The sequence below is a fragment of the Apodemus sylvaticus genome, chromosome 3 (genome assembly GCF_947179515.1).
Source record: "Apodemus sylvaticus chromosome 3, mApoSyl1.1, whole genome shotgun sequence".
Classification (NCBI taxonomy): domain Eukaryota; kingdom Metazoa; phylum Chordata; class Mammalia; order Rodentia; family Muridae; genus Apodemus; species Apodemus sylvaticus.
This window is the reverse complement of record NC_067474.1, coordinates 68,615,378-68,903,735: the sequence shown is the minus strand read 5'-3', so window position 1 is coordinate 68,903,735 and position 288,358 is coordinate 68,615,378. Positions and strand designations below refer to the sequence as shown.

The 288,358-nt window shown below is 43.4% G+C and overlaps 1 protein-coding gene, 1 long non-coding RNA gene and 1 pseudogene across 3 annotated transcripts; all 3 read right to left on the bottom strand.

Moving 5' to 3' along the window:
* Positions 1–32,621: 32,621 nt before the first annotated feature.
* On the bottom strand, positions 32,622–40,627 carry LOC127680249 (serine/arginine-rich splicing factor 7-like; annotated as a pseudogene).
* Positions 40,628–80,601: 39,974 nt separating this feature from the next.
* Positions 80,602–87,208, bottom strand: LOC127679915 (uncharacterized). The gene is made up of 2 exons (XR_007976923.1): positions 87,058–87,208; positions 80,602–82,640 (listed from the first exon to the last, which is right to left on the bottom strand). It is a non-coding gene; the product is annotated as an uncharacterized LOC127679915 (long non-coding RNA).
* Positions 87,209–117,516: 30,308 nt separating this feature from the next.
* Positions 117,517–249,997, bottom strand: Znf462 (zinc finger protein 462). 2 transcript variants are annotated; one of them, XM_052176512.1, is made up of 13 exons: positions 249,736–249,997; positions 193,566–193,815; positions 187,466–193,089; positions 186,358–186,522; positions 184,196–184,299; positions 181,073–181,191; positions 177,426–177,617; positions 149,305–149,572; positions 148,383–148,519; positions 139,757–139,980; positions 126,943–127,075; positions 120,727–120,850; positions 117,517–119,496 (listed from the first exon to the last, which is right to left on the bottom strand). In XM_052176512.1, exons 2-13 carry the CDS (start codon positions 193,783–193,785, stop codon positions 119,289–119,291), a joined length of 7,518 nt encoding a protein of 2,505 aa, XP_052032472.1. In that variant the 5' UTR covers positions 193,786–193,815; positions 249,736–249,997; the 3' UTR covers positions 117,517–119,288. The 2 variants fall into 2 exon arrangements, with proteins under 2 accessions (XP_052032472.1, XP_052032473.1); XM_052176513.1 differs by lacking the exon at positions 177,426–177,617.
* Positions 249,998–288,358: the final 38,361 nt, after the last annotated feature.

The following is a 288,358-nucleotide window of genomic DNA, read 5'->3' as shown; positions in this document are numbered from 1 at the left end:
CTCAAGCACTCATCTCTGATTTTTCTGTTATCATTCCAACTCTTTTATTTAGAATGAACTGTAACAGGCTTCATGGGCTTACATGTGGCAGATACCATCTGTGCAATGGTGTTATAATTCATTCCTGTGAGATTGTCTTCCTTGGAACGGCTTGTTACTGGGTACTTTCTGGTCCAGGCTGCTCTTGGTTCTCATCATCCTGTAGACAAAGTAGGTGAGCTCCTTTTCATGCATGAATGTGTCTCTGGATATCAGCTGACCATGACTGCTACCTGGGGCTTCTCACAATATGGTTTGGGCCACAGCTTATAGTGACATTGATATTAAGAGAGCAGAGTGAATTTCTGCCTTGGTATTGGGAAGGTGGGAGTGCTTCTTGATTGGTACAACTTGGTGCTGGTCCTCTCCCTAAGCCAGGAAAGCTAGCGCCACCCATCATATGAGATCTCTGTGGGAGCCCAGGCTTGGGGGTTGACTATTCCAACAGTGGTGGCAAAGTCATTGGAGGATTTTCGATGTCAAAACAAAATGATCTTGTTTATTCTTTAAAAAGCTCACCCTGGTTATTCCCTGCTTCTGTGCTACGTCTCACGTTTCTAATTTATAAAACAGGAGACTGAGACAAACTTTTCCACTTGGCTTAAGCCATATGCACTCTCTGTTCCAGGCTACATATTTCAATTCCTTTACCCATCCTTCGCATACTTTGGTTACAAGCTTAGTTATTCCCTTTAGAATCTATATATGTGGTTTCATTCTTTGGATTCACAAGCTTGGCTATTCCTTGAACATTTATCTATGAGGCCATGTCCTTTGGATTTGGGGTACTTCACACCCAGCCCAGTGTTCTGCCTACTGTCTGTTCAGAGTGGAATGTAGCAAAGCTATTGGCCTTTGTGTGGGGGTCAGTCTCACCATGTTTTAACAGCCACGGTTTCAATGTAGTTCTTCGCCGCTACTTCTAGAAGACAATTATATACACTTATTCTTTGCTAGTCAGGAACCATTTTCTCCCATTGCACATTCTGTCTACATCTGCCAGGACTGGACAGAAACGCTGAGAGTCTGACTATCTAATATGAGAGGGGATGCAGGCAGAAGAGAACCTAGTTGAGATCCGCCCTTCCAAGAAAACCAAGGTCTTTTTTTAGAAGCGGTACATAGAGTTCCTTGTGTTTAGATGTGCCTAGGACTTGCATCTTAGCTCCAGAAAGATCATCTGAGCAGGATCCGACTGCTAGTTCTCATTCAGAGGATCAGCTCTGTCTGGAGTTCAGATAAGAGATCAATCACACTAGCTCTTTCAGCTAGGAAGGATAACTCTCCAACTGGGCTAAATGATTCCAAAACGTCTCTGGGCAATGAAACCACAAGTGGCTGCCTTCAGGGGAAAAGGAGAAAGTGTAGAAGACAGAGAAGAATTTAGGTCACCTAGAGTGGGGTCCCCCCAAAAAAATCAAGTTCAGGAATAACTTAACAGAGAGGGATCCAAAGACTATGTGGGTTGCTTGACAAGTGGCATTTACTTTGAAAGTAAAAAATGAAATTGGAGAAAGCAAAATTGCTGCATAATGGCTCCTGGAGATTGGAGAGGAATGATAGCGGAGGGGAAAGGAGCTGCAAGACCTTCGTCGTTAGACGCGGAATTGGAATGCATGAATTTGGGTCTATAACGGGTCATGTGAAGGTCACACAGATAATGGCTTAATCCCAGGCAGCTCCCAAACGGTGTTCATTAGCGGAGGCGCTAGGGCTCTTGACAAGGCGGCCGGAGCGGACTCACGCTGCCTTCTCTCAAAATTGCTCATTTTGGGTAGAACTTCTTAACAGAATAAGAACACTTAATTCAACGGTTAAGCCAAGCGAAGATGGAAAAAGGGTTTTACCCTGAATGTCAAGGGGCCTTGAAAAAGCTGGGCGGGCAGGAGGAGGGGAAGATGAGGTGTGCAGGAAGAGGGGATGCACGTGGTGCTGGCAGACGCTTACCCTTGCAAAATAATGATTCTTGGCCACTGAGCAAAAAGTACATGGACCTCTGCCTGGGGACATCTGGGCTTCCTTCCTGGTCTAATGAACGGCTCTCTGCGCCTATTGCAGTCATTTCATCTCCGTGAGGTTCATTTTATTCACTCTGAGGACAAGTACAATTATAACTATCAAATCCCTTCTCCACGCAGGTAAACGTTTGCATGGAGATTTGCTGGGCATCAGCCTTTTGTCTAATGTTCACAGCAATCCTATAAAGTATCATGGTTAGACTCTGTCTTCCACATTAGGAAACGGAAGCTTGGAAATGTTAAACGTCGTGCCCAAAATGTAGCTGGAAGGGGAGAAAACCATCACCAGACCACAGATAGTATGCTTTCAAACACAGCCTCAAAGCCTTCCACTTTATGAGAAAGAAAACTGTACGTGCCTTTTCTGAGGTATATGGCACACTGCAAAGAGCATGGGTTTTGGACTATGCCAACGTAGCTAATAACTCTGTTAGTTTCTACTGTCTTCCTAACCTTTAATGTGCTTAGTTTATAAAATAAGACTCAAAATGACCCATCAGCCAGTCAGATTCCTGTGAAGTCAATGTCTCCAGAGAGCATCGTGCCAAGTGCTCCATTCATGAGAAAGGAGGTGATGCTATAAACCAGCCATTAGGATGAGCTGAGGGTTTGGTGAGAAGGCAGTAGGGCGGGGTGATAAGAGTTTAAAGCTTGTCTCTGTCATGTATGAGACATGTGACTCTATGGAAATACTGAAGTTCTCCAACCTTCAGTGTCCTCTTCTGTAAAATCCTTGCATCATAGTGTCTTTGGGAGGATTCGGCAAGTTCTGGGAGATGCCTGGCACATTGTTGGTGTACATGAATATCATCTTTCACAGTATGACTATGTTGTAGTTGTATATTAATGAGTCATGGTAGTCTGTGTCTCAGAAATGCATGCAGATTTTCCTTTCTCATTCAGCAGACAGGTGTGGAGTTGTGGAGGCAGGAGTCAAGGCTTGGGCCTTCCCAAAGTGATAGACTCCAGAAACCTGTGGAGCACTTCTTCATAAAGTGAGATACGAGAAAACACAGGATGAGAAACCACGAGGAAATGGTCTTCGGAGCTGGAGTCACATTTGCACCAAAAAAATCCTCTGACGTTGCACATTTCTTCTCTCCATGCTTCTCACTGAAGCCTACCTCGTCACTCTGTGGAACGACTGACTGCTTTGGAGTTTTAACTGCCCTTCATTTCAAAGCATTGCTTCAATCACTAATTCTTCCATTCTCAGGCGTTCATCATTGACCTACCTCTGTTCATCCTGATAGCCGCAGACAGTTCCTGTGTGTGTGTGTGTGTGTGTGTCAGTGAGTTAGAGATGTGCCAAGCTCAACCCTCAGTGCTTGGTAAGAATATGAGATCTGTATAATCTCAAGGATAAGAGGACATGCAAGAAGGGTCACTACAGAAAAGTGTTTACAGTGGAGAACAGAGAGCCATAGCCCATGGCCATTTCCAACAGCACTCAAAAAACTGAACTGGGGTGGAAAGGAAGTGCTCCAAGACTGTAAAAGACTACTAAGGGTTAGAAAATATGTATTCTCCAGGCCGCAGTATGAAAGAATGACTACCTGCTGTCCAGGCTTTCAGTCCTGCTGGGAACCTTATTGTTGGATCTTAGAAGGATTCAGGGTACAAGGAGCTATGAGGAGCCCAGAATCAAGAAGTCATTCTGATATAGATGTACATCCCTGTTCTACCTTACATTAGTTGGATGGTTTTATGGAGTCTTGCTCTCAGAAGACATGGGGATAATAAAGACCCCCCACCTCTCTCTCTCTCTCTCTCTCTCTCTCTCTCTCTCTCTCTCTCTCACACACACACACACACACACACACACACACACATAATACATAAGATACATTCACGATGACTTCTATGACAGATGGCATGATAGCATCCATGACAGATCCATCACAATCACACTGTGATGCTGGTGGGTGTCAGAGAGACCCCTCAGAGAGGGCCATCAGATGGCCAGACTTGGTAAACGGTACTTTGCCTCTGAAACAAAGAAGCAATGGGCCTGAAGGGATCAAGAGCAATTGGGCATTGGTTGAGTTTGGCTAACTGGTAGAAACTAATGAGTGTAACCTGGTGCTGGTTAATCATTAGTTAATGATTTTAGTTGTAGGGGAACATTTACAGTATCTATTGTTCTGAATATTTACTCAAAAGTGCTTTGTTCTATCGACCATTTTTCTGTCAGATATCACATCAGGAATCATCACTGAAGCCTGCTGTCTTGCAAATTGGCATCATATGTGATACTAGAATCAACCAGATTCAACAACAACAAAAATTTAACCGGTCAAAACTCAGATGAATTGATCAGCCACATACAAAGGTTTGGAAGTTGATGTGGCACTTAATATATACAACACCAACTGCTTGGAGAAGTGAATTACCTGTGGCTAATATAGAATACCAAAGTAAATGCTGCCATGTCCATTGTGGAAATGTCTCCACTAACACAAGCAAATTCTTCAGCCAGGCATAGTGGCACATTTTTATAGTCCAAGTATTCAGAAGGCTAAGAAAGAAAGAGAGTGGTATCAGTCTGGACCACATAGTAAGACTCTGTCCTCCAAAATATCAAGGAGCTAGAGAGATAGTTTGGTCAGTAAAATGCACAAGCATGAGGAACTGAGATTGGATCCCCAGTTTGCACATAAAATCTAGGCCCTGTAGCATGCACCTGTAGCCCCAATACTGGGGACGTGGACACAGGCAGATCATAAGAATTCACTGCCAGTGTAGCACTGCTCTCAAAGGAGTGGGCCCCCTCTCCCACCAATACGTAATTAGGAAAATACTCTGCAGGCTTGCTGGCAGCCTGATTTTATTTCTTATTGAGCTCTTGGTTCAGACAAACAGATCCTGTCTCAAAAATAAGGTGAAAAGCATTTTTTAAGACATGTTACATTTATTTGTGCTCACTTCAGACATGTACACAAACATTCACATGTACCCACACAAGAAAACATATGTACATGTGTACGCACCCACCACATAGACACACACATACACACACACACACACACACACACACACACACACACATGTCCACACATACATATAGATTTGGAAACTAAAAGTCCGATCTTGCTAGTGTGTGGCTTCTGTACAGCCCATTAGCTTTATTGACCTTTTATGGTTTTTTGTTTGTTTGTTTGTTTTATGAAACTAATAAAATATATTTTAAAATATACAACTCAGTATTGGCATTTTTAAGTCAATAAGATAATTTATAATAGTTAAATGCCTCTTAAATATACATGATAATCTTCTGAAACGCAAAGTAATATGCACTCAACATGGAACATGTTTGGAACATTGAACATGATAGAAGTAGAAAAAAAATCTCTTATGAAGTCCTCTATGAAAGGAAATTGTGACAAGTTCCTGATTAGACAGGGACCAGTCCATCTCCAAGGAAGAATATGCAGCGTAATTGTGGCTTCATAGACTGAATTGTGTAGTGTTCTTCTGTTTCTATTTTGTGGAATAGTTGAAAGAGTGTTGGTGTTAGTTCTTCTTTGAAGGTCTGATAAAATTCTGCACTGAAGCCATCTGGTCCTGAGCTTTTTTTGGTTGGGAGACTTTTAATGACCGCTTCTATTTCTTTAGGGGTTATGGGGCTGTTTAGATGGTTTATCTGATCCAGGCTTTACTTTGGTATTTGGTATCTGTCTAGAAAATTTCTTCCAGATTTTCCAGTTGTATTGAGTATAGGCTTTTGTAGTAGGGTCTGATGATTTTTTTTTTAATTTCCTCAAAATTTTAAATTATTTAATTATTTTCCTTTTTAATTTCTGTTGTTATGTCTCCCTTCTCATTTCCAGTTTTGTCAATTTGAATACTGTCTCTGTGCCCTCTGGTTAGTCTGGCTAAAGGTTTATCTATCTTGTTTATTTTCTCAAAGAACCAGCTCCTGGTTTTGTTGATTCTTTGTATAGTTCTTTTTGTTTCTACTTGGTTGACTTCAGCCCTGAATTTGATTATTTTCTGCTATCTACCCCTCTTGGGTGTATTTGCTTCATTTTGTTCTAGAGCTTTCAGATGTGCTGTCAAGCTGCTAGTGTATGTTTTCTCCAGTTTCCTTTTTTGGAGGCACTCGGAGCTTTGAGTTTTCCTCTTAGCACTGCTTTCATTGTGTCCCATAAGATTGGATATGTTGTTATCTTCATTTTCATTAAATTCTAAAGTCTTTAACTTCTTTCTCTATTTCTTCCTTGACCAAGTTATCATTGAGTAGGGTGTTGTTCAGCTTCCATGTATATGTGGTTTTCTGTTGTTTTTGTTGTTATTGAAGACCAGCCTTAGTCTGTGGTGATCTGATAGGATGCATGGGATTATTTCAATCTTCTTGTATCTGTTGTGGCCTGTTTTGTGACCGATTATATGGTCAGTTTTGGAGAAGGTACCATGAGGTGCTGAGAAGAAGGTATATTCTTTTGTTTTAGGATGAAATGTTCTATAGATATCTGTTAAATCCATTTGGTCCATAACTTCTGTTAGTTTTAGTGTGCCTCTGTTTAGTTTGTGTTTCCATGATCTGTCCATTGATGAGAGTGGGGTATTGAAGTCTCCCACAATTATTGTGTGAGGTACAATGTGTGCTTTGAGCTTTAGTAAAGTTTCTTTTATGGATGTGGATGCCCTTGCATTTGGAGCATGGATGTTCAGATTTGAGAGTTCTTCTTGGTAGATTTTTCCTTTTATCAGTATGAAGTGTCCATCCTTATCCTTTTTGATAACTTTTGGTTGAGAGTTGATTTTGGCTACTCCAGCTTATTCCTTGGGAACATTTGCTTGGAAAAATTGCTTTCCAGCCCTTTACTCTGAGGTAATGTCTGTCTTTGACACTGAGGTGCATTTCCTGTATGCAGAAAAATTCTGGGTCCTGTTTATGTATCTAGTCTGTTGGTCTATGTCTTTTTATTGGGGAATTAAGGCTATTGATGTTAGGAGATATTAAGGAATAGGGATTTTTGCTTCCTGTTATTTTTGATGTTATTTTTATGTATATATGTCTATCTTCTTTTGGGTTTGTTGAAAGATTACATTCTTGTTCTTTCTAGGATGTAGTTGCCCTCCTTGTGTTGGTGTTTTCCATCTATTATCCTTTGTAGAGCTGGATTTGTGGAGAGATATTGTGTAAATTTGTTTTTTTTTTTTGTTTTTTTTGTTTTTTTGTTTTTTGTTTTTTGTTTTTTTTTTTGGTCATGGAATATCTTGGTTTCTCAATCTATGGTAATTGAGAGTTTTGCTGGGTATAGTAGTCTGGGCTGGCATCTGTGTTCTCTGAGGGTCTGTATGGCATCTGCCCACAATCTTCTAGCCTTCATAGTCTCTGGTGAGAAGTCTGGTGTAATTCTGATAGGTCTGCTTTTATGTGTTACTTGACCTTTTTCCCTTACTGCTTTTAATATTCTTTGTTTGTATATTTGGTGTTTTGACTATTATGTGACAGGAGGAATTTCTGTTCTGGTCCAATCTATTTGGAGTTCTGTAGGCTTCTTGTATGTTCATGGGCATCTCTTTCTATAGGCTAGGGAAGTTTTCTATAATTTTGTTGAAGATATTTACTGGTCCTTTAAGTTGGGAATCTTTACTCTCTTGTATACCTAAAATTCTTAGGTTTGGTCTTCTCATTGTGTCCTGGATTTCCTGGATGGAGCTCCTGGGTTAGAAGCTTTTTGCATTTTGCATTTTCTTTGACTGTTGTGTCAATATTTTCTATGGTATCTTCTGCACCTGAGATTCTTCTATGTCTTGTATTCTGTTGTTGATGCTTGCTTCTATGACTTCTGATCCCTTTCCTAGGTTTTCTAGCTCCAGGCTTGTCTCCTTTTGTGATTTCTTTATTGTTTTTAGTTCCAGTTTTAGATCCTGGATGGTTTTGTTTAATTCCTTCACCTGTTTGGTTGTATTTTCCTGTAATTCTTTAAGGTATTTGTGTTTCCTCTTTAAGGACTTCTAGCTGTTTACCTGTGTTCTCCTGCATTTCTTGAAGGGAGTTATTTATGTCCTTCTTAAAGTCCTCTATCATCATTGTGAGAAGTGATTTTTAGATCCAAATCTTGCTTTTCCGGTGTGTTGGAGTAGCCATGCCTTGCTGTGTTGGGATAACTGAGTTCTGATGATGCCAAGTAGCCTTGGTTTCTATTGCTTATGTTCTTGCCCTGGAACATCTTGTCATCTGGTTATTTCTGGTGTTAGGTGGTCTTGCTGTCTCTGTCTGTGGCTTGTCCCTCCTGCAAGCCTGTGTGTCAGTACTGCTGGAAGACCAGTTCTCTCTGAGAGGAATTTGGGTATGGAGATCTATGGTATAGGGTCAGCTCCAGGGTGCAGATGGAAAACTGGAAGTATCGTGTCCCTGGCTGTCCTTAGTTCCTTTGTCCTGATGGCTCTGCGCAGGTCCTTCTTGGGCCAGGAATTTGTACAGAAGTTCCTCCCTTTATTTCCTTCAATGACTCTAGGTTGTGTCAAGTTGACATAGAACCAGCCAGTGCGGTGGAGATGATTGAAACAGATGACACAGTGTCTTTAGCAATGGAGATACTCTACCCTGGTGGTCGTTTCCATGTGTGAATGAATGCATGCCGTTAAAGCTCAAGGTTTGGAGGCATGTGAGAGTTATGACAGGGACCAAACAGAAAAGAAGCCATGTGACTAAGTGCCACGCCCAAGCCACTGTGTGAGAAGAGCAGAGACTGGAAAGTTAGATCCTCTAGGATACGGATGTGTACAAAATGAGCCCAAGCAAAGGAACAGAGAAAGTCACTGGTGAAGGTGAATGTAGAGGAGAGAACTCAAGACGAAAACTAGTTCAAAAGGCAAAGTTCTAAGAACGGTAAAGCTTCCAACCTTGCCAAATGCTTCAGGTAAATCAGCAAATAGTAACTCTTTAAAGACCGTTGTATCTAACAAACAGGAGTTAGCTTCAGAGATGGAGTAAGAGATCAAAATGGGGGTTGCTAAATTATGCACTTTTCAGAAAGTCAGTGTCCACCTGAAAGCCTGGGAGGACGTGAGAAGACTTGTTAAGGGGTTCACCAGGCATGGAGAAGACTTATATGTGTGGATATTTCCTGTGAGTAGTGACAGAAGAAATGAAATATGGGATTTGAAGAAACAAGTGGTTTTGATCAAGCCTGAGAGGAATGGGAGAAAGATTATTATGGTCAGATTTATGATGTTGGAAGGTTAAGACATTAGAAATAAATGTTGGCAGATCCAAACTGTGGTTATAAATGAGAGCTTCTGGGGTGGGAGAGAAGGCCAACGATACAGGTAGAGAAGGATGGTGAGGGATAAAGCTCAGGCTTGCTTGTAACCCAGGTCTTGAGGAGTAGAAACAGGAATATCAGGAACCCAAGGCCAGTCCTGGCTACACAGTAGTGAGATTGAAACTAGCCTAGCCTACATGGAACTTTACCTCAAACCAAAAACAATACTTTGGAGGATGAGTCGCTAGAACAATCTTTTCTCAACAGATCCTGATGGCCCTGCAGGGAGATAGAGAATAAAACCATAAATAAGGGCCAATGTTGAGCCAAAGGGCAATGAGTGCTCTATCATGGATAGGGGCTATTACCATCTCCAACAAACCCAAAGCCTGGAGGTAGATTGATGTATGGGAATCCTGGAGGAGGAGACAACAGTCTAACCTGGTATTGAGCGGACTGGCGGGAGGCTGTTGGGAGCACATGAGAAGGGGTCTTCTATGAACAGCTGTGGGGGTGGTGAGGACTGCTGAGGCCTGGGCTGTGGATTGTTTTAAGAGTGTGGTGGTGAGCATGGTGGGCAGATGAGCTACCTCCTCTAGAGAAGGCTGGAGAGCAGCAGAATCATTAGGGACACACCACGCGCCTGGGCATGTGTTAATCACTTGAATAATGACAGCATTTGGCCCTGCTCAGAGGGTCCCTGGAACCTTTCTGAGCACCCATCTGTGCTGCCAGACCTTGAAGGCTTTACTGTTTCTCTCTGCTCTGTTGGCTAGGCCATGCTCACACAGGGATAATGAAGGTCTCATTTGCCTCCGACAATATGGTGCCTTTCTGTATAATTTACATGTTTTCTTCAAGGCTCAGACACTAAGTAATGAGAGAACAAATTCTGGTGCAGGGTCTTGCTCCAGAGACAGGGAAACCTCGACTCTGTGTCTCTCTGCCTTGATGGCATCTTCTTGGATGATACTACAGGCAGGAAAGGTGTCTCTCTATCCTGGTCTTGGCAGACACCTTATAAAGGGAGGACTTGGATTCCTCACAGTAACTGGAGGCATCCACATGCAAACTCTGTGCCACTGTCCCCTCCTGACATTCAGCTGCAGTCAGTAGACTTATAAATACTTCTCTAAGAATGGATTCGGGTTCCCATTGGTAAGAACATTAAACTATCACTTACTGAGCACTTAGATGTGACAACCGTTATGCTACAAATTTACAGGAACTATTTTGTTTTTTAATTCTACACAACAACCAATGAATTAGGTTCTCTATCAACTAAATAATTGAGGAAACCAGCTCTCCATGCATTCAGTCCCCAAGGGAATTTGTAGTCCCATCCAGGTCTCTAGGCTCTAGAATCTGCCATCTTGTCACCTGCTTAGCTTTCTTTCCCTCTGACATGTGGGCTTATTGTATATTGTTGTAATAGTATTTTGGACCTTGTGATGTGTTTATAAGAAGATAAAGAGATATAAGATATGTTCTATGGGGGTGTGGTGAAGTATGGGGGAAGGGTGCATCTTAATGGGCCCATGCTGAGGCATCCCTTCCCCCTGAGGGACCAGCCACAGGATGATATAGAATAGAGTTTATTCAGGGCATGGGGAGAGGAGTTAAGAGGGTAGTAGAGGCAGAGAAAGGGAGAGACAGAGACAGAGAGAGAGAGACAGAGACAGAGACACAGAGAGAGGGTGTGTAGAGATGTAGAAGCCAGTCATGACCACATGGAGAGAGAGGGGAAGGAATGGGGAGAGAGAGGGAGCAAGAGGGCAAGAGGTGGAGGAGGGGGTTTACAGTGGGCCAGGCCTACCTGGCTATTGCCAGGTAACTGGGTTGAAGTTTAAACAGAATGCTGCCTTCTAGTCTGTCTGGGCCCGGGCCCTGAGCAGACCTTGAGTTGCAAACATTGCAACCAGTCCCACAATACCCTAGAGGAAGCTCCATTGCCAGGCTCTCTAACTTGCCTAGGATCCCAGGATCCCAGGAACTCGGTCACACCAGGATTTCAGAGTCCCAGAGGCAGCTTGACTTCCAGGAGCTCGGACACACTCAGGATATCAGGATCCCACAATCACAGGATCACAGAGACAGCTTGACTTCCAGGAGGTCGGACACACTCAGGATATCAGGATCCCACAATCACAGGATCACAGAGACAGCTTGACTTCCAGGAGGTCGGACACACTCAGGATATCAGGATCCCACAATCACAGGATCACAGAGACAGCTTGACTTCCAGGAGGTCGGACACACTCAGGATATCAGGATCCCAGAATCCCGGGATCACAGAGACAGCTTGACTCTGTGGAGTTCCAGGATCACAACCAGGATCACAGGAAGGACAGTCTCCAGTCAGATACAGCAAGGGCAGGGAGCACTAGAGATAACCACATGGTGGGAGGTAAGTGTACGAACATAAGCAACAGAAACCAAGGTTACTTGGTATCATCAGAACTCATTTTTTTTCACCATAGCAAGTCCTGGATACACCATCACACTGGAAAAGCAAGATTCAGATCTAAAAATCACTTCTCACGATGATGATAAGAAGGACATAAATAACTCCCTTAAAGAAATACAGGAGAACACAGGTAAACAGCTAGAAGCCCTTAAAGAGGAAACACAAAAATCCCTTAAAGAATTACAGGAAATCAACCAAACAGGTGAAGGAATTGAACAAAAAACATCCAGGATTTAAAACTGGAACTAGGAACAATAAATCACAAAGTGAGACAACCCTGGAGATAGAAAACCTAGGAAAGATATCAGCAGTTGCAAACATTAGTAACAGAATTCAAGAGATAGACGAGAGAATCTCAGGTGCATTAGATTCCACAGAAAACATTGACACAACAGTCAAAGAAAACACAAAAAGCAAAAAGCTCCTAACCTTAAACATCCAGGAAATCCAGGACACAATGAGAAGACCAAACCTAAGAATTTTATGTATACAAGAGAGTAAAGATTCCCAACTTAAAGGACCAGTAAATATCTTCAACAAAATTATAGAAAACTTCCCTAGCCTAAAGAAAGAGATGCCCATTGAGCATACAAGAAGCCTACAGAACTCCAAATAGATTGGACCAGAACAGAAATTCCTCCTGTCACATAATAGTCAAAATATCAAATGCACAAAACAAAGAATATTAAAAGCAGTAAGGGAACAAGGTCAAGAGAACACAAATGCCAGTCCAGGCTACTATACCCAGCAAAGCTTCAGTTACCATAGATGGAGAAAACAAGATATTCCATGACAAAACCAAATTTATACAATATCTTTCCACAAATTATCCTACAAGGGATAATAGATGGAAAATACCAACACAAGGAGGGAAACTACAGCCTAGAAAAAGTCAGAAAGTAATCTTTCAACAAACATACACAAACATAATTCTACCTCTAACAACAAAAATAACAGGAAGTAACAATCACTTTTCCTTAATATCTCTTAATATGAAAATTAATATTACCAACATATTCTAACCAATTGAAATTCAAAAATATGAGGAATTAGAAATTTGTTGGCTGTCACCCAGTTGCCTCTCTAATTTGGTAATTGGAGAAATATGTCCAATTTTGTACAGTCCATATACACTTTCTGCTTGTTTGTATGTGACAATATCTTGCTGTGTAGCATATAATGGTCTTGAAATCATGCTTCTCCTATCTCAGCCTCTCTATTAGTAGGATTGTTTATTTGATGTTTTTACTCTACACTATATTTTTCAGAATAGCTTACATATTTCAGAATTATTTATACAGCCAAAAGTAACTTTGACAATTAATTTGGGAGGTGGCTTATAAGAGGACAACAAAGAGTGAGACTGAATGTTTTGCTTGATATTTATAATTATTGTATCAATTTTGAAGATAACCTTACAAGTTACTCTTTTTCTGAGATGATTGCTTTTCAAAATTATCATAGCCTATGAACCCTCAACCAATGTTTGTACCACCCTCCAAGCAGAACCATTGTTCATTGAAGCAGTTGATGAATGACTTCATGGATAGACCATCTTAATACACATACCATTTCTTAAATGAATGTAAGCTGTTCCGTATGGGCTGAGAATGATGACAGTCACTCAAATCAAATAGCTTTAACCATAGCAGGAAATCTGTATCCAAATAATTGTGTCTATAATTCATTCCTTGGTGTAGCAGAACTATCAACTCTTAACTTAGCTATTATGGAGATAAAGTCCTTTGTGGATATGAAGGGCATTGAAGTACAGCCTTATTATAGTGAACTCCAATGTCTAAAAATTGTTCTTATTTTGGAATTCTACTACAGTACGAGCCAAGATTTTAAGCTCTACTAAAAACAAAACAAATAAACAAAAGAGTTTATCTTTTTATGTTCATTTAATAACTTATCCATCATTTTATGATTGGTATAAAATATGTATTGTGCTGAATATAAAAATAAAATAAACAGAATGCTAATGCCTTATATATTTGTTTACTTAATATCTTTCACTGAATACCAACTCTGTACTGGGGGCTGGAGAGATGGCTCAGTGATTAAGAGCACTGTCTGCTCTTCCAGAGGTCCTGAGTTTGATTCCCAGCAACCACATGGTGATTCACAACCATCTATCTCCAATAGGATCTAATGCTCTCTTCTGGCATGCAGGTATACATGCAGATAGAGCACTCAACAAACAAAGAAAATAAATAAATAAATCTTAAAAAACAAAACAAAAACAAACCTCTGCACTAGACCTTGTAGAAGAGGACACCGGGGAGCTAAGGATCATTAGCATATGAAATATGGAAGAATAGATGTTTCTGAGTCTAAAATGAGATAGGCACTGCTTCCAAATGGCAGTGCTGGCCACCTTACAGAGTTTTGGCATACTTCTGCATGTGATAGGGGATATCCGAGGATTTTAAAATATAGACAGAGCAAACAAATATTTACTACCTACTTCCCATGTTTGAAGTATTCAGAGGGTAATGACACCAGGACCAGGGTGAGGCAGCCTGGAGTGTTTGCAGAATTTAAGACTGTCAGAGGATGATGCTCTAGTGCCTTCTATGACGGGGTTGTCTCTCATGCTTAGACTTTGAGGGTGCTTTGGATAAAAGAACAAATATAGGCTGGATCTCTCCCCACAAAAGATGATCAACTCTGGAGAGAGACAGAGGTGAATATACAAGTAACTATGTTTGGGGTGGGGATAGGGATGGGGTGAGCAGCATTACCTCAGGAGCATTAGCTATCAGGATTGTTCTAGTATGGAAGCTGACAGTGGAGCAAAGCCCATGCCTTTCCACCATCCTCTCACTGGGACTCAGCCCCAGACATTTTGATGGCATCTTGCAGGTATTATGAAGCATGCCTTGGGATTTTACTAACTCTACTTCCTTTCTGTTACTGAACCAGCCTTGAGCCCAGCTGTCCCACAGTGCAGGCAGGTTCTGAGAATGTATGCTGTATTCTTTCATTTTGATCACTGAGACTTATGGGATTCAGAGTCAGATAGGACCAGAGTCAGAGTCTGGACGGGAAGACAGCAGAGCTGCCTCTGTTTTCTAAGCTTTAGAATCCAAGATCCTTTCAAATCTTCCCAGTCTTTTTGGTTTTGAGTCTGTCAGTCTCCAACCGAGTTCATTGCTCTTTATGAATTATAATCACCTTTGCCCTAAATAAAGAGCAGCTGACAGTCCAGGCCACTTCGGCCGACATGTTTTCAACCTCAATAATTCCTGATGGGTTAGCCCCAGGTTATTAATATGGAGTGGGGATTAAGTGGCTAAAGAGCAAAACTGCAGTGAGGTGTTAGGTTCTGGAGGGAAGGGAACACTCCTGGCACAGTCCAGGGAATAGCGGTAGAGTAAACTGTGACACGCCGCCTATGTAGACCCTGCTGTACCTGGGCGACAAAGAAAATCCTATCAATGTTGATTTTGAAAAGAATCAACTGCTAACTCAGAAGGGAAACTGGGAGCACGCTTGCTTACCTGAGACCATCAGTGACAGTGGGCTGGACCTCTTAGGAAAACATGTCTGCTAATTAATTAATTATCTGCTTAGAAATGAGGGTCTTACAATATCTGTTTTGCTAACCTGGAATTCACTATATAGACCAGGCTGGCCTTCAATAATAAACAGTAATTATTCAGCCTCTGCTCCTTGAATGCTGGAATTATGAGCTTCAGTCATCACACCAGGCTGGTGACCAATTTTTGTCAATAACTACATGATAGCAATCCTCAAATTCAGGGGATGTGACACTGGTCTGGAAGGCCAATATCTTGGTTCAAGACTCTATCTTCTACCTACCCTAGACAAACAGCTCAAGTTCTGTAGTTCCTGATTCCTTTTTCCATTTTGGAATGACCAGATGGTCGCTCTTGAGGCCAGCCACATTACAGATGCTCAAGGAAGCGACAACACAATCCCATCAAGTCCTCACCTTATGTAGGATGATGTATGAGGTCGAGGTTCTTTAGGGAGAGCTGCTAGGCTGAGAACCGAGTCCTTATTTAGTAAGATTAGGAGGAAAAGAAAACAATAATAAAGACACCCCGCTTCCCTCCCTCACAAGTTCAAACCATGTGACATCTTCAAGACAGGGCCTCACAAAGCTCAGGCTGGCCTTGAGTTGAACCTAGTGTATAGTTGAGAATAACTTCAGTTTCTGATCCTCCAGCTTCTACCTCCCAAGTATTGGGATTACATTGTAATAACCATGCTCTGTTTTATGGGGTCCTGGGGGTGGAAATCAAGGTCTTATGTGCATGCTAGGCAAACTCTCTGACAGCAGAGCCGCATTCCCAGCCCCAGCATGTGCCTTTTCCATGAGTCCACGGTGTCTAGATTACCCACCTTCCTTCGGCCTATTGGTCTTGTTGGGGAACTCTGAGGGTTTTGTTGTTGTTGTTGTTTTGTTTTGTTGTTTTTTGGTTTGATTTTTTTTTTTTTTTGGTCTTCCCTTTTACGCTTTCAACTGCAGTGTTCAGTCTTCAGTCCTGAAGGGCTTCATTGAAACCAACCAAGCATGTAACACTTCAAAGAAATGAAGGGCATTGAACACTCATAATCTCTTCTCTGGGCATGGCGTCTGTCGTTGCACTCTGCTCTGAGAGTCTGCAGTGAGCAGCAGTAGAAAGATCTGGGGCTTCGGAGTAGGCAGCGCTGTGGGGACCCTGGGCAGAGGCCTGTCTCCCAGCTCGTCTGTTTTCTGAGAGAAAGTGTCAGGACATGACTGGGGATGGGGGACATCCAATGGCATGGTCAGAGAGTATGTGTCTCTCCTTTTTCCCTTACAGGACCACTTAGCTGAGTCTTACCGTCTCCTGATGTCAGTCATGGGAACCTCTTTCTTCTGCTGTGCTTGGTGGTGAGGTGACCTAATTCTGCCTGATGAGACATGAGAGGGAATCTGGTGGTTTTGAGAAATGTTTCCTTCTTCTTAGTAAAAGACATTTAAAAAAAAAAGGTAGTCTGATTGTTCCTCTGGATAATGCACTTTCTGAGATAGCCTCTGTAGTTATTTTGCTACTAGCCTGGGAATTAAAGAAACCAGAGCCCTTCCGGCACTCAAGCAATGTGTCTTACCCGTGGAGTGCTTGTCATTTAGGCTGACACACATACTTTATCATTACTGAAACTAGTTTCCTTTAGAGTTTCCTGGTCCCTGCAGCTGAAGGCATCCTCTTACCCCACTCAGCACGGACATTTGTTCTTTATCATCCATCCTTCCTGTTCTCATGGTTCATCCTGACTTCCCTTCTAGACTTGAAGCCTCAGAGTCGGCCATCCCAATCATAAAACACCCCTGCTAATCCTTAGCAGCTGACATTTGGCCATTTTTACCTCAACAAGGCCCACTATTGTTCCTTCGCCCCAGTTCCCAGGGGTGCAGAACATTATAGGAGAAGTATAAAATGATACCCAGTGGCCATATTATGAGTCCCCATTTCTTTTCTTTACTGGGGTCTTAGCAGCTGTTCCAATCCATCTGGATTACACACTATTTCGCCCTCCCTGCCATTTCACTTGTGCTGTCGCTGCCAGGGTGGATGCCTGTGTATTCTTTCCCTCCCCTGGGGCAATCTTTCCAGGCCAGCCCCACCCACCAGCGCCCATGGTGAGGGGCAAATGCTAACTCTTTGGAGCCTCTGTAGCACCATATCTCTTTTCAAATGCCAGTCCAACCTCCTGATAGAGATGTATGCCTTCTTTTATGTGTTCTGGTAGAGCCTGATTTACATAGACGTGCATTCTTAACTACAAGAACCATGCCAACATACATCAGGAAAGAAACAAAGGCAAAGGAGCCAGAATGCTGAGCTTGAATCAGACTCCAGTTTGAAGACGGCTCTGTTCAATAGTTCAGGGCAATGGGAAAAATTATTCAGCATTACACAACATTTTTTTAAAAATGAAGATAGAATAATAATTTCTACTTCAGGTGGTTGTACGGATTAAACAGATGATTATATAAAGATTACCAGGCACATTGTGAGTCTAAACATTACTTTCTTTTCATTATATCTTTCTGTTTTCAAAATCCATGCCCCCATATATGTATGTGTGTGGGGAACATGATGTATATAAGTGTGGGTGTGTGCACTTGTGTATGTGGGGGGGCTGCATGCACACTTGTTGAGCATTTTGAGTATCTTTGTCTTGCTCCCCGTATTTACTTTTTGACACAAGGTCTCTCGTTGATCTTGATGCTATGGACTGAGCTAAGCTGGGTGGCAAATGAACTTCAGATCTGTAGCTCTCTACCTTCAATACTGCAGGACATGGTTTCTCTCCCAGTTCAAACATTCTCTCCTCGAGGGAGGACGGAAGCTGGCAAAACTTAGACTCAGGAAGCAGAGGAACTCACAACACTCTCATAGAGCCCTTAGGAGCTTATTCAAACAGCAAAAGCTTGCTAAGAGAGAATAGACTCTATGGTACAGCTGCATGCAAGTTGTAGAGGGGACTCGAATGATGAGGTTTCCACGGGCTTTTAATAATGCAGCTGCCCTACCTGTAAGCGATCCTTCCTCCATGCTCCTGTAAGGAACTACAATAGACTCAAGCTGGTCTTGGATGCAGTTGTTTCTTGGCCCATCTCGGCCCTTTCTAGCGGTGGTAAATGGGCATTTCTCTGCATCTTCTTTGAGTAGGTCACACACCAAACCCATGGGTATCAAGGTATCTATTACTATACAACAAAATCCTTCCAGTCAAAGTCAAGTTCTCCTTCCTCTGCCCATCAAATAAATATAGACACAACCTGAGCATTTGGTGCACAATTTCTGTGGCACAGAGCTCTATACTTGGAATTGCATACACACGCAGTCTGACTAAGAAATAGGCCTTTCTCTGAGGTTCTAGGGTACTTCCCGTGTAGCAGGTGCTTCTGCATGGCGGTTGTTGTTCCCATGTGCTCATGCGCTCCTCCCCACAGACAAAAGTCCTTTCTGCTGCATCACTTAAGTGTAAGGGTCCTCACACTTCCTTAGGCACAATGACAAATAAGCAGAGCGGAGCCTCATCCTTAGAGAGTCTGTTGACTAGGTGTGTGGCCTAGCTTTTGTCAGCTTGATGACAACAAGAGTCATCTGGGAGGAGGGAACTTGGGTTGAGGAGTTTCTTTTATCAGACTGGCCCATAGACAAGTCTGTGTGTGTGTGTGTGTGGGGGGTCATTTTCTTGATTAGTTGTCATGTGGGAGGGATTGTCCCATTCTGCATGGTACCACTCCCAGTAGGTGATCCTGGCTTATATAAGAACGTAAGGGGTTGGAGAGATGATGGCTCCGTGGTTAAGAGCACTGACTGCTCTTCTAGATGTCCTGAGTTTAAATCCCAGCAACTGGGCTGTTTGCCCCCTCTTAAAAAATGAGAGAGAGAGAGAGAGAGAGAGAGAGAGAGAGAGAGAGAGAGAGAGAGAGAGAGAGAGAGAAACAAACAAAGAAGGAAAATGGAGCAAGCCATGGAAAGTGAGGTCTTCCCCATGGTCTCTAGTTCCTGCCTTTAGTTTCTGTCACTGCAATTATGAAGCTAATTAGATATGGCCAAGGGCACTGCACCTCTAAGATGCAGCCAGTGTTACCATGTCACTGAGAACGTGTCATTTCTTCTGTCTGTTGCCAGTGTTCCTATCTGGGGTGAATAGAAGAATGTACACATGACCCAATGGCATTCATCAACGCCCAACAGACATTTTGTGACTATGAATTCTCTAACTAGGTGAGGAGAGGGATCCTAACAAAGGGCACACTGACAGGACATGGATGATTGCAAGAGGAAACAAGTTACACAGCACTGAGGAAGAGCTTTGGCACTGGTCTACAAGATGGCTACACATAATTTCTGGATCCCTTTTGGAGATCTGAATGACTAGTGATCATCTAAAAGTGAGATGGGAACCAGGGGATGGAGTTCAGTTGATAGTGCACCTGCCTAGAATGCACCATACCCTGGGCTCGCTCCTCAACACCTTGGAGGTGGTACATTCCTTTGATCTCAGCACTGAGAGGTAGAGGCAAGAGAATAAGTTTAAGGGCATTCTTGGTTATACAGGGAAGTCAGCTAGTGTGGACCCTATAAATAAATAGGGATGGGTAGATACATTTGACGAGGAAGTCAGTGATGAATCACGAAGGTATAGAGCTCTCACTATGGAAACAACAGAATTTTCTTTGTCAAAGTATTTGTTCATTGGCTTCTCATTACTTTGTTGTTGTTTTGCTTTGTTTGTTCATTCTTAGCTTTTCAAGACATCATCTTACCATGCAGCCCTCACCAACATGCAACTCACTAAGTAGACCAGGCTGGCCTCAAATATGTGGCAGTCTTCTTATTCCATAATATTTTATATAATTACTGATGAAAATGGAAATAACCCTGTTGGAGAAAATAGCCCTGAGTGGGGAGTGGGGATTGTGTAGTGACTATCAGCCATATTATTGAAATCTTATGGAGCTGGGCACGTCACACAAACTATCTCTAATTTCTCAAGCCTATGCAAAGAGAGGTATTGATTGTTTCTAGTGGAGAAACCTACGTTTCAGAAAGGATAAGCAGTTTGCCTAGGGTTACATAGCAAAGATGAAGCATTCGTGGGGTGAGATCACACTAGAAGCCCTCTTGGCACCTGCTTGTACATTCATGTTGGAAGTTTATTTGTCAGTGTCAAGAAAAGATCATCCAAGACCCACCAATCCAGCCTTGCCAGACACCTAGCAGAGGAAGGTGTTTCTGAAGCAGGAGGAAACCCAGGAAGATTGCTCAGTTCTAAGGCACGCTGCCTCCCAGCTGGGGATGAGAGTTAATCTTAAAAATCAATTCAGAGCTTGCTCTTGCCACAGACACTCCCCAGGGCAGGCCATGGCTCTTCTCTTGCTGCTAAATGGCACAATAAGTGGAGAATTGAGCAAGACGAGGCATGGCGTGTGGAGGTCAGGGGGCCGTAGTGTGCTGGGCCTGGGGCCACCAACCAAGCACTCGCTGAGGAGCTGGTCTGTGGCACATGCAGCCTCAGGGGCAAACAGGGCATGGACAGACAGGAATAATTGTGGCCCTTCAGCCTGAGAGTGAGCACAATCAGTTCCCTCAGGAAGCCTGACTCTTTCCTGAGCAGTTAGGCATCTGCTCCTTCAGCTTCGTGGTGACATTGTCTTCTGTGGGCTGATGTCTGGCCTGTGGTCCTGTCCTTGAGAGACCTCCTCCCAGAGAAGACAAGGCCTATGTTGAGTGCTGACTCAATGGGGAGCCCAGGTCTCCTCTGTGTGGCTGTGAGTCTTAAGATACCTCAGATTCATGTTCCTCAAGTCTGCAATTATACCATACTGCTCTAAGAATGGACTGTGCTAAACAGTGCTAGAGTCTTCTCCCAGATTCTGGAAAGCAGCCCTAAGTAGTGTTTTCTGAGAAAACCAGTTCTTCTTTAGAAAAAAGTTAGGCAGAAACCAATGATGTCCCCCAATGGGACAAGGTACAATGTTTTCTTCCCACATGATGGCCATCTTAAATCCAGACACTGGCAAGGCCAGAGCTTGGGAAGGCAGGTGGATCAAAAAATGACCTTTGCCACTTCATAGAAGAGGCAAATAATGGATAGAGATGTCAACGTGGATCGAAATATTAGACAAATTGAAATACCGTCTTTGTTTTTCTTATTAGTGTTACTTATTAATACAAAACAGGGTATCTCTGAGCCTTCATACCTTATAGTTTTTGGCTATCATCTGCCTAATTACCTTCATGGGAGTAATTATGGTAATAGGACCTTGTCGAGCTGAGATCCATCAGCTGTCATAAGGATAATGGGTGAGCAGGTACATTGGATGCAACAGCTCAGAGTAGGGAAGTGGAATATTAATATTTTTCAAATCCCTGCCCCTGTACATGTTTTATCAGTTCTAGAAGGAAGACTGGGACTGGATCTCCTTCTGCCTTCTCCCTCCTCAGCTTTATCGTTTGGTCATTGAACATACAGGAGCTGTGTTATGGGGCTTACTGTGGCCATTTTACAGACAAGTATGTTGAGATTTGGGGAGAGGCCATTTCTGCTCTTGCTGCTGGGCCTTTATGGACCCAGGGTAGCACTTCATGATCAGGAGTCCCGTGCACTACTTTGCCTGCTTTGTACATGACCTCAGGCTCTCAGAACTCATGCAGTAGAGACCCCTATGTGCACATCAAGTTACAGTCAAGATACATTTGCACATATCACCGTCTCCCCAGCTCTTCCTCCAAAGCAGGGAGGACAGTATTCTCCCCAGCAGAGCCCAGGGAACAGGGCTGTGTGATGGCTGCTCCCAAGGGCAGTTGGAGGTACTGGAGCGTCTCCTCACTTGGGCTGGGTGGTAGGTGTGGCCATTAGAAACTTGGTTCAATAATTCCTCAAATTAATGGAGCCAGGGGTGCTTTCTCATAGCCCAGTTTGTCTGGGGGATTGGAACTATCACAGAAGGAAGCTACCCAGGTCTCCCATTTAAGAATAATGAATGCTGGTCTCTTGTGGTGGCATATGCCTTTAATCCCCACAAATGGAGGACAGAGACATGTAGATCTCTGAGTTTGAGGTTAGCCTTGTGTACAGAGTGAGTTTCAGGATAGCTAGGACTACACAGAGAAACCCTGGTAGAAAAATAAACAACAGAGATGCTGTCTCAAATGAGGTAGAATACTAAAGACAGACACCCAAGGATGCTCTCTGACTTGCAAAGTCAAACCACTGTATGTGAGTGCACACATGCAAACACATATGGACAGGCATCATACACATACACAAATAATACACAAAGATAACATTTAGAAAATAGACAAACTGTCTCTCTGGCCATTAGTGGGGGGAATTTTTGAGGTGCTGTTGTAGATAGTGTGCCTATGGAATGTGCCTTGTGTTCCTTGAACATTCGGCCGTCTGATGGTGGCACTGTTTGGGAAAGATCGTTGCTCTTTTGGGAGTTGAAGCCCAGGTAGAAGACGTGGGTTTTTGGGGTGAAGACTATGAGGCTTAGAGCCTGACCCTGCTTCTGGTCTGCTGAGCCGTGAGCTATTGGCCACACGTTCTTGCTGCCAGAGCTGTGACCACTCATGTCACCAAAGAGTCACCACCACTGTGACTCTTCTACTGTGACGACCACACCCTTTCAGACCATGAGCCCGAATCACTCTTCTTTCTTTTTCCTTAAGTTGCTTTTGTTCAGTGTTTTCCCCAGGTGTAAGAAAAGCAGCCAGTACACAGGCCAAGGGGAGAAGGTGAGGTGTTAGTTAGGTCACCATGTGCTGTCTGCCGTTACCTGGGCAATCAATTCCAGAGGCTTAGGGAAGAGGACAGAGATGGGATGTATTTTGTGTGTATTTTGTTGGCAGACTGTGAGGGTGTGGGAAAGCAGGAACTCCAAGGTGGCATGTTGCTTTCAAAATGACCTCATAGTCATCTGATGAGGGCTGACCCAGATAACGGATGAATAGCGCTTAGCTCGGTGCCAGAAACTTCATGAAGAGTCAGTGCATTCTTGTTATTTCATTCCTGGGGCTGGCTCTCTTGAAAGGCCCTCATTTGAACCTCAGGTGAAAGTTTTCTGGTCCTCAAGTTTCTCAGGCGTGTCGTACAGCAAGCCAGAAAATCTTTCAACCATTTGATAACTGTTGATTAGACATGTACAGCGAATCATAGCAAGTACCAGAGACAGAGGGAAAGAGACCAGCTAGTGTCTGCTCTCCCTCACAGGCCTTTCAGTGGTTCTAGTGAACAGGAAGGCCTGGGGAGGGGAGGAGGGAACTGACCACAAGCGAACCTTGTAGAAATATGTGTCCAGGAAAGGAAGGCTTCCTACACGATATGATTTTTAAATAGAAGTCACAAGATGAGTGGGAACTTGGAAGATGAAGGACAGGGGTACCTTGTGGTGGGGTGGGTAAGAGTGGGAAGGGGAAAGCCATGGAGATAGGGGATCCCAAGGAGGGAGCAGAATGATGGCATTGGTCGAGACATGAAAGAATGTAAGTTTTCCAGTGCCAACATTCCCAAGGGCAGAACTGCCCAAGCATCTTATCTCATGCTTGGGAAACCATGAAAAGAGAGAGCTCCAGGACCATCAGATGCAGGTGGGCGTTTTCTAAGGAACTGAGGGTTTTGTTTGTACTCTTGAAAAGGTTAGCAACCAAGAGTAAATGTTTTATGGTCCTTGGAGGAGAATCTGATCTCTAGCTATGCTAACTCATTTGCTAAATGGTAATGCATGTAAGGGTGGTAGTGGAGTACTTTGTTTTTCTGTTCTGGGGCTCAGACCCAGTGAGCCACATTCTTAGCCTTTGGGGATTTGGGGGCTTTGTTTAGTTTTAGTTTTTTTCGAAATAATGTCTCATGTAGATGAGGCTGATTTTAAATAACCTCTGTAGCTAAATATGATGAATTTTTAATTCTCCAGTTTCCACTTGCCAAAAACTGGTATTAAAGGCCTAACCATCACACCCAACCAGCCTCCCACACCCTGTTGTTGGTTTTGAAGCTGCATCTTGTTACAAAGCCCAGGCTGGCCTTGATTTGAAATCCTCCTATCTTACCCTTCTGAGCTCTGGGATTTCAGTTTCACATCTCCAGACTGGGTTCCCCTGGCTCCTCAGTCTGCACACCAGTGCTGGGAGTAACTTGAAAGACTGCACAGCTGGGCAGTGGTGGCACACGCCTTTAATCCCAGCACTTGGGAGGCAGAGGCAGGCGGATTTCTGAGTTTGAGGCCAGTCTGGTCTACAGAGTGAGTTCCAGGACAGCCAGGGCTACACAGAGAAATCCTGTCTTAAAAAACAAACAAAAAGAAAGAAAGAAAGAAAGAAAGAAAGAAAGAAAGAAAGAAAGAAAGAAAGAAAGAAAGAAAGAAAGAAAAAGAAAAAGAAAAAGAAAAAGAAAAAGAAAAAGAAAAAGAAAAAGAAAAAGAAAGAAAGACTGTGCAATTTCAGGACTAGCTCTAGTTTTCAAGTCTCTTTCTACTTGCTTCTGGTCGGCAGTCAGTTGGATGCCACATGGTGGTGGTAATGTGTAGTGTTTCTACAGTGTGCTCTGAACTCCCTGCTGGATCACCAAAAAGCAAGGAGACCCCATCACTCTGTCTTCCTACTGGAAAAAGATTCTGAATTGTGCTCAAAGATCTCATGCTGGGTCCTTGCAGAGAGTAGGCACCAGAAGTCTTTAAGAGGCTGCACATGCTCTTTACCACTGAGCTCTGCCCAGCCACATAAACTAGTCGCCATAAAACTATTGCTATATTTGCTGCAGAATTACCTCAGAAGCTAGTGCAGGGCCCATCATCAGTTTGCTCTGGAATTTGTTAGGGAATGGGGTCTGTTCTTCCAGACAGTGAGAAATAAGTAATTCAACACATTTACCATTCTACCGTGGCTGCCAGGACATTCCAAGTCAAATGTGAAATCCATCAGTAGTAACTATATCACATTATACACACACACACACACACACACACACACACACAGTAAATCCCTCCTTTAATTGTGTATTTCTGCCCTCATGTGTTTATCAAATGTATATGGAGAACCTACCACCAAAGATTGTGGCTGTCGTGGTGCTATTGTGCTGGTAGCAAACACCCAGGGACAGAACTACTGAACACTTCACACAAGATCAAGCCAGAGGGAAGGCACTGTTTCTCACATTTCTGTTCTGAAAGGATGGTGGATATTCCTATCCTGAACCGGTTTGTCTCACAGGAACTTCCTCAACAGAATATAACAAATTCCCTCTCCTTTGATGGTCACCACAGACATCACTAGAAGTCCTAACCCAGAAAACGGAAATAGGCCAGTAGGGTGACTACAAATGGCAGCCCACTGCTGGTGGCAGAGGCCTGTGCGCCTGTGTTTTGGTGACAAGCCCCAGTCTTTCTGGATGTTTTTGTCCCACATACATAAGCTCAAATGGGTGGTGCCAGCCTGTGCTAAGTACGACCTTATTAGAGTGGGTTACTCCCTGATCGTGTGAATTTCACCAGATGCCCTTTGGCTGGGCCCCTCTGTTTGTCCTCAGACAACCAGTCCTGCCAACTGTGTTTGGACAGTGTGTAACACTATAGTCAAATGTAGGCCCAGGATTGCACCTGCTGCCTTCATCCACGCCTTCCGCCTCTCGGTGCCTCCCTTCCACTGACTACTTATTCTTACTCTTTCCTAAGATTCTCACTAAATCCTGTTCTAAGCCTTGGGATCCATCCTCCCTGGGGAAGTTGATGAGATGCTTCCTGCTGTCCTTAGGGCGCCCAAGAACTTCCTGGAAACGCTCACCTACTGGGCTCTCCATTGAAAGACTCCCCCTTTCCCTCAGGATTAGTAGTTGTGGTTTTCCTTTGCTTTCCCCCATGCTTCTTGAGCAGCTTAAGCAGGCTCATGCTTACAGACATTTCCATGAAGCACAAAGTGATATTTTACCCTCAGAACAAAATATGTTTGGTATCAACTCAGGGAAGCAGAGACCCACTTCACAGTGGAAAAAAATTTCCAGACATGCCCCAACCCACTCCAAGAGTGCTCCTCATGCCTGGGTCACCACCCTTTCTGTTCCAATTATGCCGTCCATAAATGTCTCCATTTTCAAAATTACGCTCCCATTACGGGCTATTTATATAGGATAGACTAAAAGAGTCCATCATGCTCACCCATAGGCAAGTACTCTCTGGTTTCCGACTTGTTTTCCGGTCTCGAAAGCTGCCACCTGTTTTTTGGATGGGAGTCAATTTGCAAGCCATTCTTAATAGATGATGTTTCCACTGTGCTTTTAGACTCTTAGGCTCTGCCTCAGACAGTGCCGATCCATCTTCAGGAGGGTCACAGTTTCTCATCAGTTCTGACATGCTAGGATACCATGACAGAAAGGACTCTTCCCACTGTCCCCTCCACTCTCTCTTTATCGGATGTGGGTGCTTGTGTGTGTATGTGTGTGTGTGTGTGGTAAGGAGGTCAGAGGACAATCTAAGGTGTCCTTCCTCCTCAAGTGCCATGCATTTCGTTTTTTCTGAGACAAAGTCTCTCACTCGGACCCAGGGCTAGCTAATTAGGCTAGGCTGGCTGACTAACAAACCCCAGTGATCTGTCCCTGTCTCCCCAGCCCTGGGGTTACAAGTGCATATTGACATGCTTGGTCTTTTTGCTAAAGATCAAACTCAGTTCCTTAGGCTTATGGTGATCTTACTGATCGAGCTATTTACACACACCCATACACACACCCTCACACACACACAAAAACACACACTCACATACACACATACACACACACACACACTCTCATGCACATACAGACTTTTATGCACACACTCTCATACATTTCCAGACATGCCCCACCCCACTCCAAGAGAGCTCCTTATGCCTGGGTCACCACCTTTCCGTTCCCATACACGTCCTCTCACACAGCCACTCACATTGACATAGATGCTCTCTCTCACACACACTCACACACACACACACACACACACTCACACACACTTTCATACACACATACTAACACACACTCACATACATATACACACTCATACACACATTTTTTTTTTTCTGAGACAGGGTTTCTCTGTGTAGCCCTGGCTATCCTGGAACTCACTCTGTAGACCAGCCTAGCCTGGAACTCAGAAATCTGCCTGCCTCTGCCTCTCAAGTGCTGGGATTAAAGGCATGTGCCACCACCGCCCGGTCATACACACACTCTTATACACAGTCTTACATACTCACACACAGACATATATACATGGATGCACTTTCACACACACACACACACACACACACACACACACACACACGTCCCATGGTTCATCTGAGCTTTCTCGAATTCAGTTCCTTACAGGCTCTTCACACCTCAGTAAGTAGGATTTCTGCCTCTGCTCTGACTGCCTGCATTCCTGTCTAAGTAGTCTCTGATATCCTGGATCCATGCTGGCTTTCTTCTTGCAAGAAGAAAACTGAAATGTCCCCAGGCAGGGTGGTGCACACTTGCAATCCCAGCATTCTGGGGGATGAGGCAGGAGGATCTTCTCAAGTTCAAGAGCAGCCAGGGCTTCCCGAGGAGACCCTGTCTCAAAACAAACAAATAAAACCCAACACGCTGAGGTGAAACTTGAGTGTCCTTGAACAGCCTTGCTCTGCTGCTTGAGTCCTTTCTCTGAACCTGTGCACCGGGTCGCTCGCCCTCCTCTTTCTTCCCGCCCTTGTAACACTCTGGAATCAAGAGCCTTCTCAGCCCTCTCTCTTGACCATCACTCTGCAGATAATCTCTTACAGGAGACATCTGCATTGTCCCTTGGCATGCTTTCCTTTTATCTCCTTCCACGGCAGCTGAAGTGTGGGGTGAGCCATGGTGAGGACCTGGGACTTGGACTCAGGTTTTCCTGCCCTTGGAATTAGTCATCGAGGCAACGCTCTCGAGAAGCTGCCCATCCAGCAGTTCGAAGAGGCCAAAGGGCAACGGATGCCCAAGATCAGAAGCTCCCAGTCTTCGGTGGGAAAGGGTTGGACTGGATCTTCAGAGTTGCTTGTTTGTTTTAAATAAAGCTTTAGTTTTTATATGGTTGTAGAAATAACATCTAGAGCCAGGTGATAGTGGCACACGCCTGTAATCCTAGCACTCTGGGAGGCAGAGGCAGGCAGATGTCTGAGTTTGAGGCCAGCCTGGTCTACAGAGTGAGTTCCAGGACAGCCAGGGCTATACAGAGAAACCCTGTCTCGGGAAAAAAAAAAAGAAAAGAAAAAGAAAAAAAAATCTAGTTGCAAGAAATTGTGCAGAAAGAGCCTTTCATTTCATTGGTAAAATCGTGAAAACACTAGCACACCAACACCATACTCTTAGGATATTGAATCATCTAGGCAAGACAGGGCATTTCCACAAGGATTCTTCATGCTCTGTGGTGGAGGCATGCAGGCTCTCAGTGTGGACACACACACACACACACACAACGTCCCTTCTTTCCCTCATCCCTAAAAGCCACCCACACACCTGTTCTCTGTTTCAATAATTTTATCATTTCAAGACGTGCATAAATAGAATCAAACAATGGGTAACTTTTCAAGCTGGTTCTTTTTGTGCAAGACAATTCTCTGTAGACTCATCACATTGCAGCCAGTGCCGGTAGACCTGCTCATGTCTCAGTTATATCCCAAGATATGAGTGTTCTACTGCTTCTTAACCATTTGTGCATTCAAGGACATGAAAATTGTTTCTAATCTTTGGTCATTATGACTATACAGTCGTCACTGGGATTTATATTGCTGTCATAAAACACAACGACCAAAAGTGACTTGGGTAGAGAAAGGTTTGTTTCAGCTTCCATGTTTACCTGTCCCACTAACAGTCCATCACGAAGGGAAGTCAGGGAGGCGTCAAGGCAGGAGCTCAAGCAGAGGCCAGGGAGGAGCTGTGCTTACTGCCTTGCTCTCTCCTTGTGATTTGCTCCACCTGCTTTCTCATACAACCCAGGGCCTGCCCACCGGTGGCACCCCCCACAGTGAGCTGGGCCCTCCCACCTCAACCATAAAGAAATTATCCCCACAGGCTTGCCCATAGGCCAATCTGGCAGAGACATTTTTCTCAGCTGAAGTTTCCTCTTCCTTCAAATGACTCTAGTTTTGTGTCATGTTGACAAAAAAAAAAAAAAACCCTAACCTAACCAGGACTTGTACAGAGGGATCTCTGTATCAGTACACGTCTTTATTTCTCTGGGCTAAGTGCCTAGAGTACGGTTTCTGGGTCATATGGTATTTTATGTTTCCTTTTTTTTTTTAAGTGCCGAAGTCCTTGAGAGTGGCTTGCCAGCGACCATTTCCACCAACCGTGCGTACTTCGAGGCTCCTTGCGGCCATTTGGTCTCGTCTGCTTTTCTCCGCGGCTGTCCTGATAGGTGTGTGTGGCTCCAGCGTCAGCTTTAAATTGTATTTCTCTAACAGCTAATGATGCTGAGCGCCCGCCATGTGCATACTTTCCATCTGTGAACCCACTGCGCTGAAATGTCTTTCCATGTTTCTTGCCAATTTTATAATTGGATCTTTTTTTTTTTTGTCTTTACTGTTGAGTTTTGAATATTCTAGGTAGCTCTTTGTCAGGCAACTTTTTTCTTTCTTTCGATGTGTCTTAGTTGTCTGTCCCCAGGATCAAAAAAACAAAGTGGAAGTTCTCTGAAGCCCAGCTCATCCACCAGTCCTTCTGCAGAAGGAATGACCTTTGACCTTCACATCCCCAATGTGCTCCTTAACCCTAGACGCCAAAGCTTTTCTCTCATTTTCCCCCCTGAAGGCTTTATGGTTTTATATTTTACTTTTAAACTTATGATCTATTTTGTTTTAATTGCGGTATTATGTATGAACCTTAAGTTTTATTTTATTTTTGGTTCCTGACTATCCAATGGCTTGAGCAATATTTATTTAAAAAACTAGCTGGACATGGTGGGGCACACTTTTAATCCTAGCAGAGACAGAGGCAGTTGGATCTCTGTTTAAAGCCAGCTTACACAGCAAGTTACAGGCGAGTCAGGGCTATCTAAGTAAGAGGCTGTCTCAGGAAAAGAAACATAAAACAAAACTTGCCTTGCCTTTTTACCAAAATTCAGTTGGGCATACCTAGTTTTGCATGACTCTGTGCACAGGTTTTTTGCTCTGTGTTGGTGGCCCTGGTGTTCATCCTTGCCCTGAACCTCCACAGTCTTGACTGTTACCTCAGTATGATGAGCTTCAATTAGACAGTGATAGATTCCTTCCACGTGACTATCTTAATTTAGAGACTTCTTAGCTCTTCTAGTTCTTTTGAGCTTTTAGTTTTGAGCTCGATAGATAGATAGATAGATAGATAGATAGATAGATAGATAGATAGATAGATATTGGAGAGTTTTCTATCTCTACAAAAGAACCTTACTGAGATTTTGGTAAAGATTATCTTAAGTCAGTATACTGATCTGGTTAATGAACTTCTTAACTATGCTGAGCCCTCCAAGGCGTGACCCATTTATTTGTATCCTTTTTAATATTTATCCCCAATGTGCATTTTCAGACATAAGTCCGTCATATGTTCTGTTGGATTTACCTGAGTAGTTTTGAGCACCTTTAAAGATTCTGCATCTTGAAGTTTAATGTTTATGTGTTCATAATTAATGTCTAGAAATGCACGTGAAGGACTGGTAGGCTCAGTGGGAAAAGGTGATTGTGCTCAAGCCTGTCTCCAGAGAACAATCCCAGGCCCAGTTAGTAGAAGGAGAGAAAACCAACTCTGGCCTCCACATGCAAATAAATTAACATAATAAAAATAAGGAAATAAAACAGTAATCTGAATGCCTCTTCCACTTCTTTAAGATGAGTAAAGTAGAACACATCTTTAATTCCAACACTCAGGAGGTAGAAGCAGGTGGGTCTCTGAGTTCAAAGCTATCCTGGTCTACACAGCTGAATTCCAGGCCATCCAGGGCTAGTGAGATCCTGTCTTAACACATACACACACACACACACACACACACACACACACACACACACCAAATTTTGGAAAGAGAGTTGGAGCAATGGCTCAGTGGTTAAAAGCACTCACTGTTCTTACAAAGGACCCGGGTTCCACTCCCCCAGCATGCACATGCTGTCTCACAACTGTCTGCAACTCCAGTTCTAAGGGACTTAACACCATCTTCTGACTGCCTCAGGCACCAGGCATACATAAGCCCACCCAGGAAAACACTCAAAATATAAATAAATAAATAAATATCTCCAAGATAAATAAATAAGTGCTGGTGATTTTTACATGCACCAGATCTGAGATTAAGGATGGAAGATTTACTGAGTTTTCTACATGAATTATTATGTTATCTATAAATATGGACAGTTTTACTCTTCTAGCTGCTCTAAGTTTTATTTCTATTTCCTTTTTAAAAAATATTTATGCATTTTTATCTTTTGTGCATTGGTGTTTCGTCTGCATGTATGTCTGTGTAAGGGTGCCAGATCGCCTGGAACTGGAGTTACAGACTGTTGTGAGCCACCATGTGGTTGTTGGGAATTGAACCCAGATCCTCTGGAAGACCAGCCAGTGCTCTTAACCGCTGAGCCAACTCTCCAGTGCCCAGTATTTCCATTTCTTAGCTTGTTTCATCCATCCTTATTGGACTATATCAAATAAGAGGGAAACTGATGGCTAGCTTCTTGTCATGGGTGAAATGCTCATCCATCAACAGATAGTACATTGTTAACTGCTTTGTGTAGACTACCAACTCAAACAAATCCCTTTCATACCTACTTTGCTAGGCACTGTTTCTTGTTGTTATTATTTTTTTAAATTTGTTTTAGGGTTCTTTTTCATAGCACATTTTTACTTTTTTATCATGCTGGAGACCAGAAGTCTATCAGTTTTTTAAATTAATCTTTATTATGCATATAAAAAAGTTGACTCCATTCTGACATTTTCAAACATATATACACCACATATTTCCATTATTTCTCCCTTTCTTCAAAATAGCCCCCTTATACTTTCACATCTCACATATTTTCAAAATCTAGATTGTATATATGATTGATAGCTTGCTATACCTGTCTCTGAGTCTGTCTGAAGTCATGTACTGTGATTATCTTCAGTTCCAGTTATCAGTTTCCTGTATATTAGGTAATTGCATTTTTTATGGCTGACTAATATTCCATTGTGTGCATCTATCACATCTTACCCTTTTTTCTAGTTAGAAACATTTCATATAAATGTTCCAGATAAAGCCCACATCTTCAGACCATAAGATGTCAATACATTCAACAAAAGTAATATTTTACTGCTCTGAATTTTACAGAGTAATCATCCAGATCCATTTTGATTAGATGGTTGAAGATCCTTTCTGGGTTGCATTTTCCAGACAAAACGAGTCCCTTATATTAATATAAACAAAGCTACTCTTTCCAAAAGGGTGAACTTGAGGACTTCAGTCCATTCCTCCAGGACTTCACTTCTGCGTGGTCTTCCTGATGCGGAATGACTCCTTTGAAGCAACAGAGATCTGAATTTTGGTTGGTTGCTTCTTGGACATGAAGTAGTCCTGGATCTTGAACCAGACTCTGTGAAAGCTGACCTTAATTTATGAAGAGCCAAAAGAGACCCAGACCTTGATTGTCCAGGAGATGGTGATGTTGACCCCTTGTTCCTGCTGTGTGAGAGTGCCACCTTCCCGGGGACGGGGAATGTCATTTATCTTTCCCTGCTTCTTGAATGGCTACAGCAATGACAGGCAAAAGCATCATTAGGATCCAAGGGGCATCGGGCAGTGCCTATCAATACTAGATCTCTGAGGCATGCTTGTTGATAGTTAACCCTCACTGGAGAACCACAGATCAGCTTGCCCCCCAGTCCTCGAATTGCATCTTCTGCTTCTCTGAGATCTTCAGATTCCACAAAGGCAAATCCTGGAGGATTTCTCACACTCCATACTGTTCTCAAGAAACCTGGTCATCGAAAGGTAATCGAAAGGACAAGGTAATCTTCCGAATTCCTCTTTACCAGCACCGATTCCCACGTGCTCACCCGGCAAAGCTAGGTGAAGACCAGTTGACCAGTGGGGCTTACTCAGCTCCAGCTAGCCATGCCCACAGCTCAATTAGCACGGATACTGGAACACATCCTCACTGTCAACCTCTCCAGCCACACCACTCACATTTTATGTTTAGTCATGAGTCAAGAGTTGGATTTTGTAAAATTCTTTTCCTGTTTCATGACTTTTCTTTCACCTTGTCAAGTGGGCCACTGGGTTGAATGAGCAGATACTGAGCAAGCTTTATATTTCCTGGAATAAATCTACTTGCTCATTGCACATAATTCTTTTCATATATTGATGAATTCTGTTTGCCAATATTTTTGTTGAGGACTTTGTCAGCTGTATTCGGAGGAGCTATTGCCCTCTTATGTCTGATTTTGGTGTCAGGACAGTCAGTACTTTGTGCCCTGATTGGAGGGGTATCCCTTCCTGTTTTCTTGAAGGTCGTGTAAGACTGATACCGTTTTTCTTTATACAGTTGTTCGAATTTTTCAGTAAACTATCTGGACAAGGAAAATTCCTTCCAGGGAAAGCTTAAGACTATGATTTCAATGTCTTTGTTATAAGATCGCAGAAACATTTCATGGTGGCAAGCTGGAGAGGTACATGTACATGCCAGGGTATTTACATGGTCCAATCATGTAAGAGAAGCTATTCATAACAGCCCTGCATTGTCACTTCAGTTATTGTAATGTTTAGTCCCGGTATCAGCAGTTTTTCTTTTTATTATCAGTGTTGTCAGAGATTTGCCAGTTTTATGGGAGCATCTTTGGAACAGTGCTTCTTTGTCACTTTTTTTGTTTATAGTTGTTTGGTTCCTACTTTCTCAGTTTCCTTTTTCTGCTTTTTCAAAAGGATTTATTTTATTATCTTAATTATGTGCGGAGATGTGTTATGTCCGTGAGTTCTAGTGCCCAGGGTCCTCTGGAGCTGGAGTTACAGGTAGTTGCGAGCAGCCTGACATATGTGTGGGGAAAGCAGCGTGGATCCAGGAAGAACAGTATGTGTGTGCTCTGTGGTGGTTGGAATATGCTTGGCCCACAGGAAGTGCGCTATTAGGAGGTATGTGACACTATTGGAGGAGGTATGACATTGTTAGAGGAGTGGGGGTGGGCTTTGAGGCTCCTCTGCTCAGGCTCCACCCAGTGTGGAATGAGGGTCTCTCTGCTGCCTTCAGATCAAGGTGTAGAGCTCTTAACTCCTCTAGTCTGCCTGCCTGCATGCTGCCACGCTTCCCACCATGAAGATAATGGACTGAACCTCTGAATCTATAAGCCAGCCCCAATGAAATATCTGCCCTTATAAGAGTGGTCCTGGTCATGGTGTCTCTTCACAGCAACAAAACCCTAACTGAGGCATGCTCTTAACAGCTAAGCCATCTCCCCAGCTCTGTTTTGGTTTTATTTTGGTCTCTTCTTTTTCTTCTTTTTCCTTGAGGGCGAGCTTAAATGGCTGAGCCAACTTGCCAACCATCCTCCTTTCTAGAATAAGCCGACAGTGATAGACAGTTCTCTCCCAGAGCAGTTGCTGTTGTGTCCTGTATATTTTAGAGTATTGTATTTTTATTTACTTCTACGAACTAATTTTTTTTCTCCTGTGAATAACTTAGAAATATGTTGCTTAGTGTCATGCATTTGGAGATTTTTACAGTTGTCTTTCAGTTATTAATTTGTGTTTGATTCTATTGTGGTTAGGGAACACAGACCATATCATTTCAATCATTTAAATTTGTCTAGGTTATTCTGTAGCCCTGAATGTGGCCTATTTTGAAATATATTGCATTGGCCTTTGGAAATAGTATACACTGGCTTTTTTGGTAGAGTCTGTTGGTTAATAGTTTGTGTGTGTGTGTGTTGTATGTGTGTGTCTGTGACTCATTGAATGACTGAGTGTGTATCTGTGTGTGTCTGTGTGTGAGGGTGTATGTGTCTATGTTTGACTATGACTCAGTGAATGACTGTGTGTGTCTGTGTGTGTCTGTGTGTGTGTTATGTGTGAATGTGTGTGTGTCTGTGTGACTGTGAAGCAGTAGGTGAATGACTGTGTGCATCTGTGTGTATCTGTGTGTGTGTCTGTGTGTGTTGATTGTGAGGTTGTGAGGTTGGTTTGGGATTTCTTATTTGGTTTGGTTGGTTTGGTTGTTGTTCTGTAACCTTACCAGTTTTTCTGTCTAATTGCTCTATTGCTATTGAAATAAGGTCTTTGAAGTTTTAAATATAACTAAGCCTTGATGTGTCTGCTTCTCCTCTCAGTCTTGTCTGTTTTAATTCACATATTTTCAAGTCTGTGCTCACTCCCTTTCCCTCTCCCCTAGTCTTTATTTATTTCTTCTTCTTTTGTTCATGAATTTTGTTCATATTTTATTCATGAATTTAGGACTGTGGTCTTCTTGGCAAATTGATGATTTTACCATTAAATAGTGTCCCATTCTGTCTCTCTTTCCTTTGTCCCAAACTCTACTTTAATGTTAACACACCAGATCCTGCTTTCTTTGGATTAATATTTGGTTCATTTTACTCTCACTTGCCTGATATTATTGAGATGAGTTTCTTTGAGGTAGCATATAATTGGATTGTGTTATTTAATCAAGTCTAACCATTTCTGCATTTTAATTGCTAAACTTAGATCATTTGCAGTCAGTGTAGCTGTTGATATGTTCACAATGTGAGTGGATTTTATTTTCTGGTTTTAGTTCCCTGAAGAGAAGTAATACCCAAGTGAACTCACAGAGGCCAAGACAGCACACACAAGACCTGCACAGGTCAAACAGACACATTCTGCACACTGAGAAGAGGAAGTGGATACAAAATCCACCCAGTAACTAGTAAGCTACTTGCAACTGATACCATCTGTGTCAGGAAAAATCAGTTTTCTCCAATGGAGTAGCTAGATATGTCAACCACACTCAGGGCAGCTCTCATAACCCAAGAGTAGTTAGCCAATGGCCAATACAAAACATATTTATGGTTTTTGAATAGCTTCTATTTTTTTTTGTTTGTCTTATTGGGTTTCTATTTATTTTGATTTTTGGTATACATATACGTATACATATACATATATATATATATATATATATATATATATATATATATATATATATATATATATATATATATACCAACATATATATGTATATATATATATGTATACATACATACATATATATATATATATATACATATATTTTTTTGAGTGAGGGAGAGAGAGAGAGAGAGAGAGAGAGAACAAGATAGACAATGAGAGTAAGAGAGTTGTGCAGAGAATCTGAGAAGAGTTGGGTTGGGAGCTGGGGAAGAATGTTATCAAAATATGTAAAAAGTTTTAAATAAAAAGTAGTTTTTTAAAAGATTTTGTTTTTCTATATTCTTTTTGCTGTCTTTCATAAGGTACTTGAACATTTATTTGCTCTCAATTTGAAAACTGTAATCCTTGGAGTGGAAGACTGTGTCTTTGCTAGTGAGTGGCTTGGAGGTGCACAGCCTTTCTCTGTGGAGTTGCCTGGAACACAGTGCTTATTGTCTACAAGTTCCTGCAGGCCTGTCCTTTCCTGGTTCTTCGGCCAGATGTCTGGCTATGACTGCTTCTTCAGTGTGCGTCTGGGTTGATAGTTCATTCAGCCCCAAGTCTGGGATACATGAAACAAAAGAAAACTCCAGGAACATATCACATGTCATTCCTCAGGATCTCAAAGTTCCTAACTGGGCTGTTTTTGCCTCTTTTAGAATGCTCTTGTATTTGCTTTATATATAAATTCTAGAGGTTTTAGTGGTCACTATTAGGACGAATTTGGGATCATTAGTCTACTCCATCTTTCTAAATGTAGATGTTCCCACTAGGCGTTTATATATATATATATGTATGTGTGTGTATGTGTGTGTGTATGTGTGTGTGTGTATACACATTTTCTATATCTATGACTGTCCCACTAGCATGTAGGGAATAGGGAAATTAACCTGGAGGTTTCCTCTCTCTTTGTTCATCCCTTAATTCTAGGGTTTCCCATAGAGCTTAAAATATTTCCCATCCTTTTCAGCACACAGCTTGAGAAGCACACCTATATATATGTAACCCCAGAGTGAGAGAGGCAGACAGGGAGCAAAGGTGCAGGGGTGGACCTACATTCTTCTCTCTTCACTAGACCCCAGCTCTCCAACGATGAGCGGTTGTTCTCTTATACCTCAGTGCCTGATTCTGTGCCTAACATAGCAGGGGTCATTATGTGTGCTGAATGGACACACGAAGTGGAAAGCATTTTCAAGCTCTAGGAGATACTGTTTATGTCTAAAATAAATTCATTTGCATTGCCTTGGCAAGGATTAATAAAATCTGTACAAAAGTGTGTTGATTACTAATTCTCTGGCAATGACAAAATAATCAGACGACTCTAGGGCGTGTGAGTTGGGGAATGATCCTACCGTAGTTTGGATCTTCAATGGATTCTCAGTGCATGTTATGGTGGTGGATCCCCCCAGGGATGTGCTGTTAAGAGGACTATTAAGAGTAAGAGTTTGGGAGCTAGAGAAGATGTCTCAGCAGTTAAGAGGTCCTGAGTTCAATACATGGTGACTCACAACTATCTGTAATGGGATCTGATGCCCTCTTCTGGTGTGTCTGAAGATAGCTAGAGTGTATTTATATATATTAAATAAATAAAGAGGGGGGAAGTTTGGAAGGGCGGCTTAGATCACTAGGTGTGCCTTTGAAGGAGGTTTTGGGCTCCTACCAACTTTCTCTCTTTTCTTGGTCAGCCATGAGAAAAACTGTTTGGCTCCAGCATACCCCCACCCACAGCCATTCTCATCTGCCATTCTCACCAGAGGCCCTGGAGGAACAGGGCCAGAGAGAGCACATGGACTGGAAACTCCAACCCCGTGAGCCAGAATACATCATCGCTCTTTAAATATTGATTACTCCAGGCATTTCATTACAATGACAGAAAGCTGGCTAGCAGATCCTCTCCAAGATTTTATCTTTGCTTACATAAAGATACAGGAAGATTGTTCTTATTTGCAAGACTCCAAAACATAGAGTTCAGTTATAAATTGTGTACTAGGTGGTTCCTGGTACTAAGTGTTTTCTTAAAATAATATCCCTCAGGCCACAGTCATTAAGATATTGGCCAAGAAAATGAGATCTTCGGTACAGCTCCTGGCTGAAGAGAAAATATCTAAATAAAAAGTTTTGGATTTGGGATTCAGTAGTCAAGCTCTACAGTGAGGCTGCCCTTTCAGAGGTCCTGAGATCAATTGCCTGCACTGATGTGGCAACTCACAACTTCAGTCCCATGGGATTCAATGCTCTCTTCTGATGTGGAGACAAAATACTCACACACACAAAACAAATGCATAATTAAAATTTTAAAAAGAGGAAAATTTGGATTCAAAATCATCTTGAAAAACTTTATCTTTTTACTGATTTGAAAAAAAAAAAAAATCTCCTCCCTACTTAAAGGAAACCTGTCCTGGCAAGATAGCTGAGAATTTTGATTTACCACAGATTTAGTCAGAGCCAGTTAATGACTTAGTTCCTGACAAATAGTACTTGTAAGGCTTTACTATTGTGCTTAAAATGAGAGTGTCAGGGAAATAAGTCCATCAGAAAACAAGTATGGTATTAAGAGATGCCCAGGCATGTGCCTGGACAATGACACAGGTAAGAGGAAAAAGAATTAGATGGTATGGACATGTGGGGCACCACATAATGCTCTTATTTCTTCCTCAAAGTGAGCATGTGTGAAGATACTGGTTCCAAAGCTGGCTGCAAAAATACCTCCCATTCTACCTCCATTTCCCACCTGGCACTGCTTATACTGAGGAGTCTACGGTCCTTTCTTGGGTATGGATGAGCTTACAAACAGCAGAAGTTAGCATGACCATTCTCAAGAGTAGGTTACAGAAGACAATATGGCTTCCCTATGGCTTTCTGCAGGTGTACATCCATAGGGTTTAGCCACCATGCTGTGAGGAAGTTCAAGAGACCGCATAGAGAATTCCTACATAGGTATCCAAGGTAAGGCATGAGCCGACGCTTACCAGATCTACCAGAGCAAGACTTTTACGTGTTCCAGCTCTTGATAGTGGAGGTACCCATGCCTTTTGTCATCTACTCTTTAGGTGTGGACATTACAGGAGCACAAGACAATGTTACAGTTCTCTTTCCAAATCCACAGAATTCATGAACAGAAAGCAGCAGCCACATTTTCATGCTACAAGAGTTGTATGCTTTCTTAGAAGGAATAATACTGAAACGCCCTCTAAGGTCGATATGATTTTCTCTATATAAACATCAATCAGAATGGGGTTTGGCTCTAGGCAATAAGACACATGACCATAACTGATTTGAGCAGCATTAATTTTTTTCACATAGCAAGCAGTCTTCAGGCAGACGGTTCCAGCGTGACATTGCAGCTCAGTGACGTCAGAATCTAAATCCATCTGCTGTTAGGTCTTCATCTCAAGATGGCTGCACTGGTCTCAGAAAACCATTCAGAAGCCTGAAAAGGGACAGAGACCTACCTGTTGTTAGAAGTGCTGGTGGTTGTTTGAGACAGAATATCCCACATCTAGGTTTGCCTTGAACTGAAGAAGCATTAGAAACTGGTCTTGATCCCTGATCCTGTGTGTCCTGAATAGCTTTCTTATAAACCAAACCCAGTGCCACACAGATCCCATTTGCCATCAGATGCCACTTTCTTTGAGCAAAGTTGTCCCCATCTTTGGTATCCACTTGCTTTGACATTTAAAGGGATGACGGTTCCAAGTCCGAGCTGATGACAGGAAGGGCCCCGTGTATGCACAGGGACTTATGCTCTCATGCGCCTCCCTTAGGATCTTTCATGGTAAATCCTGCAAGCGTCTCAGAATTCACAGGTCACAAAGCACCCTGCTTCACTTTAGCTGCAGAGCATAAACATTTTGACATCTTCCCTACTTCTAGTCCAGGAGAATGACTTTAATGGTAAGGAAAAAGGCTATTTGGTAGACAACAACCTTTGTTCTAATGGAAAAAAGAAGAAGACACCTAGGTTAAGTTGTACAATGGTGGCATGACCAGTAAAGGACAAAGATCAGCACTGTCAATGGGAAAAAACTCTCTCTCGTACAGTCAAGCCATTACTATAGTGTAACCGACTGGAGGCTCAGCCATTTCTTTCTAATACTTCTCCCCTGGCTTGAAAACTTAAAGAAAGTAACAAACTGTTGTGGAAGGATTCAAGAGTCTCACCCTTAGGCGCCTCTGGTTCATCACAGGGCACCGACTGGTTATTTTTCTGGAGACAATGGTATCTGTCCCCAGCCTGTGACCCCCACTGTGCTGCCACTGCTCCTTTTTCACCCCTCTCAGACATTACTAGTTGAAAACGGCACTCCTCTCTATGGAGCCTGGTCATAATTCTTTATAGAGCATTTCAGTGAGAGGTCACAAATAGCCTTTAGTAGAAGCAAAAGAAGAAATAAAATCAATTACCCATCTCTACAGGGACTCTGAGAGGATCATGTGAAGTAGCCAATGGCTTACAAGCCATATTTAGGGTTCTCCAGTGACAGACTCTGACTTCCCTGAGACCCATTGGCCCCGACGAAGCTGATTCACCTCTTGTTTGACACATCGCTGGCACAGGTAAAGCTGATGAAAGTGGGAAATGTTGGCACCACTCTGCCACCAGCCTCCAATAAGGACAGAGAATGACCAAGGAAATAAATAATACTTAGCTTCAAAAGCCATGAACTCCGAGAGGCTGATGTTTGCTAGAATTGTATCAGCCCTGCCTGTTATCCCTGGAAATGACAGTAACAGGGGTCCCAGCGTTGGCATTCAAACCACAGAAGGGTCCTCTGCACAGTAATTGTTAATAAAGAAGTTGCTAGAATCAGAACTGCATTTTCTAGCAAATCCCTGTTATCTTCTTGGCAACGCCTACGCTGACAGCCTGGAATCTGCACTCCCTGGCCTGGCATGGAAGGCCCTTGGTGATCTTGTTATAGATTGTAGATGGTTCATGGTTACAGGTTGATAGCTAATCCAGAAGCTTTTTAGGCCTGCTGCCCAAAATTTCAACTCACAATTACAAGCTTAACTAGAAAAATGGAACAAAACAAAACAAAACAAAAAAAAGCATTCCCTAGAAAGTCCAGTGTAGGGAATTACAGACAACTGATGGTCATCATTAACCCTTTCAGACAGCCGTCGACTAGTAGTTTTTTTCTTACATTGCTGGGGTTTGAACCAAGGATGTTGTGCCTGTAAGGTAAGTATTCAACCATAGAGCTACCCTGATTCCCACTCCCAGCAACTATTTTTGAGATCTTTGGTAAGCCCCTGGGATTGCAAAGCATTTACAACTTACCTTGAGCTTCTTCCAGAAATGGAAGTCTAGTGATATGTAATACTTGGCAAGACTAGAAGCTCAGAAAATCAAGGTTTGTCTCCATGGTGAAAACTGTGTGCAAGGTCATGGCGAATGGAACATGCTCGCAGGAAGACTGCTGTCTCTTACAGTTGCATAAAAGAAAACCACAGAGGCCCCTTTTGTGGTTTGAATGCCAACACTGGGACCGCTGCTGCTGTCATTTCCAGGGATAATTCTAGCAAACATCAGACTCCTGTGGGTCTTCCTGATCCTATGGATTCACAGGATTATTTGCTCTTCTTGTGCCTTTGGCTAATTTGAAGCCCTAGGTACTTCTGTTCTTTGGAATGTTTAGCCTTGACTTTGGGTTGGATGAATCTGTCTGCATCTTCTGGCTTTCATTTTTGAGAAATGAAAAGTTCAGGTCCATTTTAGTAGTGATCTTGACACCTAAAGTGCTATCATTCATTGACTGCTGATGGATCAAATAAGAGCAAAGAAAGAAGGGATTGTGACATAAAACGTGGTCACCTAAGGAGGATCCTTATTAGGGACTATGGGAGAAGCAGACATCATCTGAGGAGCTCAAGGGTGTGACTGCCCCTATGGTTTATGTTGGTGGCATACTTAGAATGTAAGCCCTGAAAATATAGGTAAATTAAGATATCCCCAATTATAGGGAACAGAGTCTAGTAGACATGGATATCGCATATTATATATATATGTATGTGTGTGTGTGTGTTGTATATTATGTTATATCTTATATACTGCATGCTATATATTATATATTATATGTTATATATTATGTATTATATATGTTATATTGCTAATTTATTATTAATTAATAAATAATATTTTCAAGAACAAGGATGATCTTTCATTTCCTTTTCTGAGGAGAAGTTATTTATTTCCGTGAAAATCAGACCATTGTCCAAAATTTTAAATGTGATCTGTAAACCCCAGAGTGAGCGGGATCCTGGAATGCAATGGATACTAAGAGAGACTTTGTAAAGTAGGTAAACAGGAGAACCACCTCTGAATTCTAGTGTCGCATGCCTGGTTTCCACCTTGGGAAACAGTGAAGCTGAAAGAGGGCAAACAAGACAGATGTGGTCGTCACCGGTACAGCAGGTCCACAAGCTTGAGATATCTTGGGGTCTGGGGAGCTGAGGAGATGGTTCCATGGGTACGGTGTCAGCCTTGTCAAGGACGAGGGCCTGAGTCTAATGCCCAGATTCCATGTAAAACAGCAACAAAATGTTGGATGATGTGATGTGCACTTGTGATACCAGAGCTAGGGAGGTGGAGCCAGGTAGACCTCTGAGTCTCCGTGGTTAGACAGTGTAGACTACCTACCCAGTGCATCTCAAGACAGTAAGAGATCCAATCTCAAAGAAAAGCAGATGTCTTTTTGGAAAGACACTAGTGGCTATCCTCTCAGCTTACACACATGTGCACATGTATGCATGGGTCCCTCTCTTCTCTCTCTCTCTCTCTCTCTCTCTCTCTCTCTCTCTCTCTCTCTCTCTCTCACACACACACACACACACACACACAGAGTCGTCCAGGTTAGCCCAGAACCCTCACCCATCCTTCTGCCTCTCAAGAGCTGGGGTAATTACTGTATTATCTTCATTGACTTTCCCTCATCTCTGGATTCCAATTCCCTTCTAAGGAAAAGGAAAGCACGGGGCCATCTCGGGAGCAAGGGTAGGAACGTGCCATTGACAGATACAGTGCTGTGCTGGGATTGGCTCTTAGCAAGTCAGGAAGGCTGGCCATCAAGTGTCCAGGGATTTGAGAACTAGTTTGAAACTTTTTGGTTGCTTGAAATCAGCCCTGGTGGGAGTGCTTAATAAACGTGATAAATGCCGAGGATCAGGCTACCACTTCCCTCCACTGCCACCAAACCTGAGAAGTGGTTACTAGACCTTTGACAGTGCAGTGCTATGTTCATGACATTCCTATGCGGATCTGTATTCATTACAGACATTGCTAATAATTCCTAGATACATTCATGACAGACTTACTTCTGGATCCCAGAAGTCTGTTCAGTCCAGCTACATATAATGTAATAATATAATATAATTTTTTCATATAATATAATTTCTTCGCTCCTTCCCCTCTTTGCCTTCTTCCCTCATTACTTCCCTCCTTTATTTTTCCATTCTTATTTTCAGCAAATAATCCTGGGTGCCTACCTATGCCAGGAAGGAGGGACTGAGGAAGAAACGAAATACACACTGGGCCCACTAATTTTTTGTGAAATTGACACAAGCCAGAGTCATCTGAGAGAAGGGAACCACAACTGAGAAAATATCCCTGTAAGAACTGGCTATAAGTAAGCCTGTAATGTAATTTCTTAGTTAGTGATTGTTGGGAAGTATCTAGTTCATCGTGGGTGGTGCCATCCCTGAGCTGGTGGTTCTGGGTTCTATTAAAAAGCAGGCCTAGCAAGTCTTAGGAGCAAGATAGTAAGCAGCACCCCTCCATGGCCTCTGTCCCAGTTCCTGCCTCCAGGTTTCTGCCCTGTTTGAGTTACTGTCCTGACTTTCTTCAGTGATGAACAGTGAAATATAAGTCAAAAAAACCTTTTCTCCCCAAGTTGCTTTTGGTCATGCTATTTCATCATAGCAATAGTAATCCTAAGATGTTCATAATCCCTATTCTCGTGGGTATTGTATTTTTGTATTTGTATTGTATTTTCACTGAAGAGAAGCATACTAGTCCTTGGGGAAAATGTATTCACTTCTCTACACTTCTGTGCTAGGCAGCACTAGCTGCTAAAATGTTCACGGTGGCTTTGGTACCAGTCTATCCGGTGTGTGAACAAAACACAAGGTGCTTGTGGCAGCAACTCTTGCCTCCCTGTTTTCCTATTTGGTCAGCTCCTTACAGTCAGAGTGGTCCAAGCCCCGCCCCCAAGCCACTCACCTCTGCTCACTCACCCAACACCATTCAGATTCACGGAATCTGTCCCAAATTTTTAGGCATTACTCTTCCATGAGATTCTCATGGCCTGAAGGTCATGGTCATGAGAGACTGTTCTAAGTCTTTAATGAGTTCTTATACAGCCCCAAATATCATGTGATCCAGCTCTGAAAGCACCGAGAGTCCTTCCCGTAGCTGGTTTGTATTGCTCCCCTGCCGAATCTCACTGACACAGAGGTAAAAACAAACGAACAAAAAAGTGGATGAATGTTAGTGGAGAAAGGAAGAGGGAGAGGGCAGGAAACGGGAAGGGGGAGAAGAAAGGCGTGGAAGAGGATGGCATGGGATGGAGAGAAGAGCTGGGAGTGGAAGATAGCTAACTTCTGGGCATGTTTAAGGATTATGCCAGTCTAGCACCTCAGAGGAAACATCTAGTAGCAATTGGGTATGTGACCTTAAGACTGAAAGATAAAGTTTGTGTTGGGAATTCAGAATATGAAATAAGAGAGCTGCAGAGATGGCTCAGAAGGATCGTGGGCTTGCTGCCAGACCTAATGACATAACTGTGAAAGGAGTGGACCAGTTCTCGCAAGTTTTCCTCTGACCTCCACACCCACCCATGCACATGCTGCCTCCCACCCCTACCCCACTCCCGCAAATAATTAGGTTAAGTTGGTTTTGTTTTTTTGTTTGTTTGGTTGGTTTTTTTTTGTTTTTTTGTTTTTGTTTTTGGTTTTTTGGGTTTTTTTTTTTTTGTTTTCTTTGTTGTTGTTGTTTTTTTGAGACAGGGTTTCTCTATGTAGCTCCGGCTGTCCTAGAACTCACTCTGTAGACCAGGCTGGCCTCAAACTCAGAAATCTGCCTGCCTCTGCCTCCCAAGTGCTGGGATTAAAGGGTTAAGCTTTTTAAAAAAATAAAATAAGACTTGAAATAAGTGCTGAGGATGTAGCTCAGTAAGTAGAGCCCTTTGTCTAGAACACACAAAGCCTTGGGTTCAGGCCAAGCGCTACCTAAACTAGGTGTAGTGGTGAGTGCTTGCACTGAGCACTTGAAAGCGGAAGCAGTAGGATAATAAATTCAAGGTCATCTTCAGCTACATAACGATGTGTAAGCCATCTTGGACTACATTAGACCCAGCCTCAAAACAAAAACAGAAGAATGTGCTCCCGGAGATGTTTCCTGGTATTAAATACCTATATGTATGATCGACTTGAGACACACAAATAAGGTATATACATGGAGCAGTGAGTGGCATAGATAAGCAATAAGCACTTTGAACAAGTATTTGTAGCACTACACTCATTGACATGTACTTTCAAATGGGGCCAATAATGCTTCCCATGAGTGTTTGTCACAAATATCCCCAAGGGACCCCAGTCAAGTCACTTTGCTTAGGCAATACTTTCATCAGTCAAATGAGGGATTTGAGTCACATTCTGGGACAAACAATGTAAAAGTCTCCTTAATTGCACCAGCAGCTTATGACATCAATCTAGTCTGATGGCTCCATCATTAGGACCAATCAGTGTTTTGACTTCTGTTTACAAAAGAAAAAAGGGAAATGAAGGTGGTTTGTGGCAGTTACAGAGCTGTGTGACTGTGATAAATGTCAGTGAGCCTGAACCTGGAAGTGGTTGAGCTGCTAAATTTTATGTTAAATATATTTTTACTACAGTTACATATAATACGTTTTAATGATAAGTTAGTTGTCTTAATGGGCTGTCAATTCTTTTCCAAGGGCTTTGAGGTTTCTGCTATCTCTCTGCTAGAGAGTGAGGGGGTCCTCAGCCGAGGCACTCATCAAGATTACTACAGATTGGTTGTGAGCTTCATCTCCAAGAAGCTGGGTTGAAACACTATGTTCCAGCACTGGTGAATGTGACCTTACTTAAAAGTAGTGTGTTTGCAGTCATGACCAAGACAAAATGAAGCCAAACTAGACTAGGGCAGCCTTACACTCCAATGTAACCGGTGTCCTTACAGAGGAGATGCGGAAAAAGGAGGCAGGTAGAAATGACACCACGTACAGACGGGATTGGGATGACCCATCTTGTTTTAGTTTCATTTCCAGTTGTTATTATAAAATACCCTGACAGAAGCAATCTTAGGAAAATAGGAGTTTATTTCAGCTCATAGTTCTAAGTTACAGTCTATCACAGTATATAAATCACAGCATCAAGAGTTTGAGAGAGCTGGTCACCTTGCTTCACTTGTCTATTATATAGTTTAGGATCCCCTGCCTAAGGAATGTTGCCACCCAAATTGGGTGGATTTCCCCACCTCAACTAAAGCGATTAAGATAATCCCCAATAGACATGCCTAGAAAAGAGCCTAATCTAGAAAAATCCCTCAATGATCCACTTTCCAGGAAATTCCAGATTGTGTCACCTTGACAATTAAGACTAACACAAGGCAACAAACGCTCAAGATTTCTAGAAACCACCAGAAGCCACAAAGAGATAAGGCATTAGCCAAGAATGGCTATGAAGGTGGCCCAATACCAAATCGTAAGTTCACCTAAAACAATATGAGATTTTGCTTTGTAACTCAAGGTTCTTATGCATGAACTTTATAGATAACAATCATGTCATAATGGTTATAGGTTACACTGTCTGATTTTGAGGGAGGATATTACCCTCTGAACTGAGCTTCTAAAATATGAATGGATAAATTTCTGTTGTTTCAGGTTACCTAGTTTGTGGTAGTTTGTTATATTAGCCCAAGAAATTAACATTGGTGCCAACAAGGAGAGAGATTCCCTTCTATTGCTTCCTAGTATGGAAAAGTATTTGTTTAGCCTTATAGGAGGTGGGCCTTCTGACTACACAGTGTTGTCGTGAAGATGTATGTGTGCACGTGCATGCATTTGTGTATACACAGAGGGATTATTACCACTGTGGCTTACAGTCACTCTATCTTGAGTTACAGGAGGTAGAATTCAAGGTCACCTATTTGTCAATAAACAGTGGCAGTGCCTGTTTCAGTTTAATGCGGACATCCTACAGAGGAGTGGTCCGACTGCTCCTTCACTAGAACGGAGCCCTTTGCAATAGTGGGCTTGAAAGTTGATGAACGAGACTCTGTTCTATGCTTTGGGAAACTTACAGTTTTGGAAAGGTAATGAGATATCAACAACTACATGTTTTAAGCAAGTCTATGTCACCAAAGAGGTAGAAAATACCTGAAGCACATGTGTGATTGTGACTCAGGGAGGCTCTGTGGGAAAGGAGAGCTCTTTTGTGGATCACTGGGAACACAAAAGGACAGAGAGGGCCATTCAGTCATGAGGGAAATGTGATTCAAGTATGAGTGGGGGATGTGTATCAAGGCTCAGCAGAGCCAATGACCTTATTCTATGAGGGCAGGAGGCGGTGGTGGGGGAGTGTATATACCAAGGCTTATGACAGGACCCAATAGGACCAGTAAGAAGGGAGCTACTTGCAAGCTAAGCACAGAGGCCTGAGAAGCAACCAAACCTGCAATCTTGTAACCAGCCTCTAGAACCAAACCAGCCTCTAGAACCAGGAAGAAATAAATTTCTGTTGTGTAAGTCATCTCCTCTCTGACATTTTGTTACGGCAACTCTAGCATATAGAGTTATATGCTAACATATAGAGTTATATGCTATGTAGATATAGCATATCAACATATGATATAACATTGCAATATAATTAACGTGATATGGTTGATAAAGGGGAAACATCTCAGGTGTTGGGTAGACCTTGAAGGTATATATACAGGAAAAATCTCAGAGCTGGGCTTTGGGTAAAGATCACAGTCACTGGGCTTAGTATGAATTGTAAGCAGAAAAACACAGAGGCAGTGAGAGTGATGGGCGTGGCCTGAAGGAAGCCGCTCTCTTTTCTAGGGTAGCAACATCGTTGTTTGACTCTTTAGAGAATTGTTCTTTCCACATGAGATTTGGAATCCACGGGGAAAGCTCACCAAGCAAGTGGAGCCCTTAGAACTGGAACAGGAGCAGGGTATAGCAATGCTCCCTGTAACCCAGCTTTGAAGACAGAAGCAGATGAAGAAGGATCTGGGGTATGAGTTCATCCTCAGCCCCACAGCAAATGTGAGGCCAGCCTGGGCTACTTGGGACCCCACCTCAATGACAACCATAACAGCAACAAAAAAATGGAATTGAAATCAAAAAAGAAACCCTTGCTAGCTGTCTTCTTTGGCTCGTATTAGCTTCACTAGTCATCAGTAAGGGGCAGGGAGTGGCTAGTTACCGTGGATAAACTGTCAGGACAATTCTTTCAAGGCACTTTGTCATCAGCCCCTGATTTCTAGCTAATGTACAGAATTGCCATAAGTTAATTAAGATGAACCAGGGCTCCAAAGGACTTAAAGGTCATATCCTTAGTAATAAGTTTCTATTTTGTATTAGAGCCCATTGACCAAAAAAAAAAAAAAAAAAAAAAAGCATGCACATTTTCCATCAGTCAAAAGGAGAAGAAAAATAGAGTGATTCCCATGGGGAAATATGTAATCTAATAATTACCTGTAACAATGAACACATTTTAAATGTTAATTTTAAAACATCGCTTTATGTGCATATTGGAGAAATTGCAGCAAAAAAAGCATTTTTCTGACTTGATGTTTAAATTAGGTCAAAGATGCTATGAACGGTCATAAGTGACCACACAAGGAAGATTCTCTGTGTGTATTCTTCTGGCCATGGACTGCTCATTGCTGGTCTGTATAAAACCTTCTATGACCCACATGGGACATGACTTTCAGAGGAGTGAACTGACTTGTCTGCAGTCAGTGTTGAATGCTAACACAGCTCATCTATTGGGAGTCTGAAAAGCTAGTGTCGCTCTACTGTTTGGTTCCTTTGCATTTTCTACTTGTGTTCCATAACGGCCCCTCATCCTGAGCTACCCAGGAAGCAATGGGGGTGGGGGGAGTCAGTGTAGATGTGCAGTACTTTTAGAAAGTGCTGCAACACTTACAAAATTCCAAACCCATTGACTGGAATTACTGTGACTCCTGGCTTAGCTCCATGAGAATTCAGCCAGCACATCAGTCTTTTCTTGACCCCTTCGCTGACCACCCCTCCAGCCCCAGAGGATGATCCGATTACAACAGCATTTGTGAACCATGTGGTCTTCACTGAAGACAGTGTAAGGAATGCAGGGCCAAAGGATTGCCTCGTCTTTCATCTCAACTTGAACGCCAAGTTCAGACTTCATTCTCGGCCTCCGTCCTGCCACTCAGCCATGAGGTGTCCCTGTCTATCCTATGCACCAATAGGAAGGTGACTCTCCCTGTTTCTCTCAGTTCAACCTCTCCTAGACGCTAACCTGGAATCCCTACTTCATCCACCTCAATAAGCCAGAAGCCAGGACCAGAACCTTCGAAAATACTTGAACATGCCTTTTGAAATCATTCACAGCATTTCTCTACACATTATAGAAATGTTCGATTGTAAACAATTCCTACTCGCTGATCACTGGGAGGATGATTTACAAGCAAAGCAGATGCTGCCCAAGATACACTGTAGACAAAGGCGTGCGAGTGCGCGAGAGAGAGAGAGAGAGAGAGAGAGAGAGAGAGAGAGAGAGAGAGAGAGAGAGAGAGAGAGTCAGCAGAGTCGTTGGCTGAGTTTCTGTGTGCTCCTCCGCGTCACGGTTGGCTGTTAAATTAAGACCATCTGGCTCATCCAACAGTAGCTAACACAAGGAAATGCTTAAAAGACTGCTTTTCTGATACTAAATATGACTTTTGAAACCCAAATAGCTGTTATTATTAAGGCTCAGATCAAAGGACAGTGTAATTAGTATTTGGACAGAACTGTAAATAGGAAAGCATTCAACAAAGAATATGTTATACCTTCTTTAGATCAGCTTACATATCACATATATGTGCATGATAGTGGAAAAATAGAATGTATTAGGGAGCAGAAATAATGGCACAGTACTGTCTCGGGCTTTGTCTGATATGAATGCAATATGTTTTATGTATATGAGTGGACTTTTTTCCTAACAGTATGATATGTTTTCCCATCTTTCTTATTATTAGTTATTTTAAATATTGTGACTTTAATCATTTTTCCTCAAAATTTTCTCACTGATAGACATTCATAAAAACAACAACAAAAAAAGACTACATGAATCTCTTGGTAAATTAATACCACTATATGGCGATTTAAATCCTCTAATAATTCTTTGGATAATTCCTAAATTACTCAAAGAACCGTATCCTTGGCAATAAATCCGAAGAACAAAATGAACACAGGTTTGTGGGAAGGGACTAGCTGAAGAAAATGGGCATCTGAAAATGATGTAGAAAAGTGGCAAAGGCTTTTAGACAACCATTAGCTGTCCTGGTGGAGAGATAGATTAAAATGTCTGAAGGAAATAGAAATGTTAAATGCTCTAATTTTGCATCAAGTATGTAATTTCTTTCTTTTTTGTTTGTTTTGTTTTATTTTACATTCAACCAGTTGGAACCTGCAAAATAATACAGCACAGATTTCTTTATATTGGTCCTATAATACTTCCCCCGGAACAATTATGTGTATGATTCAGGGGACTGTCACTGCCAGACTGATGTCTTCCCTTGGGATCAGGAGGAACAATTGTCCTTCCCCATGGGGTAGCTCTAAAAGCTGAGGCTAAAAGCGCAGCCCATTGACTGAAGGCAGGAGCTCTGTGGAGTGAGTGTGCCTCCCTTTGTGGCTGGGCCAAGGAAGCTGCAGAGTTGGGCCAAAATACTTCCTTCCACATGGCCAGCACATACACGGGCCTGCTGCAAAGCTCTCTAACCAAAGAGAAGAAGTGGTGTCACGACTTTTTTTTTAACTGTTTGTGTAAAATTCCCTAAGTGATTTATTTTTAATGTGTTAATGGTTCCCAGTGTGCTTCGGTCTGCCAGGTTTTCATGTGTTTAAGTGAACAAAGCAAATCAAGAAACACAGGATATAACTTCAGATCAATAACGTGTGAAAAAAGAAATATTTCATTAATTTAACTGTTCCCTAAATAGCTACTTTGCCTTCACTCCCAAATAACACCTCTCCCTTTCACCTCCCCCTTTTCTCATTTCCATAGGTTTGAAAAGTTGTGGAACATGAATCTACTTCATATGCAGCAAGGGTCAAGTCTGAGCCCCGGGGAGAGGTAGCTGAAATGTCCTCGTGGGCTACTAACTCTGTGATCGGCATCTTCTTGATAAAATGGGGCCAGTTGTACTAATGAGGACTGAGTGATAGAAGATGAAATGCAGTCCTGGGATCCACATAAAGGTTAGGAATCAGCGGCTCAGGAGCCAGCAGGTCAACCACCCACTCACTACCTGTCACAAAATCCTGTACACCTCATACTTATGGGGCACTGGGAGTGGTGAACGGGCTAGACTTGAACTTCCTCTGAAGCCAAGGAGTTCTTTGTGCTCCTGATGTTTCTGCCTCTACTGGGGACATAGACATTTGACACTCCGCCCAGTTTGTGCATGCTAGGCAAGTACTCTACCCATGAGGTCAACCCCTGGTCCTCTGTGCCTTACTTTTCTCATAGACAAGCTAAGAACAAAACCAGCACATAGCTTGGGCTTAGTCTTGGGAGGCTTAGATAACTCCGTAAGTGTAAGGTGCTTGGATATTGCCTGTGCAGAGCCAATCCTTGACCAACACTTACTTGCCAATGTTAAACAGAACTTGTGAGTCTCTACCTTTTTTTGATGGGGCATCACTCCCTCTCCCACACGAGAGTGAATGTGTCCAGTGCAAAAGTCTAGCTTCTTTCCCATACAAAGAGACTGTGTGGTGCCCTTATGGTTTGGTGTATTTGGAGAAAAGGCTAGTTGGAAGGTTCTCCTAAGGTAGTGGCTACATTTCCGTCTCACAAAGTCCACAAGCTCGGGGTCCATTGGGATGGTGCTCACTTCAGGGAAGGCAGTGTTGCAAAGCTAACTTAGACCTCTCTCAAAAAGGGCCAGGCCAGACCGTGAGTCTGCTATCAGGGCCTCTATCCAGGAGAGTTTGCATTTACGATTCTCACTCGAGCTGTGATCCCAGGAGCACCTTGAGGAGAAGTGGTCCTGTGCAGAGTGGAGGTGGGGCACACATAGGAAAGATACTTGGACCCTCATATGCAGGAAGCAAGTGACCCAGGAAGTCATGGCGGTTAAATGAAATAGTCCATTGTTGTGAGATCTGACCTGAGGGAACTGCCTGAGGAGAATAGCCTACCATGGGTGAGTCTGCCAAGCAGAAGCTGAGGGCTGGACTGCAAGAGGGACTGACACACTGGACAGCTGTCACCGCATCTGGGGAACCTGAGGGCTGGTATCCAAGAGCCACTTACATTGGTTTATGAGACTTTGGCATTCCTGATTGTTTATGGTCTTCTCTGTGAACTACTTTCAGAACTTGTCATCTGGGAGAATGGCCCTGGAAAAATGACCTGCTGAAAGCACCCTTATCCTATCATCTGGTGACACCGAGAGGCACAGTGATTAGTTACCACCTGTGTAGTCACTAGGAACTTGTCCAGTCTTCGGTAAGCAGCCCCTGTGATTATGCAAGCAACCCCCACCAACATGCAGAACAGAGACATGGAAGTAGAAGGGGGCAGTTGGGGAAAAAGAAGGGTTCAGAAAGAGTAAATGGTGACAAGAGAGAGTAATGAAATAAAAATGAACAAAATACAGTGTGTGTGTGTGTGTGTGTGTGTGTGAGAGAGAGAGAGAGAGAGAGAGAGAGAGAGAGAGAGAGAGAGAGAGAGAGAGAGATTTAATTAATAAATAAAAGGTTCTAGGTAAAAAATTGAATCCACACTCTCTCCAAAACAACATCATAGTTTAACAACACAGAACACTGTAGAGGAAGGGTTGTTTGGTTCACTGCCTGACCACATGTCTGATGGGACAGATGCTCAACTGACCCAGCCCACCATAAAGACAGGATTGTGTCATATAACCTTAGCCCAGGAAACCATCAAAGCCCAAAGTGTGGCTTCTACTGACTATATCATTGTTTACAAAACTGAAAAATTGCAAGATTTGGGCTGGTGAGATTGCTCAATAACCAAGAGCACTGGCTGTTCTTCCAGAGGAGCTGGGTTCAGTTCTCATCGGGCACATAGTGACTCACAGCCATCTGTAACTCATTTCAAGGGATCCGATGCCCTCTTCTGCCTTCCACAAGCACCAGGCCCTCATGCGGTACACATCCATGCATGCAGGCAAACACTCATACACATAAACAGAAAATAATAAATCTGGGTTTTTTTTTATTGTAAAACTGTAAACTGTAAACCTAGCGAGGCTGAAGTATGTAGGAACTAGGGAGTTAATGTGATCCTGGCAAGGAAGAGTCCTATGGGCTCATAGCACTGCTTTTCCCTGTCTCCATAACGGAGTGTTGGAGATACTAGGTGATTATTAGCTCTGAGGTCCACCTCTTACATTGTACCTCATCATAATGAGAGTTCCTCAAAATATGTCACTGTTTATCCAGAAATTGTCCTTCACAGATGTCCTATAATATATCTATCTACTCTAGAACCCTTTATTTCTGAACACTAAACATGACAGGCATTATGTTCTTGTAAAAGATAAAAGAATGGTTTCTTTCTACAATAGAGTTCTCTTCAGGTCAGCAGAGTCACCAATTATAGATGACAACTTGTTATATTTACAACACTGTATACAGTCCACTCTATTCATATTCATAAGCATAACTTCCCATTCAGAACACCTATCACAAACTTGACATTGGAAGTTAAAATATGAGGGCCTGGTCTAGAAGACCCTTGCAGACATAGCTACCTGATAGAATATTTTATTTGACACAGGAATCCTAACAGGAATAGGGCAGATGATTCCAGGACAACTGTAGATAGTTCTGTTATGGGAGCTTCAGGGCCAAAGATCTTGCTCTAAGATTTCCAACACACTTGGCTTTGGTCATGAGTCTCAAAGCACCAACGAACAAACAAACAAACAAACAAACAAACAAAATGACCAAGAGCTGCAAGCTGCAGCTCAATAATGAAGCACTTGGGTTACACACATGAGATCAAGGTTCAATAACTAGTACCGCAAACCCAAGAAAAGAAAGCAAAGATATTTAAACAGCATGGCCAACTTGAAAAGAGATTCAATGACTCTAAGTTCATTTCCCCAGCACCAACCTGAGCTTTAGGCTGTAAAAGAAGAATTGGGTCTGGGGACAAAAGGCATATATAATGAAGCAATCTGATTAAGGTGTGGTCCTGTTGGTCATTATCTTAGTTCTGGTTCTGCAAGGTGTCTCAGAAGGTGTTAATTGCTAAGAGAGGGCAATACAGTTCCCATAAAACTAGCTGGGCTCCAGGGTTCAGCCTCAACACCATAGATAATATTCCTCATTTACATGTTTGCATGTGTGTGTGTGTGTGTGTGTGTGTATGTAAGTTATCACTGTGGTTTGTGGATGGGTCGAGCTCCTTATCATATAGGTTGTCATATCTTCTTGTTCCCAGAACCCAAGGATATTGGTTGAAGGTTTAGGACTATGGTTGGATGTTCAGCTTTTAAGTGAGGCAGAGCTATTGCAATGAACACTGGACACTTAACTAATTTGCCTCCCCCTCTACCAAGGTATAAACAGACTGGCTCTTCCACCAGCTCCAGAAACCACTTTCTCCTTTAGAAAGTTGATTAAAAATATATGGCCAGCATGCCAGCAGTTAACTATGACAGCCACCTTCTGAGTCATCAGTCAGGTTCAAGGTTGCTTTCCTGCAAAGAGGAAAGTTCAGTGTGCAGAAGGGTGGGTGTGGCTATGCAGAGGTGAGTGTAAAGCAAGTCATTCTTGCGAGTCCCCCACTGAGTCAAAAGAAGCCCCCAAAAGCAGACCGCCATTTAACTCAGGCAGACATTTGGAAAACACAGTCATTGCTGTTATGATTTAGCTACTAATTATGACTTAGCTACTAAGACTCTTCCATTCATTCCAGAAAGCCTTCTGACTCAGTTGCCTATTTTAGTCCCAGACACTTACTGCCTTAGTCTGGGCCTCTCTCTCTAAGAGGAGATATCCTGCTTTCTTCCTCTGGGGTAATTCCATCAGCCTTTGTCCTCTTTGTTTTGCTCTCTGGAGAGTGCTGGAACTCTGGGCAGGGCTTACTTCCTCTTTCAGGCAGGCTTGGCTATCTCCGGAATGGTTTGAGACCTGTTTTGAAAGTATGTGTGGGAGGTGGGCAGATGTGGAAATAAAGGTCACATAAATAACCATTGTCACTAGGAGACCCAGGTAGAACAGGATCTGCAGATCAACATCGAAGGTTCCTCATGGCCTCCGCTCCACTGCTCCCACATGACCTTTCCATTGTCCTTGGAAAAGATAAGGAAGGTTGTCTGCTAGTTGTCCTGTGGAATCCAAGGCCCCCCAACTGCTGTACAAAGACGGAAAAGATCATAGAGTCCGTAGCTCTGGGTCTCTCCAGGAATCCCACACTTGGGAAAGAGCTGGATTTAGGATGGGTTTGCGATGCTACTACATGTGGGGGGTGGAGGCTGGTAACTACATAGATGGTGTTTTACTTGCTCAGATGAATCAAAGGCCCCTTCTGTGGGTTGGCTAGTTGTGCTTTCATAAGATATGAATAAGATCCAGTCACCTCTGCTTCACTCTGGTGACTCACCAGTAGTTACAGAATTAGATCTGGACTGTCCCCTCATTACTGTGTTCTTCATGACCAGGCCACTGCTTCTTCCTTCCCAGTGGGCCGTGTCTGTTCATCTTCTGTGACAAAGGTTGACAAACTACAGGCCGGTACCCAAAGTTGGCCCTCCAAAACCACCGTGAAGAATGGCTTTGATATCTAACGGCAGTTGCATGGTGAACGATTAATCAAGGTGCCAAAGTGGCTATCCTTGATTCCACTCCTTGATTTAAAAACCTAAAATATTTCTATTTAGTCCTTTCCAGAGAAAGGTTCCTGTCCTCTTTATGGTGTCATGACTGCTTAGTGTTTGTATCCTAATTCTATCAAGCACAATGGCTTTGCACAAACTGCTCCTCCTCCTTAAATCTATCTTGTGCTTCTTCCCAATATCTCATATCCCGGGCTGCTGTGGATAGTCAAAGATGATCTTGAATTTTTGGAAATCCTTAGTGCTGGTATTCCAAATATGTGCCATTATGCCCAGTTTAAGTTTGAGTTTCTGGGGTGCTGGAATGGAATCTAGGGCTAGATTGTGTATGCTAGGCAAACACCCTACTAAATGAGCTATAGCCCCCGGCCCAAAGTGCCTCAGTTTGGGGCCTGCTGTCTGGTGCCTGGAATTCTAATAGGATAAGTCACTGTTTCCCTAAGAGTACGTGACTCAGTGACAAAGACACATTTACAACAGTGAGTAGAAAAACACATGAAACTTTTGAGTTAAAGACAAGCTGCCCTGGGGTCAGAAGATTTTTACCTGAGAAAAGAGATTTGTGAAGCCGGGATTGTCAAGAATTTTGTATCAAGAGAAAGTCCCAGCAGGTCTCTCAAGGACTTTTAACAGAGATAGCTCAAGGCTTACTTGTTCTATTTAAGGATGGTATGGTTGCAATGTAAAGAATGAAGCAAGACTTGGGGGTAGGGAGACTAGCTAAGAGGACCTTATTCACCCAGTGAAGAAATCTTAGATGTAAAGAGTACTCAGGTTTGAGATCATTTAGCAAACCCTTGTGGTTGTACAGGTGAGTATTTGGTTTTACAAATGCCAGGCTCTAGGTGTCGAGTAGATAGATGATGGAGTCATTGGCTTATGTAGGGGATGCTTTGAAGGACAGGTGGTGATGCGCAGGAAGACCGAGTTTGGGGCTGCCTGTCATTCAAACCACAGTGACTGTAGAATTGTTGCTGAGCCAACGTTACTCCATATTATGCTCAACGGTAATTGTTTAGACTGTGCCTCGCCCTGACACTGTTTTGTTTGTTAGTTTGTTTTGGTTTTTGGTTTTGTTTTTTTGTTTTTTTTTTCTTTTTTGAGACAGGGATTCTCTGTTCCTGGCTGTCCTGGAACTCACTCTGTAGGCCTCGAACTCAGAAATCCACCTGTCTCTGCCTCCCAAGGGCTGGGATTAAAGGCGTGCGCCACCACCACCCAGCAACTGTTTTGGTTTTTGGAAAGAGGGTTTCTCTGTGTAGTATTCCTGGCTATCCTAGAATTTGCTCTGTAGACAAGGCTGGCCTCGAACTCAGAGATCCAACTGCCTCCTGAGTGCTAGAATCAAAGGGGTGAGCCACCACCATTGCCTGGTAAAGAGTGTTTTTTTTTTGTGTGGTTTTGTTTTTTATTATTTTAATTTATTTTCATTTCAATTGTTATCCCCTTACCCAGTTTCCCCCTCTCTCAGAAACCCGCTATCCCATCCTCCCTCCCCCTGCTTCTATGAGGGTGTTCCTCTGCCCACCCACACACTCCCCCCTCCCAGTCCTCAATTTCCCTACAGGGGGGCATCTATCAAACCTTCCTAGGACCACAGATCTCTCCTTCCATTGATGAAAGGCAGTGGTTTTGGGGGGGAGGGAGCTTGGGGGGGTTGGTTTTTTCAAGACAGGGTTTGATGTATAGCCCTGGCTGCCCTGGAATTCACTCTGTAGACCAGGCTGGCCTCGAACTCAGAAATCTACCTGCCTCTGTCTGCCAAGTGCTGGGATTACAGGCATGTGCCACCACTGTGTGGCCGGAAGGCAGTGTTTTTAACAATAGGCTCCTGACTCCATTTTGAGGATGGAGGATGACTCTGCACCATACTGAACATGTGAACACCACCATGTCTCCAGAGCCACTAAGACACCGATTGATAACTTCTTCCTAATAGGAGAACTAGAGCCACCCTCCAAGTTTTTCTGAGTAAATTGGGATAATAGGCCCATATAAATGTTTAAAAATCTTATCAGCAAAGCTAGGCATGGAAATTTATCAGACACACCAGACTGATGAAAGGGTGCAGAAGGGACTTGTAACATAGATGTGGGGGAATGGTCCAGTGACTTAGCATCTGTTCATGGGAATGTGTGTCAAGGTAGAGAAGTCCTAACTGTCCCAGGGGCTCCACTGTGACTCAGTTTCCACTGTTGACTCTGCCTCCTAGAATTGCTGCCCTTTCATCTACCCATGTACTCATCGGGTCCATCTGTTTGTTCATTTGCACATGGTCCTGGCCTTCTCCTCCCCACCCTCCACAGCACCTCACATAAGGCTCATCTCTAACCCTGTAGCTTATTCTAAGGCAGCAGCTGCATTTCCAGGAGACCTCCAGCCACACTTGTGACCTGATTCCCACAGACTCTGCATTCTCATCAGCTTCTGCCTCTCACACCCTCTGTAACACCTGGTAACTTACCAATATGGATATAGAGAAATAGGTAGACACATAGATAGATATAGATCACACACACACACACACACACACACACACACACGCACACGCACACGCACACATATATATATCCAGAAAGATTTATAGTATGATGTGCAATGTGTGATCTGAGAGTTAATATTACTAATTAGGATTGGAATTAAAAAAAACTTTCATCTACCTTACTGAGAGCTATTAAGGGAAGGGGTTCTACTACACAGATTTCTGCCAGTGAAACCACTGTACCTTGTAAATTGACTGTCCTTCGGTGAAAGTGTGACATGGTGGAAAAATACAAAGCTTCTGCTGCTTCTAACATAGTACAATCATGGCAGTCCCTTTTGCAAGAGGCACTCAGCCTGAGCTGGGATTCTTCTACAGTGGCTCATTGTGGTAGTTTGAATATGCTTGACCCAGGGAGTGGCACTACTAAGAGGTGTGGCCTTGTTGGAGGAGGAGTGGCACTGTGGGTATAGGCTTTAAGACCCTTGTCCTAGATTCCTGGAAGCCAGTCTTCCCTAGTAGCCTTCGGATAAAGATGTAGAACTCTCAGCTCCTCCAGCACCAGGCCTGCCTGGATGCTGCCATGCTCCTACTTTGGTGATAATGGACTGAACCTCTGAACCTGTAAGCCAGCCCCAATTAAATGTTGTCCTTATAAGAATTGTTTTGGTCATGGTGTCGCTTCACATCAATGGAAACACTAAGACAATTAGTCTGATCAGAATATTGACCAAGTAATATTTAGCTGACTACTATTGTCTGTTTTCTCCTTTAGTTAGATGAGGTGAACTCATTGAAAGTTGATGTGGTGTCTACCAAATGGTCATACTACCAGAGTCCAGCAGTGTCCAGATACTCAGAAAAGCATGGCTGAGCTAACCTGAAAGGGGGACAGGCTGAGGTTGGCTGAGCAGGAGCTCTGCTCTCCAAAGGACCTATGTTGTAGTTTTGCTGCTAACTAGCTGAATGAGCTGTTGTCTGTTCACTTTTGTTTTGTTTTGTCATGTTTTTGTTTTTAAGACGGAGTTTCTCTGTATAGCTCTGGCCATCCTGGAACTTGCTCTGTAGACCAGGCTCGATTCAAACTCAATTTGCCTGCTTCTATCTCCTGAGTGCTAGGGTTTAAGTCATGTGCCACCACTGCCTGGCTTGTCCATTCACTTCTTATAAAGACTGTTCCCTTCCTCCATGTTTTTAGGCTCACTCTAGGAAGCAATGGAGACAGCAGACATGAATAAGGGACAAACTGGGGCATTGGAAGTCAGAGGCCTGGATTCCATCCTGGCTATGTGACTACTACCAAAACTTTGAATGAATTATTCCTGTTATCGTGATGTGGATGTCTATTCTTTAAAGGGGGTGGGGATTTGAATTAGATCAGGATTCTTCTTGTCCAGCATTTTTTTATGATTTTTAAGACTAGTCAGTGAATGTGGCATGGTGTGCAAATGATAGATTCAGAAACAAATGTCATGGGGATTCGTGTTACAGCACCTGAGAGGCTTCAGCTGTAAATGATGTGACCCTGGTCAGAGCTACGACGAGTCTCCTGGTCCCTTTCAGACTTGGAGTGCTCCTCTACTCCCACGCTGTCAGGGGTGCTGTTTGTTGACTGTCTGTAGAAATATCCTGAGTGAAGAGAATGGCTCTCCCCCAGGAGTCTCTCACAGGGGACAGCCCTTATCCAGTCACTAGCTGGTGTGACACTGTGAAAGCCAAACGTTTGCATTTCCTTTCTGAAAATGTTTAAAGAATCACCCTACCCCAGAATTTACTGGAATTACACCACACTTCAACTTTCCCTTCACTTCTACCCAACCCTACCCTCTTCATTTCTCCTCCTCCCCCTCCTTGTCCTTCTCCTCCTCATCCTCCTTCCTTCTCCCTTCTCCTCTTCCTCCTTCTCTTCTTCCTCCTCCTCTATTTAAATTGATTGTGTAGGTGTTTTGTCTGTGTGTATGTCTGCTCTCAATGTGCATGTAGTACTCACAGAGACCAGAAGAGGGAGCTGAATCTCCTGGAACAGGAGTTAGAAATGTTTGTACCAATTACAAATTATCTATGTTCTGGGAATCAGTCTTACATCTAGGAGGAGCAGCCAGTGCTGTCAGCCACCAAGCCATCTCTCCAGCCTTTCTCCTCACTTCTCAGGTGTTTCCAAGGCCATTTCAACCCAGTGTTTCCCAGTGGATGTTTCTTACCCAGAGGCTTATCTTGTATGAATTTGGATTAGGCTGGTAGAAACCAGCCAAGCCTCCAGTGCTCCTTAACAATGAAATGCAGGTTGAGATCTTCTTCTTCAGAGTATTAAAAATGATTCTTTATAGCTTCTCTTGGACACAAAGTCTATCTATGTATCACACACACACACACACACCATATGGTAATATATGTATATGTATATATGTATATGTATATGGTAATATACATACGCACCATATGAAACAGAAGGGAGATTCTCTGCAGGGATGCGGAAGCAGTGATAATAGAGAGTAAGGATGAGGAGCGTGAGAACCAGGTAAATTGATAACTGATACATCTGTATACATTCTTATGAATAGTGAAACCTCATGACTGATACATCTGTATACATTCTTATGAATAGTGAAACCTGATAACTGATACATCTGTATACATTCTTATGAATAGTGAAACCTGATAACTGATACATCTGTATACATCCTTATGAATAGTGAAACCTGATAACTGATACATCTGTATACATTCTTATGAATAGTGAAACCTCATGACTGATACATCTGTATACATTCTTATGAATAGTGAAACCTGATAACTGATACATCTGTATACATCCTTATGAATAGTGAAACCTGATAACTGATACATCTGTATACATTCTTATGAATAGTGAAACCTGATAACTGATACATCTGTATACATCCTTATGAATAGTGAAACCTCATAACTGATACATCTGTATACATTTTTATGAATAGTGAAACACACAATTTTGCTCGCTAACTGAAACAGTTAATCCGAGCTGGTATAGACCAAGCCAAGACTGGGATACATCATTGCTCACAAAGACATAACAAAGATGGCATCTCCTGTGCCTCCCACTGTACTTCAGAACAGTAGAAGTGATTTCTTCTACTTTAACATCCTGAGCCTGAGGAGGTAGTAAGTCAGGACTGGGTCAGCCAGTCGCCTTCCAAATGATACCATGAATGCTCCCCCAGGAAAACTGGGGAGACACCTAGTGGGTCAGAGCGCTTACAAGCACAGAGGCTTGAGTTCAAATCCCAGCATCCATGTAAAAGGCCAGCATGGCTGCACTCACACTGCACCCCAGTGCTGCTGGGGCAGAGACAGGAGCATCTCTGGGGTTGCAGCCTAGCTTTAGGTTCTGCAAGAGACTGGCCCAAGGGATAAGGCAGGACACCCGGCATCGTCCTCTGGACTCTGAACACATTCATGCATGCACATACCCCCTGCCCACCGCCCCTCCCCCTAGGGCAAGCCCCCTTCAAATGACACCATGAAAAGCCCCTCCAAATGACCACTATGCATGCTGCAGAAATAGCCAGGCAGTGGTGGCACACACCTGTAATCCCAGCTCTTGAGAGGCAGAGGCAGGCAGATTTCTGAGTTCCAGGCCAGCCTGGTCTACAGAATTGAGTTCCAGGACAGCCAGGGCTATACAGAGAAACCCTGTCTCGGAAAAAAACAAAAACAAAAACAAAAACAAAAACAAAAACAAAAGCAAGCAAACAAACAAAAAAGACACTACACAGCCTCTCTCCAAATGATAATATAAAAAAAAATAAAAATTAAATAAATAAAAAAAAAACATAGAAAATTCCGTCCTACTTAATGAATCGTAACTCTATGTTCACCACTCAGAGCTGGGGATCCCAAGCCTCATTGCCCTCAATCAGCTGCCTGGGCTCCTCTGTTTGAAGACAGTTCAGCCACAGGTTTTCCATCTAACCTGCACTCTGCAAGATGAGGGAGTTGCAGTCGTGTCCTGTCGCCCAAGTTCAGTGCGCCACGAAAAGGCAGAGAAAGATAGCGGAGAGGAGAGAGACAAATGATTAGTTATCATCCTGTGAATAGCTAGATAAATATTGACTAAGAGTGCCTAGGAAGGGAAGCATTCGGATCTGCCTGCAAAAATTAGCTCCCCTCCTTCCCGCCCTCCCCCTACCGTTCAGGGGCTCCGCTGTGAGAATCCGACTTCTTTATTTCTCTCTGTGGGAGCTGCCATCTTAATGACTCAGCACAGCGCTCCACCAGCGGGCGGTCCTGCCTCAGGTGGCAGATCGGGCCTGGGAGAACTGAGGTCTCATTTAAACTAAGTTAGAAATTTCCCAACTTGTTTTAAAATGAAATAGATTTGTAAAAATAACAATAATAATTATTTGACAGTGCTATTATAGCTCCCAGATCGGAATTTAACCTTTAAAGTAGAACCATCCTTTTATTTTTCCCAAAGAAGTGAACTTTCTTCGCTCCTGTGTCGGGCATTTCCCACCTGGGCTAAAAGCTTTCCCAGCCCGGAGGTCAGTAAACAGCCGGAGGAACCCCATTCTTCCCAACTCGGGTCTTGTTGAAATGTTCGTTATGGTTCACAATTAGCAATTTTCATTTTAAAATGTATTTTTTTCATACCTTTAGCCTTTAAAAATGTGTATAGGCATAATATTGTGTATGCGTACATGACGTCAAAGAAGTGTTTATGGAACAAAGGCAGCTCAGGGGACACTTGTATGGAAATAATTGGAAAATAGAAATTTAAAAATGTATCAAACCCAACCTCTCACTGTGGGGGAAATGGTTATTTCTCCAGGCAACATGTCGGGTTTTTTTTTTTTTTCAAATAGACTTAATAGGATTTTACTTCAATTTTTAAATAGTGGTATGTGGCTTACAGGCAAAGTAATGCACCGACCATAATAACCCAGCCCACCAGCCCAGCTCAAAGACCTGGTTATCTGTCTGTCACATGCAAGTTGACTGTGACCCACTTCAAAGATGACAGGCGTCTGCTGAGGCATTGAGGGTTAAGTGAGATGCTACTTAGGCTCAAAGGTCTCTTGATTTGCCCCTTCCCCACATCACGCCCTATGACCCCTCTGGTCCCACTCTGTCTTCCAGCTATAGTATTTGTTGTCCCCTTCCCTCATACAGTGAAACTATGATCTTATCTGGAGTTGTGGCCCTAGTGAAGGAATTAGGTCCTGAGGGTGAAGCCCTTAGGAATGGGATGTGTGCCCTTATAGGAAGAGGGCAGACCGCTGTACTCTGCAACCCAGAAGAGGGTCTTGCAGAACTCGAAAGCACTGGCATTCTGATCTTGGGTTTCTCAGCCTCTGTGACTGTAAGATGTGAATTCCTGTGGCTTGTTCTGTTGTTTGCACTTTAGGGTGCACTGTTCCAGTCCTGGGGACTATGATTTGCTCAACTTAAAACTGATTGGCTCTCATACTTTCTACCTCAGGACCACACAGTGGGACCAGGACCCTCCTACTCCCAAGCCACCTCCTGCTCAGAATCCTCTCCAAGTCCCTCTCTCCATATGCTTTTCAAACTCCAACAATGTCTCTTACCAGCCTTATGACACTTCTCTTCCATCTTAGAGGAATTTTTTTTTTGTGCTTTATTCACAGATGTCCCCTACCACATGTCTGTCAACTTCCTCAAAGACTTGATATATGCAAGGATGAGCTCATCAGCCAGTTCCCTTATTTATTCTTAAGTTTGTTCCTCCAGCTGGTCTCTTCCATTGCTATCTCTACCTAGGACCCCTAAACATGTGACATTCCCTGGTCAGCCTCTCAGCGCTCAGGCCTGGCTCCTACTTGGGCCAACTTGTGAGGTTCCCTCTAGTAGTGTCTCTGGAGGTAAGCTGACATTTAGCCATCCTCACTTTGTCTTTGATGACTGATAGTCTACCATCCTCCCCTCGCCTGTCACCATCTTCCTCTTGCCTTTGATGATTGTCTGCCATCCTCACCTTGCCTTCAATGATTGATTGTCCATCTCCTCACATTTGATGATAGTCTACCATCCTTACCTCACCTGTCCATCATCTTCATCTTCCCTTCGATGATTGAGTGTCCACCACGGGAGTATTCACAGGGAACCTGTATCATTAGAAAACAGCGGGCTGGGAATTTGGAATTTGAGATCTCTTTTGCTCTACCATGGCGAGCAAGCTGCACTAGGTTGGGAATTGGGACATGAGATGGGTTAGAGAGAAAGGTTCAAGGGCTGGAGAGGTGGTCCAGTGGTTAAGAGCACTACCTTCTCTCTTTCAGAGGACTGGGGTTCAATTCCCAGCACACACATGGCAGCTACAACTGCCTGTAACTCCAGTTCAAGAGGATCTGGCAAATATATATATGTATATATATATACACACACACACAAAACTGATGCACATACGGGTGTGTGTGTGGGGGGGAGATTAATACCAGAGGTAAAGCTCCAGACCAGAGTCTTTGCCTCTTATTTGATGAAGGAGAGGCTCAGCATATGACAGACATGAAGGAGTGCATGGGGTGTGGGGCCTGGGGATGGGGGAACGCCTAGTGAAAGGGTCACACAGGCCTAAGCAGCTGGCATTTCCTACTGTCAACTAGGGATATCTGTCTGCTGATTGTAACAGATTGTCCTAGCTGTGATACTAATGTGTGGAATTACTTAAGAAGCAAGTATTTCTCTGCTATCCATCTGCATTCTGCCCAGCACTCCAGCAGTCTGGTACCTCGGAGTAGAAACAGCATGTCCCCAGATCCTGCAGAGTCACTGAGGAGGAGCCACTGTACATCACCACCGGGAGATCAGCATGCTCTACAGATATTGTTGCATTAAATCTCTGACTCACAACCCTGCCCTGTTCAAAGCAAATTCTGAATAATATTACTGTGAGCATCTGGAAGGAACTGTAACTGGACCTTCTTCTGTACAGAAAACACCATCTTCGTGCACACAAGGGAGATAATGGCTGTCTGATACTCTCCTGGGACCGAAGGTGCATGGCCATTGGGCAAAGATTTCCAATGGACCAGGTCCCAGACCTTCCATCTTCCTGGGATGCCGTCACTTCTCACCTTTCTGCTCACATCACCATCCCACCTGTCCACCAGGCGTCTGGTTGTATTTACTGCTCTCTAAGCCCACCAGCATGTCTCAGGCCTTCGACGCTGAGAGTAAACTATTCCTTCTGTCAGAAGGCTTGTCCTCACCTTTGCCCTCCTCCACCTGGAATCTCCTGATGATCTTTAAGAACAAGTACAAATCTCAAGCTTTCTATAAAATCTTTGACATCCACAGGCTGGATTTATTGATCTCTTCTCTTATCCTTCATGCCCTCAAAAAGTAGGACTCTTTATACCAAGACCTAGCTACATGAGATTCAGCTTGTATTATTTAATCCGCACCAAACCTCTATGAAGTTAGTGATCTTGTTATGACTAATTTTACTGCTAATGACAATTTAAAGCCTGAAGAGGCTAACTCTCCCAGTGTTTTATTGGTAATTAAGTGACAAAGCCATATTTTAAACCCAGATCATATACCAAAGCATGTAATAATTTTTTCAAAGTCATTTATTGAACTAGCTGTGGTAGCACACACTTTTAATCCCAGTACTCAGGAAGCAGAGGCAGGCAGATCTCTGTGAGTTCAAGGCCAACCTGGTCTACATAGTGAGTTCTTCCAGGATAGCCAGAGCTATATTGTGAGACCCTGTCTCAAAAGAATCAAAATAAGTAAATAGTCATTTGTTACTATCTTTACTAGGCTTGAGTTTCGTAAAGAGGCTATGGCCTTCAATGTCTCTGTCCTGGTGACAAGCACTGTGTCTGCTATGTGATAGACATTCCCAAACTGTTTACAGAATAAATAATTCAGAAAAAAAATGTTGAAGGCTTCTCGTGTTCTAAGACTTCTCTGTTAGCTTTTAAGTTGGAGAGGCATGAGAGTTGTTAGTGTTCCCTTCTGGTGATGATCTTGGGAAGACGGCTCCCTAGAGGAGAATGATTGCTTTTCCCACTAAGAAACTCCAGAACTCAATAAAATTAGACCATGCTCTTGAACTCATGGCAGTCTAAAGAGCTCATCTTTAGCTGGGCTTCTTCCCAGAGTAATTAGAATATACACATAATCTCTGAATTTTGGCTGTCCATTCAGCAACAATTGACAGAGCATACCTAATACATCAGGCATCATACTCCACTCTGGGGACACAATAGTCAACATACTCATGTTCCCCAAAGTAGGCTTGTAGTATCTGTCCATGGAACACCTGTTCTACTGACACAAATTCTTTTTTCCCCCCTGCTTAGGAAGATACCTTTCACCCTTATGTGTTAGGTGGAGAGGATTTCCACTTCTGGACTTTAAATTTGGGTACATGGACACCCACTGTATTGAATCTTCTGTGTTCATAGTGACTGATGGCAGGTTGGTCATGTGGTTGAAGGTGGACAGATGCATGTCAGTTATAAGAAAATTTTTGGGGGAATAATGGGAGTAAATTGATGCTTTCGTCCAGAGGGAGCTTTCCATCAGAGAATTACAACCAATACAAAGGAAGACAGCGCTGAACTTTGAGAACAAGAATGCATGGATGGCACAATTTTAGGTCTAGAAAGCGCGACAAGTGACAACAGCAGAGGCCTGGATTTCCCATTCAGACAAACCAGTTCATTTCTTCTGCTCTTCAGCTACTTGAAAGTGGATATACGTCATCTGCAACTAAGTCCTGAATAATGATAACTTTCTCTTATGGGAGTAGGGTTTTGTAAATAACATCTGTAAATGTAGTACCAGACAAGCACGGGGGGCTATGTAGAACAAAGAATTCCTCCTCTCAGTGTCTAGGAAGTCAGAAAATGATTAAGTCTAAGATGACTGCTATTGCATGCAATCTCTTCAGGCTCAAGCCAGGTCCTCAGAAGGAAGGCAATAATGCTAGAGAAGATTGTTCGCTTCTTATGACCATCGGTGATGTACTGTGAGACCAAAGTGAGCTAGGTGGAAATCAAAGAGCTTTCCTCAGAAAAGCCCATCTTGTATTCGCCAGCAATCCTGGTTCACTCAGAAGAGCCACATGATTTGGACAAGTCTAGTTCTCTACACCAAGTTATACTTGACATAAGTGAGATTTAAAGAAAGTTAAAAAATAGAAGAAGAAAAACTTGGAACCTGGAAGAAGCGTTCCCATCATCACCTTTTAAATGCACTCTCTTCTATAAAATCAGAAGCTATTCTCAGGGTACAGGAGAAGACAGAAAGCTTTCATCTTACTCTTCATCCTATTACATGGTGAACCTGGGAAACAGAATGAAGATGTTCTGTTGACAAGGGAAGACGACGTCAGACAATAGTGTAGATCCAATGGCCAGCAACTCTGACTTTGGATTTGACTCAACATTTATCAACCAACGCCTCAGCAGGATTCAAGAAAAACATGATGTGTATCTTGGTTAGTGTTATTGCCAATTCAATACAATCTAAAACCACTGGGAAGAAAGAACCTTGAATGAATTGTATGATCAAGTTAGTTTAGCCTGTGGCCCGGAATGGTCTTGATTACTGACTGATGTGGGAGTCGGGGCCTAGCCCACTGTGGGCAGCATCAGCCCTAGGCTCATGGGCCTGAGTTGTATAAGAAGATAACATTCAGAAATCCATAGAGGGAGCCAAAAAGTGTGTTCCTCCACATTCTCCCCAGCTTCCTGCCTTGAGTTCCTGCCCTGATTCCCCTCAGTGACAGACTATGATCTGGAAGTGAAACCTGAAACAAACCCTTTCCTCCCCAGATTGCTTTAATCGAAATGTTTTTTGACCAAAAAACATAGCAACAACAACAAAAAGGCAAACTGGAACAATTTACAACACAGTAGCCAACCAGTGGGACAGTCACAGGCTGGTGAATTCATTGATGGAAATTGAGAGGCCCTAAGAAAGCATATTTCCCATTGTGTCTCTTAATACTGGCCACAGAGTTCAGAAAGCACAGTTCCTACTGATCAGCAGACCCAGGGAAAGCCAAGCTGGCCACTCGAACCTCAGAGTTGAGGTTTATTGGTTGTCTCTGCCCTCTGTACTTTGCTACTGGTGGTGTATGTGCTATACTTGTGATCAAAATGTTCTGCTTTCTTGTCTTCTTTTTCCAAGAGGGAGCTTTAATTGCATTTTTTTTCTATCTCTACCATTGTGTAGCATATTTGTTAGGGAAGAAGTGAGAAAAAGGTTATTCAACCATAAGTTTCCACATGCGAGAACTGGAACTATCCAAGTCAGACATGAAGTTTAATCATAGAAAACCCAATTCTTTTTTTTTTAAATATTTATTTATTTATTATATGTAAGTACACTGTAGCTGTCTCCAGACACACCAGAAAAGGATGTCAGATTTCTTTACGGATGGTTGTGAGCCATCATGTGGTTGCTGGGATTTGAACTCAGGACCTTCAGAAGAGTAGTCAGTGCTCTTAACCACTGAGTCATCTCTCCAGCCCCCAGAAAACCCAATTCTTGAAGTAGAAGAAACTGGCATGACACAGGAATTAAGAGCCATGGCTGACTGTGGAGTCTTATTCCTGATCTACCATCTACTTAGTAGCTGAGTGACTTTGGCCACCTTATACCTCTTCTCGGTGCCTCAGTTTCTTTACATATAAAACATGAAGATTGAAAATGGGGATAAAAATAGCAATTCCTAACTCATCACATTCTTATAGGATTGCATAAATTGATGCAGGTAGAACAATGCTAGTGACTGGCATGTATTGAATGTTTAACAAAGGTCATCCATTTCATTATCCGTTCTCCCCCTCTGGAATATATCTAAGTGTGTTCTTAGTGTTGGATGTTTTCACTATATTTGATGGAAGTCTTATATGGATCTATGCCAGACAATGGAAACAACTCAACTGTGTTCTTCTTCTGGTAACAGAACACTTCTTGTCTTTATGGGTCATCACTTCTCACATATGTGTGTTGAATAGCGATGACCCTACCCATCACCTTTGGGCTTCTCTAACATGGGGCTGTTACGCATACTGCACAGAGTTGGTAGGGTTAAGTGTGACAATGTAATAAGGTACCAGAACAATGCTGAACACATACTAATAAATCCCAGATCTCAGGATTTCCCGTTGCTCCTGCTTCTACTGCGGGAACCTGGAATTCAACAATGGTAAGGGAACCTCAAGAGTCGGGGATCTATCTTCCCACCTCATACGCTGCTAGGCTCCTGCCTGATCTTTTATTTCCCAGGACAGCCTGCCCTGGTAAATGTTCTAAAACAGACTTTAAGTTCTGGTATGAGGAGGGGATCGGGACTGAGAGTTAAGTGGGTCACTTTGAAGCTAATACAGTCTAATTGCCCACATTCTGGTCTGTTCATTATCTCCAGCATGGTCTCCATCTTTCCTCTGTGCCTTTGCTCAGTCTGTGCCTCTGCCCACGAGATCCTCTGCTCAGAGCTTAATTAATTTGAAGCTGCAAAACCAGCTCTTCCTTCCCTCCTCTTTGACCTCCTGCACCTTGCTTTATCACAGCAAAGGTACAAATTTTTATTCCCTCACATCTCTATAATCAGAATTAGCCAACTATTACCCATTTGAGAAAATCCCACCTTTTCAACCTGTCTTTGTAAACAAATAAAGTTTTATTGGAACGCAGCCATGCCTGCATTGAGTATGGCTACGGTTAGGCTCTAAGATCAGAGTTGAGTAATCACAGCAGAGATTTCATGGCCTGTGATGCCTAAAGGTTTACTGTCTGGTCCCACACAGAGGAGGTTTGCCAGCTCCTATTGCAGAGTGCTGGCACTGCTCAAGAACTTGTTCAAAATACAGAAGCTTGCGATCACCTTGGGCCCTGGAACCATGCTGGCAGCTTAACAATCCATGTGCTTCCTGTGCACCTTATTCTAAGAAGGGCTTCTCTGATTTTTGCTTAGGGCAAGCAAGGAGCCCTGCATCAGGGTTTCTGTAAGCGATTCATCTGACAGAAACTGACTGATGGTGGAAAGCCATTCTCTGCACAGTATTTCTCAAAGTGCTGTCCCCAGAGAGACACACCCACATCTCTAAGGCCCACCTTATATCCACCATGTTAGTTCCTTTTGCAAAGCTGTTACCAAATACCTGACCAAAACTCCTTAGGAAAGGGATTATTTCTTTTGGTTCATGGTTTCACAGGATTCAGCCTGCAGTTACTCAGCGTATGTGTTGGAGCAGCACCTCATGGCTGCAGGAAGGAGCCTGTGGCAGAGCACAGTTGTGCATGTCACAAAACCAGGAAGCAGACAGTAAGTCAGAAACTTACTGGTCAAGGAAAATAGACCCTTTAGGCCCTACTTCCTCCAGGGAGGGCCCACTTTCAAGTTACTGCAATGGCTAGGGACCAAGTTTCCAAGCAGGAACTTATGGGATGCATTTCAGATTCAAACCATAAAACCAACTGGCAGAAACTCTGCTGTAAGCTTGGCCATTGGTGCTTTAATGAGCCCTTCAGGTGACTCAGACACAGGCTGAAGTCAGGCATCTTGGATCCAAAGGTCCTATTTACTTTGTTCTAGGATAAGGGCCTCATCAGCAGCGTGTACACCTTTTAACCCTGCATGTAATCCTCATTTCTACCCAGGGTTGGGAACCTTTGTATTAGATCTTCTAAATGCAGTGGGTTTTCATTGTCGTGTCAGGCACTGAGCTAGGTCGACTGTCACCGGCACATTGGTATCTATATTTACATGGATAACGCAAGGTCTCTCCTTCTGAAATGATCACCAGCTAATTGAGCAGTAGTCATATGACTCAATGGATAGCATACACACTAATGTCTGCTGGGACGGTAATAGCCTGGAACCCAAAGGAAGGTGGTAGATTCATTGAGGAGATCCCACTGAGAGCCAGAAGGAAGAAATAGTTGAAGTTTTTTTTTTTATGTGTATGTGTCTGCATTTGTGTGTGCACAAGTGTGAGCACATGTGTGTGTGTGTGTGTGTGTGTGCAATGCATGTGGAGGCCAGAGGTTGATGCTAGATGTTTTCTTCAATCACTTTTTACCTTGTTTTAACTTCTGCACATTTTTAAAAAAGATTTTTTTTGTTCTATGTAAATGAGTGTTTTTCCTGCATGTCTGTCTGTGTACCACATGCATGCCTGGTACCCACAGAAGCCAGGAGAGGGCATTGAATACTCTGGGACAGGAGTTATGGACGGTTGTAAGCTGCATGTAGTAGGTGGGATTCAAACCCAGAACAAAAGAGCTTTTAGCCACTGAGCCACCTCTCCTGCCCTCACGTTGTTTTATTGGCCTAGAGTTCACAGGTTTGGCTAGACTGGTTGGCCACCAAATCTCAGGGGTTCTCTTTGCTGTGCCTCCCTAGCAATGAAGTTCCACTCATGACACCATGTCCAGCCAACATGGGGTTGGTGACTGAACTTGGATCCTTATGCTTAAGCAAGCAATTTCTTTTCCAACCGAGCCATTTCCCTGGTCTTTTTTTTTTTTTAAATAAGATCTTTGGTTGTATCGTGGGCTATCCTGGAAGTCACTCTGTCGACCAGGCTGTACTTGAAGTTGCTGTAATGTTCCTGCTTCCCAAGGGCAGGGATTACAGGTGTGTGCCACTCTGACCCAGTGAGCTAAGTCTTAAAGATAAGGAAAATGTTCTGGAACGTTTGAGACAGAAAAATGAGTACGCACAAAGGCACTGGGTCAGAGGGCACAGCCAAAGGAAACTGCTTCATTTGGAAATTCCAAAATGCATCATGTGAATGAAATATTAGAAACAAAGTAGCAAGTGGAGAGTATAAAACTGGACAGGTAATCCCAAGCCTCAGAAGGGGGGTGGGGGCAGTTGTCATTGGAGTTAAGTGTCCCAAGTCCTTGTGACATGATCGCTCAGAATCTAGCTTTATCCCCAAGCCTAGTGAGGAGTGGCCAGGTGCAAACAACACTCTGGCCAAAGGAAGAGAACCACTTGGCACAATTTCACAGAAGCATGGAGTCTCCACGGTCTGTGACGAGAAAGCAGACTCTATTTACTGGAAAGCAGAGAAACTCCACACCCACAGCTACACAGACCACTGGATGCCCCCCGTCCCACCGTGCTGAGAGACTTCTGCCTCCGTGCACTGCACACAGACAGATGAGGCTGGCAGAGCCGCCCGTCTTGCAGCCGGGAGCCGGCTCACAGCTGCTAACTTTCTTCCCCCCTCACGTTAAGCTGGAACATTCTGCACTTTTCTTCTCCAACTCTTTCAAAGCAAGTCATTTCCCCTCTTCTTTTTTGGAAGGACGCCCATTGTTCCTGTGACATTAAAGATAGGTCTTCAGGCAGCAATTGGTGGAGTTAAGCTGTATTATGGGGACTTGTCACAAGGATACAACATTATACAAAGAAATGATGTGAAACAAAAATTGCTCTCTTCAGCCTTCCCAACCACTCCCGCATGCAGATTGCAAGCCAGTGTTCTGCCCCGGTGTGACTGGGATTAGGGAGGAATGTAAGGAAGGGGTGGGATATGTTGGTCTCTTCTGAGCACCCTTCCAGCTGCTGGGGAAGCTGGGTGGTTCTGGGAATTGGTGACGGACAGTGTGAGAAGGGAGGGTTGTGTGGTGGGACACTGAAGAGGAATGCCCTCCTTGTTTTGTTTTTCCTAGGAATTTCTTAGGAAGAGTGACATCAGACTGGAACCTGAGGGATGATGGGTAATTGAAGAGCTAAAGGCCTTTCCTTTCCCATGGAGATTCACAAATTCACTTCCCAATAACTTTTCCTGACAATAAAAGCTGACATGTTACTACCAAAATGGGGCCCTATCTAAATTCTGGACGGAGGGTCTAGACATTGCTTGCCAAAGACATCATTTGTTTCTTTATTCTTTAATTTAATTTGGCTGTGGCCTCTGGTTCCTACTCTCACTAACCGAGTGAGCTTGGAAAAATTATTTAAATGACCTCGCGCCTCCTTTTCCTCCTCTACAAAATGGAAGCAAGTATGGGAGGCAGGAATGTGTGACCTTTTGACCTTAGGACATGATGTTGTCATATACAAAGTCCGAGTTTGAGATTCACACAAGAGTTATTTAAAAAAAAAAATCTCACAATGGCTCAGTGAGTGAAACCCTGCTCACTGGGAAAGCCCGGTGAGCTAGGTTCAATACCAGAACCTACATCTCGGTCAAAGGAAAGAACCGATTCCACAAAGCTGTTCTTTGATCGATACATAAAAATTGCAGCATGTGCATGCCCCTTCGCATCATGCAAACATACATACACAGTGCTAATAAATAGGTGTTTAAATCGTATAACTATTAACTATTTGTGTGTGTGTGAGAGTGTGGGTGCACATGAGTGCATGTCTGTGTGTATGTGTTGGTTATATCCACATTTGTGCAGTATTGGCAGAGGTCAAAGGAGAAATTTGATTCCCTAAAGCTGGAATTACAGGATCCTCTGGAAAAATCTTAAGCAATGGGTACTGTTGAGCAGTCTCCCGAGCCCCCAATTTCATATTTTAGGTAAATGTACAGATTTGTATTGGGCTGCATTCATAGCTCATAAGTATTACATCATTGCTTGGTACATGCTAAAGTAGAATTTTCTTTTTTTTTCTTTTTTTTTTTTTTAGAATTTTCTTATACTGCTATTACATGTGTGAAATAACACAATGCCTGCAATTAATATGGCACTTGGCATCCTACATTCCCTTTTTGGTGTACGCTGTTGCTCTCGTGCTCAGAAGTCTATCGACATGAATTAAACACTAGCGGTTCTCTCCTGGCCTCTGAGAAGGCAAGGGATGGAACTGGATGCTCCGGGGAATCTGTGGAGTGCAGAGCGGGCTGTGACAGAGCACTGAGAAGAGAGCAGCACAGGCTAACTAACAGATGAACGAGGAAGACGCAGGCTAAGCCAGTGCCCGGAGAAGAGGTAACCGCTCGGGTTACTTGGTAGATGAAGCCTGGACAAGGAGATAGTGTGGAGTGCCCAAGTCATCCAGGGGACTTCTTGCTAGAGGAAAGAGGCCACACCCAGATATCCCAAAGCATGGGGCCCAGCATGAGGGGCTGGTTACAGGGAAGGACTACTCCACGTGGAAAGACAGAGGGTAGGGCTGGAAAGTTTAGACTGGCTCTTCTGAGTGAGAGGCAGTGCAAGGGTTAACTTCCGTAGAGTTAGCTTCCCAAGGATGAGTTAATTTGTTGAGTCTCTTGTTTTGAGACAGGGTGTCACATAGTACAGGCTAGCCTCCAATTCCCTATTTTAACCATGGATGAGCTTGAAGTTCTGATGCTCTCGCTTCCCCTCTTAAGGGCTGCAGTGATTGGCATGTACCACCACTCCCCACCCCCTTGCCAAGTTGTATATAGTGCTAAGGACTGCACCCGGGGCTTTATGGGTGCTGGGCAAGCAGGCTACCAACTCAGCTGCATTTCCAGCCCTGTCTGATGCCTAGTCTCAGGCTGTGATGCAGGCTTCCCCAGAACCCCATGTCATCCAGGATGCCTTTGAAACTGGAGTGGTCCTTCGACCTCAGCTTCTTGGATATGAGGTTTACAAGTGTAAGCTACCATACCTGCTCTCAAATGGAGTCCTTAGACATTTAGGGAGCTGCCTCTGTTGGAAAAGCTTTCTCTCCTATAGGAAGGCTATGATGACCAACGGCAGACAGGTGGTAGGGGCTAGCCACAGGCACCAATGGCACTGGACACTCAATGCACCTTCCAAATCTTTTAATGATGGCCTCCACAGGTCATTGCCCAGTACCTCTGTTCCCCCTCCCCCATTGCCATGAGACCCTGATCTCCTTGCAAAACTTTGTAAATGCAGAGACTTTTGAGAATTGAATGGGTAACAGAATTATTCATCCCTCTGTAGCTTTCTGCACACATTTCCCAGAAGGAGTTGCGAGTTGCTTTTTAGTCTCCTGGGCTTCAGTTTTTCCTTGGGAGACCAGCTTGGGATTCTGCCATTTAGAGTGACAGGAAACACGAAGGAGGCAGGAAGAAGAAAGGATGAAGCCACTCTCTCCTCTCCCCGTCCACCGGGGCAGATTCTTAGCTGAACAGAGTAGAGGCTGGTTCCCAGGGCAGCAAAAGATGGACCTCACTTTTTTGGGCGGCAGTTCTGCCTTGTGTGGGGAAAGCTGGTTCTGCACCTCAGTCCCAAGGTCTCTTCCTTTAGTGATGTTTGGTTCTCTTGACTTCCTGGCTTAGAATGCAGATTCAAACGAAGAACCTCAGGAACAAAAATCTCTCCAGTGCCACATAGATTATTCTGAAATTAGGCCACTGCTGTCAATTTTATTTGGTGATCCCAGTTGGGTCTCAAAATTATACCTGTAATTTGGTGCACTCCATGTATCTCAGACTGTCAGAGAAATCCTATAATTATTTTTCTAGGTGACAAAGTTTTAAGGACTAGCTAAATAAATGGAACTAAATTTAGAGTTCTGACTCTGTGCGATGGAATGGGGCAAGGGGCAGGCCAGTGATCTGTGGCTGGAGGAAGGAGAGTCTTCATTCTATCCAAAAGGTGGCAGCAGAAATTACCTCAATTAACAGAACAAGAAGCCAAGCCTCCGCTGCCAGCTCCCCAGGAGCCCTGGCACACACCTTTTCCCTTTTCTGCCAGAATTCCAGGCCTTGCTCAGTAAGCAGTCCCCAGCTCCATCTGCTGCTCCTGTCTGAGAGTGATCCCCAGGCCCTTGTCACCTCCTGTCTTCTCCTCCAGCTCAACATTCCAGAAGGAGCAGGGTCAGGAGTTCACACAGCAAAGAAATCCCAGCCTACAGCCATTTAACAGGGAGCTCAGAGAAAAGAGGCCAGGACCTGGGTCTAGCCTGTACAAACTTCACAGCCATCAAGAAAGGTTTTCTGCAAACTAAACTACAGTTAGCTCTCAGATGAAAGCTCTTTGATAAAAGACTTTTTTTAAAAAAAAATTATTTATCATTATTGGATCTCACTATGTAGCCCAGGCTACCCTGAACTCACCAAGGAGTCTAGGGTTAGCTCATATTCACAGTCCTCCAGCCTCAGCCTTCTATGTAATAAGACTATGGGTATATGCTACCACACTTGGCTTGTTTTCCTAGTTTTTTGTTCATTTGTGTTAATGTATTAGTTTTTCTCTGGTGGGGGGTGGACCTTTTTCTTTCAGTTCTGTTTGTTTTGCTTTGAGACGGTGTCTCATTACATAGCCCAGTTTGGCCTGATAGTCAATGTAGCTCAGACTGACCTCAAACTCAAGATAATCTGCTTGAGTGCTGGGATCCTCAGCATGCACCACTGTACCCAGACTCAGCCTAGTTTTTTAGCACTGAGTGCTGTGTGCTAGATGTCCCTAAATGACATGCCTTACAGAGGGCTCACCAGGGTTTTGAGTTTACAGCAATGAGCAGAAGACACGGCCTGTATTGTGCTAACCTCCTCATAGATGTAAGATGATAAATGGTCCACAAATGTGTCTGATTAGACGGGGAGACACAGAGGCAGATCGGATACAGTGAAGTACCTGAGTGACAGAGAGGCCGGTCCAGCTTCCAGGAGGGCAGCCAAGGCTAGTAACACAGGAATCAGTGCCTGAAGGGCCAAGACAGCAGCCCTGGTTTGCAGGTAGGATTGGACAGAGACATCAGGACAGGCCAAAAGCCCTTAGGTGGACAGTGATAAGCGGGCTCTCCTAGACACAGCACTCCTGTAGGAGTGTCACAAGAAGGGAGCTATGGTTTAGAAAGTAATGACTGATTTAATTTTACTATGCCCATTTAGGCTAGGAATAAACAAGTTCTATCTGTTTATCTAGTCATGAGCTAGGCTTACCCTTTATGTTTTTAAGTGGGGGAAAAATCAAGAGAAGTCTATATTGTAACATGTGAGAACTAAATGAGATTCAGAATTCAGAAGTGCTAAATAAAGTTTTATTGGAACAATGCCATGTTCATTCATTTATATAATTTCTATGGCTCCTTTTGGGCTACCATGGAGGAGCTGATTGGCCAGGATAGAGAACATATGGCCATGAAGACTAAACTATTTACGTTTCGCCAATTGACAGAAAATACTTTTTAATTCCAGGTTTATATCGAGGATAGCTACTCTTGAGTTTTGAGGTCAGGAGCCCTTGACTTTCGTCTATCCCACCTCATGGCTGTTTAGATGAGTGGGCTGTTCCGCAGAGAGGCTTGGGATATTTAATGAGATAAAGGCTTTGTGACACAGTGTTTGGGATTTGCAGCTTCCATAACGGTTATACATTCCATGATGCTCTAAAGGTAGTGGAACAATGCAGTGGGATGAGGGTGTTTGTGTCCCCTGGGAACCCACATGCCCTGGTGGTATTTGAGCCTTGAAGGCATAGTTAGAGATAGATAAGAGCACTGGGGACTGCTTGTACCAGTGCCCTTAGAAAAAAACACTCAAGTTGGCTCCCCTCCCCTGTCAAGAGACGGCAGAAGGAGCTGACAGCTAGGCAGTCATCTGACAACCAGGAAGCGCATCCTCTGAAGGACCTCACTGGCATATTCACCTCGGACTTTCACCTTCTGTTGTTTAAACCCCTGATCTGTGCCGATTTGTTGCTGCACTCCAAACTGACTGATACAGCAAAGAACAATTGTCTTTTCCTTTAAGGTGAGAGAAGGGGTCACTGAGCTGGCTTTTAGAGGAAAAGCAACACTTCCCAGGTGAGAAGAGAGATAAAGACAGGGGCCAAAGCTTCCCCCACACACTGGAGGTAGGTAGAGGCATGTGGTGATATCAGAATGGAAGGGGTTCTTTTTCAGAGAAGTGATGGAGATTGGAGAGGAGAGACATATTTGGTATAACTGAGGCTGGCAATGCATATTATTGGAAGGCCAGGCACCCCAGTCTCAACGTGACCTCATGTGTGAAATCCAACCCATTTTTTTCTTTGAAGTGTCCCCAAAGTCATCTCAGAACAGAGGGTGAAAAGCCAGTAAATGGGGACATTGGCTTTTGTCCTTTTGTACACAGGCTAGTTAGCCAGTCCCCCAGCCCCTTCTCCATGGCTGGCAACCTGCTGATTAAGGAGACACAGTTGTTAAAAAAAAAAAGATATCAGGCTGTGAAGAGGGTTATGCAAAAGAAGGAATTTTTTCCCCCAAAGAACAGGAGGTACTGAGAAGAAAGTACACTCTGACCTAATAAAGCCTCAGTGGCCTTGGCTACAGACATTTTGAAGGGCTTTAACTATGAAAACAATGTTCTCAGACTTGTCTTTAAAAGGATACCTCAGACTCCGGCAGTTTGGAGGGAGCTGGACGAGAAGAGGCTGTCACAGCGGTTCACGGAGGACCAAGTAGTAGCTTAGACAAGAAGTGGTTGCAAAAGTGAAGAATTGGACTGAAAGAGGAAATGGAATAGGAGGATGAGGTCACAGGAGTCAGAAGTTAGCCGGATATGGAGCTTGAAGGTAATAGAGGTGACAATCGGATTAATCTGTGATACTGCGTGGATAGTGAAGCTGTTTACTGCTGTGGGCACAGGCCGGAGAGAGAGGACCAGTGGGCACAGGGTGCAGGAGGGGGGTGGTGAGCTGGGTGGCTTTGAGGTATTTAGCTATCTAACCTAAAGTTCTCACTGGAGTTAGAAGTCAGAGAGTCATTAGTAAGAGGGTGGTAACACAGAGACAGATGGTTTTACTCATATTCATAGGATTAAAATGTGTCTCATAGTTAAGGTTTCTTTTTGTTTTGTTTTGTTTTTGTTTTGTTTTGAGACAGGGTTTCTCTGTGTAGCCCTGGCTGTCCTGGAACTCACTCTGTAGACCAGGCTGGTCTCAAACTCAGAAATCCACCTGTCTCTGCCTTCCAAGTGCTGGGATTAAAGGCATGCGCCACCACCTGTAGTTAAGGTTTCTATTACTACGATGAAGCACCATGACCAATAAGCAAATTTGGGAAGAAAGGGCTCATTAGACTTATACTTCCATATTGTCATCCATCAGTGGGGTAAGTCAGAACAGGAGCTCAAACAGAGTAAGAACCGTGAGGCAGGAACTGAGGCAGGAGCCATGGAGGGGTGCTATTTTCTGGTTTGCTCAGCCTGTTTTCTTATAGAACACAGAATTATCAACCCCAGGGATGGCCACACCCACAATGGGCTGAGCTCTCCCTTGTCAATCACTAAGGAAGAAAATGCATTACAGCCAGATATTATGGGGACATTTTTTTTCAAGCAAGGTTCCCTCCTTTTGGATAACTCTAGTCTGTGTGTCAAGTTGACATAAGACGAGCCAGCACAGTGTGAATAATATTCTGCCTTTTAGAGAGAGAGAGAGAGAGAGAGAGAGAGAGAGAGAGAGAGAGAGAGAGAGAGACACACACACACACACACACAGAGAGAGAGAGAGAGAGACAGAGAGAGAGAGACAGAGAGACAGAGAGAGACAGAGAGAGAGAGACAGACAGACAGACAGGCAGGCAGGCAGGCAGGCAGGCAGGCAGGCAGAGACAAGGGACCAGAGACAGAGACAGAGAGCTTTAATCTTGGATGACTGGCATATGTCCTCCCAACTGTGCAGTTTTACAGGAAGTTGCCAACACAATGAACCATCTGAAGTCTCTAATGAAGCAATTACAGAATGTGGAAGAAGCAATCAATCAACTGTAAACCCAGCAGTGAGAACTGCACAGAGATAGAGGGTAGATAACGCATTTACTGCAATTAAGTCAATATAACTTGATTGGTTATTGGAAGCTGCCTGCCCCTTTCACCAGAGAAACTGCCTCTCACAGACTACCATGCCCCTCCACCCCATCAGCTCCGGTCTCAAGACTATCACTCTGTACTCGTGAGGGAAATAGTCACATTTGGGGAAGTCACTTATGAAGACCTTCTGACCGAAGTGGGGTTTGCCAGGTCATAGAATTCAGCACTCTCTTCTTTGATTCTTGAGACTGAGCAGTTCTGCTCAGGAGATGTTCAATCTCTGGCAGTGATGACAGTGCTAAGATAGCCATTGCGCTGTGGCATGGTACCATACGGAAATGGGCTCGAGAAACAAGAAGTAGAGTAGCAGAGCTTCTTCAAGTGGCGGAGCAGCGTCAAGCCAGACCTGTCTGACATCACAGTGCATCCTTCCAATTTCTGGGCCACCAACTTTCCACTTTTGTCTAAACTCCTTGAGTTGCCTCTATATTCAGACTATTCTCTTGGTCTTTGGGCTAGCATAAGATCCTTACTGATTCCACCATCTGCTGTCCAGGGCTCACTCTCCGGGGTAAGTTCTCTGAGACCTTGAAGAGAGTGACACTTGGTGAGTGTGATGGTGCTGTCTTCCTTACTGTCCCCTACCCAGTGCTACTCGACTTCCTGTTTCTCCGGCCTATTTCTGTGCTGTACCTGACAGCCATTCTCTCCTTCCCTCACAGCTTTCTCACTTACTTAAAAACTTCTGAGGACCCCAGTTTCCTAACCTCGCTCAGCAGGCTTGTTCTGAAACTAACTGGATCAGATACCCTGAAACATGCATGGTGCTACACAGAGAAGCCAGTAATGGACACATGTTATTTTACTGCTGTTAATGGAGATAGAAACTGCTCTTCTTCATAGATTTGATTCCCTTCAGAGCAGTGTGAGGTTTGAAGTTCTCACAGGCGATAGCATCCCAATGTCTACGTGTATGGACGACACTCCCCAGTTCCGGGAAGATTCAAGACTGGGTTCAGGGTACTCATTTAGCCTTCACTTGTCGGAAAAAGTGTTTTCCCAGTCACTCAAAAATAGGAAATCTCAGGGCTGGTGAGATGGCTCAGCGGGTAAGAGCACTGACTGCTCTCCCGAAGGTCCTGAATTCAAATCCTAGCAACCACATGGTGGCCCACAACCATCCATAACCATCCATAGTGAGATCTGATGCCCTCTTCTGCTGTGTCTGAAGACAGCTACAGTGTACTTAAATATAATAATAATAAATAAAAATCTTTGGACTGGAGCAAACAGGAACTGAGCGAGCAAGATTAACCGGAGTGAGAGGGGCCAACCAGAGAGAGCAGGGTTGACCTGAGCCAGTAGAGGTCCTGAGTTCAATCCCCAGCAACCACATGAAGGCTTACAACCATCTGTTCAGCTACAGTGCACTCATATTCATAAGCAAACAAACAAACAAGTAAATAAATAAATCTTTAAAAAATATAGAAAATCTCATTTTAGGAAAAATAATTAAATGTATTATTTAACCCCCTCTGCAAGACACAGTCACAGGAAGCTAAAAGTATAGGGATCAGTTTTTTGTTTAAGATTACTATGACTTTTATTTGCTGATAAAAATGTCCTTCTCTAGGTTTCTTTCTCAAGCATACTCCATTTTATTAAAAAGCGACAGCCAGCTAGCCCTCAGATTCTGACCTATCTTCATCTTGACTTCTCTGTAAATAACAAAGTTCTTAAGTCTCCTTGTCTGATTCAACCACACGAAGCCAATCACAGAGATTAGTCTCCTTCAGGGATTTCTTGGTAAGGTAATTCACATGACTTTTAGAGAACTGTTTCTCAGAAATGACTGGCTGTAGTCTTCCAGCATTCAGTATGAATTTGGCATTCCCAAGGTGGCCCGTGTGCCCAGTAACTTTGCTTTCTCTAGGAGAAATGGCTTAAAACTTCCAAAACCAAAATTCCATCTTCTATCAGATGAGTGGTGCGGTCCAAAGTAAGGCTCTAGACTGGCACCCTGGGCGTGTCCTTCTGCATCAGCATCTTGACCCATTGCCTGTGGGAAGATCAAAGAGCAAGATAAGAAAAATGCCTTCCGCTCATTTCTACTTCTCCATGCTGGGGCCTTCTCTGGTTTAAACCTGTGAAGGCTTCCTGCCTGCTGTCCTAAGTGGATTAATCCTGTTGTGTCTGCAAAAACACTGGCTCCCTGCGGTCATCCACCACCTCTGGCTCTCACAATCCTCCTGCCCTCTCTTCCATATAGATCTTAGTTCTGGGAGGAGTTGGGAAAGGGCAATGATCATTACCAAAATACGATGTATGAATTAAAAAAATGTATAGCCCCAGAGAGGCATACAAAAGAATGAAGGACCCAGATATAAGGTGCTTTTGAATATCTGCTTTGATAAAGGAAAAGTTGGTACTGTTTTGAAGTATGAGAAGTTGCATATTCTTTATTCATTTCTGACAGGGTTTCCTGTAGCCTAGGCTGGTCTCAAACAAAGCTGGTCTTGAACTCTTGATTCTCCTGTTTCAGTCTCTGAGTTCTGGGATTACAGGCCCGTGCATCACACCTTGATATAGGTGGTTGTTCCTGGGAGCAGAGCTCCTCAAACTTTTTCATGTGTGTGAATGGCACAGCCTATGTGATCAAAAGATATAACTGTGCCAAGGATATACACACCCCTCAAGAACATCTTATTCTTTGTGGGATGGTGACAGATGCCAATTCAGACCCTGCTTCCCTTGAACTACCACGTGTGGCTCCCATATTATGCAGCATCCTTTTGAGTTGTGTGTGCTTGAAACCAAAACCAAATGAGTCCAGACCAAAATCAGTGCAACAATAAGCATAGAAATGTAGTTGTCTCGGTGGCATGCTGACTTAGATTCCTTGGGTTATACACCCAGGAGTAGTATAGTTGGGTCACATGGTAGTCTTATCTATCTATCTATCTATCTATCTATCTATCTATCTATCTATCTAGTGAGTAACTTTCACACTAATTTCCATAGCAATTGTACCAGTTTACACCCCCACCAGTGGTGGCTAAAAGTTCTTTCCCTCACATCCTCACCAGCCTTGCTGCCCTTTGTTTTCTACATGATAACTGTTCTAGCTGCTGCGAGATAGAATCTCCATGGACTTTTTAACCTTTTAATAAGCAGGCAAAAGATGCATATACATAAAATAAAATAATAAATCTTGGGGGAGAAGAAGAAATAAAAACAACTTAGATATCCATGAATAGAAGAAAGAATTTTTTAAAAAGCTGTAACATATATGCATGTGCACACAAACAACATAAATTTTACTCATCCAGAGAAAAGAATAAACTTGCTCTCTAGCCGGGTGGTGATGGCACACGCCTGTAATCCCAGCACTTGGGAGGCAGAGGCAAGCGGATTTCTGAATTCGAGGCCAGCCTGGTTTACAGAGTGAGTTCCAGGACAGGCAGGGCTACACAGAGAAACCCTGTCTCGAAAAACCAACCAACCAACCAACCAACCAACCAAACAAACAAACAAACAAAACCTTGCTCTCTTGCCTCTCTTACTCTCTTAAGTGTTGGACTTAAAAGAAATCTACTAGCCTTCTATTATCTAACTATGCATATGACAAGAGATTATATCTAGACTCTATAAAGAACTCCAAAAATTAAACACCAAGACCCCTCATCCAACTGATAAAGGGCAAATAGATTGAACAGATATCTCTAAAAGGAAGAAACACAAATGACCACTACCTATGTGAAGAAATGTTCTCCGTCATTAGCCACTGGGGAGATGAAGGTTAAAAAGTCCATGGAGATTCTATCTTGCAGCAGCTAGAACAGCTATCATGTAGAAAACAAAGGGCAGCAAGGCTGGTGAGGATGTGAGGGAAAGAAGAACTTTTAGCCACCGCTGGTGGGGGTGTAAACTGGTGCAACTGCTATGGAAATTAGTGTGAAAGTTCCTCACTAGATAGATAGATAGATAGATAGATAGATAGATAGATAGATAGATAGATAGATAGATAGATAAGACTACCATGTGACCCAACTATACCACTCCTGGGTGTATAACCCAAGGAATCTAAGTCAGCATGCCACAGAGACAACTACATTTCTGTGCTTATTGTTGCACTATGCACAATAGCTACAAAATGGAGAGGTAGGGGCTGGAGAGATGGCTCAGCAGTTAAGAGCATTGGCTGCTCTTCCAAAGGCCCTGGGTTCTATTCCCAGAACCCACATGCCAGCTCACAATTGTCTATAACTCCTGTTCCAGCAGATATGACACCCTCACGCAGATATACTTACAGGCAAAACACCAATGCACATAGAATAAAAATAAATTATACATATAAAAAAAGAAATGGAACCAGGGGTTGGAGAGATAGCTCAATGGTTAAGAACTCTGGTTGCTCTTCAAGAGGATCTGGGTTTGATTCCCAGCAGGCCGCTCATAACCATCTGTAGCTTTAATTCTGGGGACCTGACACTGTTTTATTTCCAGCCTTCTCAGGCATTGCAGATTTCATGCAAACATAAACATGCAGGCAAAAGATGCATATACATAAAATAAAAATAATAAATCTTGTGGGGGGGAGAAGAAATAAAAACAACTTAGATATCCATGAATAGAAGAAAGAATTTTTTAAAAAGCTGTAATATATATGCATGTGCACACAAACAACATAAATTTTACTCATCCATAGAAAACAATAAACTTGCTCTCTAGCCAGGCGGTGGTGGCGCACGCCTGTAATCCCAGCACTTGGGAGGCAGAGGCAAGCGGATTTCTGAGTTCAAGGCCAGCCTGGTTTACAGAGTGAGTTCCAGGACAGGCAGGGCTACACAGAGAAACCCTGTCTCGAAAAACCAACCAACCAACCAAACAACCAAACAAACAAAACCTTGCTCTCTTGCCTCTCTTACTCTCTTAGCTTCTCCCTTGCCCTCTTGGGCTCTTCCCTTCCCCCCCTTCTCCTCCCTCCTCTCTCCATGGTCATGGTGGCCTCTACTTCTCTACTCTCTCAATCTCTCTGCCTTTCTCTGCCTCTACTACCCCCTTAACTCCCCTCCCCATGCCCTGTTGAAGAAGAATGGATGGAATTGCAGATCATATGTTAAACAAAATAAGCCAGAGACAAATATCACATCAAGACTTGTGTGTATGTGTGTATGTGTGTGTGTGTGTGTGTGTGTGTAAAATATGAGGGCAGAAGAGAGACAATATGGGGTGTCAGAAGGGGACCAGTGAAGAGTGCATAGGGAGGAGAGTGGGGTAGTCACTATGAACAATGTATAATAATATATATACATAAAATATCATCAGAAAACATTCTTCTGTGTTAAAATTGATTTTAAAAAAGAGAAAAAATTTAAAAGATTTTATATTTGTCAAAGCACTGAACGTTTTAGAGCTCATTTAGCTTATAATTGCATATGGGAACCCCTCCCCCACCCCATTAAGATGAATACAAACATGCAGTGTGCATGCGTGTTACTCTATGAACAGGCACTTCTCGGATCCTGAGTTTGCTCTCCCCCTCCTAGCTCCATTATTCCCTCTGCTGGGGACACAGGACATGTGTGTTCCCCAAACCCTTTATCTTGGGCCTCTGGAGGGAGGAGGAGGAGTCAACTTCTTGGCTTAGGTGGAAACACCAGTCTCCCTTCTCTTAGCACCCTAACACATGCTTTCATGGCAAGACCCTTGATCATTTTTTCAGCTGTGTCCTATCTTTTGCATCTATCACCAAGGACAGAAAGATGGTGTGACCCAACTGGTTAAGGCTTAACCGTGAGACTTTTCCTCAGAGAAACTATAATGGAGCTGGGCATCCATCTCAAGGACAGGCCCAGGCCAGAGGCCCAGACTTAGTCACCAGTACACATCCCTCAGGGGTTTTTATTCCTCCCTCTCTGACCAGACCAGAAACCTCTGAACTTCTATTTTTTTCTTTGCCACATTTTATTGCATTTCATTTTATAGGCCTCACTTCTTGCTACTTTTCCACTCAAGACAGTGAATTTCCAGATTACAGAAATGTCACATGTCCCTTTGTGTCCCTTGTGCCCAGCATCAGGTCCCGACCATGGTGGATACATACACAAAGGAAAGGGAATATATGAAACAGCCGGATGCCAGGATGAAGTACTTCATTTCTTCAAACATCAAATAGTAGAGTGCACTGACTGAAAATCTCCCATGATAGGCTCCAAGGCGTTTAATTCTCATCCTTCCCAGAATTCTCTCTAATGAATGCAACCAAATTCTTGGGAATGAGAGCTCTGCCCCAGCACCAGCCACTTGATTTCAAACCGGAAGCCCTGGGCAGGTTCTCTGGAAGGCAATTAGTCATGTGGAGTGCAGACAAGTTAATACCAAGAGCTCATCTCGATGCCTGCCTACACGGTCCCTAGATTCAGACAGAGGTGTTCCTCCCTTTAATCCTCTGTGGCCGGACAGATGGTACTTACAACCCAATTCAGCATCTGGGAGATGTTTTTCATGTCACCAATTAAGATGCATGTCCTCCACAGTGGCCCTCTCTTGCAGCGGTAGGGTTTGGACAGCTTTGCCAGAAGTTTGCTCATCTCATGGCCCCCGTCTACCGGGGCTGTTACTGCAGATGGAGAAGAAGGTGTGGCAAAAGCAGGAAGTGGAACTGCAACTGAGCTAGAAACTTCCTGGTACACTGATGGTCTTCCCCTGTTTATTAAGATTTTAGGTTTTTACTTTTAGGCACAGCTATATACAACAGACTATCCTCAACTTGTAAAGTAGCTTAGGTTGGCCTTGAACTCATAATTCTACCTCTCTTCCTGAATGCTGCAGCACCATACCCAGCTAATTCTTTTCTTTTTCTAGCTAGTTGTCAATGACTGTGAGCCTGCTATGTGCCAGTAGATGCTAGAGGATAAATAAATGATCAGCTTCTGCTCTTGAGAAACTCACAGGCTGGAAGTAAGCAAGCAGTTCAAATTCACTATGAAAGTGCCCTAAGTGTAGGCCTGATGGGTACAGAGAGTAGATGGCCACTAGTTTTGAGGCCAAATAAAGCTGGGTGTGGTAGCTGTAAATCCAGCACAGGGACAGGAAGATTAGAAGTTCAACTTTAGGGCTGGACAGTGGTGGCACATGCCTTAATCCCAGCACTTGGGATGCAGAGGCAGGTGGATTTCTGAGTTCAAGGCCAGCCTGGTCTACAGAATCATTTCCAGGATAGCCAGGGCTATACAGAGAAACACTATCGAAAAACCAAGGTTTGGAGAGATGGCTCAGCAGTTAAGAGCATTGACTGCTCTTCTGAAGGTCCTGAGTTCAAATCCCAGCAACCACATGGTAGCTCACAACCATCTGTAATGTGATCTGACTCCCTCTTCTGGAGTGTCTGAAGATAGCTACAATGTACTTATATATAATAAATAAATAAATTTTTTTTAAAAAAAGAGCAAAACTGCCTCAGGACAGCATAGGAACACTAGAGATTCCATTCAGGCTGGAGAGATGGCTCAGCAGTTAAGAGCACTGACTGCTCTTCCAGAGGTCCTGAGTTCAATTTCCAGTAACCACATGGTGGCTCACAACCATCTGTAATAGGATCCAATGTCCTCCTCTGGTGTGTCTGAAGACAATGACAGTGTACTCACATATATAAAATAAATCTTTGGGAAAAAAAAGTTCACCAGACAGTGGTGGTGGTGAATGCCTTTAATTCCAGCACTCAGGAGGCAGAGGCAGGTGGATTTCTGAGTTCAAGGCCAGCCTGGTCTACAGAGTGAGTTCCAAGACAGCCAGGGCTATACAGAGAAACCCTGTCTCAAAAAAAAAAAATGTTCAATTTTAGAGAGGTCATGGGGTAAACCTCTAGATTTAGATAAAATGATGTTTTTATAATGGATGATTGCAATTCCATGGATTTGTCTCATTTTATTCTTTCCGACTTTTGTGTAGAAATTGTTCTTCCCTACTTAAAGCTCAAGGAGTTATAAATTTCAGGTAGGCCAAAATATTTGCCCAAGAATGATGAGAAGTCAGGAGGGGGTTGCTGAAGAAAAGGGGGAGAAAGGGTGTGTATACAAAAACAGGACAGGGCTCGGAACTATGGTGTTAGATTTTAGGGCTTATTTTGAACGGATTGTAGATTGTGTGGGGGTTTTAGCTACAAGCCAAAGTCAACAGCAAAATAAAGCAAAATGCCTACATTTAGGGTCACTGCAGCCAGGAACCAACCACTAACCTGACTCCAGCCCTCACCCCAGGGGGGTAAAATACAGCCCTCCATGGGTGCTAGTTAACATTGATCATATGCCTTGTGCTACCCATTGGACTATAGTCCTAAATGCTTTTGGAAACCTACCAGAGGGCTGGAAACGCAGCTCAGTTTATGGAGTGTTTGCCTAAGGTGTACCATGCTCTGTGTTTGATCCACAGCACCCTATAAAACCGGTGTTGTGGCTGCAATCCCAGCACTGAATGGCAGGTCAACACTCACCTAAGTAATAGGTTCAAGACAAGTTTGAGCTACATTAAGACCCTCTCAAAATCAACAAGTAATGTTTTTAAAAGAAAAGAAACTCAAATGGGATTTCCCACAGACTCACTCATTCTTGCCTCTGGTCTAACCATCTGTTGGTGTCTGGAATTTGTGCAGTGATGAACCAAATCTCCATCATATCTTTAACTGCTGGAAAAGCAAGTCTCTTCCTCAGTTGTGCTTATAGTCTTTGCATCCAACTTCACCAATGTGGTGTCTCAGGCATGAGAAGATTTGAGATGCCAGGGAACAACATTTACCTCATCTTCAGCATTGTAACCCGGGAGAATGGAGTCCCCCTAACAACTCTATTCACTCTCCTTGGTCCAGTTTCTCTTTCTTGGGCCTCTCCTAGACCTAGTACAATGGTGAAACCATTACTGTCCACCCCTGCATGGTACAGCCTGACTTCAACTTCATTCTCACCGTGATCTGAGAAAACAATCCACTCAATTATTAACCAAACCCACCCAAGGAGGCATGAGGTTCAACTTTTTTGCCTTAGATAACTGTCAGCCAGGCTCCAGAGATTGAACGCAGTGACCCAGAGACTCTCACTACTGGCCACTGGTTAGGAAAGGAAAGAGAGACCTTACCTACTCATGTGGTGCAAAATGTCTTCCTCCATGATGGGGAGCAGAGAATTGCTCTGCTCAGAAATGGAGTCACAGAGGGCACATCTTCCTTTTGGATCTGTAGTTACATTAGGTCAGTGGTTGTCAAGGAGATATCCTGGAGATAGCAGCAGCAGCAGCAGCAGCAGCAGTAACAGCAGTACCTGAAGGCTTCTTTAAAGTAGAAAAACCTGGACTCCACCCTGAATATACTGAATCAGACATCCTGGGAGGGGAGCACACCCAACTGTTTTAACAAGCTTTCTGTGGGATTTGGAGTCTGGGGGAGCATAGGAATGGGGGGGGGAGAGCTACTCCTGCCATAGGTGCCAAGCCAGCTCTCCATCCTTCATGGATTCAAACACCTCCCATCGTTCTTTCTGGTCACGGAAAGGAGCTAAGGGAACTTGATTTAAAACAGCAAGCTTACCCGAATCCTTTTAACCAACTCTCCTCTTCAACAAACTAGTTTCAAAGTACACCAGCAACCTCTACTTCCCTTCCTATTTCTTATCCCACTCTGGCCATATTGCAACCTTGAAAGCTGTTTCTACAATGAAACAGACTCTGGAAAGGTACATTACCTACCCAGGTCTACATAACTAGGAGTTCCCAGGTCAGGTCCAACAGGGCTATCACATGATTGCACATAACCCAGCAAGAAGTGTCCTATGACTTACTCATAAGTATATCTCATAGATTATTATATTTCACATCATATCCACTTTAGCTAATCATCTCTTTACTAAGAAATGCATCTCTTTGACTCAGTGAAATTCTTAAGAATTGTTCTTTCATGAGTCGTCTTTATATATATATATGATTTCCTACAAAACTTCTGTTATCCTCCATGGCTTTGTTTTGAATATGACCTGAGACAGGTGCACAAGCTTGTCTGCACCCTTCCTAGGTGCAGAAGATAGAAAACTTTGAAAATGGGATCAAGAAACTGCCCTTGTCAGGTTCAGACACAGATGAAGCCATTGACCATCACCAGTTTTTACAAAACCAGTGGCTGCTTTTCAGCGGTTGCTAAGCCTTCTCTTTACCTTTACCTTTACTGTTGTTTCTGATCCCACAGACGTTTGCCTTGTGACTGAACTTCATCCCATTTTTCACTCCCTTCCTAGCCTAGCATGACAGCATGGCTCTTTTACTCAACTCTCACAACCTCGAGACCCACACATACATAGACACTTTGCCTCTCTTCTACTGCTGCACCCAAATGAAAGCACACTGCAGTGCTCTGGACTAGCCTTATCTCAAGCCTATGTCTTCACCAGTGCGGGGGCGGGGCGTGTGTGCTGACTTCCCTATCACATCCTACTGATTCCTTCCCTTGCTCCTCTCTTTGCTCCTAAACTTTGCTCTTCTCCTAGGCCAACCACCACTATTGGGTCTTACTCTATCACAGGTGCCCTGTATCCCAGGTTACATTGAAAACAATGAGCACAGCTTTCCCCAGCTCTGCCTTTGGCCTCCTGAGTGTTCCTTCGCATCGTCTTTGCTCCTCCCACAGAGCAAGAGAGGGCTTTTCTTTCTGCCACAGACTTTCTAGATCCGCTTAAGACATTCCTTAAGTATATGCAAGATATCACCCCCTTCTTAATTCTTGTCCAGTCAAATGCCTTCCTGTTTTATAAACAGCCTCTGCAACTTTCACTTTCCTTAACTTCAAACTAGAAGCCTGATCAAGTATTTCATGGATCACCCTTTCTTGCTGAATAGGAACCTCAGGGATCGAGTACCTGCCCAGCATGCACAGGGCCCTGGGTTCATCCTCCAACAACACAAACATAAACACACAAACATAACATCTCCATTGTCTACTATCCCTCTAAGGCACTGGTTCTCAACCTTCCTAAAGCTGTGACCCTTTAATACGGTTCATCGTATTATAATTCATAAAATTATTTTGTTGCTACTTCATAAGTATAATTTTGCTACTGTTATGAATTACAATGTAAATATCTTCTATACAGAATATTTGATGTGCAGACCCAAAGGTCGAGAACCATTGCTCTAAGAGATTGCCCATGGCCATAGATTCTTTTCTTCTTTTCCCTCATCACGACTTTCTGGTTCTTTCTTCTATTGCTCCTCTGTTATTGCTAATTTTCTATACAGAAAACCATTTATTTGTCTAGAACCTTCTCAACTTATTTCTTTGCCACAGTTAGGAATTTTTCCTGCTCCCCATCTTCCTCTTCCTCCTTCTCTTTTTGTTGTTGGTGGTTGGTTTGTTGGTTTGTTGGTTTGTTTGTTTGTTTGTTTTTCCCAAGACAGGGTTTCTCTGTGTAGGCCTAGCTGTCCTGATTTGGAACTTGCTCTGTAGACCAGGCTGACCTTGAATTCAGAGATCCACCTGTCTTTGTCTCCTGATTGCTGGGATTAATGTTATGTTCCATCCTACATGGAATCTCTTCTTTTAAACTCTTTTTCTTGTATGTTTGTCATTCTAGTCTTTCTCTGTCTAACTCCACTCTTATATCTGCCTTTCAAAGCTGTTGTCCTCTCTGACACCATTTTCTATATGCTGCTCTTCCTCTTACTTTTTCTGACAGAACTTCACCACACCCAGGCTTTGCTATCAGAGAGTTCAACAGTGAGTCCACTCAACAGAGAAACCCCTAGATAATCGTCAATGGCTTAAAATAGCTGGTCCTGTCTCAGATCTATTTCTCAATATCCCAAAACCTGATTTTCTGTCAACACACACAAAAAACAGATTTATCTCTTTTAATGTGAACTTACACGAGCTGAATTTAAAATTATCCTTAAAAATCAATTTATTATTTTGTAGAAATTCAAATGTTAAGTTATATGTTTTGTCTTGGGTAAACCACTCAGAAAATATGTCATTGATTTAAGTTTGTGGTTAGCGTTATAAAAAAAATTGCTAAATGTTTTTCAAGTGATTGAATCACTTATATTTTCCCAATTAATGTATGAGAATTCTAGTTTCATATCTGTCGATGCTATGAGGAAACACCATAACCAAAAGAAAGATGGGGAGGAAAGAATACATTTTGTTTACATTTCAACATCACTGTTCATCACTGAAGGAAGTCAGGACAGGAACCTGGAGGCAGGAGCTGATGCAGTGGCCGTGGAAGAGTGCTACTGACTGGCTTGCTCCCCATGGCTTGCTTAGCCTGCTTTCTTATAGAACCCAGGACACCAGCCCAGGGATGGCCTCATCTACCATGGGCTGGACCTTCCCCCATTGATTACTAATTAAGAAAATGCCTTACAGCCAGCTGTTTTGGAGGCAATTACTCAACTGAGGTTCCCTTCTTTCAGATAACTCTAGCTTGTGTCAAGTTGATGTGAAATTAGGCAGCACAATTGACCCCTTTTCAACTTGACAAACATCACTGTTAAGCCATACCTTTACTTTCTTGTTCATCTCCAAGATCACACATTAACATCAACATCACAATATAAAACATTCTATAAGCACTAAAAAGTTCCACAGTCTTTACAAATTCAATTTTGTTTTGTTTTTTTGTTTTTTTGTTTTTCGAGACAGGGTTTCTCTGTGTAGTCCTGGCTGTCCTGGAACTCACTCTGTACACCAGGCTGGCCTCAAACTCAGAAACCCGCCTGCCTCTGCCTCCCAAGTTCTGCGATTAAAGGGGTGTGCTACCACGCCTGTCTACAAGTTCAAATATTTTAAAATTCAGTCTTAAAAAAAAAAATCCCAAGTCTCAGTTGAGTGTGGCATCACACACCTTTGATCCAAGCACTCGGAAGGAAGAGGCAGCTGGATCTCTCTGAATTCAAGGCCAGCCTGATCTGCAGATTGAGTTCCAGAACAGCCAGGGCTACACCAAGAAACCGTGTCTCAAAAACAAAACAAAACCAACCAACCAAAACAGAACAATCCCCCAAAAATCTAAGGTCTTTTTAAAACTTAAAATCACTTTTAAATTTTAGTCTCTCAATTGTGAGCTCTTGTAAACGCAAAATAAGTTAAATACATATTAATCTCAACAGGGAAGAACCAGTGCACAGCCACAATCAAAGCAAGGCAAAAACAAACTCTAAAGTGTAAATAGCTCAATATCAAATGTCTAGGATTCACTCACCATCTTCTGGGCTCCTCCAAGAGGCATGAGCTACTTCCCCATATCTTCCTTCTGCAATACACACAACTTGTCTTCTAGACTCTATCTGGTTTCACCCCATTGCTACCACTGCTGGTGGTCATCCCATGGTACTGGCATCTCCAAATGCTGAGGTCTTCTGCTGCAACCTGACTGCACTTACACAAATAGCTTCTTATAGGCTCTTTTCATGGTGCCAAGCCTTAGCTTCTCTGCATGACCCCTGCAATCCTGGGCCTTCAACTTATACTGAGGCTGCACTTTCACCAATAGCCTCTTCTGGCCGCTCACAATGTCAAACCTCAGTTGTTCTCTGTGATACCTACCGCTTCATGACTTCAAGACTAGTATGACAGGGTGACCCTTTCATTACCAAGTTCAGCCGACTGCACAATATACAACTTTGGCCTTCTCTGAAACATAGCTTCTGTGTGCTGACTCTTAGGAAACACTTTCCAGAAGCTTTCACCTCAAGGATGCTGGTCTCTTCTTAATCACTGTTAATTCTTGAGCTCCATTTGACCAGGATCTGAGTATCCTAGCAAAACAAAGGTTTCACTTTAGTAGTTGTGGTAGCTTGTTAATCACAGCTGATCTTCTATAGATTCTTCACACAAATGGTAGAGTCGTTGCTTCCCTCTGAAATTGTGCAATACAGGCCTCCATCTTCTGCAGTACTCTCATGATTCTTACCTTCCAAGCTCCTACAGAACAGCCCGCTGAGTTCTCAACACTCAATGGCTTTTCTAGCTCAAAGTTCCAAAGTCCTTCCAAAACATGGTTAGGTCTGTGACAGCGATACTTGTCTTAGTAGGGTTGTTATTGCTGTGATGAAACACATGACCAAAAGCAAGATGGGGAGGAAAGAAAACTAGCCAGGACATTATCTGTTGGGTCTTGACAATTGTATTAATTTTTACTACTCTAGTGAACAAGAAATATTAATGTCATTAGGGGTTTAATTAAAATTCTATGGTGACTATAGTTATTGAATATACTAGTCACATACTTGTTAGTTATATTTGTCTTCTTAATAGCTCCAAGCTGAAAATAACTGGAAAAAAAATCCATTGGAACAATAATCAGCCAGGGGAAGGAATGATGACCAATTTATACCGTGGCAAATAATTCCACAGACCGTAGGAATGAAAGAATAAGGTGAGGGAATAAAGCCAAACGTGAAAGAGCACACATGTACAATCTTCTGGCTTATACCGATCTTTGAGACTTTTACTATGAGTGTGGTTTGCAAAGGGGCACTCCTTTTATCAGAATCCATCTAACTATAGGATCTGTGCATTTTTCTAAAATTTATACCTTTTAAAGTACAACAGTAAAGTTCATTTAGTTTTTCTTTTGCTTTCTTTCTTTTTTTTTTTTTTTAAATGAGTGCCTTCTATGTCTCAAGTCAGCATTACATGACGAGGCAGGACTGGGGGCTCGTGGAAGAGCTGGAAGCTTGTTAGGTGAGCCTGTAATTAGCACAGAGGACACAAGGTGAAGTGCATGTTTAATAGAATCCACTGAGTTGTCTGTGGTGAATTCATCTCTTAATTGGGAGGGCCTGCCTCAAGGGCTTACAGTCTGTAAAATGCAACCTCTTTTTGGTCATCTAAAGCATTATAGTATAGTAGACTCTCCCCCATTTAAAAAAAATCTGCTAGCTTAAAAGGGATCATGTCCACTACATCTCACAAGTCTACAAAACTGGTGGTCTTGGCTGGACAGTTCTCTTACTGGTCTTGCTAGTGACTACCCAGGAGGCTTCATAGAGTTAGTTTGCTATTGAGGTCTGAGGTCCATGGGAATGCTGAAATCACTGGGTCTCTTTTCTTCCTGTCACCTCAGTCTTGCTCTTTCCACGGACCTTTTGACAAAGTAGCAGTGCCTGCAGATCCCTAACATGGAGCGACAGGCCTTCTCAGAATACAGTAGAAGCCATTAAGCCTGGGTTTTATGCCCAGAAGACTTGATATCACTTCTTGTACAGTCTGATACTGAAAGTATAACTCAGTGTCAAGGACCAAGCTCGGCTTGGAGAAGGGTTATGAAAAAGGAGTGTCTGTGAACAGTGAAACAAACAACCCGAAGTCAAATTGTGGGTCCAAGCTGGCTGCCTGTGCTCCGCTGGCGATGGCTTTCCAGCCTGCTTTTCTCTCTGTTGTTTTCTTTCTCTCTGATCTGCTTTCTCAGGAGATCTCCAGATAGCTCGCTCCCTCTGTGTTCTGCTCCAGACAGTTCTCCAAGCAGTTCTCTCTTGCTATTCTAAAAAAATTCTCTGAATAGTTCATGTCCTGTAGATCATAAGCCCAGTCTTTTATTTTACATATCCACCCAGTCATTTACTCCAGGTTTCCCTTTGATTATCCTATGAATCAGCATCCGGAGACCCCAGCCACTTAATTCTTAGGAGACAGCAAGCACACATTTTCTTTTAACATTGCAAAAGAATTCAGAGACCTGTCTGCCTCTGTTAAGCACAGACAATAAACTAGCTGTGTACAACCTTATCCAGAGATTTCCATTCCATCCACACCTGGACCTAAATCGATCCATCCCAGGCTGACCTTGCATTCTGGAATCTCCCTGTCTGCCTTTGTATCTCTCTGATAAGCTGGTTCATAGTGTAGCTGCCTCTGTTCTTTAGTTCTATGAAGCTCCTTACCCAGTTCATATTGCATCCTTATATTTTTGCATAGTTGAGAAATTATATATTTTTAAACTCATGGTTTTAGAGTTCTTCTTCACAACCTTAAGGGCTGTCCTGAAGGGCCCAGCATTTTCCATTTTACTGAGACATTAGCTACACCTTCACCTCTTTCCATCTCTGATCTTCTTAGAGTCATTAATGATAACCGGGAGAACCTTCCTTAAAGGAGAAATGTAAAATATACATATTATTATACAAACAAGACTTAACAGCCATGGCAGCCATCAACACCCGTGGAGGTCCACACCCACCAGCTCTGTCCCAGAGGCAAGAATGTGTCATTCTGTCCCCTCCAAAGCCATGCCAGACCCAGTATCTTAGGACCACTCTAGACTCAAGGGAAATGTCTTAGTTTTATTTATGTTGCTGTGGTTCAATACCTTGACAGAAATCCACTTAGGTGGAAGGGGTTTATTTTAGCTTACAATTCCAGTCACCATTAAGGGACGTCAAAGCAGGAATTCAAACAGGAAGTAGCGTCACTTCCACAGTCAGTAGCAGAAATGAAAACATACATGCTACTTGCTGGCTGATTCTCATCTCTGTCTTTCTACTTTTCTAGCACAAACTCCATGCCTAGGAAAGGTACCACCCGCACTGGGCTGGTTCCTCCACATCACTTAATTTATTAAGATAATCCTCTGACAGACATGTCACAAGCCAACACAACCCAATATGCCATAACTCAAGGCAACAATCTCTCCTTGAAGTTCTCTTCCCAGGTGATTATAGGTTGTGTCTTGTTGACAGTTAAAGCTAACAGGAAGGGGCTAACAAAGTTCAATTCATTAAAAGCCAGCACTGTAACTGAGTAGCAGGTATTTTGTATACATTGATTTATACAACAGGGAAGAAGTTTCCAGTAGACTGCTTCCCATCTGCTTCTCAGATTCTTTTCTTGATATTGCTTAACATTTGTATTTCTATTTCTGCTATCTAGATGAATAATGTATTCATCATTCACTGGATTCATTCACTTTCTGGATATATAGCAAAACCCTAAGACCCCACCCCACCCCACCCCCCAGTGCATGAGATTAAACATAAGCCATCTTGCTCAGTAAGTGGTCAAACTCCTGAATTACATCCTCGTTCCTTTTTTTTTTTTTTTTAACTTTTCTATCTTTATTTTTTATTTTTTGGTCTTTCTAGTGTGGGGAGTGATGGAAGGGGTTAGGGTATCTCCCTAAGTTTTTGGTGCCCACCTCACTCTGTAGCCCAAGGTGGACTTGAACCTCGTAATTCTCCTGCCTCAGCTTTCTGACTGGTGGGACGTGCAGGCTGATTTACTTTTCAGAGTGCTAATCTCTCTCTCTTTCCGATGAATTTGCATATCTCCCCCAGGAGGGTATTCATTTCCTAGTTCTTGATAGAATGTCTTTTAGCTTTCAGGTGCTGGCAATTAAGGTTTAAGAGTTTTCTCTCTGGCTATGCCTTTGCCTTCCGTAGGGGTTTCAAAACCAGAACAGATGTGAATTCCAGTTGTTTTCGCTGGTGCTTTGACAATACAGGTGTTTCCCCCAGAAAGCTAGGGTAAGACTGGGATAATGAGCTAGGCACGTAATTTACAGGTAAGACATAAGCCTAAGACCTGCAAAGCCCTGTGCAGCTCGGGACCAGGTAAATAGGGCGTGGTAGCAAATGCTTCCAATTGAAGTGGCTGCTGGATGGGTCAGAAGTTCGAGACCATCCTCTGTTATAGTAAGCCCAGCCAGGGCTACATAGTGGTGCTTTAAAAAAAAAAAGCCTTTGAGGAAATCCATTCACTCTCAGCGGTCCTCTCATGCGCACCTCCACACTCACACACCACAAGAACTCTCCACTTGTTTCAGGCAGCACTCAGAGTGTCTCGAGCTCATTACCTCATGAAGGAAGGCCACAGACAAAGCATTCATCCTCAACCTTGAGTCTCAAAAGCACCCACCAAAGACCAGGTGAAGGGAGACAGGCATGGTGTAAAATGTTTCTTTCAAAAGAGTTGTTTTAGTGTGTGTGTGAGTGTGTGGAGACTCTAGTGACATTATAGAAAAACCAATGGTCTACTTCTCTGGAGTGGGTAGTTTCCAAGGACGGGGCTGGGGGAGGGCCTAGGGGAAATAGGGAGAGTTGTAGTAAGTATTTCTGTGGAGGGGTCCTGAGCATGGTTTATATTTTCAGAAATTGTAGGCTAGGCTCTCTATGAGTCTACTCTGAGATGACGCTGGTTGCAAAATACTAAGTAGCAGTTAATGTCCCAGACAGGAAGCAGAGGTAAGCAGGGCTGGGCAGGGCTGGGCTAATGACTCAATCTTGGGAGGAGGGACTCTGGAGTAAGCAGGACTCACCATCTTTGTTTTGTCATGGAATGGCTGGAGTTCAGTACCTCACCTCACGCAGTCCCTGAACATAAGCTGCTCTGTGGAGGGCATGACTTTGGTAAATGTGGTTTTCTGCCTCTGGAAATACTGACAGGGGTCTGCCCTCTTCCCCGTAGCTGGGCAATATCTGTCTGCATATAGAAGACATCAGACAGTGTGCCTCCAACTCCACATCCCTGCTCCTCCTGCTCCTCCTGCTCCTCCCTGCTCCTCTCCACTCCTCCCTGCTCCTCCTGCTCCTCCCTGCTCCCCTCCACTCCTCCCTGCTCCTCCCCACTCCTCCCTGCTCCTCCTGCTCCTCCCTGCTCCCCCCCCACTCCTCCCTGCTCCTCCCCACTCCTCCCTGCTCCTCCTGCTCCTCCCTGCTCCTCCCCACTCCTCCCTGCTCCTCCTGCTCCTCCTTGCTCCCCCCCCACTCCTCCCTGCTCCTCCCCACTCCTCCCTGCTCCTCCTGCTCCTCCCTGCTCCTCCCCACTCCTCCCCATTCCTCCCGGCTCCTCCCTGCTCCTCCCCTCCCTATACCAGCAGAGGCAGGTAACACTCCTCCATGCAGAAGATAGTAGAACACTTAACCAGATATGGGAAGCCTGGAGAAGGGGCCTGAGCTGAAAGTCTAAGGGTAGCGAGGCTGAGGCACCCGGGGCAGCAGTAGAAAGGACTAGCTGTAAGGTACATAAAAGGCCCAAAGTAGCAGACCATCGTGAGAAAAAGTCTGGAAGTTTCCTGTGATGCCCAGAGGGACCGAGAGGCTAGAACAAGGGCTATCTGGAGCAACTGATCCTTGGCTTTGATGGTGGAGCCGAGGCTATGTTAGCTTCTAATTGTGGGACTAGTCAACACCACCTGGAACCAAGTTCTTAAGTCCCAGCTAGAGCAGATAACAGTGCCAGAAACTGGTCTCGTCTACTTTTTCTGTCCCAGGATAAATTGTTCAAGTTATGCTAAGCCCACTACCTCTGTAAACGTAAATAAGTCTTTCTGAGGAGAAGAAGGGGGCCAGGAAACACAAAGTAGCCGAGTTTAAACTTAATGACAGAGTAAACTCTAAGGAACTGATATACGTAGAATTTCGTAGATTTGGGCTAGTGAGACGGCTCAGCAGGTAAACGTGTTTGCTGTGGGAGGCTAATATCTGGATCCCACAGTGAAAGGAGAAAACCAACCTCTAAAATATGTCCTTAGATAGTTCATATGTGTACTGTGGTGCATGTGAGCACACACAAGTTAACAAAAAAAAAAAAGAATGCTATCATCCTGTATATTGAGTTTTCAATCATTAAACCACACAGAGGCTCTGAATGATTACTGTTAAGTCATGAGAAAAATACTTTAAAGGTGATATGTTTATTCATTTGTACCATAGTATGAAAATTCATACCAGAATATAAATATGAAATGATCAAGGACGTAATTATGACTTTGGTCAGTAAGAGAAAAGCTGTGAACCAACCAAAAGAACCCAGCTTGCTCCAGCTGAGTGTGCGCTGACGTGCGATGCTGTTTAAACTTCACACTCCAGACATGACTCGTGCAGCAAACAAACTGGATAGAGGAACCTGGGCTAGTCACTTCCCTTTGTCTTTTTTTTACAATTTTATTTTCATGTGCCAGGCCTGAAAGCATTAACAAAATACTACTCTGTCTGCAAATTATAGAGAAAATAAAAATAAAAATAAAAACAAAGATGGGACAGAAATGCTCTTACAAAAATATCCTATGCAGGAAATATTGGCCTCTTGCACTTTGGGAGAGAAGAAAGAGAAGAAGGAGACGGAAGATTGGTTTGGGGAAGGCTGGCTAAGACTTGTGATAGGTTAAGTGTATACAGCGGATGGGGGTGTGGCCTCTCATTTGGGTTTTAAGCAGCAGGGTGGATGATGGGGTGAGGGGGAGGGCAATTACTCTTGTGAGAAAGCTCAACAGAGGGCTGGGGGAGAGTTTTGTATGGAGAGGAGAGAAAGCAAGTGGGGTGTTTATGTGTGTTCGTATGTATGTGTGTGTGTGTGTGTGTACGTATATGCATGCGTGTATGTGTATGTATGTGTATGTATGCATATATAAGTATGTGTGTATGTATATATGTATATGTGTATGTATATATGTGTGTATGTATGTATATGTATGTATGTGTATATATGTATGAATGTATGTATATGCATGTGTGTATGTATATGTATGCATATGTAAGTATGTGTGTATATATATGTATATGTGTGTATGTGTATATATGTATGAATGTACATAGATTATGATAGCTATAAACATCTATGGGCTCTGACTCTGACTCTGACTCTTTGACATCTAGTCTGGAGTGTGGTAATGAAGATAGGAGATATTCATTTGAGACCCATGAGCATAAATTTAGCATTCAAAACCAATCACTGGGTGAGATCCATTGTGAGTTACTGTCTGTAGCTATAAGTAAAGTCCACTGAAGGACAGTTAGCTGTCCTAAGGTTATTGCCGAAGGTTGTTACTGTCTGTTTTCTCTTGAGGTTTTCTCACAGTGCGAGAGTATTACTTTTATAATCAGAATACAAAACAAAGCAAAAATCTTAATAAATCTGCTGCTGGTATTTAGTCACACATCTAGGCAACTTCCCTGCGCCTTTTCTCAGAAAAAAAAAAAAAGACATTTTACCTGGAGTGAGCCTTAAAAATATTAATGCCCCTATTTAATTGAGCATCTCCCAGGCCCTGTTTGCATGTAAATCAGCATCCGCGGCTCTGCTCTGCAGTGCAAATGAGCCACTCACAGCCTACCTGGAGCTGAGGCTGCTGATTGTACCTGTGCCTAATTAGGTGCTGCTGCTTGAGCTCTGGAGTGTGTAATAGTGCTGCTCATCGTCGGGATTGACAGCGATGACTAAGTTATTCTCCTCCCCCTCCCCCCTTTTTAAGTGAAGAAGAAGAGGAAGTGGCTCTGCCTGTCATGCCACGAACCCAGTCGGGTGACATGATTGTCCCTGGTTATTAAAACGTGTGGCAGAAGGCCAGACATCTCAGGGGTGTTTTATCAGAAGCCTTAGTGGGAACGAGCTTCCGTGATTTATCTGGGAGGACTTTCATTCAGTGCTAAAAGAGCTTCATGTCCTGGGCATGTATTCATTCAACTAAAATTCGCTAGGTGTCTCGGTGTTCCTGAGCCTACACTGAGAAGAGACGTGGATAACTATGACTTTCTATGTTCTCTCAAGGAATGCATGTTCTAGCAAGTCGTTTTGGATTCTGTTTGTTAAGGGCTGGGATAAGGAGAGCAGGGATATTTTACAAACACAGAGTAATGAAGAGGTGTGTGGTTGAAGATCAAGGCTCCTAGGAAGAGACAATAATAGCTACTGTCTGTCTATTGAACTATCGTTCTTGGTTTATGAGAAGAAAGCCCAAGTTCAGAGAGGTTAAATGTGAGATATTTTAAGGCAAGGTAGGGCCCAGAGTATAGTCCTAGTAGAGTGATCTCCTAGCAAGCGTGCCTAGCCCCTCATAAATTATAAATGCTCTTAAGCATTTATAATCCTAGCCCTTGGACTGGAGAGATGGCTCAATGTTTAAGAGCACTGACTGCTCTTCCAAAGGTCCTGAGTTCAATTCCTAGCAACCACATGTTGGCTCACAACCATCTGTATAGCTACAGTGCACCCATATACATAAAATAAATACATCTTTAAAAAAAAATCCCAGCTCTTAGGAGGCAGAGACAGGAGGATCAGAGGTTCAAGGCCATCCTCAACTACACAGGGAGTTTGAGGCCAGCCTGAGTTAGAGACCTTTCTCAAAAATAATAATAAAAATAAAGGCTAAAAGAAAACAGCTAGGATTGGGGTAGAGGAAGTGTTCCTTGAAATTAGAACAAAATGTGGAAAAGGAAGGAAAATGAAGAAAGGAGAAGAGTAGTTTGGGGAATACAGGCTACGGATGTCAGCTGTGAGGGATTCAGAGAATGATGGATCAAATTTGCTGTCATCTAGGTAGCCTTGTGTGCTATGGTTGGGACTTGAGACAGACAGGCAGGGATTAGAGTGGCCTTGATATGCAAAGTAAGCTACAGCAGCCGAGTGAGTGTGGACAGGCTTGTGGACAGGTGGACCTATCCGCCGTGAGGGGCTAATGTGAAGGAGGAATCAGGCAAGGCCAAGCTCTCTCCTTGGTAAGTGGATTAATGGTGGTGTTTCCCTGGGGCTTCTAGTCCCAGGGGAGGAATCAGCCGGCTAAGAGCAGATGGTACCTGGGGTTTGTTTATTTCAGTGCCTTGAGACTGAATCTCTGGGGAACAAGGGAAAACAATGGCCAAGCAAACCAACAGAAAGAAAAGAATATCCCAAATTCAGGATCCACCAAGCAGTCAACCGAACAGGGAGCACCTCTTATTCTTTCTGCCCCTCCCCCATCTACAATCTGGATTTTCAGCACTGTTCTGGAAAACTAAACAGGACGGGGATCTTGATGATGCTCTTATGAACGTGGGATGGTAAATAGACATTAATCGTAAAGCACCACCCTGCTATGCAGTTAGTGAAAGGCATTTTGTGTCTCTCTTTATTTTAGGAAAAACTGAAGTGCAGCTATGGATTGGCGGTGGTCAAGAGTGCTTGCTTTTCTTACAGAGAACCAGAGTTTGGTTCACAGCATCCACATCAGTCAGCTCACGAACACCTATGAATCCAGCTCCAGAGGATCCAACGCCCTTTCCTGGCCTCTGTGGCTATCTGCTGCACATGGGTACACATGCACACACACACACACACACACACACACACACACACACACACACACACAGAGAGAGAGAGAGAGAGAGAGAGAGAGAGAGAGAGAGAGATCTATAAAAATAAATAAAACCCCTAAAAGCACGCATTCGTGAGATCTTTCCCACACTGCTAATGTGGCCTCATTTCCCCCTCTGCTCTCTGGAAGGCCTTGTTCTGGTTACACCTCTCACTGGTTTGACAAACTATTCAGCAAATGCTGCTTAAGCATGTAAGTGCTTATTTTGGTTCCAGTTTGAAGGCACAGTCCTCATGGGGTGGAAAGCACAGTGGTAGCCGTGTGAGGCAGCTAGCTGGTCACAGCCTGGCCAAGAAGCAGAGAAATGAATCCTGGCGCTTAGCTGAGCTCTCCTGTCTATTCAGTCTGAGGTCTCAGTCCATGGTGTGATACCACCTACATTTAGGGCAGGTCTTATTGTTGATGTTTTGTCTAAGCTCCACCCCACACCTACCTGGCAATAGCCAGGTATGCCCCGCCCCATGGATCTGGCGCACTATAAGAGGGGCTACTTGCCCCTCCTCTCCCTCTTTGCTCTCCGCTCTCCCACATTCTCTCACCTCTCTGCCCCTGGGGCTCTTCCCCCCTCCACATGGTCAGGGCCGGCCTCCACTCCACTCTCTCTATTCTCTCTCTCTATTCTCTCCCTCTCTCTCTCTCTCTCTCTCTCCCTCTCTCTCTCCCTCTCCCTCTCCCTCTCCCTCTCCCTCTCCCTCTCCCTCTCCCTCCCTCTCTCCCTCTCCCTCTCCCTCCCTCTCTCCCTCTCCCTCTCCCTCTCCCTCCCTCTCTCCCTCTCCCTCTCCCTCTCCCTCTCCCTCTCCCTCTCCCTCTCCCTCTCCCTCTCCCTCTCCCTCTCCCTCTCCCTCTCTCTCTGCCTCTCTCTACCACTAACTCCCATCCCCTACTCTGAATAAACTCTATTCTATACTATGCCTGTGTGTGTGTGGTCCCTCAGGGGCAGAGGTGCCCAGGCAAGGGCCCGCCTGTACACCTTCCCCCACGCCGCCTAGCCGCATTCCCCTAACCCCCTATACTCTCCCTTTTTAGTGCTTTCACTTATTACCTTAGTTTTTCTTTGCAGACATGCCAGAGGTTTGTCTCCTAGCAATTCTAGAGTCTGTCAAGTTGGCAATCACTATTAACCATCACAGGCCTTAATTCACCAAGCTCATGGTCTCAGGACCACGGGGGAGATTTCAGAAGCCCGTTCTTAGAAGCAGGGTAAGTGGTACTTTACTTTTGACCGTCCTATGTTACAGAACAGAAGAGGAGCACCAGGGCATTGCACGCCTTCAAGGCCCATCTCATGTCAATGGTGGAACTGGAGTTCAAAGAGATTCAGACAAATCCCAATAGCCTCTGCTTTCACCTGGCCTCATTACATCCCCCAAAAGCAAGGTAGATAGAAGTTAGGGTCCATTACAAGAAGAAGAAACACAAAATCTGGACCCTTAAAAGGATAGCCCTTAAACATGCATTCTACTGTCCCATCCTTATGTTCTTTTCAATGGCTTTATAAAAATAAAAAGAAAAACTGATTAGGTAAGAAAGCAAGAATGTTTACACACAACAGTCTGACCTTGTGATTAAATCAAAGCTAAAGCCAGTGGAGCTGGAGATGGCCGCACTAATGAGCTCCTACGGTAGGGCGCTCGCCTAGCACGCAAGAAGCACAACATAAAACGGAAAGTGGTGAGAACTTCTGTGAGAACAGGGCAAGAAGAGTAACTCAAAGTTGTCCTCAGCTGCATGGCAAGTGAAAGGTCAACTAGGGCTACCTGGGATTTTGTCTCAGTAAACTGCGACAACCACAACTAACTCCATATCTTCTTTCATAAGACATCCTTAGTAAGCCCCCAGGATCAACTCAGATATCAGATGAGGCACAACTCTTGATAGTTGCTAATTAAAACTCCAAGATTTTGAGATCACACAATTGGGCAATCCATTAGTAGTTTGCCACAAGCTTGGCTAAAGATAATACCTCTGCTGTGCTGGCCTTGATAACAGTTGCCTAGGTTACTTAACAGATTCTTGAAGGCTGCTTCTGTTAAGTTCATGGGCTCTTGACAGGGACCTGTCCCTGAGCAATGGCTGTCTGGAGTGGGATGAAAAGCCTTGCTGTGTCTGTCTTCACATTATATCTGTCCCCTTTGCTGCCTTAACCTTTGGATAGATTCTACTCGATTCTCCATGGAGACATGCTGATTGTATTTTAAATGTTTTGTCCAGGCTAGAGGGTTGGCTCCGTGGGTGAAGATGCTTGCTATCAAACCTGATGGCCTAAGGACTTAGGACCCATTGGGAAGAGAGATGATTCCGACATGTTGTCCTCTGAGAAAGCATGCTTTGTTTTGTTTTGTTTGCGTGCTTGTTTTTATTTTTATTTTTAAAGATTTATTTATTTATTATATATAAGTACATTGTAGCTGTCTTCAGACACAACAGAAGAGGGTGTCAGATCTCATTACGGATGGTTGTGAGCTGTCATGTGGTTGCTAGGATTTGAACTTGGGACCTTTGGAAGAGCAGTCAGTGCTCTTAACTGCTGAGCCATCTCTCCAGCCCCTTGTTTTTATTTTTACTTTTTATTTTTTTGAAACAATGTGTCTTAGTTAGGATTTTACTGCTGTGAGCAGATATCTACCATGACCAAAGCAAGTCTTATAAAGGAAAATATTTAACTGGGGCTGGCTTACAGATTCAGAGGTTCGGTCCACTATCATCAAGGCAGGAGCATGGGAGCGTCCAGGCTGGCATGGTGCAGTCCAGGCTGGCATGGTGCAGGCAGAGCTGTTCTGCATCTTCATCTCAAGGCTACTAGCAGAATAATGACTTCCAGGCAGCTAGCACAAGAGTCTTAGAGCCCACACCTACAGTGATACAACTACTCCAACAAGGCCACACCTACTTCAACAGGGCCACACCCTCTAATAGGGCCACTCCCTGGGCTGAGCATATACAAACCATCACACAGGGTCTCACTATGCAGGTCAGGCTGGTCTTGAACTCATAAAGATCTTCCTACTTCTGACTCCTGAGTGCTTGATCAAAGGCATGTGCCACCATGCCCGGCTTGCTCATTGTTATCTGACCTCCCAGCTATCTGACCTTAGCATCCATCCACACACAAACATATACATACATGAATGCAATACAAATTTTGCCCAAGACTTTGACACGGGATCAACTTGACCTGTTACTTGTAGGAGCTGATAACTTTTCCTTACCGACCTTTGTGTTCTTTCAGCTCAGCAACATTTGGGCCTGCTCGGGGAATCTACACCACATACAAGGAAGAAAAACATCTTCCAAAACCAGATCCATGCCCACAAAAACTCACAATGCCTCAGTCTGCTCTGAAAGTAACAAACACTGACACTCCCTTTGGAAAGTAGCTTCTGATCCCTTTCTTGATCAACTTGAAGGGAAGCCCCCCCCCCATAAGCCTATTCCTATATGTTGTATATATTTGACTTGGTTTCATTTCTGTTATGTTCTTGCTGTACAACTCCATGTGAAATATTAGGAGTTGGACATACCCTGAGAAAAGAACCTAGGTGTGTCTTGATTGTTTCTACAAAGACACTTCTGATTCTTAAGAAGAATGAAATAATACTAAGTCTTGATTTGGTTCATAAGGCAAGAGCTGCAGGTGTCTTAAGCACCACCCTATATAGCCAGGAAATGTTCTGGAAGAGATCTCTTGTTTTGGACAAAAGCTCTAGAAGTGTTTCCGCTTGGAGGAGAGGCTTGGGAAGCCACTCTACAAACCTCCCGACACACACACACACACACACACACACACACACACACACACACACTTAGTAGAAGTACTTCCAGTATCACAAGAATTCCCAGGATCATCAAGGCATGCTCTCAATTTATAACTTTCCTTCACAAAATAATTATTAAGCACCTAAGTAATTATTAAACACCCTAGGCACTACTCATTGCCCAATTCTAAATGTTTAATTATTTTGTTATTTATTTTGTGCTTGTGCATGTGTGTATATGCATGGTTTTGAGTGTCACTGCTCACTGACAAACGACCAACTTGGAAGAGTTGATTCTCTCCTTCTAGGTGAATCTGGAGTAACCAAACTTCAATTGTCAGGCTTGGTGGCAAGTGCTTTACTCAGTGAGCAGTCTCACCGGCCTGCTCTTTCTGAATGAAACCTAGATTTCTTTCTCCCTAGCACCCCTCCCCCCACACCCCCCAAGTCTATTCCAGATAGAAATCCTACTCATTTGAGACAGCCAGATGATGGCCAGCACCTGCTAGGGGCTGTACTCATGAACTGACCTAAATGGACCCAAGCACACTTCAAGGAAGGTACAACAGACACTTCTTGGAAGACAGACATTTTCTCTCTATATAAAGTGAACAACAAGGTAACTAGGGATCCTGCCACGACCTCAAGGGGCATTCGCTTCTGGGTGTAGATGACATTAGTAGTGACCAGGGCAAAAGATCGGCAGAATCCAAGCCAACGATGACATCTTGAATCATTGACCTCTGTATGTGATGTATGCTGATGTCTGTTATTTAAAAAACTACATGTACTTATTTGTCACTTTGGAGGTGATCCTAGTTATGGTTTGACTGCTGTGAAGAGACACCAGAGCCACAGCAACTCTTATAAAGGAAACCATTTAATTGAGGCTGGCTTACAGTGTCAGGGGTTTAGTACATTTTCATCACGGTGACAAGCCTGGTGGCGTGCAGGCAAACATGGTGCTGAAGAAGGAGTTCTGCATCTTGATTCTCAGGCAGCAGAAGGAGACTGTGGGCCACACAGGGTGTAGCTTGAGCATAGGAGATGTCAAAGTCTGCCCTGACAGTGACACACTTCCTTGAACAAGGCCACACCTCCTAATCGTTCCACTTCCTCTGGGCCAAGCATTCAGATACATGTGTTTAAGGAAAGCTGTTCCTTTCCAAACCACCACAGGGGGGCACATAGCATGGTGTGCTTGTGAATGTCAAAAGACAACGTGTGGAAGTCTACTCTATTTTTTTGCTATGTATTTAAGGCATGTCAGTCTTAGAAACCAATCTACAGGCCCCCCCCCTTCTTTTAAATTACCCATTGCCTCATTCTTTAAGCCACAGTTAATTGGGATTTTTTGGTCACTGTGCTTGCACAGCACAGCATCTTACATGCAGTGATGTGTCCCTTTGCCAGGCACAGTGCCTGCCTCTGGACCATCAACAGTGAGACACAGTTTTTGCTTCTTGTGGGCTAGGAGAGGCACACAAGTGAGCAGAACATTTAGTTTACAGAAATCACAGCAAGGATCTCAGAAAGCTCTGAAGGTTCCTTGAGCATCAGGAAGTGAGGCCTCATCCAGTCACAGGCCTGTGGAAGACTTCCTGGAGGAAATGGAACTTAAGCTGAGCCCCGAGCGGCAGTGATTGGCTGAAGAAGAGAGATTCACTTGAGTCTGAGAGAGAGAGGCTCATTTAGATTTCAGAACGATCCCTCTGCTGAATGTGGAGCAGAGAATGTCTTGCTCTCAAGTGCTCATACATATAGGTGCCCTGAAGACCTAGGGCAAGACACCTACAATCAATTCCAGCACTTGAAAGGTTTAGGAAGCAGAGTTGTATGATCAGGGTTGGCTTGATCTATAGTGAATTTCTGGCCAACTTGAGGTTTTGGCAAGAGTCTGTCCCAAAAACAATAGCAATGGGGGGGGAGAGAGAGAGAGATTTTATTCTTCACAGATAGGGTAATAATTGTTCCAAGTTACCAAAGAACTAAGCACAATGGCAATGGGGAGGAAGATCAGTTGAATTAACTGAGCATACTTTGGGAAAGGCATTATGGGAAAGCACTATGGGAATGGTACAGTGCCAAATGCCTCACAGTTCAGCCTGCATGACACACATACTTGTCCCTCCGTATCTGTTGGGGATTGGTTCTAGGACATCCCATGGATGCTCCAGTGCCTCATGTAAACTGGCAGCGTTTGTATCACTCGTGCAAACCTCTCTGTCCCCACTTTAAGTCATCTCTGAGTTACATGCAATCCCCAACACAGTGAAAGTGCACATTCACAAGTGCCCTACTGTGTTGTGTCTGTGCATGCTCAGTCCAGATGCAAGTTTCTGTTGACTGACTGTATGTGACTGCATACTGCAGATGGAGCAACTGGGAGAAGAGCAGGATCAGGTTAGCGGGCCGAGGGCTTAGGGTAAGTGGAAGAGTAAGGACCTGCCTATTATCCCAGTTCACAGTCACGACACAGTCTGAAAGTTCAGCCACCTTAAGGTTCTGGTTGAATGCCTTTTCTCCTAGCCCACTGTGCCCCTCCCCCCCCAACACCCAGATTGTCATCCAAAGGCCCATCCGAGGCTGGAGAGATGGCTTAGTGGTTAAGAGCTTGTTCTGCTTTTACAAAGGACCTGAGTTCATTCCCAGCCCTAACTTCTGGTGCCTCACAGCTACCTCCAGCTGCAGTTGCCCCCTTTTGACCTCTGTGGACCTGCACCCATGTATGCAATCATACACAGTGAAAAAACAGAGCTAGAGAGATGGACAAGAGGTTAAGAGGACTGGCTGTTCTTCCAGAGGTTCTGAGTTCAAATCCCAGCAACCACATGGTGGCTTATAACCATCTATAATGAGATAAGTAATAACATCTATAATAGTCTTCTGGCCTGCAGGCATACATGCACCCAGAGTATTATATACCTAATAAATAAATCTTTAAAGAAAAAAAAAAAGAATCAAAAAACAAAAGAACACAAAACTCTAAAAGGCACCTCAGAGTAGAGACCAATAGGCAAAGGCTACTGCAGTGACTACAGCCCAGAGCTCACCCACCACTCTACGGGGAAGATTTGGTTTTTTCTGTACCTTGATTGCTCCTGTACCAATTAGTTATCTTTCTCATTGCTATGACCATTGTTCTGAGCAGTCCAGGACCCCTGGCCCACAGAATGGTGCTGCTCATATTTTAAGGTGGATCTTCTTCATTTAACCTAATCGGGGAAAATCCCTCACGAACACACCCATGGGTTTGTTCTGGAGTGTGACAAGTTGACAACCCATATTAATTATCACAACCCCTATCCTTCTTGAGTCTCAGACGGCACTTCCATTTCTGAAACACTCAGCCTTCTTTATGCTGGTGCTAGGTTTGGAAAGGACAGACAAGAGGCATGGCCACCAGCAAGCTGCCTGAGGGATGGGAGCCTTGGATGAGCCTGGGCCTGTAACTGCGGTCTGTCGTGCAGCCTCCTGGAGCGGCTCCTTCCAGCTCCGGGGAAAGGTCAGGATTTCAATCTGATGTTTTCACACATATTAAATGGATTTCAGAAGTACTGCTGCTGCCTGGCTCCAGTCTTTAAACAATGTGGTCAGGCCCGACGCTCTGAGAGGCTGCATTCCTCCTGCATGCGATGCGGTTTCCTGAAGTCATGCAGGCAGTCGGCTAAACCAAACTTAGCTGTTTTGCTAATTGAGAGCAAGCTCAAGAGAGAAAAGAGGAACAGAGACCGAGGTTGCTTTCCAAGTTTAATTCAAGAAGCCAAACAATTAAGTTGGAGGGGAAAGGAAGTGTCTCTTCAGACTCCTAGGTGACTATGTCCTTTTTCATTCCTGGGGTGATGATGGTGGTGTGCGGAAGGATGGGGTGTAAACAAAGCCCCCCATCTCCTCCCACTATCAAAAACGCGCTCTCAGTGCTGCTCATGTTCATATCACGCATGCGGACACGGTCCACTCTACTTTCTATGGCCGTGTGTCTCTACCCCCGTCACAGCCAATTCTGGCTTCTGCCAGCCCCTCCCTTCCCAGCAGCCATTGCTCAAGTCATCCCTCTGCCCAGCCTTTGTCCTTCTCTGAGGAGGAGAGGACTGGTGAAGGAGACCTCAGGCAGGAAGGAGCGCTGGAGCTCAGTGTTCAGGTGTTTTCTCAGGGAGAGTCTGGAATTGCAGACAAAGACATTTTTCATCTACGAAGCTGCATATTTTTACTTAGATATTTAAAAAAGCAATATCAAGCTCGGAGAGTAAATGTAACGTTGATGCCAAATCAGATGAGAACTAACACTTGGTATCAACAGGAATATATTTGAATTTAAAAAGACTAGCTGCATCTGACGGCAATGTGTCTCTGCTACTGAAAGTCTGGGTTGGGTGGGGGGAGGGGAGAGCAGAGCCTTTCATTCCCCGCCCATCCATCCTTTTCTCCCTGAGACGTTATTGAGCTCTGATATGGGGCCAGGTTCTGGCTACAGCAGCTGAAAGACGGAAATATGTGCGACAAGGGCAAGTGGTGGGACCGTGGTGGACAGGAGACAACGGGGCTGCTTGTAAGCCTCATCTGAGCTGGGGGATCTTTAGCAAGCTTTGAACCCTCCACTGAGGATGCTAATCTACAAAGCGCGTGCGCAGATGATATCAGCCAGCTCAAAGGTTGGTTAAGATCCGGGTGGCCTGGATAGTGAGCTGCCCATCCTAAAGACGTGCTCACAGGAGCGTTCAGAGGTGTCACGGGGAATCATGAGACGGCAGGATGGGTTCTAAATCCAATAACTTGTGTCTTTAGAAGAAATGGAAGCTTTGGCAACATAATACTTACCTTAGCATACCCACTGCCCTGGGTTCTCACTCCCCTAAACCATAAAAGCAGAGAGAGAGAGAGACAGAGACAGAGATAGAGAGAGACAGAGACAGACAGATACAGACAGAGAGAAGAGAAGGGGGGGTGATGTGAAGAAAGAAGCAAAGATTGGAGTCATGCATCTGTAAATTATAAAACACACCTCAGAAGTTAGGAGAGGCACTGAGTGGAGTCTCCCATGAAGCCTACAGAAGAACAGCTGGACTTGTAACTTCAGGCCTCCAGAACTTCGAGAATAATCATATATATGTGAGGATACATCCATCAAGCTCGTGGTCATTTGTGACTGTCACTAAGAAATTGAAGATAAGAGATAAGAGAATGACGGTCTTCTTGAAGCAAGGCCATCTGCCCCTAGGACATGGCCAGTCTTTACGGGGCATTTTTTAAAATGCTCAAAAAAACAAAACAAAACATAAAAACAAATAAAGAAAAGCTGAAAAAAAAAATATGTTCTAAAATCTAGGCATCCAGCTCTCAGGAGCCAGATCTCTATGAGTTCAAGGCTAGCCTGGTCTACATAGTGAATTCCAGACCAGGTGAGACTACATATTAAGCCTCTGTCTCAAAAAAAACAAAACAAAACAAAACAAAACAAAACAAACAAAAAAAAAAAAAAACAAAAAACCAAAAACCAAAACCCAACCAACCAACCAAACCACAATGACAGCTGAGCATTTTGCCATTCCAGTTAAAATTAGGTTCAGTGCTGAACAGAAAATGATGAGGGCTAGACATCCCAGAGTAATTTGACAAATACATTCCTTCATAAGACTAAATTGATCAGGACAGGTGGTGGTGGCGCACGCCTTTAATTCCAGCACTTGGGAGGCAGAGGCAGGCGGATTTCTGAGTTCGAGGTCAGCCTGGTCTACAGAGTGAGTTCCAGGACAGCCAGGGCTATACAGAGAAACCCTGTTTCAGAAAAAACAAAACAAAACAAAACAAAATAAAAAAAAGGAACCAAAAAAAATGGATCAATACCTTGGTTAAAGTTCCTTACTATGTTTATGGTTCCTATCAGCATCTCTATTTCTTTGTATTAAAAATCACTGCCATGTTATCCAATGCTCTAATGAGTTCATTCCCTGGTCAATAGGCATTAGGATTCCTGGGGTGGGAGGGACACCCAACATTTCTTGTCATTCAGTTTACCAGACTCAGCGTTTTTCCCCTTTGTCTGCCTTCATCATCCCCTCTAGATCCCTCTTTCCCCCTGGTATGTATCCCACACCAACCGCTGGTATCCTTATCAGCTCATCCTCTTAACTAAGTTCTACAACTCTGATCCCTGAGGCCTTCCTTCCTACCTATCTATCTATCTATCTATCTATCTATCTATCTATCTATCTATCTATCTTTCATATCTATCTATCTATCTATCTATCTATCTATCTATCTTTCATATCTATCTATCTATCTATCACCTATCTATCTATCTATCACCTATCTATCTATCTATCTATCTATCTACCTACCTACCTATCAATCACCTATATCTATCTGTCTGTCTGTCTATCTATCTATCTATCTATCTATCTATCTATCTATCTATCTTAGAAACAGGGTTTCTCTGTCTGTCTATCTATCTATCTATCTATCTATCTATCTATCTATCTATCTATCTTAGAAACAGGGTTTCTCTGTGCAGCCCTGGATGTTCTGGAACTCTTCAGTCAGGCTGGCCTTGGATCTCTGGAACTTACAGAGATCCATCTGCCTCTGCCTCTTGAATGCTGAGATTAAAGGTGTATGCCACCACTGCCTGGTTCCTTTTAAATATGTTAGTTTACTTATTTTTGTTGTGGGTGGCACATACTGGGCACCAGAGGACAGCTTGTGAACTGAGCTCTCTTTTTCTATCTTTAAGTGATTCCAGGATCAAATTCAAGTCATGTTAAATTACACATGTTCATTAACAATAAAGCAAGATACTTGGGTTTAAGTAAACTACCCAAGATATCACACCATTCATGGGTCAACTGGGGCTTAAATGCAAGTGATCTGAGTTTAAATTTAGTCCTGACCAATGTTCCTCTGTTTGCGTACCCATGGCCTCTACTGCAGTTCCTGCCCCAACTTCCTCAATGATGGGCTGTGGTGTGGAAGTTGACTTTTTTCTTCCCCAAGTTGTTTTTGGTCAAGGTCACAGACAGAAACTCAGTTGAGGCAATGTCCTTTCAAAACTTAACATAACACTGGGAAATTTATCTTAGTGAAACCAGGGCAGGTGAGGACGCTGTTGACAAATACTAACCGCATCATTGTATAAATTGCAAGAAACATTGCAAAAAACACCTAGGAGCTGTATACAGACTATATGTACTCACTTTGATCATCCAACATGCTATGCAATTTGGAAAAGTATCTATTTGTGATGGCTGCATAGAAACACGGAAAATATTTACACCATGAGGTGAAAAGTATGTCATAAAATTACTTATCTTATTTGAACCATGGAAGGAGATTAGCAATGAAAGGGAAACTTCCCAGGATGTGAACATAAATGTGGGAGATACTGAAGTGATTTTAATACACTTCTAGCTGACTTTACTGCTCTATCTATCTATCTATCTATCTATCTATCTGTCTGTCTGTCTGTCTGTCTGTCTATCTATCTATCTATCTGTCTGTCTGTCTGTCTGTCTATCATCCATCTATCTATCTATCTATCTATCTATCTATCTATCTATCTATCTATCTATCTATCGGCAGGGTCACACTACATTTTTCCTATCAGCCTGGGACTTGTGGGCCTGGAATTCAGAGATCCATCTGCCCTTGCCTTCTGAGTGCTGGGTTTAAACATACACATAACCATACCTGCTAAAAAGAAATTTTTATGGTTTCACCAATGCTCAAAGCCCCATTTTCCACCAACTCAATTTGTATAATTCATGATTTACTTTGATTTTGTTAAGTTTATCCCTAGGGACTTGATAGTGGGCAAAATGCAAAAGGCAGGAGAGGACACATATCTTACCACACGGTTTGCTTATGGGTAGGACTAAGGGCCTACCCAGTGGATAACAGTACCCAAATCCTCTACATGCCTTTCTAAACCAAAGACATTCCCTTAGCAGGACAGACAAATACACATGTACTCTCTCAAGATCCGTATGCAGAAGGCTGGCTGTAACAACACAAAAGCCCAAAGCTCCCTGAGATTAAATGAAGGCTCCTGCAGAACCCAGCACCATCTATGGAAGCCCCCTATCCAAATCCCATATTTTCACCATCCTCATTTGTAAGCTGTCAGAAGACCAGAACCGTATCTGTCAGTCTGCTCATTATCCAGTGGCTAGCACCAACCTCCTGGTAAGACACATTGCATAAAACCTTGGCTGATAGGGCCAGCATCTGGTGTTTTTGAAGAACACACGGTTTCCCTGTCCCTGCTATTCTGTCTTTCCTCATGGTGGAAGCTCACAGCTCACATTCTTTCTGGATTCATTGGTAGTCTAGACCAAACACTTTCCAGCCCCTTATGTGGATAGTTGGGGCTATGACCAGGTCTAGCCCACAGTGTGTGCTATTATCAGGACAAGGCCTTCAAGTGGGAAGACTGCTATTGAGCTTTCTGCAGTGAAATACCCTGGTATTTCTGTGCTGTAATGGGTGCACCATCATCCCATCAGACAAAAAAGCCAGGGTCACAGAGGGAAGACCACTCCACAGAACAGAAGTAGATGGGGCTAAGCCAGAGGAGTCAGAGCGTGCAAAGCAGAAGTGTGGGTTTGATCCCAACTCAGACTCTGTTCAGAACGATTGACAGAAACCACTGGAGAACAGTGGCTTTCCAACAGGGATGCTCACTGACTTGCTCTCTTAGGAAAACAAGAAAGCTAATCTGAAGTCCTATGAAAGCCCAAGGCTCTCTGAGAACTCGATGAAAAGAAGACGATTCTTATGGCTTGATCCTCGATTTGCCTTGCCTACTGATCCACATTTTGGGGTGGGGTAGTTGTGATCCTCCTGTATCAGCCTCACAAATGGTGAGATTCCATGTGTGGGGTACCATAACCAACTGATTCTCATTTTTGGTGGGAACTATTCTTTTTATAAAATTTTCATTGTTGATGAATACCCCAATGCAGGAATGCTGATATTTTAAGCTCCAGCTCAGACCTCACCTTGAGTTTACCTGCTTTCCCCAGCTGTGTAGATTCAGCACGTAGGCTCATGACTGGTCTTGCCACTGTCAGCCTGCCTGTCTCTAATCACACCCATAAATAAGTTAACAGATGCACATAGATACATGTGAAAAAAATTCTTTATTAATTTCTCACATCTCATTACAAAATGTATGTTGCAAACAACTTGAATAACCTACTTGTGTTTTTTATTTTTATTTATTTATTTTTTATTTTTATTTTTTTTGTGTGTTTAAACCCTTGGCTTCAAGGAGTCAGGATCCCCCTATCTTTCATCAAGCTTCAGGAAACACTGATAATTGGAGTCAATAGGTTATCATTTTGCTATTTATTTTCTTCTCTCAAGCTCTGGAAAAAAAAATGTCCTCTGTATAAATTAAACAACAACAACAAAAATGTTGTAAATTCTATGTCATTACAGTCAACAGAAAACAGAATGCGTCCAAAATGTGTGGCCACAAAATATCAGGTGTATGTTCGGAAAGAAAAAAAATGACATTCTAGCCTTGTTAAAAGGATAATGGTCCCATATTTTTATTAACAGGTTAGCAAAACAAAATCCAATGGATTACAATATTTACATGTTATTTGAAAAATAAAGTAGTGATAAAAGCATGTCACAATTATTTTCTTTTTTCCTTTTGTTGTTTTTTTTTGTTTGTTTGTTTTTGGTAACCATCACAGACATCCAATCCAGGTATGAAACTGTTTAGTACATTTGAAATGAGGCCAATCAAAAGCAAGTAAGGACACAGAAGAATCTGTCTAGATATTTCACACTTCCCTCTTTTCTGGTTTCCACATGATGGCCCCCATCCCTAAAAAAAAATTAAATTAAACATCCTACAAATAAAAGTCCTTAATAGCAAAAATAAAATAATAAAATAAAAACAAAACAAAGCAAAATCAAGATCATGCTTTTCAAGTACGTACTTACTTCACAAATGCGACATCTTTCCATGGATTTTCTCTGAAGCTGTGTGGGACACTGACACCTCACAGCTCAGTTTACCCTCTTCCCTTCTGGCCCACCCCCCCCACCCCATCAACCCTTCCAAGTTAAAAAAAAACAAAAAAAACAAAACAAAAAAAACCCAAAAAATCCCAACAAAACCCAAACTAAAAAAACAAAAAACAAAAACAAAAACCAAACAAGGACAACAAAAGAAACAAAACCAAGGACTCGTATTTGCCCACACACATACATCCAAACACTAGCACATGTACATGTGTACACACACACACACACACACACACACACACACACCTCTAAGCTTCAAGAAAGTTCCTTTCTACTTTTTGGAACGAAACTCCTTGTTCACAATCATAATGTGCTATAAATGTAGACTTGCTTTTAGTCTAAGCTGCTCTTGGGGGGAAAAAGCCACTGTGGGGAAACAGAGCAGCTAGATACAAAGAAAGAAGCACTTCTCCGGGCTCCCTGCAGGACCTGCCTTCTCCTGTCCAAGCTCACGAAAGGGAGGGCTCCGAAAAGAAATGAGACAGCCTCACAATACACAAAGCAAACAAAATACAGAGTTCACAGCACACACGAAAGCCGGCCCAATGTAACAGACATTGTTGGTGAGACGCATGATATGTTGGTTTGGAAAAAAAAAAACAAAAAACCCAAAAGGGTGATAGGACCTCTTTGTCTGGCCCCCACACTGCATAGCTGTGCTAGGAGTTTGGTTCTTTAGTTAAATTAAAAAGAATACAAACACAAAAACAAATTTAAAAAGGAAGTTAACCTCTTTGTTATGTTCATGTTTAAAATTATAAAAATTCACACACACACACACACACACCACACACCCACACCCTCTAACTCTCCCTTGACCTCAAATCAAACAAACACACAAAGAACAGCTCATATGAAGAAAGAACAACTGAATTTGTGCTGTGTTTGTAACACTCAAGTCGAGAGAAAAATAAACATGTGGCCAACGAAATCCCACAATCACCATAAAATTAGTTCACATGAACCTACCAAATTCTAAATTATAGCTGAACACTAATAAACAGCTTACCTGGAATACAAGATGACAATTCACACACAGTTATCTAGTAATTAAAGTCTGTTTCTTTTTTTTTTGTTTTGTTTTTTACTAAAATAATTAAAAAAATCACAGTATTTTAAGAAATAAAACCCACGTGGGGATTTTAAGCACAATTTGTGTTCCTTTCTTTAAAACTCTTTTTTTTCTCCATTCACCATCCTGTCCAGCAGTTCTCTCTACATTTAACCACAAGGGCGACAGGTAGTACAGACAAATGCAGAGAATTCCCTTGGTTAAGTCTGAGGTACTAGGAAACAGGTGACTGTTTTATGCAAAGCAGTTTTTTGTTTGTTTTCTGTTTTGTTATTTTTTTTCCCAAAGCGGCTGCAGTTAGGTCTTGAAAAAGCTTAAGGTATTAAAACTAGAAAAACGCACTGAAAGTTGTGCGCCCAAAAGTTGTTCCCCGAGGAGAGAAGTCTTCTGTGTCCAGGAGCCTCGGTTTCCACGCACTGTCCGAGAGGGTCATGGAGACCGCCGTGCCCGTGGAAGGTATTTCCCAAACCGCAGCAGATGAAAACTTCCGAGGTGAAGATCCGGAAGGAAGGATGTAGTGACAGGAGAGGAGCCACATATTCCAACCATTTAAATAACTTTAATTTACATACTCACTCACACAGGTACCAGTGCTTTGAAAATAGATCGCTCAGTCCTAAAAGCAGCTTTGTTCTGTCTTATCTTCTCTGTCTGTCCCCTCCCTTCTCAGCCCACGCTGGCCCGCCCACATTTTCATCACGGTTCAAGTAAGGTTTGATAAGAATTTCACCAAACTCTTATTCGTTTTTGGCCTCTGCATTCTCCAGGAGAGATTTGTCGGCAGCTACTACACAGATGGTTACTGTTTCGCTCTTCAGGGGAAAGTCTATCCCGATCGGCTCATCGTCTTCCTTGGCCTCTATGGAGGGCAGCTGCAGACTTTCCTCCACCATCTCCTTTGGGTGGATTTCATTCCTGCTCACCTGGTTGGTATCATGCAATGCCCTGGAAAAGCAAACCAGCAGAAACATTCATAAACCAGGTGTGGCGGCACATAGCTCTCACTCCAGCACTTATGAGGCGGAGACAGGAGGATCAGGAGTGGTGCGCATGCGCTCCTAGAGGCCCAGCACGAGTTGAAGCATTGTCATCTTTTCTGTGTGTGCTATAAGACAGTGTCTCTCATGGCTAGGCCAAATACACTGGGCTGGCTAGCTAGTCAGCGCAACACCTCTCTCTGCCTCCCCGGAGCTGGGATTACAAACACACCATCATACCCAGCTCGTTAACCTGAACTCTGGGCATTGAACTGAAATCCTTAAGAATTTTATGATTTTCCTGGCTTCTCACATGCCTTTTCTAACCAAACTAAACACTCATCTATCTTTACTACTCTGATCCTAAAAGTGCATTGAACGTTCCTGTCAAGGAATTCTATGTGTATATTACTAATGTTTTGTTTCCAAATTAATATAATTTTTTGATATTATCTCTTTTCCTGAGTCAGAGTTCTTGGAAAAATACCAAGAACTGCCTCACTCTCAGATCTCTCAGTTGAACTCAGAAACTTAGGTATTGGCCAATAATGATTAAGACAAAAGGAACAACTCTGGTATTGACAATTTATTAGTCAAGTCTATTAATCATCCAAACACACAAAAACTGAAAACCTGCAGGAATCAACTATGACTTGAGAAACGTAGTTATGTTCTCAGAGGTCAGGACACTTCATGGACATTATCTCATACCACAAATTAGTTCTCTTGTCTGGTGGACTAAGGAAGCGTTCTTTGTGCAAAGGACAATTCTATTTTCAAAGAGGTTAGGTCAGAACCTGACAGGCATGCTCTCAATTACCTGGGAGGCAGGTGTGGAACAGGACTGTGTTTCTGAGGTTAAGTCTTGGCATGCTAAAAGCCATTCATGGAATGAGAAAACATGGAAGCCAGAACTTCAGACCACGATGTGCATTTCTCTCAGCGAATGAGATTCAATTGCAAAGCAAAGGGACACGCTACCCTTGAGACTAGGGGCTTTCCTTCACCTGACTGTGACTGGGCCGGCCATTTTAAAAATTAACAAAGGAGGAATCTGTTTTCTCAGTCGTCACTGCCTACTCCTCATGCTCAGTAAGGTGGTAACAGGTGGTGTGGGGGCTCTGTGTAGTATTAGGGGATTCTAGCCTCCCTCCCACCCTCTTGCTTGGGACAAAGGTCTTCTCAGTACCCAACTTACATGCCATGTCTCAATACGTGTCTTTCCCACTCAGAACCCTGTGAGAATGCCCGTCCACAGAATTCACATGGAAATCGCTTCTCTGTATTCACACCAGGCCCCCGGTCAGAAAATCTCATCAGCTCTGCAAACAGAGAGAAAGGGTCTGCGTTACCTTTGTGCTTCTGGAATCTAGAGAGGTTCAGTCAACATTCACTGGGAAATACTTCCTGACTTACCTGGGAAGCTAAACTGGAGGACATCATCAGTAGTTATCAGCCAGACTCCGCACTGACTCTGGGTTTCTCCTAAGGATACTTCCTGAATAGATCTGAATAGAAGCTGTCCTGGGTTCAGTGACTAAGGATACACGTCTCCTCATTTATGCAACTTCTTCTATCATCAACAACCCAGGTTCCTTCTGGCCAGAAAAGGCCCCTTGGCCTATTCTAAGACCCCATTACATCGGGTTTTCTAATTAACTCATTCCTTCTGCATGATCTGACTGAGGGCTTGGCAGCTACTCCGTGCCTATCTGGTGGAACAGTGTTATCTGCTCACTAAGAAGAAAACAGACCACAGAAAGCACCCGATATGGTTCTGTAGTACCTGTGGGCCACAAGACTTCTTCATATTCTAAGTTAGGCCAAAGCTTCACAACATGTGTAATGCTTTTGTCGGATGGATAGGAGCCCTGCAAAGACCCTAAACAACTATGAGGTAGGGTCTAAAAGCATGTCTGGGACACTGAGATGTTTCAGTAGATTAATGTCACCTGCTCCCAGGCTCAATGACCTGAGTTTGATCCCTGGAGCCCACATGGTGTGAGATGAAAACCACCAATTCCTGCAAATTGTCCTCGGACCTCCACATGTGCAACTCTCTCACACATACAATAAATAAACACATGTAATAATAATTAATGGTAATAAAAGCGAGCATGTCCCCAGCCACTAACAGATACTGGCCAGCTGCCTGGTATTTATTTCTCAACCAGTGATATTCACAAATATGGGGATAAGCAGACATTTCTCAATGGGTCTGGTGCACACATCAAATACTGGCCTAGCTATTTTCTTTACTCCTGTGATGCTGGCACAAGTTATAGGCCTTATACATGTGGATTGGCTAGCTAATTGTTTTTAAGCCACACCTCCTGGCAAGCTCAAAGATGAGGGTTTACACGGCCTTTGTGCTGTCCTGAGTCCTTGGCCCATGTCTTTCATTAGCCCACAGAGGGCCAAGGCTTCACATGGGTAGTAAGTAGCGGACTACACAGTTCTGAAAAAAGGGTGGAGCTTGGGGAAATTTGATCATTTTCATCTCTGATTACTGTGGGCCCCCACAGATTAGATGTGGCAGGGAGAATCTTCTGGTTGAAATGCCCCTATTTCATAAAATCTTCCAGACATTAGCTAGGGCTCTGTGACACCTTCATCGTCCTACAAAAAGCTACGTGAACAGGGCCAGTTCTCACAAAAGACAAGACATTTTCTCACAAATTAAGAAGATCACCACACAAGCCATTAAAAATAATTGCACAGACTATCTTCCTTGATTCTTTTCACTGGAAATGACACAGAGCCATCTGCTCTGCGCATTAATTCCTTAGCAGGGATTATCTTGGGCAAGAAATCAACAGAATGCCTTCCTGACTCCTCCCAGTTGCATAATGAGAGGGGGCAGGGTGGGCAGTGTTCTGCCTGGGCTCCTTTCAATTTCTCATGCGTGGCTTCTCTCTGAAATTCCCAGGCTGATCTTGCTGTGTCTATTCTGAGTAGGCGTCTCAGCTCCTATGTCTGGGAAGGAACTGGGAAGCAGGAAGGCCAGGAACTCCCCAACTGAAGGTGTCTATATGAAAGTCCAAATTATTCACAAGGAAAATGGTGCTAGTTCTTGCTCCTCTGCCCTCAGGAAACATAAAACCAGTCATCTATTGTCTCCAAGGGCACATGCTTAGCTTCATCCTCAAAGAAGAGGCCAGACTACCTGTCACATCTCAAATCACTCTCCCTCAGCTTGAGAGCTGAGCTAATAGCCCCTCGTGCACTCTGCCAGAAGCCAGGATGTCTGGCAAAAACACCCCAGGCTATTGTTGGCCCTGTCTTCTTGGCAACAATCTACTGAGATGGTGGAAGATTGATTCTAGGTTGTTTCAAAGGAGAAGGAGATGGGACAAAGGGAACGTTCTTGCAAGGATGTGTGACAGGGAAGGGACAGTTTTAGCTTGCAATTCCCAAGGTACTCAACTCAGTCCCCATACCGACTTGTCTATCCGAGGAGGAGTTTGCCTTCGTTTGTTTAGGTCTCTGGATGTAGACACAACACTTTCGGGGAAGCAGAAGCCAGGCAGGTCTCCCTAGCTCCATCTGGTCTGAAGCCTGAAGCCCAGTGGGTAGAAAGGCGAGACTGGACAAGCAGGAAGATGGGCTTCACACCTCACAGGTTTCAGACAAAGCTGTGTTTTCTCATGGCCTACACTTGTTTTATTTGTTTTGGGGAAGAACACTGGGAAATGGAGGACTCTGGAAGGCTGATGGCTTCAGAAACAGCCTAGGCTTAGCCTTAGACGTGAAGAAAGTCAAAATATCCAATAAGGAACCTTATATCTCACAGAGAGACAAGCAGGGCCACAGAGTACCAGGAAGACAAAGGAGTTTTCTGTAGCCTCACTCAGAAGCATCCTTTCCTCCCTCTCCCTGAGGACTTTCAAAACAGTGCAGGGATGTTTAGAATTTGTTGTGAAGAACATATTTGTTAGGTTTTTTTTTTTAAGTGAAGGAAGGAAGGAAAAGAAATAAGGCATACTTCTGAGATCACAAACATTTCCCTTACAAGAAATGGCTTAACATAGCACTTAGTCAACCACAGGTGAGGCTGTTTGGTTTATGTAGTATTGCAGGTTGACCACAGCAAGCAGCTTTTGATAAGTTAGCACATTTTGGCAGTAAGCCTTGGCTATCAGTGTTGGTTTGGAGATTGAAGGCCCCAACTAGATCCCTTGATTGTCACTGTGGGAGGGTTGGGACAATAAATCTACCACAGAAGAAAAGGGCCTGAGGAAGATACCTGCTCAGGCCTGCTAGATAGTCTGCCATGGGGCCTTAGTTTAGCCCAAGGGCTAGTGCATTTCATGACTAGGGTCTCTTTAAAAGACATTTTAGCACTCTAAGGGACTGGCGATGTGTGTACTGTTAAGAGCTCTGCTTTGGAACAAGAAGACTGAAATTCATCCTTCAGTGGTTTATTATTTATCTTCTTACCTTACTTTAGATAGGTTTTAAGTTTGTCAGAACTATTATTTATTAGGTCCATGTTGGATGTCATGTCATTTAATTAATGTTTTTGGCAGTCTTATAATCCAAGGCCTCTCACACCACAGGCAAGAACTTTATCTCCAAATTATATCTCTACCCTTTGCTTTCCATTCCATCAAGGTAACTACAAAAGACCCCAGAGAGCCACAGCAATCTAGAGTGGTGAGCGTGATAAGAAGGCACTGTATTCCATGACTTTAAGATATGTAAAGAGAAACAAGGTCACCAAAACAGCTTGATGCTAACCTAGAATACACCCTCTCAGTCAAGTGAGCATTGAGAAAGTTGCCAATATCACTCAGTGAAAAAAAAGACAATCCTGTAAATGATCACCGAGACAATCAGGCGTCATAGGCAGAAGAAAGAAACTAGATCCTGATCTCCCAGATGGAAAGATAATCAACTCAAAGTCAATAAGAGATCGAAACATAGGTCCTAAAACCATACGAGGTGCTAGAAGAAAACATGGGGGAACTCTCCATGATACCGGTTGACCATGATTTTTTCTTTAAAGTTTTTTACATAACCCCCAAATCACAAGTTACCAAAGAAAAAATAGGCAAATTCAACCCGAATCCAGCTGAAACGTTTTTGTACTGCCAGGGAAACATCAGAAAGAAAAAGCAGACCACAGAAGAGGAGGAGAATCTGTAGACCACACACCTGTCACAGGGTCAACATCTGGGATATACGCAGAATTCAAACAACTCAGTCAATATTCGAGTGAACAATTTCCCCAATTAAGAAATAGACAAAGGCTCTGTATAAGCATTCCTCAGAAGATAAGCAAACAGACATCAGCAATATCATGGCACTCCACATCCTGAGCAAGAAGGAGATGCAAATTCAAACCTTAAGTACTGCTCCATAGCAGTTAGAGCATCGATTACCAAAAGAAGGAAAGATAACAGGTGTTGGCGAAGGTTTGACAAGGACTGCACTGTAGACTAGTAATGGGGCAGCCATTATGGAATACTGTATGTAAGTTCCTCAGCAATCTCACTACTGGGCTGACACACAGAGAAAATGAAATGAAGTGAAGGGAATATCACAGAGAGATGCCCAGGGTTCACCTCAGCATGGTTCACAACAGCAAAGACATAGAATTCATTTCTGTGACCAGCTGTCGATGAAGGGATACAGAAAATAGATGTATATTCTACCCACTGGCATATCATTTATACCATTCCACTTTAAGACATGAAAACCTGTCATCTGTGACAACACGGATGAGGATTGTATGTTAAAGGAAATGAGCCAGGCATACATGCAAATACTAAATGATTCCACTCCTTGTGAAACCTCAGACAAATCCAGATTCAGATTGTGGAATGGACATTTCTGTTGGAATGAACATTTCCAAAGCCCCAGGTTGGGGTTCTGGGGACAGATTGGTCAAAAGACATTACATTTCAGGCAGATAGGAAGAATGAGTTTAGGAGATGAATTGTGTGGCATGGTGACTATAACCAACAATGCTATTGCAGTTTGAAATTGTTCAGTTGATTAAGATCTTATTCCTCAAGATAAGTGAGGAAAAAAACGTTAACTCCATTTAGCCATTCCACAATGTGTACCTATTTTAAAACATCATAAATACGCATACTTTTCTTTTTACTTGTCAACTAAAACTAAAGAAAATACCAAAGTTTAAAGCCAGAAGCTTTTAAGTTAAGAATCTATATATTGACCACCCTAGGAGACAGACACTGCTATTATCATTGTCACTGTCCACTGTCACTATTATTTGAGAGCTGGTGAACTCACAGAGACAGAAAGCAAAGTCCTACAGACTGGGGTCTATAGGTCCTAGATCTGGTAGGGTAGCCTCAGAACTCTTCGTAATACGAGACTAAAGAAGCGATACTCAGCAAGGGCCGCCACTACGATTCTTCTCATCACTACGATGGGGTGGCTACGATGCTTTTTGCTCATATTGACAGTATCTGTGCATGAACTTTTTGGCTCAATCTGCAGTAACTTAAGGAAGATATCTGAACTTATATTCTTTCTTTCTAATTATGAATATGTGTGTGGGTGTGGGCAGGCCAGGAGAAAGAGTCTGAGTTCCTAGAACTGGAGTTCCAGGTGGCTGCGAGCTGCCTGAAATGGGTGCTGGGGACTGAACTCAGATTCTTTCACGAGTAGCTAGCACTCAGTAGCTAGCACTCTTAACTGCTGGGCCCTCCTCTCTCCAGCCCTTCATTCCTCTTCTCAACCTGTATTTTTATATACTCTGGGGATGCCCAGAGTACTCTATGCTTAAAGAGTAACCAAGGACGGGTTTCTAGATCACATAAACATGCTATCTGCAATTAAACATATTTTGGAGTCTTCGTATCTTAGAATAATGGCAGAGTGGCAGGGTTGGGGCAATAGTTTAAAACTGCGCTAAAACCTTCACTGGTGTTTTCTGCAAACACAGGAGAGGGTGAGACACTGTCTCTTCCTCTTGGCAGAGTGAAAACAGAGCCCTAAGAGGTTAAAGGAATGGTCCCGCAAGGGGACATGTATGATGTCCAAGTTCATTACAAGCTCTCACTATGACCCCAGCAACAATCCAAGTTCACTCTCATTCCTCGACAACATTACGGCACCATTCATCTTGCTCCTTGCTGTCTGCATTCTGAAGGCTCCTCAGATACTAGTTTTCCTTGCTAGGAACCATCCTTTTTTTTTCTTTCTTAGCAAACATACATCTATAATTAGAAAGGAAATGTCTGTTTTCCTCGGAGTTTCTATAGCTGGTAATAGTTTGTAAAGACAGGGCCCTTGATAGTGTCTCAGCCGGTCTGTTCTGCTGCTTAACCAAGAAGGATCCTTCCTTCTGTTCTTCCCACAGCAGCCTCCTGCCTCCCTTCTGTCTCACTGTGGACATTCTGGGTGCCATCTGGGACTCAGAGAGCAGGGTAAAACTAACCTCTGTCCTCCGCCTTGCTGCTCATTTCGTCGTCCTTGTCCTCGTCCTCGCTGCTGGAACTCTCCATCTTCTCCTTCATCTGTTCCAGCTGATCCAAGTTAACCCGGCCAACCAGCTCAAAGTTACGGCTGACCTGAAAAAGACCCAAGCAGACGATGGAGGAATGAACCACAGACTGCATAGCCGCTCCTGGAGATCTTTCCAGCATAATTTCCCCCAAGTCTGTGTTTTTGCATCCAAGTGCAGACAAGCTAGGAGCTTGAGAAGTCCGTTTCTTCACTCTGACTCTCAGAGACAGATCTGTCCTTGGCTTCCCATTCCAAACACTGGACCTCCTTCACCAAACTTATGAGACTCAGGTACAAAAATCAGAGAGAGCTCAGAGCATCACAAAACCTATCGCATGGCATCAACACTGAATTTAAAATCAAACCTGTCCATCTTTAACTACTAAGCTTTCAACACTTTTGCATGCAAAGAGACTCCTGTAGGTCCTGACTACCTGTCAACCATGCTCCTTGGCTGAACCAGTGAGGACCATAAGACTTTTAACTCTAGTATAAATGGAAGACCATACTATTGCTACTAGTTTGGCTCCATGTTTGAAATAGCCTATTTACAAGACCAGGATTGCCTGCACAAAACACAGGTAACTAACCTTAAGAGCTATTGAAATGTGTTGACCATGGGGCTGTCAAGATGGTTCAGTGGGAGAACTTACCGCTCAGGTACGAGGACCTGAGTTCAGATCTTCAAAACCCATGTAAGAGCCTGAACGAGGAGCTTCAGGTGCAGAGACAGAGCAGTCTCAAAACATCAAGCAGAGAGCACGCACGCACGGTACACACACACACACACACACACACACACAGTGGGTGGTTTTTACTTATCTAAAATGTAGTAAGAATAATGCGAGAACTTGAGCTTCCCTCAAAGTATCATTCTGTCTAATGAGCTCTGGTTTGGGGTTATCAGATCAATAGTAGCATAAAATGTGCCTTCTCTGTACACAGAGAGTTGTTAGTGGTGACAGGTGAGGCTGCTAGAACAAGCCAGAGTTTATGCTCTGTATGAGGTGTGTGCTCTGATCCCCCTTTTGAAGAGCAGGGCAGGGGGGATATCAAGACAAATGCCACTCGGTCCCTGCCTCCAGAGGCTCACAGTGTAGTTAGCGAATGAAGGCAGACATCATTAATTAGGTAGGCCAGTTCCACAGCTGCCACAGCAGACAGCACCGTGAGAGCACAAGGGAGAAGAGAGGGCTCACAAGACAATTCAGAGCACTCTCTGGGGCCAGGCTGGGACAAAGACTTGCTGAGCACCACCAATTCCATATGCCTGGCAGATGGGATCGTCATCCTTGGCTGTGACAAATGAGGGGGACCTCAACTCAGGGTACTAGGGCCAACTCAGTGCTATGATGAGACTTGACACTGTTCCGGCAAGCTTACTTAGGAGATTGTAAGCTATGTATGTAAGCATACAGCTAGGGGGAGGCAGAAAGCACCTCCATGGTAACACACCGCTCTACCTGTGATAACGGAACCCATGAAGTCAGCTGATTGTACTCTTTCCCTGACAGGCCTGGGGTTCCGCCCCGAACCCCTAGTTTTCATGAAGCTCATGGCAACAGAAGATCTGTCATTAAACCAAGTTCCCTTTGCCCCTTTCCTTCTTCGTGGGTTTCTGAAGAACTATGCTTATCTATTTTTCCTTGATAGAAAACTGTTCACATTTCGGATTCTGCACAATTTTAAAACAGTATGTGGCATTTCCATGGTAGACGTTCATCCCAGGACAACTCAGGATTTATCTGTCCTGAAGATGTCTATAATCTCTGCTAGGCAATTAAGACTTAAAACCATTTTTATTTTTGTGCTATGTAATGAGAAGATTTCTAAAATTAAAAAAAAAAATCTTTATAGTGCTGGGTTATTCTAACATTTAAAACCCCCAAACTAGCCATCTAAATGCTAATCTGAGCGCAAAAGGAGTACTCCTTTTTTCTTCTGCCCCGATTAGCCAAGCATCTCTCCTGACCCATTCCACAACTGGTTCCACAGCATCCATTTCCCCTCTTCCCATATCTATTCCCCAGTGTGAGCAGAGTCATCTTTAAGAAAATATTAAGAGGCTGGGGAGAGGGCTCAGTCAGTAAAAGCTTCCTGCAAAAGCACGAACAGCAAGGTTTGCATCCCCAGGATCCGGGATAAGTCGGGAACGGCTGTGAGCTCTGCAGTCCTGACTCGGAGGAGCTGGAAAAGGAAGATTCCCTGGGGCTTACTGGCCAGCCAATGGAACTGAGTGGGTGAGCTCCAGGGTTGGTGAGAATTCCAGCAGAGAGTGATTGAGAAAAAAACTCAATGGCCACCTCTGGCCTCCATACCTGTGCATACAGAAAGCGCCCCGTTATCATTTTGACTAGACTCCGCCCGACAGTTACAATAGCCAGGTCTGCCTGACTCACTATAAAAGGGGCTACTTGCCCCCTCTGCTCTTTTGCCTTCTTGCTCTGTCCTCTTGTGCCTTACCCACACAGATTTTCTGTCCTTTCCTAGTTCTATCTTTTCTCCATCTCAGAGTAGGCACTGCGTGGACAGCCTGATACCATCTAGCTTCATTTTAACAAGAATCTCCAATGTTTTTGGCCCTGTGTGACACACACAGTGTTCTGTGAGCGAATGTCTTCTTTAATCACCTTATCATATTTCATGATATGATCTCCTATTCCTCTATGTATTTATCTGGGGTCATTCCTGGCTCTCGCTTTCTTTTACGTTAAGGTTTCATTTCATAACTGAAATTTCCAGATGTAAAGTTAAAGGGTCTAAGCCAAAGGGTACAGACTTGATTAAGGTTCCACTGTACCTCTCAGTTAGCTTTGGAAAGGGCCAAAGGTCTTCCCTGGACCAGGTGACTGATGGCTAAGTGACTAACACCTTGATGGTTCAGAAGATAAATGGAAGGCCATTCACCTCTTCCACCTCCCAGGACCAGAAGTGATAGCCCATCATCCTGTTTCCATAAAAGGTGACAACCAAGGGAGAAAGTGCAGGCCTAGGAACATTACATCTAGAACCCTTGGCGAGTTTCACAGATAAAAGAGGCCACATGTCTCCGAAGCCCACCTTGTTCAGATTATAACACTATATGCAGACCCACACGTTCTGTGGGTCACACATGAGTGACCCTAACACGAAATCCCCATCGAAAGTCACTGACCTAGTGCCTGGTGGACGCAGCTGTGAAGGGGGCATGAGAAATGAATCCATGAGCTGATCGGCAAACACTGACCCCTGAGCTCTGACGTGATGACACTATGAATCCCCCTTTCCAGCTAAACACAACTTTCACAGCCTTTCCTATTTGTTCATTTTAAACCACTCAGGAGATTGGGTACAGGAGATGAAAGAGATCTAAATCTGTTCTTTGAATATGCCCCCACCTCTGCCACACCAGCTTGCTTTAAGAACTATGCAATTGATTAAGATTACCAAGCTGAACCTGCATTTCCATGCTATGCCCAGATGGGTACAGAACAGATTGGTATAGACATGCTTGCTGGAGACAGAATGGAACTTACCACCCTCATCTTCAGGTGATACCACAGACATAAAGGAGAAAAGACTGACAAAGCAAGTCCACCCTATATTTCCAGGTTTTCAGGGAACAGAGTTCAGCCTCCTATTGGCTGTACATACTTATCTTCACATGAGACACCCAACCAAGATGCTTGTATTCCCTACAGTTTATTACCACTGAGACAAAACAGCCAGAGTAAACTTTCCTTTCTAGAAAAAGTAACAGCAGAGCACATGGAGCCATGACCTGCGGTGTGGTCGTTAACGGACACTGTGGAGCTGAGAATGACTTACAGGCTGAGAAATTTGTTTTCATAAGGACCATATAAGTAACTATTGTAAGCTTTCTAGACCACAAAAACTTCACTGCTCGAAAGCCACCAGGAACAAATGTATGCATACAAATACTTGTGTGTGGACAGCAAACTTTGGAATCTGTAGGCTTTTGAGTTTTTCAACTATTTAAAAACTTCAAACACTTTCTTGGATGGCAGGCCATGTAAACTCAAGTGCACTGGAGTTAACCCACTGGCCACCCTTTGCTAATCCATGCTACAAGCAGATCCTTAGCTATCTTTGAAAATCAGATGGAAGGGAGGGAATCAGTGTAAAAAACAAAAAATATTATCTGTAGAATTGCCAACAGGAGCATGGTCAGGGAGGCAGATAAAAAATTATGTTGAAGGGGCTGGTAAAGGAGCAGTTAAAAGCTCTGCTTGCTCTTCCAGAGGACCAAGGTTCGGTGCCCAGCACCCACATGGCAGTTCACAAGCATCTGCAACTCTACTTTCAGCACTCTCTTCTGACTTCTGTGGGCACCAGGCACACATGTGGTGCATAGACACATGCAGCCAAAGCACCCATATACATAAAAAATAGTAAGATAATAACTTTAAAAGTATCTTGCATTCTCAGCTAGCAGCACCCCTGCCAAGAGTTAGAGTAAAACCTTAAAGAGAGGACATTAATATTCACCCATGTTTTCCTGCACAGCAGGATTCCTTTCCTTTTTCTGGTTTAATACTATTCGACATGCAGTTGTTCACACATGTTGTTTACAGGCAGTGTTATTTATATTTCTTGGTGACATGATAGATAATTCACATGAGACAGGTATCTCAGCAGTCAGGAGCCAGAGGCACGTGGATCTCTGTGAGTTCCAGGCCAGCCTGGTGTACAGAACGATTTCCAGGATGACCAGAGCTGTTACATAGAAAAAAGCCTGTCTCAAAAAGTCTAAAAAGGAGAAATCAAAAAACCAAAAGCCAAAACCCACACAAGATCACAACACATAAACAATTCATAACATTTATATCCCCTAAGTTTGGTTGCTAATGTGAGAATAAAATTGGACAGTCTCTAATTAAAAGATTAAAAGAAATACTTAGTAAATATGTTTCATACTATAAATGTATCCAGTGGTCTTTACACGCATCTCATTTTCCTTAGACTGCTGTGTATAGTATGCCACAGTTATCTTCTACATCAGAAGATGAGAACATCAGGAAATAAGGGCTAAAGTCATGATGTGACTCTCATCTTCAGGAGGGTAGCTCAGGCCTTTTTTGCTATAACAAACCATCTGTAAGAATGCATAGGCACTCTCAGGGTGCAGAAAGAAATGCTCACTAGGGTGGATAACCCAAGTAAAAACAAACAAACAAAAACCAGTAGGTTTTTTTCCACTATTGTGTTGGAAACTCGATGGGTAGGTGGCATCCCTTGACAAGTTTTCTTCAAAATAAAAGACTTTTAAAGAACAGTGTAAAGGGATAATCCTGAAGTAGCCACGGGGTAAGGAGCACAGAAGACAAGGTCCAGATCCAATTTCTTGAAAGTGAATTCAGCTTCTGACCAACTTAACTTGGCCAAAGTCCAGAAGACGTCTACTCATTTGGAGACCCTGGTATAATTCTAGACACAAGCTCTGAGGAAAGCTAGGAGAAGCAGAGCTTCAAGAGTCTCTGATCTGGCCAGTTGAGCTGGTGCCAATCTTCTGGATCCAAAGCACAAGCGCTGGCAAGGCCACCAAGGTTTGATACATTCAACCAAAGGCATCCTCGAATTTCATCTTTGAAAAGTGATTTCATTTCACTCAACGACTCATTTCATTGAGTTTCTGCAGTGGGGGAGGCAGTGTTGGATTGTGGAAGGAAATACAGGAATGTCTGAAGAAAAGCAGGTTAGAAGTGAGAGCATCAGGTTTGACCAAGGAAGACAGTGAATACTTTCAAAGGTTATGGGCAAATAATGTCTTGGTCTACTGTTGACTGAATAAATATTGCCCAGGGCTCGTGGAAGCACACACCTCTGGAAAACAGTCACATTTCTTACTAGTCTGACTCTGGTTTATCTGTCTTCTCAACCCCATGAAAGAGACAGATGTCCTGCTGACATATCAACAAACAAAGCCAACGGGAGGGAGATCAGGGCTGAAATAAAACAAGCCTCTGGAGAGGCCTGGAGCCGGTGCGTCCTCAGAAGCCCTGGGACTGCTCACTGGTACTTAGTTCAGAAACTGAACACAATAAAACAAAAATGTAGCTAAAGGTTTGTCTGGTGGTTTGGAGAGAGGGAAGATCAAATATCATTTTCTGAAATTTTCACTATGGTGTATTTTATGGATTTAGAAAACTGATTTAGCTTATTCCTTGCTTCTGAACTGAAGGTTCTTTTGTTTCCTGGAAATTGCCGTGTGCACATGCACACACACACCCACACACACATACACACACACACACACACACACATACTCGAAGATATACATTTCTTAAGAGTTCAGTTGCCTGAGACTCCAATTGTATAAAAAATTAAAAACATTTCAAAGTAAATTCAATTAGTAAATGTATACTGCCTGAATAGACTATCCTAAATGTAATACAATGAACATGAGAAGTTTATGAGAAAACCAAGTTAGAGATAATATATTTTTTATGTTCCTTTAAGTAGCAAAGAGACTTCAGAACCATGAAACAGCATTAACAAGGTATTGAAATATACTTCAAATTTTCTTCAAAATAAAAATGGTTTTTGTTTTGTTTTTAAATGTAAGAAATAAAAGCTCTTTTTTTTTTAATCAAGACTTTTAAGATTCCTGGAAGTGTTGAGCCTGCATCTTTCACGCCAACTGTGGAGAAGTGGCATCACTAGCTAACATTTTATTGTGCATGTGCAGGGGGAGGGGAGGGGAGGAGGAAAGGACAGAGAGTAAAGTGCAGCCTTCTAGAGGATCGAGTGAGATCAGAAAAAGGCAGCGAGTCAAAGGATGGGAAAAATGAAACAGCCTACACTATTTACTTTAGATCCCGGGAGATTACACGCGATTCCTTGCTCGCTGGCACAGAGGAAGGTCTAGAAAGACAGGATTCTGTTTGTCACCTCTACAATGAGGGTTCTGCTCGCCACCCTTTCTCTGCACTCTGGCTTCCGAGGATAAACATGGCAGCCTACATCAAGTGCACTTGACATTTCGGTTCTTAAATGCAATGATGTATTTGACTTCAAGGACCCTTTCTGCTATTACTAGCTTTCTGTCCACAGCACGTGATATCAGCATCTTTAGAGATGTGACTCGGATTTATAGCCTTGGCAGTGAGAACTCAGATGTCCAGGGTTCGTATGCCCAGGTCTGTTTAATGAACTCCTTTGATGGAAAAACACATCCTACAGAGCCTTATAGATTCCTTAGATTTTCTCCTCCATACAACATCACCTAAAATGATTTGTACCAGGATATAAAAGACAAAACACTCAACATGATCTTATTGAGAAGAACATGGCAGCAATCCCCACTTCGAATTTTTTTGTTGACAACTTATGCATTAGTTTGGCTCTATTGGTTCAACAGTTAATTTGGCAGAAAATACCTCTGAAACTTAGCATCTACTAAGGACTTGCTGTGTGCCAGAGTTTGGGGAATGAAGTATAATTAATTTATTGGCTATCTAACTTATCCATTTTAAGTTAACAATTCAACTTTATATTTTTAAAAAGTAAAGTGACTGATTTAGACCCTCACCCAAGTCAGTTTAGAATATCTTCACCTTTGAGATGATCCCTCAAATTCTTTATAATTGAACCTATAATTATTCCCAAGACTCAGCCCTAGGCAACTTCTGAGCTACTTCTTGTTGCTACAGTTCCACATTTCTAAAAGCTCAGAAAAAACAGAAGTCTGATTTCTGTAATATGATCTGAAATCCATCCATGTTACTAAATGTCAGTAATTTATTCCTTACTCATAAGCAGTTTTCCATTGGATATATAGTCTGCATTTCAGTTCTATTTTAAGCTAGTGTGGTGGTTTCAATAGAAATGGTCCCCATAGGTTCATAGATTTGAATGCTTGGTCATCAGGGAGTGGCACTACTTGACAGGGATTAAGAGGTGTGGCCTTGTTGGAATAGGTGTGTCTTTGTTGGAGGAAATGTCACTGGGGATGGGCTTTGAGGTTTCAAGGGCCCAAGCCAGACAGAGTCTCTCTTCCTGTTGCCTAATGCTTCAGATGCAGAACCATTATCAAGTTCTCTAGCACCATGTCTGTCTGTGGGCTGCCATACTTCCCGCAATGACAATAATGGATTAAACCTCTTAATGTAAGCAAACTCCAACTAAATGCTTTCTTTATAAGAGTTGCTGCAGTCACAGTGTCTCCTCACAGCAATAAAACATTGACTAAGAGAGCCAGAGCAGAATTGCTGGGTCTCATGGTAATAAAGTACTTAACGTTTAAACAGCCTGCCTAACTTCTCCAGAGTGGCTGTAGCCATTTTTTTGCTTCCACCAGAACTCCAGGATAACTTCAACTTTCTCCATATCCTCAACAACACCTTGGCATTGACAGCTTGGTAGATAATGAAAGCTTAATGTTTCTTTAGTCTCCACTTTGCTAGTGGTCAATTGTGTCAGCATCTTTGAATGGACATATTTACCATTTGCCTGTGCTTTTTGGAAAAGTGTCTATTCAACTTTTTTTTTTTTTTTTTAACTCATTCTGAGTCAAGTTAAAAGAGTTCTTTGCATGTGTTGGTTCCATGGCCTGATACATAAATACTTGGCAAATATCTGTCTCAGGCTGTTTGTTGGCCTTTTGGTTCCTTAATGGGGATCTTCTAAAGGTGTCTTAGTTTGGGTTTTACTTCTGTGAACAGACACCATAACCAAGGCAACTTTTATAAAAACATTGAATTAATTGGGGCTTCTTCCATGGAGATGGTGTTCCCTGTAGTCTTGCTCTGTCTGTGCAGATATTACACTGATAAGCTGTCTTGAGCGGATAGATAACTGTAGCTTCACTGGAGACCATGTGATCCCTCTACAAAACCACTGTCTTTGTTTTAGGTTGTTACTGCTGTGAACAGGCACCATAACCAAGGCAAGTGTTATAAAGGACAACGTTAATTGGGGCTGGCTTACAGGTTCAGAGGCTCAGCCCATTATCATCAAGGCAGGGACATGGCAGCACCCTGGTAGGCATGATGCAGCAGGAGCTGAGGGTTCTACAATTCATCTTAAGGCTGCTAACAGAATACTGGCTTCCAAGCACTAGGATGAGGGTCTTAGAGCCCACACTCACAGTGGCACACCTACTCCAACAAGGCCACACCCAGTCCAACAAGGCCACACTTTCTAATAGTGCCAAGCATATTACATGCCATCCCAGAAGGACATTAGTTTTTGGTGACATTCAATATATCTTTTGTCTCAATGCTCATGGCTTTTGTTTCTCATATAAACATTATTCAGACACCCAACATTTCATTTCTTATTTCTAGCAAAATTCATGTTTCACTAAAATGCTTATAAGTTATCCCAAATACTTATGACCATTTTTAACTGCTTTTTATGTAGAGTTGATTAAAGACCAAGGGCCAAAATGTGTATGTGCAAATCTAATTGTTTCAGTGGTCCCTTTGGAAGAACACCATCTCTCTACTGTGTTGACATGGTTGATGGAAATCAACTGAACACACTCACAAGACAGTCTACTCTTGGACTTGTTCTTCTGTTCCTTTAAAGTGAGCAATACCATACTCTGTTAATTACTGTAGCTTTACTTTAAGCCTTGAAAGCAAGAAGGGTTGAGTCTCTCAACTTTGCTTCTCTTTATTGTTTAGACAAATCCATGTCATTGCATTGCCACATAAGTTTTAGATTTAGTTTATCAACATCTATATAAAAAATATTTCCCAAAGCTTAGATGAAGATTATAAAGAGATCTATAGATCCGATTAGAAAAAATGATCAATACTGAATTAGTTGCCTATTTCATGAATGTGGCAACTAATATAGGTCTTTTCTTTCTCTCAGTAGGACTATGTAGAGCTCAGTGACTAGCTCTTATAGGTTTTAGGTAAATTTCATACCAATCTATGTTATTCCTTCTTATGTCAATACACATGTACTAGCTAGTTTTGTGTGTCAACTTGACACAGGCTGGAGTTATCACAGAGAAAGGAGCTACAGTTGGGGAGTGCCTCCATGAGATCCAAATGTGGGGCATTTTCTCAATTAGTGATCAAGTGGGGAGGGCCCCTTGTGGGTGGTACCACCTTTGGGCTGGTGCTCTTGGGTTCTATAAGAGAGCAGGCTGAGCAAGCCAGGGGGAAGCAAGCCAGTAAGAAACATCCCTTCATGGCTTCTGCATCAGCTCCTGCTTCCTGACCTGCTTGAGTTCCAGTCCTGACTTCCTTTAGTGATGAACTGCAACATGGAAGTGTAAGTTCAATAAACCCTTTCCTCCCCAACTTGCTTCTTGGTCATGATGTTTGTGCAGGAATAGAAACCCTGAATAAGATAACACGTAATTAATCTTTTATAATCTTTGTTTTCAGCATTTAGCAATTGTACCTTTTCATACCCTGTAACCTCAATCATATCATGAGTGTTCTAGTAGCTTTTTCATACCGTCATCAGGATGTTGTAGCTATTGAGATCTGGGAGTAAAACAAGTTCTATTTCCTTCTAATTCTCTTAGGCCTTTAATTCCTGTTTTTTGCCTTAGAGTCATCAATGTTTTCCTTTGAATCAGCAGTCATCCTCGAACACACCGACAGCCCACAACCTCTCCATGAAGTCTGACATTTGTATACCATTTGCTGATTACCAACCACACTTTGCTGGTGCACAGTGCCAGTGCTCATCTGCTCAAAACCAGTTTCAACTACACTGATTGCATTATGTGATCATCATTTAGAAGGAAAAAAACGAGAATAGAAAATGAGAGAAGAAAGTGCTGCTATCTAAATAAGCATGAATCCCCATAAACTCACTAACAATCCAGACCAGACAGAATCCACAGGGGCATGCTCAGAGTGGTGGATCCTCAGCTGCAGGTACTCACTGGACTTAACACACTCATCAACCATGAGAAAAGGCAAAATTGAAAAATATACCATGACATGGTAATACCTTCACAAAACTTATCTAAAATACAAGATATCATTATTGGTTTCATATTTCAAGCCTTTGACAGCATGGCTGCCTTTATGATAAATACAATTCTTGTTATATTGGAGCACAATTCTGTTCACACACAGTCTATGGAGCATAGACTGAGTGCCAACACGCAAGAAGTCCAAGGGCTCCATCTACTTTTAAAAGGCTTTCTGCACACGGAATAACAATGCCTACTGATAAGCCAGAAAATAGACCTTCATATAAGAGCAGCTTTGTAATGCACACACAATAAGCAATAGAGCAAAAGCAATTACTCAGGTTTCTTTGTTCTAAAAGCTCTAAATTCGGTCTCCCCTTTCTGGAGAACACAATTCCCATCCCAAATTCCTGAGCCCCAGCCTTCAACTGACAGCTCAGGAAGCCTGATGTTTGGTTTGGTTTCTAACAATCCCTGGATTTTCTAGTAGTTGAGCATCTACTGCAACAGCTAGGAAAGAATTTCTCTTCCTGATTTGCTTTGTTCCCAAATACGAGTCCAAAGGCTTGGAGGCCATACTAGAAGGGTGACTGCGCACAGATACGATGCACACGAATGAATGAATACAAGGAGCCAGCTAGGTCTGGGATACATTGCCCCCTGAGTTAGGATGAAAATGCTCAGGAAGACACAGGACGAAAGGATATCAAGATTTCTGAGTACAGTAATCTAGATTTTTCTTTTCTTTTACTTCAGGGGCTGTCACGGGCAAGCAGAAGTTGCCAGCAAGCCGTTAAATTGTGAATGCAGAGTAAAGAAAGCTCTGGTAGCCCTTACCAAGAGATGATTTGGACTGAAATATTTATAATGTGGGTTTAGAAGGCTAAGAAAGAGCAGCCATGTTTCTGCTGAAAAGAATTCAGAGAGAGAAAAATGGAAACGGGACCAAAAGTGCTTTTCATTATGTCCTGAGCAAATGCTTAATAGATGTTTTGGATTTGGTTAATTAGAAAGGATTGCAGTAGGCTATTTTCAGAAACAAATACTAATCATAACTCCTCCTGTGCTTGGGGCAATATACAAAACCTACAACTACGGTAAGCAAAATAATCGCTACACTGAGTAAGATAGCCATCATGTATGACTCTAATTCTCAGCAAATCTACAGAAGAAAAATTTCCCCTACAAAATTTCCTTCCTATTCCACTAAAAAAATATTAATTTCTTAAATTGATCACATATATATAGTAAAGCCTTTCAAAGTTGTAATTCGTAAAACCTTAGAAACACCTGACATGACTGAGAGTCAAGGCATTGGCAACTAAGTGGCCACTGCCTGTCATCTTTAATTGGATAAAGTTTTATTTGAACACCACTGTGTCTGTGACTGCTTTCTTGCTATATACTAATGGTGGGTTTGAGCAACTGACACTGAAATCACTTATGGCCCACAAAACCCAAAGATCTACTGACTGCCCTTTATAGAAAGTCTGCCAACACTATAATCATTAAACACACTTAAAATAAGACAAAATTATAGACAGGATAAAGAAAAGCAGGATGTTATTTTATATAAACAAAATTATATAAAACAAGTGAAACAAGTATAAAAAAGAGTCCCCAGAGTTTTGGACAGTGGAGGCATGAGTAAGTTATTTGCCATACCTATTTTTCCCAAGTTATAAAGTGATCTTACATTTTTTTTTTTTATTCTAAAACAATGAAGTTTTACTGTAATTACCAGTTTATCTCCCTGGCTTACACACGGTCGATGTGACTACTGTAACCTGTCTCCCCTGACAGGCCCCTCCCCACAGGAGCGCTGAGGTGGGCGGGGCAGAAAGTCCTGGGCAAGTACCTTATGCTCATCCCGAAGGTGAGTGTCCAGTTCCTCCGTGTGCTTGGTCTCATAGTAGCAGAGCTGGCATTTGTAAGGTTTCAGTTCATTGTGCTTTTCTATGTGTTGCTGGAGACTCTCGTCACTGGAGCAGGTGAAGGTACACTTATCACAGCGGAAAACTACTCCCTGTAAGTATTTTGACAGTTTGGAACGGCACACTTCAATGGGGACAACTCGCTCTTCTGTGGAAACAAATCGAATGGAGAGATGGGCGTTTTTACTGATGGAAAGCAGATGTTCTTTCTTTGGAACATAAGAGGAAATGGACCCATTCAATTCTGACTCTTCCTGTGGGTCTCGGTCTGTGACCAACACACACATACACACTATCCCTCCTTGACTTCCCCAAATGACACACAACCCTCCAGCACAACTGGGTTCTTGGAAGACCAAAAGCTTTGTGTATTCAATACCAGACATGATATATGATTAGACTGGGGCAGGAGGAAAGGAGTTATGTAATTTCTGAATAAAGGTTGGTTGAGCATGGAAGTGGCTGCCATCTTTACCAACATTAATAACCACTGACAAGATCATTTTAATATCCTTCTTCAACAAGTGCCATGACAGCTGGATGCCAGGGGCTTCTCAGGGAAGGAAATGGATATTAACCGTGTACCTATAGACTATCACTGTGTTTCACTTTCTATGATACCAAGGCTAGAGTTACTCCCGTTTTCAGAATAAGTAAAACACTCCTTCCATACTAGGGAATCAAAGCCAGGGTCCCATATATGTTCAGCAAGCACTCTGCCACTGAGCTATATCTCCAGTGAGGAACGATCTTTTAAAATGTTCTGAAGTTCAGAAGACACTGCAACTGTCAGAGCTGAGGTGTGAACCCAGGCTGGCGGCCTTATTGCTACTTCCATTCCTGTTCTCCGCTTGAGGTCCTCCAGGATATTCTCCAGTCCTGATAGCAGGGGATTCACAAACAGAACAGCTACTATAGAACTCAACTAACCAGTATACTTAGCTTACAAGCAAAAGGCATTGTGGGTAACATTGAGGGAGAGGCGGGGGTCCATTGGAACCACTGAAGATTTGTCTTTCTAGAGAACTCTGTAATCTGATTGCCACAAGAGGAAGGAAATTTCTTTCTGGAAAGAGAACTTGGGTGCTTTCCCCACTCACACACCAAATGTTGTAGGGCTGGAAATGCACGCGAGCGCGTGTGTATTTTGCACTCTCTCGCCCTTGTGTTTAACTGCTCAAATTGAATTTCACACCAGTCTGCCCAGAGCATTGGCGCACGTGCCAGATATCCATAGCTGGGATAAAATTAAAATCTGTGCTATATATGCAAGAATCAAATATAGTGTGTGTTTTCATGCTGAGTCTGGATTTCGGAAGACTCGGAAAGTTTACAAATGGACTCACACAACATATACTTATATTATTTAGAGACAGCAATGTATTATTAAGTCAGGAAAGCATGATTTTGTTCCCAGAGACACCGAGTAGCGACGTTAGTCTTTTTGCATGCTGATGTGACTGCCTCCTCCAGCCTCCCCTTTATTATTGGCTACACTTGGACCCTAGAGAACTCCCCCCACCTAACATAATGTCTTCATCTCAACCACAACATTCTAACTGCAGGGCACTTGCTGCCTCGGAGCCCTGAATGCAGCACGCCTCATCGGCCAGCAAGATGCTGGGCAGAGAAAAGCGGTAAGGGTGGTGTCTGTAACATACTCCCCAGAGATGTAATGCATATGTTATTTTCCCTATACAAAGAGTCAGTTGCTTATTTAGAAATATAAATATTTTTAAACCAAAGTACAGCAGACAGCTAAGAAACACATGATTATAAAGTAATCTGCACATTTCCTTAGAATAGCAAATGTTTAGCAGTCTTCTAAGCCATTCAGTTCTGTGGTTTGGTGTAAACGGAGGGGGAAATGCCTTGGCATAAATTAGTTAGCCTGAAGGAGTCCATTCTAGAATGTTCTACTAGGCTACTCCTGGATTTCTCAAAACAGTAGCATGACTGACATCTGGAGGCTAGACAGTTCTTTGTTGCAGGCACTGTCCTGTGAACTGTAGCATGCTTAACAACTTCTTTGGTCTTCACTCACCAGATTCTTCTAGCACTCATTCCTATGACACCCCAGAATGCCTGCAGGGTAGTGCACTCTTAGGAGGCTGGAAGAACCGGTTGAGAACAATCAAGTTCACCAATGCTAGGCATGAACTACAGTGGCTCAGAATAGGTAAACCTAAGAGCCTACACTGCTGCATAGGACGGAGGGGTAGCAGTAGTACGATGGACCAACCTGTGCACTGAGTACAAACTTCACGGAAAGGGTGACCATGAGCACTTTCGGCACTTCCACGAGGCTATGACCCTCCACTCTCCTCCTCACTTGTTCCTGATTTATTCTGTCATCTTTACTGCTTCTCTTTTATTCTCTGGCTCTAGTCTGGCCCATCTGCCCTAGATCTGTCAACCTCAGAGAAGATGAAGAACAGCTGGGCACACTTTTCTAAGCAACAATGGCTCAAATGCCACGAGGACAGCTATTCAGCCGCTCAACAGTCTGTTGCCCGAAGTCAATACCTGGTTATCCCCCCCCTTCTATACATTCACCACTTCAATTCTTCTACCACACGGGTTAGCTTTCTTTGCAATTTCTAATTTCATGATGTATCATTAAGAATTTTACCCAAAGTCTAAGGCCTCAAAGTCATGCCCTGAAGTTCAAATGCTAATAGCAATAATAGCTAATACATGACTTTACAATTGATTAAAAGCTTGCTATGAGGCGAGGTCTATTAGCTATTATAGTGCTGTATATTGAGACATCAGTGATTATTGTTATTATTTGAAGATGTCTGTACAATCTTCCACACACAATAAATAAATGTAATTTTAAAAATTAAAAATGAAAATGCAAGATTTCTCATTTCCATATCTAATATATGAGCTAAGGTGGACCAAATCACTTGCTTATTTAAAAATATATTATTATTACCTGCCAAGCTAGACTAGAATGCTCTAGGCATGGAATGAATCCTGCCTTGACTTATAGAAGTTCATATTTCTATGAGTACACTAGTATCATGGGTCTTTCTTGATTTCACACCTCTCAAAATTACCTTGGGTAAGAAATGCTTGTGATTTAGCACCCAGTGAAGGTTGGAATAAAAAATAAAAAATATAAAAGAAGGCATTACCAGTTCACAACAAAGATGGTTTATCAATTTTATCTCCTCCTACTTAATTGGTACTCACTGCTACAGAGAGACATGAAACTAGAGAGACAGAACTCTAGAGTCATCACTGAAGCACCTGTGCTTTAAGGTATACTGAAAGCAGTGCCAGGTGTGTTGTTGTGTTGGCAATGAACCAATTAGAAAAAGCTGCAGAAATGCCAACTACTAAGGGTCATTTCTTAGCAAGAAGCCATATGACTATGGAGCCCAAAGCCACCACGTAAGAAATCCTCTGGGAAGGAAACTGCAACACACTAGTGTTCCCTTCCAGGAATACCCCAAGTCTTAAATGAGGCAGCAAAAGAACTGTTTGGTTCCTTGACCCCCAACAATCTTTGCTTGCAAGACATCAACCCAGAGGACTGAGCCCAAAGACCCATTCTCTACTTGTTGTTGGACAACAGAGTGATAAAGGCTAAAGACTGGAGAAAACCATTAAGAAAACATTAGTCCAACGTGGGGGCAGCTGGGAAATGGAGGCAGGAGAGTTTGAGTCTAGCCTGGGCAAGGAAGTATGTTTCAGGTCAGGCTGGGCTACATAAGACCCTATCTCTGTGGAAGAGGAGAAGGAGAAGGGTAAGAAGTTGGAGGAATAGGAGGAGCGTTAGAAGGAAAAGAAAAAGACACTATTAACTTTAAAGCCACCCTAAAATAAAACTACACATAGATACAGCAACACAAGCAACCATCTCCTGCTAAGAGCTATGAAATTTTGACATGAGCAGGTTTCTAGGGAGAGCTGAGAACAGTCAGTACCTCTCTCCCAGGTAAGGATACTGATGGGAGGGAACATATAATTTCACTAAATCAAAATAATAGTCAGTCTCATTGATTTCCTCTCCTGAAATCAAAGTGCCCCTAACCAGACAAACTAGGAGAGATGACTTCCATTCAGGATGCCATCCTTCAAGGATAAGCCTCAGTCAGGATTTGTCGACTAAAGCAGGAAATAGACCCTTGAAGTTAACATGCCAACCGGAGAGCCACCACATCGGTTACACAGCTACATAATCACAATGCAAATATTTATCAAAAAGGTTTCAGCCCTGCGATTCAATCTGTGCCCAAATTTTCAGGCGTGTTATTATATAGGGACAAGGCACAGTTGGGCAGCTGGGTGTGAGCACCGCAATTCCAATGGTTGTATACTCACAGACACACAATTGTGAAGCTTTCACTAATGTGCAACTTCCCTCAGAGAACAAACATTTCTGTCTCTTCATGTCCCTATCTTAAAACACCAGCAGGCATGCTGTATAGCCATTGCTCAAATGAAAACTTACCCAACCCAAAGTCCTACCAAATGAGTTCATGAAACGAATTTCCAAGTTAGAGTTACCATATCTTATCTGATGTTGACTGATCTAAACCCATAAGAAAGAGATAGATCTAATAATGATCCTTTGCTTGAACCTTGGTTAAATTCTTATTTAGCAGGTGTCTTACCTGTAATCTGATTTAAAAAAAATTTTTTTCCCCTCAGATTTCTATGTATTTACTAAGGAAAGGTAAAATTTGTGAATCGGTGTCTAAAGCCTCAAGAACACACATTCTTTTCAGGTACCTGGAATGGTCTGATGCCATGCTGCAAACAGGTCTTGCCCCCAATGGCCTCAGTGGTTTACTAATAGATTACCCCGACTCTGTAGTGGATGATAGTGTCCCCCAATTTATGTCCACTTGGAACCTGAGAATGTGACTATTGGGTTAGAATTTTGGGATGCCATTAAGACAAACAAGGTCATATTAGATTACGGCTGGCCTAAAATTCAATGCCCGATGCTTTGTCAGAGAAATCACAAAAAGGAATACAAATTACTTGCAATGAGGCTTCAAGAAGGAGGCAGAGGCTGGAGGGCTGCCACTATAAGCTAAGGATATCAAAGCATGCCAAGGGTCTAGGCTATGATAAGGAATCAAAGGGTAAGTAAGTGATCTACGACTGAGTTCTATTCCCCCTTTTCCCATCAAGGATGGTTTTGCTTGAAGTTTTAGATGATACACAGGCATCATCTAAAGAGGCTGATAATTTTAGCCTTTATAACTAGTAGAGAATATATCATTTAAAGCCAATGAGTTGGTAGACGTGTGTTTCAGTAAACTTAGAAAGGGACTATGGGAAAAAAAGGGGCGGGGGGGCTGGAGGGATGGCTCAGTGGTTAAGAGTACTGACTGCTCCTCTGAAGGTCCTGAGTTTAAATCCCAGCAACCACATGGTGGCTCACAACCATACATAATGAGATCTGAGGCCCTCTTCTGGAATGTCTGAAGACAGCTACAGTACATATAATAAATAAATAAATCTTTAAAATTAAAAAAATAAAAGAGAGAGAGAGAGTAAAACCAATCTAAGTCTTCCTTGTCTTCTGAAATGCTGCCATAGTATAGTTTGAAAGCCACCTTCATCCATGACCTCTTTCCAGGAACATAAATAGGACTCCTAGACACCCATCGCTCACTCACTGTCTTGCATATACTCTGCATGTGTGCATCTTGAGAAGGTCAAGTATGGGCTTCCTATACCTCATCTTACATAACGCTGTCATAACAGTGTAGCAAGTAACAAGCAAATGACGGGCGTTTGTAGAACTCATGAATCAGTAGTATGCTCCCTTTGCTGTGGGAGCTCACATCTTTGACTAGTTCTCATCAGACTTCCATGGGATGGATTCTTCCTGCCCTCCTTCCTTCCTTAAAGACACCACTCTGTCCCAACAAAAAGAGATGGTAACTGTCCTTGCCCGTAGCAGCTCCATCTCAGAGCCAGTTCAGAGTTGTTTTTCTTGTCTTTTATCCCAAGGTTTTTAATTAACTGAGGCCTCAGAAACATCTCATGCTGTAGACTCTGGAGACCAAAGATGTTTATTCATCCGGAGCAGGCAGTGCACAGGTGCAGAAGCCTCATCTCATTACTCTGGGATCAGCCCCAGTGTTGATCTGCAAGGCAGACATTTGACCACACCGATAAGACCAGGCTCTCTCTGCTCTTGCCTTGAAGTGGAGATGGACATCAGAGCCAGCAGTCAGCAGATACTTAGGGCCCTCTGCCACCTGGGGACTGGGGTCCTCATCTTCCACCTCCAGCCCTACAAAAAGTTCTCTCCTTAGTCCCAACTTTCACAGACTCTGGAACACTGAGCAGGGTGGAGGCAGTGTCCCAAGGGTAAGACGGTGATGCCAGGGATTCAAGCAAGTGCCGTGGGTCACACACACCTGGGTTCAGATCCCAGCCTGTTACCCAAGGGCCCTTGGACCGTAGGGAAGTTACTCAGTTTTTCTGAACCTGTTTTTGTTGTTTGTCATCAGGGATAACAGTCAAATCTACCATGCTGGATTTAGTACATTCACTATTCAGCATAGCACCCATGACAGTAAACACTTACTAATGGTAGCTACAGGACTTAGTGTCACTCCTGACCTTTAACTGTAGATATTTGGATCATATTTCTACCTTGGTGAGGACAATATCCACAGAACAAGTGAATAGAAGACTACAGCTCTCCATAACCCCAATGGAATAGCCTGAGCACCTCTTCATCTATATAACCGGAAACCCAAAACTTTACCAGCCCCAATGTGATTGGATAAGGGATATTCATTGGATGTCCTACGTCAATATCCCCAAATCTGAATTCTTTGGAACTCTGAAACACGCCTGGTCTCCATGGTTTCATATTATGGGATGTTCAATGCACACTGTATTATGGTGGGTCAATAGCCACTGTAGCATCCCTGCCTGTTCACTGTAGAGATTCCTTCTAGACTTCAGTGTCCGAATTGTGGGAAATTATTTAATAAATACCCCAAAGCCAGCTGATTCTGTTTTCTTCTCTCTGAAGGAAGGCAAAGATTCTAAGGCCTAATCTGCGGGTACGGCTAATGGAGGATGGGCATCTGGTATACTCAAGGCGTCTCTACACTGTTGCTGAGATCATTCCTATGGGTGGCTGGTCTTTCTACTGGCCTCACTTTCTTTCACCTTTGCCTTTAATTCTTCATTTGTTTTTAACACAACAGCTCTGCAGGAATGACTTTGAGCTACCGTAAATCCTTTGTGAACGAAGCAGAGCTCCAATAAATTAAATACGCTGAATTAAAAAAGTTGAACATAAAGAAAGGATTCAGACAAGCATCCCCACCCCCCATAGTCTTTCTCAGCTCTGAGCTTCCTCTTCACAAAACAGGAGGCCATGCGATGGTGCTGTTGCTGTGTGCTTGCTGTTGGTGAGGCAACTGGCTGGAGGGGGCTCTTTGTCAAGTGCTCCTGGCCTCTGTGCAGAATCACTCTACCTCTCTCCCTTAGGTCTCGGCTCAGACAAGGAAAGTCATTGAGCTTGTCAGCCATCAAAGCTCTGATCCCACCGGGCATCAATATGGGAAATGACTGCAGCCAGAGACGACCCGCCATTGATGTTTTCTGGGCACCGGCTCCACTGATGGCCTCCACCCAAGCTGGGACGGGGCACACAGCTTTGGCAACACATGGGCTGGAGGATCAGAAGCCAGGTGAGAGAGGCAAAACACCAGGCAGGAAGCTGAGGGCCAGGAATCCCTGCCTACACACCGCGGTGCTGCTTTTGCCGGCTCACAGGTGGTTGGCCCAGCCAGCTACCATCTCATTAGATTGCAATGGAAGGAGAAAACAGCACTGTGGATGTTGGGTCTTCTATGAGATGTGGGCAGATGCAGGCACATCACAGGCATGCTGGCTAAAGGCAGCAGTTCTGGGGAAATGTAAGTTACTTTATAAATGCCTCCACACTGGCATCTAAGAAACACTTCAGCAGGAAAGGAGAGGACACGTGCTGTTTTGCCCATATGTGGCAAATCCTTGAAAGCTTTCCAAGGATAGAAGCAAAAGAAAGATGATGGGGGAAAAAAGGAAGAAAGGAAGGATTGGAAGAAAAGGATGGGAAGAGATGCAAAGAACTGCAGACTGCACTGCAAACAAGACTGGCAGTGGGCATGCAGGGAACCTTTCTCCACTCCGTGCTTTGGAAAGCACCATTTCTGTCTTTGTTTCTCCAGACATCCTGCCCCAGGCTCGCCCTGCACATCTCAGTGATAGAAAGGGATGCAGACTGGGAAATTCCTGACTCCCAAAACCCTGAAGGAAGAGTTTCTGAGACTCCACGCCCTCTCGGCCTCCCTCCAGGGAGGAATTCTACTGACAGGAAGGTATCTTTTCCACTGGACGTCAGTGGCTGTCACTGTGGCTTTTGTCTACAGGAACAGAGGTCAGGGAAGAGAGCAATCCAGCTGTGGCACACAGGGAACCTCCTCAAAATGCTGTGGTACTCTCTCCCAGCGGCAGAGAGTGCGCTCCTCCCACCAGGACCCAAGAACACTGAGCCAGTCTGAGGATTACCTCGGTGCAGCACTATGTGGTCGATCATGTTGCGTTTGTATTTGGTGTGATAGAGGCAGAGAGGACAGCGGAGATCTTTGGGGCCTTCCTCTGGGACCGCCGAATGGCCAGCTTCCACGTGCATAGTAAAAGCAGATCTAAGAGAGAAGACACAGACCATGACAAACGGTCACCTGCATGTCGTCTCCTGCTGCACATCTCTCACAGGTGTCCACACGTGGCTCTCCTGCTTGGGAAGCATAAACTAAAGCTGTTAGTCATGTTCGCTGTCCACACGCTCCTTGGACATCAAGGAACAGAGAGGGGAGGTTGAGAGGCAACTACTCACAACCGTAGCCACACAGCTAGGATTAGGTAAAAAGAAAGAAATACTCTATATACTTCATTCTTGAAAATTAGAAATTGCCTATTAAGCCAGGTATGGTCTAGAAAATCAGCTACTCCGAAGGCTGAGGTTGGAGGATCACGTGATTAAACTCTAGATCTTTTTTTTTTTTAAAGCAAATGGAGATTTATTAAAGAAAAGTGAGAAAAGAACTGGTTAGAGAAATGTTGTCAAAAGGAACATGGTTTTTATTTCAGAGAACATCCCCTTCGTGTGTGTGTGTGTGTGTGTGTGTGTGTATGATCTGAAATAAAAACATGATGACCCATCAGGGCAGTCCTTCAATACAATCTCACACTGTTTAGAAGACCATATGCTCTGACTTCTAAGATAATTTGTTCTTGTGTAACACTTCACCCCCTTCCACAGCTCCCAAATAGTCTTTCTGAAACTAACTTCCTTCTGTGAAGACTGAACCCAACCTTCCTGTCACACTCTGGCAGAGAATTTCTGGAGCTGAAGGCAGGGAAGACTGTGGAGAAGGCTGGAGCAGGGGCAGCCACTTTGTTTTACCCAAGCGTTCTTCACACCACTTACTTAAAGCCCGTGTAAAAGGAGCAGTCTTTGCATTTGAAAAGTTTCTTCCCACCATGCTTGTCCCGGTAATGGCGCCTGATGCTCTGGATGTAGCCAGAGGAGAATTCACAGAATTCGCAGTGAAGAACAGCTTCTGCCTTCTGTTCCAAGCCAGCACCAGTCCCAGGAGGAGGCACCGGGCTAACACGGCTGTTGTTTCTTGCCAGGGCAGCTGACTGGTAGTGATTCAGCTGCTGCTGAACATCGGGGGGTTCCGAGTAAGAGGAGTCTGTGGAGAGACAGGACAGTGAGCTGGACCACGGAAGACACAGAGTGTGTGTGTGTGTGTGTGTGTGTGTGTGTGTGTGTGTGTAGGGGGCGTGGGAGTGGAGGGGCGGGGCTTGACTGGAAGCCCTTTACTGCATGCTCTCCCCTGCCATTTCTATTAAGACATAATCAGCAAAATAGAACAAGAACAACATACTGGGGCTAAGGAGCTGACTCAGTTGGCAAAGTGTTGCCATCCCAGCACCTGCCCACCACAGCAGGAAGGACGTGAGACAGGAGGATACCTGGAGCTACTGTCCAGCCAGTCTAGCCAAAACCTGTCTCAAAAATCAAGGTGGATGGCAAATGAGGAAGATTAAGAGAAGCTGACCAGTGTCCCGCATGCACACATACACATATGTACACAGCTCACATCATGTGTGCACCTATCACTGTGATCAAATTCATCAACACACCCCCTCCATCAGTCACGTGGCTAGTGTCCTCCAGTGTGTGGTGGGCACACTTAAGAGCACCATCTAGCACTAACTGTGGTACCTGCTGTGTAGACCCTCCCCTCCCCTCACACTTGCTGCCCTGATGGCTGAAGGTTTGTCTCCTTTGGCCTGCATCATCTTGTCAGTTCTGAGCAGTTTTTTAAGGAGGAATTATGTCACTCACATTCATTACACTACTTAACCGAGAGCTGAGGAGCACATGGATGGAGAGAGCAGGCTACCACAGAGCACCCATCCTCACAGAATGCAATAAATGAGCCAGCACAGTCCATACAGATGTCTACATGGGAAGGGGCTGGGGGTGCAACAGCCCCTCCCCTCTGCAGCCCAGAAACCTTCACAGCATTATTATTATTATTATTATTAATTTTTAAAAATCAGTCTTTAACATGAGTGCTCAGGCACATGGTACACCCACAAATACAAAAATGTCTTATGGCTTTGGAGTGAAGAGATTTAAATTTTAAAATATAAAAATCCGATAGTGTTCTCCTGGAAGAGCCATTTAAAGCTTAGCATTAAGATGGAGATTTATTCACAAATCCCATTAAAATGAAATTCCAAACAAGTTTCTCTGAAAGGTATTTTTAAGTATGCAGTTTCAGAGGGGACATGCTGAAATGTATGGCAGGAACTATAACCCCAGGGACTGTCATGGCAAGTCCTGCTGAGATGGGATGGGGAGGGGGCAGGGGTGGGGGGAAGGGAGCACCCCTGCCTAGCATGCTCCATTGGGATTGGGTGGTCCAAATTCAGCAACACAGTCCCGTCTAACCTGCCACTGCCTGTGGGCAACCCTGAAGAATTTCAGAGTAACTTTCCTTGGGATGCAAACACAGAGATCTCTTTTTCCTCCGTAAGCAAGTGGTGGGGGGAAGAGGTTGTACAAGATCTGGAAAAAGATCACACCTCATTTTCCAGAGCATGGCTCTCTAGGGCGGGGCATGGACTTTGTGTTGTAAAACTAATATTTGGTCAAACCTACACCAACTGTCATCCCATCGGAAAAGCGGTGAGGGAGCTTCCCTGACTGCAGAGACACAACCACACCCACCTCACCCCCATCAAAATACTAAGATGCCTTCAGCTCCTTGTTGCCCTGTCGGTCTCCCAGTGCTTATTCTTTACAGTAGAGAAAGACCCTTTTTGTAAACAAACCTGCCAGGCACAAGACTAAAACAAAAGGATCAATCTCTGCAAGCCTCCAAGGGTTCGTCACCAGGTGTACAAGGGAGACAAAGGAAGAAAGGAAAGGCACACTGTAGGCGCACTGTCTACATTTCTTTATCTCCAACCTCTCCTTTGTTCCTCTCTACCTTCTGCTGATGAACCCACCCAGGAGTGCAATCCTGCTTTTGTCTACTTCTCCTTTTCCCCTTCACTACCAGGGTTGGTTAACATCTCTCAAATTGCTTAAGAAAGTCTCTGTTTAGGCTCCAAGAGCCAGTTACACCAAACACTCCCCCTCTCCTGGGAACAGAGTTCCAGGTTGAGCTGAGCACAACCAGCCAGTGTCCCCAGAACTGCTGTCCTCTTGATAGAGATGCCCTCCTCTGCACTCTCAGCTCGGTGGCATAGCTTTTCTGAAAGCAACGGGACAAGGACAAATCTTGCTGAAGGAGATCTGGTCTTCAACCACAAATCCACCCAGAGGACAAATCAAATGCCCTAAAGGAAGGTCCACATCTTACTAAGTGGTCGCTCCCTCGAGAAATGGCCCTCATTTAGGGCGACTCACAGGTTAGTATTGGTGTGGAGCCCATCTCAGACGCCAGGTACCTACCTGATAGCTTAAATCCCTTCCCAGCAAAGCCATAAAGCAATAAATGATTCCTAGATAGGCATTAAGCAGGGTAACCTCTTTCCTCGCCTGCCACTCACCCACCAGACTTATGCCCTGCAGCTTAGATAGACCCCCCCATCCCCACCCCCGCAGAAGCATGGCTCCTTTTCGCTAACCCCCTTTGTTGTTGTTTCTAGACTCTACTGTGTGTTATCCCAGCCATCATAAACACAAAAACAAAAGAAAAACAAAACAAAACCCCACCCAAATTCTAAAATGTAAATTCGTGTGTTATATGAAGCTCAAAGGAAAAAATGCAAGCCATCTCAGCAGAATGTTTCAAGAAACTAGACTCAAGGATGCAAAAGAAAACAGCTGCTGCCACTCATGCTCTCGGCACCTTCTTTCCACTCCTGGTTAAAATTAGGACAAGTAAACGCACACACAAAAGCAAATCCCAGCAGCTATGACACATCTGTAACAGTTCCCAGGGCAGCACCCCATTTTGTGGGACCTTTCAGAGCTTGGCGCTCGCGCTCTCTCTCTCTCTCTCTCTCTCTCTCTCTCTCTCTCTCTCTCTCTCTCTCTCTCTCTCTCTCTCTCTCATTTTTTGAGACAGGGTTTCTCTGTGTATGTAGCCCTGCCTGTTCTGGAACTCTCTCTGGCCTCAAACTCAGAAATCCACCTGCCTCTGCCTCTGCCTCCCAAGTGCTGGGATTACAGGCCTGCGCCACCACTGCCCAGCTTCAGAGCTTGGCTTTCTCCCAGGTGCCAGCACCCACCCCCTTGTTAGTAAACAATGTAACTCTTGAGCACCTTCCTCTACTCCACAGATCTTGGAAAGGAAGGCTTCCTAAGTGACAGAAGATTCCAGTTAGCCCTGAAACCAAGAAGAGTTGCTTGTAGGTAGACACAGGGATAGGCTATGAGTTCAAAGCTAGCCTAGTTTACATAGCAAATTCTGGAGTAGCCAGACTAGTGAGATTCTGCCTTAAAAAAATGAGGTGCATGATAGACCATTCTCACACAACACTCTAAAATTCCTCATGCTGAGGAGGGAAGAGAGCTAGAAAGGCACATATAGAAATGAAGGGCTAGGGAAGCAGGTGAGGCTCTAGGACAGCTGGAGATCAAAGTAGGAAAAGACCACCTTCTTTCTAAAGGTTCCTTCCCAGCCCTCTGTGGTTTACTAGATTCTTAGCAGACTACTTGGAGTTTTCATGCTAATTCTAGATCCTCTAAAATACTAGCCAAAGCCAGGTGTCAACCTTCTGGATTTTCATTTTTCTTTACCCTCCAAACATTAGCCATTGCAGAAACAACCACAAGAAACTTGACTTCACAAGGGCAAAGGAAGAAAGGTAAACTTCACAAGAACAATGTCCTTGGAAGAAGGAGCCTTTTGATGGATCCACGGTGCTGAGTGAACATTTGTTAGCCTTGTCTTGGGGCCAGGATCTGTTGCTGGCTCTGGGGACTCAAGACCAAGGAAGTCATAAAGGGTATCTTCTAGCAACTCAGATCTGTTAGGGAAGGGAGCTGGCAGTTGACTGTTAAGAAAACACAGACCTTCCTTCACAGCTCCAAAACTCATTCCACTGACTGAAGCAATAAACCAGGCAAAGAGAACCAATCAATGGAGAGTCACAGAGAGCCGGGAGATGGGCAGAGAAAGGAGCAGGAACCTGGGGCGGGGAGAGGACGGCCTCCTGCAGGCTGCTGAGTGACACACAACAGTGCTGATGAAGGGCAAGTCTCAATGTTCTCCAGCTCCACAAAGAAGCTGTGAGGGACAGCCTAGGGTCGCCTGCAAGCACATTCAGTTTTATCTGTAAGCTGGGTTTGTATGCAGACTTGGAAGACAGGTTCAACGGTTAGAGGGAATCAAATAGCAGGAAAAAGAAAGACAAAAGAATTTTAGGTAAGTCCATTTCTGGGGTGGACAGAAGGCAAAGGATTATTCATCAGCAAATATTTACAGAGAATCCAAGTAAACAGGAGATCTGTTCCGGGACGGTAAGAGTTGATCCTTGTCTTCAAGCAACTCATTGTCTAAGAAAAGACATATAAGTGATTGATTATGATACAATGCAAACAATTGGACATTTTACAGAGACAACGGCAAAAAGGGGGAGAAGAAGAGGGACAGTCACTTAGTGATTGATTGTGAGAGCGAGGGAGATGGAGCGGGGCTGTTGAGAGTGCCCCAAGTATCCATTAATAAATATGACTGATATTAATTACTGCGTTAATTAATGAGATCAAGATAAGACCAGCAGATGCTGAGTGTTTCGTGCTCTAGTTTACATCATATGTTTGGAGGTAAGTAAAGAGAACTTTAGACAACTACAATCTTACAATGGAAAAAAACCAACATGACGGGTTTGGGAGAAAACTTGGTGGTAAAGAGTATGAATTGCTACAGCAGAGGAAGCAAGTCTGTTTCCCAGTACACGCGGCAGCTCACTAACTCCTGGGTGCCTAGCTCCTAGAAAGCTGATACCCTCTTCTGGCCTCCTTGTGTACAAGCACTCAATTGTACATAACCACACATATAACCACACACAGACACAGACACACACACTTAAAAACATGGGGCTGGAAAGATTCCAAGAGCCCTTGGTTGGTCTTGCAGAGGATCTGGGTTGATGTCCCGGGACTCACACTGGGTAGCTCCCAGCCTCCTATAAAGAAAGCTCCAGGGCATCTGCCTCCTTCTCTGATCTCTGTGGGTACCCGAAACATATGTGTATGTGTGTGTGTGTGTGTGTGTGTGTGTGTACACATACATATAAAGAAACAGATATACACCAATAGAATTAAATATTAAAAATAAGTCTTTTTTAAATGAGGGGGAGAACAAGGAGAGTGGCTCTGTACAGAGAAACACAAGCAGCAGAAAGGATGAGGTAAGGTGGATCTTGTGAAAACAAACCGGTAAAACCTCGGAAGTTCAATAACAGTACACAACTTTCCAACAACCGTGTGTGCGGATCTACCCCTGCAATCCCCAGAGGCAGATACATGAGGGTTGCTACAAGTTCAGGACCAACCTTGTCGACATGCCGAGTTCCAGATTAGTCCGGATCACACAGCAAGATCACATTGCAAAAAACCAAAAGGAGGGTTTAATCATAATATGTGGGTGATAATTTTCTTCAGAAAAGCAGATGATTCATTAAATGGTGGGTTAAACATAGGTATAGATATCCAAAACAGGGTGGAGGGTAAAAGGGTAAAATTGAGATAAATAGAAACATGGTTTTACTTCTCTAGCTACGAAATGATGGAAATTTAGAAAGGCTCACTAACCATGGAAAGAGAGCAGCTAAAGATAAACTGTAGTTGGCAGCAGGGGCCTTCTGGCCTGGTATACAGCTTCTATGATCTTTGAAACTTTGACAAAAGACAAAAGCAGTCTGAGTTTTATGCATATGTCAACAATATCCTAGGAATCTGGAGTGAACAGAGAATTCTGTTGCCTTGGGAAAGAATTGCAACGTCCCTTTGGGATGATGACATCAGTCTTTCATCTATAGCTGGATTCAGGGGATGCCTCCAAACCATTCCATACGCTAGAAGCCAGCTCTCTCAAATTCTTCCTCCTGCATTCCGAATGTCAGTGGGGCTCCTGCTTTCCTTCACTTTGGAGGTGTAACCATGTGCTAATCGAACGTCTTGGGGCCCACCAGCACTGCTCTTCCTCGCCATCCCATGCCTTCTTACCCACAGAGCTCTTGGGTCTTTCCTATTCCACAAATACTACCTGTTCTGATTTCCTCCAAGATCTAGTCATGTATGTCACTGATGCTGGTCCTTGGTCAGGCCAAGTTACTTGGTGTTCTGCAATTCCCACCTAACCTTCAAAACTCTATTGAAAGTCACCTCCTTTGTGAAGTCCAAATGAGACAATGGACCACCTCCAATGCAGATAACTTTTTGGTCAACTCTTCCCCATCAGCACGTACACATCTACAGTTCTCTCCATGGCCTGCCATGGCCTCATTGCACCCCGCAGTACATTAAGCCCTTGGGAAGACCAAAGCTGCAGACTGCAAAAATCTACAACTGCTCCACCTTATGGAGGCATTTTCTCATTTTAGGTTTCTGTCTCTCAGATAACCCAAGCTTGTATCAAGTTGACATAAAAGCTAGGCAGCACAGTCATGCAAAACCCAGAGGCTAAGAAATATCCTGCACAGCAACATGTAATGTAGTTATAGGATGTTTAACATCTAAAATTGGGTAGGGGGGTATTTGTTTTGTGTCATGTTATTTTGTGTAACCCTGGCTGTCCTGGAACTCACTCTATAGACCAAGGTTGCCTTGAACTCATAGAGACCTACCTGCCTCTGCCTCCAGAATGCTGGGATTAAGGGCATGCACTACATCTATTGTTGTCTTTACAATAATGTGTCAGTGTGTTTGGACAGGTCATCTGTTAGGTCTCCTTTTTTTTTTTTGATTTGGTTTTTTGGAGACAGGGTTTCTCTGTGTAGCCCTGGCTGTCCTGGAACTCACTCTGTAGACCAGGCTGGCCTCAAACTCAGAAATCCGCCTGCCTCTGCCTCCAAGAGTGCTGGGATTACAGGCATGTGCCACCACCGCCCGGCTGTTAGGTCTACTTAACCATGGTATTTAAGAAAATATTTGCTAGGCTGATTTTGTGAACAACTGTGGCTATTAACATAGGTGTTTTTATTTATTTACAATGTGATATATACCACAGGGGCAAGGGTTCTTGTTTATCCTTGGCTCCCGAGCAAGAAGGTCAAGTAGACAGACACAAATGTCTGGAAAAGTACAAGAAAATAGTTGCTAGACTGAATTTATAAAGAAAAGTAACATGTATACATGCAGACACAGACACACAGACACAGACAGACATATAGAGGCGTATACACACACACACACACACACACACACACACACACACACACACACGCACTACTTAGTGTAGTGGTATGAATAGGAATGGCACCCACAGGTTTTCATTTGAATGCTTGGCCATTAAGAAGTGGTGCTACAGTAGAAGGATTAGAAGAGGAAATGTATCACTGTGGTGGGCTTTGGGGTTTCAAATGCTCAAGCCAGGCCCAGGGTCTGTCTGTCTGTCTGTCTGTCTGTCTGTCTGTCTGTCTGTCTGTCTGTCTCTCTCTCTCTCTCTCTCTCTCTCTCTCTCTCTCTCTCTCTCTCTCTCTCTCTGTGTGTTTCCTGATGTTTGTAAATCTGGATGCAAAACCCTCAGGCCCTTCTTTGGCACCGTGTCTGCCTGTGGGCCATCCTGCTTTCCTCCATGCTGATGGTGTCTTATGCTCACGGTGTCTATTCACAATAGAACACTGGCTAAGATACTGAGTATGTAGCTTAGAGCTGTCAAGAGAATTCATGGACTTCAATAAATCTAATTATTTAAAAGGATTTCTGTGCCCCTGTCTAAGTTTCTTTGTACTTCAACCATATTCTCTTTCTCAAGATACTTGCTGTGCAAGAAAAATGGCATGCAGACTTACAATAAAAACTATAGGTGCTCAGTATAACTTTCTACTCACTTCCTCTGAAGATGCTGCTTCTATGGGACATTGCAAAAGAAAACTGTGTAGGAAATGAAGCTTTCAAACACATGCCATCTCAATTCTGGATCATGTCTGTGCTAGAGCATAAATCTCTAGGGATGGTTACATTATTTTATTTCCTCCTTTTGATTTTGTCTTGAGAATCCCCAGGCCAAGGACTCTGGCACCTCCCTGTCTTCTATCATCAGTGGAGTTCTCTGGCCTGGGTGCATAAGATTATGATACAATGGCCAGAGGAACAATGGATGCTGGGTGACTATATATAGGAATTCTAGGCTTGGTTGTCATGGAAACAAACGGAAAAACAAACACCTCATCCTGAAAATAAGTCTGAGGCCAGACTTGAAGGAAACAGACTCTGAAAACTTCCTGTCATTCTGATGAGTAAAAACAAAACCTTGAAATATGATCAGGGAGTAGATGAGGGAAAATCACAAACAATATGAAATGTTCTAGTCTTCAAAACCACAAAAGCTGGCATGACATGGACATTTTCTCTCTCTGCGACGTATTTGCCATCACACTTTAGTTTTTTGAAAGAGTCTTTCAAAGGCTTAACTCTGCATGAGCTTTAGGCTGTCTATCTTTCAGTATGTGGGGGGATATGGGCCAGGCAGAGTTAAGTCAAGAAGACATCTTACTTTCCCTTTCATTTGATCTTAATTAAAAAGTCCACTCATCTTTCTGTATCTTTGAACCCAATGGCATGGGCAATCACCAAGTCAAGGAGGGCAGAGAAATCGTGATTGATTCATTTTCCTTTTTATCTATGCACAAGCTAAACCCTCTGGAAAGTTCTTGGCAGTCTACTCATGAACCCACTGCTGCTGCTCATGGTCCAGCTCTCTTGGTTGTTCAAGCATTCCTAGCAGACCTATTCCCATGCTTCACCCACACGGAGTCGTTTCTATTAGAATATACAAGTGTAACCATAACAGCCACACCATACAAGAAAACATTCCCCACCCCAGATCCTCATGGTTCCCATACTGCATTTAAAACCAGCCACAAGAGCTTCTTAGGCGTTTCATCCTGGAAATTCCAAGAATTAATTATTTCATGTATATGAGCACACTGTAGCTGTCCTCAGACCCACCAGAAGAAGGCGTCAGATCCTGTTACAGATGGTTGTGAGCCACCATGTGGTTGCTAGGAATTGAATTCAGGACCTCTGGAAGGGCAGTCACTGCTTTTAACCGCTGAGCCATCTCTCCAGCCCCATCTTGGAAATTCTTAAATCAATCATACTGAAGTCAATTCAAATTTGCTGTCACTAAGAAGATTCCTTTTTATTCTTCTGGATTTGTCCTTACTCCTATCCCCTCCGGGTCTCTTCTACCAGTACTCACGATGCCATAGAGAGATGAACTATTTAGCCCAGCACACTTTCAAAGCACACTATGCATCTGTGCATCAATCAATCTGCTACTCCCATCTTGCAAGTTGACCTCCCTTGGCACTTTGCTCAGGGCCTATCCTAAAACAAGAACCTAATAAATGTGCTGTAGACATCCGGAGTTCGAGCTGCAAACACGGGACTGCAAAACTGAGATTTAAAAAGCAAAATCCAATTGGCCAACTGCCACTCTCCTTGTGGATGCCAGTTTAATAGAGCCTTCCCACTGAAACACTGACCTACTTTCAGCACCGAAATGAGCTTAGATCTTAATTACAAGGACAATGGTTTCTAGACACTGGAATTTGAATGGGAAGGAATTCAGAAGCCACAGCCATTCTAAGATGCCAAAGGCACTCATTTTTGGCCCTACCTCAAAATCAGCTGTAAGATACCACTGTGGAATAGAGGGTGCCGGAACATCTGGAAGCCACTTGAGTGATGCCATGTGCAGTCTTCCTTTTTATGCAGCCAGTGGCAGACCCAGATGTGTTTGAGATCCTCAGCTGTAATGAGTCATGCCCATTGAATACACCATGGCTCTAACACAGTCAACAGCAAGATGCACAGGCAGTAGAGCACTTTGCAGCCCATGACAAAGTATCCCTGGATTACCTTTAGACATTTCCCCCTGCAAAACATTGTCCACCATCAGGAATGTACTTTCTTATTAGACAGGTAGTAAACAGGTTGTTCATGTTACGTGAGGGCTTACGGCAGCTGGGAAAAGCTGTGATGGGTCTCATGTTAGACACAGAAACAGCAACCTAACCTGTGGCTTCTGTGTGGCCCAGTTTTTAAAAAGTGTCTTTTTTCCCCCTCCTGCCACAGTCATTAAGATACACTCTTCACTAGATGGTATTCACAACTCAAAGACTCTATTCTTTACAACCCTCCTTCAAACAGGCTGGGAATTTGCAGGGAAGCACATGAATGCTAGGGGAAGGGGCCTTTTCCTAAGCTTTTTTCCCCCTTTCTTTAAGGAAACTCTGGGTGGCATCTGCTATTGTTAATTGAGAGGTTCTTACAATACCAAATGCATAATTCACCTGTGACTCTTTTGAATTGTGTGATGAGGAAGTAGTGTTTCCTGCTGTTCGTTTAGATCCTATAGATGCCTTTACCACCCCGAACTAGCCAACAAAAAGCACAGCGTACAAAAGGCTCCTTTCTGGAAGTGACTTGGCCTTCTCCGGAGTAACCTCAGAAGGTATTTAGAGCTCACAGGCCATGGGTGAAACCATGGTTCTTCCTCAAGACCTGCCTTGAGGGGAGATACCTACTGACTTCAAGGAGCTGGTCACAGTGTAATGTAAGGCTGGCTACAAGCCGAGCTGTGGGAGCCAGACAGGAAACCATTGTGGAGATTGTTTAAAAGATTAATCAGGAAGAAAGCACATCTGGTCTAAGCACATATATTTAGAGGCATGTAGTGCTCTAAGGAACGTATGGAAATCAGGTGAGAAGGGTGATGTCTGATCAAGAACAGGGACGAGCAGCCACACTTCAAAGCACAAAGCTATTCTAAAATCGTCCCCAAGCTGGAGTCTCTGAACCAACAAACCCAGTGGGTTTCTTACCCTTTATTCCTTTATTTCCACTTATTCTCATGCAGTGGAAGAAAATCCTCGTTCTGGGTTAAGTCATTTTTAATCACCACTAAAGCAGTAGGTTCTTCCCGTAGGAGAGTTCCACCACCCACTTCACCTTCACCTAGAGGAGCACACTGCTCAGTGAAGCTGCCTAGGGTGTGTAATGCAAGCCTCTCCAAAGCTGGAGGACTCAGTGAGTGAGACAGAGGTTCACCTGGTACTGGCTCTGTCTGGTATGTCTGATAGTCTCTCCTGAACGACGACACTATGACCATCTAGAACTATCATTTCCTTCCATTTCATAGATGAGAAAACCGAGGGGAGAATATGAGCTAGACAATACTCCCTCTTTAAAGCATGCTTCTAAGTCTCTCATAGCCCAGGAGACTTCTTGATCTTCCATTTGTCAAAGGGAAATGATAATGGCCATGTTAGAGTGACGACATCTTGTGCCTATTACATAGGAATGCCTCTAAAACTTTCCACATCAATTAAAGCCCATATCATACAAACTTTTCACTGAATAAGAGTATTCAAGAAAAGCTGAGCTTGGTGGCAGACACCTTTAATCCCAGAACTCAGGAGGCCCAGGCGGGGCATCCCTGCTAGTTCAAGGCCAGCCTGCTCTATAGTGTTCAGGATAGCCAAGGATGTTAAAGTGAGAAACCTTGGAACCAGGCCATCTTAACTGGACTACATTAGAGCGACAATCTCTCACACTGCCATAATGATAGGGCAGGGCAGTCCTTCCATCTCTACACACAAGGGAGATGTTCACAGCAACCTTTTGGTTGGTTGCTTCTAAACAAATCTAAATTCATGGCTACTGTTAGCTTGACTAATACGTTGGAAGTAGAGATGGTTAAAGTAGGGAGGGGTCAACTGTGGGAGGGGTCTGGGTCTAGAGCAAAGGTAGAACTCAATGCAAATAATACAGAGCCAATGGTTACCCTTGTATGTACTCAGCTTGTAAAATCAGGCTTGTCAGAGCAAATCTAGTTCCCAAATTGCAGTGGTTTTCCTGGCAAATATTCTGGGATTCATTTCCTCTTGCTTTCTTTCAAACTTATTTGCATTTTGAACACCAGTTGTTGATGAACAGTTTATAGGTGTGGCTTGCCATCCTGTGGATTCTTTCCCAGCCATTTTGCTAGGAAAGGCTGTTCTTTCAACAGCATTTCTGGTCCTCCATGATGTCTGTGAGGGGCGGTATCACAAATGTCTAGGTTTGATTTTGGGCTTTGGGTTTTACTAGGTGACTGAGGAGGGCATCCTTGATCCCCTGGGAACCCCTGGCTTAGACTGGATCACTTCCCAGGACCACCTGTCCTGAGATGTCTGTTTAGTCTTCTTTTAAGATGTTTAAGTCCACAAAACAAATGAAAAGGCAAGCAAATTAAGAAGGCCATCCAGAAAGAGCAATATGGTCACAGTCTAGAATGTGGGGCTCAAATTGACAAGGCATCAGGAGCTGTCTGTAGCTTGGTGTGTAAGCGTGAATGTATAATAGAGAGTGACCAGGGCAAAGTGCAGTCCATGTAAGAATTTTCTATACTGACCCGGAGATTATTTGAAAACAAAGTATACAGTCACTGAAAGGCTTGAAACAGGGCAGGCAAGAATAGAAGACTTACGTTTTAACCATTTCTAGGTCTAGAAATTATAGCAGAGCTATGCCCAAACAGATGAGGGCAGCTTGCCTTCAATGGACACCCCATCCCTACGGATGACACAGCTGCACCCGCAACCCCAGACTCCACGCTCTGTTAACCAGAATCCACTACTGTTTCTCATCTGGACTTTACTAGCGTGTTGGAGCTGCTCATTTGAAACTCGGTCCCTGCTGCCATGCATATCTGGAATCTATTACAGGCCTACCGAGGAAAGGAAAGAAGGCAGCTCAGGCATCTGCCTTTCCTGCTTCCTAGTTACCCTTCATGTGCAAACAGTAAGCACAGGTAACTGCGTGGTATATTGTCACACTACACAGAGCATGTGCTCAGCATCCAAATGGGTGGCCAAGAGCTCGGAACATTTGCAACACTTCCATAACACTGAGTCCTAGTGATACCCAAAAGAACCCAGAGCTGCATTTTACTCCTTAGTTTTAACATCCATGAGTCAACTTAATGACACTTAATACCCATGTCCTGATCTTGACTTCACTTAGAAGTCAAAATACTATTTTGTCAATATTCATATTCTTCTAAATTTATTTAGAAATGGTTTCTTTATTCATAACAAATATGAAATTATTGCATATTAGTACTTTTAAAAACATTTATAACCTTACTTATGTGCATGTAGTCATGTATAAGTGTGTACAGTACAAAGTACCCAAGGAGACCAGAAGAGGATGTTGGACACCCCTGGAGCTGGAGTTATTGGCTGCTGTGAACTGTCAGAAGTAGGTTCTGGGAAATGAACTCAGGCTCTCTGCAAGAGCTCTATTCATTCTTAACCAGTGAGCCATCTCTACATTAGCAATCGATAAAGACAAAGATAATCAGACTTCCTATTCGAAGAACTCTCAGGTTGTCAGGGGAAATCACTAATCACACGAGCAGCACAAAGAAAACAAGCACCCTGAGCCTCTGTTACCTACACACACACACACACACACACACACAATCTCTCTCTCTCTCTCTCTCTCTCTCTCTCTCTCTCTCTCTCTCTCTCTCTCTCTCTCTCTCTCAAGATCTTGATTCAATGCTTTATACTTTTGGATTGTGGAACATAAATGGCTTTTACTTTACATTTATAGGAGGATATCTATTCCAGGAAGAGGTGGCTTTATGCCAGATATTTAGAATAGCAAGACGATAAAACCTTTGTTACTAATGAGTTTCCTTCAGGTAATATTACAGAGATAGCAGAACGAGCCAGAAGGAAGGGCAAAGAACCATGGGATTGGGATTGGAGAGGAAGAGACTGGATCCTTATCTCGGGTCATCAGAGGTGCAGGGGGCACTGCAGCTTTGAAGGACAAGCAGGGTCTGGAGACGCACGAAAGGCGAAAAGCATAGAAAAGTGCAAAGGGTAGAAGGCCGGTGCTCACTCCTGTTTGCTAGAAGGAGGGGGATGCGCAGCCAACAGAAGAAAGCAGGCTGGAGCTGGAGTGGGTGAGGAGGGTCCTGAGTCCTATAGGTTTTGATTAGGCCATGGAGAGCTTTCATAGATTTATAAATAGAGAATGACAGAAGTCAGTCTTGCTGAGAAGAGACTGAATGGAGGTGGATGGTGATGGCTGAGGTAATAAGAGAGGACGAGGTAGGCGACCGACTGACTGATGGAAAATAGGTCAGAAGATGACGGCCACAAGATGAAGAGGGATTCTTGATGAGTCCCAAAAGTTCTGGAGCAGTTTGGGATGTGACTGCTATGTTATACTCTAAACTTCTGAGGTGAAAGCTGAGGGAATCCCGCAGGCGGAGCGAGTGGGGAGCGAACAGCCGAGCCTGGGACCCACTCTGAGGGGAAGCAGAAATTGTGACACGGTCCCTTATCCAAGAGGAGAGCTTGAGGCAGGCAAAAGAACAGAACTGAGGGAGGAGGGTTTGCTTAGAAGAAAGATCCACGGTTTTTTAAATGCCATAGACCAAAAAGGACTCGGAGAGAGCAGAAACCAGACTTGTTCGTTGGATCCAGTGTGCACCCACTGAAAGAGAGGAATGAACCAGGCAGGTAAGCTCCAAGAAGACAGGGCGTGTCCCCTGGTGAATGTTGCTGGAGTCAGTCAGTTAAGGAGAGCTGTTCCCTTAAATGCTGCAAGAACACGGGATGCTCTAAGTTTTAGGCAAGGAAGCATACGTGGCACATGTTCCTTTCAAGATACTGCAGTTACGAGAACAGAGTTGCAGAAAGTAATATTTAAAAATGGCTTTAGGATCTCAAACACATAGACAGCACCTTCCTAGGGCTTATGGTGGTAACTTTCCTAGACTCTTTAGGGAAAACTGGCATGTCTACAGACACTTTAGGAAGTGTCACAGCAGGGCGTGGTGGTACATGCATTTAATCCTACCTAGCACATGGGAGGCAGAGGCAGGTGGGCCTCTGAGAGTACATAGTCTACGTGGTGAGTCTAAGCCAGGTACAGGTATACATAGTCAGACCCTGTTTTGCTTGTTTTTGCTTTTTGTTTTTTAAAGAAAGCAGAATGATCTGGACCACCAGCTCTGGTACCACCAGTCTGCCAGCACTGGGTTCAAACAAGCACTATAGGTGTTAACAACTCATGCACACTAGTTTCAGTAACTTATTTCTTTCATCATGAAACAGCAGGGACCTGGTCAAAATAGTTCCTGTTTCATGGGACTGTTGGGTAGAGAGACAATTCCCCCTGTTTGTATGGGTAAATAATAATAGGTATGAATTACAACATGTATCAATAACTGACCAGAATACTAGAAATAGACCAGTCAGATATTGGGACTTAGTATCCCATTGGTCCATTTGGGACACTAAATGCTAAAGAGTTTCTAATAGAGGTTTCCATTAAGCCCCAAAGCTCAAGTTTATATCAATTGGGTTCCAGTATCAGGAGCATTTCCAAACTCTGAATTATTCTAAATTCCCAAGAAAACAAAAAAGAAATTTTATTTCGGATTCGAGGATAAGACGTGGGTTTAGGACGAATCCCTCCACCTACCCCCCCCCCCTTTTTCATTTTATTTTTTTTAAAAAATCACTATTCTTTGGCCATTAAATTATCATGAATTGTTTAGAATACTTACTTCAACTATACTACCTTAATAATATCTAGTGTTTCTACAATAATGTTGGATATTAAAGCATGTTCATTCTATCTTATTTGATCCCTGCAATAACCTCAGAAAGTGGGCATCATTATTTCACATATTTTAGGAAAGCAAGGCTCAGAGATTTAAGGATAACAGTGTGTGATATGGATCTTGGCAGGACATCTACCGAAGAATGCACATTTAATACAGCATGAATGGCATTTCCTGGACCCGAATCTGCAGTAGCCCTCCAACGCTCCCCAAACTCAGTTATCTGAGTCAATGTGGCCTACATGGAGAACTCATTTCAAAAAGGATCATTTGTCTAATTTTCAGTGGCTCTAGTAGAAAGAAAATGATCTTTGTTGGCATTGGCTCAATCAAAAACGAATCCAGTGACACACAGCAAGGGGTATACTCCACGCCAGTACCGCTACATCACTCCAAAATTCCACCAAAAAGCAACTGACTGTTACGAGACAGGGGCCGAGGCTCCGTGGAACGTTTGGATGCTTCCCCTGTGTCAGAATGCCTGATTGGCACCACAGCAACTGAGAATGAATGTCTGGGGTGGAAAGTGGAAGGGCTGGTGGAATAATTAGATGTCTTGAGGTAAATGATCCTGATAACCTTCACTTCCTTTCTACATCCAGGAAGCTCAGGGGCGCCATGCAAGCTCCCCACCCTGCCCCCAGTCTGCAAGTGGGCGCTGAGGAATTGCTGGTCTGAACAGTTCTTTTATGTCACGTCCTGAGGCAGAGGTGAGGCTGTGGCGAGGAGGCTGTGGTGAGGAGGCTGAGGTGAGGCTGGGGTGAGGAGACTGAGGTGAGGCTGAGGTGAGGCTGGGGTGAAGCTGAGAGCGTAAGTAACTCCCAAAGCTTCTTTTCCTGTTACTTTGCCTTCTCTGAATTTTAAAACTGACAAATAAGCAAATAACTAATCAATCTGACCTTGCACAGAATCACTACTTTTCTGGCCAACAATTTCCTGTTCTCTTTCCTAGCAGGTAATATATATGTTTTCCACACATGCCTGGGTGGATGGGGACTCATATTCATGACAAGCAAAGGTTACCAAAGTAGAGATATGCAATAACGAAGCCTTTCAAAAACAATTATAAAAATACTTATTTTAAGATAGTAATCTTTTATTTGAATACTGAAGTGGATCATTTAAAGAATCAGTGTTTTGTAGCTGGGGATGGTGGCTCATACCTGCAATCCTAGCACCTGGGAGGCTAAAACCAGATTATCATGAAATTATCACCAGCATGCAGGGGCTATGTATGTATAAACACATATAATAAATTTAAACATCTCAAGGATGATTTTGGCCATGGAAAGAAAAACCTATGTCAAAAATTAAAACATAGTCGTTAGGAATAATAATGGCAAAAAGACTTATTCTTTTCAGGATTCCATTATGGAGGTTATAAACCAAGACGCAAAACAATACTGCAGTTGGATTAGGAAAAAATGATCTTATTTTGTTGCCATAACAACATATAGAACTCACCGATTTTAATGTATGTATGGGGAATTTCATTTACAGTTCAACTGTCTGCCTGCGGTTTAGCTATAGCCGCCATGATTCTTCTGAGAAGTGCTGGCGGCGTTCGCCTAGCTTGCACACAAGGTAGATGTGGCTGCTTTCATCTTTCCTTCTCCATTTTTCTAATTAAAAATTTACCCATGGGCAAAATTTTAAAACACTGCAAAAATCAGAATAATAATAAAATCACAACTTAAAAGTACGATAATTTGAGATTGCCATAGCTACTAATGAGACAGCTGCGCATTGCTGTTTTCCTTGGGACAGGAAAGATAGGCTGCAGCTATCTGCCACATCAACATCCCCGCTCCGATCTCCTTTCCAGAAATTACCATGGAATATTTATGAATACACTGACATTATACAGAGATAAATCTGAAGGATCTCACATTTATTTTTAAAAGCAAATTGGATTTGTGATTAACAAAGATAACCTGGAAAACAGATTGGAAAAGATTGAGGTTAGCGCCCGAAAGATGGGCTAACATCAGAGGATAGTGTGAGGAATGGAAGGGGTTACTCAGGGTTGAGGGTCTGCTTGAAACAAGCTAAAGTCATCAGAGAGGAAGGAGCCTCAGGTGCGACAATAATTCTATAAGATCAGGTTGTAGGCAAACCTGTAGGAGATGGTGGTCCTGGGTTCTACATGAAAGAAGGCTGAACAGAACATGAGCAGGCCAGTACACAGCACCCCTCCATGGCTTCTGCATTAGCTCCCGCTTCCGGGGTCATGTCTTGCTTGAGTTCCTGCCCTGGATACTGAACTCTGATTTGGAATGAACTCTGATTTGGAAGGCTAAAGCAAATAAACCCTTTCCTCCTTCCAAGTTTCTTCAGTCATGGTGTTTCATCCCAGTAACAGTAACCCTGACTAACACAGCAAGTTTGAAGCTGGAGGAAGACAAGGGGGCCAGAGAAGCCAGGATCTGGAAAAGGCTCCCTGAGTGGCTAACCTCAGGATCTGTGTAGGGCTTGGGGGTGGGTGGTAAAGGAGGGCTCCAGGCAGTAGTTACAGAGAATCTGAGTTTATGATGCTGGATGTAGAGGGTTGTGGTCATTCCAGCTATAGACGGGCAATTGGATACAGGTGAGAGAAAGGAACTCTCACTTGCTGGGGAGCCTGGTTTTCAGAGGAATTACTACATGAGAGAATTACTTACTGGAATTCTAGAATTTGATGGATACAGGTGGATGAGCAAAGAAAAGAAGGCTGTGAGCCTGGCACCAAGTTCACAGAGAAAGATAAAAGAACACTCTGGAATGTAAGAAGAAGATAAAATGGGAATACCAAATAAGGAAGCACAAACATTCCTGAGCAAAAAAATACGAGGGATTAAGTCACTGAGTTGCAGAAAGTGGAAGGAGAGAGGCGCGCGCGCGCGCGCGCGCGCGCGCACACACACACACACACACACACACGCCAAATAAACATAATGATGCTGCCAGTGGGGGAAGAAGCTGTAGAAGTCTGTTGGCCCGGAGGTAGGAGTACTGGAGAAATATGCAGCAGCAGAAGCCTCGCATCCTGGGATGCACACAGCCGGATCCCCCCAGCTCATGCAAATGCTACCCTGTTCATGGCAGCTTCTGAACATGCCCGTGAGCTTGTGGGGCTCCCCAGGCCTTGTCAGAAGGGCGCTGTTGCCTCATTGCTTCCTTTGTCTGTGATTCCTTTTGCAGCTCTAATTCAGGTCAATTTAAGAAATATTTATTGAATGGCCTGCCAAGTGTGAGGCCTCTGGAAAAAAATAGGAAGCAGTCCTTGACCTCGGCAGCACAGTTTTTCGTCAGACCGATATGGGAGCTGATAATTATACAGATATTTGGCAAGTCAAGAAATGGAAGTGAGTACAGGGGTCAAAAGCTATCAAACATACTTTGTACTTATCCCCTGGCTAAATCTCACTTTCAGCCATTACTCTAAACAGTCTAGACAGTCTGTAATCTTGATTTTGTCATTTAACTTATAGACCAATTGCTAGGCTTTAAAATGCATTAAGGTTCAAGAAAATGGCCAAGATACAGGCCCTATTGAAGTATTTTGGGGAGAAGATGAGTCACCCTGAAAATAAAATTAACTTTTGATAGTAAAGTTCTAAGGTCTTATATGATTCTGAAAACCCTGCCATGTATGTAAGTATGTATGTATGTATGTATGTATGTATGTATGTATACCACATGTAAAAACAAAGATCTAAAGACTTTGACCACTCCGCATTTCTCACTGGGAAAGAATACTTTTGGCTTATTTCCAATGTGTGTGTGCATGGGCCATCAGGTGATGGAACCCATCATGTAAGGACAAAAATCACAAAAAGGGAAATATATTTGCTATGGTTCTATTTCTTAAAAAAAAAAAAAGATTAAAATATAAAATAACTTCTGAGGGTTAGCTAGTTAGTTTGTTCTGCCTATGCTGTTAGGAGAGCTTATATACTAGGTAGGGAGGAGGTGGTGTACAGATGACCCCAACATGTTATGAGTAGGTAAAAATGCTGCAAAAAGAGGGTGGAAATTTTATGTAGATTGTGATGCATCATTATTTATAAGATTAACTTTTTACATGTGCCATGTATGAGCACATGTATGTTGTGCCCACAGGGGCTATAAAAAGGTATCGGGTCCCTTGGAGCTGTGGTTGTGATATGCCTGATATGGGTATTGGGATCTGAACTCTGGTTCTCTGGAGGAACAGTGAGTGATCTTAACGACTGAGCTGTCTGTTTCTCCCCTTCCTGACTATTTTGAATGCAGCCTTATTCCTGAAGCGCCAGAGGCAGACTCTAACACACCTACTGCTTGGAAGTATTGAGCTTCTTCTACCGGGGCCAGGCTCCCTTGCTGCAGCTCTCCCCTGGTCAGTCTGGTTCCCAACAAGTCCATGGCCTCTCTGTCCTGTGCTTCACTTCTACTATCTTACCCCCACCACACACCCTTGATTCCTCCAGCTAGAGTAATCATGCAGTTCTAGCATAAGCTCCATCTTCCACTACATCCTCTGAGCCAGACCCTTCTCCTTCCCATAGCTACTAGTCATTAAAAGCTACGTCTCCAACTTCTCACTTTGTATTTCTGGTCCTTTAACATACTACTACCTGTACGCCTAGTCACTTAGGCTTTAAATATCAATCAAGAACAATATCTTATTTCTGATTTCCTTCAGAAGATCCTGGAACCCCAAAGCATGCAAGAAGAGGTATGCTATAGCTCGTCCATATCACCGCTTAGACGTGCAGTTTCGCTGTTAGACCTTAATGGTACAAAAAGATAAGGATATAGGTTTGGATTTAATGTGTAAAACCCAACTTCACCACATGTAAGTTTTGTGATTTTTTTCAACTCATCGTCTCAGCCCTCAGTTTCCTTCTCATAAAAATCAAAGGAATCACTTCTGCCTCTCATTCGTGACACGTATTAAGGCAGAGGATCAATTTAAGGCAATCAGCAAGAGTTAAGTCAATAAAAGTGATTATTTTTTTTTAATCACTTAGGAAGCAAACACAGAGACATACAGGGCCCTTCTATAAGCCACAATGGATGGCTTCCTCTGTAGTCCAGAGGGAGAAAATCAGCAGCAGCGCTAAATGCTAACAACTAGATGAAGGGTTTGGAAGGTCTGAGGTCTCGGTGTGGCTTTCGCTGCAGTTGCGGTGGAAAACTTGCCGTGTGTGAAAATAAAAGATGATGTAAGGGGCTTGGCTTGTGAGATTCATCTAAGAATATTCCGAGGAGGCTGGAGAACCTAGCGGTGGAACTGACTCCCAGGAGCGGAGTGCAGTATATGAAACTTAAGCTGGGCCCCACCCCCTCGTCCCCCAGCCAAACAGCTCCCTGGGTGGAGCCTGGAAAAGGATTAGGCCCTGAAGGCCAGAACTGATTCCTTCCTGTGCCTCTGCAGCAAGGGACAGACCCCAGTTGAAAATAAATCCATCCTTCACCTGAATCCTCACCTCTCTTAACCCCTGGACAGTTCCTCATCTTCTCATTTTTTGCTGATCCACCAGTATCACCACTGGGATTTTTCCATAGGGTAGGATACAGGATTCTGAGTGACTTAAGAAAATGCACACACTATGAAGACATGCTTTCCAAGTCACACCATCAAAACTTAGAGAGCTTTTTTTTTTTTTTAAAGAAAAATAGTAGTGGTTTTCAAAACTATCTTTAGTATTTAGTCATCTCTGCACTTAAGAATGAAAACTCTTTTCACAAGCGAGTCTTTCTCAGGAGACACATACTTCCCCCCAGCAATGCTACCCACCCACCCAACGCCTTTCTCTCTGAATCATGGTTCATTCCTACTGTTCTCCCAGAGTCTGTATCCTTCCTGTGGCATGGGTAAAATCTTTCATAAACAGCATGGTTTGAAATAGCAGAGAGGACTTCCAGGTCATATAGGTCTTAGGACAGCTTGAAGGCCTTTTGATCGATTAAATCAAAGTAAAAGGGAAATTTTTTTCCATTCAAAAGAGAATCAAGATTATTTTAGATGATTAGAGTATTAACTGAATGTATTTTTTTTAACCTAGCATGAAAAAGTAGGTTTCTTTTCTTTTAGACATTTCCCCCGGGGCTCTGAAGTCAGAAGAAAATCTCCAACTAGCTCAGCAGGGCTACAGAAGACAGATATGAAATTATGTAGCAAACTCCAGTGTTGCTAGGAACTAGTTTTGAGTGTGTTTGGTAATATGTGATTTATATTTCTGATGACCAAGTGTTTCTATTGACTTGGGGAGAAGAAATGGGCTAGTTGACTAAGTTCCTGGACATGGAAAGTCTACACTTGAAATGTCAACTAATCTTTCACACACAAAAATGTGGCTGCCTCATAAACTTTAAAATTCACTGTGTAAATGTACAAAACTGTCAAACAATTTTTAAAAATGGAAAGTCCCAAATCCCAAGCAGGTGGGAAGGGTCTATCACACAATCAAGTTTAAGATGACCATCAATTTTGAGGGTTCCTGTATCCCTAATGCCAGTGCTAGTAGCTTATCCTCTAGAGACCAGAGCGCACGCTAGAATCTTTGATGCTACTTTGTTTACTGGGAGCCAAAGATTTCAAAGACTTTACAGTAGAACTGTCATTCTTTAAAATAAGCATAAAAAAAACTCCAGACTGCATTTTATGAAGAAATTCTGATGTTACAGAGGGAAGGTTAGTGGTATCTGGTCAGGTAGTTCTAAGACCAGCAGAACCTATTAAAAATTATAGCCAAGACATTAAAATTATCTTTTATCCCACATGCTATAAATGATGTAAAGCTTACTTTTATTCACCCATAAGTCTCCATTTTACTTCTTCTTCTTCTTCTTCTTCTTTTTTTTTTGGAGAAACCACCTTTTATTACCCTTTCATCCCAAGAGAAATCTATTGCAATTGGAACCTATGTGGAAGGTCTGAAGCCCTACCAACTAATTGGATCCTCTCAAAGGTTGAATTTTATGTCTGACCTATTTAGAGCTCTGAAAAGCTCCTCCTCCGAAAGCTGGCATCCCAGATCTCAATTTTTAGGTGTCAAGTATCGAGGCAGCCAAGGTCAAATGAGTTGATAGTTTGGAGATGGCTTCAACTCTCTTCTCCTTCACGATTACTCACGTGTAACTCACACAATGGTGTTTGGAAGGCTTTCTCCATGTCTTGTACTTGACACATTAAACTATTCCATATATTAAACATGTTGGCCAAGGTGAGCTACATACAAAGAGGGTATCCCATAGCCATTATGTCATTTCCTATACACAGCCTACCGACACAAGGCTTTGGGGAGAATAAGTTTTACTTATCATCAACAGGTTTTTATTAGTCTGTTTTATTCTATGCAGAATCTTGGAGCCCGGATTTCATTTTTCCCAAAACATTGCATCTTGAGAAACACAAAAGAGAAACTGCCCACTGTAGGGGCAACTAGGTACTGACTCTAAGAGGCAACGCAGCTACCTGGCAACCTTCTAGCAATGCCTATCTCTCTTCAACTCTACCATGCTGCTACCTTCCTAAGACACTCTGCTTCACGCTTGAGTTCCCCGCCTCCACGAAGAGGAACAGCAGTATTTCAAATGCTACATCCAGGAAGATCTGTTCACTACAGCAAGACAGTTGCATCAGATGCTCTGTGAGAACATCTCCCTGTGAGAACACTCCCTAAGGCTTCATCTTCCAAGTGTTGTCTTTTGAAACTCTCTTAAATCGGTAGAAATGTAACACTGGGTCACATAGCTCCGTGGAGGTAGGTAAACACAGGGACTCAGTACCGTTGACTGAACTGAAAATTAGGAAGCAGCCTAGAAAACAATCACAAGAACATTCCAAAGTGTCTACACAACTGTCCCATTTAGAATGGTATATCTACAACAGCAAATACAGACCTCAGAAAAGGGACAAAAGAGTAATCCAAAGAGTTAAAAACCAGCCTTCAAAGTAAGGGGAGGAAATCACAAACTTATAGAGAAGCAACCATGGAGGACATCCTTTTCCCATATGAAAAATCATGAGGATGAAGTTAGCAACTACAGAAATGGGAGGAAACAGCAGGATTGGTTTTCGAAACATTCTGCAATAGAGAAAGAATGACTGAAGTCAATTTTGAATGAGCAGAGAGGACTGAGAGCTTTCAGATGTGAGCTGTCGATGGCTCCTCAAGAAGACGTGCCTGCCCCACCCCTCCAAAATAGTGTTTGTCAAAAACTCTATAATTTAGAGTTTTAAAAAGGCAACTAAAGAAGTTATAATAACAACAAGCAAGTTACAGAGCATCTGGGAACAGTACCAGATGCCTGTAACCCCAATACTCTGGAAGCCCAGGCCACCGGGGATCTGTATGTTTGACAGTGGCCTGGGCTATGCCGTGAGTTCAAGACCAGAAGGGCTTAAAAAACAAAGCAAACAATCATATTGCTCCGTACCTTTTCCTGTTACCTCAGAATTACCAAACCCTAAAATATTTACATAGCTTTTTATATTTTTTTTCTAACAGTTCACAAAAATCAAAGTATTGGGCATGAGAGTTTTTTGTGTTTTTCTTTGGAATGATGATCACTAGGTGAGTGAGTGGAGAGCTCAACACTTTTTTTTTAAGTTCATTTTACACTTTAGTCTCAGTCACTACCTTTTGTCTTAACAATCTCGTGGTAATGAATTCCTGAAGTCTTCGGTTTCATATGGCAGTACTAGAGAGGCAGAGGAAATCATTTATTTGCTTGCTTGCTTGCTTGGTTTCGGCCAGGGAGGCCAAACTCAAGGAGGAAAAAGGCAGGACATGCACTGCTCACACCGCCTTGAGCTGCTTCTCACACCTAAGCAAACCTCACAGCTAAACGGCTAAACGGCGTTGCCCTGCTTTCTTCGTTATTTTATAGCTGTGTTCCTCCCGGCTGAAGGTAGAGAGTTTGGAAAGAGCCTGAAAAAAGCCAGTGCTATCTTTTACATGGCAGGAGAAGGAACACAATAAACATACCTCCCTTGGTTGACAACCTTGTCTCCCCCTAATGCACTGTTTGGAATAGCAACTGAGTGTCATTTCCCATTATTTTATAACACAAAACCAATACCTCACAGCCCTTGCTTTTCTTCCCAACAACTGATCATGCAAAGTATTTAGAGGATCCATGAAACTTGTCAAGGCTGACAGCTTGGAGCCCAAGAGCCCTGCTGGGGCTCAGAACAGGTGTGTGGCCAGGCGGCTGGGGTTGAGATCTGCCCCCACCTCTTGTTTCTGCTTTCTCAGCGACCCTTCCCCCTCCCTCCGTGCATCCCTCTGGTTAGAATTGAGAGGAGCCTAGACAGAACCTCCCCTCTGGACTGCTTCCCTCTGTCAGAAAGAACTGGCTTGTTCTCAAGACAGCAAGCGTTGGCCTGCTGCAAAACAGCAATGAGCACGTCGGCCCTCATCGCTCGCTGGGGACTTAGATAGCCAAGGACATACTGGCCATTTCCCTGAGTTTATGGGTCTCCACCTCCTAGGCCTGCAACACATTTTTGGTTCGTGCGTTCATGGAGACCTGGCGTCTGCAGTGTGGGAAACCCTAACTGAGGGCCAATAGCCCCACAGCTTCTCCCTATTAAAATGTGCAATTGGATTTCACATGTGTGTTTCAAACACCATTCTAAGCATGATTTACAGGCTACTGTCTAGCCCCACAACTGTTTTTCCATCCTCCAGACTGAGCTGTTTCTAGGAATCTACCACCAGCTCCCTGGCAAACAGTCCTCCTAGCATGGGCCTCCTAAGTCATTTCTGGCCGAACTAAACAATGCGAGATCTAAAGTAAAGCTTTAAGAAATACTTATCGAATGCACAAACTATTAATTATTCTTTCCACATAATTATTCCTCCGTGAGAACAGTCTATTCGATGCCCCCTTTCTGTTCATCCCACCTCCTAATCATCTTTTTGTCATCAAATTAAACTAATCGTGGCCTGGTCCTTGGATATGGGTTATTTATATATGTTAAAAGCTGTATAGGTCCAAAGAGTTTTGTGTGGGTCTCAGGAAATGGTTACCACCTAGAGCTTTTATAGCAAATGTGTTCTTTCTCAATATAGCGAATAACAATCAGCAGTGCATTTAGGAATTTATCTTCCTGTGGCTGTGCGCTACAGTCTCATAATATCAGACCACGTGCTTTTGAGACACCCTCCCCTCTCCAGTTTAGCTTCTAAGACTCTGAACCCTGACTGCCTCCCCTGCTCCCCACCACCAGAAGAAAAGGTCAGGCTTCAGGCTTGGGCCTGTAGCAAGCTCATATGCGCAATGTCTTCTAAGCATTTCATTTTCTGGTAATGGGGGGCTAGATAGGCACTGTGTTTAGTTAGGGCTTTTCTGTGCCTAGACCAGCTTAGGACCAATACAGGTTCAGAGAGCTGAAAGAGCCCAACTTTTCTCATCCTAGGAAGGGAAGAATGAGCCACAAAGTGACCGGTCTTTAAGATCCCCTTATCCAGGGACTGAGATCTAACTCAAGGAAGATGAAGGAAGAAGATCTAACATCAATCGAATTGTCCCAGGAAAAAGCTTTACTGGGAATAGTATTTAAGTGGATCAGTTTTACCCAAATGGTTGCAGGAGTATAGCTTCAATTTCAGATTAAAAAAAAAAAACAATTAAATTCACATTAATAAAAAAAACCTTACAAATTAGGTCAAATTAGATTTTGCCCTCTGGTTATAATAGACTACCATCCCACCCACCCAGAGAGCAGACTCTGAGGGTGTAAGGGGGTTATTTCCTTGACTCTCCCACATGGACTCTGTATTTGGAGACTCTTACTGAAGACAAACCGCACTGACTTCCTCCTGCAGTTTGAACTACCACAGCTGTGGAGGCTGTGTGCTCAGTCTCCTAGGAATCGTAAGAAACCTCCTTGTTAGAAGTTCTTAACTCTGAGGGCTGACCGACACTCAGGGCTTCTTATTTTATTTTAATTTTGGCCTTTCTGTTCCCTCCTGTTCACAGACTTTGGGAATAAAGATTACTAATTACTGTTTTGATAAAGTGAGACTTAGACACTGATGACAAGTTAGGCTATCAGATTCTCAAGACACCTTGGAGAACTCTTGACTTAAGCCCTTATGTGAATGAGTCCAAATCCACATCTGCCATAAATGGTCCCAACGATCATAGCTGCAGCCCGAAGATGAAAATCACAGAAATAAAAGGGCCACTCACTGACACTTCCTGTGTGTCAGACATTACAGCAGGCATTTTATATGTATACTTTGTCTCATTAATCTCTCAAGACAACCAGCTGAGGCCTACATATATCCTCATCATACAGGAATAGGACCCAAGACTGCCTAGGGAAACATGATCGTCAGAGGGAGACGGATGAAAGCCAGGCCTTTGTTCCACTTTCTGTCTACTGAGCTCTTCCCATGGATGGAATGTAGATCCTGGGAGGGCTGTAGAGCACTGCAGTTATGGTCTCAGACTTGCACAAGGTGTCAGGCATCAGTCGCAAAGGGAGGAGCTACAAGCTCTCCTAGGCTACTGTCCATTTCTCCACTAAGGATCCGATCTTACATTCCAAGCAAGCTGCTTCACCAACCAAGGCTGTTCCCATATGTAGTCTGATGAAAATGAGATGCTATTCCTTCGCTCCTGATGCTATGCCCACTGACTAGCTCCAGGTTGGCACTCCTGTCTTCTCAACATGCTCTGGTGGCAATGCCAGTGAGCACATGTCTCTATATCTTCCTGCCTGTCTTTCAAAGCTATGAAACAGAGCAGAGCAGGTTTAAACCCATTTCCTAACTAATGCTTTAAGAAAACACTGTCACCGCATTATGTCATGTGACCTCCTCCAATATGAGTGTCCTGATTACTTGTTCTTCCCTCCATCTATTCCAAGCGTTGGCTAATTGACACTCCACACACCTCCCAGAACATTTCCTTACAAGATATTCATAAAAACAACAGATACCTTCTTGTATTCCATTCCTGTCCCAGTAGACTTCACCATAAAAGAACCCAACACTGGCACATTCTGCCCAACATGATGCTGTAATGGTATCCATGGACATTATAACCAAGGCATCATGCAGATGCAGAATATGTGTTCCTTCCTACTTCACGATCTAGAGCTTTCATATCCTTTCCTTCATTTAAACCATCATATTTTCAGATAAGAATTTCCTCTTCGAAAAAAAAAAAAAGAATCAATCCTAGCTCACCACAATCCTACACAGTTGATTGCATCTCAGGAACCAAGTCTTACCATTGGAGTCTTCCACTTCTTCAGCTGGGGTAGCCTTCTGAGAGGAGTGGTGGGCATGTGAGGAGAGGAGACTGACAATCCGTGGCCGGGGAAGGGTCAGGGCTTTTCCATGGACCTTGAGGGAGTGTTCCTTCAACTGGCTGATTGTCATGGTGGAAAATGAGCACCAAGAACATTTGTAGGCATGCTCACCTAGAAGGAGATGTGGTGAGGTAGACAGGAAAGGTGGGAGTCAGGAGAAAGAGGGCTAGAAAGCAAAACCGCACAGTGAATTGGCTCTCTATAGAGAGGTGTTCTAACGATTCTCGGTCTGGACGTCCTCCAGGGCTAACTCCCTGACCATCCTCACAACCACAGTCCTGGGAAACAGCACTCACAAGCTCCAAGGTAAGGCCACCTGGTTGGTGGCTGTCAATCTCGTGTTCTACCTACAGCAGCGTGGCTTTTGGGATGGTCCCCACCGACCTAATTCACCTAATTCAGAGAGGGTGCCTCCAACTTCTTCCCCCTTCTCTGTATTAAAATTAGGGCAGGTTTCTTTCAATCCACAGAAAATATTAGGTTTAATTCTTTTTCTCAGTGGCTTTTTCAAACATGCTGTCTCTCCATGGCAGCCCTGTTGTATTAATTCTCAATATTTAATACTGCTGAACTACGTGCCCCCTCATCTGACACATTCTTATCCATTTTCTCTCCACATATATTTGGGGCAGAGGGCAAGTTCATAATGAAACCCGATTTCCTATATAATCAACATGATAGAAATGCAACATTTCTTTAGGAGGAAGAATTAGGTATGCATAAGTGGGAAGGAAGTGTGCATACTGTAGTCAGCATTCAATAATACATTTAAACAGAAATACAGTACAGAAAGTCATGACCAAATCAAGACAAGAATGTGGCTTACCTATGCTATAGCTTTCAAGTTCATTACATTTTAAGAATGAACTCATCAGTGAGTTGGTCTGTTACCGGACAAATATACACTAGTCTGATCAATCTGGAAATCAATCTCATTTTCAATAACAACAGGTCAATTTGGCTCCCAATCTAATAACCCTACCACTGATAGTCTTTATTTAGAAAACTGCATACAAGGCGGGCATTGGGGGTTCAGCACCGAGCTAGAGCAGTAAGTCTGTGAGTTAGAGGACAGCCTGGCTGCAATAGCAAGATACTGTCACAAAAATCCCAGTGAGCAAGGAAGGAAGACAAGGAGAAAGGGAGAGCGGGAAGGGAGGAGGGGGAGAGGGACACACCCTTAATACAGGAGATTTTATTTGGAGATTAATATTATTTATGGACTGGCAAGGTGGCTCAGTAGGTAAAGGCATATGCAGGCAAGGCTCATGACCCAAGTTCAACCCTGCAACCCATGTGATAGAAAGAACTAACTCCTGCAAGGTATCTTCTCATACACACACACACATACACACACACACACACAAACACACACACACACACACATGCACACACAAATGGAATGGAAAATGGGCACACACAGAGAATATAAATAAACAAATTGATGAAAAATTATACTATCTACGTGTGGAAAGCTATGAAACAATGTAGATTTTGAAAGAAAAGAAAACAATCAGGCAAATGTAGGTATATCCTCTTGATGAACCACAATTAAAATAAATTCTTGAAGAATTTGTAGTAAGACAGAAAATTAAGAATGAGTTAAAACAAAACATTCTTTATAGACATTATAATTCCAACTGTGGAAAATAATTATAGAGAAAACAGTTGACAGGAAGTTTCAAATATTAACAGTGGTCCTTTATGTAATAACATTATGGATGACTGAACATTTTGTTCAGTCACTAATAAATATGTACTTAGGATCCAACTCAGGTCCTCTTGAAGAGCAATAAGTGTTATTAACTGTGAAGCTACCTCTCTAGCCCCTAATATTAATGTGAGTTTGGATGCATGAACCTTGCTAGGTAGCTATGAGTCTGACTCACAGCCTAAGAGTCAAATTCAGCACTGCTTCGCTCTAACTCAACAGAGTGCCAGGCAAGAGAGCACATGCCTCTTAATATAATATCTTAATATAATCCCAGAACTCTACGGGATGAGGCAGGAGGGCTACTGCAACTCTGAGACCAACTTGGGCTAGACAGTGAGTTCAAGGCCAGCCTGAGCTACATAGCAAGCCCTATCTGAGGATACTAATAAAAAGAAATAAAACTCAACTGAAGCTGGGCGCTGGTGGTGCCTGCCTGTAATCCCAGCACTCTGGGAGGCAGAGGAGGTGAATTTTTGAGTTCATCAAGGCCAGCCTGGTCTACAGAGTGAGCTGCAGGATAGCCAGGGCCATATAGAGAAACCCTGTTTTTAAAAAACCAAAATCCAAAAAAAGTCCCCTCACCCCCCAAAAAAGAAAGAACTCAACTGAGAATAGGCAAGGTGAGAGACTTGTGGCAAAATGTACTGCTTTCTCTACGGCGAGGATCTCCCTCAGCAGCTCACAGTCACATTGCAGATTCCCCGGGGTAGTGATCGCAGAATTATATTGCTTTTCTTTTCTTTCTGGACACTGCTAGCCAACGACTGAGCAGAGGATGCTAGCTAGTCAGTCAGCTCTAGGAACGTACACTCAGCTTACTGCTTTGAAGATGATGTAGCATCTGGTTGGTTCAGAGACCTTCGCTGGGCCAAAACCATTCACCCAGCCTCCCACTGGTAAGAATGCTTTTTGGCCAAGGCCACAGGCAGTGAGAAAAGCACACCAGGACGCGGTCCCAGCTGAATCATTTGTGATATACATGAGTACTAAAAAGTAAGGCGAATCCTGAAGCTACTTACTCCTTGGGCTTTAGGAGAAGTTTCCCAGGAATATTCAAATACTACCAGAAACAAACCTACATAACTAATCTCTAACTCATAACTAAGCTCCAACTCCAATCCTCAGTGGAGCTAAGGGCAGTTGTGTGGCATAAGCAGTTTCACTGCACTAAGACAGAATAGCTCAACAGGTTCAATGCTCATGAAACAGAGGGAAGATATGGGTGATGACTGGTAGGCAAAAGAGGAAGTCAAGCTTTTGTAAGACTGCCCAGAGTGTTGTAAAGTACAAAAGGCACGCAGGGAATCACATAGTACCTACCGCTGGGAATGGCATAGAAATGAGAAAGTTGACGGCCGTCACAGCTTAGTGCACAGCCTGGGGTGGATACCATGTAGTGAACAAAACAGCACAGCTCCCGGACACTCGTGACGCAAGTGGAAAAGACATGGCTTGTCTCTGAGCATCTCCTGAGCCACCCCAAACTTCCTGAGTTTTGTGTTAGCGTATGTTCTGTCTCATGTACAAATTAGCTTGAGTTTTTTTTTTTTTTTTTTTAACAATTCAAAAAGAGTTTTTTGTCATCCCATGATCCAGCTGAGGTAATTTAGAAATTTCTTTTAAAAACAAAACAGTCTAATTCTAATCCGTTAGTGTTATCAGTCAAACAAAGCACTAGTGGTTATTTTGGATTATGAATAATTTGTTCTCCTTAAATATGTACATGCAACCATCCCAAGTACAAATTGTATTTCGTTCCTGTGGGGGAGGGGAAGCTTTCATTTCCACTCAAGGCCGCCGTGATGTAGGCAACTTGAGAGAGTACTGAAGGGCACTCCGAGGAGCCACTCACCAGCATGGGCTTTGAGGATGTGTGTCTTCAACCGGCTGTTGTAGGAGGACTTGAAAGAGCAGAGTTTGCAGCGGAATGGTTTGTGGTGTCCGTGGTGGGTCTGCATATGGCGATCCAAGCTTGAGGTGGAAGAAAAGGAAAACAGATTAAAAACCACAGGTGTCGTCCCACTTCTTCCAAATATCCGAATCCTAAGCTGGTCCAAGTCTTCCCTCCTGTTTTCAAATGCCACATGCACCAATGTCATTACCAATAAAAAAATAGGGAGGCCAGAGTTGTGAGAGCCATTTTTAATAGGAAGAGAATCTGGAGGAAGAGAGTAATGATCTTTTTAGAAGCCTAGTGTGGTTTATATAACTATAATCCTAATACATGGAAGGTACAGGCAGGAGCATCAGGCATTCAAGACCAGCCTTGGTTACATGGCAAATTCTAGGACAGCTGTATGAAACTATTTTAAAGAAGAAGGAGGAGGAGGAAGAGGAGGGAAAAGGGGGGAGAAGGAGGAGGAAGAGAGGAGTAGGAGGAGGGAGAGGAGGAAGGGGAACAGGAAGAGGGGAAGGAGGAAGAGAAGAAGGAAAAGAAAGAAAGGAAGAAAGGAAGGAAGGAAGAAAGGAAGGAAGGAAGCAAAGAAGAAAGAAAGAAAGAAAGGTTTTTTTTTTTGGATTGAGAGATGGTAACAGTTATAGCAGATCATGCTTTTCTCTTCATAGTGCATGGGTCATGATAATCCAAAAACAAAGTTTTTCTGCCCAGCTCTCTAGTGAGAGTGCCCATCTAACTCACATAGAGAAATGGGGTAAGGGTGGGGAGAGATGGGGGATGGTAGAGAAATGTAGCGAGTGTGACCTGCTCACACAGGCTGCAGTGTTCTCAGGATTTCTATCAATATGGAGCACAATGCAACTGTGTTTCAAGAAATCATGTGTGCAAAGGGTGGGCTGGAAGCCGCTTCTGATAAATAAAACTTTAGTTGCCATACATTACTTTTCCAGAAGCAATTTATGAGGATATTACTTAATTAGAATAAACCCCTAGTACTTCTTAATAATTATTAGTCTGAAAAGTAATAAATCTGGCAAACAAGGTTTGCCACGTTCTCATTCATACAGGAATCCAGAGACTGACATTCTGTTGAGTGACTCGAATATACTCATCCTGTGTATACAGACCCAACACCTTCCTACAAAGCCAATGTTCCTCATTTCTGTAAGTGGCCCTGCCATTCTCACCACCAAGCAGATTCAGAACTGGATGCCACTTCTGCTCTGTTATTTGCCCTTTACTGATGCATTCCTAAATCCAATCCCTAACTTCTTAAATGAGCTCCTAGGATTTCTTCTAAATTGATCTCCCTGGCTGACCTATACAGTCAGTCAGGCTGCCTGAGATAGAATCCCAGATATTTGCTTATAAGCTACGTGGCCCCAGGAAAACTATTTAGTCTTTTCAGCCCTCACTTTTCCCATCTATAATATGGAGATAATAATGGGCCAGGCATAGCTCATAGGGATGTTTTGTAAATATAGAGAGGTAATAGCTCAAGGTACTTAAGATAGCGCCCGCTGTATCAGCAGGTGCAATAATTGTTGGTAATTATGAAGGTTACTCATTCCAGACTCTTCCTTTTGCCAGTGCAGTAATTATAATACACTAATTCCTGGCATTTATAGACATCCTAATAGGATGCCTACTTAGGTAGCCAGGAGATAAACTCTACTATTCCTTCTCATGTAAGTTAAGGCTTACAGAAACTAAACCACCAGCTAGGCCTCAACCTAGGTTGACGTCTTCTCCACCCTGGGCCCTCCCTTCTCCCTATCCTGACTTCTTCTCAAACCAGATAGGTTCAACCTTTCTGCTTTTAAGACTTGACTCAGTTTCCCATATCTGTAAAACCCTCTCAATTATCCCCCAAGTAAAGGGTGCATTTTCCTTTGTTTAATTTCTCAGCATCTTGCCAAAATCTTTTTTTTTTAAATGTACCTCATTTTGTCCAGTCATTTCTTTTAGTAAGGCAATTATACCCCAATCATCTTCACATTTTCCCAAAGCATAATGCCAGGCATAAATTATTCTTTTATTTAAAATAACTTACTGAAGACCTATGTGCATCATGCAGTGTGGTTTAATACTTAAGGAACCGAGAATGCCAGTTTTAATGCCACTATCCGGATGCATGCAGGCAAAGTCTAAATGTTAGGCTCTGTATCAGAGTAAAAAGTGTGTCATCTCTCCTACTCTCTAAAGAGAAACACAGCTCCTCCTGCTTTTAGTCATTCTGTCTGAACTCTGAAGCAAACAGACCTCACTCGTTTTCAATTACCACAGAGATAAACAGTAAGCTAACTACCGTCAATAATCTACCAGACTTTCAGGAAAAATATTTATGTAACAAAAAGTTTCCTTTCCTTAGACCCTGCCCCTTCCTATCACCCACCTTCCCACTTTCAAAGCTGTAATGGGCCTGGGATATTCCTACTTCTTAGACTCCCCAAACTTTTAGCAATTCGTGTGTGTGTGTGTGTGTGTGCGCGCGCGCGCGCGCGTGTATTTCCATGAACTTGCAACATGCAGAAGGCACCACTTGCAGAAGTCAGTTCTCCTGACTTCTCCATGTGAGTCCCGGGAACTGAACTGAGGTTGCTAAGAGGTACCTTTCCTCACCCCTGCTCCTTGCTGATCCCAAGCAAATCCCTACCTTCTACAATCCTTGTTACCTTCCAATGAGTCTCCAGTCACAGCATTAACTGGACTAACTTGCCATCTTTAACCCCTTGGTTTTCCAAAGAGAACTTGACTTCTTCAAATGATATTTAACTTTTGGCTATTTGGTGGCTCTATCAGGAAAAACATCTGCCCCCAAGAACTGTCTCTTCTCTTGAGTAAATTGTAATGATTCCTCTCTGTATTGTTTTTTTTTAAATGCCCTAAGTGGCTAAATCTAATGCTGACTCCTCACTGCGAATCTTAGGTCCAGTCTATAGGTCAAGGTCATAGCAGCGAGGAACCAGGAACTGAGCTTTCACAGTCATCTGGGTACCTGCTTCCTGCTACAGCTTAGCTCTCTTCTTCAAGGTACGCCCTCCCAATAACAATGAGGGACTACCCAGTGGCACTTACTTGTGTCTGAATGCAGAAACAAAGGAGCAATACTGGCAGCTGTACTTGTCCTCTCGGGTAAACATGGCCAAGGCCAGGTGGCTCCTCTCATGAGAACGCAGCCCCTGCATGGACATCAGGACCCGGTCACATTGACTGCAATGGTATCCCCCCGGCCGGGTTTCATCCTCCAACATTGCATCAAACAAGCAGTGTCCACCATCCACCCGGCCCACCAGCGTGCCACTGGCGTCTCTGGCTGCTTCCAGTCCATCGAGGAACAAGTGGGAAGGGTCTTCAGCCTCCTGCTAAGAGAACCACACACATACACATGCCCCACCAACAAAATAAATATCCATTGTTACTACTCCAGCTTTCTTCTTTTCCCTTCATTCTCCCAAGCTCAGCAGCATTTCCGTCAATGTTTTCTCCCCTGCATCTCTGGCTCCCCGTACAGAGAAGGCAAGCTTAAGAGTCGTTTCTTCCACAGTGGTGTTGATTTTCAGGCAACATTAATTTGGAAATAAGAGAGCCTGAGACATGTGACATGGGCTTTCCCAACCCGAAGAAATTTCACTCGCTCCCAGACTCAGAAAGAAAATTTAAACTGTGATCTCATCGATTCCAAAATAAAGTTGGATTAGGATTATGACTCTGAGAAAAGAAGGGAGGGGAGCTGGAGGGAGAGGGAAGGGAAGTGGGGAGGGGAGGGATGAGACAGGAAGGGAACAAAAAAAGCATAGTATAGCTGTGGTGGTTTGCATGGTCTCCAGAGGTCCATATATTTGCATGCTTGGTCTCTGTTTGGGACCAAGAACTGTTTGGGAAGGATTAGGACATGTGTCCCTGTTAGAGAAAGTGTGTCTCTAGGGATGGACTTTGAATCTTCAAAAGCCCATGTCAGGCCCAGTGTCTCTCTCTTTCTCTGCCTGTGCCTATGAATCAGGATGTAGAGCTCTCAGCTACTTCTCCTGTACTATGCCAGTGTTCCGTCACATTCCCCATACCCACCCTGATAATAACGGACTAACCCTCAACACTGCAACCAACCCCCCCCCCGCCCCCCTCCCCACTGAATGTTTTCTTCATCATGGTATTGCCTTGGTCAGAGTGTCTCTTCACAACAATAGAACAGTAACTAAGATACTGGCTATCTAAGAACCTTGGGCCATTTGACAAGGAAGCTCAACAGTTACCGCCTCTATCTAGTAGACGGAGATGCCACCTTCAAATGAATGCTACTATGCGGTTAATTCCAAAAATTAAGGAGCAGTTTGACTTTTAAGCCGTCAGTTTTAGAAGTAGCTTCTTGGAATACTGATTTTTCTTGTGTGAGTCTAGGAAGCAAGCCTGGGACTCACTACAGTCAAGTGTAGACGCTTTCGCCTCTGTCCCTGGGTTAACAGCGTTCTCAAAGACAAGGGTGCAGTGTTCAAGAAAAGATAAGCTTTACCTTCAGAGTAAACAGAATACAAAGGTCACGAAAGAGCAAATAATAAAAATATATTCCAATATCCAGATGGAAAGGGCAGAAACCTGAATTAATCTCTGTGTTCAGAAGTGGTAAGTACATTCTAGAAGGTAGGAATGGAGACTTGGCTATTGAAACAGTAGCCTCTATTTGTAGTATGGAATTCAAAACAGGCAATCTAGCAAAGGGAGGAAGAAGATGACGGCAGCATGGCGTGGAAGGGAGCTGCAGCAGACAAACCAGGTCTTAAAGGCTCTTAGTGGTAGATCTGATCAATGCCCCTTGCACACCTCTAAGAACCTAGAAAGACTCCTGGACTGGCTCATGCTCAGACAAATCACAGTAAGAGCGGAACAGAACCCACTTAATTTCTCCCATGAGCTCTGACAGCTCAGAATGATGATCTAGAGACAATCAGCATGAAATAATGTGAGCCCAAGCCTCCTAGATGAGAATGTGGGGCCATCTTTCTCCACCAGACTGTCCCTCAGAATCAGAAACTAGATCAAACCTTTCCCTGAACGGAATGATGTGAAAGGTCCAACCTGCAAAGAAATCAAAACAAGCCAAAGCAAGCCCAGCATAACTCAAGAATGCCCACATCCCAAGCCACACGCTGCCAGGCTGCTTCAAGCAATGGGTTAATAAATAACTCAGAAACACACACACACACACACACACACACCAGGTACCCAGACCTTCCCCTTCTCACCTTCACAGCAGCTGACACAGCCGGGACACTGCCATACTGGACGTGTTTCCGGAGGTGGTTACAGATGGCCCGAAGCGTTGGATGCACTTCCACGCAGAATTTACACTTGTAGCCCACCACTTTCCGCTCCTTGATCTTTGGCACCTCTTCTAAGTGACCAAAAGGCTGGTAAAATACAGTAGGTAGCCATCAGTACAGCACCTCCTCCCTCAAAGGCAGGCATTTTACTCTTACAGAATTCTGGATACTGTATTTTAAAGGGCATCCGCAGGTTAACGTGTTACGTTATACATAAGACCCGCATCAGTCATGGCACATGGCCTACACGTCGCTGTCTCTGGAACCCACTTAGGTTCTGGCTGGTGACGAGAGATTGCTGTGTAGAAGCCCAGTCACAGTTACTAAGTTATCTGGCTTTCAGACCAGTTTTGATTGCACAGGTGACAAGTTGTAACAGCTATTCCTTTAATGAATTTCTTGATTTAGATAGATAGATAGATAGATAGATAGATAGATAGATAGATAGATAGATAGATAGAGAGTCTACACCTTGAGATGTTAGGTTCCCGAACCAAACCCTGGAGACCATGTATGTCATGGCTGAGAAGGGCTAAGGGTACCAAGAGATAGCCCACAACTGCCTTAGGAAAAGCAACCCCTTTCTTTCTTTCTTTCTTTCTTTCTTTCTTTCTTTCTTTCTTTCTTTCTTTCTTTCTTTCTTTCTTTCTTTCTTTCTTTCTTTCTTTCCTTCTTTCTTTCTTTCTTTCTTTCTTTCTTTCTTTCTTTTTAAAAAACAAAAACAAAAAAAAAAAACTAGGCTTCAGAAAACACTACTTGACAGGAAGACATACATAGAAACCACCCCAAACCTCCCCTGGGGAGCCATCGGACGAGTCAGAGGGAGAAGGGGAGGAGGAGGACAGGACTGTGGAGTGGGGTGAGCACAGAACAGGGAATAATCAAGCTCGAAATGTTTAATTGACTTATTGAGCTCTCTGGCAAGCTAAGTCACTAGGAAGCCTGCAGCAGTTTGGCTGGCAACGAAGTGCATGTGGGCACCAGTGATGAGAGGCCTCCTGGGGGAAGGGAAATCAAAACATATCCTTACCCTCTCTTGTTTGAAATCTGCAAAAGCACCATCTGCATATTTCTGCTTGCTCAAAAGCTGTTTCCTCCTCTCCTGGCGTTTGGCACGCTTCTGGAATTCCTCATTGTGAATGTTCAAGTGTGAGGTCAGCTCGGCTATGCTTTGCAATTTGCTATCACAGTGCTTACACTGGAAGGTGGGGCTCTGGAAGCGGGGGCCGCTGCCTAGGATGACGAAGTCCCTCTTTAAGTCCCTGCTGTGGTGGTCTGTGTAATGCATGCACAGCAACTCTGCCGTGCTGAAGGACAGCTTGAAGCACTTGACGCAGCGGAACGGGAGCCACTCCATGTCTTGAGCTTCACCTTCCACCTCGGCCCTCTCAAAGCCGCCCCTCTCCTCTTCCTCCATCAGTGGGGGTTTCTCGTGTTCGTCTGCATAGACAGCTGTGAAGTAGCCCCCCAGCTTGCTGGCATGCTGCTTCTTTGGGAACACCCCCGGGTGTCGCTTCATATAATGGGACACAATGCCTTTCTTACTGAACGACTGGAAAGAACATAAGGAACACTTTTTCTTCTCGACAGCCCGCCGCAGCTCCTCGCTCAGCTGAGGAGAGTCATCTTTGGGTGGGGACGGGATGATCACTTTGTTCGGCTTGTCACTGACGGTCCTGGAGGCTGCAAGGCAGTGGGTGTAATACGCATCAATGTCGTGGCGCTTCTGGTAGTGGGCTGCCAGGCCCTTGCGGATGGGGTTGGTGTAGGCACACAGGGCACACTTGAAGAGATTGTTTTTGCCCTCGGGCTGGGCACGGACGTTATTGTGCTTGATCCGGTAGTGCCGGGCAATGCCCTTCCGAGTGGAGCAGAAGTACTTGCAAAGCTGGCACCGGAACACAGTGTGGGAGACCAGATGCGAGGTAGAGAAGTGAGCAGTGGACATAGAATCCTCTCCTACCTCCTCCTCCGTCATGGAGACCTGGGAGGGGCTCACTTCAGTGGTTATCTCAGGTTCAAGGGACACTGGCAGCTTCGGGGGAGATGGGGAAAAGACGTCAAACTCAGGCTGGTTGTGGTACTTCTCATAGTGGATTTTGAGTTTCTCCAGAGTGCCGTGGGTATAAGGACACAGCTTGCAGCGGTAGGCACCATACCCTTGTTTGAAAATCCTACTTGTCTCCTCTACGTCATTCTGGGATATGTCAGCTGACTGTTCCACATCATGCACAAAGTCCTCGGCGGTCACCTTGATGGCCGGGTGTCGCTTCTGGTAATGGGTCAGGACGCCATGGATGCGCGTGTTGATGTACGGACAATGCCTGCATTTGTAGACGGCACCTGGGTTGATGTCTATATCCTGGGCGAAGTCAGCAGCCTTCACTTTCATACCAGGATGCTTCTTCCCATAGTGGGTGAGGAGGCCGTGCAAGTTGTTGTACTCGGACTGGCACACGGTACACTGGTACGGGGTGGAAGAGATCGCAGGATTAGCTGAAGCCAAATGAATGCTTTTCTCTGGGGAAAGTCTGGCATCCTCTGGGCACTCGGTTTCCTGCTCGGGAAGGGGATTGGGCATACTGTTTTCACAACTCATGGGGCCTAGCAACTCTTCGGGTGCAAGGAGGGCCTTGTCCACGCCATCTTTCTCCTTGATGATATCCAGCAACACAGATTCGTCACCATTCATGGCCCAGGGGTGGAATGCTTGGTAATGATTGGTGATGTCCCAGATGGAGACGGCTTCAAAAACACAGTCCCTGCACCTGTATGTTTTGGCTTCCGCTGACATGGAAAGAGTGGGAGAGGATGGGTCTGGCCCAGCCCAGAGTTTGGTGGCCATGTAAGTGTAATCTACATAATGCTCAGGGTGCCTCCTCTGATAATGCAGGAGCAAACCGCTGGGCTCCATGTGGGAATAGATACACCACTCGCAGTGGTAGCCAGCTTCTATCAAGCCATCTAGAAACGCCCACCGCATGATGGACGTGACTGTGGCCTTCAGGGCAGGGTGGTCTTTCTTGATATGCTTCCTCAGTGCATAGAAATAGGGGGAGGTATAAGAGCACTGCCTACATTTGAGCGCTCGGAGTTTCGTTTTGTCCCGTTCCATACCGGAAGCAGGGAGAAGCACACAACTGGCAGGCTTCTGGTTCCGTTCACAGAGGCTTCTGATGGTGGCCGTGTGCTGCCTGATCACATCGGCATTGGCCTTGAAGTCCCGGTGCTTCTTCTGATAATGAATGAGGACGCCTTTGACCGTCCGGTTCCCATAATCACAGTGCTGGCAAAAGAACATCTCGGTCTCCACAGGAGGGCAATCTCTCTCAGAACTGCTCCGGTTGAGCTGCATGGGGGCAGGAGGGCGAGGGGAATCTTGGAGCCCTTCAGCCCCTCTCAACATGGCAGCTGTGGGAGGAGCCTGTCTGATATATTTGGCAGTGACCTTTATTTCTGGGTGTCTTTTCTGGTAGTGGACAAGCACCCCCACAACTGACCGATTGCTGTAGGAGCAGTGTTTGCAATAGTAAAGCTCAATACTGAGGTCTGGAGGTGGGGGCTGTGGGGGGGGCGGGGAACCTACGCCGGACATTTTGGGAGACATTGGAGCACCCACCTCAAATGATAATTGGGAAAGGGCAGAGCCTCTGTCCACAGACACCATGCGCATGGTTTTCTGGATCCTAAAGTACGAGGCCTTTTCTTCAGGGTGTTTCTTCTGATAGTGAACCAAGACAGAGTGCATGTTGGGGCTCGCAAACGAGCAAACGTCACAGTCATAAACGACAACAGTGTTCACCGAAGGGTCCTTCTGGTTTTCACATTCTGGAGCAAAGGTCTTGGGAGACGTGTTTTTGTTGAACGTAGCTGGCATACCACCACCACCACGAGCCACAGGCGTGGATGTCGTCATGCTCTTGGGAGCTGAATTCAAAATCTCCCGTAGGGTCTGGGACTCAGCGTTCAGCCCTTCCTGCTGCTCTACAACGTAGCTTGAAAAGATCATAGCATTGTTGATTTTCACCGTGGGATGCATTCTTTGGTAATGTGGCATCAGGCTTCTGACATTCGGGCTCGTGTAGGAACAAAACCGACATCGGTAGATCAGGTCTGAATGGTCAAAGTTGAGTACATTCATGGCCTCTGGGTGGTGTTCGCCATAATGCTGTTGGAGGTCTTCAAAGTTGGTGTAGTCAATATAGCATTCCAGGCACCTGTACACTGCACTGTGATCATTGGGGTCCAAGATATACCTAAAGCTGAACTTAATGTATGGGTGCATTCGCTGGTAGTGGGTGCTAACACTCCGGGCAGATTTATTATTAAAGTCACAGTGTTTACAATAGTAAAGCCTTCCAGAGTCACCAAAATCAGTATTTTCATTACTGTGTTCCGTCCCATAGATAGGGGGCTGCGTGTTCAGCAGAGCCGCGTTGGACACTTGGTGATCTTTCATGCTTGTTGAAGAACCATAGTAATCCTCCTCATCCTCGGAAAGTGTGAGTTCGATCTCGGCCCCGTTGGTGGCAGTGTAATCGTGGGTGATACTTCTGTAGTTGGGCTCCTTCTGGGACTCACTGGCATCTCTGGCCCAGATCTGTTGGGCTGCAAAGGCAGCGGGAACCTCCATGAGGGGATCCGTCGGCTCCTCTTCCCGGTCCAGCTCAACTTCGATCTCTACTTCGTGGTCATCCTCTTCCTCCTCATCGTCCTCGACATTGATGATTGCATCTTCCTGCAGTTTGGTCTGGTTGATTTTGCTCTGCAAATTGCTGGCTATCTCGTCGATGCGTGTTCTCTTCTTCACAGGTGACAAGTCAAGAGGGAAGTCATTAGCAAGCTTCCGGGAGGCCTTGGCTACAAAGTTATTCTTGGAGGACAATCCAAGAATTGAGGTCTGACTTTTCTTCACAGTGTTGCTAGAAGAGGGGTGGCTATCTGTCTCGTTTTCCAGTGGTAGGCTCGAGGGCTGCCCCTCGAATTTTGGCAAGTTGTCGCAGAATGAGTGTTTGTGCTGCTGATGGACTCTTAGCCCTTTCAGAGTCATGGTGGAGTAACTACACATGGTGCACTTGTACGGGTGCAGAGGTGGGACCTGTGCGGGTGGCTGTGGCTGCTGTGTCGGTGGTGGCTGTGGCTGAGGTGGCACCTGGTGTGGTGACTGCAGCTGTGGCGGTGGAGGCTGCTGCAGTGGCTGTGATGATGGTGGTGGTGGTGGTGGTGGTGGTGGTAGTGGTGGAGGTGGCTGCGGTGGCTGCGGCTGCTGCAAGGGGTCCAACATGACTCCCGACTTTCTACCATTGATGCTGGAGCTCTCATAAGATACCATTCCTTCATTCAACGAGGAAGACAGGCTCTCACTTTGAGAATTCACAGTATCCCAGTCCGACGTACCCGTGTGACACTGTTTATGAGCCCCAAGTTTTAATGAGCTCTTACAAGTAAACGGACACTCGTCACATTTGTAGACAGCTGTCTTTCCAGATAAGTGGATATTTTCTATGTGACGGGAAATGCTGCGACGGTGCATGGTGAGGAAAGGACAAAAGGGACACTGGAACCTATTCATGAACCTTCGAAACGGAATCCCCTTGGTCTCTAACAGCTTGTTGCCATCAGAGCCCATCAGCTGCTCTGCAGACAGTCCTGATGCCTGGTGATCTAGAACACTCAAGCCGTTCTCACTGTCTACCTCGTTTAAGTCCTCATCAGAGCTAGAGTCATTTAGCATGCTGTTAGTGTCCAGGTCAGCGGATGAATTGGTCATGTCAGACATTCCGTAACGGGACCTATCCGTCAAGTTCACAAGGCCAGAATTATGAGGTGACTTCGGCTTCATCTGAGGGTAAGACATAGAAGAAAACTTGGAAGTTGAAGAATTAGGTCTCATGATAGAGTTGCCCATGGAGCCCCTGAAATTGGAGACATTAGTGTTGGGCACCTCCCGGCTTGCAGCATTCATGGACAGGTAGGCGGAGTTGGATGTGGGGCTGGGTTCATTATTATTCTGCACTTCAGATACATTAGTCCCGTCTTGCTGCCTAATGCTAGAAAGGATCTTGACCATACTGCGGTGTTTCTTCATCATGTGATCGCACCAGCGTTCTCGGCGGGGGGTCTGGTAGCTGCACCACTCGCAACAAAAGTTGCCTCGAGACTTGGTCAGAGGTTTGACCATGGATTCTAAGATGCTGCGCTCCACGACCTCTGCTGGTAGTTCCTTGCAGGGGTCCTGCAAGGACACAGGTGGGACCACAGGGTCTGGCAGTGGAGCAGGAGCAGGTGGTGGCGCCGTGGACTCCTTCAGACTGTTTTTGTGGTACATCTTCTGATGCTTAATTATCCTTGCCCTCCGAGGTGATTTATATGTGCAGAACTGGCAAGAAAAGACCTTTCCAAATCCTTCGTGCATCATGATATTATAATTTAAGGACCCTGGAACAGGAGGTCCCGTGGGACTCTCGTCAGCTTGAGCTCCATGGACTTTCCTAGTATGGTCTATGAGGAGATTTTTTGACCTGAAGTAGCGTACACAGAACTTGCACTGAAAAAATTTGTTGGTTGGTTTGGGATTAGGGGTAATATGCTGACCGTAATATCCTGGACTGTGGCCATAGCAACTTCCACTCCCCAATGCAGATGCACTTTGACCTATAGAGAACATTTAAGAAGATTAAAATGAGAAAAGTAAAGCAAAAGAGAATATGAAATCCAAACACACAAAACAGCACCATTTCAGTTATTCTTGAATAAGCATCACATTTAACTGGCACAATGAGTCAAGATGCACTGAAGGCTACCCACGGAGTGCTAATAGTGAAGATATCATAGATAGCTTTGGATATAGAATAAAGACAAGTTTCACCAACTGTAAGATTCATTCTAGAACTTTCTAAGACACTTTTGTTTTCAACGTTAGAAGAAGAACACAGAGGCCCACTAAAAGGACAATAACCTAAGATAACTAAGAGAAAAATGATGCCTAAGTAGTAAAAATGCCTTGCAGGGAATAAGAAAGTTCAGAAGCCATACATAAGACCTACGGTTACTATTTAGTAATAATAATATTAATAATGATAATGATGATGACAAGCTTTCTCAGACATGTGAGTTTGGTGTAGAATTACCTGATAAATCCTCTGCAATCACAAACTCATCCTTTATAGAGGAGAACTCCACCTCTGTCTGATTGCTAGCATTCACGGACCCAGATAGCGGCTCCTCATCATTGTCCTCAGCAACATCAGTCGGCTGTAAGAACGCCGTGTGGACATCCTGGATGTGAGCCTTGAGATCTTCGTAAGATGGGGCTCGGAAGTCACAGCCATCGCACTGAAGCACCTCCATGACTGGGCGCTACCCTCTCACATCAGGAACCTGAGGCAGAGGTCAGAACAGAGCATCATGAGGAACACACTCGCCACAAACCCAGAGGCTACAGATCTGCTCGTGGCGTGAACTCCAACATCACGACCCTTCCTTCTCCTGCTCCTCTTTGCCAACTCAAACACCGGCCAAAGAGAGGCAATCAGACATAATAGAGACAAAGTCCTTGACTTCCTAACTTCAAAGGAAAAATAACTCAGATAAATGTTTTCTGCTTTGAAAAATCTTCAAATGCCATCTGTCAAGGAAACATTAATACTTCAAAAGTTGGTACAGTTTTTGAGTTTCTCCAGTACATTCAGAATTCTAGATAACTTAATATTGATTCTGACTTCTCCTTAGACCTTTTCTTTTTGAACTAGAGTCTTCTTGGAAGGAAAGAGGACATCCATCCTCATTGAGGGGCAAGAAAATTTCTATTTCTTTTATCCATTTTCACATTATTACATTAGTGTTATAACACCAAATGGTAGAATAGAATTGATTCTTGGAAATGGCTGTGGCTTTTGGTATTGCTTTTATTATTTTAATATCTTTATTGATACTAGGGTTCACATTTTTCCTTTCCCCAAATAGTGTAGTTACCCCTCCCCCTCCCCAATGAAGTGAGTGGTTATTTGCTTTTTTACTACCTACCAATTAAAACTTAACAGCTTCTCCAGTCTAATTAGGTCATAAAATATTTCTCATGAGATTTCCAAGCAACCAACTTTAGATGACAACTCAGTTTCTGGTTTAAGATTGTACATTGGCACATCCATTTACATTTACAAGACCACAGAATCTGGTAGTTCTGAAGAGGGGCTACTGAGTGAGAGTGTTCCCTTTCCACCCCCTTTCATTTTTATAAACATGAAATTTAGACGGATATAAAACAATAGCAGCAAAAATAAAGCTGTGAACCTGGCATGGAATAGCGCAGAGTTGAGTCCATCTCCCTTACTCTGTAATTCACCGTGCGACTAAAATCTATGGCAAGCTTCATGCTAACTAAAGGCAGAGTATCACCACAAAGTGCCAAGCATATTGGGAAGGTGTAGTCCTTCCTAGCATAGTATATATTCTGCAAGGAGATGCCCAGTTATTATCTGAATGAATACGCTACTTCACAGAGTACATCACAAACCCTACTAAGTCACTATAATCTAGAACCAAATGTCTTAAGAATTCAGGTTGCAGCCAGATCTTTCCATGATGTAGTTTTCTATGCCTCTCTTATAAAAGATATGTGATTTCTGCTGGAGGAACAAAGTCCAGTAATGATGTGTCAGTGGGGTGCAAGAAACCATGGCATGAGGATTTTCTATGACAGAATGCTCCTACCCATAGTCTGCTAAAATAAGTTCTGGCCAAGTCCAGCTCTGGACAGAGCTTTGCAGAGTGAGACACAGATATTTTACCTCCTCTTCTTTTCACCCAGCAATTTATCCTATTTCAATAAACATTGAACTGGACACCAGAGTCCTTTCAGCTAACTAAGTCTCAGTATTCCAGATACACAGGCTTTTAGCACCAGCCCAAATCATGTGGAAGAGGTTGCTATCAGCTCTGGATCAAATTACAGCAGTCACCGAGCCCCACCCCATTTCTCCTTTCGCACAGTCCATTAGACCTGAAAACAAATTTTTCCATGGTGCAGACGACGACTCCTGCATTTAGAATACTTCACAGAAAAAAAGCAGATCATCCCATGCACACTCCCATCCCCCAAGCTTAGCCCTTTCATCTCAGCCAAGCAAGCCACAGCTCTGCTGAACGTGTTTATCACACTTCCAGGAGATAGCAGCTCCTGCGTCACTGAAGCTCTAAGACTCACTAAGCTGCCCTAGTCCTCTGAGCTTGTAGGAGCAGCCATTTTAGCTCAGAGCCTCTCCTCCGTGCACAACATGGCTTCGCTTGGATTCTGCTAGGCTGACAATCACAAGTGAACGCTACGAGGACAGGCTGGGCTCCTCCTAAGCTCTTCTCTTCCCAACAAAGAATTAACTGTTTTCATTTCTTCTCAAAAAGCAGCACCTTTCTCCTCCTCAAATGTCATTCACCAAAGATCTCCAAAGGTTCTTTTATTCCATGATTGATAGGCTGGTTCGTTAGTCCCAGTAGAGTACTGGTTAGATCAGGACGTCCCTGGACCAGATCCTGTTCTGCAGCAGGATTTGGGGATGTGCTGGAGAGGGGACCTCCAGAATGCCTTGGTTTCTTGGGAGTCTTCCTTCCACACACAGAAGACATACCATCTGAGGCTGCTAGCCAGATTCCAAAGTCTAATGACCTTTGTTAATCACCAGCCAGTCTGTCTGCATCAGCAGACCCTGCCAAGAGACACACCCTTCCACACAAAGGCTGTAGCTATTCCTTTTAAAAGAGGTTCTGTGAAAGCTCCATTGTGTAGCTCAGAGGAAAACAAAATCCCTTCCCTTCAAAACCTCAAGCCTTTAGAAATAATGCAACAAAAGGCTTTCTGCTGTGTCTCTTTTGGAGACTTTGAGCCTGGATTGCACAAAACATCCACAAAAAAAATGGCCCCGCTTGCACAAGGGGAGCAGGGCACCTTCAGCACGGAGTCGGTCCACTTGGAGATGAAGCTCATCTCTCCATACACTTCTCAAATATCTTGGTGTCTTCTGAAACTTTTATCTATGAAGGATGCTAACCTCATCGGATGCAAACACTAACAGTCTCCTTATTCTGCTACAAAGGAGATTAAAGGGTTATGAGATCAGAAGGAGGGGGAAAAAGCCACTGATTTGGAAAAAGGAGAGATGATGAAAGTGATTTTCTAATGGGTTCTAGCTTTAATGTTGTTGCAGTCTTGACCTCAAAAATAGCTCAGAGCCTTAGAAGAGGTTAATCTCCAGGCAGCTGATACAACCAGTGGCAGGTAGAGCTGAGTGGCCTTCAATTTGATGTCTGCACCAATACTGAAATGGGAATGTAGCCTACTTTGAAAGCCATTTTGTCTTTGTGTACATGGCTCTCCTGAAGATGCTGACGGAAGAAAACAGAAATTGCTGGCATGGCCCAAACAATCCAAGAAACTTGATATATTTATGAGACCATAGAAATACACACAGGCAGAAAGCAAGGGCAGGAAAATGGGCAGTAGAAAGGATCACCACTAAACAAAGTGGACCTCAGGGTCAATCAGGAAGTGTTTCTGGAGCAGGGTGTAATCCTCCAAGAAGCCAAAAAATACAGGGGATAAAAAACAAAAACAAAAAAAAAACAGATGAGGCGTTCAAGCCTACATGTTTGACTGCTTCATTGACACGTAAGAATGACACACACGACACAGCCGTGAGACGTTAACCTAGTGTGTCTGCCATAAGATTATGACTTAAAGAGAAAAGCCTCCTTCTAATATTTACCTCATTCAATAACACCAGTGATTATGAGATTAACAACCTTTTTCTCACTTACAGAATCAGCACAATCAAGAAGAGAAATCCAAGTTTCTGAACTGAAAAAGAAATGTTATTTTTAAAGGTCAGGAGATCAATATATAAACCAAACAGACATCCTTACTTCCCACTACCTGTCCTCCCAGGGACATATCTGCAGGCTCCTCAAGGCCAGATATGCTTCCTTCAGATAACCTCACTTCTAATGCCATGGCTGAAGATAGTTGTGAACTGACTAGACTTCACTGTAAAATAACCTTCACCTTAAGTGACCAGTTCTCTGACCAGGATAGTCTTAAAACCATCCTAACTCTTCCTCAAACTCTGCTTAATGAAGGGTTTCTTCACTTCATATTTAAAGTCTATGAGGTCAAAGTACAGTGTTTGGAGGAACAGCTCCCAAGCCCATGGTCTATGTTTAGCAGTGTCTTAAAGACATACTGAGAGAGGGTCCACAGTCCAGTTAGAAACCTGAAACCACACTAGAATCAGGAAAGGGGCAGCGTGGACACATCTGCATGCCCTCAATCTCATCACCAATTTGCACTAATCTTGTTGCCCACACCCTGGTGCTCGCTGGGAACTTGCATCTTGGGTTTCCTCCTGGGGAGGAACAAGCATGAAAACATATCTTCACTGTGTATCCTTGCAAGCTAACAAGTCATTGGAGAGGGGAGGTGTCCTTATTGCTTCACAGCCTTCTCACAAGCCTGCTGCTTTCAACCCTTGTGCAGGTCAGCTCGGCAAACACTACTGTTCTAGCCTGACGGCCTAGAGCATAAGATGGTCCTGGAGGTCCTTAAGGAGGGCCAACTGTCTCTCGGAAGTGACCAAGCAAAAACACCCAGGCCCTGCCCATCTCGTCTGTTCTCTGACCACAGGACTGCAGATCAGAAATGAAGCTGTGAAGACCCACAGCCATGTGATTAAGTAGCAACTAATTATAACCTTTAAAGCCTTTGAGAACTAGATCCAGATATACCAGAAGGTGCTTTTCCTCTGTCCACTCCAGAAACCTACTTTCATTTATAAGAACTGAACTCCCCAGATCTCCTCAGTCACAATTCTCAGGAAGGGCTTGAGTTAACACATGCTATTTGTTCTTGCTTTTCTTACTTTCCAATGAGTGAGACTACGAATTATCCAAGAAGACAGGTAATAGAATGAATGCATAAATGTTACAATAGTCTGACGAGAAATACACAGAAACCAGAAACCTAACCACTATCCTGAAAAATTGCATTTAAAGGTCAGAGGCTATTTAAACAATGAGGTCAACAGGTTAGAGGATGTGTTAGGCTGTTATTTCTAGTAACAAAACCAGAACCTCAGAATACAACATAGAAGTTAAATATTAACTGATAAACTTGTAAATTCAGGGTTGTTATCCTTGGCAAAGAAGAGTATTTTGTGTCGTTATTAATCATTTGCTCTTGTTGTGGCCAAAGTGAAAGTTCTACTCATTTAAAAACCATTTAAAGACTCTTTCTTGACAGTGCTTAACTGGGAATATGAGGAGGTATCCCAGAACCAGCAGTGAGAGGATGCAACTACAAATATAAATATTGATTAATTATGTAAGCATGATACACACACACACACACACACACACACTTATGTGTGTGAGCATGAATATGTGAACTAGCTAATTCTGTTGATTTAACTTGATTATCTTATAGAGTCCAAGTTTGGCAAGACCCAGGACAGTCTTGTTCTGACCCTTCTCATGTTAGTTAAGAAAACAACAGCAACAACAGATTCCAACACCAGGCTACCTTTATTGATCCCACAGCACCTGGTAGTAGTATAGATCGTGGCTCAGCATGTGGTGTCTTCAAATGTCCTATCAAATGTTTATACAGTTTGCTACATGATCCAAGCAGTTCTGTGTGCTTGTGGCAACTCACCACATTAACGAAAGGTTTAACTTATCAGGGAGGATAAATAATTAAGGAATTCAGAAGAAAGACACAGCTGTTCTTCAAAAACAATTTTTCAGAAGAGAAAAGGATTACTTTGCAGTCACATAGGTAACCACGAGATAGGACACTGAATTGAAATAGTAGCAGGAATAGCCATGAGACCAAAGCCTGCCAATGCCTGCAGCCTGTATGGTACACGACCAGGCTTATCCATCTGCAGGACCTTTTATATGAGCACAAGGTCTAAAGCAAGCAATCTGTAGACTATTAACCCTGCCATCCTTCAGACAAGGATGTGAGTCTCCAAGTTATCTCTGATTTTAGGACTGCGTTGCTGAGTAATGTTTTCCATGTTATAGAGCATGCCAGAGTAATATTTCACAAATACCCGTGGAGGTCATCATTCAAATGAGATGAGCATCAAGAGATGTAATTTCAGTGGCTAAAAAAATGTCAGCTATGTATGCGAGAAGTGATTCTGACTGAGTAACCTGTTATGAACTCAGGAAGTGAGTGTCTCCTACAAAAAGGTAAAACAGACCTTGTAGAGAATTCTGGCATTCCTTTGCAATGATATAAGGCTAATTGAGGCCAACTAGCCAATAGGCAGTCTGCCAACACTCCTGTCCTTAGAAAAGGAAGCCTGTGATTTGAACAAGAAGATAAAAAAGGGAGAAAGGACAAGAAAAGAAAGGGAGGAAGCTGGGTGGTATCTCAGTAGCTTTAGGCTTCATTGTCTACAGAGGCAAACCTGTAGTTTACCAGATAACTCTTAATTCTGAGACGTGTCCAGACCATTTTCTTGAGAAGTGCCTTAGAAACAAAATGAAGATGCCACCCCTACACTAAAATTCTCTCAAAAAAATAAATAAATAAATAAAAAAATCAGAGCCTAGCTCATCATGTTCTTAAAAATAATGGGAAAATGTTCTTGGTGTCAAATAAATAAATAAGAAGTGATAATGGCAGAGGATTCCCTGAAATGCCATGGGCCCACAGGGAAGTTTTTTGAAAACTTTGAACCCATTCTTACCCTGCATTTCAAACAAGGGAGAACTGATTTCTCTCTTCCAGAGCCAAATCTTACCCAAATGGCAGAGACAGGAAATCACTGTGTTCCTTTATAGACTCTTCAAAATGCTGGCTGGGTTTCTACAGGCGCTTTCCACACTACAAGGACTCTCATTATAAAAATTGTAAAATTAAAGGGAAGTTGCAGATATGCTGCTGGGTCTTCATTACAGAGTTGATTGAGGCGCAGAGTAAGCAGAACCTACGGTGGAAGTCACCATCCACCTCAGGAAAGACTAAAAGTGAACACTGCCTCTTCCCTCCCAGCCCAAACCACTCCCAGCTACTAAGACCCAGCCACACACAATGACATTAACTCTCCATTCAGAGTCTGGAGAATGAATCAGAAACCACTTAAAGTTTATCTCTTATTCAAAAACAATGATGATTGGCTGCTGATTTGTGGAGTATTTAACAAAGTTTTGTCTGAGGAACTTCTTTTATCTGGGGAAGGCCAACGCTCCCAATCTAATCTCTTGGGAGATTTGTCCACTCCCTGTTTGCTCAAAAAGTTGGACAAGTTCATGTGTGACAGGAATGAAAGAAAGGAGCATGAACAATAAAGACCACATTTTCTCTTATATGTGGGCACATATCAATATCTTAATATGCACAGTAACTCCAGTTCCAGAGCTTCTGAGACCTTCACACAGACATACATGCAGGCAGTACACCATTAAGTATAAAATAAATTATGTAAATAAGATCAGACTGGTTACTGTCTTTACCTGAGAATTGATCTGAATCTACTGCTAGGCCATCACATAATCATTCTTTCAGTCGTGTGTCTTTCACCAGAGAACACTAGGCATGACAATTCATGGCACTACCACAATCCATGGTAGGAGAGAAAAAGTGTAAGCAACGCAGCACGCCTTCTGGAAAGGCAAACAATTGGCTCTGCAAGGCTCCAAAACAAGACATTTTATAATGTCTTACTTACGAAGACATTATAAAATGTGGGTGTCTATTGGGTTTATATCTTTTCTTGGCTTCTACTATATGGGAGCCCTTCAGTAGATGGTGTTTCTTCCTTACCAAATTAGCACCCTCCCCGCTAAAACCTTACTATGCATTTACATAAGGAAGTGATGGGCACTTAAAAATTAGGGTTTGGGAATTTTTCTCTTGTTTGTTTGTTTGTTTTGAGAAAGGGTCTCAGGCTAGCCTTAAACTTACTACATAGCTGAGAATGTTCCTGACCTTTGACCCTGCTGCCTCTACCTCCCCAGTGCTATGATCACACTTATGCACCACCATGCTTGGTTTATGGAACCCAGGACTTTGTGCCTGGTAAACAAGCATTCTACCAATGAAGCTATTCCCTCACCCACTGGGAGACTGATTTTGACAGCTAAGGAATAAACGTTTACTCTCTCATAATTCTCAATATATTTTCACCAAGTAAATCTGCTCTAAGAAACTGCTGTCCTCCAAGAACTACTTTTTGCCTGTCAACACAATTGCATGGACTTTATGTCCCTAAACCACCAAGGTGCTCAGATACTTAGCCATGCCTCACACCCAAAACTCTTTAGAGGATAAAACTTACTTTTGTACAAAGAACTTAGGTAATTCTGAGCTACTCACTATTGAGGCATTAAAGAGGAAGGAAGGAAGGAAGGAAGGAAGGAAGGAAGGAAGGAAGGAAGGAAGGAAGGAAGGAAGAAGGAGTAGGAAGAAAGAAAGGGAGGGAGGGAGGAGCCTGCAGAAATGCCTGTTCAACCAATTAAAGAAGTTGTCCTCAGGTCACTAAAACCAAAAAGTGACAGCAGTGTGCTGTCACTGCCTACCATCTTTACCTTGAGCAAGTCTTTTGAAGGCCCTTACTTTGGTCATTTTGCCAAATGAAGAGATTAGATCATAATGTCCAACCTTTTCGTACAAAAGCCCTGTTTTACACAATTTCTCTCTCATATTTGAAAAGGCACTTTGCCGACTGAGTTCCCCTTGTCGTCTTCCCATGGCTGCTTTCCCATCACTCAGGCCTGCACTCAAAAGCCTGTCTTCCAAGGCTCTTTTCCTGACATCCTCATCCAAGGCTAGCCACTACCTTCGCCAGGGAGACTCTCTTCCCACCACTGCACATGCTCAGTTTCTTTACACTGCTAAACTCTCCTGAGCTGATAGACGACTGTAGCTACACTGCAGACCATGTGATCACCGTCCCTCCACAAAACCACTTTGTTAGGGTTTTACTGCTGTGAAGACCAAGGCAAGTCTTACAAAGGACAACATTTAATTGGGGCTGGCTTACAGGTTCAGAGATTCAGTCTATTATCATTAAGGTGGGAGCATGGCAGCATCTAGGCAGGTATGGTGCAGGAGTTGCTAAGAGTTCTACATCTTCATTTGAAGGCTGCTAGAGGAAGACTCACTTCCAGACAGCTAGGGTGGGGGTTTTATGATAGTACACACCCACAGTGGGAGTGGCACCTACTCCAACAAGGCCACACCCTCTAATAGTGCCACTCCCTGGGACGAGCATATACAAACCATCACAATCCACTCCTTGGTCTCCATAGGCTTGCTGAAAACCCATGAGTCTAAGGGGGCTACACCTAGCCATAGCATAATAAAAAGTACATGTAATCCAACTTCAAAAACCCCCATAGTCTACAGCAGTCTCAACAATGTTAAAAGCCCAAAGTTCAAAGTCTCTTTTGAGATCCATCCAATCACTTAACGGTAATCCCTAAATCAAGACAGGAAACCAGCTGGTCAAACTCCAAACTCTGCATCTCCATGTCTGGTGTCAAAGCAGTTTTTAGATCTCCAACTCCCAACAAAAGCATGGTCAGGCCTATCACAGAAATACCCCAGTTCCTAGTACCAACTTCTGTCTTAGGGTTTTACTGCTGTGGACACCATGACCAAGGCATCTCTCATAAGGACAACATTTAATTGGGGCTGGCTTACATGTTCATAGGTTCAGTCCATTATCATCAAAGCGGGAACATGGCAGTATCCACACAGGCATGGTGCAGGAGGAACTGAGAGTTCTACCTCTTCATCTGAAGGCTGCTAGGAGAAGACTCACTTCCTGACAGCTAGGGTGAGGGTCTTATAACCCACACCCACAGTGACACACCTGCTCCAAAGCCACACCTTCTAATAGTGCCACTCCCTGGGCCAAGCATATACAAACCATCACAACCACTTAATACTCATCTGAAAAACATTCTCTGGACCTCAGAGAAGCATCTCCCCCACCCCCTTATATATGGAAATGTTTTTAGTGGAGGGAAATATTGCTCATTTCTTTAGGAGCAGGTTCTCCTCCTTAGCTAAAGCAATGTATGATTCAAGCCTCCCTCAAGAATCTACTCTAGCCGCGCGGTGGTGGCGGACGCCTGTGATCCCAGCACTCTGGGAGGCAGAGGCAGGCGGATTTCTGAGTTCGAGGCCAGCCTGGTCTACAGAGTGAGTTCCAGGATAGCCAGGGCTATACAGAGAAACCCTGTCTTGAAAAAAACCAAAAAAAAAAAAGAATCTACTCTAAAAGCTGATTATTATCTGTAGGCTCTCATCACAGTCACTACATCAGAAATCTTAAGACTAGATAGTACAAGCTACTCCAACATCTTTATCTTTCAGATAATAAACTAAAGTCCTAAGAAAAGTAACCTAAGACTTCTCTAAAAGAGAATGTGTGTGTAGGGGGGCTTGTGAGACCCATAATTTGAGAGAGGAAGTCTCAATGGTATGGAGATATGTGTTATTCAGGACATTCATGATATTCAGTTTATTAACAGCTCTTCCTACTTCAAGTCTGTGTTCACGCTTTTCCAGACATTCTCAGTAGTAGGTAAGACAAGTTTCTTCTCTGGGAGGCAGACTGCATTGTGCCTCCAGTGTCTGCTCTGCTTGGAATTCAAACTCAGGGCAAGAACACAAAAGCTGCAAAAGTTGTGGCGTAGTATTCAAGGAACTTCTCAGGCACGCAAGCCATATGCTCATACTTTTGTTAAGTGTATTCGGGAGACTGGAGGTTCTGGCAAAGGTCCAAATAGAGGAACACGAGCTGCAACCCTGAGATACCTTTCTCCAGACTCCCCAAGTTCACAGAATCAGAGCAAGGTTCTGGAGGAGCTTTGCTGCCACCAAATCCACCCAGTGAGGAACATCTTTTTGCTTCTTATGGAAAATGTACTCTGTCAACAAAGTCCCTGAAGAGCTTGGCTTAAAGAGCCTTAGGGTCAGACTCAAGGAGGAAGAAAGCAGAACAGTTAGAAACACCTAGAAGGGAAGCCAGCTTCCCAGTGGCCCTACCCATTGAGTCACTTGGTCGGACAAAGTCAGAACATTGTTGCTAGCGCTTGCCAAATAAAGCTTAGATAGGTCTCCTCCGAGGTGAAATGAGACAATTTAAACCAGATTAGATTGTATTAAAGGCAGGTTTATTGGGAAAACGCTCTCAGATGAGGGAGTTCACTGGCCCCAAGGACCAAGGCCAGGGAAGTCACCACCATGGGGATGGGGGGGGGGGTAAGGGAGGGAGAGAGAAAGAGAGAAGAGGGAGTGAATGAAGAGAGAGACCAAAATGTCTGGATTATATAGGGAAGAGCCTCAGGGGGAGGGGAAGCCCAGCCCCTGGGCTGGAAAATTCAGGGTTGGGGGCAGGGTATGCCTGGTAGGACTGAGGGATGCTGGGAGAGCCTGGAGGCCAGGTCTGCATTGGTATGTAAAATATGCACTCAGGCCCTAGTCCTAGGGATGAAACCAAACACACCTATTTTCTCCTCAAAGTCACAGCAATACGGAATTTTTTTTCCTTCTGTTTGCTTTTGTTTTTACAAAGCACAGCGTCTCTGTGTAGCTCTGGCCATCCTGGAACTCACTCTGTAGACTAGGCTGTCCAGACTCAGATGTGCCTGCCTCTGCCTCCGGAGTACTGGGATTAAAGGCTTGTGCCACCACAGGTTGCTGGAACTATTTTTCTATACTGACTAATATATTAACTCATCTTTCTTTAGTGTGAGTTTTGTTGTTGTTGTTGTTAAGACAGGGTCTAGACATGGGGAGCCCTGACCGTTCTGGTGCTCTACATAGCCCACACTGGTTTCCAACTATACTGACCACTTGCCATACACCCCCCCCCCCCAGTTTATCTTTACCCTTTATCCTTAGATCTATCTTAATTACTAGGGAATCATTTGCAGATTTTTTAAAAAGTTAAATACCTTCAGAAACCTAGGAATGATCTTAAACTATAAAAATATTCTTTATAAAAGGCTTTAACAGAAGTGTCCAGTATTAGTGATGAGAAGATACTGACAAGCCCATGACTCCTCCAGTCTTTCCTCTACACAGATTATTTCTACTGAGGTTCCAAGTAATTCCCATCCCTTAAGACAATGATTCTCAATCACAGGAGTAGCTGCATGAACTCAACTCATTGGAATGCACATTCTCAGGTAATACCTACCTGGCGCATGTAAAGATGGACTTGCCAGAGTAATGCCCAGTTTTAAGACCAAGCTCCACCTTTTCTCTGCAGTATAATGCCCTCAGACTGCTCGCTAGGCCTTAAAGCAACTCCATTTTCCACGGCACAGCAATTCTGCTTCAGCTGCATTTATGATATCCCAAGTCCCTGGGGCATAACATAGCCAAAGCATCAAAGAACTGAGATTTTTTGGGGTAACCTGCAGGAACACCTTGGGCCAGGGAAAATCTCCACCCCCAGGCAACTTCTGTTCCCCACCACAGCCCCACACACAACAAATTTAGCAAGACAATATAGCAATTGCCAGGTCTAAGGAAATGGGAAAGAGGTTTTTAACATTCTCTCCAGGGAAGAGTGATTAGGCCAGACCCTCCCCTGAGATTTTCTCTGCCACTTCCGCCAACCTCAAGTGACTTAGGGGATTCTACGAAAAAGAAAGGAGGTTGGCCAGGAGCGGGATTCCAGTGATCCAGAAGACTTTGATTTACTCTACTTCTTGTAAATGCCCCTCAATAAACACACTGGTTCACCCAGCTGGCCTTGCCACTTAATGTCTTTCCTATCTGGAGTAAACAGACACGTTTTTACATTTTCCCAAGAAGATTCACAAGACAAATGCAATTGATGAAATTAATATTAATTATGTAGTTTTAAAGATCAGGAAAGAGAACGAATGCCAAAATTTAACTTCTTTACAGATTAGGGTTGATGAAGCATCTTTAAAGGAAAATGCTTATCCTTAAAAGAATGGATTGCTATGACGGATGCAGTTCGTTGTTCCTTGCACACTTCAGAATGGTTCATGACATGGTATCCTTGGCATTTCTAAAGTAGGGCATGGCAACCCATAATGGGTGGGGGAATCAGAGTATTTCTTAGAATTGAAGAAAGCCTCAGGACTTTAGAATCTTCCATAAGAAAAGCTTTTATTTTGAATATGACATCTCCACCAGACCAGTGCATTGTTTTTTTGTTTTTTGTTTTATGAACACTGGAATGCAAAGCTAAACTGTCAACGAGAAACTGCAGAAACCACAAAGGTGTTTGGAAATTCATCCAAAGACTTTAGGGGTGGAGAGGGCGGGGCTTGCTGCTGCAAACAAAGGCTTGACGGAGATAGAAAAAAAAATGAACAAGGCTTAAACTTTAAAATAAAGAGTTTAGAGACAAATTTCATCAGCCATGTCCTGCCCCAAACACAGCCAGGGTCCCTTAGACTGAAGGACTCCAGAAGAAAACAAACCATCCAACTTCAACCTCACACTTAAATGAGGAGTTTAGCTTTAGGAGATTTTATTACCCACAAAATCTAGGGGTGGAGGTGGGGGTCTAGAAAAGTTCTAATCGTCATATCTCAATCAGCAAGTTAGGGAGAAATATCCTGAAAGGATAACAAGAAAAAATGGCCTGGAGAAGACCAATGAAAAAATCTCTTTGGAAAACCAGGACACAGAAGAAAATGATATAGAGCAATTAACAGAGAGTCGATGGAAGATGAGATCAAAGATGGGTGATAAGACATCACATGAGATGAAAGGGAGCTGGCAGCTGAAGAAAGAAACCGATGACACAAATAATACCACTGTAGAACCAATAAATATATTAAAGTTATAAGAGGAACAATCCACAAACCAAAAACAAAGTTGATGATATGGAAAACAGTCTTCACTACAGGGGAAGGCAGAGAGGGAGGAGCAGATGAAAGCAGGTAGGAAAGATGACAGATAAGGAGGGGTGAACACAAAGATCCAACATACAGATGAAAGTATGCTAGAAGCCGACAGCAAAGCAAAACAAAACAAAACACACTCAGATCTGGGATAGAAAATAGTTAAGATGACAGAGAGGAGAAGGAATGGAGAACCGTCAGAATCGAGACATGCTATGACCAGGATTTCAAAAGCTAAGCTAATAACATTGGGACATATAGGGAAAATGCTAAGTATTTAGCCTTTGTATTTTTTTTCACAGAGGGATTTAGCAATGGCCAACATCAAGGCAGTGTCTATGTAGGCTTAAGAAAGAGATTAAGACTCAATCATCAGTCCCAACTATAGTTCTAACCATGTACAAAATAATAAAGATGAAAACAGAAAACGAAAGCATATTCATTAATAACTCCTTTCCAAAGAGCTACTCAGAGAATTGAAGAGATGGCTCAGCTTACTCTTGCAAAGTCCAGAGCTGGGTTCCCTGTACCCAAACTGAATGGCACAGAACCACAGGCAGCCTGCAGACCTGATACCTCTGCCCTCCTTGGATTCCTACACTCATGTGCCCATACCCACACACAGACACATAATTAGAAATAAAATAGAAAAACAAACAAACAAACAAACAAAACGCTCAGTAATATATGGTACACCCAACCAAAAAATTCGAAGCCCAAGATATCAAGAGGGAATTCTCAAGTTAGTAGAGGCCGCAAGTGCTGAGTCCACTGTCAACTACAACTGAATGATTTATAATACTTGTAAACCAAATATGACCTCTTAAGTGAATGGTTATAATAATGACTTCATAATAATACCCAAAGCACACACAAGGTAGAAAAAGAATGCTCAAATATTTTAACTAAATAGCAAAGAGTGAAGAGGGTAACTATATTTAGATAGATATTCTCAATTTGTACACAGCATGAAATATGTAAGTAGCTGATAGTAAAGTTAATACAACTCCAAAAGGGGGCAGGAACATTGGTACCATGGGAAGAATGCTTGCCTAGCATGCGGGAAGCCCTAGGTTTGATTCTCTACAGGGTCTAAGATTGCGGGGTGCTACATTCCTATGATCTCAGTGCCCAAGAAGTGAAAACAGGAAAACCAGAAGGTTAGCTTCATTCTCCACTCTATAGCAAGTTTGAGGTCAGCCTGGGATAATGAGGTCCTAGAGTTTAAAAAAACAGAGAGTAAAATAAAGAAGGAATTACATGGAACTTCAAGTTGAAGTACAGGTACCTTAATCAAGGTTAATTTCTAACTAGTAATAAAATAAAAACAATTACATAACTTTCAGTTGCTGGAAGGAGAAAATCGAAGACAATGTGGATGATCTGCAAATGCGGAAGACAAAGGGAGACCCAGGGGAGTCAAGAGAATGTCTGTGGAGGACTGACCAAGTACAAATGCACCACCTCCTCTCTGGATAAGTGGCCTGGATACCCCACCTTCCGGAAATGTCCCTGGGTAGATGAAAAGCGAAGTCTTCAACTGTGTTTTGCTTACAGAAGACACACATATAGCCAAATGACACAGAGTTTGAGTATGATGACATGTACCAAGAAGATACCAAGCAAAATAAAATAAATACAGTTCCCCATATTAGTATTAGTCATGGCTAACTAAATTCAAGAAATAAATAATTTCTGGATGGTAAAGACAAACACTCAATAACATAAGAGAACAATCCTCAGTGAAGATTTATAATGACTATCTGTGTCTACTTAACAGCACCAAGAGACACCAAAACAACAGTAACAGACACAAGACAGAGGCCGGCGAACTGAATAGACTAAATGGAGACGGACAGCTAAGGATATAATTAATATCATTAACAAAATTGAGTTAAGAGATACATTTTACATTTTAGGTCCAGAAATAGAAAACATACTTTCGTGTTTTTTGAGTATCTGTGGAATATTTACAGAGGTTTTCAAGTGCCCACCGAGGGTTCCCAGGGTCCTTAATACCCAAATTGAGAGATAATAAATTACAAATAGAAAAGAGTCTATTGTTTCTATTTTCAGTACAATAAAGCTGAAGGCAGATTTCCTAGCACTTGGGGAATTCTTTTTTTTAATATTCTACTGAATAATTTCTCAGATAATCACAAAATCTGAACAGCAGACTATAACTTTTAAAAAGGTACATATCTAAATGTAGAGTTTGGTTAAAAAAAAGAGTTATAACATAGAGGACATTTTATAGTTATATCAATATTATAAATTGAAATATAACAGGGCTGGAGGTATGGCTCAGTTAATAGAATCCAGGCCTATGATGCATGAAGCCCTGGGTTCAATTCCCAATACTACATAAATGCATTTGGTGTCATCCACCTGTATTCCCAGAACCTAGTAGTAGAGACAGAAGGATGGGGAGATGAAGATCTTTCTTGGCTACAAAGACTCCATCTCAAAACATAATATGAATAAATAACTTTAAAAAAATAGAAATAAAATTTCTTAAAGCAAAACTACTTAAACGATCCAAAGATTTAGTATGTCTAAAAGGTGGGGGTGGGGGACCAGAAGTCAAAATACAACCAGGTGTGGTAGTGTACATCTTTAATCCCTGCACCTAAGCAGCAGAGGCAAGCGGACTTCGATAAGCTAGAGGCCAGGCAGGACTACATAGTGAAATCCTGTCACTAAAACAAAACAAAACAAAATAAAAAATAAATAAATAAAAAAAACCCACAAATACTGACAAGACTTAGTAAGTGCATTATTTAAACTCATATAAAACTATACAAAATGAAATTAAAATAAAGAAGAGCCTAATTAAAAATGAAACGGAGCAGAGCAAAACACAAATACACAAGATTAAGGTTAAATACAAATGGAAAGAGAAGCACATTCATTTAAGTTACGATGTTTAAGTTATGACAATTTACCTAATATAATTATTAATTGTCCAGAAACTCAGAGATTACCCAAATTAATTGACAAAGAGACACTCTACTCTGCCCCATCTCTCTCTCTCTCTCTCTCTCTCTCTCTCTCTCTCTCTCTCTCTCTCACACACACACACACACACACACACACACACACACACACACACAGTCTTAAGATTAGGAAACAATTGAAAAACGTATCTAACAAGGTTTAAAAAACAATGAAATTAGTAAACCAGATGCTTTTCAAACTGTCTGGCCTATTGCCAGGATACTTACCAAAGTGACTTGGTAGGGGGGGGGTGGGAATGACACCCTCAAAACTCAGTTTTAACTGACAATGGCGGCTTATGTGTGGTGGCTTGTAATCTTAGTACTCGGGGTAGGTGGATCTTGGAGGTTTGAGGCTGGTCTCATCTTCATAGTGAATTTCAGGCCAGCCAGAGATATAGTTGAGACCTTGTCTCACAAATACAATGCCTTCTCTAAATATTGAGGAAAATATTGTTATTTTAAAATAATACCTGGCAACCCATTACAGAACTGCTACTCCATGTTGAAGTGGGGTGTTGTAATAAATAGGCTAGTATTTTAATATAGGGAGTCCATCAAGGCTATTTGAAATGAAAAGACAATTTGATCAATACGGAAAAGGCTGAGGACACCTGATAAACTTTAAAGTAAACTCAGTACCATACTTAATAATTAAAGTAGAAAAACCCCCAGTTTAAGAATAAAATTTGAAAAAAAATTCAGGTCAAAACCCAGACAAGTGATCAGATTGTCCTGGCCTATGCCACAACTAAAGGCAGAAGCAGTGGGATCAAGAGTTCAAGGTCAGCCTCTAGCTAGGCAGTGATTTTTGAGGTTATCAAGAGCTCCAGGAGACCCATTCTCCAGCAAACAAGAGTAGATAAAAGAAACCACTGTGCGCCTGCATCGCTGGAAGTGCAGGCCAGTACATTTGTTTAAGAAAATGTGCAAAAGTTAAGTAAGTGGGGAAAAGATTGCTACCTACATTTAATCCCACGAAATGTTACTTCCATTCTATGAAATGAGTTCAAGATTTACTGCTTAAAATAAAGTAAAATAAAGTTACAACACAGAGTAATTTGGTAGGAAGATTGACCACCAAGGAATTTCAACTCATTTTCTCCTCCACCTTCTTTCCTTTTGCTACTCTACCTCCCAGTCTTTAATGGCTTCCTTATCTCAGATAATCTGTACTCAGGAATTTTCTAGCCTAAGGTCATGGAGAAGATTTTCAATGGATACCTGTTTAGCCTCAAGTCTCAGTCAACAGGTTGCTACAGTTCATTTAAAAGCCTTTGTTTTCTGTTCTAGTTCCATCTTCAAGAGACTTGAGAGACTTCAAGGGAGTAGAAGGAAAACTGGCCAGAGTTCTAAGTCTTTTGTTTTTCTTTAGCAGCAGGGTAAAAGAGACTTTTCCTTCAAAGGTGCTTTGCATATCCTTCCATTGGTATCCCACCCAGCAATCCAGAAGTTTGAAGAGCTGATTCTGTCTTCTACTCTACACTGTCTGATTTTGAAAAAGGCATCCATTTTCCATGGGTCTTTGTTGGGCCCTCCAGACACTCCTCCTTTCCCGGTTCCTGCCACAGAGGAAAGTACACTCCCATTTCCCATCAGAGATGATCACCAGACCTGGGCTCTTGTTCCATTACTGCTTCGTCTGGGGTCTCCTGACAGTAGATAGCCCCAGAATCCTTGGCTTGGTTCTTACCTCCTTAAACCATCAACTATTACAAACTTGAAATTCTCCAAATCTCTATATCCTCACTTATGCAAAGTGACCCCTGTATTACAGGGCTGTTGTATGTCATGACCTGGATAATAAACATATAGCCTTTAGCATCATTCTCTGGCACAGGTAAAAACTTTGTTATAATTGGCATGATTGCTATTAACTCTTTTTATAAAAAGACTGCTTTCGTGCTCCTTGAGTTCCAAACCTCTACATTTGCCAGGGTCAGGAACAACCTTCTTCCAAAGAATGATAGTCTGACTTCAAACCCTTGTAAAATCATTGTTTATGCGGTACCTCCACGAAAGCCCACGTTTCCCTTTAAATAACTCCCTTCCTCGGACACCTGTAACTCTCCATATTTAGCACCTTCAGTTTACAGGTTTTCTTCAGACCCAATTTAGAGCAGAACCTCTCAACCGCAGCACCGCCTTGACACCAGAAACCAGATCACTTCCTTTGAGGTTTCCTTGGGCACTGAGGACCTTGAGCAACATTCCAGAAGCTATGTACCCATCAGAAGCCAGGAGTGTCTACATCTGAACCATGAATCATAACCATCATTACTTCTCCTGGTCTTCCCCCAAATACAACAAAACGACCCCTACTAGGGCAAAATTAGTTTCAGTTGAGTATCATTTTTTTTTGATACACAGAACTTTTCCTGGTACCCCAAAGCTAGGTGAACCCTGAATCTCCCAAGCATTTCCCACACAGCACCATTTGCCTGTCTCCCCACACAAGCGAATTCCTAGAACCTACATGTTGTTCCTCTGTTATGCGGAAATAAATAAATGTCAGTTGGATTTAAGGAAGAACTTCATGCACACTAAACATAAACATGGGTTCCAAGGGAACTTCTTCCACAAAGATGCATTGGGGAAGGCTCCTAGCACCTTAAAAGTGACAGGCTGTGTTTTTGTGTGTGAGGAAGGTGCAGAATGAGGGCATGGTAGAGACCCAAGGATAAGGTCCCATCTGACCATGAATCAGAGGCCTGGTGGCTCGGGGCTATTCCAGGGCAGATCTGCAAGCCTTTCGGAGGCCTTGTTCCCTGTTCTCAAGGACAAGTCATCTCCCTCCCTCATCTCAATGCCACCCTTGTCTTAAGACTTGAGACACATTTGGCAGTGTGGAACTTAATGATATGTTTCTACCTTTGTCCTCCTTTCTTTCTATCCTTGGGCATGTCACTCTCCTCCTGCCTCTAGCAATGACATTTCAGACAAAGGGTGTCCTCACAAAATGTAACTTTCACTAATAAAACAGGACTGCATTCCAGGAGACTAGTGTATTGGGAGGATGAGAATCATTGGGGCTGAAAGGAACTACTAACAGTTAATTTCTATGGAATCAAGACAACTAAGTCCTTAAAAGATTCACATATTAAATTAAGAATGAGGTCGCTGATGGCCAAGGCTCAAGGTATGCAAAGCTCTGGTCACCACAGCTCTGAGCCCTAAGCATCTAGCTCCTCCATTCCACAATCTTCTCCCTCAAGAATTTGTAATCTGGAAAATACAAAACATAGTCTTCTACTATTTCAATTACAATATATGCTAATGGATAAGAACTTGGAAGACAGGCTGGAGAGATGGCTCAGCAGTTAAGAGCACTGACTGTCTGCTTTTCCAAAGCTCCTGAGTTCAAATCCCAGCAATCACACGGTAGCTCACAACCATTCATTACTAGATCTGACACTCTCTTCTAGGGTGTCTGAAGACAGCTACAGTGTACTTAGCTAAAAAAGCTGTCTTCTTTATTTATAAAATAAATAAAAATCTTTAAAAAACGAAACCAAAAAACCTTGGAAGACACAGGTCCCAACTCTGAACAGTGAGTTCTTCTTCTGAATGGAGTTGAAAAGCACCTTCCCTTTGTCTGGATTCCAGCTTCTATAATGTTTGTAATTTTTTTTATTAGTGTGTGGGTTTTACAAGCTGGAAAATGTTTTTAAAGTTTAAGTGTTTTCACTAAGAACTAAGAAAACAAGCTAACTCATCTCTCTTATTTAAAAAAAAAAAATACTTCCTCCACGTACACAAATGACTGGCCAGCAAGGCATCCCACACTTTAGAGAATGTGGGGGTATGTGATCACTTTGATGCTTAAATACTTTATGAGTTCACACAATAATAAGGTCATGTGACCAAAATGGCACAGCCAAGACTGACCGCAGAACACTAACTGTCTATTAGCAGACGGACCAACCTCAGTGTTCTGCTAGCCGACTACATCAACCCACACCAGATGTATCTCCTAAGAGAGATCAGGGGGTGGAAAAGAAATACTCATTTAACTTCTGTTTACCGATCACTGGACTCCAGTGATCGACCTTGTATTTCACAATCTTATTGTGTATGGGAGACCACAGACTCTGTTCTTGTGGGACCATATTCTTTACCATCTCCCTCAAAACACATGGAAACACCTTAAATGTCTCTCCAGGAAATCTGAGAGGTAGTATTACCCTCAAAACATAGGTGAGACAGCAGACTCGCTCACCTCATCCCACAAGTGAGGTCCTGAGATCAAGATGGAAAATTTGAGGCTCAGTGAGGTAAAGTCTGACTCTGAAGTGTCTTGTCATGGCCAAGGCCTACTCCATCTCACATTTAAATGGTAAAGAGGCAATCTTTGGCGCAGAGTTCTCTGCTTTAATTAAAAAAAAAACAAAAAACAAAAAACAAAAACAAAAACCACACATACACACACATAAAAAAATCATTTTGAATTGAGCCCAGACAAATGATCTATTGATTGGTTCCTATGTGCCCACACCATTCCCTTATGGAATATTTGTGTGCCTACCAGAATGATTCTAGGCATAGAATTTTTCTCTAAAAGAAGTATGAAGAGGGACACAAAGACTGGTTTAAAGTGTCCCTTTTCTGAAAAGTTAAAAATATAATGAAGCTATGGTTAACATCCAAATATTAGCAAATGAATTCCGAGCACTCTAAAATGAAATATAGAATGTTATAGGTACAACTTAATAATACAAAAGCAGAGAGAAGAGTGCCAATCTGTGTACTTGGGAAAAGAAGCAATATGACTTAGGGTAGGAAGGGTGGGTTTAATACTGAGTCACCCTTGATGCTGGGTGTAAGTACACACCTATAGTACCAGCAAATGAGAGTCAGAGGTAGGAGAATCAAGACCAACCTGTGAGTCAAAGCCAGATGCTATCCAAAAATAACAACAAAAACCTAAAACCAAATACTACCACCAGCCAGAGGTTCTGAACAGACAGAAAGAAGATCCTGGCAGTCTGTGGTAATGGATCCCTTTAATCGCAGCACTTGGGAGGCAGAGGCAGGTGGATCTCTCAGTTCAAGAGCACCCTGGTCTACAGAGTGAGTTCCAGGATAGCCAAAGTTATCAAAGAAAGTCTGTCTAGAAAAACCAAAAACTAAACCAAACCAACCAAACCAAAAGACCAAAGACCTCTAAAGACCTTAGCTAGGTCTTTAGCAAAGAAGACTAATAGATCTCATCCTAGCCCCCACCTACCATCTTGACTTTAGGCAAGATACAAAAAAAAGTTATTTCCTCATCTGTAGAGTAGGACTGAAGAAGATATCGCCTATATAGTCTCAAATGTCAGAGTCTCCTCTGCCACCGTTACTTTGGAGAGTAACAGAGAGCACTTAGTAGTCTTCATCAGAGGAACATAGTGCAGTGTAACTGTGTCCTGGAAGTGAAAGGACAAGTTAGGAGGCCTTCTGGAGGAAGGGAGGGTGGTGAGACAAGGCTGCAAAGGCAGATGCTGAGACCAGAGTCTATCGACGAGATAAAGAAAGTCTGGGCTGGGAAGGTGCATTGGGGTAAAGAGGGTCGGCACGCCTGCAGGATGGTTAGAAGGAAGGATAGACAGAAGAACACTGGATGAACTCCACCTGACAACCAGGTCACCACTTTCTGACCAGTCCAGAGTAACTAATGAGATGTGGCCGAGCTCGACTTTTTAAAAACTCATGTCAAGCATAGAATGTTCTTCGTGATAGAAGGAAAATTATGCTTTCAATTGAATTTTAAAAGATAGTTTAAAATAGTTCAGTTAGTCAAAAGTGTACTAGCCTATGAAAACTACACTCTCATGTATTTCCCATTTAACTAGAGAACAAAAGAAGCCAGCTTGTCTCACAAAAGCACAGTATAAGGTACAACACACATACACATACACACACACACACACACACACACACACCACACACACTTTAAAATTTTCTAGAAGCTAGAAGCAGGTGCAATTATCCAAAAATATGTCATCAATCGATATAAAAGCATATAAAAATATTTTCTTTTCCTAGTAGGTTTCAAAATTCAGTATATTTCAGACTTAGAACAACACATCCACTAAGACCCGGCACCTTTCAAGTGCCTGACAGACACATGTGGCTCAGGGCCACCATAATGCCTATGATAGACTGAAAGCCTTGAAGGATCCCTTTAAATAAGGTACTTTTTCTAGAGTTTTCATAGGTATTCACCTGCGGTAGTTACCTCAGGCAGCTAAACATCTGGAAAGAATTAAAACATTAACCTAATCACATCTGGTGATAGAATAACAGCCCTGGAAAGCTTTTCCATTCTCCTTAAGAATGAGCAAAGAATTGGGGATCCTGACTACTTTTTAAAAAATGGTATTTTATTTTATGGACATTGAACTATTACTTCTATGCATTCTCTGTAATAATGAGACAAAGGTCTTTTTCCATATGTAATGTACAGGGCATTCCATTGCCTAGTTGTTATTTTCAGAACATGCCGAACCCTAATGCTGATCGGACTAAAACAATCTTTGGCCAACAGGAGTTGCTTACACCTGACTTGATTAGCAGCGCTCATCATGGCCGTCAGGACCAGAGGCTCAGAGCCCACCTGCCAGAGTTTGAATCCAGTCATTCCCACATAACACCTGCTTGAGTTTTTACTATTATTAATTGAGGGCAGAGATGGGGCTGGGGTCGAGACCAGCTCTCACTGCATAACCCTGCTCTTCCTCTGTCTTCCAAGCACTGAGATTACAGGCTTGGGCCTGCATGCCCCTCCCCCCCCCGCCCCCCCAGCTGCCTTGGTGAAACAGGTCAGTGCTCCGTGCTTCCATTTCCTCACCTGTAAACACTGGTGAATGTAGTAGTCTTTCAGGAGCTCAACAGAAGGATTGAATGAACTAATATATGAAAATTCTTTGGACACATAATCTTCATCTTTAATTTCGGGGATGCTAGGGTCACGTGACTCAAACTCAAGCAGGTTTCCGGGCAGCTTTGCACAAAGTCTACAAGTAGCCTGGCTTCACATCCCCCATCGTGACCTATAAAATGACACTCTGCAACCTCTCTGCTCCTCTTTCTCTCAGGCTATACCAGAGGAACATCTCTCTCTCATGCTAAGTAAGAATAACCACATGGCTGGCTGGGGTCATTACAAAATACAGGGAGGATTACATTAGGCAACCAGGACACAGGTAATCTGGCCAGTAGAAAATAGTCTCTAAGCTAGGCATGGAAGGTGTCCCATGTCTGTTATCCCAGCATTCAGGTGGCAGAGGCAAGGCAACTGCTGCAGGATTGAGTGCATCTCCCTGCTCTACGTAGTAAAGCCATGCATCCAAGGAAGGAAGGAAGGAAGGAAGGAAGGAAGGAAGGAAGGAAGGAAGGAAGGAAGGAAGGAAGGAAGGAAGGAAGGGAGGGAGGAAGGGAGGGTCAGAGGGAGGGAGGGGGGAGGAAGGGAACACATTTCTGGTCTCTCCCAAATATCAGTAGCATTTTCTCTTTCGTTTCTCCATCTAGGCCCATTTGTTGCTTTAAACACATCAGTTTGAAAGTAACCTAATGGACATCACTTCTGAGAGGAATAAAAGGTAGAGGGAAACAGGTGTGACACCACCAGCTGTTCCAGTGGGTCATTATGACTTTGCCAAATCCTTCCCAGGTTCTTAATCACCACTCCAATTCCATATCAGCCACAGTAAGTCAGCCCCCAGCTCCAAGGACTAGTCTGAAGAGCATGGAGATTTCCTTCCAGAGTGAGACATCCTCACAAGGTTAGAGGATGCCCCCTGAATATCCTCAACTTCCTTTAAAAGTCTAGGAAGCATCTGTCGTTGGTGTGTGAGTCACCCATGTATTCTGGAAAGGGCTGGTCAGAAGACAGGGTTTGGGGCTCTGTGCTGGCATTCAACCAGCTGTATGACTTTGGGGAAGTTCCTTGACCTTTGTGGGTCACAGAAGGTACTTGTTTCATGGGGTTGCTGTGGAGTGTGTATTTATGCAGTGTCTTGAAAGGCCCTGTTCTTCTTTACAATGAGACTTGCGAATCAATGTGAGGTGTAGATGTATCTAAACCTCACTTCCTTCCTCTGATGCTTTTAGTGTATTTTTAGGATTTGGGAGATAGAAAGGATTTCTTGCTTTCTATCACCTGTGTCTTCCCCTCTCTTCTCCCCCAGCTCCCCAGGCCTCTGAGGGCAGGAAGAGGATGAGGCCAAAGCAACAAGCCTGCAGCCAAGATGACTCATGGCTGTGGAATCCATTAACGGTGGAATGCTCTCTGCCTTTCTCCTCCAAGTCAAGTCTCTGGGTTAGCAAGGTACAGATGACCGATAAGGAAAACAAGAACTTTTCTTTGCAGGTCCGAATTAATTTGTACCTGCATACATATATGCACATGTGTGTGCCTTCAGATCTACACAACACATTCTTCTATCAAGTTGTATAAAAACTAAAGCTGATTTGTTAGGGGGAAAAGTATGTTTGATAAAGTACAGTATAATTTTCTAGTTGCCTTTTTCTCCACTGGAGTTTGGTAAATTAAACGTTACAAATTTTCAAATAGGAGTAAAATGTTAAGAAGAAGGGGCAAATGAGATCGTGGATCCTGAAAGTCTGTAAGATTGTCTAGATTTTGGACTGTAATGCTAATGGAAGAACACAGGGCCATGCAGGTTGAATGAGGAGGTTAATGATGCCGGACTGTTATGTTAAAAAAAAAAAATGGTCAAAAGCCTAAAGCTAATAAGGTTGCATTACATGCTCATATAGAAAACTACTTAATCTTCTGTCTGAGTTGCTCTTTAGTTAAATGGGGCTGGGATTACAGAACAAGAGTAAAGGACCTCAAAGGGAACATTCCAAATACCTTGTGCCTGGATTTTCTCACACTGTAGTACATATTAAAATTCTATTAAACCAGCTGCTAATAATTTTCAAATGGCTCATTAGTTCTACCCATGACCTTGGGCCACTACCAATTTCAAACCTTGTTCTTCAAGTCTTAATCAACAACCTTGGATGGACTCCTCTTCTCGAAATAGCAAATGCATTGTGGGCTGCATACATGTTCTTCAGCATTCAGGGACTTGAGTGATATGAAACTTAACCTAAAAATTCCCAATCTTCTGGAAAAAAAAAACTGAGAGTTCCTTCTCCAGAGAAAGGAAAAAAACTAAATTTTTCTTTCTTGTTAAAAAACTAAAGCCAAAAAACTTTTTCTTTTCTTTTTTTTAAAAGTTCTTTTTGTCTATTTAGTAACAAAATGCCTAGATGGGTCTCTCAGGATTCTAGAAAATTCTCTTGTATGGGCTTGATCAACAATGAGAATTCATCCAAAGGGAAAAAGAAAAAAAAAATTCCAGGAAAGTATACCCTAAGCTCTTTTAGATGACTCTGAGAAAAACGTCACCTTTCCTATAATCAGGGCGTGGAGAGAGGAAGAACTCCTAAGTGATTTCATTTGCAGATGTGATTTATTAAATGGGCTGAAGATGACTTGAGAGAGATCAACACTGTGAGGGGGAGTGTGCCAGGACCAAAAAGAATGTCCTTTTCTTGGGCTTGGAAGAGAAAATATTTTTCTCTTTCATGATTGTCTTAACTTCAGAAGCAGAAGCAAGAAATGTCAATGCACTCCGAGCCTCTCTGGCTCTCCATGCCCATTCTTTCCACAGAGAAGGGGAATGGCGGCCCACGGTGTGATCCCGCCAACAGGGGGAAGAAGAAGAAGAAAAAAAAAACACTGTTTCTTAACTTTCAGAGGACACAGATAACTCAGAGAAAACAAAAACAGAGGTGGTCAGAGATTATTCTGGAATTAAACATTAGATCTTTTTCTTTTTTTTTTTTTTGATATCAAGAAAATCCGGGAATTCAAGAAATGTTCAGAATTTCCAGTGGCAAAAGGCAAAGAGGTCTTGTGGTTTATGTAGAAGGAAAATGTTGTTTCTGCTTTGACTCCTTTTTTTTTTGTAGGTTTTTTTTTTTTTCTCTTCAGTTTCTTTGTTCCGGGAAGAGAACTCTTCAACACGGCGAAAATTTCAACTAACCATCCCTTCCCTAGAACCTCATCATCTCGCTTCTTCAGCCAAATATACTTTCTTTATACCTCTGCCTTATTAACCCTCACCAAATTAGCTAAAATGCCTTGGTTCCTGTACTAGCCACATTCTTTGTTAAAAGAGGAAAAAGAAATTCTTCTTTCAACTTAAGGATGTATGTATATTTTTAAGATGACACTTAGTCTTCAAGAAGAAAGGGGAGAAAGTTGATTGGCTCATCTTTGTTTGCAGCCCTGGCACGTTTCCAAGCAGGAGAAATCAAGATAATTGAGCCACGTAGTCCCTTGCTCTCTCCCTACCATGCAATATTGTTTAGCATGACAGCAAGATGCAAGTGACATGAGCTTAGGGCAGAGGACAAAGGCAGAGAACGACCCGGAGAATTCCGTACCAGAGCATATGCCCTCTGACCTAGTCACAACTGGCTACCCTCAGGCATTCTCCAGAGCTCTGAAGATAAGCCCGGGTGCATCACTGGGAGTGGGGATCCCTCCCCCACCCCTGCTCATCTTACATGGAGTCTAGCTCAACTACAGAATGTAAATATATATTAAAAACAAACAAACAAACTGGAGCCAGGCATGGTAATTGATGCCTGTAATCTCAGCTTTAAAAGACAGACAGGGGGATCCTCGTGAGTTTGAAGCCAACTTGGGCTACAGAGATTTCCAAGCCAGTAAGTGCTCCAGAGAAAAACAAAAACCATGGCCGATAGACAGAACGACAGAGATGCGAAGCAAGCTACCTTATGAGTCATTTCATGAGGTAATCTGGTACACACCCCAAAAGGATTCTGGAAGATATTTTAGAAAACTGCAAGCCAAGAAGCTAGGTCACCAGTATTCTTGGAAGGGGTCTTGCAGATACTGAGTTTATGATTAGAATTTTTTTAATTTTCTGTCCACATATGCAGCAAAATTGAAGAGGGCACACAGCCTTGTCAAAGCCAAGAAATCCATTTTTACATTCCTCACTGCCAAAAGAGTAATTCTATCACCGTGTTTTGTAAACTTTGGGGCAGAACCTCATCTAAGAATGTTCAAGCGAGTCTTTGAAAAAGTCTAGTCTGAAAATCCAGTGAGCAAATCAGAAAGGTAACCGAGAAACCTGAGATCAACATGGGAAGGCCTTGCAACGCAGAATACAAATTCTCAAAGAAACGGTCACACCTATTATTAGTCCGGAGATGCCATAGTGAGCCCTTACCTTAACCACTGAGCCAGGCAAGTCGGAAAGGGTAGCCAGGATGCTGTCCAAGCAGCTTTGAGGGAGTTAATCACCAGCAATTAAAGATGAGATCGAAGCCAAAGACAATATACCACAATGTACCACTTCCACGTGGGCAGCAGGTTATACCTGTGGGTGAGTGTAGGCACAGATACTAGAATGTGAGGAATGCGGACTAGGTTTTTCATTTCTGTAGAGCCAATATTTACCACGAACCTGGAAAAGTAGAAAATAGAGCATCTGCCCAGCATGCATCAGGGGCTAGTTTCCAATCCTGCCATAGACTTTAAAAAAAAAAAAAGGGAGTGAATGAATGAATGAGAGGGAAATCCAAAGAAGCCTGATGTCTAGCTTTCAATAAAAGGGAACTAGGGTTCCTCTCTTAAAGTAACTAAGCAGACTCCAGAAAGGCAAGGACGTAGAAATACCAGAAATCAAATCAAAGATGGTGGGGTGGGGGAATCACAGCCTGACAATGCTCTCCAGCCTAGGTCCTTTTTAACCAGCCATCCCTGTTACACTTACCACATCCCATCGCCTGCACAGCTTTTCTATCCTAAAGACTGCAGCATTCACAGCCAGCCACAGCCTGAGCTTGTTAACAATCTCAAACAGCCCTCCAGACTGCCAGAGCGCATGGTAGCTAAAAGACACTGGAGTTTTCCAAGGTACATGGGGGTGGTGGGGGGCGGTGGTGGGGGGGGACGGCGGCAACAATTCTGAAGGCCTCTCATTTAGAAGAGGTGGGGAGGGCAGGTGTGTACTTGGGGTGGATGTACCTACTTCCACCTCGGTGCCCCATTAGGCCAATACTTTGCAAAACCAGGTGTGTACAATTTGCTTATTAAAGTTCTCACCCTGGGGCAACTGACAAGACTCATCAGTCCTGGAAGACAAGTGCTGTGACCCCAAGGCAAGTTAAAGCATATCCAGAATATTTTAAACTAGAAAGGGAATCTTTTTGTTAAAGTGAACAGGAATCATTCCACCAAAAAAACAGGGCAGGGAGGAAAAGGAATTAAGAATGGCTTATTTCCAGTTCTGTATAAAAATTATACCACTCTCTTCCAGAACAGAGACTCAAGGAATGATGGAGAGAAAATAAAAATACGTATCTATGATTTTGCAATTGGTATTTCACCAGAAGGCACAGTCCTCCAAGGTTTTCGAACCAACATGTTGCTATTTTGGTTTTCTGAGATGAGGTCTCATTCTATAGTCCAGGCTGACCTGGAACTCACTATGGAGGCTCAGGATAACCGTGAACTCATTATGATCTTCCCACATCAGCCTCCAGAGTTCTGCGACTGCAGGTGTGAGCCATCACCACACTTAGCTTGAGCCAAAATGCTTAAACACCAACATCGCTCAGAAATCTGGGTTAACTCTTTTCTTTGGCTGCAGGGAAAATGAGAAACATGGAGAAGTCAGTGGAAAGAGACCCCCGGGGCGTGCAAGGGCAGCGGTTCTCAACCTTCCCTAAGCTGTGACCCTTTAATACAGTTCCTCATGCTGTGGTGACCCCCAACCATAAAATCATTTTTGTTGCTATACAGTTTGTTGCTTCATAACTGTAATTTTGCTACTATTATGAATTGCAATGTAAATATCTGTTTTCTAGTGGTCCTAGGGGATGAGACATCCCTGTGAACGGGTCATCCGAGGGGTGGAGACCCACAGGTTGAGAGCTACTGGCCTTGGGCAACTCCCTGATACTAAAGACACCAAATAAATGAACACATGATTAAACAAACAAACAAACAAGCAAACGTCCAAATGGACACACCTCAGTTAGAAACAACTGAGGCTTTCCTGCTATTATCAGCAGTATTTACCTTTAATTCAACATTAATCGATTGCTCTACCTGTGAATTGCCGCTCCTTCCCTGCTAAACACTAACCCTATTCAGGCCAAAGTATTATCTGTTAGGACTTAAGAGGATAAGCTTGACATTTCGGATGGTAGGTATCCTGGAGGATAAAGTCTACATTCACAGAACAATTATTACATAGTTTACGTTGTTCTAGATTACCGAACCCCACAGCGCCCCAGATTGCCAGGCACACTGCTCCTCTACATCTGTTCTCCCAGCACTTCATCTCTTGAAGTTTGGAAAGGGTTCCAAAATTATATTTAACGTCTTATGGGGGTCTGGTTTCAAGAAAAATCTCTGACCAAAGATTTTTTCCCCCATCTAAATTGATGGACTACATTATGCTAAGGATAACCCCAACGGGCCTTCTTAATCTCAGCTCTATCATTCTAACTACATAAAATTTATAGATTCTAGTATGCTGTAAAGCAATCATCTTCCCTGTGAACTTCTTGATCAACACTTGACTTGTCTCATTAAAATAAATTAGTAGAGAGAAAGGAAGGTCTGCACAATGTTCGCTTGACTTTGCTCAACATCCTGAGAGGTTTTAGGCCATTTAACAACTTAGGCACCTTCAGCAAATCTCTCAAATGTTTTTGGATTCAAAATCTCTGGCTATGATAGATTAAATAACCTTCAAGGCTCCTTTTAGTTTCTATACCCTGGTAAGTGGCAGGGGTCCTGAGGAAATTCTTTGGTGTGGCACCAAGGTCCTAGTTTTGGTATGTTAACTCTAAGCTAGTGGTTCTCAACCTTCCTAACACTGTAACCCTGGTGACGTTCCAGCCATAATGTTTTTCAATTCTGACATCTTTGAGCCTTTTCTCCTTTCCACCCACAGGAAAGAATTCAGTAGCTGGTTGATCAGAGCACTCCAGAGAAAGCAGGCAAACTAGACAGCATGTAGGAATGGTTTCCAAGAAGATGGAAGGCAACAGGGAGCTGGGGAAATCCTCAGCAGCAACATACAAAGAGCTCATCCTGTTAGCTGATAAAGCCCACAGTGAAGGCCATTATAGGTTCAAACCGCTACTCACCATCCATTACCCTGGATAAGTCACAGGGACAAGCTATTCCCAATCAGTCCCTGCTTCCCGACTAAACATTCACTTTCTCATTTTAAACCATTTGGAAGTGGATTGTGTCCAAGAACATCAAGTGAGAAAGTGTTTAGCTAGGGAGTCAATCTGATTGTAAAAGGGACAGCAACTGTGGGGACGTGCCACCTCCTGTCATACCTTCTCCCACCCACTCAGCCTTCTCTGCTTGAGCTCCACTGTCTTCCAACAGGCCCAGACAAAGCACAGAATCCTCAAAATGAAGCTCCAGGCAGTCTCCACCAATCAATCAAAACTGGCATGAGCAATAGAAGCTATCAGCCAACACAGTGGAGGTGGAATAGGCAGGGATCACCAAGGCAGGAAGCTCGGGTTTCCCTAGCTGACTTTCCAACACTGTGGACTTTGGACCAATCACTTTAAGCCTTTGCAGAGCTGTAAGCAAACTGAGGGGCTGGGTAGGACAACTCCACAGGTCCACATTCACTACAGATGAGAATAATTCCTTCCCTTTCAACCTTCTCTGTCTCCCTTCTGCTTTTCTTAGCTGATACTGCTGTGTATTTGGGGATCAAGGTTTAGAATGTATTCATGGTCTATGTCTGGATCCTCAAGGCGGCATCCTGGCATTTTATTTTTAAAACCGGGATCCAGTATCCTCTCCAACATGCAGTGGCTTGACTCCTGAGAGCTGGATACCCTTGAGTCATTATCAGCTTTCGAAATAGGCAGCAAATTGACACAGCTGAACAGAAACACTTCAAGCTTTACATTTTGGGAATTTACAAAAACATAGTGAAGGCAGGGAAAGATAAAGTCTAAAAAGTGACCTAATGAAGAAGCAACTCCCACCACCTTCTTACCACCCAACCCTCAGTTCTTTTATTAAGTAACTAAGGCTGAAGCAAGAGTCCCTACGCAGCCTGTCAACCTAAGACTAACAAACCCATTTCTTTGCTATGTGTTATATGTTGGTTATTATTTTATAAAACAAATAATTCAAGTTTGTTATCTTATTCAAAATAGGCATTCCACACTTCTTAGGCTACTTTGTGCATACTTTACCTTTTTCTGGGGGAACACAAAGCCTCCGTCTATCTAGATGAGGAAACTTCCAAAGACCAAATAGTTATGAGAGCGTGACTCTCTCTGGTACCTTCTCCTTCTCACCAAGCAGTTTACATGAGGACAGGGTTTTGGAGTTTAGGTGGGAACTAGAAACTCCCAGGCATCAACTGGGCTCCAAAACACCAAGCAATCAACATTAGTCCCGTGTGCAGGGTGGCCATTTCAAGTTGTCCTGGTCTCAGGTCCTCATAGTCTCATAGGCTCTGCACCATATGCCCAAGGAGTGACCTCATGCACATTTCGGCTGGGGAATCTGGAATGGGACAGGATCATTTGCCACAGTGATCTGAGTCACAGCTCAGCAACATGTCAGGGTTAACAAGATCACATGTTCAGCTGCCACTTAAAGCCTTGGAGGCACTTCAACCTCTTAAGTTGGGTAAGCATTAGGAGCCCAGCAGGTAGTGTCCAACTCCTCAAAATAACTTTAAACTATACTCCCTTCTTGGAACTTCTTAGCATGCCAAGGACATGACCATGAGTTCCTGGGCTATGATTACTACCTTTCTGTTACTAAAAATGACTGCTAATCCGATAAATTTCCTCATATATCTTCTATAAAGTCCTTCTCAGTTGCTTCTCCTGAAACAACATTCTTCCCATCCCTATGAAACTCTTAGCATTAAAAACAAAGAGTAGAGAAGAGCCCTTCTCTGATAACACATATTCTATGGCTAATTCACTGGATTGTGAGCATGGTGTTTTATGGTAGAAGGTTTGTAATAGTTTTAGGGGTAGATACATGTAAACAATAGTAATCTCCCTTATTCTCTCAGGAAGCCACTGCCCAGTCCTGTGCCTGAGTGATCTCCCTTTTTGTTGAGATGAATGCACAGTACATTCTAGGGAGACAGGCTGTCTCCACCCATTGCTTTGAAGCAGAATCTTCATCTTCCAAAGTTACCTCTTACCCTTTGGGGCAAGGTTTACTGAACTGGTTCAGTCAAGTCACTCTACACTAACCAGCACAACTACATATCAGGCATATTATTGGCAAGATCAGGCATACAACATGCTGATCTTGCAGCCAGGGTCACTCAGAAATAGGTCAGCTAACAGTGGCTTAATGTAAGAGGCAACAGCTTCAAACTAGTCCGTTCTGAGGTTACATGGACCAAGTCCCTGGTCAACAAGCGCTTTGCTTTATTAACAGGAAAAAAAATATTTTTACTTAGGTAAGTCAGAAGCAATTTCTTTGTATTTAGATATTAATGTAATGACTTTCCTTTGTTTCTGCCAAATGAATTAAAATGAAAACCATGTACCTACTTCATTGATGAAGGTGGATTTTGCTGACAGGGCCTTCAGGGTGGGAGGGATGGGACAGGGCAAAGGAGGAAGATGGAAAAGGTTGAACATGACAATGGCACCTGCCACTAAGACACTAAAGGTAACATTTCCCAAATGTAAATCATTCATACTCAGTACCCTTAAGGTGCCCTAAAGGTACTACATTCCTGAGGAAGAAAAGATATAAGCCTATTATTCCACAGCTCCAATGACTGTCACCTATAGTCCTTTGCCTGCTCACTGCATGCAAGCCACTCAAACACAAAGACTGCATCTCTCTTCCTCCCTGCACAATGACAACTATGCTCAAGGCCAGTGGGACTCTGGGTCCAACACATCCTCTGTTCCCAGTCTATACCCAAGGAACCTAAAAGCCCAGTTTCAATAAATCTTTTTTAGTTCTAAGTTCTCAGAAAAATTCTGCAGATCAACTAGGATTAAAAATCATAATTTTATAGTGATTTTTTTAAAAGGAGGTGTTAACTAACCCTTTCCCTAACAAGGGTGCACACACGCGTGCGCGCGCGCACACACACACACACACAGAGAGAGAGAGAGAGAGAGAGAGAGAGAGAGAGGGAGGGGGGGGTGATTGCACGCACACATGGTTCCTCAAACATTTTCTTCAAGAGCAATGGAGAAGGCAGAATGGCTCTTCACGCCCCCTCAGATGCCCACAATTAGCAGCCTAGGCCCATAGATTCTTCGCATTCTGAAGTTCTTAAAACAAACAACTGTATGTCTGGTATGAAAGTTTGCTCACCAGCCCCCATGACTGCTGCTCCTCTACTCATCTCAAAGACACTAGGGCTGCTGACTCCAGGTATAGTGATGAATGAGTCCAAGGAGCCTCAGACTGAGCTCTGGACTCCAGACAAAGTTCGGACAAAAAGATTTATGAATCCCTTGTAGAGAATATAAAAATAATAACACAAAAACAAACCACCGGCCATTAGCCACATCTAATCTGATCCTTCCTTGCAGGGATAGTTCTACTCAGAACACTCAACACTGAACTTGCCCTTGCTTGCACAATGAATGGACTAATGATGAGTGCAAGGCACTCTGGGAAAATGCACCTCCTTGCAGTGAACTAGGATGACAAGTGGGGATTAAAATCAGAAGTAGCAAACAAGACCATAAGGAGGAAAATCTTTTCATTTCCATCCGTGCACCATTCGGCCTTCCCCAGCACAGCATCAATGTGATCCCCTACTTCAGAAAGGCTTTGACTGCTATCACCATCGCCTTACTTTAACACATACTTTATATTAGAATGCGTTCCAGGAAGCATATGGCAAGAGAACTAGGTCAACCATTAACCAAATAACAGGAAACTGCTCTGCAGCGCACACCCTTCAAAAGCTTGCTTAATGAGCTGGCTCTTCAGAATCTGTCCTTCAGTCAGGTTGGAACTAACAGGATCCATGGGTTTCTTTAAAGTGCCAAGGTCACCTGAGTCCTAGAAGGCTTCTGCACAAACTAGACTTTCAACCATCTAAACCATTGCATTGAAATGTTCAAGAACTAAAGTCAAAGGTTCAAAGAAGAATGTTTTCTGAATCCGCTTGACTGCCCGCAAAGAACGCCGACTATTAATTCTCCCCGCTTCTGAACAACATTCTGTCAGATTGATAGGAAATACTATATACTCATCTCTTCTTTGCAGCACATTTCTCTCTGTGTTCCTTCAGGCATCTGTACCACCATTCACATCCACATTCTACAATCCACTTGGACTTAACAGGTCAAGCAAAGTCTTAATTTCATAAAAAACAGAAATGAGTTTCCTCTAGAACCAATGATGGGTTGAAATGATTTCATATCCTTGAGTCTTAATTCTTCTACTCCAGTATGTGTGAATCACTATTAGAACTATTTAACTTAATAATGACCTGAAGGAATGAACACGCTTATAAGCCATTATCCTCAAATTAGTATCCTTCTACAGCTACCAATGACCAATCTTCTTAGCCTCTTTATCCTAGACAGCTAGCCACACATTCTGACTTCTGAGATGTTATGTAACATGGATCTGTAGAGCTGGGTAGTTTCCTTTGATGGAGAACTTACATGTCAAGATAAATCTTCACTAACATTTAAAGCCATCTGTCTAGTGGGATTTGTGTTAGCAATCATGGCTAAGATGAAACAAAGAGATACTACTGTTTCATAAACCCAGACCTCCTTTTAAAATGCTAGGTTTGGGCCGGGCGTGGTGGCGCACGCCTGTAATCCCAGCACTTGGGAGGCAGAGGCAGGCAGATTTCTGAGTTTGAGGCCAGCCTGGTCTACAAAGTGAGTTCCAGGACAGTCAGGGCTACACAGAGAAACCCTGTCTCGAAAACAAACAAACAAACAAACAAAAAAATAAAATAAAATGCTAGGTTTGTTTTACTGACTCAACATACACATTTTGAATACAAAATCTATTCTAGGTACCATGGAAGACATCAGTGAAACAGAGGTGAGTGTGGGAGATTCCCAGCCTGCCCTCCAGTATCTTCTAGTATAGTCCTTCTGGTGATCGATATGAAATACTACCAACTGTTGGCCATCAAGCTTTAGTTTGCCAAATGTTAACTAACTAATGTTTTCCTTAAAAAGAGTCATTGAGGCATCAGGGAACATGATTATAAGTAATAGTGTATTGAGCTAGAGGCCAAAGAAAGGGGGATTCTAAGAGGGATTCTAAGAGACAACAAGAGTATTAAGTCTTTCCAATCCTGGCTAACTATATCTCCCATTTCTGTTCTAGTCTTGGACATTTTCAACTTTTATTTAAAGATGTTAGTTGCATAGGTAGCAATAGTCAACAAATAAAACAAAAAAAAATCATAATTCAGTCTAAGGAATTAACAATCTATAACAGAGTGTACAAGATAATGCAAACAGAGGTTGAGTTCTTATTCTTTCTCTTTACAGATGTCTCAGGAGTGCACTGGTTATTACTACTCTAGAAGAAAAGGCACTGCTTGGCCCTGAAGCCAAGAGTTAAAGGTTTATCATTCTCACCAGGGTGGGCTTCCAGAAGGCCCCAGTGGGGGACTTCATGGGCAACTCAAGGGCAGTCTAGTTCCAAACCAGACAAGCACAGTTTAACAATGCTCTCTCTCTCTCTCTCTCTCTCTCTCTCTCTCTCTCTCTCTCTCTCTCTCTCTCTCTGCCTATCATTTTATAAGGATTTAAGGTTGAGAGGAAAGGGAATTGCTATTTTTTATATGCTAGGCTCTGCAGTAGAGATTGATATTCATGATCTCATGACTTTCTTCCATAAGAACCTTACAAAATAGGTTTTCTTTTTCCAGATAAGGAAACTAGGGAATTGTTCACTCAAGGTCAGTCCACTACTGGCTGCCTCAGAAGCAGAAGGTCTTCTATATACATACCACAGTCCTCACTGCCAAGGCCTTCTTTGAAGGGCTCCAGAATGCTGATAGCAAAGAATTCTCTTCTATGTGGCCTTCCTCATGAGTAGCAATCAAAGGCTCATGAAGGTGCACTGCCCCCGGATACAACCTCGGAGACCCTTGGAAGTGTTTCTCAGAGTCCCCAAACACATGCTGGTTACCGAAGGGACAGGATCTGAGCTATTCATGAGATCTGAAACAAGATGAACCCAGTGGATCCTCCTGCCAAGTGCCTGTCCTTATTCATCAGCTGGAGCATGCCAAGACCTCCCTAGAATGACGCAGTTAAGGTCACCATGGGTACCCCTCAAGATGGCTACAAAGTAACAGTTCAGTACCAAGACAGGCTGATCCTTGGAAGGCTGCCAACATTTTCTCACAGGAATCAAAAATTCTTTAATTCCTTGCCTCGATCAACCTCAGAGTCAAGCTCAAGAGGTACAGAAAGCAGCTGAGGGTCTAAAGGTTAAAGGACCAGGAATCCGTGGAGCCAATCTGTCCTGGAGGCCTCCTTTTCACTTTGGCTTCTGGGATTTCCACTGTTAACTCTCTAAGGAAACAGAACGCTTTCCTTCCCAGGTACCCTGAGGGTCTGACGGCAGACATTTAAACAGGGAAATAAATACTGATGCACTTCACAGTTATAGAAAGACCTAACTTATGCCATTAATAAAAACTGACCCTGACAACCACACTCTATGCTAGCACTCCATGGATGGATATCAGAATGGCAGGGCTACTGAACTGTAGAGCTACTGGACAAACAAACTCCAAGGCGGTACTTGGATTGGGCGATGTGGCTAATTTTAGAAGACCGACTTTGAAAGGGACGGAGCTGGGACTTTTCACTGGCTTAAGGTAGCCTTCACACCCGCAGCTAACCAGTCCCGCATCAACGTTTCTCAACCCAGGAAAAACGAGAGACCAGGTAGCTTCTCCTTTCGGAGCCTAGGTTGATAGCTTTTGCAATACTTTCTACAGAAAAGTATCTGAGATATGTATTTATTCAAAAGAGGTGGGAAAATCATTTTGAGCAGGCAGCAGAAATTGAGAAGGCTCCCAGTGATTGCAGACAAGCCTGCCAGCCCCATTCCTATAGAAGGCCTAGCACACTCCATAACTCCAATGCAGACAAAATACAGTGGCAGATATTATTGCTGCTGGGGATTATAAAGCATGGGGAATCTGCTCTTCCAAGAGTCAGTAAGTTACTCTTTCCCCATCTCAGACAACTAACTGTACAATCCACCAGCTGTCCAGCAGTGTGTACTCAAGAATGCCAAGGTTTCAGCCTGATAGCCTGGTGAACTTGCTTATCAGCCTTCAAGTTTAACAGGGGGAAAACAATCTACCCCTCACATTGTGGACACCTCCCTTCCAGAGGAACTAGACAGTCCTGATGGCTTCTCCTGCTACATAGCAATTATGTAATTGCTTAGCTTCTGCAGAGCACAGGAGCCACTCCGGAGCCTTCTTACGGACTACAGCCGCAGCACAATGTTCAGAGATGATTGCAGCCTTTGAATGGACAGCCAGTCTCAAAGCAGAGCATAAAGGGACCTACCATGGGATTCCATCTCAAGCACAAAGAAGTTCCTGCCCTAATGAAGAGCCCTCTCTCCTCTGCCCAATCTGTGCAGCAAACTACTCCTTCTGCCCACCCCTACGTGAGTGAGTCTGGACCGTGGCTTACTGTTTATGCTGACAGGTTCGAAAAGAGGCAGAGATGCGAGCCGAAGCTTTGCCATGGACCATACACAGGGCAATCATTTAACACGTAATGGGAAAGCTCCCGAAGAGGACGAGAAGCAAAAGGGGTGGAAAGCATCTCTCTGGGCTTCCTGCACTGGCATAAAATGACTGCTTCCTCTCCTTCTGCCAGCTCCAATCCTTCATGTTGACATTACACATCCTGTACTGTAGATCCACCCCCATGCTGCCGCTTGCCCGGCTGAATTATCTCCTGCGTCACAGCGGTGGTAACAGAACTGCTAGCTCTGCAGACCTGAGAGCACCGTTTCCATGCTTAATGCAGTCGGCAACTGGACACATGACCAGTACAGTCAGGGCGACTGGTTTGTGGTCCTCTCAGCAGCCAGTGCAATACTTGACCTAACCTTCTGCTAACCAGATGGTCTGTTTGCCTCCTGGGACCAAACCATTAAACTTTTACTTTATTAAATTCCATCCAAATGTGGGGACAGTTTACAGCAGTGTGTCTGGTTCATCTCCAACAGGGTTGCTAAGATGAAAATGACCTAAAAATAACTGGAAACTCTACTTCACACCAACAGCGAACAAGATCATTTGGAGTAAATATTTAAATGATCTGCCAGATTAGGAACCACAGCAGTGCTGACTACATGGTTAGTAAACTGTATTGTGTACACACACACACACACACACACACACCCTACAAAGGTAAAGACAAGAATGAATCTATAGGAAAAACCCACTATCCACACCCTGTACCACGCCCCAGGCTCTTTTAATGTCTCCATCATAATCTCTCAAGCAAAGAACCTAAGCACAGTTCTGACAGCCAGATCCTACATTCCCAGAGGTTGACCAGCTAGGCACACTGCAGGAAGGCCTGGTACTCAAAAGATATTTCATGAATGAGTATATGCGCAGGTGCAAATTTCTTTAAAAGTAACGACTTCCATGTAACACATCTCATGGCAATGAAGCCATTAAATTCTTTCCAACTCTATCATCAACTCACAATGAGGCATGTAAACCAGGCCACGGCTGAATGGCAAGGCGTCTGTCGGCTGTGCCAGAGTCATTGGGTGGCCACTAATTCATCAGTGCAAATGAACTGCAGAAGTGGCCACTTACTCAGCACCTGGCAGGGTGCTGGGTGCTTTACAGTCATTGCCTCTCGGCCTCTCACCTGGGAGAATGGAATTCCCTAAAGATAAGACACAAGACAAAGAGACTGGAGCCTTCAGAATCCTGACCCAAGGCTACAAAGCTAGAAACTGAGAGAGAGATAAGGGCCAGCTGTTTTTCTCCTGAGTCACAGGTAAGCAGGAATCCCGTAACAGGAAGCTAACTGAATACTTGAGAAGCTAATGGCCCTAACCTAAAGTCCAAGGAGAGTAGAAAGCCTTTCTACTCTCAGTCTTTACATGCGGTATTTTGAGTTTCAGTACCTACCTTTCCCACCAATATTTCTTAAGGAATTGAAGGCTATTATATATAAGATAGTATATATATGTAAAAATATATTTTAAATGATAACTACGACTATACCCAGGGCTCTATGTCCATTCTTTTGGTTTTCCGTCCACCCTCCACGCCTAGCCATTTTTCATCTGGCTCTGCAGCTTTAGGTACACGTTGCAAAGCCCAACAAACTGCATTCGATCCGCAGACCCACAAAGTGGAAGAGAAATGGAGCTACACACGTGCAGGCATGACCCTCACAGACATGAAACAAACAAATCTAAACAAAGTTTTTACGAAAAGGATAATTCCCTCTGCTAGGTTTCAAACCTGGGACAAATGCCTCAGGTGCCTACATAACATATTAAAGTGGGCACTGGCCGTCAGGTTCTCCCAGCATCCCACAGTCTCTACCAGTTCCAGGGCATGGCTGGAGCACCCTGCCTGCCCTACCTACACTCTCAAGCACAGGGGGCTTGGCTGCTCTTCCCTATATAACCCCACCATTTTGGTTTCTCACTCTCTTTGGGCCTCTTAGCTGCAGCCCCTGGCTCCCCCTCCCTTCCTATCCCACTTTGCGGCATGACTCAGTATGGTCATGACCATTCTGGCTGTGCCTTCTCACATATCACAATAAGCCTTTTCCTCTACCATGCCAGGAGCAGTCATGGCCTGCCTGCCTTCCTTCCTTCCTTCCTTGTCTTCTTTCTTTCTTTCCTTCCTTCCTTCCCTCCTTCCTTCCTTCCTTTCTTTTTTTATTCTTCTGGTGCTGAAACCCAGGACCAGACAAGTACCTGTAACTGAAACTTTTTAAAAACGTATTTTTAACGATGGTTTTTTAAAGGTTTTAATCTCCCTTGTAGCCCCCCCCCATGCCCCCACCAGAAGTAATAGGAAAGAAAGGATACAGGGTGTGAGGCAGGAGCAGACCTCTTTAGAAAGGTTCTTTGGAGCAACTCCTGTCTGTGTAGCCTGGAAATCCACAGTTCTGTTCACAGGTTAGCACCGCAGCTCAATCTACTCTCAAACCCTTCACATCCACAACAGCAGTCCAGTCCCGTAAAGTCGGGTTAGCAACAGCGGGGACACAGCCTAACAGAGGCGGCCAGCTTCAGCCTGGGGGGAGAAGTTCTCAGCTGTGCCTCCCCTCAGGGAAGAGAAGATCAGAGACCCACAAGCGCTGCCCAGCTAGCTGTACCAGGAGGCCAAGCTCTGTCTCAGTCACTCTGTTTTAGCCCCTCCAAACCTCACGTGTCCTCCCCGTGCCCTGCCTCAGCACCTGTCTTTCCTCAGCACGGGCATCTGCCTCAGCTGCCATCACTCTGTCAATCAGCCTGGGTCCATGAAAGCCGCAGGAAGCCACAAACACCACCAGAAGTTTCTCTGTGCGTTTCTCTCTATGGAGTCTGGACAAATGCAGCTCAACTGCAGTGTAAGGCAGACCAATACATTCATGTGGTGAGCAAAGAATCCTTCATCACATGTCTTTTCACACACTTGCTTTAGCAGAAAACCTGTGTCCGCTTCAGCTAAATGTTCCTTTACATGTTTGCCCCAGCAAAACACTATCGACCAACTTTCCAAAGAACCCTAAAGTTTTCACTTCATGTACCTTTCCTTTATATTCTTTTGTCATTCACTCCCTAAGATATGCTCTGACCTTTACACACACACACACCACAACATGCTAAATGAGTGAATGAATGTAAAGGAAAAATTAGTATCTCATTGACAAGAATCTTGGAGAGCTCAAACACTAAGAACATAACCACTTTCTCAGGTTGCTCTGGACACAGAGTTTAAATGGTAACTATAAAGTTTTTAAATACATTTTTATAACTAAAAAAAAAAATTCCATTGACATTTGTCTTTCTGGAAAATTCCAGAATGTAAAAAAGAAAAAAACTTTATGAGTAATTTGTTCTGTGAGTGTGTTTCTCTCTCTCTCTCTCTCTCTCTCTCTCTGTGTGTGTGTGTGTGTGTGTGTGTGTGTGTGTGACATAGAGAGAGGAAGAGACAGACAGACAGAGACTGGTTCTCACTTAGCCCAGGCTAGCCTTGAACTCTTGTTCCTATCAGGAAATTATGGGCATACACTACCACACCTGTGTTGGGTGACTTGCTTTTAAGTGTGAAAAATCACTGTGCAGTTTTACCAAAGAGCCATTTAGACAGTCTTCATCTCTATCACCAACATTCTCTATCCCACCGCCGCCGCCGCCACCACCACCACCACCACCACGCCACCAATGAATGTTCAGTGAACAAAGCAAAACAGATAAGGGAAGTCCCATAGGGCCCAACCAACACCTACCAATATTTCCTAAGTCTTGAAACATCATCTTCCAGTAAGATACTCTAACATTAGCCTCCTGTAGCTGACATCTCAATGCATCTGATATTACAGTCCATGGTGAGACCAAGTAAACCTAGGCTACTAGAGCAGACATTTGCAGAGAAAACTCAGGGCATTTCTAACCGAGGTCTTAGGACAGTGCTCAAACTGGCTTGGAGTTCCATTCCATGGGCAAAGCAACAGAGGCAGTCAACCAGGCAATGGAAACAGCACAGCCAGTGTCCCCCTTGCAGGAAGTAGCATTTTCATAGACTGCAAGACATTTATTTTGTCAGAATAGTTCAAACAACAGACAGAAGGGTAATGGCATCTAAGAAGCTCAAAGAACTTCACATTTATAAATACGGTACTGTTCTACCTCCCAGAGACTAACTCTCGAGGTGTGATGGGCAGCCTCTTTACCCTGCAAATGCACTCTTGCCAAGAGGAAATGACATCACTGTCAGTCAGTTTACACCTTTCTTCTGAGGCAGGGGTTGGAAGCTAATGTCTCTACTTCCAGCACTCAGGAGGCTGAGGCAGGGAAGGATGCCCTGAGTTCCAGGCAGGCCCAGGCCACCCAGTGAAACCTGGTGCAGAACAACAGTAACGAGAAGCTGTAGCAAACGGACACTTTTCACGAAGACCTGCTGCTGGCTTTCAGAGCACCAGATTACGTTGTAGCTGCACCTCCCTCTGAACAGTTGCCAGCACTAACTGCTCAGTAGGAAAGACACAGCAAGAAACAGGAAAGTTCAGAAATGGATGTGGAGGCGAAAAAACTATACACTGAGTCTAGGGAATGTGGCAGGTCCCAGTAGGTCACCATTTCGGTTTCTCCGTCACTGAGAAGTTAACTATCATCCATTAGTGTCCACCATAATCCAACATTCAGGGACCAAAGAGAAGACATAGCGGTTAAGAACATTTGCTGCTTTATAGAGGATCTGAGTTCAGTTTCCAGGACCCACATGAGGAGGCTCACCACCTCTAACTGCAAGGTCTTCTTCTGGCCTCCATAGGCAGCACTCAGGACCTCACATGTACACATAAAAACAACCCCTACTTACACCGTCCAATACGCTTGACTCACTATATACCACTTGCTTCAGAAAGTTCCCCTGCACAGAGAAGGGAATTTTCACTACAAAAATTTGTGATGCTGATGTTATAGAAATGGTGATCTCTCTCCACCCCCCTTCTCTCTCTATCTCCCCCTCTTACACACACACACACACAGCCTACTTGCCAGCTGTTCTTCCGACCAATGAACTGAGGTCTAGCCACAGTGTAGGAATTCCAAGAGCACTGCTTTCCCACACAAGTGCACATCCAGAGAGAAAGGCTGCCAAACTGACAATCTGGCCCAGTGATTCCGATTCACAGACAGACCCACTGGTGGTAAAGGTTGTTGTTTGTATTCCTAGAAATCATTGTCTCCCTTTAGGAGATTAAGCAGCAAATAAAACTAGCTATGAGGGCATTCGCTCGTAGCCTCAATACTCAGGAGGTAGAGGCAGAAGCAAGAGAAGTCCAAAGTCATCCTTGGCTACACAGAGTTTAAGGCTAGCCAGGGTTACAGAAGACCATGTCTTAAAAACCAAAGCAAAGCACAGCACACAGCAAACAATAACCGGAACAACCGAACTAGGAATTCTTGCTCTTGGTCTCTGTCTGTTTACATAAATATAAAATGCATATGTAGCCCAGGCTGACCTCAAACTTTCTGTGTAGCTTAGGATGACCCTGATCCTTGATCATCCTCCCTCCTCAGTGCAAAGATTACCAACATGGGCCATCACACCCAGCTTAATGCAGTGCAGGCAGGGAATCAAACCCACAACATTGTGTATAATGGGCCAAGCACCAAGTGAATGCCGCCCCCAGTCCTGAAATTACAAATGCATTGAAATTAAGTTTCATAAATTTGGGGGAAAGCAAGGAGTGTCATAAAAAGTTCCCCTCTAGAGTGCCTCAGACCTTACTGTTGACACGATATTATTTACAAACAAATGGTCCTCTCGCTTAAGTCTGCCTTATAAAGCGCACACCATATCTTGTTAGATGAAGTGCATTAAAGCGGCTGACAGGCTAATATGCTACGAAAAAAAACAATCTGGCCAATTTTCAAATTTTTTATGCTTCAAGGATCTCACCTGCTAGTGTATTTATCCTTTTATGTCTTATCTGATGTTTAAAATCTTAAGAATATATTTTTCTATAGAAGCCAACACAAGTCAAATAGAGTGCGTGCGGTTTCGGGCAACATTATACTGTCATAGGCCTTTCTACAGAGGAAAGGAAGTGATCGTGGGAGGATCACAAGAGGGGGGCCATCGGGGATGCCCCCATCCAGTGCCAGGTAAGATCACAAAACACTTACCTGAGCTGGGGTCAGCTATGATAATTGCAATGGATGTCTAGAAATGGGGTTATGAATATAATTATCGTGAAGCAGCAATTGGGCAATCATAAGCTAATTAAGCCCACTGACTAGATTATCTTGTTTTCCCTCTAATAATCACATAACATTTAACACTTGCTAATTTCAGGACCAATGGGTGATGTTCATTCATGACTAACAAGCTGCAGCCACTGGTCAGAAAGAGAACGCACCAGGACCCAGGGCACCAAGTCAAGCACAGAGCAGGGATAGGTCTCACAGCCAGCCAACATCTCTTCTTCAGCACCTCTTCACTACTCGGTCCCACTAAACTACTAACTGGAGGCAAAGCCATGGGGCTGAAAGACGTACTGAACCTCCAAGTGGTTAGAAGGATAGAGCTCTTGTATTCTGAAAAGCACCCTGGTTCGTGTTAGCCTCATGATGTGCTTTTTTGTAAGGTTGATTCTGTCTTTGAAAATGTGGTTTGCTTTTCTTTTTTTTTTCTTTTTTCTGCAAGATAATCACTAATTCCTGTGCCAGGCCTGCATATGGAAGCCTTACCCTTTTGCCTCCTTCACACATGCCGTAAGCCCCCGTCTCTCCTGAAGTACCTGAGCACTCTCACAAATTGAACATCTTATGCCCTACTGCCATGGCATGCAGAGGTACATTGACCCAATTCACCTTGCTTTCTTCAAAGCAGTTCCTGAAGGAGGCCTAGGTGGGCTCCTCTCCAAGGAATTAAAAAGACCAAAGAACTAAGTTGATTCAAGACTGGTCTTTGAGATAGGCTGACGTGAGAACACAGTCTATGTTGCAGCTGAGTCCCGACACCTCTCAAGTATAAATTCTCCAGAAAGAATCAGATACCCTGCTATAATCAGATGCTTTACTCTCTCTTCCAGGGTCTCTCTACATAACCCTGGCTGTCTTGGAACTCACTATGTAGACCAGGCTGGCCCTGAACTCACAGAGATCCACCAGCCTCTGCCTTCTGAGTGCTGCATCTCAAAGTTGTTTATCCAAGCAAACAGTCATTGGGGATGTATGTAGCTCTGTGGTGAAGTTCCTCTCTACCATGTATAACACCCAGAAAAGGAAATAATGGCTTGGGTAAGGCTGACCAGTAATTATTTTAATGATGTGAAAATAGCCTTTCCTCGTGCACTTTAGAAATAGGGTATATGTTTACCCCTCTATCGAAGTAGTGGCTATATATCTGCCTGGGCACTACTGATGAGTAGAGCCACAGCAAAGATATAATAACGTTATCACTAGTTGTTTGGAGGCTGATGTGACCAGTCAGTCATTAGAGCCCAACAGCTCATATCACAGACCATCCATGGTCCTAATTATGTTAGGAGTGTATGGGCCACATCTATCTCCATAAGGACAGCCACTCACTCTGGGAAGAATAAACAGCAGCTTCTGTACTATATGGGAACAGTTCAAGAAGAGAAAAACAAGACCAGAACACTCAGTGTATCTCTATGGTCTAAGTAGAGAACATGGTGACCACGAAGGGGGAGGGAGTAACAGTCTCCATACTTTTAAAAGAATCGGCCCCATTCACAAATGATCATTTGCTAACTCTCAAATGTCTACATGTGTAAATTCTGGCAATATTCTGGTAACCAAAGCCAATACTGAGCATTGATAGTTTCAAAAGGGACCCTAAGAGACAGACGTCTGTCATAAGCAATGATTTTGATAGAGTTTAAAACTGTGTACTTTCACCAAAGTGACTCCTACAAGGTCTCTTTTGTAACTCAGAAGACAAAGAGGGTGCTCTTGGTAAAGCACTTTCTCAAGTTATTGGAATGGGCTGCCTCCCTCCTCTTAACCAATACATTACAATCAATCAATTTTCCATTATGTGCATATTCCCTTCCAGAGCACAAAGACTCCTGGCTACTGGAGAAGACAGAGCATCAGGAACATAAGCTATTAGCATATAGGTCAGGTCCTATCAGCAGAGAGCCAAGGCTTTGAAGGAATGCACCTCTCACCTGAACTCTGGCTCCCCTTCTTCTTAGCTCATGACCCTGGGCAAATTATCTCCCTAACCCTTGCTTTCTTCCACCACATGAACAATCCCTGGTTCATACTAAATGTTAAACAAACGTTACCTGGTATTAATATCAACAGTGAGCCCATCCAGGAGGGAAATAGCATTTTGAAAGTTTACATGGTATTCCCCGGGCTGAATAGGAGTTAGCAGAATTTTTTGATGACGCAATCATATTTACTCGGTGTCGTTTTCACTCAATATTAGGACAGACAACATTCAACTGACAGCAGAAAGGGGAGCAGCTTTTGTAGCTGAACTCTGACATTTAAGTGGAAATCCCTTCCCCCCAAAACACCCCACTTCCCAGTAACTACTGTTAAATACTAATCAACAGTCTTCAGAGACTATTCGAGATTGATACATGGGGGTAAGAAAAGAAAGAGATTTTGGTGGGTAAGTGATTATGTGACATCTTTCTATGAGCTCTAGCTGCTGTCTACCTTAAGATGGCTTTAGTCGGTAGCCCAGAGTTCACATTTTGCCCTAACTGAAGAACTCCTAGATAAGGCCCATGCCCACCTCTGCTGAATGACTGATGTTCAGCCGCTCATTAATTGTTCATAACACAAAGGGATGAGGTAACCAGGGATGCGAATGGCTAAATATCTTGCACCTCAATAGACTGACTGGTTCATCATCCTGTGATGAATCAAATGGTTTCACCCCACCTCCTCCCCCACAAACTGGACACCAGGCAGTGGTCACAGTCCACCCTTTTCCTCTCTTTGCCTCTCTGAAATAAGCAGGTCTTTGTTTTTCATTCCTTCTGCTACCCAGAGCGTGGGCTGAGAAGTGCTATGGATAACCTTAGCGACTATCACATTTTCTGCCCATCAATAATGCAGCTATTCGCTACAGGGCTCTAGTCTCTGCACCACTCATTTTCCAGGAAAATCTGCAGCAAGCCTACTTAACCAGTTCCCTCAAGTTTCCACCTCCCCTTTATCAAAAAGGCTGCAAGTGTAACCCAGAAGTCTCATGAACCCTTCCCGGCCCAACTCAAGGTTTTTTGTTCCCACTAAAGAGCGTGTGTGTCTTAGCCGTTGCTCTTCATATGTCACATGCAATGGGCACCAAATTACCAGGTCTTTCTCTGCCTGCCTTATTGTTTTCTTAAGAGCAATGCCTCACTTCCCAGTGGACAACCCCCTTCTATTTTGACTTGTCAATTACTCCCCTGCCTCACTTCTTTTCCCTTTCCCATCCAAGCAGGCTCTTTCCCAGCAAATTTTCACCATATAATTACAGCGATGCTTTAGCCTACTTTTCTGTTAGCTTAACAACCCTGTCTATTTTCTACTTGTGCTGATGCTACTGTTTGCTTTTCTGACGGGCTAATCCATGTATCCTTTCAAGGCCTAACTTCCCCTACCATGATAGCAGCTGGAGCTCTAATTCACAGGTACCTTCCAAAGCTTTTCATTAGCAACAGAAATGAGATGGTTCAGAAACCCATTTCTTAATCTGCAGGTGAGTACTGGAACCTTTGTGCTGCACACATCTTTCAAGTATCCCACATTGTGCCACTGCACACAATTCTCTTCTGAGTAATAAGGTCCAGTGTGACAGGCACATTTGCAGTGTTAATAGGGAGAATGTGCCCTCTGAGGTAACCGGCTTCCAACCCTTTAGCCTACCTCCATGCCCTGCCTTTGGCAGTTCCCAGCTCAAGAGAGAAGCACTCAACAGACAAGAGAAAAACTGAGGCATAGTGGCTTTACCGTCTTACACCTGCACAGGTGTAAGAGAAGGGAAAATCAGAGGGCCTTAGCTTGTATTCTGGTTCAACTGGCCAGACGGGGGCTTAGGGAGTGAGTTTGGCCTTCCCCAGCTGGGCTCTGTGGCAGATAAGCCTCTCCACAAATCCAGGGCTTAATTACTTCTGACACAGTCTTCCTACCTGGGCCTCCAGCTCCTTTTCTGCTCTAACCAATATGATCCAAGGTAAGTCTCTGCTTACTCACCTGGGGGCTTATGCTGAGATCCATTCTAAGTGATCCTAACACATTTAATAAGGATCCCCTGGGTCCTGGGAACTGTTTCTTCATTTTCCTTTCCTGGATTCTGTTCAAAGTCTCCTCCAATGCCTAGCAGATAACTTTCTAAATTACACAGTCCTCAACTTCAAATATTTCTTTAAGCAAGTAAAAACCCTACGGATCCCTTCCCCCATGAGCAGGTTCTACCCCTTGAGTCAAGTTGGGTTTAAGTGTGGATAGGTACAGCATTTAACATCATATTACTATCAAGAAGCAACAGGCAATGATCTGAACAAGCAAACACATGAAAAAAAGGAAATCAATAACAGAACACCCATGGGCTTGGCATGAAAAGGAACCTTCCCTCCAACCCTCCAAGAATAACTCAAGAAGAAATGTGTCCAGCTAGGAATTAGGAAAGAAAGTTTTGAAGACCTCAAGCAAGATGTTCCTTGGAAGAGAGAGGACAATAGTGTATCTTCTCCTACCATGTCACTCTACCCACCCGACTGCCCCAATAAGCAACTTTGTGTTGGAGCCACCCATCTGAAGACTTCTCAGATCTTATGGTGCAGAGGGCCATGGTCCTTGGCAAAAAAAATCAATTTTATGAGAGCATGTCCAAGCAGAAATTGTAAATCCAAATCACTTCTGATGGATTTCTCATTAATCAGTTGGATGGTTCAAGGTGGACAGGAATTCAGAAGCGCTTCCTAGTAAGCTGCAGAGTCCATCTAGATTCATAAAAGTCCACTTTACTGTATTTGGAAACTTCTCCTGGGTCTCATAAATCCAGGAGACAGTTCAACTCTGATTATCTCCTTTCCAGTGTCCCTGCTTCCCCAACCCTAAACTTTTTTCTTCTTCCTTTAGCCCTGGCATGCAAGCCATGCTGTTTTAACTTCTTTCCTGTTCTCCCAGTTCTTCTGGAACATTTTATTTTCGACAGTCAACTCATTTGGAGGAGTGCCACACTGAGGTTCAACTGTTTACAGCATTAACTGTGTTTCTGCCAGAAGTCCTGTATCCAGTACTACCATCTCCAGGCTGCCTCGGAGATTAAGAATTTATGCATTGTTTGGAAGAAGCTTAGAAAATGTGGAAACTTCCAAACATCACTCTTCTTCCTTACAAAATTGCTTGTGCCTGTCCAAGAGGAGACAGACATGGAAACTCATCTCACCCTTTCCAAAGCACTCTGCCCAAGTCATTTGAATGAAGACTGCCTGTTTACTGAGGAAATGGGAAATTGCCATTGATCTGCAAGAGAGAATTAGGATTCAAAAATATATGTAAAAAACATTTTTTGAATGAACAGTGAATACTAGAAATTCACCCGTTATGACTAGATTTCACTTCTTGACCATTCATCAATATTACAAAATGGCATGTCTGAAAGGTTGCACCCTGTTGCAAAACAGAGCCTCAGAGTCCAGTTGTGGACACTTTTGCAAGTTGCAATAGACCCAGACAAATTTCCAAAGAAGGGCATTCGAAAATCACTTCTAAGCCCTGGATGATAGAACCAGAGAGGGAAACAGAAACCTTAAAAGAAAAATACAGCTAACAACTCAGCAGCTAAAGGTTCACTAACAAAATGGGTCTCTGCATCCGTGAGTATAATGTCTCAGCTGCAAATCCCGACCTGTTAAACCCAACTAGCACCAACAACACATTCCTGTCCTAAAGGGGTAGGACTGCAGAGTTCCTCAGAGGTTGGGGCTGAAGAGGACAGTTATTGCACAACAACCATCAAAGCCTGTGGGGTAGGGGAAAGGGCACCAGGCTCCAGTAATCTATCCAGCCCCGAGCCTCAGCTAGGCCAGGCTTTGTCACACCTGAACTTTCTGACCTTATGGAAGTCACATCATGCCCATGTGCCAGTTTCCTCTTGGGTAAAATGAGGGTGATGAAGAGTATGTGAGGCAAAAAAAAAAAAAAAAAAAAAAAAAAATCTAAGGTATCAAAAAATACCCAACTTCTAGTCCAGTGTTCACTTAAAATGTAAATATCTGTCAATTTTTAGTGACTTTGACGTTAGTTTCTTCTTGAGAAATGTTTTTTTTCCTGTCACTCCAAACTCATTTCAGTCTCCTCTACAGTTCTTTAATATTCCACAAAATGCTTCTTTTCCTTTCTTTCTTATTATTTTAAGCAACCTTCCCCAAACTGAGACTTGTGCTATTAAAAGAGCTTAGAGCTTCCCATTTCCTTGCTAGGGCTAAAATTAAACTGTCCATTCCTAAGGGCCCCACATAACATCTGCCAGATGTCTTGGCATATCACACAAGGAGAGAGGAATTTTCTTTTAGCATTATCTATCCTCTTCTCTGTTTTCTCATAATCAATTAATTAATAGGTCACCAACACTCAGATAATGTTTCTCTTAAAGCCACCAACTTCAGAAGCACAGGACTATCACAAGTGACTGTCACAAATAAGTGCACATATCACCTGACAAATGTCTCAGTTTACTGAATTTTGTCCGTAGACCAGGGAAACAGTCTCTCCCCTCCAGCTCCCCCTCTTCCCTGGAACCACAAAAGTTCTGGGGATTGAATTTAGGACCTCAGTCTACCACAGAGCTACAGCCCGAGTTCTCACCCCAACTTTTGTTTTTGTTTTTGTTTGTTTGTTTTGATTTTTTTGTTTTGAGTTTTTCGAGACAGGGTTTCTCCGCGTAGATAGTTTTAGACACACAGTCATGGTTATGTAAATCTTCTGAAATTTGGATTAGTTGCTTATGTGCTTCTTAATCCATGCCTGTGACACTATGAAACAGCACTTTGCTTCTCCAGCTCCTCTGTTCCCAACTTAGGATACTCAACCCAGACCCATGAATTCTCTTTTGTGTAACACAGTGGACTGTAAATCTGAAAGATACATATACCACAAAGCAGATAAAGGTTGCCTTACCTAAAACTCTCAACGTCAGGAATAACTAGGGGAAGACTAGACCTAATTAAACTCAGTCACACATGAAACATGACTCATGCTCAAAGCAATTTTTCCCTTCCCTTTTTTGAAGAAAAGTGACCACAAGTACTCTAAAGCTCATTAATAAAGTTGAATCCTACCTCCTACTGTCTTCTATCAGACACATTAGGAAAACAGACACGGGTTTTCCCCCCCACACCTAAAAGTTGTCTCCAACACCAGGTGGGGTTGGGGGTAGAATAAGAAGGGTCTTAAGGGAATGAGCTCAACAAATCATACGTAAACTCAAGAAGAGAAATATTAATGAATTATGATGACCCACCAGCTATCTCTTGTATGGCAGGAATAATCCTCGTGGACTTGACAACTCACATCAAAAATGATCTCTGAGCTTTGACAGCAAATGAGAATGCTCAACTTGATATTGTTTTTTATTCCTTTCATGATGCTTAACCCAAAGTGCTTTTCTCACCTCAAGTATGTTGGTCTAAAAAATAAAAATTAAGAAACCATGCCCTTAAAAGGGTTATGGTACCTCCCATATTGATTAAAGACAAAGCACTTGCAAGTGTCTTTTAGATTATCAGAATATATTCTCAAACTCCAAAATGCCTATTAAGTACCTCATTCCTCCTTCCCCCCAATTTCCAGATACATTCAACTTTAACACTATCTAAGAAGACACCAAATCACTTGGTATCCAAGTAAAAAAATGTAGTGAGTCAGGTTCTATAGTGACTGGCATTTTTTTCATTACCCCCCCAACACACTAAAACAAATTAATCACTTGCCCCAGTATTAACAACCATAAAAAGATATCACGGAAAGTTTGTTTCAAGATCAACATATTTATGTTTATATAAACACAAACTAATTAGATGCAAAATTATCTGATAATTACTTGCCCAAATAACTATCTACTGCATTTAAACTTCCAAGCTGAATATGTAGCATTCATATATGCATTACCAAACTTAAATATAACACGACTTAAAAACCAAAGCATTCCAGTCAAAGAAAACATGTTAAAATGAAAATTATAAGGTCTGATTCCAGGCAAGAATTTTTTTTTCTGAGTACTCTTGGAGAAGCCCAGGACTTTAATAAAGGGGCAAAGATCTGAACATCATATTTATAAATGAGCATACACACCAACTGAAACCCATACATCTTCATCTGTACAAACAGGGTTGTACTTCATTGACCATGGACAATTATCAGCTAAAGAGCCATGTATTTCCCTGCCTCCCTCACACCCCTCTGAAGAACAATAACCCTCAATTAATGACATAACAGTTTGGTTTGAAAAATGTGATGTTGTCATATTATAGCATTGTGCGTTCACTGAGTGACATTGCTACCAGCTCCTCAACAGAATATAATTACATCTGGAATCAAAAAACCACTTCAATATACACAAAAAACCACTATAGACAGAAGCAACTTTGCGTTCTAAAATCTGACACCTAATGAGAAAGGAAAGCAGGAAAAAGGCTGGTGTCAGTGGCCCACCACTGTGCTCCTTATTTCTGTTGAAGCTGGTACCTTTCTGCATTTCTCCTTCGTTGGAAGCAAGGTCCAATTAGCCCTAGAATCTGTTAATTGGTTCTGAACCTCATCCAAGTTTTCATCCCTCTGTGAAACCTTCCTCACCTATCTTCAATAGGCCATGTAAAATTCTTCCAACATCTTCCCTCATCCTCAAGATGGCTACCTTAGCTAATGGAAAAGCAACATCTTCATGGTTGGCTTTTGTAAATCTTTAAAGCGTTTCAGAATTCAGTTCTTTCCTTGGGTCAATTACATGCAATCTCTAGAACTAATCTGTGAGGGGCTCCACATCAGTGTGTATGTGCTCAGGTAGGACTGGCTCCTGTTTTCAAACCACCCTCACAAAATGTCTTCCTACATTTTGTGGAAGATTAATAAATTCCTCCAATTAAAAAGGTTAAGACACCTGGACATAATAAGGTTTTCTCAACTGACACCATTTGTTTCCATAGTGACATTGTTAAGAAGACATAGTGATATTTCTGAAGATTTACAGTACTGGAGAACACAGGAGGGGGGGGAAACAGCAGAAGGAAAGAGAAGAGGGAAACAAAGGAAGCAGGAAGGCCTAACCCTCGGATGGAGCAAGCAGCCTGAAGAGACATGGAGAACCTGAAGAAGCTGCCAGGCTGCAGGGTTCCTCTGAGATCTAGAAGGAACATATTCTATTCTTTCTAGCAGAAATCAACCCACACCAAGACAATAAAGTCTTGCAATGCATCAGACTGATGATAACCAAGCCTCGAAAGAGGGGGGGGAAAAAATCTCAGCTGAGGGCCACCAACCATCCTCATCCTGGGGAAACAACATTTCCTGGAGACATTCAGGGGACTTGGCGCAGCTGAAAGTTGTGAGAAGATCTCTGTGGAAATGTTTTAAGGTTTTGCCTTTCCTTTCCTGAAGGAGGTCAGAAACCCTTTCAGGTCCACTCCAAAGGCGAAAAAAAAAAAATCCAAAAGTTTACTTTAAAATGGAAACAAACATCTCAGTAACTTGTGAAGGCACTGCTTGGGTGGGAGAAAAAAAATATCTGAGGAACCCTTAAAAGCCTTAATTTCCTTGCTTACTGAATAGACAGTGAGGAACCACCACAAGGTCTCCCTCTGGAGAGGGAGGGGGAGTAGGCAGGCAAGCCTACTCCTTCAGCCAGCCATCACCAACAGAGCTTCAAAATGGAGACATCCATAATTCTATAAACACTTCTCATCTCAGCTTTGTCTCCTGGAAGCCCGCTCTCCTCCATTTTCTGGTGGAGTTACAGTACGACAAGGATTACCTGACTCAGTTCCCAGCTCTTAACCCAACTAGTCACTTCATTCCCAAACCTGCAAGCAACCTCCAGAAACCACACCAAACCAAGCCCAACAGCCAAGGCCGACGCTCAGACACAGCCCCCGGGAGCCCTGGAGAAAGCCCCAACTGCTTGGTCTTTCCCCATCCCAGGCACATGCTTAAAAATGAAACTTTTTTCTTTTCTTTTCTCTCTTCTTCTTCTTTTTTTTTTAAAGGTTGGGGAGGAATATAAAAGGAACTCCAGGCAACCTCCTCCCCTCCCTCTCTGTAGGTTAGGAGCTACAATGAAAAGAAAACCAGGGTTCCTTCAGGAATGGTGAGCAGGCTGGGGAATGAACGTGAGAAGGAGCTTTGTGTTTTGGAGTCTGGACTGGAACCAAAGCAGACAGCTTGCAAATGGAGGACAGGGAGATAAAGAAAGGGAAAGAGAGGGGCTGCTCCAATGGGGGGCGGCTGAGGCTTCCCCCGTGCCTGGAGGGAGGGCAGACCCCTGGGAACCGCACCAGGAGTGAGAGTCCCCCCACCCCCACTCCAGGCCCCTGCCTTCCTTTCTCCCAGCCTCAGAGGAGCGTGTGTAATGGCTTCTCCTCTCCAGAAACCGTTGTCCTCCTGCAACCGACGCTTCTGAACCTTCAGCCTGGAGACAGCTCCTCAGCTGTCCCTCAACCTGCGCCCCCACCCGGCAAGCAGCCCCCTGCTCGCCGCCTCTCTCTTCCCCAGCGGCGGCAGCGGCGGCAGCCACCCCCTCGACAAATCCAGACCCTGCATCCCAACTTCGGAGGGAGAGAGAGAGAGGGAGAGAGAGAGAGAGAGAGAGAGAGAGAGAGAGAGAGAGAGAGAGAGAGAGAGAGAGAGAGAGAGAGAGAGAGAGAGAGAGAGAGAGAGAGAGGAGAGAAACCAAATACCTGAGGAAGGGGGGGTGCCAATCCGCACGGCTTTGCCATCGGGCAGGGGACAGGCAGACAGAGGAGGGGAAAGGAAGCAGAGGGACAGAGAAAGAAAGAGGTCAACCCGCTCAGGTCGGGGCCGCTCGCTCCGAGCGCTCCCTCTTCTGACCCCTTGCTGGCTCCCTCTGGCTCGGGCTCAGGTCTCTCCTGGCCTCCAGCCTTCCGCCCCCCTTCTCCGTCCCTACTCCGGTCCCCACACTCGGAGCATCCGTCCTAAGCCTCCAGCTCTCTCCTCTCACTCATCTTTCTTTTTTTTTTTTTCCCTCTCTCTCTCCTCTCTTCACAGAACTACACGAAATTAATTAAGCCACAGGGCTCGCCCCCCCCCCCCCAGCAGAAGGCAGAAGGAGCAGCCAGCAGGAAAAGCACAGCCACCTCCACAGCTACCACCACCACCTTCTCCTCTTCCTCCTCCTCTTCCTCCTTAGCTTCTTCTCCTCCTCTTCCTCCTCCCCCAGCTGCTCTCCCTCCTCCCCCTCCTCCTCCTTCTCCTCCTCCTCCTCGATCTCTCTCTTTAGCTTCTCCTCTCTCCTCCTAGGCAGCCCAAGCAGGGGACTTCCTCTCCTCCCCGCACCGCCGGCCCTCCTTGGCGGAATGAATGAGCGCGTTTGTGCCTCCAGCGCCCCGCGCTCTCCTCCCCGGAGCACTCAGACCACCCCGGAGGTGGTGGTTAATTGCAGTAACTTACAGAAGAAGCGTCCCGGCGCCGGGAGGTGCTTCGGGTTCTCCAGCCCCACCGCCTCCTTATCCTCTTTCTCTTTCTCCTCTTCCTGCTCGGGTTATTGTTGTGGAAGTTGTTTGGGAGTCTCATGTGCTTCTGCCGGGTCTCAGCAATGGAGGATCGCCATCTTCCCTGCCTTCCTCGGCTCCTCAGACTCGCTGCAGCTGCAGATGACCTGAGATATCCGTCTCTCTCCCCTCTCCCTCCCTCCCTCTCCTCTCACTCTCTCTCTCTCCTCTCTCTCTCTCTCTCTCTCTCTCTCTCTCTGCTCTTCTCTCTCCTCTCCTCCCTCTCCCTCGCGCGCGCTCTCTCTCTCTCTCCCTCCCTCTGTGTCTCTCTCTGAATAATGAGCAACCAGAGGGAGAGAGAAAGCAAGACAGAAAGAGAGAAGACAATCTTCTCCTGCCACACGAAACGCCGGAGCACCAGGGGGTGCGCGAAGCCTTTCTAATAACAACAACGTGCAGGAGAGAGGAAGGGAAAGAAAGAAAGAAACGAGAAAAGGGCTGGGAGAAAATGAGAAGAATTATCCCGGAGCTGAAGAAGCGCAGAAGCTGGAGGAGATGCTGAAGCTACGACTGCTGCCCGCCCCCCTCCCGCGCTGAACCCCAGAAGGAGGCAAGGTGGTTGCAAAGTTAAGGCTGGGACATTGTCTTTGTCACTCTGAACAACACAGAGCCAGGCCAGTGAGATGTAAGAGGAGGAGGTGGCGGCGGCGGAGGAGGAGGAGGTGGTGGTGGTGGAGGAGGAGGAGGAAGAGGAGGAGAAGGAGGAAAAGGAGGTGGAGAAGGGGAAGAGAGGGAGATGCGATGAATAAAGACCTGCGGAAAAGGCGGTGCGAGGAACGCGACCGCTGGGTCCCAGGCGTGCGCTCTCGCGTCCAGGAGGCGCCCGGCCTCCCCGGCCAGAGGAACAAGCCCCTAGTGGGGACCCTGCCCCGCTGCTCTAAACGCTCGCACCATCAGCTCTGCCCCAGGCGCCCAACCCTGGCTCCAGAGGGTCCCTCAAATGTATCCATCTAGAGGCCAATCTTTGCAAAGAACTGAAGGTTGCAAGTCTAAACCCAGATCAACCACGTGGGGCTTTTTAATTCCTTTCCGGCTTGCAGTGTATCTTCAGTGAAGGGCTCAAGTTGTCCATTACTGGCACGTATTTTTTTTTTTAAGTTTTCGCCCTCTAAAGGCTCATTGTGCATTTTATGTCTCTTCTGATAAGGAAAGGAGGAAAAGGAACCCATCATTCTGATCTAGAAGCCACCACTTTCTTTTCCGAACTTGTGAAATGTTTTGACGGTGCACCAAGGCTGGGGGGGTGGGGGGGTCGTACTTAAATAACTTTCCACCCCCGCATCCCGCGTTGTTTGCACATTGTTTGCACTTTCCGGCTGATCATCCAAAGGCTTGGAAAGTAACAATCATCACTCCTAATGATAAGGTGCGGTGGTGTTGAAGACAAGGATGTTAAACTGCAGCATCACACCTTGAATTTTTATTTAGTATAATTTTCCCCCAAACTGTCTGTTCAGGACGTTTTTTTCCCCAAGAAATGGGTTGCCACCCCCGCCCCCTTTACTACCAGGTCCAAGAGCTCCTATGGCTTTAATCTCATTTAGGATGGTTGATGAGGGCGACTACAGTACCAAAAACAAGCAAGCAAGCAAACAAACAAAAAATAGAGAAGAAAAAAATCAATACAGCAAGTCAGGAGCAATTGAAGTTCAAGGGCATGAACTGGCGGTACCATTTCTATTTCTCAGATCCTCTAGTTGGACATCATCAGCCCCAAGAGAGAAAAAGCACGCAGCGCAGTGCGCGGGGCAGAGACCTTAATTAAAGTTTCTTTTGTCCGCCTCTGAATTAGGGGTTGTTGCTGGATTCCTTTGCATAGAGGAGCACGCATCCGGTGAAGGCGCGGTGTTGAGGATCTTGGGCGAGACTGTCCTCTTTAATACTTGCCCCCATCCCCTCCCCCACAGTCGGGGCAGCTAGACTGGTAAACCCATACAATAAAAGCAGAGGAGACGCGCGCGGAGTTGGTTCTCATCGGATAGCGGCGTTTCTTAAGCACATCTAAAATCCTCATTTCCCAAGGTTTTCCCGATTGTGTATTCCAGGGCAGAATGTCTCACCCTGACGCACGATCTAACCCCCTTCCAGTCAACACTTCCTGCCCTTTTCTCCTCCCACTCACATTGAAAAGCTTGGGAGTCCTAAAAGGGTGTTGATGGCTGGGGGTGATAAATAAATAAATAAATGACACTACGCGTGCGGTAGAGAAGAAAGGAGGGGGAGGAAGAGGAGGGGAGGGGAGGGGGGGAGTCAGGGAGAAGAGAGCGAGGAGGAGAAAGGACTCCTGCGTAAGGGAGCCGGGAGTCAAAAGAAAGCAGAAGAAAGGAAAGATCTGCGAGGCTGCTCCGCAGTGAAATCCAACTGGCTTTGTGCAAAGGGGGAAGATTCCCTTCTTTCCAGGTGCGGGAGGGACCTGAGAAAGTCTACGGGCCTGGTGCTCCTCCCCACCAGGACCCCAAGGGTGTCTGAGTGCTGACCGCGCTCCCCCATCAATTCCTCGTGGCCAAGAGAGGAAGCGCGCCAGGTCTGCGCCGTCCCGACTGATCATTTAGCTCTTTGTCTTTAATAAAAAGCTGACTTTTTTGCTGTCAAAAGCTCTGCAACCGGGCAAAATAATAATGATGATAATAATAATCGTATTTCAGATTGAAAGCTCCTATCAACTGCTGGCTTTCTCGAGGCTGCTATAAATATCTTCCTCGACGTGAAGGTACCTTGTGGGATGGCGTGGTTCGGAAGTGCGGGGACGGGGACCGCCCTTCCCCCCCCCCCCCCAAGGCGCGGAGACGCAGTGGCAAGGAAGGAACGGAGGTCAGAGGAAACCTGGGGTTTCCAGGGTTTTCGCGGTCAGGGGAATGAGCCCTGGGGAGGAGCCTCGCGCCAGCGCCAGCGCGCCCCAACACGCCTCCGACCTCATAAACCCACTTGGCACAGGCTGGGGAAGCCGCTGGCGGAGCGGCTGCGGTGAACTCCAGAAATGAACCTGCGGCACGGCGCGACGCCACGGGCTACCGCCCTGGCCAACACTCACCTCGAGCGACCGACATTGAGAGAGCTCCGGACGCGGCCGCGGGAGACCTTGCTCCGCCCTCTCGTCCCAGGAGAAGAGGACAAAAAAGGGGGGGGGGAGAGATGGACTTGGAGATGGCCCCGCCCTTCAAACGCTCCAATCCTTGGAAACCAAACCTCCTCTCCAAGCTTCCACGTCTAGAAGGGACAAAGACCGCCAGGAGATCCTGGCGCTGATGGGAGGTGAAGGCTCCTCGCGCTTCTAGGGAGGGTGCTTGGGGTGCTTTTGACTTTCCATCCCAAATAGGTCACCAAGGGATGGATGATCAGTAAAGGACAAACTGAATCTTCTTGTTAAAAAAGCAAGCTGACTTTCCAAAGCTGTGAAGCAAACAATTGTAAAACTCCGGCATAGACTAAATTTCTATTCATGATGTCACCGTCCTTTTTGGGTTTACTACTTTTAGAAGTTCCAAGTTCCTTAACTCCCCAACTAAAATAAATGAAGGACATTAAACCCAAAGTGGGGAAGTTTTACTGTTTGGGGGGTGGGGTGAAGGTGGGACAGTGAGGGGAATCCCTGGGGCTGGGGGATTTGGTGAATACCTTGGTACTTCAGTAACTGTAATTACGTTTTGCCATTAACAGACCATTTAGATAATCAGGAGAAAGTTCACACCTCTCACCCTTTCACTTCCTACAAATATTCACAAAGATAATGCAAGCTTGGCTCCTGGGTTTTTTTCTCCATCAGGAGAGTTGTCACTTGACTTCTTTCTTTTACTATAAAGGGAGGAAGTTTAGGTTTAGCATACAAGCAACCATGTGAAGGATGTCTCTGGTGGACACATCTGACTGTCTGAAATTTACTGTTTGATACTATACCTTATGCCGTTATCCCCAGCAGTCAAATGGGATTTCGGACTTTATTAATGGTCTAGAGAATAAGAATATGTCGAAAGTCTGGACTTTTCTTCTCCTATATCATGAGTGACTGGCACACAGACTCTTCATAAAGAGAAATTATGGCTCATCAAAAGAGTGACTTTATGAACATTAATAGAATAATAAATCTTGCAATTTTAGTTCAAGAAGCAGAACTCCTGCAACCAGGGTGACCCGCGCAACTAGACCTTCTTAGTTGCCTGACACTAGGAGGATGCGGATAGTCTATAAATCATTTTGCTTAATAAGGCCTTTTTTTAAAAAAAGAAGACACCCAATTTCTTAAAGAAAAGTGTTTATCAAGGGACAAGAGGCTTCTATTAATCCTACAGGAGAGACTTTAAAAAAAAAAAAAAAAACTGTTGGGCCACAGTCTGTATTAAAAAGAATTTCAACAGAAATAATTGTAGCTGTGCTAATTTCATCATTTGAATAATTATATACTATATATTATTATATTACATGATTATATATATTCCTTTTTTTCAGAATTCATATATATGAATATATATATATATATATATATTCCTTATTTCCAGAATTCTAAAGTGTAAAGAGAAAAAAAATCCCAGTTGCTATCTAAATTCTAGCTGGAAAATTGTTCAAGATGATGATTTTAGCAAAACAAAGAGCAGATGAATAAAGACCATGGCTTTTTCAGAAATCATAATTACTCCATCCCCAAACATTACACTACTCTTAACTCACTGGCCTCTGTAAAAATCCTTTTGTGTGCTGAACAAATTATTCCGAACAACTTATTTTTATTTCTTAAGAACTTTACTCTTGTTTTGAAGACATTGAGTCTTCAACAACTTTTCTGAAAACCATTGTTTTGTTATATGAATTATGATTTTTTTCCAAGACAGGATTTCTCTATATAGCATTGGTGGTCCTGAAACTTGCTCTGTAGACCAGCCTAGCCTTGAACTCATCACAGAGATACACCTGCCTCTTTCTTTCAACTGCTGGGATTAAAGGCATGTACCACCACTGCCCTGCTAATTACAGGTCTTATAAATATTAAGACAGGAAGTCACTAGCACACCTGTTATAATAGAAAATGATATATTTTCATAGCCCAGATTCAAACACGGACCTGGTGAACTGGTGTCCACATCTAGGAACGTAAAGAAGACAAACATTATCCCTTAGCCTGGACAGTCAGTTCTCAGTGGAAGAGAAATTGTAATAATTTACATTAAATTTACTCTACGTGAATCTTTGTATAGATACCTTTAGATATTTAGATAGACGATATTTCAATAGTTATATTCTCAAATGTGTGAAAGTTTTCCTCACATAGGTAGAAGTTAAATTTACATTTCCATCAAACTAGTTACTATAATATGAAACACCTGTGCTATCATTTAACCACTGAAGATTTGTTTAGTGTCTACAATGCATCATAATGTTAGCTAGAATACAATGATAAATGAGAGCCGAGTCAAAATACACGGTACATGGTGTACTTCCTGGATTGACTGCAGAATTGCATTCCTTGATTATAGGAATTTTAATCTTTTTGTCTTTTTTTTTTTAACTTATACAAAAGCAATATAGGATTTGACTGATGAAGGCTACCTGATTGGTTTAAGATTTTCTGGTTCTGCAATGAAGATATTTGTGGATAACATTTTGTTAAAAATAAATTTCTTGACGTTCATTTTCAAAATTGTATTTTGCCGTAATTGACAATATGAAAATTCTTACTTAGATCTTTCTGAAAAGAAATCAGGGTTACAAGGTGTAGCTCTGTGGAGAACCACTGCCTAGCCTGCACAAGGTACTGGATTCAAGCCTCAGCGTGGGAAACAAAAACAGATAGCAAAGAGAACAGCCGTTAAGTTATTGTTAGGTGAACCAAGATTCTGACAAAAAGACTCACCAAGAAAATGTCCTTTTGTGGAAGTGCGCTATCTCACAGAAAGACCAGCATCAAAGTCTTACCACCAGCATTCAAACTGAAGTCTAGAGATGGAAGACACTTGGTCAGACCCAGAGCTAACTTTTAGGGGCAGGCAGCCCTAGAATCTCCACAACAGTATTTAGCCTGGCTCTCTTACCCCCTCTAGTATTTGTTTTTATTTACCTGTTTTGACACATTTCTATGCTACTTAAAAAATATTTTAATCAACTTTTTAAAAAATTTTAATTCAGCCAGGCGGTGGTAGCACACATCTTTAATTCCAGCACTTGGGAGGCAGAGGCAGGTGAATTTCTGAGTTCGAGGCCAGCCTAGTCTCCAGAGTGAGCTCCAGGACAGCCAGGATATACAGAGAAACCCTGTTTCAAAAAACAACAACAAAACAAAAAACAAAAAATAAATAAATAAAAATGTAAATTCATGTGCTAGGGCTGTGACTTGGTGGCAAAGTACACAGAAGGGAAAAAAATCTGTTATAAGCAACAATACCCATGAGATCCCGGGTATGATCTACTTCCAGTGGACATCAAAGCAAATAAGTACTTACATTGTTATGTTGAAATAATTTCAAGATCTTGGGTCATTTTATAATTCAAAAATGGCTTAAGAAAAAAGATTGTGTAGTCTGGTGGTTGCTACTACACAGCCAAATTATATTCTTGGTAGAAATTTTTAAAATATCACATAACTTTGTTTTGTTTTGATAAGGTTTTACTATGAAGCCCAAACTAGCGTGGAACCTGGAACTAGATTGGCCTAGTGAGGTAGTTAGTAGCCTGGTAATCTTCCTGTCCCTCCTCTCAAGTGTGTTGAGCTTACAGACCGCCATATTTGGCCATTTCAAATGTTAACAATGTACACATAAAGCCTTAAAATGACCACAGTTGGGTTGGAGAGATGACTCAGCAGTCAAGAGCACTGACTGCTCTTGCAGAGGACCCACATTCAATCCCCAGCAACCACATGATGGCTCATAAGCGCCTCTAATGGGATCTGATGCCCTCTTCTGGTGTGTCTGAAGACAGCAACAGTATACTCACATAAAAATAAATAAATAAATAAATCTTTAAAAAAAAGCTCTCTAATTCCTCCGCTTAGATTTTACATGAAGGAAACAAACCGTAAAAAGCATGTGAGACACGATAAAGATGAAGATAAATGACTAAAGCAGTGGGTGTGGGGGCTGCGGAGATGACTCAGCAGTGAAGAAACGCTGTTGTAGAGCACGGATTTTGGTTCTCAGCATCCATGCCAACACCTTGATCAAATGGCTCACAACTTCCTGTATGTACAACTCCAGCGTTTCTACGCCTGTGTTTTGGCTTCCTCTGGCAAACTGCAGGAAAGTGGGTAGATATGATCAAGATACATTGCCTACATGCATGAAATTGTTAAAAAATAAATAAAAGGTATTTTTAACAAGTGAAAATAAGTGATTAAGAAATAAAGACTGGGCTGGGCGGTGGTGGTGCACACCTGTAATCCTAGTAATCTGGGAGGCAGAGGCAGGCGGATTTCTGAGTTCGAGGCCAGCCTGGTCTACAGAGTGAGTTCCAGGACAGCCAGGGCTACACAGAAAAACCCTGTCTCGGGGGGAAAAAACCAAATCCAAAAAACCAAAAAAAAAAAAAAAAAAAAAAAAAAAAAAAGAAAAGAAAAGAAAAGAAAAAAGATAAGAAAAGAAATAAAGACTGTTTAGGTAAACAACATTCCCCATTATTATATGTTAGTCAACTTCAAACTGTTTATCAGGATTTTATAATTAAATAGAAAAATAGCCTGTTGTTGATTAGAAGACTTAGGTACAAAATTGTGATCCTGGTTTAATTTTTTTGTCTTTCTATATGCCCCAAAAGTTACCCTGAAAGCAAATAGTGTATTAATAAATTCAGTTCACATTAAAAAAAAAGAGTTAGAAAATGTGGAACTTATATACAAATTTAATACTTTTAAAATGACTCATAAGTCACATTTGCTATAGTGTCCAGTGACTTGTTTGAACTGAATCACATATTATTTTTTAAGTGCCTAAAAATGTTTCCAAGTTCAGTGTCAATACCAGCTTGCTCATGCCTGTCAATCAAGACATGTTTCAGAGTGTTAATATGGATAATGAGTGATTCAGTAACCGGTTTACACATAGATATCTTCATGCGATTCTTATGAGGAAAATAGGGCAATGATTCAGGTGAATATTTTTAGCTTATTTTATATAAGAAAAAGAAATTCAGGACTAAAGAGATTAAATGGCTTACAGTCAAAATGTGTTCCACTTTTAGTGGTGGTAAAGACTAAAATCCAGTACTCAGTTTAACAGCACACACCTGGAATCCTTGTTGTTTTGTGGTAAAGACTAAAATCCAGTACTCGGTTTAACAGCACACACCTGGAATCCTTGTTGTTTGGAGGTGGAGGAGGAACTGGAGGACCACGTCATTTTCCCCTATGTAGGCAGTCCAAGTCCAGCCGGATCTGCAGGAGATCATGACCCACCCCCACCTCCCAAAAAGAAAAATAAAATCAGGGATGTAGCTCAGGTAGTAAAGTGGTGGCCCACTATGCATAAAGCCTTGGGGTCTTCCCCAGGACTGCATAGACAGGGGAGGATGGTGCGTGCCTATAATCCAGCCCATGTAAGGAAAAAGCAAAGAATCAAAAAAGTTCAAGGTCATCATGCGTTACATAGCAAGTTTGAGGCTATTGTGAGATACATGAGACCCTGTCTCAGGAAGAAATGAGGAGAGAGAGAGAGAGAGAGAGAGAGAGAGAGAGGAGCAAGAGAAAGACGGAAGGAAGGAAGGAAGGAAGGAAGGAAGGAAGGAAGGAAGGAAAGGAAAGGAAAGGAAAGGAGAGGAAAGGAAGGAATAGAGAGAGGAACAGAAAATATTCAGGTCTCTTAATTCCTACTCTTTAGAATTTAAAAAAGAATATATATATATTCTTAAAATATATATATTCATAAAATTTTATTTTATGTGAATGAGTGTTTTGCCTGTCTGTATGTATATGTACCATATGAGTGCCTGGTGCCCAAGGATGCCAGAAAAGGGCATTGAATCTCCTGGTACTAGAGTTACTGACTGTTATGGGCCCCATGTGGGTGCTAGGAACATAACCTAGATCCTCCACAAGAGCAGCAAGTTCTCATAACCCCTGAGCCATCTCTCTAGTCCTTACATTTTAAAATTTGTTTACAGAAACCCATGTAAAGATAGAAGAACTCCACAAAGTTTTCCTTGAGAAATTTGTCTTGAGAAAGATTATTCTTTAAAGAATTTACTTATTTTATTTTATTATTATTATTATTATTATTATTTTTTGGATTTGGTTTTTTTGAGACAGGGTTTCTCTGTATAGCCCTGGCTGTCCTGGAACTCACTCGGTAGACCAGGCTGGCCTCGAACTCAGAAATCCGCCTGCCTCTGCCTCCCAGAGTGCTGGGTTACAGGTGTGCGCCACCAATGCCCGGCTAAGAATTTACTTATTTTATGTGTGCAAGTGTTTGCCTGTTGTGTCTATGTGCACTGTGTTCATACCTGGTGCCCATGGAGGTCAGAAGAGGGCATCAGGTTTCCTGGACCGGAGTCCTGGATGCTTATGAAGCACTGGAGAGGTGCCAGGAACCAAACATCCACACAGCCTAGACACACACACACACACACACACACACACAGACACACACACACATACACGGCAACTTAATTTTTGAAAATGAATAAAGATGAAATTTACAATTCCATTATTGCTTCTGAAATGTTAGCAAATCTTAGTAAAAAATAATTACTAATGGTCCATATGAAAAAGTTTAATTTCATTAATTACACAAATCAAAGAGGGTATTCTTTTATACCTATAAGTTAGCAGAAGCATGTAAGAAACATGTGCACATGTATATGTGCATACACACATATAAATACACATATTTTTCAAGTTTGGAAATATATATAATTTCCAGCTTCTGAAGATATGGAAAAATAGATCTTTAATTTTCTTTTTCTTTTAAACATTGCAGGGAGTGTTGGTGCAAACCTTTAATTCCAGTATTTGGGTGGCAGAAACAGGTGGATGTCTTTAAGTTTGTGTCCAGCCTGTTCTCCATAGAGGCCAGCCAGAACTACATGGTGAGAATTTGTCTTGAGAAAGATTATTCTTTAAAGAATTTACTTATTTTATGTGTGCAAGTGTTTGCCTGTTGTGTCTATGTGCACTGTGTTCATGCCTGGTGCCCATGGAGGTCAGAAGAGGGCATCGGGTTTCCTGGACCGGAGTCCTGGATGCTTATGAAGCACTGGAGAGGTGCCAGGAGCCAAACCCAGAGCCACCACAAGAGCAGCAAGTACTGAGCCTTCTCTCCATCTTCTAGACTCTGCAATTTTCTATTGGGTCTGGGAACAGCTCAGATGTTTCTGCATACATTAAAAGCACTTATCCTGGGGATCTAAGTTTTAACTTACGGTCATATTTGAGTCTTCAACAAAATTTAAATGCAAGGGATTAACTATGGTGTCATTGCCAAATAGTGAGTACCAAGTAAGTAAGGCACTATGTTCATCTCTAATAGAGCATTGTATAGCTATCAAGTTGTTTAGAAGATGTTTACCATTTGTTAAATTTTATTTATTTGTATTTTGTTTTGTTATTTTTGGTTTCACATAACCCAGTCTTGAACCCCCGACCCCCTTGCCCCTGCATCCACAATGCTGACATTAATATGAAAACTTAAATGCCCATTGAAATATTTATACTTTTTGTTGAAGAGTTTTTAAAAGAGTTTTACTTCCAAGACCGTCAAGAATGAAAGTGGAGATCCTTGTCTCAAATCTACCTTCCTGAAAATAGGTTTTAGAGGTGCTCATGGGATAAAGATCCTGGGTGGCCAGATCTGGGGTGTTTCCTGGCTGTAATCTGGTAGTCAGGAAGTAGAGAAAGAAGAATTAGGAATTCAAGATCACCCTTGAGGGCTGGAGATACAACTCAGTAGAACACTTGCCTAGCATGTGCAAGGTGAGGGTTTGAGCCTCAGCATCACCAAAACAAAAGCCCAACATTGTGATTCAGTAGTCTGTGCTGTTTAACCAACCTTCATGGCATGGTCCTCCACAGGATTTTCATGGGAAGAGAGGAGGAGAGGAGAGGAGGGGAGGGAAGGGGACGGGAGGAGAAGGGGAGGAGGGGAGGGAAGGGGAGGGGAGGAGGAGGGGAGGAGGGGAGGGAAGGGGAGGGGAGGAGGAGGGAAGGAGGGGAGGGGAGGGGAGGAGAGGGGAGGAGAGGGGAGGAGAGGGGAGGGGAAGAGAGGGGAGGGGAGGGGAGGAGAGGGGAGGAGAGGGGAGGGGAGGGGAGGGGAGGAGAGGGGAGGAGAGGGGAGGGGAGGGGAGGAGAGGGGAGGGGAGGGGAGGAGAGGGGAGGGGAGGGGAGGAGAGGGGAGGGGAGGAGAGGGGAGGAGAGGGGAGGAGAGGGGAGGAGAGGGGAGGAGAGGGGAGGGGAGGGGAGGAGAGGGGAGGAGAGGGGAGGGGAGGGGAGGAGAGGGGAGGAGAGAACATTAGAACTAAGCCCATTGCTAGTGACTCACCTCCTCAAAAATGGCCACAAGTACTTTAACCGGGCCCCACTTTCTAATCCTTCTTGAAGAGTTCCACTCCCTGGTCATAAAGCACCCCAACATATGAGCCTATGGGAGTTCTTCTCTTTCAAGTCACCATATAATGCAAAATGAAGTTAGTCCTACTTCAAAAGTCCCCAAATTCTTTCATCCACAACATAGCTTAAAAGTCCAAAGTCTCTTTGGAGACTCAAGGCCATCTCTCAATTGTAACTCCTATAACTTCAAAAAAGTAAATTATATACTTCCAATGTAAATAGCATAGAATTTACATTACTATTCCAAAAGGAAGGGATATAAGGAGGAAATACTGGATCAAAGCAAGATCAAAACCTAGCAGGATAAAGTCCAATCCCTGTCTGAGGTCAAAGGGCTCAGATGGATTCACTTTTCCAGATTTGCTGCCTGCAAAAGCCGCCTCTCCACCTAGCTGGTTCTGCTCTCTGCACGTCTCTCCGTGGCAGAGCTAGCTCATGGCTCTTAACACCCTGGAGTGTCCAGACTCCACTGTCACAGCTTCATGTCATGACCTCTCAGGGACTCCATGCAACAACTCCCTTGTTACATGCCTGGCCTCAGAGCCTCTTCTTAACTACCAAGGAAGATTCAGGAATCCCTTTACTTATGTATCCCTCATGACTCTGAAGCCAAAAGCACAAGGATGAACCAGTCATGTTTGATCGCTGACTTGGGGTGGAACCTGGCCCCTTGAATCACATTTTCAGAGCCTTCCCTTTTTAGGAGCAGAAAATTCCTCAAGTTGTTTGCTTTCATAAATTGGAAGGTTAGCCGTCTGGGCTTTTCACCCCGAGAGCACCCTGCTCTTTACCCCAATACACATTAGGCCTTTCCTTGATCTCCTCATCTCTTCCAGAATAAACCTTGGCTACGTTATATTTCCTGCTGCTCTTTTTCTCGTCAAACTGTACATTTTCTATTTCTTTTTGTCCCGCTTGTTCTTTTCCATTGTAGACCTGCATAAGAGTGATTATTAATAACCATGCAACAGAGTCAATATTAGGATGTCTGAAAATCCCTCCTCCTGAAGAAATTAATGCAATACCTTTCAACTTAGTTTCCGGCTAATCCTTAGGACAAAGGTAGAAAAAAAAGACACATTCTTTGCCAAAGTAGCACAAGCATGACCTCTAGCTTCATGGCTAGTGTTGGGCCCCTCTGAAAGCTCTTGGACTAGGCCTTTACAGTCTTCACAGCTCTTAGTACTACTATCTTTCAAGATCCTGGTAGGATTACCTATTAAGCTCTGTTCATAGCACTCAACTGCTTTCCCAGTTCAAAGTCCCAAAGTCTTCCACATTTTTCTAAAACTCGAGCATGGTCAGGCAGGTCAGTCACGGCAATAGCCCACTTCCTGGTACCAGCTTCTGTATAGATACTTTTCAATTGCTATGACAAAACACTGTGACTGTGATCACTTATAAAACAATGCATTTAACTGGGCTTTCGGCTCCAGAGGGTTAGAGTCCAAGACAGCAGGGCAACGGCATGGCGACAGAAGAGCTGAACACCTAACATCTTAAGCGGCTGACAGGATGTAGTGAGACAGCACTGGGAAAGGCAGGGGTTTCTTGAAACTTCAAAACCCACAATCAGTGTAATTACAATCCCTGGTTGTCAACTTGACGAATCTGGAAAGACTGACAATCCAGAATCGGAGGGCTCACCTGTGATCCAGATCTTGAGGCTGGAAGACTTAAGTTTCTGACCTGGATCTTGGCATGGAGATCTTGAGGCGTAGTGGCCATGAAAAGCTTAGGCACAGGCAAGGTAGTACATGCCTTTAATCCCAGGAGACTAAGGCAAGATGATCTCTGAGTCCAAGGTCAGCCTGGGACAAAGCAATTCCCAGATCCAGGTGTGGTGGTAAACACCTTTAATCTAGGTCACACCTTCCATTGGAGACCTTCTTAAGGACGTTGGAAGAAGGAAGATTCTCTCTTCTTTGCCTGCTTGCATTTACTTGCCAGCACATCTATTGGAATCTACTTCTACGGGAGACCAGCTGAAACAACTAGCCTCCTGGGAGTGAGCAACTACTAGAGATCCTTGGACTTCCCATTCACAGCTGACCATTGTTGGGCTAGTTGGACTACAGACTGCAAGTCATCACAACAAATTCCCTGTACCGCGAGAGATATTCCATAAGTTCTGTGACTCTAGAGAACGCTGACTAATACAACCAGTGACCCATCATTTTCAGCAAGGTCATCTCCTAATATTTCCCAGTTTCATGAACTGGGGACCACTATTCAAACATATGAGCCTACGGAGGCCATTTTCATTCAGATCACCACTCACATATCTGAGGGTAAAGGTGGTGTTTGGGGGAGGGGGAGATGCCTACCTGGCATTCAGGAGACCCTGGATTTGATTCTCAGCGTAGTCTACACCAGGTGTAGCAAGCAGTACATGCTTCTATGGTAGAAACAGGAGGAGCATAGTTCAAAGTCATCCTCAGCTACACAGCCGATTTGAGGCCGACTTCGACTATTTGAGGCCTGGCTGTATCTCCATATCCAGAAAGAGGTCAGGTACCGTGGAGGAAGGTGAACAGACAGGCACACTCACTCCTTCAATCCTTGTGCCTCTGTGGACTTCATTTCCCAAACCACGAGCTCATAGCTGAAGCTGTGTAGATTTCCTGCCAGGTGCTCTTTATCTATGGCATAGAATACGCACACACCCTCTCCTGTGTACTAGCTTGCAGTCTGGTTTCTCAGCAAGATGCTAATAAGTCAGTGCTTTCCTAAAGTTTCTGGTTAGCTTTATGTGTCTACAGTATACAACGGTTGATTTCTTTTGCATGTTTACACTGAACATTGGCTCATTTTAAAAACAAGTTTAAAGTGAGTCTTTATTTAGAATAAATAGGAGCATTTACAATAAAGACAAAACTCTAGCAGTGTTTTGGAATATCTAGTCCGTTTCTAGTTCTTGCTTTTGTTAAATCGATGGCCTTTGATAGGGCCTGGATGTATGCTGTAAACATTTCTATGCATTACTCTCCTCATCTATGAAAGAGGACTGAATTAAATATCTACAGAATTGCTGTGGCAGAGAGAGGCGGAGTGGTTTCTGTCTATAATCCCAGCACACAGGAGACAGGGCATGAAGACCAGGAGTTCAAAGCCACCCTCTGTTTCATGCTGCTAAGCTAAGCGAGACTAGGCTTCAGGAGAGCCATTCAAAATGACTTCATTGCTGTGGAAGGGTTGTATCATAGAGCAGCTTCTAAGGGGCATAAGAGTCTGGGGTTCTCCCTGTGCAGCATAGTGCTTACCTAGCACTGAACCCTTCCGCCCCCAACGTGCAAGGACGTTTGTAACTGTAAACTAACATGATCTGTGTATTTACATCTTTATCATAAGGCAGCATAGATGAAGTAAGAACCATAAATTTGGAGTCAAAGCAACTTATCTAGTCCAGGAAATCAAACTTTAATTATGTACCCATAGTGTTAAAGCACTCATCACTCTTCATAAACAAAAAGATCATCAATGAAGCTGGGAAAAATAGCTCGGTGGTTAAAAGCACTGGTCTTGCAGAGGACCTGGGTTCAGTTTCTAACACTTCTATAGTGCTCACATCTATAACTCCAGTTCCAGGTCATCTGATGCCCTCTATTAACATATACAGTACCAGGCATCTACATGGTGCAAATACATACATGCACACATACATACTTACTCATACACATTGTACTGACTGGTTTTGTGTGTCAACTTGACACAAGCTGAAGTTATCACAGAGAAAGGAGCCTCCCTTGAAGAAAAGCCTCCGTGAGATCCAGCTGTAAGGCATTTTCTCAATTAGTGACCAAGTGGGGAGGGTTCAGCCCATTGTGGGTGGTGCCACCCCTGGGCTGATAATCCTGGGTTCTATAAGAAAGCAAGAGCAAACCAGGGGAAGCAAGCCAACAAATAGCACTCTCCATGGCTTCTGCATCAGTTCCTGCCTCCAAGTTCTTACCCTGTGTGAGTTCTAGTCCTGACTTCCTTCGGTGATGAACAGCAATTTGGAAGTGTAAGCTGAATAAAACCTTTCCTTCCCAACTTGCTTCTTAGTCATGATGTTTTGTGCAGGAATAGAAACCCTGACTAAGACACACATAAATAAATCTAAAAAATAAAAATTAGAACATTTATGCTAGGTATGGTAATATATACCTTTTGTTGTTGTTGTTGTTGTTTTTGTTTTTTTTGGATTTGGTTTTTTTCGAGACAGGGTTTCTCCGTATAGCCCTGGCTGTCCTGGAACTCACTCTGTAGACCAGGCTGGCCTCGAACTCAGAAATCTGCCTGCCTCTGCCTCCCAGAGTGCTGGGATTACAGGCGTGCACCGCAACTGCCGCCGCTGCCACTGCCGCCGCTGCCGCTGCCGCTGCTGCTGCTGCCGCCGCCACCGCCACCACCACCACCACCACCACCCAGCAATGTATACCTTTAATCTCAGTAAACAGAAGCAAATAGAGCTCTGTGAGTCCCAGGCCACCTAGGGCTACATAATAAGACCCTGCATGGGGGTGGGTAGAGAGATACAGAGACAGAGACACACACAGACAGATGAAGAGCAGCAACATTGGGCTGGAGAGATTGCTCAGTAGTGGAGAGCACTTGCTGTTCTTTTAGAGGACTAGAGTTCAAGTCCTAGTGTTCAAATCAGGTTGCTTAGAGCTGCCTGTAACTCCAGCTCCAGGGGATCTAATGTCCTGGTCTAGCCTCTACAGGCACTCATGAGCCTAGACCCAGCAGACAGGCACACAAATATATATATATATATCACTTAAAAGAACATAACCATGATTAATTTGACCTAAGTTCTTCTGTGACTGTTTATCTGCACTTATTAATTAACTTTGTCAATCCCTAGCTCTCAGTTACTACAGTATGGCAGAAGTTTCTTTCTTTCTTTCTTTCTTTCTTTCTTTCTTTCTTTCTTTCTTTCTTTCTTTCTTTTTAAAGATTTATTTATTTTATGTCTGTGAATACACTGTCACTCTCTTCAGACACACCAGAAGAGGGCATCAGATCCCATGTGGTTGCTGGGATTTGAACTCAGGACCTCCGGAAGAGCAGTAGGTGCTCTTAACCACTGAGCCATCTCTCCAGCCCCCATGGCAGAAGTTTCTTAAAACAGAAAAATGTTTCCCCCCACAAAAAAATCCAGAATATTTTCTCAAAAATTTAGAAAAATCTATAGTATAAAGGAATTGTGATGTTTTCCTTCTTTTTATTGTACGCACTTAAGTTGTTGTGATTGGTATGGATAAAGTGAATCAAAGACTGTCACTTTATCTCACCTGTCTGGTCTGTGAATTGCAGAGCCCATTGATTGTCTATGTGACTTCTGGAGAGCAGAGTTCAACTAAGGACGCTTCTAATGCACTGTTCTACCCCAGAGGAGAATATGTTCTCAAAGAAAAGTGATTTTTTTTTTCCAGGCTTACATACCAAGTCTGGGGAGAAGTTCAGATCCCAATTCACTCTTCTGGCTCTTTTTCCTGAAGTCAATTTTCTACTTTAGCATATCTAAGTCCCGGCACATACACTCCTCTGTCCTTCCCTCTTGTCATGGTTGGCTTTAGTTATCAACCTGACACATCTGGGAAGAGAGACACTCAACTGAAAGACTGCCTCCTTCAAATTGGCTTCTGGGCATGTCTAGAGGTATTTCTTATCCTCCTCCTCCCCCCCTCCCCCTCCCCCCCACACCAAAAAAAAAGTTTTGATGTTTACCTGAAATTTGTCTGTGCACCACATGCATGCAGTTCCCTAGAGATGAGAAGAGGGTGTCAGATCCACTGGAACTAGAACTAAAAATGGTCGAAAGTCCCATCCCCTATATGGGTGCTGGAATTCCAACCCAAGGGCCTCCAGCTGGCTCTTAACTGCTAAGTCATCTCTCCAGGCCCTGTGAGTCATTTTCTTAACTGCTGATTGTGAGCTGAGGAATCCGGCTCACTGTTGATGGTGCTGGGATGGTCCCCAGGGCTGTGGGCCTGGGCTGTATAACAGAGCTGGCTGATTGAGCAGGAGGAGACAGCATGTCTCCATTCAGTCCCCACCTCCGGGTTCCTGCTTTGTTTTATACCTGTAAGCCAAGAAACCCCTTCCTTAACCCCAGCTGCTTCAAACTGCAGTGGACGCTTCTCTTGTCATCTCGGTCTCCCTCCTTTCCTTCCTTTGTCCTGCACTTTCCCAGAGTAGAGATCTTATCTTCGGTGACCCACGGTAATTAACAACTTAGCTGAACCACAAACACATTTCACATTTTTTACTAAATTATTTTGATGATGAGTCAGGAGATGGTTCAGTGGGTGAAAGTATTTGCTGTATAAGCCTGATTACCAGACTTTGAAACCCAGAACCTACCACTAAGGAACAGAGTGCTGAAAACCGTCCCCTGGCCCCCACACATGCACCCCCCACACACACAATAATAATGATAAGTGTAAAATTAAATGCTTATTTTGATGATTTCCGGCTCATTTCCGGGTACTTTTCTAACCTGTAAGGGCCACTGAAAAAGCTAATTGTGTTCTTCATATGTCAACATCTTCTTTCTCTAGAGAAGCTTCACTTTTTTTTCTCATCATAATCTTCCATGAGATTTTTACAGACGGATGAGAGGGGGAAAGACAGAGGAGGCATTAGGCTTTCTGAGGGGAAAATGGTAATTCTGCTTTTATTTCATATAGAGATGTTAATGGAGAAAGAGAGCCTGTTCTGCATACCAAGGACAATATAAAAGAAAACTTGGTTCTCCTGGTTCTTCCATGTTTCCTCAGTGTCAGATACTCACAAAGGAATTACTTCTATTATTGAAAAAGGAGGTTGGTTGGCGATGTTCTCGGGTTTTTTTTTTTTTTTTTTTTTTTTTTTTGGCTTACTGTGGAGTACAGCATTTGAAATTAGAAATTAGTCAGGAATTTTTTTCATGTCATGAACATGAAATTATAGTATGAGCTTGGTAATTAAATTATGTCCATGGATACCAGAATTGAATGATAAAGCTTCTGGGGAGAGGCAAGTGATGGTGACAGTTATTATAGTGTCACTTGTCTATAGCCTGTGCCCCAGATCTGGTAAGTGATACTATCCCAGTCACAGACCAGATGACAAAATTCAAGACACATGCAGCCAATTGTCAGTGGAATGACCCTGGGACATGACCTCTCATCACACATAAGGACAAGGGGTTTGCAAAGGAGGTCACTGAATTGGTTCAGGAGCGTTGACTGCTCAGTTCCGTGCTCAAGACCACATGGTGGAGGGATAGAACGACTCCTCCAAGTGGTTCTCTGAGTTCTGTGTACAAGTTGCAGAATGCACATGCTCTCCCTACCACATGCACACAGACACCTGCAGGTGCATGTGCATCTATCCACACACACACACTTTCATGCACACAATAAATAAATAAATACTTTAATTCATAGAATCTGGCTGGAGGCTAAGAAAAGTTTTAATTCATCAATCAGGTCAGTAATAGGAACATGTGACATCTGTCAACCATCCTACAACTTCTGACATGGTATTTGTTGTGATCATAAAAAGAGAAAGAGACTTGAGAATATGGTATATTGTGGCAGTGTGTGGGACAGGGGTGTCCCAGCGGGCCCATGCCGAGGCATCCCTTCCCCCGGAGGGACCAGACACACACCCGCAGAGTATAGAATAGAGTTTATTCAGGCCATGGGATGGGATGGGAGTTAAGGGGTAGTAGAGGAGGGAGAGAAAGGCAGAGAGGGAGAGAGTAGAGAAGCAGAGGCCGGCCATGACCACGTGGAGAGAGGGGGAGGGGAGGAGAGCCCAAGAGGAGCAAGAGAGAAACTGAGGGTGAGAGAGGTGAGAGAGATAAGAGAGAGAGGAGTGAGAGAGAGGAGGGGCCGAGCATCCCTTTTATAGTAGGCCAGGCCTACCTGGCTGTTGCCAGGTAATTGTGGGGCGGAGCTTAGACAGAATCCTAACAGTTTTGATTCCTGTTTTATAATCTAATAGGCCCAAATGAAAGTAGCTCATTGTCTTGCTTAAATATGGTCATTCAAGTGGGATTTGATTTTGGTTCTTCTTTTCATTTTCTTGAGGTTTTGTTTTGTTTTGTTTTGTTTGTTTTTTTGGATTTGGTTTTTTCGAGACAGGGTTTCTCTGTGTATCCCAGGCTGTCCTGGAACTCACTCTGTAGACCAGGCTGGCTTCAAACTCAGAAATCCGCCTGTCTCTGCCTCCCAGAGTGCTGGGATTACAAGCGTGTGCCACTACCGGCCTGCTCTTGAGTTTTTGCGAGAGGATTTTTCTATGTAGCCCTGGCTGTCCCGGAACTCCTAATATAGACCAAGCTGGCCTTGACTTTGTAGCAATCTTCTTGTCTCTTTTTCCTTGCCCTTGGAACTGCAGGCCTGTGCCATCATGCCCATCTGAATTCACTACTTCCGACAGCAGAGAACGCTCCCTTTCCTCGTTGTTAGTATTAAACTGTGAACACGTTATGGTGTGTTATTAAGATGACATGGTTTGGGGCTGATGCATAGGTGCATGTGACGCTGTTGCTGCTGCTGCTAGTGGCTTTGTTTTTGAAGACAGGATCTCATTTTGTCTCCCAGGCTGGCCTCAAAGCCACTATGATAAACCTACTTCAAACCCCTGAATGCTGGGGTTGTAGGTGTGAGTCACCAGGCCTGCATAGTGGTGGCAAATAAAGTGTAATCTTTTTGTTTTGTTCAGTGTTGAGCACCAAACTGAGGCACTGGGCATGCTTGGCCACCAATGTACTCCTGAGCTACACTTAGTTATAGTTGTGTGTGTTTTTTTTGTGTTAAACTCATTAGCCATTTTCTTATGTTTTCTAGCATGGGTGTCATATTGGAGAAGTCTTTAAAAGCCCTGATAGAGGGGGCGGAGAGTGACCAGCAGTTAAGAACCCTTGTCATTCTTCCAGAGGACTCAGATTGGAATCCCAGCACCATGTCAGATGGCTCATGGCTGCCAGCAACTTCAGCTCTAGGAGCTCAAATGCCTTCTTCAGGTTTCCACGCACAGATAAAGAGAAAAGAGTTTGCCAGACATAGTAGCATATTCCTTTAAGCCCAACAGAAGGAACTCTGAGTTTCAGGCAGCTTGGTCTACAGAGTGAGTTCCAGAACAGCCAGGGAAGCATAGAAACGTGGTAGCATACTCCTAGCTTTTTTTTTTTTTTAAAGATTTATTTGTTTATTATATGTAAGAACACTGTAGCTGTCTTTAGACACACCAGAAGAGGGTGTCAGATCTCATTACAGATGGTTGTGAGCCACCATGTGGTTGCTGGGCTTTGAACTCAGGACCTCTGGAAGAGCAGTCAGTGCTCTTAACCGCCAAGACATCTCTCCAGCCCCCATACTCCTAGCTTTTAAGAGACAGAGGCAAATGGACCTCTGTGAGTTTAAGGCCAGTATGGTCTACATAGTGAGTCCAGGCCAGCCAAAGATACGTAGTGAGACCATGTCTCAGAAAACAAAATGAAACAAAGCAAAACAAGACCCTAATATAATTATTATTCATCAGTTTGATTTGGGGTTTCCTTCCTTCCTTCCTTCCTTCCTTCCTTCCTTCCTTCCTTCCTTCCTTCCTTCCTTCCTTCCTTCCTTCCTTTCCTTCTCTTTTTAAGATCATGTCTAATTCATTCTATAAGAGGCTGTCCTCAAACTTGTCAACTCTCTTATTTTGCCCCCTCAAACAGCAGTATTACAGATATGAGTCACCTCGCATGTACCTGTAAAGGACTTCTAGAAGCCAGGGCATGGTGGGTCATGCCTTTAATCCCAGCACTTGGGATGCAGAAACAGGAAGATGTCTGTGAGTCTACACAGTTCCAGGCCAGCTAGGACTATGTAGGGAGACCCTGTTAAAACAAAGGAAAATTGCTTCTAGACTATTTATTCATCCTTTGTCTACCTGAGAAAACTGGATATTGTCGGGGTTATTTTCTTATTTATGATCAGGTTCCTCTGTTTGAATGGAGGGACACAATGAGTATTTTCAGGCCCTATGAACTACTCTGTCACTGTTCCCTGGGTGTGAGTCCTGGCTGTTTTCATAAGCTTTGCTTTCCTCTTCCATTCAATGGTCCTTGGAACATCAGAGATTCAGACACACCAGTGGGTAACAGATCTAGTCAGAGCTCTGCGAAGCCTGCCCTTTCTCCCTTTCTCCTTTGCTTCCTTTTCCTCTTTGTTTTTTTCTTTTCTTTTCTTTTCTTTTCTTTTCTTTTCTTTTCTTTTCTTTTCTTTTCTTTTCTTTTCTTTTCTTTTCTTTTCTTTTCTTTTCTTTTCTTTTCTTTCTTTCTTTCTTTCTTTCTTTCTTTCTTTCTTTCTTTCTTTCTTTCTTTCTTTCTTTCTTTCTTTTTTGTTTTTCAAGACAAGGTTTCTCTGTGTAGTCCTGGCTATCCTGGAACTTACTCTGTAGACCAGGCTGGCCTCAAACTCAGAAATCCGCCTGCCTCTGCCTCCCAGAGTGCTGGTATTATAGGCATGTGCCACCACACTGGGCTTGTTTTCAAGACAGGGTTTCTCTGTGTAGCTCTGGCTATCCTGGAACTCACTCCCTAGACCAGGCTAGCCTCGCATTCACAGAGATCTGCCTGCCTCTGCCTCCTGAGTGCTGAGATTAATGTCAAGCGACGCCACCACCAGGCTTTTCTCCTTCCTCTTGTGTTTATAGCCCAGGTCCAGTGTATAATTTAACCCAGGCTCATATCAACCTCATAGGGACCCTTCTGCTTCAGCTTCCCAGGGCCAGGCTTACATCAGGTTCTTCTTTTTACTTTTAAATTTCTTTTATGTTTTTGGTTTTGTGAGACAGGGTTTCTCTGTGTAGCCCTGGCTGTCCTGGAACTCACTCTGAAGACCAGGCTGGCCTCAAACTCAAAAATCCACCTGCCTCTGCCTCCCAAGTGCTGGGATTAAAGGTGTGTGCCACCACTGCCCAGCTTCCTTAATTTTTGAAAACTCTTTACATTTATTTAGGCTTTGGGTTGGAGTGATGTACGGCACAGCACACGTGGGCAGGTTGGAAGACAGCTTGTAGTCCCTGGGACTGCTATGTCCTAGGAATCCAATTCAGGTCATCTGGCTGCATGCCATTTCAATGGTCTTGATAAATCTTTTTTTAAAAAACTAATTCTTTGCCAGGCGGTGGTGGCACACACCCGTAATCCTAGCACTCTAGGAGGCAGAGGCAGGCGGATTTTTGACTTTGAGGCCAGCCTGGTCTACAGAGTGAGTTCCAGGACAGCCAGGGCTATACAGAGAAACCCTGTCTCAAAAAAAAAAAAAAAAAACAAAAAAACAAAAAAACAAAAAAACAAAACAAAACAAAAAAACAAAAACAAAAAAACCCCAAAAAACCCAAACAAACAAAGAAACAAAAAACCAAAAACCCAAGGAGGGGGGGGAACCCAACAAAACAAAATAACAAAAAAAATCTTCAATTTCGTGACTTAGGTCAAAGGTTCAGTTAATTTTAATGCATTTAGAACTGTTCAGGCCTGATTTTACCTTTTCCTACTCCTTTTGTGATGCCCTGGTCCCTTTTTGTTTTTGGCTTTTTCCTTTTTATTCTTCTCATATTTTTGTTCCTTAGGTTTTGAATCATCCTCTACCATGGAACTCCAATAAAACGGTTTCTTGTTCTTCCTCCTCTTCTTCCTCCTCCTCCTCCTCTTCTTTCTCTTCCTCCTCCTCCACTTCCTCTTCCTCTTCGTTCTCCTCCTCCTTCTCTTTCTTCCTCTCCTGCTTATTTAGCTCTTTGTCACTTTCTCTGCTGGAGCTGTCAATATCTAAAATCACACCCCCTTTTGTTTTTCTCTTGCTAATTCCCTATGGAGAAATTTGTGGCATTAAAAAGGCCCATGACCAGAGGAGCAAGCTCTGTTTTGCAGCCTGCTCTGACTTTGTGTCACTGCAGCCCCGGAGTGAGACGGAGTGGGACATTCTGGAGCCCTTAGCTTTTGAAACTGTGTTTGATTTCTGTCAGCCCTAAAGATTACTTATCCAAGAGACCTCATCTACCTGTGCTTCTGTAATTTGGGCACAGCAGGGGAAAGGCCCCATGAGCATCTAGAGTACTTCCTTCATCATTAGTGTATCTTACCAGACAACTACAATAAAAGCCTTGTCCTGGGACTGTTAGAAGAATTTCCACTAAGGTCAGGAATTAGAGGGTGGGAACGCAGTTCAGTGTGAGATCATTTGTCAAGAATGACAGAATGACTGAGGCTTTTGGGAGTGGACACAATGATGCTCCCAGCAACATCAGGAATCTGTTAGCAAGACTCAGTACCACACACACACACACACACACACACACACACACACTAAACAAAGGGAAAATTTTTTGTTGCTATCTACTAATAAAAATAAACATTTCATTGTGTTTCTGGTCTTTGAGATAGTTCCCTCAATAATGAAATAAAGTGCTAGGAAGACAGAGATCAGTTTCATGGTGATGGCTTGAATGGGAAATGTCCCCCAATATAGGCTTGGATATTTGAGAACTTGCTTTCTAGTTGGCATTGTTTGGTGAGCTTTAGGGGTTTCAGAGGTTTAATCTTGCTGGAGGAAGTAGGTCACTGGGGGGATATAGCCTCATCCAACTTCCAGAGTTTGCAGTTGGAGATATGAGCTCCCAGATTTCTGTTCTTGCTATGCTGTTCCTTGCTGCTGGCTGCCATACCCCTGAACCTTACAGGACTCTCTCCTCCCTCTGGAAGGAAGCAGAGCCAGAACAAGCTCTTTCTTCCCTAAGTCACCTTTGATCCCTTTCTTTTATCAAAGCAACAGGAAAGCCACTCATGTACCCAGCATCATAATTTGCAAATGTAAAATAAAAATTCTTAAGTAGTCCTCTGACAAAAGTTAATAGAAATCATTGGAGTTCAAAGACATCAGTGTAAGGTAAGCATACAAAAATTAACACTGTTTACTTAAGGCCAAGAGGTCCAGACCCACACTCTCTCTTAGCAACTTTGGAGGCTAAGGAAGGAGGACAGGCCAGGGTGGGCAACTTCAGGAGACTCTCAAATAAATAAGTAAATAAATGAATGAATGAATAAACAAAATTTATAATGACTGAAAGGAAGGAAGGAAGGAAGGAAGGAAGGAAGGAAAGGCAGTGAACCTCTCGAAGCACTGAGGAAGTTAAGGTGCAAGAAACAATACTCACTTCTGTGTCACTGAAATTTTTTCTCCCCTTTGCTAGTTATATCTTCATAGTTTGGATGCATTCCACAACAGTTAGAAAAGTTGAGTGAACTGAAGTTTAACCTGCTTTTTCTCAAAGGGTATCTGAGGAGAGACAGTTCACTGAGGCCAGAGGCTCCCTCGTGTCTTAAAAATACCTCAGGGCTGTGTTTTCCTACCCTGCCGTATAACTCGACATTTTGTTTACTTCCAGACATTGCAGCTGCTCAAGCCCACTGAAAATGAAAAGAGAGAACAGAGCTAGTAGAAAAGGCTAGTCACTGTATCTAAAATTTATCAGAGTTTCTCTTATGCTTCCTAAAGCTAGGTGACTAGTGTGTCATGAGGAATTCATGTAGCGTAAAGGCCCGGACATTGGGATGGACAGAATGGCTTAGACCCTTGGGAATAGACACATCGATGCTCTCAGCAAAATCAGGATTCTGTTAGCAAGAGACGAGTATCAGAGGGCCACTTGGCAGATGACTCCAAGCATGTGGCTCTCTGCAAAGCAAGGTGCAGACACAACACATATAAAAATACAATGGAAATAAACAACCCAAACATCATGAGCCAATGGGGAAAACACATGATGTTTCTGAAAAGAAAAATGTGCAAGATATTATATTTAAGGACTTTACTGAGAGATTTTAATTTTATTTATTGATTATTGACTGATTTTGAGACAAGGTCTTAGTATGTAGCCCTTGGCTTGCCTGGAACTTATTATACTGACTAGGTTGCCCTCAAACTTATAAAGATCCACCTGCCTCTGCCTACAGAGTGCTGGGTGGAATTAAAGACTTGTGCCACCATGCATGGCCTTAAAGGTTTGAAAAGAAGTGTGCGCGCGCGCGCGCGCGCACACACACACACACACACACACACACACACATAGGAAACAGCACATTGGAACTTTACACAAAGAAAAATCACACACACACACACACACACACACACACACACACACACACACACACATTAAGGCAGGTCATTTTTCTTTGTGTAAAGTTCCAATGTGCTGTTTCTTATGTATTCATAACCTCAAAATCTGTAACAGTCCTATTCACATTGCCATTTTTCCCCTTGCCTTGAGATCTGGTCCTAGATTTTTATATATAGGAGGAGAGTTGTGGCTTAACTTCTGGTCTGAGATTCTAGCATTATAAAGAGATAGTGACAGATAATGTGTGGCAATCACAGGGCAATAGAATACCAGGTCAGAGAAGGGAACACAGCACAGAGCAGAAAACCCGGAAGTAGCCTTCAGCCTGTGAGGACTAGTGTATGACAGACAGTAGTACTTCAAGCCACTGAGAAACAATTGTAATTTTTTTTTCAGACAGGATCTCATGTGGCCCATCCTGTCCTGAAACTCATTAGGTAACAGAGGATGACCTTAAGCCTTTGAGATTCTCTACCTCCTGAGAGTTGAGATTGCAGCCTTTGCCCCATAGCTGGTTTAAGTGGTGAAGGAGATTAACAAAGGTCTCTGGCATGCTAGGCCAGCACTCAACCATATCTAGCTCTCTAGCTCCTTAGTTTTGGGGAAGGGCAGAGTTTCCCTCTGCCCAGAATGACCTAAAACAGAAATCTTCCTGCCTCAGGCTCCTGGGTGCTGCAATGACAGATCTGTGGTCTACAAAGTCCAACCTACAATTGACTATTTTATATTTAATTTTGGAAAACTGTCTTCCTTTGACGAGAAATGTTCTTATTCACACAAAGTTCAAAAATAAAGGTTACACAGGCTGACATTATAAACTAGCAAAATGTTAATAGGAGACTCTTTTTATAGGTGTGGATGTGAAAGGAGAGTGTACAAATGACATAACATCCCAAAGTTTGACCACTGAATGCGCGTAATAAGTTCAGCAGGGAAAGGAAGTTCAAAGACGACTGACAGATTTGGAAAACTACTTGTAATATATATAGCAAGAGATAAATATTACTTGTGAAGAATTCCAGTGCTTCAAGAGATAAAGGCAATCTGTATTGTTAAAACCAATATAAGTTGTCCTCGACAGCACACAAAATAAGGAAAATACACATATAAAAGAAATTGTGTCAATGGTGTTGGGCAGATGACTCCATGATTCACGACACTGTCTTCTCTTCTGGAGTACCCGAGTTCTCTTCCCAGCATTCCTGATAGGAGGTTCTCAATGATCTCTAACTCCTACTCCAGGGGATTGGATGCCCTCTTCTGGCCTTTCTGGAAACCAGCACATATGTATCACACATGCATACACACAGAGAAATAATGAATCCTTTAAAAAAAAACACCCCAAAACCAAAGCATTCATATTTTATAGTTTTAGAAAGACTGGAGCTGGCTGAATCTCCAACATAGTGGAGATGTACTAGAACATAGAGCCTACGGGCTTCCACTCATTCAAATTTCTGTGTTTTTGTTAATATTAACTCTTTTGCATTGATGGAAAAGATTTTAAGATATGTTTCCAAATTGGAAAAAACTCACATATCTTTTAAATATTACATTTTTATATTATTTAATTTTGCATTGATATTTTATGTTGATGATATTCATATTTTAATTTTTATGTCATTTGTATGTGCTAGAGTGTACATGGTATAGAGTACTTGTGGAAGTCACAGAACAACTTTTGGTTTTTTGTTTGTTTGTTTGTTTTTGTTTGTTTTTGGTTTTGTTTTTGTTTTTCTGAGACAGGGGTTCTCTGCATAGCTCTGGCTGTCCTGGAACTCACTCTGTAGACCAGGCTGGCCTCGAACTCAGAAATCTGCCTGCTTCTGCCTCCCAAGTGCTAGGATTAAAGGCGTGTACCACCACCACCCACAGAACAACTTTTAGGACTAGGTTGTCTCCTTCTACCATGTGGGTGGTGGGGATTGAACTCAGGTCATCAGGCTTGGCAGAACACACCTTTACCCACTGAACAATTGCGAAGACCTATATAGTTTGGGTATTTTAACCATATAATAATGAATAGAACAGTATCTAAAATAATCCTCTTATATGTAATTTCTGTTTCTCTCTCTGTCTCTGTCTCTCTGTCTCTATCTCTGTCTGTCTATCTGTCTTTGTCTCCCTCCCTCCTTCCTTCTTTCCTTCTCTTATTTTTTCTAAAAATACAGTATTATACTCTGTAGCCCAGGCTGGCTGAGAACTAATGTTGCTTAGGCTGGCCTCAACACATGGCAATCCTCACACTTGAATCTCCCAAGTGCTGGGATTATAGGCATATGCCACTATTCTTTTATACTTTATTTATTTTTTAAATATTATTTATTTATTATTATTTATACGAGTACACTGTAGCTCTCTTCAGACACACACCAGAAGAGGACATCAGATCCCATTTCAGATGGTTGTGACCCACCATATGGTTGCTGGGAATTGAACTCAAGACCTTTCAGAAGAGCAGTCAGTGCTCTTAACCGCTGAGCCATCTCTCCAGCTCCCTTATAATTTATTTTGAAGTGGAATCTCACCACACTGCCTAACCTGCTGTCTAGTTTTGTGCTCCTGTGATCCTGCCACTGCAGCCTTCTGTTTCAAGAACAGAGAGTATGATCGTGTACCACCGACTGTCTTATAGAGATGGCGTATGTTAATACAGGTGGCTCAGTTTCATGAAATCAAAGGATTTAAGTTTTTTGTCTACATATTTCTTGTGTATGTGTTCATGTGTATGTACACATGTGTTCACATGTGTGGAGACCAGAGGTCAATGCTGAGCATCCTTCTCAATTGCTCTCTGTCATATTTTTCACTAGGTATTTTCTCTATTTACATTTCAAATATTATCTTCTTTCCTTGTTTCCCCTCCGAAAACTCCCTATCCCATCCCCCCTCTCCCTGCTCTCTAACCCACCCACTCCCGCTTCCTTGACCTGCATTCACCTACCCTGGGGCAATCCCCCTCTGTAGTCACTGGTCCAAGGGCCTCTCCTCTCACTGATGTCTGACCAGTCTATCCTCTGCTACATATGTGGCTGGAGCCATGGGTCCCTCCATGTGTACTCTTTGGTTGGTGCTCTCCCTGGGAGCTCTGGGGGTACTGGTTGGTTCATATTGTTGTTCCTCTATGGGGCTGGAAACCCCTTCAGCTCCTTGAACCCTTTCTCTAGCTGCTCCATTGGAGACCCTCTGCTCAGTCCAGTGGTTGGCTGAGAGCATCCCCCTCTGTATTTGTCAGGCACTAGAACAAACTCTTCAAAGCTATCCTCACTTAATGAGAACTCTCCAGTTCAACTAGATTGCCTGGCCACCGAGCTCTGCCTCTCCACCTCTCCAGCATGCCTGAGTTTTTACATGGGCGTTGGAGATCTAAGTTCAGGTCCTCATGTTTGTCAGGTCATGTTAAAGACTTAGCCATCTCCCCATGTATATGTGTATGTATGTATGTATGTATGTATGTATGTATGTATGCATGCACTTGCCACAATGTATATGTAGAGGTGAAAGGACAAATTGGCTAAGTTAATTCTCTCCTTCTGCCTTTATGTGCGTTGGAAGTATCGAACTCGGGTCTCTAGGCTCATGCAGCAAGCCCTTTAACCTGCTTGGTCATCCTGCCTGCTCTGTCTACAAATTTCTAAGTGCACAAAATATTTCAAAGTAAGTACATATAGCATTGTTTTTGCAGTTGAAGCACTTTGTTTATTTGTTCCTTTATTTATTTTAGGGCTTTTGGATATGGAGTCCTGCTCTGCAGCCATGCTTTGCTGGAATTCCCAAGTACGGCGGCCCCTGTGTTTGGGTGAAAATGATTTCAAGGCACCGGGGTTAGTCAGACTGTGTTCTACTGCTGCATACGCTACACAGTAGCTGCATATTACTAAATTAAGTTTAAGTTTTAGTAACTGAGTTAAGTTTGTCTGTAGACAGAGTCTTATGGGGTCCAGCCTGGTCTCAAATTTGACCTGTAGATGATGCTGGCCTTGAACTACTGACCACTCTGCCTTCACCTCTCAAGTAGTGAAATTACAAGTCTAGACTGCCAAATCTAACTTTTCACATTTTTCTTTAACAATTAAATAGAATATCATTTCACAGATGTATTAAGTGAGGCTGTTGTTTGGGAAAGACACTTGGCTTCTCATAAGTACATGAGCGCATAATCACCCCAAGTCCTTGGAAGCAGTAACAAACTGCAGAACACCATCAGAAATTTTTTGGTGCATTCCCTGGCAAATGCAGCTCAACTATGCAGTGTAGCCCAGGTTGGCTTAAACTCTGTGTATACTAGCTGGCCTTGAATTTGAGGCCGTTTTTCACCTCTCTGCTTCACCTCTAGGCCTCCAAATTCTAGAATTATAAGTGTTAGACATGACCCCTGGCTTTTAATCTTTTATCTATTTCCAAATCATTGAAAGAAAAAAATGTTAGATTGATTATTTTGTTTTGTTTTGTTTTGTTTTGTTTGTTTGTTTGTTTGGTTGGTTGGTTTGGTTGGTTTGAGATTTTGAGACAGGGTTTCTCTGTGTAGCCTTGGTTGTCCTGAAACTCACTCTGTAGAACAGGCTGGCTGTGAACTCAGGGACCTACCTGCCGCTGCACTGTAGGCCAAGTAGTGTGCAAGGAACATGGAGGTAGAGAGTGAACAAAGGAGGGGTCTATTTACTGAGGATCTTGAGGTTGGTTTAATTTAATGTTTTTTGAGAAAAATGCAATTTCTGAACCATTTATAAAATTCTAAAGACATAGAAAAAATAATGGCGAAGAGAAAAATCAGAGAATTGGTTTAGATTTTTTGTTGTTGTTGTTTTTTTGTTTTTTGTATTTTGTTTTTGCTACAGAGCCTTAGCTGGCCTTGAACTTTTGGCCTTAGCCTTCCGAGTACTGGAAAGACAGGTGTACGGCCCATACCCAGTTCAGAGTAAGATTGTCTTTGGATTAGAATGAACTAAAATATTTTGCTCAACTTCCTACCTGGTGAAAAAACATTCTTCCACGATTCTAGGAAGACTCAGGTAGTTCCTGCTCTAGTAAAACCTGCCGTTTAGTACTGAAGGATATTGGAGGCATTAGGGTAAGAGTGTCAGGGGTTCAAGCAACAGTAGAAACTGGACATGACATCGTTTTTGGCATATTCTCTGGCATAACTTTAAGAACTTAGCTGTTGAAGACACATTTCTAAATGTAGTATTTACATCCTAGAGCACGTATGTCTCAGATGTAAAATTAATGTGGAATAGAAATTTGCTTAGTAAATGTTGAAAAAGAACCCTGCAATTTGCTGATGTTGATGACTATTCTAGAAACTGCACTAACAATAGTTTGATCAACTCAGGCGTAACACAAAGCTGAAAGCTGGTTGCCACCATACGGTTTTCAGACAGAAACGGAGATAGCATGTCTGATGTCACACAGCTACTTTGAAGGACTGTAATTTTAGCCTAGATCACCTTCATCCCAAGGTCCGCGTTCTCCGTCTGAGCCAATGTATGCTTTGTCTTCAATTCTGGAAGGCTTCCAGTGAAAGAAACTCAATACAGCAGAAGGCACCTGTTTGGCTTATAACATTCTCTCTTCCCTTCAGTGTTTGTGGTTTTGTTTATGCACAGATCAAGAGTGCATTTGATCTGTCTGTCCGTTTTCTTCATTGTGTGCTGCCTGGCCCTGAGGTTGGTGACTTCAGTGGCCAGGCTTTTAGTTCTTGGGGGAAAGCATGAATGACATCATTCCAGTAAGATTTACTGCCTGCCAGGAGCATTTCCAGCTCCTGGCCACTGTGCAGTAAAAGAACTTCCAGAAGCTACTTATAACATGTGCTTTGCTCTCTTGTAACCTCACAACCAACACTGAATCACTGGGAACTGGCCGCTGCCCCCAGCTCCTCTGGTTTTCATCCAGTTCTGTTTAATTTTGACATAGCCCTCTTATTAGGCTTCATTCACCGTCTTAGATCTGTTTCTAAACGTAACTCATTCAATAATTAATGTATTTATTTAATTTTATTTGGAGACAAGTCTTTCCTGTGCTGTCTCTATGAGTCTTGAACGATTATGTGCTAATCTTGAACTGCTGAGACCCTGAAGGCTCCTCTCACAAGCTGGGATTACAGGCATGCACCACCGTACCCAGTGAACTTTAAGGTATAAAATCTAATTAAAAACAAAAGAGAACAAAGCAAGATGGAGCTGCAGGGGATAAAGACAGTTCAGAGGCAGAATGCTTGCTCAATCTGAATAAGGCTCTGGATTAGATGTCCAGAACTGAAAACAACAACAACAACAACAAAAAAACCTAACAACCCACAAATCGAGATAGGGCCTCACTTTGGTGCTCAGGATGTTCTCAAAAGCCCGAGCTCAAATGATCCTTTGGCCTGAGAGTTTCCCAGCCTGGCTGTATGTAAATTTTAAAAATCAAGACTTTATCATTACTCTGTTAAACACAATTCAAAATTGTTTTTAGTTTATCACTTCAGACTGTCAAATCTTTTCAGTTTTGATATTCTTTTCCAATTTATTAGATAACTTTTCAAGTTTTATGAAAACCTCACTCCCCAGAGCCCGATGTTTCCACGCTTACTTTTGAGGAATGGGGAGAAAATGAGGGAGTTTTGAATTGTGTTACTAATGACCTCTTTCTAAGTTGGAAGGGGTTCATTAATTAATTCTCTTTCGTTATCACTGTTCGATCACCTCTGTTGTCATTGTTCAATAAGGGATGAGCTCACCAAGTAATCCAGCATCGCACCTATAGAAATAGAAACATCCCCTTTTGCTTTTAGAAAGACAACCCATTTTTATTACAAGTTTATTTGTATGTATACGTATGATCATACTCACACCATGGTGTGTGTGTGTGTTTGTGTTTCAGTGAACAACTTGCAGGAGTTCTTTCTTTCTTTCTTTTTTTCTTTCTTTTTTTCTTTCTCTGTCTCTCATTCCTTCCTTCCTTCCTTCCTTCCTTCCTTTCTTTTTTCTTTCTCTGTCTCTCTCCTTCCTTCCTTCCTTTCTTCTTCCTTCCTTCCTTCCTTCCTTCCTTCCTTCCTTCCTTCCTTCCTTCCTTCCTTCCTTCCTTCCTTCTTTCTTTCTTTCTTTCTTTCTTTCTTTCTTTCTTTCTTTCTCTCTCTCTCTCTCTCTCTCTCTCTTTCTTTCTTTCTTTCTTTCTTTCTTTCTTTCTTTCTTTCTTTCTTTCTTTCTTTCTTTCTTTCTTTCTTTCTCTCTCTCTCTCTCTCTCTTTCTTTCTTTCTTTCTTTCTTTCTTTCTTTCTTTCTTTCTTTCTTTCTTTCTTTCTTTCTTTCTTTCTTTCTTTCTTTCTTCTTCTCTGTCTCTCTCCTTCCTTCCCTCCCTCCTTTCTTTCTTTTTTCTTTCTCTGTCTCTCTCTCCTTCCTTCCCTCCCTCCTTCCTTCCTTCCTTCCTTCCTTCCTTCCTTCCTTCCTTCCTTCCTTCCTTCCTTCCTTCCTTCCTTCCTCTCCACTATATGTGTTGCAGGGATGAAACTCAGATCATCCAGTTTGGCAGCAATAACCTTTACCCATGGAGTCATCCTTTCAGCCTAAAAATCATGATCTTGAAGCTTGAGTACCTTTTTCTCTCCTTGTTAATTTGGCCTGGTTTATTCTTGGTGAGCCCACACTGGCTCTGAGAATTATTACATTCCCTTCTAAATGCTCACAGACTATCTTATATATTTTCTTGTCCCGCTACAAACCTGTTATCTTCCCTCTTAGTTACTGTCTAGGAACTTAGGTAAAATTATAAAAAGAAATTCAATTACAAAAGCAAAAATATTCAAATCTCTCTCTCTCTCTCTCTCTCTCTCTCACACACACACACACACACACACACACACACACACACACACACACACACAAATGAGTAGAAAAGATAGCATCAGCCTGCATAGAATTTTCATTTGGGAATGTATAACATGGATTTTACATGTGTATTTGGAGTGGACCAAACAGTTCAAACATATCATTAATAGCATAACACGGTTCTCAAGTCAACTAAAACAGACTTCAGTTAGTACTACTGGTTCTCTAGGTAGTTATGATTTTTGCATTTATCTATAAACATCCATTTTACTTTTGTTTTTGAGACAGGGTCTCACTGTGAAGCCTTGGGTGCCTGGAACTAGCTATGGAGGGCAGATTAGACTCAGACTCACAATAGAGATCGGCCTGACCTGCCTCTCTGGGGCTGGGGTTACAGGTATGCAGCACACCTGACTTATTTATTTACATTTTGAGACAGGATCCCATGTAGCCCAGGCTGACCTTAAACTAGCTGGATAGTACATGATGATCTTGAATTGTCGATCCTCCTCTCTCTACAGACCAAGTGCTCGGATTGTAGGCCTACATTACCTCAGCTAGATTTTTTTTTTTTTTTAAATCAGGGTCTCTTGCTGTCCTGCCTGGACAGGGTCTCTTGCTGTCCAACTGTATGTAGCTGTTTTAGTCAGAGTTCTCTAGAGTCACAGAACTTATGGGTAGTCTCTATATAGCAAGAGAATTTGTTGTTGATTTAACAGTCTGTAGTCCAACTCCCCAGCAATGGTCAGCAGCGGCTGTGGATGGAAGTCCAAGGATCTAGCAGTTGCTCAGTCCCACAAGGCAAGCAGGTGAAGAAGAGAGAGTCTTCCTTCTTCCAATGCCCTTATGTAGGTCTCCAGGAGAAGGTGTGGCCCAGATTAAAGGTGTGTGCCACCATGCCTGGATCTGGGTCTTGCTTTGTCCTAGGTGACCTTGAACTCAGAGATCTCCTTGCCTTAGTCCCCTGGGATTCATAGGTACTGTACCCTAAGATCTCCATGCCAAGATCCAGGTCAGAAACTTGTATTTCCCAGCCTCAAGATCAGGATCATAGGTAAGCCTTCCAATTTTGGATTGTAGTTCATTCTAGATATAGCCAAGTTGACAACCAGGAATAGACGTTACAGTTGCAAAGGTTGATCTTGGACCTCTGATCCTCCTGCCTCCACATTCCAAGTGTTGGATGATAGACATGTGCTTCCATGTCTTACTGACTTTGGCTTTTTAAAGGAGAAGGTGAGCAGATCTTGCTGCCCACATATGTGGATTTACTGCAACTCAATAGAATTTGGGATTATGTCAGATCCTAATTGACTCGAAGTAGGTCTACAAGAGCTAGACTACTGGATCTCTGTGGGTGTTCTTTTTCAATGATCCTAAGGATCTGGAAGAAAGGGGACATAATATTGTGTTTCCCACAATTCCCTGTGGATGCCACTGCCACAGTAGGAGTAGTCACAGGAGTCTGGACTAGCTGAGCTCTCCAGTGAGGACTTATACTTCAGATACTCGGTTTTGCATATAAAATGAAGATGAAATTATGGAATTTTATGGCAATGGATGGATCTGGAAGTTATTATGAGAGGTGACTCAGACTCAGAAAGACAAATATCACATTTTCTTTAACTTGTACACTATATATACATATGAGGGAGAGATGTTGAGGAAGGGAGAAGAGCCCAAAAGACATGTGCCATGAGAAAATGGAAAGGAGGTTATGGGATGGGTGGAGGATATAGTGAGGGGACAAGGACAGGGGAAAAGAAGGGAGAAGGAAAATCAATAACGACAAATTCTGTCTGAAAATCTCATAATGAAAGCTAACACTTATGTTAATTAAAACTTTAACATTAAAAATATATAAATGTAAAAGATTAAAGAAACTTACTACAACATATATTTATCATCTGACAATGAACTGTTGGTTATCAGACAGAGACCACAGCAGGATACCTGGGGTGGAAATACAGATAGTTTCATTCTAATGAGATAGAATGTTTGTTCTTAACATTTTGTTAGTTCTCTGAGCATTTCATACAATGTATTTTGAGCATATCATTCCTTCCCCAGTTCCTCCCAGATCCAACCCTCCTTTCTTACTCACCCAACGCTGAGTCTTCTGGGTTTTTTGTTTGTTTGTTTGTTTGTTTGTTTTTTTGAACTCATCTCATCGAGTTTGTGCTCCCTTGAGAGTGTGGCCATCCCTTGGAGCTTGGTTGACCTACCAGGGGTCACGGCCTTGAAGAAAACTCACTCTTCTTCTCCCAACAACCATCAATTGAAAAAAGGACCATGATGGAAGGGGGAGCTTTGAAGACAAAGTCTAAATGAAATGTTTGTACATGTTTGATAGGATACAGATATGTACCCTATCAAAATATATTTTTAAATGCCAACATTTTATTTAAACCAGATGAAAGACATTTTTTTCTAGATGGTTCTAAACAGTAAATTTTAGAATAAAAAGAAGGAAGGAATGGCATGCATATAATTTCCTTCTGTTTTTATTTTCTATACAGAAGACTTGAAGATTTTCCAGAAAGTTCTAGGTGTGCCTTTCATGCAAGATGTTGTGGTTTTAATATTTGCTCTATTTTGTTACACTAATAAATATTGTCTAGGAAAAATTATTATTGTAATGTATATTTTCTCCATTTTTTGAAAACTTTAAAAACATTACTTGATTAATTGCCCAAATCACCTATGAGTTTATAGCCTAGATAGCTTCCTACCAGTGGTAGAGAGCCAATACCACTAAAATTAGATTTACATTACACTTTGTAGCAGATACCCACACCACTGAGCCTATCTCTTTGTTCATATGGAGCTATGCTGTGCAACTCTTGGGCACGCAGTTACTTTCTCATCTCAAGTATCTGTGTCCTGGTTACTTTTTATTGTCAACTTACTACAACCTGAACTCAACCAGAAGAAGGAGTCTCAATTGAAGAATTGTCTTTATCAGTTGGTCAGTAGCTACATCTGTGAGGGTCTGTGTTCATTGATGATTGATGGCGAAAAGACTCAGCCCACTGTGGGTGGCATCATCCCTAGACAGGTATAAGAAGTCTAGCAAATCATGAGCTGGACAGTGAGTCAGAAAGGAGTTCCTCTATGGATCCCGCCTTGAGTCCCTTTCCTAATTTCCCTCAAGTGATGGAGTGGGAATTGTAAGCCAAATAAACTCTTTCCTCTCAAAGTTACTTTTGGTCATGGTCTTTATTACCACAATAGAAAGCAAACTAGGGTAATGTGAATGTCTGTTTTTCTACCTGGGGACTTGTATTGGTACCACAGAATATGCACAGGAAAGTGTATAAGTGTGAGGTAGTTAATATCCCTGGTACAGTACTGACAACCAAGGACCCCCCTTCCCATCTTATCTCTTTCTCCTTCCCTCCCGCCCTGGCTTGGAGCTCTCCATGTAAACTTGGCTCCATCTTCTCTCCCCAGCACTGAGATTATCAGCATGTTCTGTCATGCTCAGGTTTTCCTCAGATGGCTTCTAGAGATCAAACTTAAATGCTCTTATTTGGCAAACACTTTACAGACTGAGCTACCTCAGTAGACTCCCTTGACCCTTCTGACAACCATGAAGCATATTCTACATGATTTCTAAGAAGAACCTCCAGGAAACCTCAGCTGTTCCAGGACAGTAATATGCTCAGAAATATATAGTCTTTCTCACAGTCTTGTTTCAGAGTCCACTTTAGGACCCAGTTAGATATCCTTACACCAATCCTACTAACATTTCAGTGCCTCCCTTAGGAATTAGCAGCTTGCAGGATGTCATGTCTGAAGCCCAGACAAGGGGGTGGTGTACTAGAGGAAGGGTGCTGTTGTGGAAAAAGTGCGGGACTGAATCAAAGATCTCAAGCCAGAGCTGGGTCTCAATGGAGTGTCTCAACATGTCTGGAGGTTGACCTGAAAAGCTCGGCTCCTTCTAGTATCATATCTTGAGCTACATAGCCAAGGGACCTCCCTGGGACACTCAGCATTTTCCTATCTCTATTTGTTGGAGAAATCTAAGTTCATTCTTCAGACTCCTTCTCTTGGTACCAAATTAATTCCCTTCAGGATTTTATCTTGTCATGTGATTTAGTAATATGTATGAGCGTGCACATGCATGCGCGCGCACGTGTGTACACACACACACACACACAAACACACACACAGACACACAGGAGGAATTTCAAACCATGCACCTTCAGCACCTTCAGCACCTTTAATCTGACCTTCTCCTGTGCTCTGTAGCATCTCTACTTTTATGCCTAATAGGCATCAACTGACCATATTCACAACTGGATCCTTGATTACTTGCCTACCCAACCCCCTTACCACATCTCGGACAGTATGGAGCAGTTAAATTTTGTTTTCTGTTTCTCTTCTTTAAATTTTATTTTATGTGCATCGGTGTTTTGATTGCGCGCATGTTTGTGTGAGGGTATCAGATCCCCTGGAACTGGAGTTACTGATAGTTGTGAGCTGCCATGTGGATGCTGGGAATTGAACCCAGGTCCTATGGAAGAGCAGTCAGTGTTCTTAACCACTGAGCCATCTCTCCAGCCCCCCCCCGCCCCCGTTTTGTTTTCTTAACTCTCGGCCATGTTTAATTCCTCACTACTTCAATGTTCAATTGATCATTAACTCTTGCCCACCCTGACCCCCCACTTCATCCCACACTACACACATGTCAAAATATTCCTTTCAGGTGCAATATACTTTTTCTGTGGTTAATTTGGACCTGACGCCCATCATCTTTTAGTCTATTCTAATCACCTACTGATTAACCTATCTGTACTTCTACTCTTGACTCCTTACAATTCATTCTACATGACCTTTATAAGAGTATTCAGATTAAGTGGCTGATATGCTAGGACATCCCAACAGTAAAAATTCCACTGTACACTGAATGATCTTAGATTAGCATTTTTTCTACAGTTTTGTTACTACTTCTCTTCTGCTTATATATTCTCTGAACTCCATCTTTTTCAGATGGGTGTAGTCTCACTGTGCCTCTCTGTCTTATGGGATTCTTGTATTTGTTCT

Bases quoted from the DNA above. Each gene is read 5' to 3' on its own strand.
- Znf462 (XM_052176512.1), bottom strand. From the start codon at position 193,785: ATGGAGGTGCTTCAGTGCGATGGCTGTGACTTCCGAGCCCCATCTTAC. The intron at 184,300-186,357 runs GTGAGAAGGGGA...ATGTCCATGCAG, and splicing joins CTGTGTCAGCTGCTGTGAAG to GGGCTGCGTTCTCATGAGAG. The intron at 127,076-139,756 runs GTACTTGCCCAG...GGTCTTTTTCAG, and splicing joins ACCTTCGGGATGAGCATAAG to GTCAGCCGTAACTTTGAGCT.